This window comes from Chrysemys picta, chromosome 3 (assembly GCF_011386835.1).
Source record: "Chrysemys picta bellii isolate R12L10 chromosome 3, ASM1138683v2, whole genome shotgun sequence".
Classification (NCBI taxonomy): Eukaryota; Metazoa; Chordata; order Testudines; family Emydidae; genus Chrysemys; species Chrysemys picta.
In genome coordinates, this window is record NC_088793.1 from 14,271,311 (window position 1) to 14,556,871 (window position 285,561).

The 285,561-nt window shown below is 48.5% G+C and overlaps 7 protein-coding genes across 16 annotated transcripts in view; 4 read left to right on the plus strand and 3 right to left on the minus strand.

The window, feature by feature from the left end:
- The first annotated feature begins 49,543 nt into the window (after positions 1-49,543).
- On the plus strand, positions 49,544-69,856 carry XKR5 (XK related 5). Of its 4 annotated transcripts, none has more exons than XM_008163108.4 (7): positions 49,544-49,858; positions 52,487-52,670; positions 57,969-58,150; positions 60,609-60,818; positions 61,331-61,500; positions 62,380-62,491; positions 65,937-69,856. In XM_008163108.4, the coding sequence occupies exons 1-7, from the start codon at positions 49,801-49,803 to the stop codon at positions 67,232-67,234; spliced, it is 2,214 nt and encodes a 737-aa protein (XP_008161330.2). In that variant the 5' UTR covers positions 49,544-49,800; the 3' UTR covers positions 67,235-69,856. The 4 variants fall into 4 exon arrangements, with proteins under 4 accessions (XP_008161330.2, XP_065443561.1, XP_023956863.2 ...); XM_024101095.3 differs by lacking the exon at positions 49,544-49,858 and adding an exon at positions 49,902-50,146; XM_065587490.1 differs by lacking the exon at positions 49,544-49,858 and adding an exon at positions 50,522-50,730.
- A 12,502-nt stretch (positions 69,857-82,358) lies between these two features.
- Positions 82,359-137,012, plus strand: TRAM2 (translocation associated membrane protein 2). The gene is made up of 11 exons (XM_008163101.4): positions 82,359-82,596; positions 109,069-109,132; positions 119,500-119,609; positions 119,890-120,006; positions 125,860-125,918; positions 127,444-127,528; positions 128,282-128,352; positions 129,172-129,276; positions 130,446-130,589; positions 131,373-131,536; positions 132,655-137,012. Exons 1-11 carry the CDS (start codon positions 82,477-82,479, stop codon positions 132,726-132,728), a joined length of 1,113 nt encoding a protein of 370 aa, XP_008161323.1. The 5' UTR covers positions 82,359-82,476; the 3' UTR covers positions 132,729-137,012.
- Positions 137,013-138,576: 1,564 nt separating this feature from the next.
- On the minus strand, positions 138,577-155,979 carry EFHC1 (EF-hand domain containing 1). Its single transcript, XM_005308336.4, has 11 exons — positions 155,819-155,979; positions 151,982-152,203; positions 150,255-150,542; positions 148,930-149,079; positions 147,512-147,704; positions 146,903-147,123; positions 144,929-145,069; positions 143,460-143,673; positions 142,391-142,538; positions 140,794-141,007; positions 138,577-138,899 (listed from the first exon to the last, which is right to left on the minus strand). Exons 1-11 carry the CDS (start codon positions 155,879-155,881, stop codon positions 138,828-138,830), a joined length of 1,926 nt encoding a protein of 641 aa, XP_005308393.2. The 5' UTR covers positions 155,882-155,979; the 3' UTR covers positions 138,577-138,827.
- A 4,462-nt stretch (positions 155,980-160,441) lies between these two features.
- On the minus strand, positions 160,442-203,591 carry PAQR8 (progestin and adipoQ receptor family member 8). Of its 7 annotated transcripts, XR_010599354.1 has the most exons (4): positions 198,525-198,753; positions 175,650-176,854; positions 173,804-174,272; positions 162,862-164,064 (listed from the first exon to the last, which is right to left on the minus strand). XR_010599354.1 is itself a non-coding variant. In XM_042845234.2 (2 exons), exon 2 carries the CDS (start codon positions 176,801-176,803, stop codon positions 175,742-175,744), a length of 1,062 nt encoding a protein of 353 aa, XP_042701168.2. In that variant the 5' UTR covers positions 176,804-176,854; positions 203,442-203,591; the 3' UTR covers positions 172,825-175,741. The 7 variants fall into 7 exon arrangements, 3 of the variants coding, with proteins under 3 accessions (XP_042701168.2, XP_065443563.1, XP_005308394.2); XR_006173185.2 differs by lacking the exon at positions 162,862-164,064 and adding an exon at positions 160,442-162,703 and having other exon boundaries at positions 173,804-176,854; XR_010599353.1 differs by having other exon boundaries at positions 173,804-176,854.
- Positions 203,592-216,558: 12,967 nt separating this feature from the next.
- MCM3 (minichromosome maintenance complex component 3) lies at positions 216,559-236,521 on the plus strand. Its single transcript, XM_065587492.1, has 17 exons — positions 216,559-216,838; positions 218,622-218,734; positions 221,027-221,235; positions 221,562-221,692; positions 222,602-222,840; positions 223,363-223,471; positions 224,637-224,790; positions 224,889-225,020; positions 225,906-226,114; positions 226,744-226,918; positions 228,577-228,703; positions 229,405-229,555; positions 229,857-229,997; positions 230,699-230,796; positions 231,324-231,418; positions 232,479-232,554; positions 234,605-236,521. The coding sequence occupies exons 1-17, from the start codon at positions 216,758-216,760 to the stop codon at positions 234,801-234,803; spliced, it is 2,439 nt and encodes an 812-aa protein (XP_065443564.1). The 5' UTR covers positions 216,559-216,757; the 3' UTR covers positions 234,804-236,521.
- A 27,904-nt stretch (positions 236,522-264,425) lies between these two features.
- On the plus strand, positions 264,426-269,757 carry LOC101933112 (interleukin-17F). Its single transcript, XM_005308339.2, has 3 exons — positions 264,426-264,452; positions 267,717-267,964; positions 269,520-269,757. The coding sequence occupies exons 1-3, from the start codon at positions 264,426-264,428 to the stop codon at positions 269,755-269,757; spliced, it is 513 nt and encodes a 170-aa protein (XP_005308396.2).
- Positions 269,758-284,779: 15,022 nt separating this feature from the next.
- The window catches only part of LOC101935598 (interleukin-17F-like), a 2,327-nt gene continuing 1,545 nt past the window's right edge, over positions 284,780-285,561 (minus strand). Inside the window, exons 2-3 of the mRNA XM_065587291.1 lie at positions 285,481-285,561; positions 284,780-285,017 (exon numbers count right to left, since the gene is read on the minus strand). The exon at positions 285,481-285,561 is cut by the window's right edge and continues 167 nt beyond it. Coding sequence (XP_065443363.1) covers positions 284,780-285,017; positions 285,481-285,561 — 319 coding nt within the window. The remainder of the gene's footprint in view (positions 285,018-285,480) is intronic.

Below are 285,561 nucleotides of genomic sequence, written 5' to 3' on the forward strand. Positions count from 1 at the left end.
CACCTGAGCACTGCCTGCCCCCCACCTGAGCCCTACATCCCCGCTGCATGGGGCTGACATCGCCGCTCAACACCCCCCTCCCCTGCCCATGTTCCTCCACACCCCATTTTTTGGACAAAAGTGGGCATTTATCCTGTTCGCTCTTGCCAACTGATCAAGTTGGCAAAAACAAAAAGGACAAATGCCCACTTTTGCTTAAAAAGTCAGGACGGCCGGAACAGGGCTCAAAAAAGAGACTGTCCTGGCCAAAACGGGACATATGGTCCCCCGGTCCAATGACAAAATGAGGCATTTCTCATGAGTTCCTCCAGCTTTCTCTCTACAAATTCCATGATCTTCATTCAAAACATCTTGTGCCATCCCAGTTTGTGTAAGGCACATTAGGGCACAGTGGTTAGTGCAAAATGTCTTGGGATGCACCCTGAACACCTGCTGATTTAGCTCTGATTAGCAACCTACTTCTGCAGGCCTCTTTCTTTAGACCTCCTTGTGCGATGGTCCTTGTGCAACTTTGCACGACTTTGTATCCTTCCCCAAATAGTAGTCACTTGACAAACAGCTTGTCACTTGACAGCACTTTGAGCTGCCTACAAAAATATCCATTTTGAAGTCAGAATTTATTTATGTACAATCTTTTCACATTCCTGGATGATTCTTTTCTTGTTTCGTGGCTTATCATGCTGCAACATAAAGTGACATAATATTGATAATTTTTTGGAGTAGTAAGACAGAACAGCTGTATCCTCTGCACCATACCTGATTATTCTCTACACTTAATTTGATAGTTAGGAGGATGGCTACATATGTTTTGAGATCTCTTTGGAACGGGCAGTGAAACAGATGATCCGATCCAGTGTCATACAAGCCTTATAATATTTCAGTGGGATTCACTTTACAGGTTTTCACCTTTCAATCAGGGGAGATCCCGGACGATTGGAAAAAGGCAAATATAGTGCCCATATTTTTAAAAGGGAAGGAAGAGAACCCGGGGAACTACAGACCAGTCAGCCTCACTTCAGTCCCTGGCAAAATCATGGAGCAGATCCTCAAGGAATCCATTTTGAAGCACTTGGAGGAGAGGAAGGTGATCAGGAACAGTCAACATGAATTCACCAAGGGCAAGTCATGCCTGACCAACCTGATTGCCTTCTATTATGAGATAACTGGCTCTGTGGATATGGGGAAAGCGGCAAATGTGATCTATCTTGACTTTAGCAAAGCTTTTGATACGGTCTCCCACAGTATTCTTGCCAGCAAGTTAAAAAAGTATGGACTGGATGAATGGACTATAAAGTGGATAGAAAGCTGGGTAGATTGTCAGGCTCAATGGGTAATGATCAGCGGCTCGATGTCTAGTTGGCAGCCGGTATCAAGCGGAGTGCCCCAGGGGTCGGTCCTGGGGCCAGTTTTGTTCAACATCTTTATTAATGATCCGGATGATGGGATTGATTGCACCCTCAGAAAATTCGCAGATGACACTAAGCTGGGGGGGGGGGGAGACACAGATACAATGGAGGGTATGGATAGGGTCCAGAGTGACCTAGAGAAATTGGAGGATTGGGCCAAAAGAAATCTGATGAGGTTCAACAAGGACAAGTGCAGAGTCCTGCACTTAGGAAGGAAGAATCCCATGCACCGCTACAGGCTGGGGACTGACTGGCTAAGCAGCAGTTGTGCAGAAAAGGACCTGGGGATTATAGTGGATGAGAAGTTGGATATGAGTCAGCAGTGTGCCCTTGTTGCCAAAAAGGCCAATGGCATATTGGGCTGTATTAGGAGCATTGCCAGCAGATCGAGGGAAGTGATTATTCCCCTCTATTCAGCACTGGTGAGGCCACACCTGGAATATTGCATCTAGTTTTGGTCCCTCCACTACAGAAGAATGTGGACAAATTGGAGAGAGTCCAGCGGAGGACAACAAAAATGATTAGGGGGCTGGAGCACATGACTTATGAGGAGAGGCTGAGGGAACTGGGCTTATTTAGTCTGCAGAAGAGAAGAGTGAGGGGGGATTTGATAGCAGCCTTCAACTACCTGAAGGGGGTTCCAAAGAGGATGGAGCTCGACTGTTCTCAGTGGTGGTAGATGACAGAACAAGAAGCAATGGTCTCAAGTTGCAGTGGGGGAGTTCTAGGTTGGATATTAGGAAACACTATTTCACTAGGAGGGTGGTGAAGCACTGGAATGGGTTACCTAGGGAGGTGGTGGAATCTCCATCCTTAGAGGTTTTTAAGGCCTGGCTTGACAAAGCCCTGGCTGGGATGATTTAGTTGGGGATTGGTCCTGCTTTGAGCAGGGGGTTGGACTAGATGACCTCCTGAGGTCTCTTCCAACCCTGATATTCTATGATTCTATTCTATGATTCTGTTTCAACTGAACGTATCACCTTCTTTATTATAAAAGAATACCTTCTTATACCTTTGTGAATGATTTTATATATATATATATATATATATATATATATATATATATATATATATACACCTTTTTAAAATACACAAAATTTTCCAAAATCCTAGCAATACTCTCTTTAGAGAGATCTCCTTGGCAATGAAACTTCCCCAAAATGCAGGGCTCTTCATACAGAATGTCAAAGATAAATGTTGATTTTGTATATAATTTCTACAATTGTACATTATACTTCCATATAAAGTAAGAGCTTCATCTATCTGTATTATGAGCTTCTAGGCATAAGGCATATAATACAGAAGAAACTGATACAAGATGAAGTTATTTTCTAATTTAGTAAGGGTTTGTGGTTAGCTTTGCTAGCAACTGTTGCTGTTACTCAATCTAACACCTCTGTGAACCACAGACTGAGCATCTGCTATTTGACATGACCTAAGGGCACAGACCTAAGTTATGCCAAAGATTCTGGCCCATGCCTAGACATGTATGACGTTATTATTAATAATAAATTCCATATTTTCTGCATCATCGTTACAGTTGACATATCCTTGCCTGGAGAAAATTACTATCAAGGTTGAAATACTGGCCCCATGAATGTCAATGGGAGCTTTGTACTGAATTCCCTGGGAACAGGATTACATCCTGATCATCTACTCCAATTAAACCTCATTGGCCTGCTAGAAAACTAATTGAAGTGAATGGAAGGAATACCAGTAATTTCAGTGGGCTTTGGACAAGGCCCTATGATGCAAAGAGGAATTCATAAAACAGCTTTCCCTGAAAAGTGGCTTGGCACCACAGAGAGAGAGAGTGTGTGTGTGCGTGTGTGTCTTGGCACCAGAGTGTGCGTGTGCGTGTGTGCGTGCGTGTGCGTGTGTGTGTGTCCGTGTCCTTTATATGATATTGGTCTATATTCTATGTGTATTTAATTTATTTTCCTATTTTCATGCATCCATCCCCTTACAGGGAGGTTTCAAATCCTTGTAAAATCATAGAGTAACCTTAGTAGTATTGAGGATCCTGTGAGCCATGAATATATGTATATGGAATAGGGATGTTATGTGGTAGATAGGAATTGGGTGGTATTCCTTTAAACAGCTGGGACACTCTTGTGGGCCTCCATGTCTTCTATTGCTGTAGCCACCAGAACTCTGCTGGAGCAGAAGTGTTCATGGGTAGCCAGGCCTAGTAATTTTGTACGTAGTAATAAACAGGGTTCTGTGGAATGCAGTTGGGCCAGTGTGGTTTTACCATAGTCTCAGTGTTGTGTAGCGAGCAAGGGCACAACAGGTCACTCTAAAATGCCGTTGACACTCTTTGCCATGACAAAGCCCCAACCTTAGCAATGGGGGTAAAAGTGCACACAACACACGTCGGCAGATCAGACATAGGGGAGCCAATGGTGCCTGCAGGTGACAAGCAATTCCAGGGTTAGCCTCATTCACATTGTTCAGGGTTGCTGGTGGCAGGGGTTTCCCCAACACATGGGTAGAGAAGGTCCAGCCACAACCACAGCTGATGGAGCTCCCTGCAAGTCAGCAGAGCTGGCTCCAGCAGAGCTCAGTCTTGATGTAGGGCTGGGCCCTGCACCTCCCCCTAAAGATTCGTCAATCTTTGTGGATTGGGAGACCAGAGGCCCCTCTGGCAGCCCACTAAAGAGTGGAGATGGCTGCAGCCCAGCAGCCTGAAGACAGGAGGGAAGGGTATCCTGGTTATTCCCCAGACACTAAACTATCCCTCCGCAGGACCACCTTCTTTCTCCCAGCACCTGCTTCTGCCAGGCCTTCATTTGCTCCTTAATTCCTTAAATAGGGTAGCCTAACCTTAAAGGGCCAGTATATACCCCATTATACCCCCACTTCCACCCATTGGGAGGCAGTATTATATTAGTTTTCCCAAAGCAGTGAAATCCCACCACTTGGCATCATTAAAGGTTGATTTTCAGTGGGGGTATGCAGCCTGGAAATCTTGGTGGGGCCATGCTGCATATGCGTGCACACACACACACACACACACACACACACACACACACACCATGCCCTGTTGTGTTGCAGAGGCAGGCAAAAAACAGAAGTTGTTCGGAAATTTTGCCCATATGCTATGTCAAAATGACATTGGCTGGTTTTGCTGCCATAAGACATTGCAAACTCAGTATGTGTATGACAGCTGCTTTGCAATGAGATGTTTTTGCTACAGAAAAGCATCAGCTTTCTTTGTGGAAGCTGACAGGGCACAGGATGCAGGGAGGGGTTTGTGAACCTCAGAAGGTTTGCACTGCACGATGACAATAGGTGTGTTGTTTGTCTGTTTTGTGTAATCAAAATTAGTTTGGCAATTAAAGGGTTAAAGTTAATTCTATGGTGCAACATGTGGCTAACTATGAATAGCAACTAACTGTTTGCCTGCTTTCCAGGGAAGTTGTGAGGCTAATTGTGGGAAGAGCTTGGATCATCCTGGAAGGAAGGTGCTAACGGGGGCCCAATATTTTTAATTGAATCTAATTTCATTAGTCTCTGCTAGATAGTACACCTCTACCCCGATATAATGCGACCTGATATAACACGAATTCGGATATAACGCGGTAAAGCAGTGCTCCGGGGGGGCAGGGCTGCGCGCTCCGGCAGATCAAAGCAAGTTCGATATAACGCGGTTTCACCTATAACACGGTATAGGCTCCTGAGGACAGTGTTATATCGGGGTAGAGGTGTATTATCTTGGTTTGACCGGCACTGCCCGTGGAAGTACATGCAGCTGTCTCCAAAGCAGTATCCGGTTGTGGGGGAGGAGGCTAAACAGCCAGATCTCTTTGCTTGTTAGCACATATCTGCTGGGGTCGGTCCCTCCTCCTGTCAGTGCCCCACAGTCACTCACTGCTTGTCCTCCAGGACTGGGTCTGCTTCCCCGCTCTCCACTCCTGCACTGCATCGGTGGAAGGGGGCCTGGCTTGAGAGGGGGCCAAAACTCGCCATTTACGGCTTGTGAGAAATCTGGAAATTCTTTGGAATTTGGGTTCATGCCACAAAACCAAATTTGCCAAAATGTCTCGGCAACATTTCCCCGGGCGAGGAGCCTAGCCAGTCATGAGAGCCCCAGCTCCAACTTGGTCTCCCAGGGCTCCCTTGGTCCCTACTGCAGAGCAGAGAGTCTAGCAGCCCCGGGAGTGCTGCTGGCTCTAGCAGGGGCTCCCAGGTCTGCTGTTGTGAAGGAAGAAGCTTAACACCCAAGAGAGAGCCAGCTCCTTCCAGGGCTCTGGCAAGCCCCCTGCGGTGGAACTGTGGACCCCGGAGCACCAAAAGGTTACCCAGCAGCCTGGCTGTGTTTTGACAAAAGTGTTGTTGAATCTGTACCAGCTGAGCCCGTAGCCCCATTTTTCAGTGATTCAGCTCTAATGGGCACTGGGACAATGACAAGGACTCTCACTTGAGGCAATTTAGTTCTGCCTTTAAAAATTGGAAGGGGTGGCTCCAAAGGTTTCTAGGACCCTTAAACAGAGGCCTCACCACCAGGCAGAAACACCTATCCCCAACCCCCCTCTCTCTTTCCCTTGGAGCTGACTCACTGCCCCACACTTTGAGAGTGAGGTTTCAATTATGGTGACCCCTCAATGCGTTACCTGGGGTTCTTTCAACCCAAAGCCCTTGGTAACTTTTACTCTGTGCGAGGTGGTGTCAGGAAATAAATCAGGGGAGACACGGCCGTCCGACCGATAGATGGCTGGCACAAACAGGACAACACAAGAGCACTTTCATTTAAAGCTAAACTTTACTTAGTCTCAAGCACTTACACACGTCCGCAACAGGTTAGTAAAACACCCCCAACCCTCTATAATTACCGAAGCTGAGTGTGGCTCTCAAGTAGCACAGCGGCAGTCCATCTGTCAGTGGGGAACACAAGATGCATCCAGAGGGAGAGGCCAGTCCCGAATAGTCCCCCTACCTCAAACTTTTTCCCCTTATTTATACATTAGTAATAGAATGACATGTCCCTTAAAGAAAATTGTTAAGCAAGCAGTTCCAATGGTCAAGCAAGAAGTTCCTTCTGATTATTGATTAACCAGGTGTGGGTTTTTCCAGAGTTTGTGGGCTTGAGGCCCTAATAGACATTCCTGGGGCACATCCTGCTCTTCTAAAATGCATGATAAGCAACTTATCAGGAAGGACGCGGGGTCAAGCTGCCCTTTCTGTGGCACCCAAAATTCCCTCCCCTCCTTCCTTGCTTGAGCTAAGCCTGCTGACTTGACTGCTTTTAGCAATAAGCCATAGTGATTTCAGGCACTTTACTGGTTTGCTGACAACTCCCGTAGAAATGGATGCCAGGAAAAAGCTCATTCCAGCCAATGGCTCACACTTCCTTCTCAATACTTGGTGTCGTAAAAGGGTCCAGTGAGCTTTTAGCCCTTCTGTTATCTTCAAGTAAACAGCCAGGGGGTGTTTGCCATGGGACCAGATAGACAGACACATGTACAGAGAGAGGGAACTGGTCAGGTTAGCACACCACAGTTACTAAGGACGTGTTTTAAAACTCTTTGTTTATTGTTGTTGTCATTACCAACAATTTCCTTTAAATGTTTTTTAAATAGTGAGAAGAACAGCTCTCTTTTTTAAAGATTCCACAAGCTGCTTCCTTCAGCTCCGGGCTGAAGAACCTCGCAGACCTTTCCATGGCACCTCCAAAGAGACCTCCAGCAAAAGTGGGAAGACCAGACTTGACTTCCTTGATATTTCCGAGTGCTTCTCTATACCTAAAATGCTGCAGCAGCACAGCTGCACCACTGTACCTCTTCAATGAAGACAACTACCTACCCCGACAGGAGGGTTTCTCCCATCAGCATAAGTTCTCCGCCTTCACGAGAGGCAGTAGCTAGGTTGATAGGAGAATTCTCCCATCCACCTGGTGCTTGTCTACACCTGGGGTTAGGTCGGTATAGCCGTGTCTGTCAGGGGGTGGATTTTTGGTAGCTATACGAAAGTCAATTCCTAGTGAAGACCAGGCCTAAGGTGAATAATAATCAGAAAAAAAAACACTTTAAAACACAAAAACCCTTCAGGTCTCTTGATACCCTATAAAGAGACAAAAAGGTATCATACTTGTGTTGTTTGTCACTGTATAGCTCTGGTCACAAGCTCCCAGAGGGAAGAGACGTAAGTGTCTGCGTGGTAATAAGCAGTTAGCATAGATGGGGTGTTGTACCCAAATCTCGGTCATGGGGTATGTCTACACTGCAATCAGAGGTGTGTCTGCAGTCCATTTAGACATATCTAAGCTAGCTTCAATCTAGCTAGCTGGCATAACAATAGCAGTGAAGCCACAGCAACACAGGCAGCAGCATGGGCCGTAAAAGCCCAGCTGGGAACCTGCATACATACTCAAGTTACTAACCTGTTCTGCAATGTCATTGCTGCTATTGGTACCTGAGCTAGCTAGAGCAAAGCTAGCCAGGGTCTGTGTACATGGGCTGCAGCGGAGACATACCCTGTGATTGCGATCTGGGGTCTAGGTACAAAACCCCATCTATGCCAGCCGCTTATTATTGTGAAGGTCAAAGTGCACCTCTTCCCCTTGGCAGCTTGTGAAAAGAGCTCTACAGTGACAAACAGCCTTCGGAGACCAACTGGGTTTATTTAGCAAATGGAAGAAAGCATTAGACAAAATCATTTAAAACAACAAAGAGCCGACACATGTTTAGCCTCATCTAACTTTATGCTTCATCACAAGCTAAGTTAGATGAGTTATAAGAGCAGAACAGACCCAACTAAGGGCTTTTCTACAAGGGGAAATTTAACAGCAAGCGCTTTGGAGGCCAGGTTCAGAAATCAAAATGATTTTGACAAACTGGGGAAATGGTCTGATTTAAATAGGATGAAATTCAATAAGGACAATTGCAAAGTACTGCACTTAAGAAGGACTAATCAGCTGCACAAATACAAAGTGGGATGGTTTAGGAAGGATTTCTACAGAAAAAGACCCAGGGGTTTTGGTAGATTACAAATTAAATATGAACCAACAATGTAATACTGGTTTTAAAAAAGCCAACATCATTCTGGGATGCATTAGCAGAACTATTGAAAGCAAGCCACAAGAAGTAATTCTTTCACTCTATTCAGCACTAATAAGCACTCATCTGAAGTATTGTGTCCAGTTTTGGGCACCACACTTCGAGAAAGATGTGGACAAATTGGAGAAAGTCCAGAGGAGAGCAACAAAAATGATTGAACATCAAGAAAACATGACCTATGAGGGAAGATTGAAAAAAATGGGTGGGTTTGTTTAGTCTGGAGAAGAGAAGACTAAAGGAGGACATGAGAATAGTCTTCAAGTACGTAAACGGTTGTTATAAAGGGGAGGGTGATAAATAAAGAGGAGGGTGATAAACTCCTTAACCACTGCGAGCAGGACAAGAAGCAATGGGCTTAAATTGCAGCAAGAGAGATTTTGATTAGACATTAGGAAAACCTTCTTAACTGTCAGGGTGGTTAAGCACTGGAAGGAATTACCTAAGGAGGTTGTGGAATCTCCATCATTAGAAGTTTTTAAGAATCAGTTAGACAAACTCCTGTCTAGATAATACTTGGTTCTGCCTCAGTGCCGGGGACTAGTCTAGGTGACCTATCGAGGTCCCTTCCAGCCCTATATTTCTATGATGTTTATGATTAGCTTAGCCAGGCTCGGCACATCAACAGTTTGTGTCTCTACTTTTGACTATTATTATGGCTGGCCATTTATCATGGCAAAAAATGATGGGAATGATCACAACTTGGTCCTGGAGAAAGCTGTTATATTTCTCTCATTAGATTTAAAATAAACCCCACAAATTCATGGCACACAGGATTGTCTAGACAGGATTGTCTAGGGTATTAATTTTATTTTCAGTTTTTAAAAGGATCTGAAACCCTTCTATAGACACTAGGACATATAAAAATAAAATACCTGCTTCCCCTCCCCCCCCCCCCAAAACTCAGAAATTAGACACACATAGAATATTGATAAAAACTGTAAAATACAGATACCTTCAGAGACACACAACACCCCTTCTACCAAGTTGCTTTCCAGGTAGATCTGTTTGCTAGAATTCTAGTCTGCATTAGGGGCCTCTCCAAAGCCTATTGATGCCACTGGAAGTCTTACCATTGACCTCAACGGGCTTTGGATTAGGCCGTAGATGTTTGCCAGGTGTAAATATTCAGAATGTCATTTTCTCATGGCAGGGACTTGTCAATGACTTATTTTTAACATCACTTGGATCAAAACAAGATTTCTGCAACTCAGGATATCACAACACCCCAAATACAGGGACTCTCTGTCTCCTCTCTTTCTTGGTGTCTCTCCTCTCTAGGGATGCTGAGACCCTGAATGAAGATCCTTTTCCTTCTCAATGCTGTTCTCTTCTTGGTGCTCCAGCTTGCTTCAGGTAAGATGTAAATAAAATACAGGGATAATATAAAAGGATAGTTGTGAGTTTAGAGTAAGGCTGACTAATTCTTTCTATTATTAAATGTTTTCCTGACTCTTTTTGTAAGAGTATTAATACCTCCGTGGTTTGCAGCAGAAATATTAAATTGGGTAGGTCAGAAGTGCTGGGGCCAGGAATGTTCCGTTGCTGCCTCCATGGAACTCCATTCAGACTTGGTTAAATTATAAACTAACAAAAAGCCCATGTCCCAACTGTGTTTTCCTCTACAGATCCAGCTAGAGGCTTGTTGCTAAAAAAAAAACCCAACACTGGATTTGCACTTCACACCACAAGGAACTTTAAACACTTTAAGTCTGGCAAAGTTGTAAGTAATTGAAAACGGGCAAATAGAAGAAAGTGTCAGACAACCTCAACATTAGGTGTCTCTACCTGCGCCACCTGAAACAGCTAACTAACTTTATCAAAGGTAACACAGCTTTTGATTTATGTTAATGAAGGTGATAACATTCAAAGCCAATGTGAAGTGAAAATCTGTAAGGTGAACTCAACTAAAATGTTATAGAGCCTAGAGAACCTAAAGGGACAATGCTTGGCACAAAGCAGAGGCAACTTTACATTATTATTATTATTTATTATTAATTATTATTAATTATTAGTATTATTTATTAGTAGTTCTAAATATTTCATGCCTTTCTACTATCTTACAAATGAAATGTACAGATTACTCAGCTACTAGTACAGAGCTTTGTAGAGCAGTTTGTCTTACTGTTGATTTGATTGTTACCAATTTTTTTAGTAATGCACCAAGCAAATGAGTCAAGTGGCTTTATGTTGCTGCATGACGAGCTATGAAACACATACTGAATCATCAAGGACTGTAAAAGGACTTTACATATAGAATCTCTCCTGACTAGAAGAAAGATATTTCTGCTGGCAGCTCAAAATGCTGACAAAGAAACTGTCACTTGGGGAAGGACATGGAGAGGTGTCAAGTTGGCCAAGAACAGTGAGGCAGGGAGGCCTATGGAGAGTGGCCTGAGGACATTCATGGCTGATCAGAAGTGATCGTTATATGTCCCAAGACGTTTTGCACAAACTTCTGTGGGCTAGCGTGTCTTACACAATTTGGGATGGCACAAGATGTTTTGCTCAAAAACCATAAAATTTCCCCTACAAAGAGTTGCAAGAATTCCAACGTCCAGATTGTGGCTGGACATTTAAAATCTTCCCCAGATGCAGAGGCCACTTTCTGATTGGCCCACAGCAGCTTTGCCAAGAAGAAAACAAGCCTTCAGAAACTGTATAAAACAGGTTGTTCTGTTCAAAGCATCACTCTCTGAAGCTCATCAACCTGGATCAGTGAGACGGCAAGCAGGACTGTCATCACCTCGCTACTGAGAGCGCCCCCTGTCAGGTAATTACTAAAGTCACTTTTTTAATAATCACCCTTTTAACTCTCTTTTTAAAATCCTATCTAGGCAGACAGCTGTGAAATCCAGAAAGAGAACAAGTAGTGAATGAACTACCTGAATGCTTGCTAGAAAATTCATTTAGGGCTACTGGGAGGCTGAGCTGGAGAACTCACTGTCATGCCAATTTAAATGGATAAGTAGCAAAACTGCCTGTATTTTGTTTACATCAATGAAAAGTTGGTTATTTTAAAGCTACCTGAGTTAAAACCATCTACAGGATAATTCCAGTTATCCAAATTCCTTTTATCCAGAAATCCTAGTATCTGAATGCACAGTGTGTCCCCTGTAGTGCTGTGTTAGTTAATCACCCTCTGATTAAGTAAACTTAAGGCTGAGAACTGCAGTTTGGGAAAACTTCTGGAGTTAGGGATGAGACAGCAAGAAAATGGGGGAAGAATGAGAGAGAAGGTGGGGGAGGAGAGCAAAGATGGGGACAAAGAGAGAGGGAGCAAACAGGCAAGATAGAAACAAATGAAGGGGTTAAGGTGAAGACTGAAAGGGGGAGGGCTCAGGCGGAGAAAAGAGAGGAGTTAAGGGAAAGAGACCACAGTAGGAGTGAGGTGAATGAGAGGAGGGTGGAGGAGAGAAAAGGGGAGGAACCAAAGGAGGAGAGAAGGGGGTGTGGAGGAGCCACAGGAGACAGGAGCATCTTTGGTGCTGCTTGAGAGTGTTCTGGTGCTGACAGCCCTGGGTTCTGCAAGCACCAGTACAAACAGTGAGGGGTAGGGTCGGCTCGCTCGCCAGGGCTGTCAGTGCTGAGAAGCACTCATGCAGAACCAAGGAAGCTCCTGTCTCCTGCAGCTTGTCCCCTTCTCCCCCTTCTTTCCTTCTCCTTTTCTCTCCTCCACCCCCGTCTCTTCCTCTCTTTGGACTCTGTCTATATCCTGCTGGGACCCACATCACTGCAGCATAGCGCAGCCCCTCATGTTCCTCCTGCCCCTGGCTTCTAGCACTAAATTTCCTAGCAATTCCCTTTAGCCAAACTCCCGGTTATCCGAAAGTTTCCAATATCCCCAGGCCAGGAGGATGAAGAAGAGCTGGCTGTAATAGAGTGTGTGACGTATACTTGTATTTCATTACCAAACAAAAATGGTTAGGGGGCTGGAGCACATGACTTATGAGGAGAGGCTGAGGGAACTGGGATTGTTTAGTCTGCAGAAGAGAAGAATGAGGGGGGATTTGATAGCTGCTTTCAACTACCTGAAAGGGGGTTCCAAAGAGGATGGATCTAGACTGTTCTCAGTGGTAGCAGATGACAGAACAAGGAGTAATGGTCTCAAGTTGCAGTGGGGGAGGTTTAGGTTGGATATTAGGAAAATCTTTTTCACTAGGAGGGTGGTGAAGCACTGGAATGGGTTACCTAGAGGAATCTCCTTCCTTACAGGTTTTTAAGGTCAGGCTTGACAAAGCCCTGGCTAGGTTCAGAAATACTTGTAAAAGGAAATATTTCCTACAGCAGAAGATATCTGAGAGAAACCCTGAGTGTTTCAGAGTTTATCTGTTTTTGTGGTTGAGAGAAATTTACAGTTTCTAACCCAAAAAGAGGAAGAAGCTTTGAATTGCCTGGTAATTGTTACCACTATTGGAATATTTAGTTAACCTTGGATATTTAGTTAAAGTGGCCTAAGAGTATAAAATATTGGTAAAATGCCAGAGAAACTGGAATACTGTAAATCATTTATCTGTATTATCTGTCCGGGGTTTAATGTGTGATAACTAATTGAATTATCATTCTTAGAACTTAAGTAACTTTTTTGGTTTTCTAAACTGTAAATTTAGAGCTGTGTGGTTCAGTTGCCATATGCATTCTAATAATTTCATTGGTGATCAGCTTAATTAGAAATGGAGAAGAATCTGCATTTAAGGTTTCATAGGACCATGTTGGTACCAAAGTCACCTGCCCAGCATTGTACAGAACTTGGGTAAAGTTTAACTAAGAAACATGACTGTGATATGACCTAGAATGAATTGATGTGATTTATTATCTCTTGATAAACTGTAACATCACAAGATGAATTCATTCTTATAAATTTCACAAACATGAGCATCCAACCACCTTTATTTTGCTCTGTAATTTCTTAATTGCTTTCAATTCTATATTGGTTAATAAAATACATAAATATTTATGAACTGATCATTCTCCAGTCTGTACTTTGGCTAAGGAGAAAGATTACCATGAGAAACCTAATTTAAGAAACTGGTTAATTACAATAAGTTACAAAACATCTGTTTTTAAAATATATATTGTCTCACATAATTGTATTTCTCTAGTATTCCTATGGATCTATATTGATAACAATCGTTATTATTGAGAGATTTAGAATTCAAAAAGGAACTAGATAAATTCATGGAGGATAGGTCCATCAACAGCCATTAGCCAGGATGGACAGGGGTGCAATACCATGCTCTGAAGTGTCCCTAGCCTTGTTTTTGCCGGAAGCTGGGAATGAGCAACAGGGGATGGATCACTTGATGATTACCTGTTCAGTTCATTCCCTCTGAAGCACTTGGCATTGGCCACTGTCAGAAGACAGGATACTGGGCTAGATGGACCTTTGGTCTGGCCCAGTATGGCCGTTCTAATGTTATGTTCTTATTACAGAACACATATTATAAATTTAATTTAGATTAGAACAATATTTCTAGTGCTCAGTATATCATAATCTCCAGTGTCCAAGAAATATAGGGACTCTCTGTCTCCTCTCTGTCTTGGTGTTTCTTCCCGCTAGTGACACTGAGTGACCAGCCAACGTTGAGCCATGAAAATCCTTTATCTGCTCTTTGCTCTTGTCTTCCTGGTGCTCCAGGGTGCCCCAGGTAAGATGAAAATGAAAACACGGGATGAGATGGGGGTAGCTGGGAACACATACTAAGGTTGCCCAACACTTTCCATTAGAAACAAGTTTTTGACTTTTCCTTATGAGCTCTAGCACCTCTTCAGTTTCCAGACAACACATGAAATTTTAGAGGAATTGTCCTGAAGTCAGGGATGTGTCTTTGCTGCCCCCATTAAGAATCATTGAGATCTTACTGAATTATAACCAGTCAAAAAAATTCCCTTCAGTGTTTTCCTCAGAGCTTGCTGGGACTTGCTATAAATCACCCCATGTTCTAGCTGCACAGCACATACTCTTCCTCTAACAGGCAACCACAGGACTGAATATCCAGATGGGATACAGAAAAAATGAAGTCAGGCCAACCCCTTTCAATATACCCTTTGGTCTAAGGGAAGGTGCATAGGGCTGTGAGCAGTGGGACAGTCTTTGCCGACATGACCATGTATCCATTTAGGATGCCCAATAACCCAGTTTAAATGCTCTAACCTAAATTCCCAGAAGCTGGGAATGAGCGACACGGGATGGTTCACTTGTTAATTAGGGGGGAAGGATAGCTCAGTGGTTTGAGCATTGGCCTGCTAAACCCAGTTTTGTGAGTTCAATCCTTGAGGGGGCCACTTAGGGATCTGGGGCAAAATCAGTACTTGGTCCTGCTAGTGAAAGCAGGGGGCTGGACTCGATGACCTTTCAAGGTCCCTTCCAGTTCTAGGAGATAGGATATCTCCATTAATTTAATTAATTACCTGTTCTGTTCATTCCCTCTGGGGCATCTGGCATTGGCCACTGTCAGTAGATAGGATACTGGGCTAGATGGACCTTTGGTCTGACCCAATAGGGCCGTTTGTTCTTATGTAAATAGTCTACAAGGTTTGGCTGTGCACATTTGAGCTGCATTTTCAAAATAACGGCCCTTTAGGTATAAACAAAAACTGGCAATTGGTCATGAAGACACTACTGCCAAGTGAATCTTCAGAATAAAGTCTGGGCAGAGTCTCCCAGACAGGTAGGCGTTCAAACCAGAAGGGGCTTTTTCAAGCCCTTCTCTTTGAAACAGTTGTAGTCATGCAACCCGGCACTGAGCCAGTTCAACCCCACTTAGCCAAATTGCATTGATGGTACTGCCTGGCACATCCCTGTCAGAGCCCGAGGGAATCAAAACCACAGTAGCAACCACTAAGGGAAGTTGGTGATGTAGGCAGCTACTTGCTTTCCATTCCTTAAAGGGATGGGGCTGTGAACGACAGCTGTGCTCAGAGATACGGTTCTTAACTCTGCAGCTAGAGAGTCAGTGCTTCTGTTTAATTAACTCGCCCAGTTGTTTTCTTAGAGGCTGTCACTGAATGTGCAGAGAAATGCAGCCATTTAAATAGGACTGAAGCTGTGATAAACTTTACCCCTGGAAGATAATTGGGCTTACTTCTCCAGGTCTCAGTGACTGGGAAATGCCTTGCAACCATGAATCACAACTCGTATTTACCCTACTCTGCAGAATGATGATGAAGACTCTTTTTCTTTGTGCAGAATTTTCGCAGGCTTGGAGCTCCAGGAGGCGATGTAAACGTGCTGGGGGTATCTGTTTCAGTGGACCCTGTCCCAGCCGTTATAGACTCACTGGAATCTGCTCTCGAAAGTACAGCTGCTGTCAATTGTAAGTTCAACTAGCCACAAGAGAGACATCGCGGTGTGATCAGAAATATTTGCTCCTCTTTGTCCAATATCCAAGCTGTAGTTTAATGCTCTTGGAGGCTCAGTGCTTGTAGCACAGTCCAGAGGCAAGGGACAAAAGAGATTTAAGCCACTTTTGTGCTCTCCACATTCCAGGCCACCAATGGCTGCTCTTACTTACAACTGCCTTACCCAGGTTTCCTAAGGTTAATCCACAGCCTGGAGCAGCTCAGAGTCTGCACAGTTCTCAGCGTTACTGGGAATGTTCCCTTAGACCTGACAGCCTCCAGCAATGTGTCCAGCACCATCCCAACTCCAGTGCTTGCAACAGGGACAGCATAGCCCTATTATGGCAGCTCATGCTGTTACCGAAATATTGGGTTTGCCTAGCTGAGAGCCAATAACAGCTAGACAGGGATAAGGAAGAGGTTGCTTTATTTTGCAGAAGAAAGGAGAGCTTTGCACCTTAGTACAAAAACTTTAACTTATACAAAAAACCAAAGATTTTTTTATACACACTTAAACACAGGCCCTATTGTGTTAACATTTGATTGGTGGTTAACAAACCCTGCACTTTTGCTATCTGGTTAGTGAGAACCGGTTTGGGACCAGCTCTCACTGCCTTAAGGCAGAGAAGGGAAGACAGTTTAAAAATTTAGGCTACTGTGTATGTGAGGTGTCTGTTTTCCCCTAATGGCCGCTGGCTGCCATAAAGACTGCTAGCTGTTAGGGGAGGGGGTCGCTGCTGACTGTCACAATGCTTTGGGCAAATTCTCCCCCCAGGCCATTTTGGTGCTTTTACAGCCTCCATATGCTGCCAACGCTTCATATATGGGCAGGGGTTGGGGCCCAAACACCCTATTGTCTACATTGCTTTTATATTTTAGAATAGAGAAATCAAGCAGTAACAAAAAAAGTCTGCAGGAGAGAGTATAGGGACTGTGTCTACTCTCAGTCTGCAGAGGAAGTGAAGGCAATTAGAAATAAAATATCTATAACAAATGAGAAACATGGGAAATAGATAACAATCAATCTAAATTAGAAGTGATGAAGTGCAGCAATATGATAAGGGAAGCTAAGGACATTAGGGAAAAATCCATGGCTGGCAGGACTAAGGACAAGAAGGCATTTTTTAAATATATCAAGAAGAAAATAAATCCTTAAAATGCTATGGGCCCATTCCTATATTGCTAAAATTGTTAATAATGAGGCAGAAAAAGCATAAGTGTTCAATTAATATTCCTCTTTTGTATTTGGAAAGAAGTAGGTTGACGTACTGATCTTACAGGAGGATGGTGAACTACTATCTAGTCCATTAGTAACTAAGGAGGATGTTAAACAACATCTACTAGGGACAGACCATTTTAAATCAGCAGATTTGGATAACTTGCACCACAGATTCCTAAAAGATCTCTGTTCCACCGATCATTTTTAATAAATTTTGGCATGTTGAGGAAATTTCAGAGGAGTGTGACTGTTATGCCAACATTCAAAAAGAGTAGTCCATCAATCCCCGGCAAAATACTAGAAAAGCTGACTCAATCAATAAAGAATTAAAGATTAGAAATACAGATAATACCATTCAACATGGCTTTTTGGACAGTAGGTCATGTTAAATAAACCTTATTTAATTTTTATGACATTACAAATTTAATTAATAAAGATTACTGTGTAGATACAATATACTTATATTATTGTAAATAGTTTGACTTAGCAATGCACAAGATTCTGATCAAAAACTTATCACCATACAACCTCAATAAAGCATTAATATAATATAATATAATATAATATAATATAATATAATATAATATAATATAATTAATAATAGTTGTCAATGGGGAATTATAATTGAATGTGGGTGTCTCCAGTGACTTGATTAAAGTGTATAAGTTTATTCGCAGGGAAAAAATACCAGGTTCTCAAGGACTCTTTACTTGAACAGAGAAGGCAGAACAAGAACCAATGGCTGGAAGTTGAAGCCAGGCAATTTAAGTTAGAAATAAGAAGTAGATTTTTAACAGTGAGGGTGATTAATCATTGGAACAAGCTACCAAGGAAATGGCGTATTCTCCATCTCTTGGTGTCTTCCAATCTAGGCTGGATGCCTTTCTGGAAACAAATCAAATACAAGTTGCCTAGCTCAGTACAGAGGTAACTGGGGGAAATTCTATGGCCTGTGTTACACAGGAGGTGAGACTAGTGATCTAATGGTACCTTCTGGCCTTAAAATCTACAAAATTATGGAGAAAAGCCTATTTTTTTAATTTATTGACACCTGAGGATGGATGTAAATGTGTGTGTAGGGAGGGTAACAAAGTAAATACAGTCAAGTATTTTCTAGTTAACTCAAAACTGGGAGACCGTTGTAACCGAATGTCTGTCCTAGTCCTCACTAAAGGGTCCATCCAGATGAACCCAGTGTGAAAAATATTTGAGTGGAAACTAACAAAGTCATTAAAACTTCAGTCGAACAGGCACCGTGCAGCATTTCACTGGGTTTCCTTACAGTATATGTGGGTCCAGATGCTGCAAACTCTAATGCACATGAGGAGCTGCATTGAGAGTATAGTAGTTTGTGTGTGGGAGGTGGCAGAATAGGGAAAGGCTTTGTAACAGATGGAGGATTGAAGCAGACATCTCCAGAGTGAAGCACATGAGTTGCTACAATTTGAGCTAAAGGGCCAGGCTCTTTAGCTGAGGCTATAAAAGAATCCCATTCTCTGTAGCTCAGTGTGACATACCAGGGTGTGAGCCAGACCAGTGAGGGGTTGTATCACCCCTGCCTTGCAACCTTGGGTACCTTAATTTACCTTACTGCAGAAGCTCCCACCTGGGCTGCTCATAAACTGCCTTCCAGCATGCAAGTCACCCCCTGAGTGTCTGTGTGTAACTGCAGCCTGTCAGCCACACTTGGGTTACACTCTGGCTCTCACCAGCCTTGGTTAGATTGCAGGGTGACCCCAACACACTCTCAGTCCCGGATTTCCCCCCAGAAATGTATGTCCTGTACTGGCCAGCCCTCTCCTAGACAGTCCAAATATATTAAGCATGTTATTCCTTTAAGGGAATAATATACACCAGCTCACTACTTTAAATGGAATTACCCAGACACTTTAACTTAAACACACTGGATTAGCTAAAACAATAAAACAAGTTTATTAACTATAAAGAGAGAGATTTTAAGTGAGTACAAGCGATGAGGCATAAAAGTAAAAAAGGTTACAAGAAAAATAAAGATAGAATGCTTTCTAGTGCCTACCTTAACAAACTATATTAGACTCAAGCAAAGTTTCTCACCACATGCTTCCAGAAGTCTTACTGCCCAAACTCTTCAGCTCAGGACCCCTCCCCCAGAGTCCAACAACTATTTCTTTTGTCTTCTCAGGTGCAAAGAGTGAGATGGACAGGGAGACAGTGGGGTCTCTTGGGGTGTTTGTACTTCCTTTTTATAGTTTCAGTCCCCCACTTGAAAAGCATTTCCAGCTGAGAATCCGGAGACAAAAAGTCTGTGTGGATGGATATTCCCTGCTAGGTTTTTTCACCTGTGTATGCTCACATGCAGGTTTCCTTTTGTTTCCTCCCTTCTCGACTCCGTTTACCACTTAAATGCAAATCAAGGCAAACATACACTCCTTTGTTCAAGACAGTCCTGTTTGACCAGTTTGGTTCTCTGTGAGTTTTGAACATGCAGTTTTAACATCACAAAGGGGAAAGTTTATAACTTCACACACAATGCTGCTATACACATTTTACCATATCACTGGTCAGCAAGTCATGAGTTTTTAATGATACTTCACGAGGCATACCTTGTACACCGATTATTGCTATAATGTGTAGGGTGTGCATTCCATCACGTTGAGGCACAGAGGGGGCTTGTAACACACTCTGTCCAGTGGGTGACACAGGCATATCATCAGAAGCACTGACTCTTCCATATAATTAAAACAGCACCAGTCCACTGAGAATGGAAACCATTTAAGAGCTCATGAATCCTTCAGTCCTTAAAGCAGCTCAGTACAGACTCTTAGCCCTTTATTGTCTCCCTTTTGAAGACCAAGGGAGGTAGTTATGAAAATCTTGGTGACATCAATGTGAACACTGTTCGGAAGTTTTTTTTCTAATGTTTCAAACGTGAAGGCTCCTTTGTAAAGTTAACTTGGCCATATGGCAAATCTGCAGCCCTTTCTGTTTCTGCTATGCTTGTTTCAGGCAGTATCTGTCAAAAACAATACAGAACGCAAAGGCAGGTCAAATTAATGTTGCATCAGGTACAGCTCCCTGAGAAGCAGTTGGGAAGGTGAGAGATTTTCCCACCTACTAAAGCACCAGTGACGCAGGTTGAGGACAGGCCGTGTGAAACTGGGAGCCCCTTGGGCCTGTAGGAACTAGGTTTGAGGTGACCAGGGTAAGCAGCTGCAGGGTGACGCTCTTGGCTGATTCACTGAGCATGCCCAGAGATCTGTGCCATCACCAGGCCAGGCTGCTAGCTTGGAACTGCCACCAGAACAGAGTTAACCATAGATAGAATTGGAATTTCCTTTCATTCATTAAGAGCAAGTTATTTATCACCTAAGTAATTATCTGTCATTTTCGCTTCAGCTGTACCCAAGGTGTGTTTGATAGAACAACTGTACCTGGATGTGAGTCGTGCTTTTCTGCAGTGTAGTTTTTATAGGCAGCCAGTTCACCTGTTTAGATACATGTGACTCTCCTCATTAAAACTCTGTAACAGAATGTCATAGTCGGGGAAATAATTTCCCTTTGCTGGAGTTAACCAGGAACCGCTTCACTCACCACAGAGTGACTGGGCAATTCCTCCTGTGCCTTTTCATTTGGAATCAAACATCATAGTATTCCTGTTCTAGGGGAAAATATCAAAAAATCTGATTCTCTTTTCTTTGTACAGGAGAGAATTTGAGTGATTGTCTAAGCAGGATCTCTGGGAATCTGGGAGATAGCGACTTGCTTCTAAAATCATCAGATCCTGCTTGAATGGTACCCTGGACTGCGGGTTATAAAGAACATTGTGAGCTGGAGTAATTCCAGAAGGGAGCTCCTGTATCACCCATATAAGATTTGTTACTCTCCTTTTAATAAAAGCAAGTTGTTTTTTAGCTAATCTTGCTGAAGTGTGCGTGTTTGTGTTGGCGGGAGGCAAGGGGACTGTTTCTATCACTCTTCTCCTTTAGAAATCCAATTAGTTTATTTTTTTAAATTAAAAAGAAAATACCCTAAAAATGTCCCTATCACATGTTATTTCCACACCCTGGGTAATTGTAGACCAGGGTCCACACATCTCTGTCGGTTCCAATGAGCTCCTATAGGTGGATCTTTATTTCTTATAGTTATTACAAATCCTTTCAGTTTGTGGTGTCAGGGGAACTGGGTTCAGTCACAGATTGACTGTACAGTGTATAACACACACCAGGGAGCTCCGTGGCATCTAAACCTCCTCCCTCTGCTCCAAAACTCATCATCCACATTGAGGAGAACAGAGGAAATTAGGCCAATCTGCATTAAGGTCAAAGGCCTGATTCTCCTCCCTGTTATGCTGACCGCCCTAAAACAGGAGTAACTACAGAATCCATTGTACTGTAGTTACTCTGGTTTAAAACTGGTGTACGTGAGATCAGAATCAAGCACACAATTGTCCATAAAGAGACAATAACAATTTTACAAAAGAAAAAGGTTTCAGGTCTTTCAATCAGTCACATGGTCTCCCAACAGCCATATCTGATCCCACCCTGAAACTGACCTCTGCTCTTGGATTGCGCATCAGAAATTTCAGGCAGATTTGTTTTTAACCCTTTCGATGTGGGGGATCTACATTCAAAAATTTAGCACAGCCTTAAGTAGAAACATGCTGCCATCTTTCCATGATTGTGTTCATTGCACCATCACTAAAGTCCAAATTTCCTTCTTTGACAAGGTTACTGGCCTAGTGGATGAGGGGAGCAGAAAATGTAATAAATCTTGATTTCAAGCAGGCTTTTGACAGTCCCAAATGACTCTCATAACCAAACTAGGGAACTGTGGCGTAAATGAAATTACTACAAGGTGGGTACACAACTGGTTGAAAAACTGTATTCAAAGAGCAATCATTTGTGGTTCCCTGTCAAACAGGGAGGATGTATCTTGTGGGGTCCCACAGACCTCTCTTCTGGGTCTGGTACTATTCAACATTTTCATTAATGACTTGGAAAATGAGTGGAGAGTACACTTAAAAAATTTGCAGTTGGCACCAATCTGGCAGCGATTGTAAACACTTTGGAAGGATAGAATTAGAATTTAAAACAATCTTGATACATTGGAGAATTGGTCTGAAATCCACAAGATTAAATTCAATAAAGAGAAGTGCAAAGGGCTTCCCTTAGGAAGGAAAAACCAAATGCACAAGTCCTAAATGGGGAATAACTGGCTAGGTGTAGTACTACCGAAAAGGAACTAAGAATTATAGCAGATCACAAATTGAATATGAGTCAACAATGTGATGCAGTTGCAAAAAAAGGCTAATAACTTCTTAATAGGAGTGTTGTCTGTAAGACATGGGATGTAATTGTTCCTCTCTATTTTGCACTGGTGAGGTCTTAGCTGGAGCATTGTGTCCAATTCTGGACAGCACACTGTAGGAAATATATGGACAAGTTGGAGAGAGTCCAGAGAAGAGCAACAAAAATGATAAAAGGTTTAGAAAATCTGACCTATGAGAAAAGGTTGGGAAAAAATGGGCATGTTTAGTCTTTCGAAAAGAAGACTGAGGGGTGGACCAGACAGCCTTCAAATATGATAAGGGCTGTTATAAAGAGGACTGCAATCTATTTTGTCTCCACATCCACTGAAAGCTAGGACAAGAAGTAGTGGGCTTAATCTGCAGCAAGGAAGATTTAGGTTAGATATGAGGAAAAGCTTTCTAAGCATAGGGGTAGCTAAGCTCTGGAATAGGTTTCCAAGGGATGTTGTGGAATACTCACCACTGGAGGTTTTTAAGAACAGGTTGGACTAATACCTGTCAGGGATGGTCTAGGTTTACTTGATCCTGCCTCAGCATAGGGGCTGGACTTGATGACTTCTCAAGATCCCTTCCAGCCCTACATTTCTATGATTCTATTATTCTGTGTTGTTGGGGGCGGGGACGGGACCAAGTGTGGGGAAGGGACAAGACCCAGAGATGTGGTTAGCAGGAGTTTGTGGTTAGCTTAGCTAGGAGTAGTCACTGTTACGCAACTGAGCTGTGGGCCACACAAAAGCCGCATGTTTTAGAAGCTTAGGCCATCACAGAATGGAAATAAGGATGATTTTTCCCAAGTATAAAATTATTGTCAAACCAGTCAAAACGGGCAGCACATTGAAAGTTGATGCATGTTCCCATCCACACAAAAGGGTCCATCCAGAATGACCTGGTGGGAATAACTTTCGAGTGAAAACTGAAATTATGAACGTGTGAAAACTGCAGATACAACAGGCACGAGGCAGCATTTCATGGAAAGCTCTTACAGGACATCTGGGCCCAGATCCTGCAAACACTCATGTGAGGAGCTGTATTGAGCATGATGGAGTTCATGCGTGTGTTCCTAGGACTGAGACCCTGTGAGCATGCAGGTGTGACAGCTGCTTGCTTGGCCAACGCACTGAGCACTGAACCCAAGCCTACCAGAGCTAAAGACACGAGTCTCTGCAGCTTGAAAGAGGCTCTCTCTGTGGGCAGGGCCTGTAACAGACTGTAGCCCAAAGGATTAATCTGCTTGCTTGCATAGATAGATAGATATTTTATACGTTTAAATATTTGATGTATTGTAATAGGTTTATAGCTTTATATTCAAAATAAGTTTGGCTGTAATGCAAGAGACCTACAGGTCAAAAACCTGTATGTTAAGCTAAAGCAAAATTAGCATATTTATATTAAGACCTTTTACCCAAAAAGTAAAGTTAACCTTTATTTTGTTACCTACATAGATAAGTACCCACGCCTATGTTTAAGACCTTTTACCTAGACCAATCAACAATAAAAAAATGGTATAGGGGTTTTTTTTAAAGTTGTACCCACAGACTTAACAAGTACACCACAAGAAACTGATGTGCGTATGTACATGTTTTCAAGACACACATACATACTAGCCTATGGGCTAAGTGTACTCTAACATTTCTGTGGGTGAGGAATGAAATATGGGCATAAGAGGAAGGATTTCTGGCACTTGTGCCCTATAAAAGAGGTAACCCACCCTGCTATCTTATCTTTATCTTCAACTAACTATCGATGCTATCCATCCACGATGGCTATTAACTATTAATAGGTCGTACTTATTTTCTTTTCAAACTTTAAGTTCCAAAGGGACTAGGCTAAGCTTGGCTTCCCTACACTTTTAATCTCAGTTTTGTTTATTAGGTTTTAATTTTAAGTTAAGTTAAATAAGTAACCTGTAAGGCAACTTTAACAGCTCCTCGCATTAGTTTCCTCTGCACACCTCTGCAAAAGGTGAGAAACCGGAACCGCCAAAGGTGAGGTCCTGTGTCTTTCAACACCAGGTTATCAAAACAGGGTGTAAGTATATTAACCAAAGTTTTGCAGCACATAATATTGTATTATCATATGTAGCTCTTAAATAACAGTAATACAATTGTAATTTTGTAACTCTAACTATTTTACCATTTACTTACTATTTCATTAATTTTAATAAAGTTTTTACAGCTATATCTGCCTTAGTGTGAGTTTCCTGTAATACCCCTGAGGGTCCTTTGTAAATTCTGTGGAGCCTAATTCAGAACCAGAACTTTATCTTCTAATCAAACAAACTGGCAAGCCTAAAACCCATACTTCATACCAATTAATATTAATAATTAATTATTATTACTATTATTGTTTAATTAGAATTACTTAAAATAAAATTAAATCAATAAATTAAATCAATAGTACTAACACACCCTATATCAGGCTACAAACAGACTCACATCTTCTGTAGCTGGAGCACAAAGGGGGATGTGTAAGACACACCAGACAGTAGGTGACTCATGCATGTTATCAGAAGTGCTCACTCTTCAAGACAATTAAAAACACACCCGCCCACTTTAGGGATTTAAAGGAATTTAAAACCCTGGGTACCTTCAGTCCTTACAGCAGCTTGGTATAGACTTTTAGGCAGGACTTAAATTCTCATAGAGTATTTCCAGGAGATCCCCACGCCCCACCCTCAACATGTTATGAAAACACCAAGGGGGTTGAAAATATTTATCAGAGTTCTGCTCCAGTCAGCTCCAGCTGAATTTAAGCCCTGCTTATAGGGCCAGATTTTTTAAAGTATTTACAGGTTTCAGAGTAGCAGCCGTGTAAATTTGTTAGTCTCTAAGGTGCCACAAGTACTCCTGTTCTTCTTTTTAAAGTATTTAGACACCTACAGATGCAGATAGTCACCTTAAAGGTATTTTTGTGCCTAACTCCCATTGACTTCAGCTCCGTTGTGCCTAACTCCATTGACTGCAGCCCCTCAAAGTTATTTAGGTGTCCACTTCCCAGTGATTTCAATGGAAGTTGGGTGCCTAAATCCCTTTCAAGATCTGGGCCTTAGTGTTTTTTACCGACGTGCCTATGCAGGAGTTAGGCACCAACCCTGCTTAGATGCTTTTGAAAATCACACTAGGCACATATCGGCATCGACCTGCAAACCTTTGAAAATCTGGCCTTTATCCTTTTAGTTCCCCCTGTTCAAAATCCAGGCCGCTCATTGAAAAAATCTTGGTGATGTCATTAACATTGGTCAGCTCTTTTTTTTTTTTTTTTTTTTAATATTTTAAGTCTGAAGGTTCCTACAGTAAAGTTAACTCGGCCACACTGCAAATCTGCAGCCCTTCCTACCTCTGTTCTTCTTGTTACCGGCTGAGTATACCATAAAATACACAGGATACCCAGCTTAGTCAAATTAACGTTGCAGTGGCCATGCTACCAGCTGCAGGGCTACTCTCCTGGCTGGTTCACTGAGCCTGCACAGAGATCCCTGCTATCACCAGGGGCTGCTAGCATGGAGCTGCCACGAGAATAGAGTTGAGCTTTAGGCTTACGTGATCTGGGAGGCTGTGTCACCCTGCCTCAAAACAGCACCCTGGAACCCCCTATTCACCACTGTCATATAATTCTGATATGTTCTGTACAAAGTATGCCTTGTGAGGTATCAATTTAAAACTCTTGATCTGTTGAACATTAATATCCTGTTGGATTGTATGTGCTGCCATTGTATGGGAAGTTATGCTATGTGTGTGTCACTCAAATACGGTGTGAAGTTGGGAACACCCACAACCAGCCTGTCAGGTACAACAATGGAGTTGCCAGATGTGCTGATGGCCCATTAAAAGGAATCCACACTGCCAAGGACTATCCCAGGATCTGTATACAAGGGAGACTTCTCAGAGAGAACACGTGGGCAATGGAAACTGCTTGACTCACGTCATAGCAAAGGATCTTTCCAGCAAGCTGGAAGAAACTATAAAAGAGGGGAAGTGACATCAGCACTTGGTCTCTTCCCCCCCCACCCACAATTCAACACCTGGAAACACATCTGGAGAACAACGACTGGACTGGGGAGGGTGGTCCCGGGCTGAAGGAGAGTTTCAGCCTGTGTATTGAAGATCTTAACCTGCTTGTACTATTTATCAGGGTGAGACACTGCATGATTCAAATCCTGTTTAGTTTACAGAACTTAGACTGCAAATTTATTTTATTTCTTAGCTAACCAACTTTGATCTCTACACTCACTACTTATAATCACTTAAAATCGATCTTTCTGTAGTTAATAAATCTGTTTTATAATTTTACCTAAAAACCATGTGTTTTGGTTGAAGTGCTTGGGAAATCTGCTCAGGTCACAAAGGCTGGTGCATGCCCACATTCCTAGGTAGAAGTGGCAAATGTAATGAATTTACACAGGCCAGGCTTCTGACTAGTGCTAGACGGTACAGTTCTGGGGTGCAAGCCTGGGGAGCTGAGGGGAATTGGCTGGAGCCTCTCTATTGTTGGTTCATGAGTGGCTGGGAGAAGCATTAATGTTACTCAGCTGGGTCTGTCCCTGCCTGTGGATGTCTATGTAACTACAGTACCTGACCCAAGGGTTGTGGATTAGCAATAGCATCACGGCGTGAGAAGGAGGCCAGATTGGTGAGACAGGTCTGAGCAGTCCCACAGTTCAGGCTGCACCCCGGGAAAACCCATCACAGAGGCAGACCTGGAATTTTCATGCATTCTTTAAGAATAAATTCTCTCCTAAGTATCTGTTTTAGCATCAGCTGTAAACAAAAGTGTGTTTGATAGAACAAATGTCCATGTATGTTAGTCTCATTGTTCAGCAGTATATATGTATGGTTTCTTTTTTCTATATGCAATTGAAGTAGCCAAACATCTTCAAAATTTGCAATATCAACTAGCAATATCACTGGACTTATTAATTTAAACAGAAAAAAACAGGATTAAATTTTGGGATTTTTTTTTTTGTGAAAAGGTTGTATTGTATTTTAACCAGCTCTAATGCTTAAATAGTTGTGGGGTTATTTTTGTATCACATCACAGAGGGATTTTTCTTGTTGTGATCATCACTTTGACTTTGCAGAACATTAGTAGGAGGGACATTTTAAAACAAAATTCATGCTTGTTGTTTACTACTTATCATAACACAAGAATAAGGGTCACCAAATGAAATTAATAGGCAGCAGGTTTAAAACAAATAAAAGGAAGTATTTCTTCACACAATGCACAGTCAACCTGTGGAACTCCTTGTCGGAGGATGTTGTGAAGGCCAAGACCGTAACAGGGTTAAAAAAAGAATTCATGGAGGATAGGTCCATCAATGGCTATTAGCAGGATGGGCAGCCTCTGTTTGCCAGAAGCTGTGAATGGGTGACAGGGGATGGATCACTTGATGATTACCTGTTCTGTTCATTCCCTCTGGGGCACCTGGAACTGGCCACTGTTGGAAGACAGGATACTGGGCTAGATGGACCTTTGGTCTAACCCAGTAGGGCCGTTCTTATGTTCTTATGTTTCCTTACTAAAGAGTTTGGGGCAGGTGAGGGGAGAGCCATGTTCAGAAGGCTGGTATGCCAGGTAGGCAGCCCGATCACCAGTTTAAACACAAATGACCACTAAAACACTGTAGCAGAATGTTGCACTATGGAAAAGCAATGTTAAGCAGAAATATTTGCACTGATGGGGCAATTTTTCCAGTGCCTTGATCTGAAATCAAATGTCAAAATTTCCCTTTTTTTTAATGGGACAAAATATCTGAGAATCTCTCTTCTTTGTGCAGGGCACAGTGTGCCCAACAGTGCCTCTCACTGTCTAGGCAGGATCTCTGGGAATCTGGGAGATGTCCCTTTGCTTCTAAAATCACTGGATACTGCTTCTGTGGAAGCCATATCCCACCCTAAAGAGTCTCAGAAACCTCTGCTCTAGCACTGCACATTAGAAACTTCAGGCAGTTTGGTTTCTTTTTGTCCCATTTAGTAGAGGGATGGAGGTGGGGGAGTGTGACATTACTGACAACCTGTGACCGTATAGATCATTATTGCAACCACTTTTATATATTTGCAGCAAATATTGTACAAAGGTTGTCATGTAAGGTGTCTATAGAAAGGTTATGATTTGCTGGTTATGATTATGCTATCTGTATGTGTGTATCATTTTTGTAATTGAAGTTATGAATATTGGCTATGTACTTGTATCTCAATGAGTTTTGAGTCCAAGTAACCCTAGTGAAGCATTTGGTCAGCTTCTTGAGAAAGGACTATTCTCAGTAAGTACCCAATCAAAAAACACTTAACTAACAATGAACTTTGGGAGATGCCAATCCACATCTGAGCTTTCCTGGGAACGTTCAAAACTAACATGTAAACAATGTCAGCCTATAAAGAACTGAGTCATGCATGGACATGTGACTGGCCCATGTGATTCCAACCGCCATCTTGCTGGTATGATTTTCCACAGTAAGAACAGAGGGGTGTCCTTCCACAGGCAGAGACTATAAAAGGCCCTGAAAATCCCTCCATCTTGTCTTCAATCCTGCTTCTGACCTCTGGAGGAACTTTGCTACAAACTGAAGCTCTGAACAATATACCTATCTCATAGAGCTGGAAGAGATCTTGAAAGATTATCAAGTCCAGTCCCCTGCCTTTACTAGCAAGACCAATTTTTTTGCCCCAGATCCCTAAATGGCCTCCTCAAGGATTGAACTCACAACCCTGAGTTTAGCAGGCCAATGCTCAAACCACTGAGCTATCCTTCCCCCTGGGGAATGATTCATCCCTGTGGGGGATGTACTCCAGAGACTTAATTTGAACCTGCAGTTTATTCCGTCACTGCTAGAAGCCCGAACCAAGAACTTTTCCATTACTGTATGTAATTGATTCCATTTAACCAATTCTAGCTCTCATCTATATCTTTTTCCTTTTATGAATAAACCTTTAGATTTTAAATTCTAAAGGACTGGCAACAGTGTGATTTGTGGGTAAGATCTGATTTGTATATTGACCTGGGTCTGGGGCTTGGTCCTTTGGGATCGAGAGAACTTTTTTTCTTTTACTGGGGTATTGGTTTTCATAACCATTTGTCCCCATAACGAGCAACAATGGTGGTGATACTGGGAAACTGGAGTGTCTACAGGAATTGCTTGTGTGACTTATGGTTATCCAGTTGGGTAAAACCAAAGTCCTCTCTGTCTGGCTGGTTGGGTGTGCCTTAGAAGTGGAAAAACCAGCCTTGGGCTGTAACTTCCCTGCTCTAAGCAATTTGTCCTGAACTGATACACTCAGAAGTGTCCCACCAGAGACAGCATCGTTACAGGGAGATTAGAAATCTTATCTCAAACTTAACTAGGCAGAGACTGTGTCTTTCCACTGTCACAAAGTCCAACAAGCTGTGCTGTGCTGGTTCCTATTCCCAGGCTGACATTCCCGGTGGAAGAGCCCCTTTCTGCAGCCACTTTGGTCTAGTGGTGGGCACACAGGATTGAGAGACAAGGGGCCAATGAAAGGCCCCTCTAGAAACAGAGGTAAATTCTCCCCACCCAATCCCTAATCAGGAGACAAGGGGCCAGTGAAAGGCCCCTCTAGAAACAGAGGTAAATTCTCCCCACCCAATCCCTAATGAGGAGACACTGATCTCTCCTTTCCCCAGATGTACAGAGCTTCTCAGCCCCCAGATCCTACCAGAGATACATGATTAAGGCTAAGATTTTCTCAGTGATATTCTTAGTAAAAGTCATGGACAGGTCACTGGCAAAAAAAAAAAAATTCCTGGAACAGAGGTCCCGACAGATTAAATGACTTGCCATTTACTCTAGAGCCAAGCACTCGGTCCCTGAACCACACAGCCTGCCTGGATATGCAAGAGGAAACTCTAATGGCTCTAGTCTTTTTCATTTAGTTGTGCTGGTGATGGAGTGGGTGTGAGGGCTACAGTGCCACATCCACCCTCCAAGTTGTTATGCTGATTCACCTGGAGCTTGGGATGCGTCACTTAAAGATGCAGTCAATTATCTCCCGAGGTCAGCGAGGGATTATTGCTCAAGCAGTTCTTTTAGGTGTGAATGCTTGGTTGCAGCCATGGGTGTGTCAGACAATGATGGCTGCTAATATTTGTATGGATGCAGGCTCACATGAGAGAGACAGCTGAGCCCATGTGATCTCTTGCTGTGGGGCATTCGGTAGGTCAAGAGCCCATTGGAGCCCAGGACGTCATTTCCTAGCCATTTAGGCCATTTTTCTCAAAAGCCTTGGCCAGCACATTTGGAGTTCAATGGGAAGCTGCATGGAAACTTTTTAAAAACACCATAATAGAGGCTCAAATTAAATGTACCCCCCAAATTAAAAAGAACAGTAAGAGGACCAAAAAAATGCCACCATGGATGAACAGAGTAAAAGAGGTGTTTAGAGACAAAAAAGCATCCTTTAAAATTGGAAGTCAAATCCTAGCGAGGAAAATAGAAAGGAGCATAAACACTGGTAAGTCAAGTATAATTAGGCAGACCTAATTAGACTAAAAAGAATTTGAAGAGCAACTAGTAAAGGATACAAAAACTATCAGCAAAAAAATGTTTAAGAACATCAGAAGCAGGTAGCCTGCCAAACAATCAGTGGGACCACTGGACAATTGAGATGCTAAAGGAGCACTCAAGGAAGATTCTTTGCATCGATCTTCACTGCAGAGGATGTGAGGGAGATTTCCACATTCCATTATTTTTAGATGACAAATCTAAGGAATTGTCCCAGATTGAGGTGTCAATAGAAGAGGTTTTGGAACAAATTAATAAAGTAAACAGTAATAAGTCACCAGGACTAGGTGGTATTCACCCAAGAGTTCTGAAGAAACTCTAATATGAAATTGCAGAACTACTAACTGTGGTATGTAACCTGTCACTTAAATAAGCTTCTGTACCAGATGACTGGAGGATAGCTAATGTGATGCCAATATTTTTTAAAGACTCCAGAGGCAATCCTGGCAATTACAGGCCAATAAACTTAACTTCAGTACTAGACAAATTGGTTGAAATTATATACTTATTAGACACATAAATGAACACAGTTTGTTGAGGAAGAGTCAACACTGCTTTTGTAAAGGGAAATCATGCCTCACCAATCTATTAGAATTTTTTGCGAGGAGTCAACAAACATATGGACAAGGATGATCCAATAGGTATAGTGTACTTGGACTTTCAGAAAGCCTTTGACAAGGTTCCTCACAAGGTTCCTCACCAAAGTCTCTTAAGTGAAGTAAGCAGTCATGGCTGCTGCTGGTAGCCCCAGGCCCTTTTAAATTGCCGGGCCCCGGGAAGCTGCCCCTTTTGTGCCCTCTCCCACCACCCATCAGCGACCCTGCTGGTACAGTCAGCTGTGTACCCGCTCATACTGGTATGCCGGACCAGACCTGCTTACTTTCACCTCTGGCTGTAGTGTATACATGTCCTCTCTTGGTGGAAGGGGTATTTCCATCGCTGTAGGTAATCTGCATCTCCAAGAGGTGGTAGCTAAGTCAACAGAAGAATTCTTCTATCCACTTAGCTGTATCTATCGTGGGAATTAGGTTGACCTAACTATGTTACACAGGATTTGGAATTAGTCACCGCCCTGTTTCGTATAGCTAGGTCCATCTAATTTCTAGGTGTAGACCAGGCCTGGGAGAGACCTTGAAGCCTTGTCAGGGCTTAAATGTTGCTGGCTCTGAGCCCTGGTGTGAGGGGTGTGAATGGTCACCAGAGCTGGACATTGCAGGCCTTGTGCTAGTGTCTGAATTTGATGGCTCTGCTTGGAACAGGGTGGGTTTTTCTGGTATCGATCCTAAAGCCCCCAAAAGAGCCTAGTGGCCAAAGACTAGATTTAAAGGGGTAATCCCCCTCCTCCCACCCCACTGCGCCTACTCTAATTGACTCCAGAGGGGGACACCTCACACTTTCACCCATGACATCGAAAAGGAAACCTCCTTTACCTCCTATACTCCCAGTACCTACAACCCTTGGCTGGGGAGAGGGGTTCCTCACCTTAATGTTCACAGAGATTGGTGATGGCATCGAGACGATTCAGCTCTGGCAAAAGCGGGTGCAGCTCTGACTGGCTTAACACTCACACAAATATACCTGTGAGCAAACTACAGATTCCCCCCGCCCTACACCCACTCTCACGGATATACGCATACGTGCTGTACAGACACTTGGCCTTTGGATTTGCAGGCTCTCAGCCTGCCAGAAGGGGAGGGCAAGACAAGAGTTGCCATCCCTCCCACTCCCACCATCAGACAAGGAACCAGAACCGGCCTAGGAATTGTGGGGCTTGCCTGGGCCACGGTGCTGCTTGCTTTACTTGTTTTCCATGCCGGCCCCGCAAACATCGCCATGTCCATGCACACTTACATAGGCACTATTCACAATCTTATTAAATAAACACTATTTTGTTTTAAAAATGTCTTGATTAGAAGGAGAGAATAATAAATATCTGCCATGTTATGATGTTCCCTGTTCTGGTTTCCTGCAGATCAACAGGTTCTTTACAGGTAAGGTCTACAGCACTTTGCTTTTCCATTGTAGCAGGTTCCATTGGCGTTCGTAAAGAACGGACATATCGCAAATGAACATTTGCCCTGAGTGTTCCGACATATGACAGTGTCTGACAAGATGTGTTCTGTAAAAAAGGAAAACACAGTCATTGAACCGGTCAACAAACACAACAGGATTCAATCAGTCAGGTGAGCATAGATATATGCCTAGCAAATTATATCCCAGGGAGTTTATTTTACATACTGTGACATTTTACTGCAGAGTTTTAAAGGGGCACCGTCCATTTAAAAATCACACTGAATTTTTATTTTGACTATATCTGAAATAGATTAAAATAGGAAAATATTTTTTCCAGTTTGTTTCTTGGAATATTTGATGGCACTTTGTGTATTGTCAGCATCACAATTCCCTCTGTGTTGCCTGTTTAGTTGGCAAGCAACAAAAGAGAGGAAAATGTCATTGTAAACCCACAAAAATTGCCCGAGTGGGCCCAGGGCAGGGATAGCCCTTGAAACGATTTGCAACTCATTATTTTAAACTGACTAGATTTCAAATTGGTGGCTCCCCTTTAACATTAAAGGGACAATTATAATTATGTGCATGCGCAAATGCAACCTCCAGGATCAGTGGAGACAAAAGATATTCATATAGGTGTGTGAGCTATCGTACCTCTGTAGTGCACCTCTGAATATACATTTCCCCCATCCACTGTCTCTCATATCAGGATTCCCACATCCATAGCTAAATTCCGTGTGGTTTTTTACTCATAATAAATACAACCAAAACAACCATTCTGAGTTCATCCTGCCGACAAAGGATTCTTCTCTGGCTTCCTCCAGACTGAAGGGTTGAGCAGGTTCCTTTAAGTGGTTGTTAAGTGATTAGGATCAACTCCTTCAAACATGGTTGCCTCCAGTGAGTCACCTGTATTGGTGAGCAGGTACCTAAATAAAGGTGGTGCTGAGTACCCACAACTCCCTTCTGTGCCGAGGAGAGCCAGGGGGATGCTACACCTCTGAAAATCAGACGCCTTTCATTTAGGTGGCAGAGTATGGATTGAGGTGCTTAACTGTAGGCACCCAATTCTGGACACGTGTTGCCCTGAGCATCACGTCAGGACTTAGTTCTTCATTTTACACTGTTGTTTACTCTTTGCCAAGTGCAAAAATGGCCCCTTCCACCATGCCTAGGTTGTATTTACGTCTTACCTGTAGCACCGTGGAACACCAAGAAGAGAAGAGCAAGGAGCAGGTGGAGAATCCTCATAGTGGAAGGCTGACTGAGCTCTGAGTGTCCCAGGAGAGAAGAGGCACCACGATAGAGTGAGACGAGGAGGAGAGACCCTGTGTTTATAGGGCCTTGTGGGTTGTGACCTGTGGAGATGATGAAATCTTGTTTGGAGCCAAGTGATGTTTAGAGTGTGTCTGTTGCAATCTCTTATTACCCATGATTATTAGGTGTACAGCACTGGAGGTGTGCATGGGGCACACCTGAGATGACAAAGCCCTGCCCTGAGAAATGTCAGGTTTCAGAGTAGCAGCCGTGTTAGTGTGTATCCGCAAAAAGAACAGGAGTACTTGTGGCACCTTAGAGACTAACAAATTTATTAGAGCATAAGCTTTCGTGGATGCATCCGAAGAAGTGGGCTGTAGTCCACGAAAGCTTATGCTCTAATAAATTTGTTAGTCTCTAAGGTGCCACAAGTACTCCTGTTCTTTTTGCCCTGAGAAAGGTTATAATCTGAATATTTACACTTGGTACTCACAGGGCCACACAGAGGTTTTGGGGGGCCCGGGGCATAATCTGGACCTGAGGCCCGCCACCCTTTTAAAAAGTCTGATGCCCCGACCCAGAGTCCCTACTCCCAACGCTTTCCAAGAGCCCCTGTCTCCCTCACCCTGCTCCTTAGCTGGTGACTTTCCAGTTGTTATCGATGCTGCTGATTGCACCCAGGTTGTGCAATTTGGCAATTTTCAGATCTGAACATAAATGGGAAGCATAACTACAGCGTCATTGGGCCTGGTCCTACCACCATTTAAATCAAGGGGAGTCTTTTTACTGTTTTTCCTGGGAGTTGAATCAAACCCCGTATGCAAGTTACAACGGATGCCAAGCACCTTATTGCCGACACACACGCAGCATTTCCTGGGCCTTGCCAGGCTTCCTTTGCAGCCGGCACTCCATGACTGGCTTCAGCACAGTGACTGGCTCCTAGGTGCGTGAGTTGTCTTTTTACTGCTGTGGTCTGCATTTAGCTGAAGGTCTTTTATATTAGTTGTCAAGTAAGATGCTATTATTAGCTGTGTGGCCAACTCTCGTGATTTTGTTGCAAGTCTCGTGATATATGTTTTAAGTACCAGCTCCTGGACTCATGTGAATATGTGAGAGTCTTGACTTCCATTGAATAAAAAAATAATGTTCAAGCCCTCCTGGCTGCAGAGAAAAGATTGAAATCATGAACTGAGTGCTCTGTAAAGGCTGAAAAAAACAGAAGGTAAATAAAAAGACACCCCAAATCTCATGATTTTTAAGCCAATCATGTGACTTTAGGAAGCCTGAGTCATGCTCTTCGAATGCTTGTAGTTGGCGATGCAGGGTGAGTGAGTTTATTATCCGTACGTATAGCAGTGATATTCTAAGGCCAGCGCACTCGTATGTTGCTTCAGGATATTTATTCACAGAGTAAAGTTTTCAAAGTAAGATTTATTATTTGTGTTGCGGTAGCACCTTGGAGCCCTCGTCATGGACCAGGACCCCAATGTGGTAGTTTTACAGAGATTCCAAAATCTTAATATGATCTGTGCAGGAAATGCTCTTATTCTCTTTCACAACCAGGAAGAGATGTGAGTGTGTTGGTGCTGCTATCCGTCTTTCTATATAGAGGCTTGGAGAAATAACAAAGATCAAGGAACACAGCCGAGCTTTAGAGTTGATTTCTAATAGCTGTCACAATTTCCCTGATGAGTTTAGACTTTATTTAAACAGCCTGTTTGTTTTTTTTCTCGTGCAAGGTCTGGGATTCTTTTTTTTAAAATATGTAAGCTGGGCAATGAGTGTTTTACCTTGACTGTGGATTGCAGTGCTGGAGACTGAAAGCAAAATGGCAGGACCACATACAGAAAGCTGGTGTAAACTGGCCCACGGATTTGCAGCTGTGGAGACTGCATTCATGCCAGCCTGTTGCTTACAGAGGACACTCGAATGACTGGACTCCTTTAGCAACTGTACAAATATCTCATTGCTGTTGCCATCTAGCGGTGATCTTTATGTCGGCCACTCTATGACAATGCAGTGAGTTTGTTGGGGCAGGGCCAGCCCCTGCTTGTGTATCTGGGAAACACTTAGCATGCTGCAAACAAATAATAATCAACTGGCACAAATCAGCATAGCTCCATTGACTTCCATTTACAGTGGCTGAGGATCTGGCCCTAATGAGGTACAGCACTGTATAAAAGGAAATAAAATTTAACATTGAATTCAATAATGCAAAAAAAATTGCATTGTTGGATTATCCGTTTTCATATTTTATCCAAAAAAGCCCTCTGTGTTTTAACTTACCTGAGGCTGCGGCTTCAGTCTGCTATGCTGCAGAGCCATAGAGTTCAGGTCAAGCTTGCTACGGCTCACATAGGGCGCTGGTGATAAGATGAAGTATCACTACAGTACTAGTAATAACAGGGTGCTGGAATTCATCCCTGTGCAGAAGGCTTAAAAGGGACGTCGCTGGTATATAGGCATCTCCACAGAGGTGAGCTTCCCCCCAGCGAGTCAGGAACCCCCCTGCAAGTGTTCCTTATTATTATCACCACTGCTAAGCCTGGGCTTTTGCTGCTGACCCAGGGACACGGCAGAAGGTTCTAACGTGGCGTCACAGCCGGGGGCCCGATGTCACAGGGACCAGGCAGTGGAGGTTCCATGGCAGTTTGAGGCAGCTAGGAACTGGCAGCCACGCGGCACCGTGAAGGAGGCTGTTGGCACAAGCTCGAAGGGGCAGGGCTGTGGGAGCAATAGGGTCGTGTCACTGCCGCTGCCCGAGGCAGTGCATCCTGCACTCCGGTGAGTGCCACTTGCTGCTGGTCCCCCAGGAGGTCCCCCAAAGCCTTGAGTTTTATTAGACAGAACTCGAGGTAAAGGAACAAGGGAAAGGGGATCTGATACTACAGCGATGGGGCCAGACAGAGAGGGATGCACAGGAAAATCCGTGAGGAATTCCCACCCCAGGATCTTTCCCCCTTCAAACCCCAACAATACCTTCTTCTCCCCCCATTTCGACCCCGAATGCCCCCCGGCCCCTTTCAAAAACCCTAAGCCTGTTTTGTTACATAAATAAAACAAATGTATTGAAAGATACAAGAGGGACGTGTGGAACTCACATGCCTGTGAGGGAGCAGAGTGAGGTTGGAGTGCCAGCATTCATCTGGACTGATGGCTGGAGGCCAAGCTGGCCTCAGATATGTGGGTCCCTCTCCTATCCAGATCTCCCACTTCTCTGTAGCCACGACAGGCCAGACACACAACCTGTCACATCCTGCCTATGGGTGACACCCCTCAGACATACACTCCGTGCTCTGAGGTCAGCTTGAAGGCTGCCAAACCTGGCCCCTGGCCAACCAACTATGGAGGCTGAGTGACAAGGCCCCTGTTGCTAAGAGAGCTCTGCCACTGGTCCAACGAGTTTGATTCTAGATGCGGACAGCAAGAGTGTCACAGCTGATGATGACCATCACTTGAGGATGTAAGGGGTGAGGTGGATGGCCCCGGACACCTGAGTCCAGATCAAACAGGGCTTTAAAGATTGGCGCCACCATCTTGCATTGCATCCAGAAGTGAAGCAGCAAGCTAGGGCAGAGCTCTTGTCCTGGGCCTCCTCTTAAGAGGCAGGGAGCTGCTGTTGCCATGGTTGGCAGCAAGAAGAGGCCTAAGTAGAAGTCATTAGTGTCATCTAACCTGAAGGTGGGGCTGGAGGGAGGCAAGGTCACATTCTTAGCCAGTCTGAGATGATCGAAAGCCTTTGTCGATGGTTTATCTTTTTTATAGTGATTTTAAATGCTAACTGAATTATTGCTATTATCTGTATTGTGGTAGAGGCCCCAACTGAGATCAAGGCCGCATTGTGCTAGGCACTGTACAAACTCAATTCTTGCCCCCAAAGAGCTTACAATCAAAATAGACAAAACAGGCAGAGCAAAAGGAAGTATAATTACCTCCTTTCTCAAAAGGGTGTCTGAGGTACAAAGAGATTAAGTGACCAGGCCAAGTTCACACAGGGAATCTGTGGCAGGGGCAGGAATTGAACCTCTCTCTCTCCAGAGTCGCACTTAGCCTACCCCTACACGGCAAGCCTCTGAAGTCAACAGACTCAGGCTAGTGCGGCTTACATTACCATACTAAAATAGCAGCGTAGCCATTGCAGCTCAGGCTTTGAAACCCAGCTGGAGGAGGGTCTCAGAGCCTAGACTCCAGCCCAAGCCTGAATGTCTACCCTACTATTTTTAGATCAGCTGCTCGAGCCCCTCAAGCCCAAGTCAATTGACCCAGGCTCTGAGACTTAGTACTATGGGCTTTTTTCGTGGTGGTGTCTTACCCCCAGGCCAGCCTTCCTCTGTAAGTTTAACATGGTATGTGCCGTGCCTTGGCAGGCTGGGACAGGGTGTGTGTGCTCTCAACAACATGATTATACTAGAGGATCTCCTGCTCATTCTGCCTTTGCTTCTCTTCTCCCCAGTGAGGTGCCCGTCCCAGCTGAACCCCAGTCATCATGAAGGTCCTTTACCTTCTTTTTCTTGTTCTCTACTTCTTCCAAGGCACTTCAGGTAAGATGGAACGTGTCATAGGTCCGATGAAGAGCAAGGAGAAAGAGAACGACAAAATAATGATTGACCAAGGAACTGAATCGTGATCCTCAAAACAATGGACTTGATTCTCCACTGCCTTGCAGCTTGTGCAATCATTTACATGTAGGCATCATGGGCATCAAAGGCTACCACTAGTGGGCATGGAGAATTCTGACTTGCTGGCATTTTACACTCACTTTGCAGCAGTGTAAATGACTTCACGAGGTGTCAACTCATAGAGAATCAGGCTTATGGTCCAGATCCTCAGCTAACATAGATCGGCATGGCTCCATCGAAGTGAACAGAACTATGCCAGTTTACCCAGTTGAAGATTTGGCCTGAATTATTTTTATCATGGTTAAACCACTGGCAGACGGCAACTTGCCAGCAGGGATGGGAGAACCAGTTCGGTTAAATAGCCTACCCAAACCTTCTCCGGAGGTTCATAGTCACAGCGCCTCTATAATGGGAAGAAGAGGATGCTGAATGATGTAATTATAGGAAGTTAACTTCTTAGAAAATATAAGCAAGCAAAATAACAAATCGTACAGGATGGGTAGATGGCTTTAACCAGACAACCAGGTTAGTCACCCGGGTTCTTCCTTCCAACTTCAGAGCTAACCCCAGCCTTCTATATATTAGCCCTAGCTCCGCCCCCTTTATTATCATAACCATTTGTGACGATGCTGCCCATGGGAGCCAGATGAGGTCACTCAATTAGTGTGAACTGCAAACAAAACGGGGCAGACAAACCCCAGAAGCTGGTGGATATTCCAATACTTAGATTTACCAAACCAGCACAAAATAGCCTTTGTATTCCCTCACTGGTTACTTAGAAGTCCAAACAACGCAGTTTCTTTAAAATACCCAGCCTCAGGCCTCCGTCCAGACACACATGTCAGATGTGATGATGATTACTGAAAATCTTATTTTATCATATAAAAGAAAAGGTTATTTCAATCCCAAAGGATCAGCCATACACCCAGGTACAATTATAACTTAGATCTTACCCAAAATACACGCTTACAGCCAATTCTTATTAACTAAGTTAAAATTTATGAAAAAAGAAAAAAGAGAGTTTTAGTTAAAAGATTAATATACATACAGACTTGAATTCAATTTTTGAGGTTCAGATACATAGCAGAGATGAGCTTGTAGTTGCCAAAAGTCCTTTTAGAAATAGTCCATAGGTTATAGTCCAATGTCCATATTCATATGGGCTAGAACCCACTTCATCAGATGCATGGAGTGGAAAATACAGAAGCAGGTATAAATACATGAACAGATGTGAGTTGCCTTACCAAGTGTGAGGTCAATCTAACGAGACAATTCAATTAACAGCAGGATACCAAGGGAGGAAACATAACTTTTGAAGTGGTAATGAGAGTGGCCCGTTTCAGACAGTTGACAAGAAGGTGTGAGTAACAGTAGGGGGAAATTAGTATTGGAGAAATTAGGTTTAGGTTTTGTAATGACCCAACCACTCCCAGTGTTTATTCAGGCCTAATCTGATGGTGTCCAGTTTGCAAATTAATTCCAGTTCTGCAGTTTCACGTTGGAGTCTGTTTTTGAAGGTTTTTTATTTTTATTTTTTTTTGAAGAATTGCCACTTTTAGGTCTGTTACTGAGTGACCAGTGAGATTCTGAAACTCAAGCACTCCTTATCTTAAAGTGATGTTTATCTTAGCAACGTGGAGACATACAGGGCCTCTTCCTTAGATGGTTTATATCAGCAAAGCTCTATTGAGCCGGATTCTCATTTACCCTCAGGCCCATTGACTTCAATGAGCAGTGCTGATTTATACTTGCAGAGGATCTGGCTCATATATTCTCCCCCTCCCCCATGGCCTTTCATCTCCCCAGAGTTCTGGACTGGGCGTCAAGACTTGTTCTGAGGGTTCCTTCTAGGGAGTCATTCAGACACAGGGTCAGAGTCAGTGGCAGGGGAGAGTCAGCACTGAGAGGCCCTTCGTGTTCCTGAAAGGATTGGGTGGGTAGATAGCCTGCACCTGTGAAGATCATTCTGGGACTCAGGGGAAGAGAGCAGGCTGATTGTCAATTCTGGAGGTGGAGGCCGTGGGAGAGTAGATGGTTCATAGGTTCCAAGAGCAGAAGGGATCATCGTGATCCATCTAGTGTGACTACCTGTTATAGCACAGGCCCTAGGACTTCCCCAAAATAATTCTGAGAGCAGATCTTTCAGAAAAACATCCAATCTCGATTTTAAAATGGCCAGTGATGGAGAATCCACAACAACCCTTGATAAGTAGTTCCAGTGATTAATTCCCCTCACTGTCAACAATGTATGCTTTATTTCTAGTCTGAATTTGTCTTGCTTCACCTTCCAGCACTAGATCATGTTATATCTTCTCTGCTAGACTGAAGAGCTAATTATTAAACATTTGTTCCCTGTGTAGATACTTATAGACCAGGGGTGGCCAAATTGTGACTCATGACCACATGTGGCTCTTTTACTATTAAAGTGTGGCCTGAAAGCCCCCGCCATGCCCCCCCCCCCAATTCTCCACCTACAAGACTGGAGTGGGGGGAGCTCAGGACCTCTGCTTTTCAGCAGGGTGGTGAGATAGGGGCTTCTGCCCAGTGGGGAGGAGGGTCTCAGGGCTTCAGCGCTGTAGGGTATACCTGCCAGGAGTGGGGCTGAAGCCTTGAGCCCCGGCTCCTGACAGGTGCGCTCTGGCTCTTCAAACTTCTGAAAATTGTCCTATGCGGCTCGGAGGGCCAGTAAGTTTGGTCACCCCTGTTATAGTCTGTGATCAAGTTACCCCTTAACCTTCTCTTCGTTAAGCTAAACAGATTGAGCTCTTTAAGTCTATCATGATATGTTTTCTAAACCTTTAATCATTCTCATGGATCTTCTCTGAACCCTCTCCAAACTATCAACATCCTTCTTGAACTGTGGACACCAGAACTGGACACAGTATTCCAGCAGCAGTCACACCAGTGCCAAAAACAGACATAAAATAACCTCTCTACTCCTACTCGAGATTTCTCTGTTTATGCATCCAAGGACTTTATTAACCCTGTTGGTCAGAGCATCGCACTGGGAGCTCATTTTCAGCTGATTATCCACCTCAACCCCCAAATCTTTTTCAGAGTCACTGCTTCTCAGGATAGAGTCCCCATCGTGTAAGTACAGCCTACATTCTTTGTTGTACACATTTATGTACACATTTATATTTTGCCATGTTAAAATGCAGATTGTTTGCTTGAGCCCAGTTTACCAAGCAATCCAGATTGTTTTGTATCAGTGACCTGTCCTCTTCATTATTTACCACTCCCAATTTTTGTGTCATCTGCAAACTTCAATAGTGATGATTTTATGTTTTCTTCCAGGCCATTAATAAAAAACGTTAAATTCCATAGGGCCGAGAACCGATCCCTGCATGACACCACTAGAAACACGCCTGTTTGATGATGAATCCGCATTTACAATTACATTTTGAGACCTATCAGTTAGCCAGCTTTTAATCCATGTAATGTGTGCCGTGTTAATTTTATATCTTTCTAGTTTGTCATGCAGAACCACGTCAAATGCCTTACAGAGGTCTAAGTATATTACATCAACACTATTAACTTTATCAACCAAATTTGTAATCTCATCAAAAAAGATATCAAATTAGTTAGACAGGATCCATATTCCATAAACCCATGTTGATTGGCATTAACTATATTACCCTCCTTTAATTCTTTATTAATCGAGTCCCGTATCAACTGTTCCATTTATCTTGCCTGGGATCAATATCAGACTGACAGACCTATAATTATCCGAGTTGTCCTGTTTACACTTTTAAAATATTGGCACATTAGCTTTCTTCCAGTCTTCTTGAACTTACCCACTGTTCCAAGACTGATTGGAAATCAACATTAATGGTCCAGTGAACTCCTCAGGCAGATCTTTTAAAACTCTTGGATGCAAGTTATCTGGAGCTCCTGATTTTAAAAAGCTACTTTAGTGGCTGCTGTTTAACATCCTCCTGAGATACCATGGAATGGAAAGAGTGTAATCATTTGATATGATTATATCATGAGGTTTTTTTCCAAAATACAGAACAGAAATATTTATTGAACATGTCTATCTTTTCTATATGATTACTGATAATTCTACTATTTCCATCTAGTAATGGACAATACCATTGTTAGGATTCTTTTTGTTCCTAATATATTTTAAAAAAACTCCTTCTTATTGCTCTTAACTGTGCTGGCCATAGATTTCTCCTTATGTCCCTTTGCTTCCCTTCTCCATTTTCTACAGTTCCTAATTTCTGATTTATATTCATAACTATCTATTTCCCCTTTCTTCCATTTGTTATATATATATATATATATATATATATATATATATATATATATATATATATATATATATATATATAAAGCTCCCTTCATTTTCCCTCTAAACTAGATTGTCTTTTTAACTAATATGGCCTTCCTTGATTGTGGGATTATGGCTTTTGGGGAACCAAGTGAAATGTTCTGAAACAATTCCCAATTATCATTCACATTTTTCTGATTAAATTCTTCCTCCCAGCTGATTTGGCTCATAATTGTGTTCAGCTTTGTGAAACGGGCACTTTCAAAGCACCAGGTGTATAGATCACTGGTCTGGACTTTGTTCGGTTTGCACATCATAAATGTGATCTAGTCATGCTCACTTGTACCTAAATTAGCATTAATTTTTAGTTCTGTGATCAGTTCCTCTTGATCTGTCAAGACGAGGTCTCATATAGCATATTAAGAATCCTGAACTTGTCCTGCCTCCCACCAATCCTCCTTCTTCTCCACTGGAGCGTCCTTGTGGCCAGCCAGGTATTAGCTAGTTTCCTAATTCTCAATACCATGTTCGGCCTCCTGGGACTGGGCACTAGTATCGATGAGATGAGAATTCTGACACACTTGTTTCCCTTCACAGGCGCGGGACGATGTAGGAGGCTGAATGGCGTGTGCCGACATACCCTGTGCCACCACATCGAAACGTATGTTGGCCGATGCCATCATGGGATGGGAAACTGCTGTCTCAATGATGATGATGATCGAAAAGAGAAAATGTAGAGCCCCTGCTGATGTGGGAAGCAAAGAAAAACAGAGGAGCAATCCCAAGCAATGCTGATGATTCTGTGCTTCCATGGTGCAGCAGGGTCAAAGCCTGTTTTTTCATTGTTCCCTTAATAAATGATCATTATATAGAGATGCGCCCAGTACGTACCGTGCCATGCTCTTCTAAGACAGCGGATCACAACCTGGGAGTCAGAACCCTCTGGGGGCTTGCAAAGAGGTGTCAGGGGTTGCAGCTGCCCTGCCCTTCCCATACTGCTAAGTGGGAGCAGGGTCTCAGCTAGATCCTAGCTAGATTGGAGGGAGGACTAAGGAGATGGGGGTGATCCAATGCCCAGAAAGGAAGGAGGGTCCAGTGGTTAGGGCACTCACAGGGGACTTGTGAGACCCAGGTTCAAGTAAGTCCTGCTCTGACTTCCTGTGTGACCTTGGGCAAGTCACTTAGGCCCAATAAACACCTAAAAGTCAGGTCAGCACAGCTATGGCGTTCAGAGGGGTGGATTTTTCATCCCCCCCGTCGCTGTAGCTATGTTGACCTAACCCCCAGTGTAGACACAGCTAGGTTGATGGAAAAATGCTTCCGTTTACCTAGCTACCATCACTCGGGGAGATAGTGCTTCTACAGCAACAGGAAAGTCTTCCATCGCTGCAGGAAGCGTCTACATTATGAAGTTATGCCAGCATAACTACAGTGCTGTAGCTATGCCACTACAGTCCTCATAGTGTAGATATGGTCTTAGTCTCTTTGGCTCCAATCACTGAAAGTTAGGACCCTAAATACCTTTGGGGATCTGGGCCTCTGGGCCTTAGCTCCATCTGTGAAATGGGGATAAGAGCACCCCCTTTCTCACCCGGGAGTTGTGAGCATAAATATATTGAAAATGGTGGGGTGCTCAGACACCACAGTGTGGCGGCTATATCAGCACCACAGACCAATAGGAATAGGGGGTTGCAGTGTGGGAAAGGCTGAGAACCACGGCTCTAAGCCAGATATGTCGAATCTAAGTCATAAATTAGTGGTGAGCAAACATCAAAAGGTTCAGACTCTTCCCCCTCCCCCTCTCTTTCCCATAAGTTTCCTTGCTGTCCCTCCTCCCACAATGGACAGATTCCAGGGTGGGAGGAAGTCAGATGAACCTAAGGATGAGGGCGTCCCAGATCAAAGTGTGATGGATCAGCCTGGGGTACCCAAACCAAAATACCTCAGCACGGGAGTAAACAAACAAAGTGATTAAATCAACTGATAATAAAGTTAATAAAAGACCAAACAGGTGAGAGAAGGATTTTACATCCAAGCAAAAATGAAAGCCCCTAAAAGTAATGCATCTGCCTCTCCAAGACAGCTACTTCTGTTAGGAACTAAACCAAAGGAGGGATGGTAACAAGGTAGTAGGATTAAAGTTGGTTAGACAGGAGCAAGGCCAACCCTGCTCCCTAGGCCCTAAACCAAAGGGATTAACCAGTAGCAATCCAGAGTACACTTAGCATGCTCAGGGAACACTAAGGAGCTTCAGGCTCATAGTAAGGCCTTGTCTCTATGTAGGGGCTTTGCCCTGCATAGCTACACAGACATGGCTGACCCAGTGTAGTCTGTGACATGCACCAGTGTGGGTTACCAGTGCATGTCCCAGTTTAGCCAGGTACAGATACATAGGCATAGCCACACCAGTGTAAAAACCCATGGGCGGCAGCTTTCTGCACCAGCTGAAGCTTCACACTAGTCCAGGGATCTTTGGCACGTGGCTCGCCAGCGTAAGCACCCTGGTGAGCCAGGCCGGTTTGTTTACCTGCCACGTCCGCAGGTTCGGCCGATTGCGGCTCCCACTGGCCGTGGTTTGCCGCTCCAGGCCAATGGGGGCGGCGGGAAGCAGTGGCCAGCACATCCCTCAGCCCGCGCCGCTTCCTGCACTCCAGCCACTATATATATACAGAGAAACATTCTGCATTTGCACATTTAATACTCACGTGATGGTTCTAGCTGTGGTGGAAATGACCTGACATTCCCCCTTTAAAATGGCTTCAGTCAGGGGACGCTCACGTCATTTTCGCACCAGAAGGGAGAAGTGATAACAGCAAAGTCTGACGGACTTATTTGGTTTTCCCCCCTTGTACGCTCTTCCTGAGTGGAGTGAGGCAAAGCAATGATTAGCAAGACCAAGTTCCTGACAAAAAGGACCTCTCTCGATGAGCTTCTCAAGGAGCTGCCAGAACCATAACCGTGACACATATGTTAGTTGTTGCTTTGCTCAGTGTGATCTGGGCATGAGTCCATGTTGGTGGGGGATAGTGGTTTTGTTGTCGGGGGGTAGTGCCAGCTTTAAGCAGACGCAACGTATGAGACCACTTGGAGGTTGTCACCTGTTTTGGGGCCAAGTGCTGACTTAGGACCCAGCCCTGCAAAGACTTGTGCGATTAACTTTCTGCACATGAGTACCCTCATCATTTCTAATGGGATTACACACAGCCATAACATTACTTATGTGCATATTTGAGGTTGGGGCCATAGGCATAAGGGTACGTCTACACTTCAGTGTGAACCCAGGGGTAGTGGGACTCGAGTCTGAGGATCCTGGGTTTGAAAGCCCCGGGCTTGAGCATCTACACTGATTGGTGACCCTAGGTTAAGAATTTTTGAACCCGGGCCCCACAATGGGGCTCCAACATCCACACTGGAGTACGCAGACCCGAGTCCAACCAACCATATCAAGTTCCTAGCACGCTCCCGAAATGTGTCCGCTCTAGACTTTTGTTCATGGTGCAGGGGAAAACTTGACTGTCCATCCTGCTTGTTACAGGAATTTATCGCAGCCTGCCAACACATCCTGCCGAGCCATCGTTTTAGTCTGCATGCTCCCAGCAACTGTAGCCAGCAACATGGAGGAGTCACCATTTCAAGAGCTCCTCTTGCTTGTGCTTTCACTTCTGTTTCAGGAAATGAGCAGAGCTTCCCTGAGATGCTGGTGGACATTTCGCCAATGTTTTCTGGCCCACCAAAGGCACCTGATGAAGCAGGTGGGGGACGATACAGACATGGCAGACTCAAACTGGATGATGCTTTTCATGACACTCGGCATAGCCGCTGATGCCCCCTTCATGGACTGGCACTACTGGAGCAGTGCTACAAGCACAGACTGGTGGGATCACATTGTCATGCGGCTCTGGGATGACCAGCAGTGAGTCCAGAACGTTTGCATGAAGAAAGCTACATTCCTAGAGCTTTGTGAGCAGATTGCTATAACCATCTGAAAGCTGGCTACCCCAGACTGCTAAGAGTTCACTGCTAAATAGTTTGGGGTTGGAAAGTCAATTGTGGGTAAAGTAGTGGCGGAGGCTGTGGAGGCAATCAGACGTGTGATTTACCCACAGGTGGGAGGAATACATAATATCCCTGAAGTAACTGCTGGTTTTGAGAAAATGGGGTTTCCAAATTGTGCCAGGGCTACTGATGGGACTCATGTGCCCATCGTTTGCCCTCCTCAAGGAGCACATGAGTACATAAATCACAACATACTACAGTATTATGCAAGTCCCCATGGACCACAGATGCCAATTTATGGACACCAACATGGGCTGCGCTGGAAAAGGTCATGATGCCAGGGTTCTCCTACCATCAGAAGTCTACATTCATGGACAACCAGGGACACTATTCTATTGCCATAAATGGAGCTATTGTCCCCATTATCCTAGAGGACCCCGCATATCTCTTTTGCCTTGGCTTATAAAACCGTATGCAGAATTTTTCTTATGCATGAGATGACAGTTTATGGGGAGGGGGGGGGCTGTGCATTTACTTTATGGATTCTTGTACATAGACGTATTGAGAGATTGAGTTTGGATATAATTTCCCTATTGTGCCTTACCATGTGTTTATCTTTATTATTCGAAATACACATTGTATAATGTGACGTAATAATGGCAATACATTTTCTTAATTAAATAAAAGCCTTTATTTGTGAATATGGATGTATTACAGAGAGAGAGAGAGAGAGAGGGTGCTGTTTTGGTGTTCTAATGGCAGCTGGTGTACAGTTTATATGTTAAACCAACACTAAAACCAGTAATAAAACAAAGTGCATAAACCAAACACTGCCTGATGTAAACAGTGAAACCAGTGCCATCAAAACAATCCCCTAAGTTTGCGAGTCCTCTGGCATGTTCTGCTTTCTCGTTCATGTGCGTTTAGCATGCACTGGGTGCCACTGCTTGGAGGGTGGAGTCTGCAGGGAGGAGAGGGTCAGCATAGGGGTGGATGTGTGCTGGGGGAATAGGGTCTGGATGGGGGTGGAGGACTGCAGGGGGTAGATTTGCCCTGTCCAGCTACTGTTAAGTCCTGGTTGCATGGGCCACCCGCCAACCATGGAATTATCCAAAGTGTTCCTGGTCTGCAGCGCATGGTACCGTGGAGGGGACTCAGACTGTGGAGTGGGCAATGCAAGATCCTGCACTCTAGTGGCCATTAGTGAAAGCAGCCTCTCAAACCGGACTTTCCACTGCGCTCTGTCTTCCTCACTCAACTCACGTTCCTGTTTCAGGAACCAAGATGCAAGTGTCAGCTCCCGCAGTGCTATTTTGTCCTCAAGCTCTGCAGCCTGCCTGTTCTTTCAACTTGCCGTGAATCCTTCCCTCTTTGATATTGCACCTGCTTGTTGGCCCTGTCCAGATTGTCAACCATAATTTCATCACGGAAGTCCTTCCTCTTTGACCGATCCAGGATGAAATGAAGACCCAGGGTTCTGCTGGTGTGTGCCCGAGCTGCCGAAGTACAATGGCCAGTTGAGGTTGAGGGACCTGCAAGCACACATAAAACAGTATGTTATTGTCTCAGTAATTCACAGACAGTTCAGTGCATGAGCACAGGAAAAATCTTTATGGATTCTCAAGGCCAAAAAATGAGAAAAGCTGAATTTCACATATATTGTGAGAGGACTGCTTCAGGTCCCCGAAGCTCCATGGACTGCTTACTTTGCTTAAGAGCCTTCGGTGTGGGACCTTGCCAAAGGCTTTCTGAAGTCCAAGTATGCTATATCCACTGGATCACCTTTGTCCACATGTTTGTTGATCCCTCAAAGAATTCTAATAGATTGGTGAGGCATGATTTCCATTTACAAAAGTCGTGCTGACTCTTCCCCAACAATTTATGGTCATCAATGATAATTCTGTTCTTTACTATAGTTTCAACCAATGTGTCTGCTACTGACGTTAGGCTTATGGGCCTATATGACAGTCTGTACCCTCATGTTCATCCTTTTTACAAAACTATACAATATCTTGTACAAAGCATGCCTTGTGAAGTATCATTTGAAAACTCATAATTTGCTGATCATTATTGTCATGGTAAACTGTATGTGTCAACAAAATCAAATGGACTATCACCTGGTTAAGCGGCCATTCTTTGGCAAGCAGAAGGGTGTAAAGGAAAAATTTACCTCCCATGTAAACAGACTGGATGTCACCAGAACTCCAGCTGGAGATAATTCTCAAAGAGGATGAGGAACAGGGCCCCAAAATCACCTCTTTTCCCTCATCTCTACTTACGGCCTCAATAATGTTCGAAAGACAAAGGAAGCATCATTGAACTGGGGGAGTGGTCGTGGCTGAAGGAATCCAACCAGACTGCTGTAAGCATTTGGTGAGAGAAACCTTTTTTGCTTTGAATTCATCCCCAGTCCGGAGCCTACACCCCAATCCCCTGTCCCAACCCAGTGAAAGTGAGTGAGGGTGGGTGAGATCAAGCGACTGAGGGAGGGGGGATGGAGTGAGCAGGGGCGGGGCCTTGGAGAAGGGGCGGGGTCTCGGGAAGGAGGCGGGGCAAGGGCAAAGCTTTGGGGGTTTGTGCCATTAGAAAGTTGGCAGGGAACCAGTGCCTGTCCCTGCAAATGCAGCTGCTGCTGCACCCCCCCCCCCCCCCCCCCCGCGCCAAACCGACCCCCAAGAACTCTCTGGCATTGCAAAGGCGGGAGGCAAAGCCCTGGGCGGGCGCCGGGCTGGCCCTTGAAGGGGAGCCGGGCTGCTCCGGAGTCCTTGCACCGGAGCTGGGCGCCGCCGGGCTCGGGCCGCCCCGGGCGAAGGAGGAGGATGCGCGCAGCCTTCGCGGGACTCTCGCTCCTGCTGCTGGCGGCGGAACAGAGCGCGCGTGAGTCTCCCGGCCCGGCGGGACCTGCAGCTAACTAGCGGGGCTGCACAGGCACCGGGCACCCAACGCCGCATACCCCCTCTCCCCCGGCCGCCAATGCAATGCCCCCGTGTAACCGCGCTGCCTGCACCCCCGTCCCTGCAACTAACCGGGGGGGCTGCGCATCCCCAACACACTTGCATGTCCCTCGCGCGCTGCACCCGTCTGCCTGCAACTAATCAATGGAGCTACACACCGGAGCTGCGCCCCCACCCGAGCTGCTTCCGCCGCCCCGCAGTGGGCACCCCGGTAACTGCGCCGCTGCACCCCTTCTGCATGCAACTCGCCAGCGGAACTACACACACTGACCGGGCACCCGACCAAGCTGCACCCCACCTCCCCCAGCCCCATTCCTGCGTGCAGCCGCTGTGACCTGCGGAGCAACTGTGCTGTCCCCCCCCGCCGCCCTACGACTGCACGTGGAGCATGCACATGGCCGGCTGGTTTGCACGGAGGGGCCGGGGGAGAGCGTGCCGGGCTGAGCCCCTGGCACCGGTGCAGGATCGGGCCCGGCTCCGGCCGTTTCCTTGCAGCGCACCAAGGAGGGGAGCGCTGCTGGTTGAGCGCGCGCGTCGTTTTTAAAATCTTTAACCCTTTGCGTGCTGGGCTCTTCCGCGAATCCTGCTGCCTTCCCCTTTCCTCTGCAGGCTGCCCCGGGGGCGGGGGGCCTGCTGCTGCAAGGGTTGCCAGCCCTCCAGGATGGTCCTCGTATCTCCAGGAATTAAAGATGATTCTTTAATGAAAGGTTATGGCATGGGATGAAATCAGTAAACCTCCAGGAATGCATCCAACCTGAATCTGCAACCTTACCGGGTCCCTACCGGAGCAGGCAGGTGCGTGGGAGAAGCTTCACCCTGTGCAGGGCAGGCTGATGCCCCTGGCTCAGAGCTGCTGGCTAGGGAGGGTCCCAGGCCCAGCTCTCCCTTATTCTCAGTGACTGTCCTACGCCAGAATCCTGGACCTGAGCAAGCCCAGAGTTTGGGAAGTTCGGATCTGGATTGGCCTGAGCCGTTCCTGGGAGTCCCACTGAGCTATTCTAGATCCATCCCTGACAGCAGGTGACAACAACGAAAGGGCAGACAGAAAGGATTGCTACTTCTTTGAGGGGACAGTGTGGCCTATGTGAATAAAACGCTAGACTGGGACTCAGGAGACCTGGATTGGGTTCCTGCCTCTACCACCGGTCTGCTAAACCTTAGACAGGTCACTCCCCCTCTCCTGCTCCCTTAATTCGGGGATAATAAGGCTGACCCCCTGGGTGAAGCACTGTGCAGTCTACTATGAGCGCTCTGGGTTATTTATCATTTTACTCATTGCTTTACACACACTCTCCAGAAAACAAGCCCCTACGTGTTTAAAAGGCTTTGGTTAAATTGAGGAGAGAGTATCTGTTTGTGATTTGTAATGCCATAGTGCCTAGGAGGCCCAGTCATGGAGCAGAACCCCATTGTGCCAGGCGCTGGATCAGTGGTTCTCAACTTGCAGCCCAGTCAGTACACAGCTGCGGCCTATGTGACATCCTCAGGACCATAGAGGTAGAATTGGATGCGGCCCACAGTGTTAAATAGGTTGAGAACCGCTAGGCTGGGTGCACACATAACTTCATCTTTTTTACAAATTATCCTTTGCTAACATGCAAAGTTATGTTACACATTAACCAACACTTAGAAATAAGATTTCAAAAGTGTTAAGGAAGGAAAAAACCTCTCTCTGTATAGAGTTGAGCCCAAACTGAAAACCTAATCCGAACCTCTTTTGCTTTAAGAGCAGAGAACTTATTTTTATTATTAATTTGTGTGGTGGTAGCATCTAGAGGCCACATCTATGGATCAGGGCCCCTGTGCTGTGCAAGCAAGATAACGAAAAAGACGGTCACCCAGAGAATTCGCAATCTAAATATAAGACTGTAGACCAGGGATTGGCAACCTTTGGCACGCGGCCTGTCAGGGAAATCCACTGGCAGGATGGGACGGTTTGTTTACCTGCAGCGTCCGCAGGCTTGGTCGATCGCAGCTCCCACTGGCTGCAGTTCACCGTCCCCGGACAATGGGATCTGTGGGAAGCGGCGGCCAGCACATCTCTCGGCCCACGCCGCTTCCTGCAGCCCCCATTGGCCTGGAACTGCAAACCGCAGCCAGTGGGAGCTGTGATCGGCCAAACCTGCGGACACTGCAGGTAAACAAACCGCTCGGCCCGCAAGCGGATTTCCCTGGTGGGCCACGTGCCAAAGGTTGCCGATCCCTGCACTAAATGGATGCAAAAGATACAGACTAAGGGAGCACAAGGTAACAGTGAGATCTTATGCTAAGTGTAACAAACAGAGGTCACAGCACAGGAGATAAATAGCCGTTGCTGAGCATTGTGTAGCTATTGTGGGAGAGGTGAGTTTGAAGGAGTTGAATGTAGTGCCTCTGTGGATCTTTATGGGGAGCTTTGCCCCAGGCCTAAGAAGTGACATGGGAGAAAGAGTGATGATGCTTGTGGGCAAATGTGATTTGGGCCACAAAGGCTGGTACACTCTTAGAGCCCAGGTGGGAGAGGTACCCCGTCTGTCACCATCTATCATATTGTTTCTTTTCCCTTTTTCAGGGGTCTGCACCATCGTCCATTATCTTCTCTCTGGCCGGTATCTCTGGTGCTGGTTGACCATTGCCTTGCTTCTACCTGACTATATAGTTCAGCTCCTCAGCTTCTCTTGGTTCCGGGCAGATGGGCACAGAGGCTGCTGCTGTCTGGTGACAGTGCACGTGCTGCAGCTGGGGATTTGGAAGCGGTGAGAAAACAACTCAGAGCTTTTGAAGCATTAGGAGGCTTGAGATCTAAACTTCTGAGGACAAATATATGTACTTTGCATGGAAAGTGTGTGCGTGCCTGTGTGTGTTATGTTGCAAGGAGAACCATTGGAGTTGTGCTAGGTCAGGGGTCGGCAACACATCAGCACATCGCTCACCCGCGCCGCTTCTCGCCGCCCCCATTGGCCCGGGACGGCGAACCGCGGCCAGTGGGGGCTGCGATCGGCCGAACCTGCCGCGTCAGCAGGTAAATAAAACTGGCCCGGCCCGCCAGGGTGCTTACCCTGGCGAGCCGCGTGCCGAACGTTGCCGACCCCTGTGCTAGGTGTCTCGTTCTGCAGTGTAGGATCAGGATTTTCCTATGGTACACTGAGACTTCAAACCACAGAACTGTGTGTAGACACTGTCTTCTAGAAAGTTGCTAGCCTGGTTTCTAATTACAGTAGAACCCTGATTTTATGGGCATTGGTCTCACAAATGACTGATTGTCTGAACCATCTTTCTACCACTGTGTGTGACTCTGATCCTTCAACCAACATAGAATTATAGAACTGTCAAGCTGAAAGAGACCTCAGGAAGCTATCAAGTCCAGACCCCTGCACTGAGGCAGGACCAAGTAGACCTAGATTGTCTCTGACAGGTGTTTGTCCAACTTCTTCTTAAGAAACTTCTAGTGGCAGGGATTCCACAACCTCCCTTGGAAGTCTATTCCAGATCTTATCTACTAACTAATAGAAAGTTTTCCTAATATAAATAAAATTAATAGAGATATCCCATCTCCTAGAACTGGAAGGGACCTTGAAAGGTTATTGAGTCTAGCCCCCTGCCTTCACTAGCAGGACCAAGTACTGATTTTGACCCATATCCCTAAGCAGCCCCCTCAAGGATTGAGCTCACAACTCTGGGTTTAGTAGGCTAATGCTCAAACCACTGAGCTATCCCTCCTCCTAGCTAACTTAAATTTCCCTTACTGAAAATAGAACCCATTACTTTTTGTCCTATCTAAGTGGACCTAGAAAACAGTTGATCACCATCCTCTTTATAACAGCCCTTTACATATTTGAAGATTATCATGTTCCCCCCGTCAGTCTTCTTTCCAAAAGACTAAACGTGTCCAGTTACCTTAACTTTTCCTCAGAGGTCAAGTTTTCTAATCCTTTGAGCTTTTTGTTGCTCTCCCCTGGACTCTCTCCAATTTGTCCACATCTTTCCTTAAGTGTGATTCCCAGAAGTGGACACAGTATTCCAGCTGTCTTACCAGTGCTGAGTAGAGAGGGACAGTTACCTCATCATGTTGACTCTCACTCAATTTGTGATCCACTTAAGTATTCCTCCTGTGTCTTGCATATAACCCTTCCGTTGATGCACTCCTTTTTTGCCACTTTATATCAGTGGATATTTGCATCTGCAGATATAAATTTTGTATCCCTGCAGGGCTCTACCCATTTTATAGTTGTGCTTTTGATTTTTCCTTCCTCAGTGAAGTACTTTGCACTTGTCTTTGTTGAATTTCATCTTGTTGAATTCAGACCAAGTTCTTTTTAAATTCTAATCCTGTCCTCCACAGTATTTGCAGCCCCTCCAAGCTTGGTGTCATCTGCATATTTTATAAGCCCATTCTCCATTCCATTATCCAAGTCATTAATGAAAATATTGACTAGTACTGGACCCAGGACTGACACCTGCAGAACCTTACTAGATCTGCCGTCCTGGTTTGACAGCAAACCGTGGATAACTACTCTTTGAGTACAATCTTTCAACCAGTTGTGCACCCATCTTATAATAATTTCATCTAGACCACATTTCCCAGGTTTGAAAAGACTAAGATATTTGGTGGCAAAGATGAGGTGCAATTCTCTCCCTCAAAGAAAAATCAAGAACACTGTATCCAGTTGTTACCATTCGTTATATAAACTATCATTGAGCGATTAAAGAATTAACCTATGCACCACACCTCCTGGAATCTTGAGATGTTCAGTTTGATGAAGTCAATCCCCCATAAAATAGGGGATAATCAAATAGGGGTTCTACTGTATGGAGGAAGATGGGACCTGAGAGTAAGATGATGGGAAAGCTGACATGTTCTGGCAGGTTGGTGACATGTAAAGACATCACACCCTTAATGCTGTTATTCAGCTTGAGTGGTCCAATATGATGATACTAGTTGAGAATGCTTCTCTTTTCCCAAGTAGTGGAAAAAAGTCCTAGGGACTGTCCATTATTCCTGTTGTTGAAAGGAAGGTTTATTTGTCTAGGTTTTTTTGCTTTGTTTTTGTTCTTATTTTAATTGAAGACCCTAAAAATCCTTCAGATCTTGTCCAGATTAAATTGGGAGGTGGGGAAGGGGAGTGGAAGATGCTCGATTAATGCTCACAAAGTTTGTTTGCCCTTTATATGTAACTTGTGATTAATGCCAATAATGTGTGTGGGTTTTTTTTTATTCAATAATGTTTCCTCTGTTGGTTTGTGAAGCTTCTATAAAGTGTATAATAGTGCTATTGTAAACGGATATCTCAAAGGACACATTGCGCTTTTCTTAAAGCAATTAGTCACTCTCAGGAGTTTGAAACTGGAAGCTGTCTCCATAAGTGAACTTCTTATCTCTGCCCTTGAGCGTATGCAGTTACATTTAATAATGTTAGCAGATGATTGGGGAGAAACTGTCACAGATTTCTTTTCAGGCCAGGATGGGCTTATCATCTAGTCTGACCTCCTGCATAACGCAGCCATGGAATCTCACCCAGCGATTCCAGCGTCTAGCCCAGAGGCTCTCAAACTTTTTTACTGGTGACCCCTTTCACATAGCAAGCCTCTGAGTGCGACCCCCCTTATAAATTAAAAACACTTTTTTATATATTTAATTCATTATAAATTCTGGAGGCAAAGCGGGATTTGGGGTGGAGGTTGACAGTTCGCGACCCCCCATGTAATAACCTCGCGACCCCCTAAGGGGTCCGACCCGCAGTTTGAGAGCCCCTGGTCTAGCCCAATAACTTGTGGTTGAACTAGAGCACTACCTGACAAATGAGATCTAGGAGGGTGTGAAATAAGGTGGTGAAAGCACCACCTGTTGGAGCTCTTTTACAGCTAGATTGGACAAAGTATTGGAGAATAAATTGCAGGGGATGGTGCTCCACACTACGAGAAGAATGAACTAAATGACCAAACCACATCTGTATTACAACTACTTAGTCTAGGGAACTGGTTACAAAAGTATTCCATTTTGTAATGTAGGTGAGACCTAACCATGATCACAAACCATGCAAAAGCCTTTGAGATGCCATAATTTGGGGACACTGTTAACCATTCAAATAGAGCCACATGAAAACAACTTGGTGCACGCACAGCGCTCCACCATTGTAATTGCATTGATTTAACAGCTGACCTTTAGTTGAACCAGTAAAATTTCTGTGTGTAGACATGGCCTTGGTGCAACACGGTTGTAGAGCTGACTGGTCCTCGTGCTGAGGGATTAGGACTCTAGTTGCATGGCGGGGAGACACCCATTGTATAAACCTTTGCAAACAGCTGGGTGTTGGAGGAAGAAGGCTAAACGTTGGACTTATCAATTTTTGCACTGTCCTTTCATGATGGCACTGAAGGGGTTATTGGTTTCTCAACACTCATGTTCATTCTAGGGATGTAAATACTGTTGAAAAATTTAACCGTTTAAACGATTACAAATATTTCATTTAAATGGTTAACTGATTAAGCAGCTGGAGCCGATCCGGCAGGCATGGCTGCTCTGGCCAGATGGGCAACATGGGGTCGCTGTGGCCACCGGGACGGGGTTAACGGTTAACGCCGGTTACCCAGTAAGACTACTGCTTACCAGTTAACCAGTGTCTCTGTTAGGAATGTCTATACAGGCCTGAAGTATAAAACTAAATAGCCTCTGGCTAAGGGCCGGTCTGCCAGATGGCTGTATTTACTGTGTGCATAGGGTTTATTGCAAAATCCCAGTATTTACCTTAAGTAAACACCTCTAAAAGATTACAAGTTGTGACATAAATTACATTGGTGGGTATCAGTAACAAGTCATTGATTAAAATTGTGTCAATGTTAACAGATTAGCTAAAGTTCATGTATTGAACCGGATCAAATAGTGGCTCTGGAGGTGGAGGAGCACCTGTAATGCACTGTAATGCACTCAGAGCGACTGGAAGGGAACTCTCAAGGGTGTGTGTATAATTAGTGTGTGTGTGTATTTAATAACTTTATCATCTACAATTCCTGCTCAGAATTATTTGTCTAGCAGAGGGATGGGCAGCCTTTGGCATGCGGCCCGTCAGGGAAATCCGCTGACGGGCTGGGACGGTTTGTTTACCTGCAGCGTCCGCAGGTTTGGCCGATCGCAGCTCCCACTGGCCACGGTTCGCTGTTCCCGGCCAATGGGGGCTGCAGTAAGCGGTGTGGGCCGAGGGATGTGCTGGCCGCCGCTTCCCGCAGCCCCCATTGGCCTGGAATGGCGAATTGCGGCCAGCGGGAGCTGCAATCGGCCGAACCTGCAGACGCTGCAGGTAAACAAACTATCCCAGCCCACCAGCGGATTTCCCCGACGGGCTGCGTGCCAAAGGTTGCCGATCCCGGGTTTAGCACCAGCAACGTGCTAAGTGCTTTACAGGGAAGCATGAAACCAAGAGTCCTGATTTTCCACTACTTCAAGCCATTTGTAGTCATTGACGCTGGGTGTAAAATGCCCCTGGATCAGGATGTTATCACTTTACACAAGGGGAAATGACTGCACAGGGTCCAAAGGGCCTGATTCTCCTCTAGATCAGGGGTTCTCAGCCTTTTTCTTTCGGAGGCCCTCCCAACATGCTATAAAAACTCCACGGCCCGGCCGTACCACAGCAACTGTTTTTCTGCATACAGAAGCCAGGGCCAGCGTTAGGAGGTAACAAGCAGGGCAATTGCCTGGTGCCCCATGCCACAGGGGGTCCTGCGAAGCTAAGTTGCTCAGGCTTTGATTTCAGCCCTAGGTGGTGGGACTTGGAGCCCCGGGCTTCAGCCCCAGGTGGTGGAACTTTGGCTTTCTGCCTGGGCCCCAGCAGGTCTAATGTCAGCCCTGCTTGGCGGACCCCCTGAAACCTGCTCACAGCCCTGCAGTGGGCCCCGGACCCCTGGTTGAGAACCACTGCTCTAGATCACACCTGTGTACATCAGAAGTAACTGCTGAAAGCAGTAGAGTAACGCTGTCAAGTTGATGGAAGTAGGATCAGAATCAGGCACAGGTCCTTTGCCTCGAAGAGCCCTGATTGTGGTTTGTACTCCTTCAGGCATTGGGACGCTCTGTGGACAGCTGCGAAGGCTGGAGGAAGCTCCATTGCTGGAGATCTCCTCATGCAGCTGGGGGACCTGTCAGTTCTGCGGCTCTTGGAAGCCCTGCTGCAGACCTTGCCCCACCTGTTGCTCCAGAGCTACGTTTTTGTGGCGGTGGAACCGACTGGCCTTGTCCCAGGTAAGTGGGGAGTCTTTAAATATAGAAGGAAGGTGATGTATGTGTGAGATGTATGTCCTCTAATGTATGTGTCTTCTAATGTTCCCAGGGTAGATGGGCACAGGTAGCAGGAGTGGACTTTCAGGATGAAGGACCAGATTGCAGACTAACTGGAGAAAAACATATTCAGAACGGTGCTTTTACAAAATTAGCCTCTTAGCAGCAAAGGCTGGTGTCTCTCCGCTCTCTCAAGGGTTCCCCATCTTTTCCCAACCGTTTTCTTGTGACCCCCACGCAGTGGCTGCGTTCCTTATGACAGAGAAGAGCCAGAGCATGCCCTCTTCGCTCCTTAATCTGCCTGCAGTGTGACTGCTCTTCAGCAGCGCAGCGGCCAGTTCATGCCGCAGCAGAGAAACGGGGAATTGAATTTGGGTTCCATGTGTGGCCAGGACGGAGGACTGTCGGGAGGCCCGTGTTTGTCTCACCTCTGGAGGAGTTAATCACTAGGTTTACTGGGGTGCGTGATGGCTTGAGGACTGATCTTGGGGTAGGCATAGAATCCTTGCCGTTTGAGATGGACTATCCAGTTTATCGCCCTGCAAAATTCAGAATTATCCTGCAATGGCACAGAGAGCCTCTCTCCTTATATAGAACTAGCATTCCACTTCCCTGGCAGGTTCGAATCCAGATCAGGTGCATGAGGATCGGCCACTGAAAAGATAAAATTAGTGTTCTCAGCCCATTGGAGAGAAGTCACTGTGGCTGATGCTAAGGGACAGTCTTACGAGAGAAGCCACAGACCGAATGAGCATGAAGAATTAATAACCATGGTGCTTAATACTCTCCATGTGTAGCTCTCCAAGCGCTTTATAAAGGTCAAGTGTCAGCTCTGATTTGCAAATAGGGAAACTGAGGCACAGAAACGTAAGTTGCCCATGGTCGCACTGTAATTCAGTACTAGAAACACCCTACTAGAGGAACTGCTGGTTCCTTCAGACTAGGGGTATGGGAGGATGGGATAAACTTGCGCTGCCACTGCCTGTGGTATTCCTACTGTGTGTGTGTGTGTGTGCGGGAATAGAAGACTCAGCTATCCAGGGCTATCAGTCCCACAAATGCTAGGAGTCCCTCTCTCACACACAAAGGTTTCCCCATAGGTGTGCAATGGAACATACTTGTGAGAGCGATTGCAATCGCAGGCAGTATCTTTGGAGGGGCCATTGTATTACATTTATGAATGGTTTCTGTGTGAGTGTATTGTAGTCCATGGAGGAGGGGTACCCACAGCGCCTCCAGGAACTAAAACTAGGGTTGGAGGCGGGGAGGGGTTAAGGCGAATCACTGAGACTAAACAGTTCGGGCGGGTGGGGGGGGTTGCCTAGACTGGCTCAGGCTGGGTTTTTCAGAGACTAGGGAACAAAGAAAGGGTTTTTGGTATAAAAGAATGAAAGGGGCTTCTTTCTGACTAACCCTTGCAGAAGGGTTGGAAAGACTTTGGCCTATGAGAGCCCCATAAGATGGATGGGTGACTCCTGGTATGTTTCGTGTGGCTTTAAATCTGTATTATTTTTATTATGTTTTCTCTGTAATGCTTTTACCTTAAGAATAAACGTGCTTGTGTAACCCACACACTTCCTGGGTGTGGTGTTCTGTCCCATCTAGTGGCGCTGAGACCACTTAGAGAGAGAGAGAGATTATGGATCTGCTCTACAGCCTTAGCTAACAGCTAGTGGCTTTTAGCTCTTGCGCTAGAGGCTCATGCACTAAGCGCCAAAGGCCCCAGGTTTGATTCTGCCCGACGACGACCGGGGTCTGTCAGTGTTACACTTGCTCAGAAGGAGTTGCGTGGTAACTGAGGGCAATACACTGTTCATCACTCTCAGAGAGAAAGCAACACCCAGGGCCTGGCTGTTGGGCAGACAGGCTTGCTGGGGTATCACAGTGTAAGGTAGGGAGCTGTGCAGCCTTAAAACCCCCAGCTCAGAAAGGAGTGGGCAGGGTCCCTGCCCAGAGACAGGTGATGGCTGGAGACCTGACCGGGCGTCCCTGGACTGGACCATGGGTGAGGAGATAGAGATGCAGTTACACTGAAGTTGTGACAGTACTGATGAAGTAGAACAGACATAAGAACGGCCATACTGGGTCGGACCAAAGGTCCACCTAGCCCAGTATCCTGCCAGTAATAAGAAGGTGTGCTTGATGCACTGGTGTGTATTAGCATGAGAACAATTGTCAGTGGATTGATGGTCTTTTAATGGCTGTTGCAAAAGATACTTTTAATCCTAATAAAACTGATAACTGGGGAAGGAAAGAAATCGAGGTGAGGGTTTAGTGGAGAACAAACACAGGTCAGCAGAGGAACATTTGGTCAAGTGCTCCAGCTGGAGTGAAAACCATCTGTCCTGTGGAATGCAGGTGCCGTGGATTTCGGACCCCTCATGGTGCCTTTTGAATAATGTCCCTCCTCCTTTATTTGTAGGTGTCAGTGCTGGACTTTCCCTGCTCTCCCTCTCCTGGTCTTTAGTCTCTTACAGCCGCTTTACATGCCTAATGAAACCAGGTCATCTCTACATGCCAGCAGCGGCCCTCCTGTGCCAGTTGTTGTGGAGGACAGGAATGCTAGGAACGAGGGTCGTGGCCCTGGTGCTCTTTGCCAGAGTCTATCCTGTCTGGGTTTTTGTCGCAGCAGGTAAGATGAGATTTCCTGTGCATGCTTGTGCAGTTAATAGTCTCCTGTGTCCCCTGTTGTGAACAGACACTAGGTGGCGTAATTCTCCAGTTTCTCTCACTGAGGAGGATTCATAGAATCATAGAAGATCAGGGTTGGAAGGGACCTCAGCAGGTCATCTAGTCCAACCCCCTGCTCAAAGCAGGACCAACACCAACTAAATCATGTCTACACTGCAAAGAAAGACCCACAGCGCTCAGTCTCAGAATCTGGGTCAGTAAACTTGGGGCCCAGGTCTAAAAATAGTAGAGTAATCCCACTTGGTCTGGAGCCCGGACTCTGAGACCTTTCCTCCTCGCTGGGTTTCAGAGCCCGGGCTCCAGCCCAAGCTCTAATGTCGGCACTGCTCTTTTTAGCCCCGCAAGCCTGAATCCATTGACCTAGGCTCTGATGCTTGTGAGATTTGCTAGCTTCCCCCCCTCAGCTCACCACAGCAGCTAATTTGCTTTTTACTCTCTGCCTTCCCCGCCGAGGTGCTCACTGTCTGGTGATGTCCTTCTGGCTGGTGTCTCAGCAAACTGACATCATAGCGAGTTCCTGTCACTGGAGACTGTTCAACTTCCTGGTGGGGGCCGTGTACATCTTCTGCTACATTAACTTCCAAGCTGGCCCCTCCAGGTACAGAGTGGCTGTGTTTTATGCGGTAAGTGCTTGGTCTCCTCTTGGCTCTTAGAGTCACAGTCACTAACAACAAAAACAATTAAGAACTAATCTAACCGTAAACGACCTGTGCAGTAAGGGCCGTGGCCGCTTCTGTGTGTCCTACAATGGAGCCCATAGAGTCTGGCCATAATAAACAGTAACGGGTTTCCAGCAGTGACCTTCACCTTATGCTTCCGGTGAGCCATTTCCCCATTTCCTGCTTCTAACAGCAGTGCTCCCTGGGGTGGCACTTACTTTCTGACCCTTATAATGATCAGTCTCTGCCCTGGGGCATGATATTTGACTACCGTTAGTTTAGCCTGCATAGCTACATTTTTATGTTGGCAACATCAGTTCCACTTGAAAAATCCTGCTATGCTAATCGGAGTGGATACACTTTCCTAGAATCGAAGAGGTTATAAAGATTAAGTGAATTTAGCGCTCATGAAAGGTGCAGCGCGGCAGCCCTGGGAGGCTCCTTCTAAATACAATAAAGGCTGCTACTATTATTGTTCGTGGGAAACACGTGCGCGTTGCCGGTTCCGTGGTGTCTGGCGGTGCTCTCAGATCTGTGCTGAACCTGTTCCATGTTGCTGGTGTGTGGAGATGCTTTGGCACAGAAAAGGTACTATAAAAACTTGCAATTTATTTTCACAAGCAAAGAGCCGTGTTTCATTTCTATTCAAAACCTACGTGGGGGAGAAGGCCAGAATGGTAGCGGGAGCTCAGGGTATGAAAGCAAGGGAGAGCAAAATAAATAGGTAAAGCTTAGAACTTATTCATGTGTGTCATTTAACTCCCTCCGCAGTAGGAGCCGTGTCTACAACCAGTTGGCGCACATGCAGCTCTGAGTGACAGCTATCTTGCCTTTGCCCTGCAGATAATGCTGATAGAGAACATCTTCCTTTTGATGTTGGCCACAGACCTCCTGCAGGGGGCGCGGCGGGAGAGCCTGTTTATGACAGGGGCTGTGATGGCTGGATTCGTGATTGGTAAGATCTATTGCTTTCTCACGCTCTGAATCAGAAGGTGCTCGGATACTATGCTGATGAGAGCACTGTGAGAAGCTGCCTAGAATAGTGTTGCCAGCTCTCACAATTTTCTCATGAGGGTCGGTATCTTTTCCAAAAGCTCTGGTTCCTGGAGTCATATTGGGAGGATCCGAGGGTGCAGGTCTAGAACCCAGGGGTCTCTGGATCACTGACACTCCCTCGGGGCCAGCCAAGGGAGATAGGCAAAGCATCATCTCGCTGAACTTGGAAAGTCAGGCCCCACGGGAAGTTCTGTCGGAGCACTAAAGGCCTGCAGCCGCCTGATTGGCTCACATCTGCTACTTAAGCCAGGAAGTGACCGAGTGGGCTGTCCAACCTGTTGTGAAGACTTTCTGCTGCGGCCACATCAGACCCTGCTCTTGCCTGTCTCCTGTAACCCTGATCTAAGCCTGGTGCTGATTGCTGCTCCACTCCTGACCTTCTCCTCACTTCCAGCTCCTGCCTTGATCCTGTTTCGTGCCTGATTCTTGCCTCTCCCCGATTCCTGCCTTTTCATCTTGCTCCTGACCATCGGCTACCAACCCTGGCTTTGACCCCACCCCCGACTTTTGACTGGCTCAACCCTTGGCTCTGGCATTTGATATTCAACCCTGACTCTGATCCTTAGCTTTGGTTCCTGGCCCCAACTTGGCTCAGCCTTCTGGCTCCGGTATGTGGGAGTAAATGCCAGCTCCGACCCTTCGCTTCCATTCCCTGCCTGGATGCCTGCACACTAGATCTAACCCCCTTGCTCTGACAGTAGGCCAGACCACCTGCGTCCTGGTTTCTAACATGGAGTCGATCTTGGCCTTCCCTTTTTAAAAGGGTGACTTCCTAGCCCTCATGGTAGCAGAGGGATGCTTGAAAAAGTGACTTCAGTGCACTCTGAAGGCCCTGAAACCAGGAAGCAAATGCTATGGTTGGCTTAAAAAAGTCTCGTTATTTTGCGGGCCTGACTTGTGATTTTTGAGCATTTGGTGTTGGTGGTGCTGTAGTATAGAGGATCACTGTTCGGAAACTCTTACCAGTGAAATGAGTAGAGATACAAGACAGATTGGTTTTGTTAAGGTGTGTTCCTTTCTTCTGGCTGAGAGTACGTTGATGAAGGACTATGTAGAAATGTGGGTGGGGGGAGATCCCCCTCGTTCAGGGACCAGATTTGGCCCTTGGCGGGTGATCGTGCTCCCATTCAGTCAGGTGCATGCACTTGAGGACTGAATGCGGCCCTGCATTGTGAAGGATGCTGGGCATGACTATCCCTTTGCAACAATGTAGTGACTTGCACAGGAAAACGTTAGCCTTGATTCTCTCGCATTGTGCCTGCTCTCCACAATATCCTCCCCATTGTAACTTACTGCAGCTCAGCGAATGCCTGGTGTTTCTCTCCACCTGCGTAGACAGGGTGGGGGAACTGGCTTCTCCACAACATGTTCTCCACCCCCAAGAGACTGTCCCAGGCATGCAGTGACCTTTGGACTCGAGTCAGGAGTAGGCGGGGCAGAGGACAGAGCTGGGAAGCAGCCACTGAAGCCATGAGTGGATTTCTCTCTCTAAGGCTGTGACTCCCGAGTCCATAGTGGTGAAAGGTTAATGCGCTCGCTCCCCTCCCACCTACCTCAGGAGGGACCAGCTGCCATGGGCAGGGTTGTGGGTAGGGAAACCCCAGGGCTGTCCTTCTATCCGCTTTGTTGTGCTCGGCTCTCTTTGCTGACCCTTGGGGATTTGCCAGTTGCCTCCTCCCCGCCATCCCGCTCTCCAAGTTGCGCACCCTTCCATTGTAGAGGGAGCCTGGCTCCAACCTTGTCAGGATCTCCTTGGTAAGTCGTTTCCTTTACTGGGGGGGGGGGGGAAGCATCAAGCACCTAACTCCTCACTAAACCACCGTCGCTGTTTTTCTTCCCTGCCCCCCGTCATCACTCCATGCACTGCAACTCATGCCAGCGGCCGGGACTTGGGCAGTATTCTATCTGGCAATGAGCAGATCCTGCATTTGATCAAGATGAGGCTCAGAGGGAATCGCGCCGTCTAACTGATTCCATTAACTTCTCTCCTGCCCTTGGCTTTATTTTTCAGAGTGTCTGGGGGTAATGTTTTCAAAAACACCTCAGTCACTTAGGAGCCTTTGAAAATGTTGCCCTAGACGTCTCCTTTGGGTCTCTCTATTCCTGGGCAGACAAGGAGCTGTCCTTCAGAAGCAGCTCCGTGTTGCTGTTTCACTGTGCAATGGCACCGCTAATCCACTGTCCCTTCCACCAGCTTGTTTTCTGAATGCCATTTCCAGAAATATAACCCCGAATCCCAGCAGCTCCTGTTCTTCACTGCTGGCGTCTGGCCTCCAACCCAGGTGTTGCTCTAACACCGTCTCTCTGCATACTGAGCTCTGCAGAGTTTGAGGCTGTTCTTCACACAACCCTCTTCCCGGCCTCCTAATGGCTGTGTCCTGAACCTGATGCAGAAGTCTTTTCTGGACTGGCGTCAGGAGTGACGTATGTTCTTATTTTTGAACTGCTATTCGGCCACCCACGCCTTGTCCTCCTACATCCTCTGCTAACCACAAGCTCTTAACCTCAATCTGCCAGTGACAAAGGACGTTGGTGGCCCTAATAAAATGAGGAACACCCCGCAGCACAACAGGAAGGCTGGAACGCTGGGAGAGTCATAGAAGCAGTTCAGTCTGATTTAAAGAAAATGTTAAGGGGGAGGGAGAGCTCAGTGGTTTGAGCATTGGTCTGCTAAACCCAGGGTTGTGAGTTCAATCCTTGAGGGGGCCATTTAGGGATCTGGGGCAAAAATCTGTCAGGGGATTGGTCCTGCATTGAGCAGGGGATTGGACTAGATGACCTCCTGAGGTCCCTTCCAACCATGATATTCTATGAGTCAGCACTCTGGAATAATTTCCACTGGCAAGCAGTAAGTCTGCATTGAACAAGTGCTAAATTTGGGTCTAAAACGAAGTGACATCCCTTCTGACTAGGTAGCGATGGTACAGAGATGCTTAGCTCTGCTCAAGTCTCCTGTTGGATCCTTGTCTTAGGTGGATGGTTGCCCCCACATATCATCTCCCAATACTTAGGGACTGCTTATCTCTGCACTTGAACCTGTCGAGTGACGGTCCTAGCAGGTGGTATTGATGCTCCCAGAAGCATTCTTCGGATAGATTCCGTGCAGCCAGGATTGCATCTAACTACTGGTGCGTTTTCCCTCCCCATGACACAGCCACAGTTGCATCCTTTATATAAGCAATTGAAAATGCTTAAATTGTAAAACAGACCCTACCTCAAAAACTTTGCGTACTACTGAATATCAGCAATGGTGCTACTGCTTGGATACCTAATCACATCAGTATTCCTAACTGTTTTGCACTATATGCCACAGTGAGGTGTTGTTCCTTTTTGCTTTCTTTCAGGCTCTGCGGCTCTGGTCATCTATTACAGTCTGCTACACCCCAAATCCACAGAGATCTGGCAGAGTTTCCTGAAGAAATCTTGCAGCATCACAGCTGCAAAGTATAACGGGACAGAAGGATCCACTTTCCGGTCCGTAAACGAAGCTGGGGAGAGCTTTGGAATTTCAGGTCAGGGGGACATTGTCTCTTCAAATGCAGAAGTCTCGAAGGTGGTGCATACCAGGCCTGCTTCTAGAGCACACAGTGAGACCTCACTTGGAGAACTTGACGGTCATACTTCTGTGAAAGACACCTGGGTGAACCATCATCATTGGCTGTTGGTAAAGCTAGCCTTGAAAACTGGGGATATGTCCAAGATCAACGCAGCCTTTGGAGATGGTGGAATTGGGGAGCTTTACCCTTCAGGATGGGTGGCAAGCAAACACTGCAGTGCCATGCTTGGGCCGAAGACCAAACTTGGCTTTTCTTCGGTGGGAAAATGCCCTGGAACCCCTAAAGCCAGAGTGGTAGGACAGAGACTTCAGGCAGAAGAGAACAGCACTGGAGAAAGCCTGAGCAAGAAGGAGACTACTTACGTCACTCTAGCAAGCAGCGAACACAACATGTGCTCTGTTAGAACAATGCCAACCCTGCAAGAGGAGCACAGGCCAACACCAAAGGCCCCTGACTGCACAGACTCGACGAGCAGACGTGAAGCTCAGGCAGACAAAGCGGGAGGCATGTCTGCTCCTCTGACTCCAAACAGCAGTGCCAACGGCAGCACTGACTTGGAAGCTGTTGTGGAGCACCCAGAAGGGACAGCTCAGATGCACGAGAGTCCAACTCTGTACTTCAGTGCCAATGCAGAGGCCACTGCATCTCTGAACGGAGGTGGGGGAGCAGCCAGCTGTGTGGCTGATGGCCTTGTGGAGCTGGTGGAGGACAGCAGGCTCAAGCCTGTACCAGACAACATCGTAGGTAAAGGAGAGGGCTTCCCCATTACCATGGCTAATATCAGTCCAATCCTGGGTGTTGGCACTCCTGGCTTTCTGCAGAGCCGTCCGTCCCTCTGCTGCACCAGTCAGTGCAGTGCACTGAGTTCATCCGAGGAGACCTCGGAGTTCACGGAGCAAGCACAGTGCCACCACTGGGGAACCGCGTCCCTTGGGACTTGGGTTGCTGCTGTGAAGAGGAGACTACGGCCAGCTGAGGAACCATGCTACACGTCCACTCCCAAGACTGACCCCCCCAGCCAGGACTGCAGGTTGAGGGAGGCAAAGGAGAGGACGAAACTGACGGGATTGATGGAGCAATTGTAATGGAGTGAGACTAAATTAACCAGCTGGGGCCGTGTGTTTGGTGTCCAATCCAGTCCTCTGACATCTTGTTAATAATTTACTCTTAAGTCTCCATAGGAGCATACAGCTCCAGTTCTTGTCTGTCTGGAGCTCTAACCTTTTCCTCCTGCTGGGGGTACATTGCTAGATTCCTCCTTCCTGCACCCACGTACTGTATCATGCAGAGTAGCTCCCCAGTTGTGTGCTGTCTCTTACCACTCCTGCTAGAGTCCAACTCTGGAGCTGTGCGCTTGCTCCATCTGAAATGGCCCTGGTCTTCTGCAATCTGGGGACATGATGCATAGTAAATTGGCAGTAGCAGAACCTGCTGTAAGTAGTGGGGCAACGATTCTGCTGCTTAACGGAGGTTGTGACGATAGTACTTGGGTATGTTTGGGGTTCTGTGGGTGGGCCAGGAGGGGTGTTCCATTAGATGTGAAATCCTGCGATGGCAGGCATTCACTGGAATGGGCAAGGGACTGTCTCAGGGGACTAACACTGGGCTACAGAATCTTCTGCTGCTCGGGCATGAGAGCATATCCAGCACCAGACATGATTTTCAGTCACTTTTACAGCTTAAAAGTGCATCAAAGCAAAAGTGCCAACGTTTTTCTAATGCATTGACTGCTTGGGAAAGGAGGGGGGGTTGATGGAAAACGGGCCGAGTGTCTTCCACAGAGCATGCTAGCAATGCCAGCGGATACGACGAATGCCAGAGACCCTCTCTGCCTGGCTCTGACTCTAGGGCTGAGGCTGCAGCAGTAGGAACTGTAGTCTCCTCTATGATGGCCTAGCTCTGCAGCCAAGGGAAGGTACAGATGTTAAATCGGGCATTTAAAGATCTTACTAAGCAACTAAAGCATGGGGCCTCTTACGTATTTGTGACAATGTCTTGAAACTCGGCCATTAGCAGCCATCCTTCCAGAGGGTTATTTCCCCAGCTGCTTGCTTCTCCCCACCTTGGAGGAACAGCTGCTGGCTGGGTGGTTTTTGTATCTTGACCTCTGCCCGAAGCCAGAGTCTTTCCCTTTCCGGGCAAACACGAGTTCACAACCAGGCACCGTGATCTTCCCTTCTAGGGTGGGGAGGGCCGACCAATCCCTGCTGCAGGGTTCAGGGGGCCTTTGCCTCCAGGGGACTTTTTCACCTCCACTTCCAGGTGGCACCATGAAGGAGCCCCGCTCCTCTTTCTACTCCAGGCTGAAGCCCCTCAGGGTATGTTTACACTGCAGCTGGGTGAGCTCCCAGCCCAGGTAGACAGACTTGCACTAGCTCGGCTTGAGCGAGGGTGCTAGAAATAGCAGTGTGGACGTTGTGATTCCAGTAGAGACTCAGGCTGGCCACGTGAGCTCAGATCCAGTAGAGCCTGAGTTGCTGCCCAAGTCGCAGTGTCCACACTGCTATTTTTAGCGCACTAGCTGAAGCCCAGCTGGCGTGAGTCTGCCTGCCCAAGCTGGGGGGCTCGCTCCCAGCTGCAGTGTAGACATACTCTAAATCAGGAGCAGAATCCTGCCTGTCACAGAGCCGCTTCCTACGCTGGCCTCTGCTCAGGCTTTCTCTCCAGCCTTCTTGCAGTCCTCCACCCAACTGCTCCATCTCCAGGCCTCTTTCCCCGCTCCCTAGGGAAGGCTTTACTCCAGATCTTGCTTCAATCCTGCTGTCTCCCAGACTGAGCACAGAGCTTGCCTGCCCCCAATTCAAACCAGGGCTGACTTCCCGCTTGGTCACGTGATCCGTCAGGGGAAACTGAGGGGCTGAGCCTTGGAGCAGAGGTGGCTGCACCTACGCGTTCCCTTAAAGGGACACACTGCACTACAGCTCAGAGGGCTGGTCAGCAAGCTGCTGGCTTGGCTCACAGTCTGTAGTGTGCCAGTATCCAGCGCACAGACACAGAGAACAGGGTGAATAAATGGCCCCCCAAAATGTCCTTGCTATGTCTGAGCATTCCGTTAAAATGGATGGTTTGTCAGTTCCAGGCAGTGACTCCAGCCCAGCTGAAGCAGGAACAGAAAACAGGTGGGGATGGAATTGGGCGTTTCTTAGCTTAGCCAGAACAATAATGTTTGGAGTCATTTATTTCAAGCCCAGGCAAATTCATTTCCTTCCTCGTTTAACAAAAGAAGTGAAGTCACATTGGTCTTTGAGCACTATCCCACTCGTATTGACTACACCTGGCAGAATTGTCCTGCTGTGCCGCTAACATGGCCTGCTGCCAAGGAGGAGAGCCGTGATTTACTGACCAGGCGAACAATCAGTAAAAGCTGCCTTCCCTATTTTGATTGAGTTTTAACAGCTTGGACATGCCTAGTTGGGCAGGTTTCACAAGATGGATTTTCATGTATTTAACTAACGCTTGGGTGCTAATGTCACACTGAAGCTAGTTTCCAGTGTAACTAACTCGGGATTGTATTTTTTTATGACTATACAATAGCATTTTGGATGTGCTTGGTATGGAAAGAGACAGTTGTAATGAGTTCTAATCTCACTAACTACATCAGCAGATATATTCTGGAGGCACTGTAGTGGCTCCATTCTTCAGCTTTTATTACGCTTTTACCTTGGACAGTATCTCTGACTGACTGGTGTTTTAAAAACCACGAAAAGTAACAGATCCTGTCTGAATTTTTGGATGTGCTGTGTTAACTGAGGGGTGCTCAAGGGACAAAATATATCTCCAAAAATGTAATTTGGGCTGCTCTGTCTCACCTTTGGAAAACAAAGCCACTGCAGAGCTTTACAGCAAACAACAACTAATGGCAGCTCTGATGCAAATACACGGTCGTTCCATTTCCATTGTAGAAAAGAGGAAAAAAGTTATTTGTCCCTAAACACAAAAGAGTCACACCTAGAATAGCCAATGAAGGTCTCCGCCTTGATTCAATGTGTCTTATTTCTGGTTAGAGCAGGCTCAAAAAGCAGAAAACAATATTGAGACAAGCTCAGGTTTTAGATTCCATTTTATTTTTGACAGGTTTCAGAGTAGCAGCCGTGTTAGTCTGTATCCGCAAAAAGAAGAACAGGAGTACTTGTGGCACCTTAGAGACTAACAAATTTATTAGAGCATAAGCTTTCGTGGACTACAGCCCACTTCTTCGGATGCATATAGCTATGCATCCGAAGAAGTGGGCTGTAGTCCACGAAAGCTTATGCTCTAATAAATGTGTTAGTCTCTAAGGTGCCACAAGTACTCCTGTTCTTCATTTTATTTTTGTCCATTTTTGATACGTGCTGATTGGTTTGGTTTGGTTTCGCAAAACAACCTTCTTTTGTTTGAGAAATTCAGCCGTTCTCACGCTGACATTTTGCCCCAGAAAAGGAAATGCGAGTGTGACCATGTTGAACCGTTCAGCCAGAGTCACTCTCAATGAGGAGAAAGGAGGTTTTGCAGGGAGCTCTCCTGCATCACACAACTTCCCCCTGCCCAACCAGGCTAATGAAATGGAGGGGTGATGGAAATGGGTGTGGCTGCATCTCCTGCAGCCTAGGGAAGCATGGAGAATCAGCCGCAGGGTTAGAGCACTTGCCTAGGGCTTGAGAGCTGGGTTCAATTCCCTTCTCTGCCACAGACTTTTTGTGTGGCCTTAAGCAACTCACTTAGTCTCTCAGTGCCTCAGTTCCCCATCTGTAAATGGAGATAACAGTACAACCCTTAGAGTTTACTGTGCTCAGATACTACTAGAGTGATGGGAGCCAGATGAGTATCTTAAGTATAGCCAGAGGCCTGTGCTCCTCCCTGGGGGCCGAGGGGGGAGCATATTGCTCTAGTTGCAGGCAAAGCCAAGGTGGGTGCCTGCAGCCGCTGTGAAGGGAGCTTGGAGGTCAGCGAGGGGTAGGAATGTGGGTGGGAACTTGGGAAAGTCACTTAGCCCTACTAGACTCCAGTTGATATTGCCATCATATCTACTTCACAGTGAGGATCCATAATGTGCTTAAAATCCCCCCTGCTGAACTGTGTAATCTAGTGAAAGCGTGACAAGCTGCATGTAAGAGGTCTGCTGGATTCCAGGCCCAGCTGGACCTTCAAACAAAAAGCCAACACGCATATTGTGTGGCAACATGAACCGTCCTCAGCTGGACAAAAGCAAGGAGAGCTGGAGGTAAGCCGGATTCTAGCTTAGCTCTGCTGTATTTAAATAATGCAGCCATTGACTGATTTTCTGTGCAACGACTGCCGGGGACACCCCAGAGGGAGTTAATGCATGTGAGCCAATTTCATCCCAGCAGGGGTGACTGTGACCCAGTGTTTCTGCCTTAGTTCAGAATATCCTGGCTTTCCTAGATGAGTCGATGCACTCTATTTCAGCTACTTTTATAGCTCCCTTGACCCTAATGTCTGCCTTACACGCTATTAAGTATGTTTCACACAACGGCCTGGGGGTTAGGAAAGCACTGTATCCCAGGTTACAGGTAGGACACAGACACAGAGAGGCTAAGTAACTTGCCTAAGGTCTCACACAAAGTCAGTGGCAGAGCAGGGACTTGAAAGCTCATGTCCCAAGTACTAGAATCCTGTCCTAACTGCTGGACCATCCTTTCTCATCAGAGAACTGCCTTTATAAATCCCCCATGGGATTCATAGGAGGTTGGTGTCCACCTCCAGCTGGAGATCTGCCCCCCTTTACAGCACTGATATACTTTGTCCTTGTGGCTTGTACAGTGTGAATGGTTCTGCCACGCAGGGGATTCTGCTTTGTGTCAGGCTGGAGTTCACTTCACCAGCATCTTGCTACTGGGGAGACTTCCAAAGGAACAGGTGGGAGCTAGGGACCCATCTCCCCCTGACTTGCAGTAGGAGCTGGGCTGCTTTGAAAATTCTCGCCCTTGTTTATTATTTATATGTACAGTAACTCCTCATTTAAAGTCGTCCCAGTTAATGTTGTTTCATTGTCACGTTGCTGATCAATTAGGGAACATGCTCGTTTAAAGTTGTGCAATGCTCCCTTCTAACGTCCTTTGGCAGCCTCCTGCTTTGTCTACTGCTTGCAGGAAGAGCAGCCGTTGCAGCGAGCTGGTGGGGGCTTGGAACAGGGTGGACCGGCAGCCCCCTATCAGCTCCCCTAAGTTCCCTGTGCTGCAGCTGCCTGCAGTTTAGCTGTGTCCCTCCCCCCACTGCCATGTTCTGCTCCTGCCCTCTGCCTTGGAGCTGCTCCCAGAGATTCCTGCTTGCTGGGGCGGGGGAGGGAAGGAAGAGGGGGGCTAATGTCAGGGTATCCCTCTGCCCCTGCACCCCGCTTACCCCATCTTCCATAGAGCAGGACTCAGCTGCGGTCTCAGCAAGCTGATCTAATTAACAAGGCACGGTACTTAAGGGAAATGCGCATCTATCCCTCCATTCCTGCTGCCTTGCAGAGTGAGAGAGTTAACTCTTGAGGGCTCAGCCAATTGCTAGTTCATCATTTAGCAGTAAGGGAAATATCCCACCTTCTGACTCCTCCACCTCAACCAAGCTTCACAATCATCATCACTGTGTACCAGTATTAAATTGTTTGTTTAAAACATATACTCTGTGTGTGTCTGTATATATATAATATAGTCTTTTGTCAGGTGAACAAAATTTCCCTGGAACCTAACCCCCTCATTTACATTAATTCTTATGGGGAATTGGATTCGCTTAACATCGTTTCACTTAAAGTCACATTTTTCAGGAACATAACTACAACGTTAAGTGAGGCGTTACTGTATTACGGTAACGTACTCCCCCTCCCCCAGGGATGTGCTGGGTGCTGTACAAACACGTATTTAAAAAACTGCCTCTGCCCGAAAGAACTTTCTGTCTAGGTTACAAGTAGATGAAACCCCGGGCTGAGGGGAAGATGGAGGATGCTCATGAAGCTTAATCAGCCTGGTTTTAAAAGCTTGATGTGTGCAGAGTTAGGGGGAAGCAAAATACGCCCACACACACACCCCAGGCTGCAGCCCAGTCAATTCGTAGGTTTGATCTACGGATGCAGCTTCTGTCCCAGTAGTGTGGGAGCCATGGGGTTGCCGGATCCATTGAATATTATAGCGTGAGCACCTTGGGGCAGGGACTGTGTGTGGTGTTGGTGATAAACAAAAAGATGTTCCCCTCTATCCCACAGGGGCTGACATGGAGCCCACTGTAACAGAGATCACCTGTCCACATGCCCCACCCACTGCCTCCTCCTTGGTGGAGGCCAAAGTTGGGACTTATATGGCTAGTGAGGATCTTGCCTGAATCTTTCATCCCAGGGTAGAATCACCTTTAAATGAAATGAGGAATACAGATAGTGAGCTGGGAAAATAACTGGTCCAGGACCTGACTTGTCTTCCCAGATGCACAGGGAACTCTCCTACCTGCGTGAGCGGGGACAGGCTGTCTCCTAGGGCTTAGTGTCTGCTGGGAGCCTGGCTGCATCGCCAGGAGAGCTTTCTCTGGGATTTCATTTCTTCTCAATGGAAATGTTTTCTGACCTTGCTCCAGCCTGCTTTGGCCTCTCATTGAAATCCAGGCTGCAACACCAGGGCTTTTCCTTCTTTCTGCTTGGTTGCTGTATATCCAAGGAAGTGTAAACGCTTGTCGGCACGGCACCCCAGAGCCTGAGCAAAGCCATTTTACTGAGGAGTTTGGTTTTTGGACACTCCCTTTCTGGGTTGCCAGGCTGAGGGATTTGCTGATGTCTCAGGGCGGCTTTCATCCATGGGGGCGCGTGGCAGGACCAATTTTGCAAACTCATCACTGAGCCTGTTGCTCGTTACTGTGAAATTAATGGGAATCGTCATGGTAGCATGCACTAAGGCAGGGGTGGCCAACCTGAGCCTGAGAAGAAGCCAGAATTTACCAATGTACATTGCCAAAGAGCCACAGTAATACGTCAGCAGCCCCCCAGCAGCTCCCCCGCCCCGCTCCCAGCGCCTCCCATCCACAGGCAGCCCCTGCCGATCAGTGTCTCCCCCTTCCTCCCCACACCTCCCAATCAGCTGTTTCGTGGCGTGCAGGAGGCTCAGAGGGGGGGGAGGAGGAGCGAGGACACTGCAGGCTTAGGGGAGGGGGCGGGAAGGAGTGGAGTGGGGGCAGGACCTGTGGCAGAGCCAGGGGTAGAGCAGTGAGCAGCGCCCAGCATATTGAAAAGTTGGCGCCTGTAGCTCCAGACCCGGAGTTGGTGCCTATACAAGGAGCCGCATGTTAACTTTGGAAGAGTCACATGTGACTCCGGAGCCACAGGTTGGCCACTCCTGCACTAAGAGCTGATACTGCCCTCTCTGCTCATGGTGAGTAGTGCCATACAGGGCCGGCTCTAGGCACCAGCCGACCAAGCACGTGCTTGGGGCGGCACCTCAGAAGGGGCGGCCAATGTTGGGGTGGCGGGGGCCACTCGAGGTTTTTGTTTTGTCTGGGCAGCGCAGGGGTGTTTCCGCGGTGCAGCGCTGGGTGGGGGGGCGGGGGTTTGGGCGGCCCGGCGTGGCGCTCTTGGGGTTTGGCCGGCCTGGCCTGGCCCGGCGTTCCGGGGGTTTGGGCAGCCCGGCACGGCGCTCGGGGGTTTGGGCGGCCTGGCGTGGCACTCAGGGCGGGGGTTTGGGCGCCCCAGTGCGGCGCTCGGGGGTTTGGGCGGTGCGGCGTGGTGAAGCGCTGGGGGAAGACGGGGGTTTGGGTGGCCCAGCCCGGCGCTCCGGGGGTTTCGGCGGCTTGGCCCGGTGCTCCGGGGGTTTCGGCGGCCCGGCGCAGCACTGGGGCGGGGGTTTGAGCGGCCCGGCGCTTCAGGGATTTGGGTGGCCCGGCCCGGCACTGGGGGGGGGGAGTTGGGCGGCCTTGCGCGGCGCTGGTGGGGGATTTGGGCAGGTGTTTGGGCGGCCCGGCTCGGCGCTGGGAGGGGGGATGGGGGTTTCAGCGGCCTGGCGTAGCGCTCGGGTGGGGAGGGTGTTATGGCGGGGCGGCGCTCTTCTTTTTTGCCTGGGGTGGCAAAAAAGTTAGAGCCGGCCCTGGTGCCATACTCTGCCGATAGCCAGCAGAATTCAGCCAGGGGTGTTTGCACAATTACACCCGAAGAAGGATCTCTTCATGCTTCAGTTGAACAGCCACGTGCACACAGGGGACAGCATATCTGAAAAGGCACTGCCAGCCTTTTCGGCTCAATCCCATTCTGCAGCTTCAGTAGAGGATAACATTGCAGTGATGCTACAGCCAAGGCGGGGGAAGCAACTGCATTCTATAGGAACGCCTCCCTTGCAATCACAGGGTGTGATAGCAGCTGGCATAGACATGTAGCTGGAGTATGGGAGTAGCAACATGAGCTGTACAAGCCTGCCAGGAATCCTGGCTAATTACTTGCAGGGCTAGCCGGTGCTGAAGCACATGCTGCCACAGCTTTGCTGCCTGCCGTAGCTTGAATAAAGCTAGCTCGGGTGCGGCCGCTCCAGCTGCAGTCATACCGAGTGATTGTAATGTAGACATACCCTATGCACAGCTGGCACTGGATCAAGCTCTTAGAACCAAACTCCCTGTGACGTTCCCCTGGTGTTCTCCGGAACGGTGAGCTGCTAAGTCACTCCAATTCTTGACTGGAAGCCAGCCTTACCCTGCTCTGCTGTGAGAACCCCCGCTCCTGGGCTGTTCACGCACAGCCTCTGGCATGTAAGCTGCTCCCAGCTACCTGCAAGCGAATGACACTCGCCGATATCTCTGGTCCCAGACACAACCCTAGGAACCTCCGTCTTGCAGTGTCCAGTTATACCTGTTGGATGCCGCAAGCTTATATGAGTTTGTCAATTTAATAAAGAAATTGATATGTACCAAATTTGTTATCTCAAGGAGAACCTCTGACACACTTCAAACCAAGCGCATTGCTTCAGGTAGAATAAACAAACAGATTTATTAACTATGAAAGATAGATTTTAAGTGATTATAAGTCAAAGCATAACAAGTCATTTTGGGTCAGATTTACCCCTTCAGAGTCAGGTGAGCATTACCTCATGGCAGTCCCAAACTGACCAAAGGAAGGGGGGTGATTCCCTCGAGAGTCCAACAGATTCTTTTGTTGCTGTCTAGGCCAGTGTCATTTGTTCCTGTGAGGCTGAGCTGGGTTTCTCCCATACATGCCCTGATGAGGTGTGAACTGCCTCTCAGCTCTTGGACAGTTTTTACCTGGGCTTATTTTAAGCCCTGAGGATAAATTTTCTGCCTCACAACTACATACATGAAATTATAACCTATAACATTACTGTAACAACAAGTCCTCAGTGCATCATGAGCCTTCCGAAGACACCCGCCATGACAAACTTTGCATTGGATCCCACACAGTCATTTTACAAGGATGAACATGGGTGTGTAAGGTGTTCCCCCAAAGTACAGAGCGTCACATTCCCCATTTGAATTTAGGGTAGCACCTAAGAGCCCCTGTCATGCAGCAGGACCCCATTATGCTCGGTGCTGTACCAACACAAAGCAAAAAAGACAGGCCCTATATCTTGAGCTGATGTCTGTTTAGTTCATTCTAAATGCCTAGTTTTGGCTGGAAGATTTCCCAGCTGCATATAACATACTTGGAGGAAGAGGGGGTTGGAATTATCAATTGGGCACAAAATATTTTGCCTGTTCCTGGCATTCATTTTTGTGTCAGTTGAAACCTGTTAATCTGGAAGGGGTTATTTCTTTGGTACATGCAGCTAGAAATCGCAATGGGCACATGTTATAAACTGGACCAATAAATAAGCTCCCTGCTGATCATCTTCCTATTTTGTCTCAGCATTGATTTTCTCCCACTGGAAGTCTAAATGCAGCATGCCTTCCAGCCTAACAAAGGGTACATTGGATCCCCAAATCACCAGGCCAGCCACTCTGACCCCTGTGTATTTAAAGGGACATTGTCACACTACAAATCAGGGGTCTGATTTTCATAGGTGGCCCTACCAACTTCAGCGGGGGTTGGAGGTGCTCATCACTTCTGAAATGGAGTTCAATAGTCTCCTAAATTCCTTTTTGCGATTGCTGCTGTTGGCTTTTATTATTCATAATAATGGCACTTGCCACCTCCTCGTTCATTTGCATCCAATTTTGTAAGGAAAAGGGAAGGGTGGGGAGTTCATAGTCAAGGCCAAAAGTTCTTTTACCCTGGTTCTGATCCACACAGAAACCTGGGCCACTGAGTGGTGGTGGGGCTGAGATTGGTCATGCTGATTTCTCTTTGGCCAGGAGAGGGAGCTGCCGTTCAAAGTCACAAAGCAGATCTGTTACAAACGGAGCATAGCTCGGGATACAGGAGGACGAGAGCTTGCAGCATTGCTTGCACTGGTATATGATACCACCCCGCTCCTGTGAACAGATGGGAGCCGAGGAAGATGGGCGGTAGCCAGTGTGTAACACGTATGCAGGATGATATGCCTACCTAATACCTGCAGCCAGTGTGTGTTGTAACCTCACCTTTGGAACCCAGCACTGGTGTCATGGTTGTGATGAAGTTCTAGGTACGCATTGGATTCTAGTGTTAGGGTCCAACTCCTCCATGTGTGAATGTCCCCAGGTGCCCTTAAGGAAGTGGATGCCACCTTACTGCCCTTTATTATGGATTTTTTGCCCTTTTAAAAATCCTGGTGCTCCTACTGTTCGTAAATCCAAGTGCTAGACTCTTGCCTAGGGATGTCGCTGTTGATGTACAGCTGTTTAGACTTATCCAATCATTGAGCTTTCTGCAGGGGCTTCCAACAAGGAGTCAATACAGCGGAGTGCTCAGACCCAAAGCTTACACACTGGCAAACAGTGCCATATAAATGACAGATCCTCAGCTGGTGCCAACCAGCATCACCGCAGCTGGTCTGTTGTTTTTTAAAAAAACAACTTCACTATAAGCAGCGGGTTCCTAGAAACAGGATTTGCACAGTCCAGTTCAGTTAAACAATGCAGCACTTTCATTCTACACCAGTCTAACCAGTAAAGCAGGGGTGGATCTGGGCCCCTCACCCCAAAAGCAAGGGCCGGGAGTGAGAAGCTAGTTGATGTTTTTCTGTAGCTTTGCTGAAAAATGAATTTTTTTCGCAGAATTTTTTTTTTCTGGTTTGCAAGTGAATGTTTTTTCAGGTTTTGAAAAACAGGTTTCAAAAATCAGTGTGTATTACGGGTTTGATTTTTATCAACCCAAAAATGTTCAAAGGAATTTCAGTGAAAACAAAAAAGCTGCAATTTTTTCAGTATTTCCCCGGAAAAATAATTGGTGTTTTTCAGCTTGCTCTGTCGTTCCTGGGTTTCTGAACGCTCCCAAAGCCTGGGCAAGTTCAGAGCTTAGGCTTTGACTTGGGCCCACCTCTAGTTAGAACGGAGTGTCACCATGTCCATGTTCACTCTAAGCAGCTTCCACTCCACCTCCAGGAGGATACGTGTCCAAAGGACAGGCCTGGATTGTCTTGCATTTCTGAATATCCCCGAGTCTATGATTCATGCTCATTTGCCTCCTCCTATACCTTCCCTGGCCCTGTAACAGAGCATAACTGAGCCCCCTGGTCTATCAGCGGTAGTTTCATTCCACTTTTTTTAAAAAAGGCCTAACGTTTTTGGCCGTTGGAAAGAAAACCAACTGGAACGGCTTTTCTTTTAAAAAGCAAACTCTGCCCAGCTCCATATAGGGTCTGGCTGACACGCCATAGCCCAGGAATGCTGACTCTAACACAGTGCAGCTGATTCGCCAGCTGACTCCCCTGTGAGCTCTTTCCGCCCACTCCAGTTCCCAGCTGCAGACTGAAAGCAAAACAACGGCCCCTGAACATAGACCTGATCCTGTGAAACAAGCCCAAGTTGAGGCATCTCCGCTCCATTGAGGATCATGACCCTGGGTCTTGATCCTTCTCTCCCTTATTCCAACATAACTCCATGGATTTAGGTGGAGTCAATCTTGTTCTGCCCTGGTGTCAGTGATTAGAAAATCAGTTCCTCCATCTAGGTGCCTCTAGCTTCCCTGTGGATCCTCTTCCTGTGACACTAACGATTAAGTGATCTGGTGGCTCAGATGGACGAGAGAAGAACATAAGCGCTGCATTACTGGGTTAGACTAATGGTCCATCTAGCCCAGTATCCTGTCACTGCCAGTGCTAGATGCTTGAGGGGGAGTGTACCAAACAGAGTAATATTGGAAAGATCCACCCCCTGTCTTCCCCTTCTATCTTTTGGTAGTCAGAGGTTGAGGGTCACCCCAGGCATGGGGTTACATCCCTGATTATCTTGTCTCATAGCCATTGATGGACCTGTCCTCCATGAACTTATCTAGTTCTTTGAACGCCTTTATACTTTTGGCTATCACAACATCCCATGGCTATGAGTTCCACAGGTTAATTGTGTGGTTGCATGAAAAGGTATTCCTCTTGTTTCCCCAGCTCCAGGTTTTGTACATGTTTTCCCGATACCCAGTCTATACGCCCCACTTTGTTAATTTCACCCCCCTTACGATCCCTAGGTACTGACCCAGCAGTTCCTCCCCACCCTTGGTGATGGCACTCTTCAGATTAGACTGTTCTCAAGCCCCTCCTTTAGCAGTCGCTTAGACAAGCTATTTTATCTTTTAATCTTTCCTCCTTCATTGGTCCCTCCAGCCCCCTCCTCATTTTTCTCGCTCTTTTCCAAGCAATGTTCAATTAGTTAATATCTTTTTGGCAAGAGACCTGCATCTCCTTAGGGGTTTGTACAGCACCAAGCACAGTGGGGACTGCAATCCTGAGCAGGGCTCCTGGGCACTAACACAGCACAGGCAATACTTAGTGACACAGAATAAAACACAGTGGCTCAGGTGTGGCCATGCCTGAGCTGATCAGGGAGGGACCATCATCTGCCGGCTCCAGGATGTGATGCTTGCGAGTACATAACCCCAAATCCAGGGATCTTTTACTGTATGGCATGTCTAATTCACTGCTATCTACCTACGGTACTTATGTGGCCCTCATTACAATAGTATCTGAGCACCTCACATGTAAAACACCTCTGGGAACTGCTATTTTCCCCATTTAACAGATGGGGAACTGAGGCTCACAGAGGCTAAGTGACTTGCCCAGGGTCACACAGGAAATATGTGGCGGAGAAGAGACTTGACTACAGGTCTCCCAAGTCCTAGGCTAGTCTGGTCTCCCTCAACATCTGTGCTTCCCTAGTTTCTCCTTCCCACTGAGTCAAGGCTTATCAACCTTTTTCTCCTGTCTGACTAGTGTTCCCAGAGCTCAATCCTTTGTTACTAAGTTATATGTCAGGGGTTAGCCCTAGATCCATTGACTTCAATGGGCTTTAGATCCGACTCTTAGGATCAGGCTCCGAGCGTTGTTGTAGCTATGCCGCTGTAATGTAGAAAGAACAGCAGTACTTGTGGCACCTTAGAAACTAACACATTTATTTGAGCATAAGCTTTTGTGGGCTACAGCCCACTTCATCAGATGCATAGAGTGACAGAAAGGGTTTTTCCATCACAATCCACCCTCTCGAGAGGCAATAGCTAAGCTGATAGAAGAATTCTTCCATCAACCTAGTTGAGTCTACAGTAGGGGCCAGGTCAACCTAACTACGTTGGGTAGGACACGAAATTTTTCACAGCCCTGAGCGTTGTAGCTAGATTGACCTACGTTTTAGGTGTAGACCAGGCCTTAGTGAAAGAACCTTTGAGTTTCTCTGTTGCTTATTCTAAGCAGCATCCTGTGCTCAGTCTAAACAACACTGTAGGGGTTTTATGGAGAGGAAAGCACAGTCAGTGGCACCAGTTCATCAGGACCTAATAGGGATGTCTGCTTCAGTAGAGCATAAGGCCAGGAATCTGTTCCCTGTGCTGTATGTGACTGGAGGGGGCACTCAATGCTCTAAGTGTCCGGTTTGAAACAGCGCAGCTCCTTCAAACCAGCTGGAGCAGTCAGTCCTTCATCCTTCTTCTAACCCTCCCAGGACAGAATGGGCCAGATCCTTAGCTGGTGTCAATCAGCATTGTTCCACTGAAGCCAATGGCGCTCCGCTGACTTACACCAGCTGGGGAGCTGACCTAGTGGGTTTACTGTGTAGGTCTTTGTGATGACATCTTAAAAACAAAGTGTCTATTTCCAGTTTTTCTAAGCTATTTGCGGTCACCTCTGTCTTCGGTGGCCCCCTCCCATGCATGGCATGACCCCAAACTCATCTGCAAGACCCTACCTGGTCCACATTTAAGTCCCTCTTAACGACCCACTTTTGCCTCGCAGGCTACAGTGAACTGATTGACTTGTACGTCAATTGCCTATTGTTGATCCCGCTCCCCTTACCTTTGTCTGCTTGTCAGTCTGTCCTTAGACTGTCAGCTCTTTAGACAGAGCCCACCCCTACTCCAGTGTTTGGAAAGCGCCTCGGACTTTGGGGTGCTGCCATCAATAAATAAGAATGGATATTAATGAGTCCAGGACACTCTGCGAAGAGTTCTGCCCTGGACCCTTTGGCCAAATTATTCTTGTCCTCCAAATTATCCTCTTTCGGCCTGGCTACTGCTCTCTACCCCAGAAGCAGCTGCATTCCAGTGCTGCTCTGTGTGTGTAACTTGTGAAGCACCTTGAACACTGGCGTCTGAAAGGTGTTCAAAATGTGCTGCATTATCCTTCAATAGGTGTTCGTGTCCATGTTAAAAGGGGAGAAGCCTAGGGCAAGATAATAGGGATGTGAACAGGAAGTCGGTGGGACCTGTGTGGGTTTAATGCCTCTGAAAATAAAGTCAGAGGGGCCCAATCCTCACTAATAGGCTTAATCAGGCTGGTCACATGAATAATGCTCAGCGGGTAAAGGCGGTATGTTTCTAGGACCTCTGGAGGTGGAATAAAGTGGGCTTGGGAGGCAGCATCGCCTAGGCTGCAACTCTGGCGACCTTGCTTCTGTTCCCAGCTCTGCCCCTAGCCTGCTGGGCGATCTTGGGTAAGTCAGTGTCCCGCTCCGTGCCTCAGTTTCCCCGTCTGACCAGCGGGGATCGTGATACTGACCTACTAGGTCGGTGAAGGGGGAGGCTGAACAGTGGGAGGCAGGATTGAAGGCGGGGTGGGTTGAATGCCGGGGGACAGGGAGCCGGGGGAGTAGCTGAGGGACAGGGAGCCGTGTGGGGGGGCGGTAAGGAGCCGAGCCCGGCCGGCCGGCGGAGAGCCAGCCCCACGGGCAGGGACGGGTTAAGCGGGCGGGGGCGGTCGGCGCAGGCGCGGGCCCGGCGCTGCCGAAGTTGTCCGGGCTCCGGGCCGGGAGAAGTTTGCGGCGCTGGGCGGAGGCAGCGGCGGGCGGCCGGGCTGCTCGCTCCGCTCCGGCCATGGCCTTCCGCCGGCGGGCCAAGAGCTACCCCCTCTTCAGCCAGGAGTTCCTGATCCACAACCACGCGGACATCGGCTTCTGCCTGGTGCTCTGCGTGCTCATCGCGCTCATGTTCGAGGTGAGAGCGGGGGGCCCTACCCCCCCGGGGGCACCCCCTGCACCTCTCCCGGGGGCACCCCCTGCAGCTCTCCCGGGGGACCCCCCTGCACCCACCTTGGGCGACTCCCTGGGACCCTTCCCCAGGACTTCGCCCTGTGCACCCTCGGGGTGCTGCCCTCACCACTCTGGGACCCTGCTGCACCCCGTCCTGCAGATGCACCCCGTCCTGCAGATACACCCCAGGCCCTCGCGGTATACTGCCTGCTGCACCCCACGGGACCCTGCTGCACCCCAAGGGACCCCACTTCACTCCTTCCTTGGAGGGGGACCCCTCTGCAGCCCCCTACCATGGGACACTGCACCCCTTCCTAGGGGTATTCTCTGTGCCTCTCCAAGGGACCCCAAGGCAGTCCCTCCAGCTAGGGTGTCCTCCCTGGGGACCCCAATGCACTGCACCCCCCTGGGGGGGTGGATCCCAATGTAATTCCTTCCCAGGGGAGCCTACTACCCCACCCCTATTGGAGGGCTCCCTGAATAGAAGGGTCTCTAGCAGATCCTTTCCTTGTCAGTGGAAGCAAATTCCCACCTCCCATGGTGCTCCCCTGGAGAGTGCACCTTTGCAATGCAGCCCTTCAATGTGTGGGGTAGAAGATGACCCCACCGCATCCTGCCAGGGGGGGGAGCCTCAGTGACTCTGCCTTTCGGCATTACCCCCATTGCGCCCATCATGGGGAGCGCCGTGCACTAAGCCCCCCAGACCCCACCATCCTCCTTTTCCCAGCCCCTTTGTGGGTTAGTTTCCCTCCCCTACACTGCACTTCCTTCCCCCTTTCATTCGCCAGGGATCCTTCCCACTTTTCCTGTCCTCTCCCACCCCCATACACAGCCATCGTCACCCAGGTAACTTCATTTCCCCTCTTCCATACCCCCAGCTGCTTCTGCACTCTGTCCACACCCACAACTCGGACCCCTGCAACTTCCAGTCTCCTCAGTACATCCTTCCCCCTCCCCAGTGCCTCCTTCTCCCCCTCCAGTTTGCAATCTCCATTCCTCTTCCCCCCCCCCCCCCCAGCTCCTCTTAGACCTGAATCAGTGCCAACCAGGAACAAGATTCCCCCCTGGCCTCTAGCTGCTGCCCTCCCTGAGTCTGGTTGAGTGTAGGTGGGCATAGGGGGACACTGACTAGCTACTGCCAGGGGATGGCAGTGCTTGTGGGACCCCTGTCCATGGGGTGGGATAATGTCGTTGTGTCAAGAGACTGAATGATGCCACCCTGCCAGTCTCTGTGTTTGGGCATGGTGCAAGCAGCGTGATGACCGCCTTGCACTCCTCCATTGGGGGGTGGAGGAAAAGAGGTGAGGTCTCCCTGAGCTCTAGCTCCAGGGGAGGGGGACAGCTGGCTCTGGCCAGCATTTTCCCCAGGATTTGGGGATGAGTCGACAGATGGCGTTGGTTTGTGACCCAGAAGTTGGGGGAGCTGATGGGTGAGGGGAAGTTCTGCCCAAACTGCTCCGTTGGGTGTGGCTGGAGTTGAAGTGGAGCGGCTTTAAGGCAGGGGATGTGGGGGGACGTGTTGTGATGGGGTCACAACCTTTTGAGGTTTGGTGGGAAACCCTGCAGTGTCCTGTCATGCTGTGGTTAGCAGGGGAGGGGGCAGTGAGTGCCCACAGCCAGGCCACCTGATGCTGTGATCCTGGCAGCTCTCGAGCTAAGCAGAGCAGGCTAGGTGAGGTCATTCCTTGGCTGGGAGACCTCTGAACAGCCGGTAGGTGCTGCTGGGAATGGTGATGGCAAGTCAAATGGAAGGCTAATGCTCAGTCTGATCCAACGCCCCTGTGCTGCTGGATTTCCCCATCTTTCAGGTGCACTGTGGCCGTGAGATGCAATGTTGGATTTCAGGTGAGGCGCATAACTGAGAGAGTGACTGCTCCTGGCCTTTTAAGACCTGTGGTGCTTCCTGCCAGGATTGGCTGTTGATCTTGGTGTCCTTCCTAAATTCTGGCTTGCGGTGTTACATTTACCTAGATTCCCCCTCTGTGCAGTTCTTTGCCTCCTGTCCTCAGTATAGTGCGGATGGATTGCTGGGCTCTGTCAAAGAGGCACTATCAGATTTTAATTGTTTTTTTTTAATCCCTTATCTAGGTTACCGCTGATATCTTTGATTACCAAAATCAAAAGAAGTTTAAAAATCCAGCCCACTTTTCACCATTTGTGTAGCTTGCTCTGAGTTTCCCGCAGCTGTCGTTACTTCTGTGTTTGTTTATAACCCCTTTCTCGCTCTGGATTCTTGTGTGCCAGCACCTGGTTGCAATGTTTGGGGTGCAAACTCTGCAGGGGAATATGTAAATCCAGACCAAACGGAGGTTTTTTTTAAAGAAGTGGAAACATTTCTATAAATAGGGTTCATTTAAAGAAGAAAAATGGCTTTGCCTGCGGAGGGTGAGAGGCAGTGTTGGTGAAGGACGTCTGCCCCTTCCCTTTCCCTGGGAGGAGGAGTTAATGGTGGTGCAGCTGTCCCTTTCCTTTTCCCATAAGCTAGGATTGCCATCTCTGAGGTACAAAAAACGGGGACATTCGGGATGATCCTGAGCACGTTCCACACAACCAGCTGGCCAGTTTTTGAAGCACCCTGACCGACACCTAGGATAGTTATCTCAAACAGTGACAGTCCTGGGAGAATCTGGCCAGGTGGCAACCCTACTATTGAGGTACTTGGGGTTAGGTATCAGTGGGGGCAACTGGCCTACCATTTTCCACCACCTCCTTTTGTTCCCGCCCTCCCCAGCGTTGCCCCTTTCCTGGAGGGAGTTGTGATCCTGACCTTAGAGAAATGTCTTGATGGAGGAGAGCAGTGCCCCCTCCCAGGCCACACGGTCCCCAGTGCTCCTTTCCCCATGCTGGGGGCATCTTCCCCGCCAGCAACCCCTGAGCTCGCCAGGAGCCTCGTTCTTCCTCTTTCCAGAGACATCCCAGAAGCCTGAGGTGCTCTCCTGCCTCCCTCCAGCCAGCCCCCACCTGAGGGAACCCCACGAAACCTTAGACACCAGTGTCCACTCCTCCTGTGGGAGGGGGAGTTATTTATCTGCCCCTCCCCAGTACATATGATAACAATGGAACCCCTGGTAGTGGGAGAGGAGCAGACGCTTCGCCTCTTCCAAGCCTGGCATCAGGGCTCTTCCTCCCTGTCCCTAGCAGGGAGAGCAGGCTCCTTGCAGCCCCAGTGCTTTGCATAGAAATGTCAGGAATGTGGAGCTTCCCCCCCCCAACCCCCCTTCCCAGCTTTCTCCTCTCTTTCCTCTCCTCTTTCAGGGGAGGAGACGGGATAGGGAGGGGGCTGAGGATTCTTGCCGAACAACTCAGCCCTTCAGGCTTGCTCCATACATGGAGTCTGGCCAGCCTGGCACCTCAGGGGCGGGCGTGCTTCTGCGGTCAGTCTGAACCATGTGTGTGTGATAGAACCGTGTCCCTCCCGGGCCCCCAGCCGAGTGCCACGTTTCAGGGCAAATGGGAGACGAGATGGAAGGTGGTGGTGGGGCGGAGAACTCCTCGGAGAAGCGGGAAACCCGTTTCCTTAATTAAAAAAACAAAACAAAATTTAAAAAAAGACGGTTTCTCCCTCCCTTGCATTGCAATGCACTGAATGAACAAGTAGTTTTCAGTACATAGAAATCTTAATGTCTTTAAAGGAAACATCTAAATTAGAGCCAGAAAGGCCAGCTGGCTGGGGTATAAATTCCAAAACCACATGCAAATGCTGCAGAGTTGGACACACCGGCTGCAAGTTTCAGAGTTGTACTTTCAAAACAAAACAAAACAAGCAGTGACTTTGAGCTGGAGGGGGTTTTGTCTCCCACTAACACAGCAGGCCGAGGGTTTGCCCTTTATTGTTGCTGGTGTTCACTTTACCGAACTTTCTTTCTCTAGGGCTCTGTCTACCCTGGCACTTTTGTCAGTATAACTTTGCCAGTGTGGACAGTGCTATGTCTTTGGGAGAGCGTCTCCCGACGACATTGCTACTGCTGCTTGTTGGAGGTGGTTTAATGATGTCCACGGGAGAACTCTCTCCCATCAGCATAGAGAGGCTACACAGGAGATCTTACAGCGGTACAGCTGTGCGGCTGTAAGCTGTCTAGTGTGGACATGGCCTTAGCCTCAGGGCTGCGTGTGGAATAAGCTCGTCTGGGCTCTCTTTAGAAAAAGCTGATGAATTTTTGCACAGTTGGACAATGTCAGCTTGACTGTCCTGGTGACGGGACTTGTCTGCGTTGGTATTTTCATTAATGTCCCACCGTTGAGGCTGCACTAGTCAGAATCCTTGTGTAGACAGGGCATTGTTACCATCTAGACCTCAGAAGAAAATTGTTAGAAGAACCTAAATGATGCTTTTGAGAGAGCGGGTGGGTGAGGTAATATCTGTTATTGGACCAGCTTCTGTTGGTGAGAGAGACACGCTTTTGAGCTACACACAGTTCTTCTTCAGGTCTGGAAAAGGTACTCTGAGCTTTTCAGCTAAATACAAGATGGAAGAGATTGTTTAGCATCAGTGGTTAGCTCACATTCTAAGGAACTATTCAAGGTGAAGTAGCCCATTAATACATCTGCAGTCATAGGGAAAAAAAGCGGAGTTAGTGGGTTACAGATTGTTATTAGAAGCCCTAAATCCATGATTTTCAGTGTGTAGTGGAGTTATGCATTTAAGCTCCCAGGCTTGTCTTTGGAAAGTGTTGTGCAGGTTTCGTTCAAGGATGCGGACTGATGGGTCAGATGTAGAGCGATGGCTCTGTGAAAAGTGGTCACCCACAGCTGCTGGGGTGTTTGTCTTTTATCATTTTCCTGTGAGAGTTCATTCAACGTAGGTGCCTTGGATAATTTTACTCCCTCATCTAGACCTGCACTGAGACAACACAGTAATAAAAACACCCGTGTCCTCTCTACACTGGAGCTGCCACAACGGAGGAGAATCGAAGAAGAATGTTAGTGTAGGGACAGTCCAGGCAGAGTCCATATTAGCGTAAAGGAGACCTGTGACGGGACAAAAATGGTTTTATTCTTTTGTTCTTTTTTTCTTTTTGATATACAGAGAGAATTTGAAGTGTGTTTTGTGCTGGAAATGTTGGCCTTGTATCCCCTGCTTTCTCCCCAACCCTCTACAAGGGTCTATAGATGTCTGGAGAACTTGTAAGATTAGAACGTGTGACATACCATGCAAATGAAACCTGCTTAAATGGGAAGGGAAGAGAGGGTCGCAACACACCTACTCTCCACCTTCGCCTGTCCCAGTGACCTCACACCCTCCTGATCTCCTTTCACTTCTTCTCTTCAACTTCTCCCCTTTTACTGCTGCCTTTCATAGTACAAGTATGCTATGGTCCCCACACCCTTGAGCTGTGCCTGCACATACGGCAGCATGTAGAATACAGGCACTACTTGTGTTTCTGTGTCGCAATGAAAGGCTCCAGCCACAGGGAGCTGCTGGGGCCTTTTCCCACGGCAGGAAAAGGCTGTGGTAGTGGGGCAGTATCCTGAAAAATACTAGCGTAGAGGTGGGAGGCACTGCTTGGGCGTGCAGGTAGATACGCTGGAAGTTCAAACGTGTATGGCGTTCTGCTTGCTTAAGCCGTGTCTCACCTTCTAAACTGCTATTTAGAGCCCTTCTAGCTGGGAGTGGGGTGTCTGTATTTTACACACCTCTGTAAGTGTAGATGTACTTTTAGAAAGTCATTTGTTGGCCCCAACTGCCTCTTACTATCACATCATCGCCTTTGTACCCTTCACACCTGAACCCACAGCATGCACAGGCAGCACCTCCAGTTCCTGTCTTGCATCCTGGATCCCCTGGGTCTCTATGTCCCACTTCAACTGCTGTCACAGAGGTTTCTAATGGCCTCTTCCTGGCCAGGGGAGTCCTCAGACTCTGGTCCAGCCCCCTAAACTGCTGCTTTTGGCTGCGTCAGTCATACCCCCCCCCCCCCCTTGACGTCTTGTCCTCCCTTGGTTTTTGTTGTGGCTCTGTCCTTTCTTGGTTCTCCTCCGACCTCTCTGATTGGAGTCTCTTTTCATGGGTGCTTCTCCCCCTTCCCACTCTGGTGAGGTGCCTCAGGGCTCTGCCCTTGCCCCCCCCCCCTCGCTTTACAGCCTCTCCTTGTGAGATCTGATCAGTGATCTTTGCCGGAATGACGTCTCTCTCCACTCCTGCCCTGCCTCCCTTGCTCCTGCCCTGTGTCTCTGCCTATCTCTGACAATTCCAGCATCCCTGACTGTGCATGGCTAAAGCTGAGCTGGTGATCTCTTTCCAAAGCCGCCTTTACCCCTCCTCTCCTCCCCCCAGTCTTGATCATCATCATTGCTCAGACCCACAACCCGGGTAGCCCCTTTGACTCCTTGTTTCCTTTCTCACCCCGCGCAGGCATGCTGCTTCCATGTCCTGCCGCTTGCTGCTCCATGACATTTCTAAGATCCGCCCTACGTCTGCTAGTGTCGGAGACTGTTTGCGTGGTGGAGTCTCCCCACCAGGGATGGGTGAATGCAGGCCGCAGGGGCTTTGAGCAACCTTTGGGCCATGCGTTAGGCCTTCCTCAGGCTGGTGTGGCCTGTGGTGGAGCTCAGAGAGCATCATCTACAGAGCCCTTCTAGACTGTAGTGGCCAGAGCTCAGATCAAAGCAGAGCGTCTCAAGCTCTCTCCTAGGCCACACCGCTAGATGCTGCCCTTAGCTGGCGAAAGGTTTGGCACTCCTGCTGTCTGGCAATACAGACGTGGAGAGACTGAAGGAAATGTCAGAACCTGCCTCACAATAGACCATTTCCTGTAGGGAAGGATTTCTCTGGGCTCACGGAGGCTGTGAATGTGTGACTGTGACTTAACCATTTCCTTCCAAATCTGCAGCTGGCACACTTCTGACCTAGATAGCCGCCGTTGTGTGTTTGCGAGGGCCTGTGGAGTTGTCTGCTCGCAGGTGGTGAGCTACTATCCGGCCGCAGTCCTTGCTGCCCTAAAGCTTGCTGTGTAGCTCTGTGCTGCTTAGGCCTCAGCTGAAGTATTGTATCCAGTTGTGGGTACCACATTTCAGGAAAGATGTGAACAAATTCGCGAAAGGCCCGAGAAAAATGCAACAAAAATAATTAAAGGTCTAGAAAACATGACCTGTGAAGGAAGATTGAAAACATTTAGTATGTTTAGCGTGGAGAAGAAAAGACTGAGGGGGACATAACAGTTTTCAAGTATGTAAAATGTTGTTACAAGGAGAAGGAAGAAAAATTGTTCTCCTTAACCTCTGAGGATAGGACAAGAAGCAATGGGCTTAAATTGAAGCAAGGGAGGTTTAGGTTGGACATTAGGGAAAAACTGCCTAACTGTCCGGGTGATTAAGCGCTGGAACAAATTGCCTACGGAGGTTGTGGAATCTCTGTCATTGGAGGTTTTTAAGAGCAGGTTAGACCAGTGGTTCTCAACCTATTTACCACTGTGGGCTGCATATGCAGCTCTCTGTGTTACGTGGGCCGCATCCACACAATATATATATACACTACCTGTATGGCCCTAAGGATGTCACACGGGCCGCTGCTGCATGCTGATTGGACTACAAGCGGGCCGCAGGTTGAGAACAACTGGGTTAGACAAACATCTGTCAGGGATGGTCTAGTTATTACTTAGTCCTGCCTTGAGTGCAGGGAACTGGACTAGATGGCCTCTCGAGGTCCCTTCCAGTCCTACATTACTATGATTCTATGAACATGGTGGCTAATACAACTCTGAACAGCTGTACAGCATTTCACACATAAAGTACTGTGAGTATCAACTTCTTAGGGCCTGACCCTGCAACTCCTCTTCACACACACAGCTTCTATTGATTTCAGTGGGAAATCCCTGTGCAAAGCGCACTTTGTAACCAAGGCCCTGCCTTGGCAGGTCAGACTAGTGCCCTTTGTAGCCTGGTATTCTGTCTTGGACAGTGGGCAGTTGCCAAATGGCGAAGAAGGACAGTGCAGCAGTTAGAGCACTAGCCTAGGAGTCGGGAGATCTGAGTTCAAGTCTCTGCTCCACAAAAAGGTTTGTGTAACTCACTTAGCCTCTCTGTGCCTCTGTTTCCCATCTAAAATGGGGATAATAGTGCTTCCCCCACTTCACAGGAGTGTTGTGAGGATAAATACATTAAAGATTGAGGCGCTCTGTGACAGGAGCCTGGTAAGTCCCTTACTAGGTAGATGCCTTTGAGCATGGACTGGACACCATGCTATACAATGTACTGTAGGTAGAGCCTTCCCAAATTCGCAGTCCGTTTTGGTAAATTTCATGTCATAGCATTTTTAAAATGTCATGGTTTTAGATAGTTAAATCTTAAATTTCAGTGTTGTCACAAAGCATGAATATGTATTTAAAAATATAACCATGTAAAGCCCTTAAAAAAACAACAAGGAGTCTGGTGGCACCTTAAAGACTAACAGATTTATTTGGGCATAAGCTTTCGTGGGTAAAAAAACCTTACTTCTTGGGTTTTTGACCCACGAAAGCTTATGCCCAAATAAATCTGTTAGTCTTTAAGGTGCCACCAGACTCCTTGTTGTTTTTGTGGATACAGACTAACACGGCTACCCCCTGATACATGTAAAGCCCTTAAGTCAGCATTTCTCAAACTGGAGGTCCCGACCCAAAAGGGGGTTGCAAGGCTATTGTGTCAGGGCCACGGTATTGCCACTTTTACTTCTGCGTTACTTTCAGAGCTGGGCAGGCAGAGAGCGGCAGCTGCTGGCCAGGTGCCCAGCTCTGAAGGCAGAGCCGCCACCCACAGCAGCACAGAAGTAAGAGTGCCATGGTATGGTATCGCCACCCTTATTTCTGCGCTGCAGCCTGCAGCGGTGCTGCCTTCTGAGCTGTGCCCCTGGCTAGCAGCCGCCACTTTCTGGCCGCCCAGTTGTGAAGGCAGCGCAGAAGTATGGGTAGCAATACCGTGACACCTTCTCTTCCCCCCCACACACAACTAGACCAGTTTCATGATCTGTGCCGTGTTTTTCATGGCTGTGAATTCAGTAGGACCCTAACTATAGGGAACAGTCTTGTCTTGGCAGTGAGATGGAGCACGTGATCTACTATAGGCTTCTCCATCTGTCGCTTCTAGGATGAAGGCTGATGTGATGAAAATATTGTTTTGGATTGAACCCAGTTTCAGTCCCCTCTTAATTCATGTTGGATCTGGTTCCCGTCCAGACCGATGGTGTGAAAGTTGGTGTGAGAGTCAGAAAGCAGCGCTGGATTTTCTATAGCTCCTGGCTTCTTTGGCAAGCCGTCTAAATGGGATTCTACTCCTGTCCGGGGTCAGTGCAGGAAGCTACAGGACAGCCCACGCTTTGAAAAGACCTGCTTTCTCATTCTAAAAGTAAATCAAAGTGACGGCAAAGAATCACTTCCACTATTTTACTGATTAAAATTACCCCATATTTAAATTAAAATAAGTTCTCTTTATCCAAGCCCCAAATTGCTTTTATTTCACTGGCATTTTTAAGCCATGTTCTAGCAACAAATGAAACTTAAAAAGGATTTGATTTGCAATGCCAGTGTTATGACATGGATGATTGCACCACCAGTTGCTCTTGCTTTGACCAGGTTATCCTTGATAATACCAAACTCTCACACAGTGTCTTTCATCCCTTGATCGACAAAGCACTTTACTGAGGAGGTCAGTATCATTATCCGCATTTTACAGATGGGGAAACTGAGGCACAGGGTGATTATGTGAATTGCCCAAGGTCACCCAACAGGCCAGTGGCAGAGCTGAGAATCGAACCCCTATTTCCTGAGTCCCAGTCCAGGGCCTTCTCTTCTGGCTTGCAGAGCTGTAGACATTTATGGTAATAAAATCTTGCTGACTTGTGTTAAATTCCTATTTGTCTCAAACTGTTCAGATAAGCTTGTTGCTAAAGCACACTTGGGAGGTGCAGCAATGCTACTTTGTATAACCTGTACTCACTAAACTTGGACACTTCCCATGCCTTGAAAGTAGGTGGTTTTAGTTAGTCTAAACCAAAAGCACATCTGGATTCTAGGGTTACCACACAGCTTGGTAGGAGGAGAGATGAAACTATTTTACCCAGAGCCGATAAAGGTCAAGTTGCAATGCTTTTTCCTGTATTCTTGTTCCCATCCTTGTTTGGAACGTTCACCGCCGTCATGGTCCTGAATCCTGATCTCCCAAATATGACCCTGCCAAAGGGAGGAGGCTGACAAATGAGCTCCTGTTTCCAGACTAATACTAAATATACTCTGCCCTATTATAGCACCCTCCACGAAAAGCTCTTAAAATGCCGTACAAACAGTAACGAATGAAGCCTCACAATAGCCCTTTGTTGTAGGGTAGTGTGTCATCTGTGTCTGATGGACAGGGAAACCGGAGAACACAGAGGTGAAGTGACCTGGCCAGGGTTGCAGAGTTTGTGGCGGAGCTGGGATTAGAACCTAGATCTCCTAGTGCGGTGGGAATAAGTAAAAGGGAAATGCGTGGTAGACGAACAGTTGTATGTTAAAATAGGCAGGTATATTTGGACAGTGTGTTGTGAATCAGATGCTAAAAAAAAGCCCTCCTTTTTATCCTTGAGCCTCAGCGTTCAAATCTGGGAGTCCAAATTATGTGCAGGTCCTATTCTGATGCATCTGGAATGTACTTTGGATTAACAGGTGTTTATTTTTGTTTCAATGGGCACTCAAGCCCTCAGAGGACAACATTAGGAAGCAATGTGTATATTTTTTAAATTGTGTGACAAACCTCTCATATGAACAGAAATATTTTAATGCTGTAAGGAGGCTGTGGAATCTCTGTCATTGGAGGTTTTTAAGAACGGGTTAGAAAAACACCGGTTACAGACATTCTAGATAATACTTAGTCCTGGTTCAATGCACGGGACTGGACTAGATGTAGGGTCACCAGATGGCCCAATATTATAGGGACAGTCCTGATTTGTGGGTCTTTTTCTTATATAGGCTCCTATTAACCCCCCCCCGTGTCCCGATTTTTCACATTTGCTGTCTGGTTACCCTAACTAGATGACATATGAAGGTTCCCTTCCAGTCTTGCATTTCTATGATTTATTTCTCAGCAAACTTCCGGGGCAGGGCCAGGTTTATGCATTTAAAGGTGTTGTAAACCAAACCCAATAGCCCGTGAGCTGCGGACAAGTATGTGGGCACACCTGAAAGTGAAACTAACCGGGTTCTGACTAGAAACTTTTGTCAGTTTCACTTTTGATTTTGCTGCATGACCTGCAAAGTGCCAACAGCTTGAACAATGAAGTACATGGGGTCAGGATTTTAAGATGTCCGATTAAGACCTATTAAAGGGACCTGGTTTTCTGAGGGGGAGGGGATGCCCTTTAATAGGTCTGTTTTGGATGCTCAGAATCTCTAGTCACATCTAAAAATCTTGACATTTTAAAATTCCAGCTTTAATAATCCAAGGTATGTCAGTAACAGGGCCATGAATTATTGATATATGGAGCTGCACGTGCTCTAGGTTCTCTTCTAAAGGGGGGGAAAGGGCATCCCAGCATTTATCTGAGATAAGCAGCTCCCACACTAAGAATTATTTTGACTTCATTCACTCTCATTTATAAGTAAACAGGTGGGCTGTGCGTTGTGACTATACGTCTTCAAATACTTGTCATAAGAATTGTGCGGTGTTCCTTTTAATTTTTGGATCCCATTATCCCATTCACTTCCCTATGGCATGTTGAGTAGTTCCCAATGTGAAGTTTCTCTAATACTGGCAGTGCTGTATTTGCCAGAGGTGACTGTACCCCTCCCCATGCTGAATTTTTCTTCTTGGCCCAGATATTCTCCTTAGCTGCACAAGAAGCTGCTATTCTGACATCCTCACAAGGTTTTGATTTGTTGCACCATTTGCCAAGGATGGCGCTTGTTGCATTGGACACAAAGGGTGTTGAAGGCTATTCTAGCGTGTGGCCCCCCCTTGCCAAGGGTTCTGCTAGATGCAAGCAACTGAGGGCATGTCTACGCTGAACAAACAGTGCCACAGCAGAGAGTCTGAGTCCAGGTCTACATACTAGGGATCACGCTGCAGGGCTAAAAGTAGCAGTGTAGATGTTCCTGCTCAGGCTCTGAGATACACCCCCTCGCCGGGTTTCCATGCCTCCGGTCCGAGTGGGAACGTTATACTGCTATTTTTAGCCCCGTAGCACAAGCCCCATGAGTCTGCGTGTGTAGACCTAGGTTCTGAGGCTTACTGCTGCAGGCTTTTTTGTTTTGTTTTGTTTGCAGTGTAGACATACTGAGTGACTGTTGGATGCCAGCCTAGTGCTAGGATTGGGGTTTTAATGTCACCAGTTTAGGCTCTCATTGGATCAGGTGTCAGTATCGTATTCACAGGAGCAGATTCCCGTCTGAGTGACTGGGAGATTAAAACCCATCTGGCTAGTAGCTGGAGTAGGGCAGGAGGGCTGTAATTTGCACAGCATTCGGGAAGCTTCGTTTTGGCTAATGCCGTCCCTAACCCTTGCAAACAGTTCTGTGCAAACAGTAGCTCCTCTCCCATCCGCTTGCTCATTACTCATTCCCCTAATCTGACTGTTCTCCACGTCACCAGCTGGCATTGCACTCGATGGATTCCAAACTCCAGCTGGTGCCAGTGTGTTTACGCAGGCAGCAGGAGAGCCTGGCAAACGGCCCGCGGCCAAGTTGCTGCACAGCCTTGCAAAGAGAGCGCAAGGTAAAGGCATCTTGGAGATGAGACACCGGTTTATGTTCTCGCCTGTAGTGCCTGTGAGGGAGGCGGGGCTGGGCTGCTGTTCCTGTGCTAAAGGGAAGGTGGTTTGGTGTCTATTTCTCAAGATGGTCCCAGGCTGAGGGTGGTGGTGATGGTTTAACATCTGTATGGTGGTAGCACCTGGAAGCCAAACAGCTATGGCGGTGGGTGCTGCATAGACAGACAGCACATGACCGTCACTGTCCTAAAGAGCCGACAACCAAGAGGTGAGATTTTCAAAAGAGTGTAAGTGACTTAGGGTACGTCTACACGGCAACCAGGGATGTCCTTTCCAGCTCAGGTAGATGTACTTGTGCTAGCTTTCATCAGGCTAATGGACTCCCAATAGTAGTTTGGCCGATGGCTACATGGGCAGTGACGCGGGTTGGCTGCCCGAGTACATACCCAGTGTGTGAGGGGTGCAGCTAGCCTGTCCCATCACCCACGTAACTCCAGCGCTACTGCTATTTTTGGCTCACTATCTGGATCAAAGCTAGTGTGTGTACATTTACCCAAGGCAGAAGTGACACCCCCTGGCTGCAGTGTCAATGTACCCTTAGGAGCACAAGTTCCTGGGAGGGCTTTAACTTCCCCAAGTCCCTGGGGCTGGGGCTCCTAAATGACTTAGGGTGGTTTGATAAGCCCATTCCAGACCCCGTTGATATTCAGTGAGATTTAGGTGTCTCACTCCCTTCGTCTCTGAAAGTCCCAGTCTACAAGATGAGACATAAGAGGTAAATGAGACAAGCAGGCTGAGGTGAAGGATTCTGGGTATAACACAAATCCTAGGATGTGCCTAATTCGTGGCCAGCTTTGAGCTAATTGCAACTTGCCACCTGCAGTCTGATCTTTCCCTCTCTGGTGCTGTCTTCCTCTTTGGATCCACCAGTACCTCCCAAGTGACTTACAAAGGGTCTGGTTCTTTCTTTTCTACTTCAAGGACTTAGAAAAAGCTGTCACCAGCGCCGCCAGGTTCTGCGTGCCCATCTTTGGACCAAATAGTTTTACAGTTGCTGTTTCTATTATAAATTTCTTTTATTGGACACTTAATGCGGTTCATCCTAATGCTTTGCAAACACCAGTGCTTGCCATGCCCCTGTGAGTTTGGGAAGTCTTATTCCCATTTTACTGATGGGGAAACTGAGGCACAGAGCAGTTGTGACTTGCCCAGAGGCACAAAGCCAGGGCTAGAGCTCCTGAGTTCCTGTTTCACTGTCCTGTGCGTGGGCCAATAGATCACGCCCCTCTGTCTGCACAATACCCTGGATTATGTTAAACAGCATATGGCAGTACACTGGGTGGTGTAAATATTGGTGCCAGTCCTGCTCTAAATGAAATTATCCAGCCACATCAGCTCATACACGGGGTCAAATACTGGGGTGACCTCACTGTGATGGGTACACACTGTTATGACTGAGCAGAATTTGACACTCTAATTTACATGTGGCCAGCAGGACATTACAGGTGTCCTGTTAAATACCCCTTTTGCCTGCCAATGGTGCATGTAGCCTGTCTATACAGCCATGTATTCATCTTGCTGAAGTCCTGATTGTCCTTTCTCCATTCTCTCTGCTTGCTTGTTACGTGCATTTTGTTTCAGTTTAGATTGCAAGCACTTTGGGATCTGAGTGTGTCTGCACAACCCCCAACATGATGGGGCTCTGGTCTCAGGGCTTCTCTACACTTAAGATGCTACAGTGAGGCATCTGCTATAGTCCTTCAGTGTAAAAAACACTAGCCATCCAGATAGGAGGGGTTGTTCCATCGACACAGGTAATCCACTTCCCTGAGAGGTGGTAGCTAGGTCGATGGAGGAATCCTTCTGCCAACCTAGCACTGTCTACATGGGACATAGGTCGGCTTAACGCTGCTGCTCAGGGATGGGATTGTTCACACCCCTGACCAACGTAGTTAAACCGACGGAACTTTCTGGTGTAGACCAGGCCTCAGTCTTTAAATCAAGACTGGAGGTGCTTCTAGACCGAAATGCCCTCGTTCAGCCCCACCACTTTGGGCTCTGAGCAGGAATCGGGGTGGGGGAGTGAAATGATGATGGCCTGTGTTCTGCAGTTTAGATCAGTGGTCTCAAACTCACGGCCCGTGGGCCATCTGCGGCTTGCGAACCTCCCCAATGTGGCCCGTGGGGCTCCAGCAGTTTTGGGGCCGGGTCTCTCCCTGTGCTCCACCTGTTGCCCCCGAGTGCTCCCCTCCCCCCCAGGTGATTTAAAATGTCCTGGGGCCCTGGCAGTGCAGCGGAGCTGAGCGGCATCTGCCAGCTCGCTCCACGTGTCTATTGGCCCCTCCCTGCGGCCCTGGGGCAGGGCTGTGCCTCCGCGTGCTGCCCCCACCTCAAGTGCCCCTGCAGCCAATGGGAAGTTGCAGGGGCGGTGCCCCCTGGCCCACCCCGCTTTGGAGCCCCAGGTAAGCACCGCACCCTGAACCCCCTCCTAGAGCCTGCACCCCCATCCCCTTCCCACACACCCCCTCCTACCCCCAAACTCCCTCCCCAAGCCGGCACCTCCATCCCCTTCCCGTCCACAAACTCCCTCCAAGAGCTTGCACCCCCTCCCCGCACCCCCTCCCCACACATCTCCAGCCCCCAAACTTCCTCCCAGAGCCTGCAACCCCCCCGCCCTCCTCCTGCACCCCCACCCTCCTCCTGCACCCCCACCCCCCAGCCCAGAACCTGCACCCAGCACCCAAACTCCATCCCAGAGCCTGCACCCCTACCCCCTCCCTGCCCCAAAACTCCATCCCAGAGCCTGCACCCTCTTCCCACACACCCCAAGCCCCCAAACTCCTCCCAGAGCCTGCACCTCTCCCTTCTCCTCCCTCCCAGAGCCTGCACCCTTCCCCTTCCTCCTACACCCCCACCCCTTGCCCCAGCTCAGAGCCTGCACCCAGCATCCAAACTCCCTCCCAGAGCCTGCACCCCAATATCCTACCCAGACCACCTCCCTCACCCAAACCCCCTCCTAGAGCCTTAGGCAGGTGGGGGGCGGAGTTTTGGGGGGCGGGTTCTGGGCGTCATGAGTGACATTATTGGCTGGCTGGGAGGATTCGAGGACTGGCACTGGCCCTAAGGTAAACTGAGTTTGAGACCCCTGGTCTAGATGATGAGTGGGTTGTTCTGGCCTTAAAATTTTATTTGCCCTGAGAGGGCACAGCTAATCTTGCCAATTAGGTTAAACAGTGGTTCCAATTGTATTATTCCAGTGACTTCATTGTTATTAATCTGGGCGCTTCCGGGTCAGTGGAGACCATAGAGAGCAGAGTTTAGTTTTAATTTGTAACCACATCTGGAATGGTTTGAAGCCTTCGTGTGAAGTTAGTGCCAGTGGTGGGTATCCGAACGAACGCTCCAGAGGCTTCGGTCCTCTGTGCATAGAGCATGTACAGTAAAAGCAGCAACAGTGCAAGCTTCCTCCCCACTTGGGAGCGAGAAGCAGTACTCAGGGTATGAACTTTGACCCTGCTAGTGCCCCAAGGCAACTTCACAGTCACACTAAAGAAAACCAGAGTAACCCAATGAATTGCTGTAGAAACACTGTGTGCCTCGACTTGGACTCTCTAGGCAGCCCACTTTGCTGGACTTGCATAGCAGATACAGTCACCAGCAGGTGAAACTCGCTAGGCCTGTGAATCTCTGATCACATGGTGCTCCTGGGTTTCTCCCTAGAGGGACAAGGAAGACACGGGTGTTATCGGTGGTAACTGACACTGTGTGGAATAATTTCACACTTATAGAAATTCTGATTTAGTATGAAGGAAAATTTCACAGTCCCTGTCATATCAGCCTCTTTAAAAGCTGCCCTTGTGCTTTGGTTCCACCTCACATGCAGATAGGAATGGGGGGGAGGAGGCAGGGTTGGGAAGAGAATCAGCTTCCAGATGCAGAGAATGAAAATATTTGGTCCAAGGTCCAAGGCTGGACCTGCTGTAGTGTTAGACAGAAGGCCTGGCAACAACATTACTGTCACAAATCTCATGAGCCCTCAGGCCTGCAAAGCCGTTGCTGTGTAGCCCAGGAAGGCTGGGATTCTCAGTTCCCTACTGATGTACCACATCTGTTTCCAAACCTGGCTGGTCATGAGACTTCAGACATTTAAAACTGAATCATTCTGATGACTAACTTGCTTTTGATTCCTTTCCGCTTCAGTTCAGACATGGATTTTAGTAGTTGCTATCTTGATTTCCAAAGCTAGTAGAAAACCGTGTTTTGTGCCATCTGAAAGTTTGGAACCCCGCTTTGAAATAGCAGAAATCGTTAACTTTAGCCATTCATGAGATTGTCTGCTAAAATCACATTGGAATTGACCAGAGAGCTTTGGGAGTAAAATGGTAAGGATGTTGTGGTGTTAAGGTATGAAATCTTGCAACCAATCATGACGAAGTCCTTTTGTGAGCAGTACAAGTGCTTTAGGACCAGTAAACTTTACAAAGCCCTGATCCAGTGAATAGAAAGAAATACTTTTGTTCTCTACTATGTGTCCCTATTATGTGGCACAAGGTCTCTGAGATATTCACTAAGGATTTGGATTGCAGGTGGGCTGCAGGAGACCGGAATTCTGTTCCCCCACTCAGCCGTTGACTCGCTGTCTAACCATGGGCAAGTACCTCAGTTACCCATCTGTAAAATGGAAATGATACAGGGCTCCTCCTTACAAATCTGAGACATACAGATTATAGTGCTGTGTAAGTCATAATGTCACTAGCTATTATTGCCTAGTTATCATGTAGGGCTTTTTAGAATACAACTGAAATGCAGCAACCTCTGGGGTGGAGGGTGGTTGCTGGGCAAACAATTGTCATGCTCAGTAGTTGTGCGGGAGAGAAGGGAATGTTTGGCCAAGACGGTGGGCAAATCCCTTTCTTGTATTAAGTGCTATGAGACCTTTAATATCCCCACAGCATCTTTGTTTTTTTTAAGGCCTTATCTGAAAGACACTGAGACAGATAGTTGCAGTGTTTTATAGATTGCAGTCTTCTAAATGGCAGTAGTTAACCTTTAGTAAATGCAGCTTCTGTCTATTTGTGTTGAAGCTCACAATGCACTAAGTCTTTTGTTGCTAAAGATCTCCACTTGCCTGCGTGGTATGGAAGAAGCTAGATGGCTCATAGGGGGTGAATAGAAAACCTGTGTGTTGCCACTTGCTTGGAAACATTAACGTTCCCAATGTTCCAGGTTTTAATTCTCTGATTTCAATACAGATGATTCAGCTTGTCGCATTTTGTTATCCCCAAGTCAAGTGTTGGCTGCTAACACTGCACTCTGCGGTGAAGGGGGTCTTTGCAAACCGTGAATTCCACCTCCCCTGCGAGGTAGGGTAAATACTCCAATTTGGTAGCTGCGGAAACTGATACACAGATTAAGTGACTTGCCCAAGTTGACTTTGTCAGTAGTTCTGACAATAGAAACCAGGAGTCTTGATTCCTATACAGTGCTCTTCATTAGTAGATCTCAACTCGATGTACAAAGCAGGTCAGTATGATTATCCCCATTTTACAGATGGGGAAACTGAGGCACGGGGCATGTGACTAGGCCAAAGTCACCCAGCAAACCAGTCGCAGAGCTGGGCAGAGCTCCTTGGTATCCTGAGTTCCAGGTCTTTGCTCCATCAACTAGACAATACGGCCTTTACATTAAATTGCATCAGTGCTAGTTGATATTTATCTGAATTCTCTAATCACCTTTGTGTGTGTCTGTGTAATAACAATATATTTTACATTGTAAAAATTACTCTAGATATTTAATTACCTTCTTTGAGAAGGTTGCTGGCCTAGTGGATAGAGGGGAAGCTTTAGATATGATGTATCTTGATTATAGTAACTCCTTTGTTACATGACATTCTCATAAGCAAACTAGGGAAATGTGGTCTAGATGAAATTACTACAAGTTGAATGTAAGTCTCGTTGGAAAAACGAGTAGTTATCAATGGTTCCCTGTCAAACTGGGAGGACATATCTAGTGGGGTCCTTCAAGGGTGTGTCCTGGGTCTGCTACTATTCAGTATTAATGGCTTGGCTAATAGAGTGGAGAATATGCTCACAAAATTTATGGATGATACCAAACTCGGAGGGGTTGCAAGCACTTTGGAGGACAGGGTTAGAATTCAAAACATTGGATTCTTGTTTCAATCTTGATACACTGGAGAATTGGTCTGAAATCAGCAAGATGGCATTCAGTAAAGATGAGTGCAATGTACTTCCCTTATGAAGGAAAAATCAAATACGTAGCTACAAAACAGGGAATAACTGGGCTAGGTGGTAGTACTGCTGAAAATGACCTGGGGTTGTAATTAGGCTTGGCAGAGTACGATTTTTATTTATTTTTAAAATAAATTTGATGGATAATATTGATGCTTATTTTTAAGCGTTTTTTTCTATTATTGATTTACATTTTCACTGTTGCAGGGAATTATTGGGGGTGTCAGATAATCATTTAATGACAATAGACATTGAGATTCAAAAAGTAAAAACTTTTTATAACCATTAAAACACAAATTGTCAACATCATGTGTCAAAATACACAAAGTAAATATCCTCAAATCAAACTCTAATACAGTCTCAAGCAGCATTTTTCTTACTCTGCCTATCTGTAAATTTCTGTTATCATTGATGGAGGTATTTTTCCATCTGTTTGTGTGTATGTGTAGTAAAATCAACATTTACTGAAATTTACCGGTAAAAATCCAACCCTTCCAAGCCTAGGTATAGTGGATCACAAATTGAATATGACTCAACAATGTGTTGCAGTTGAGAAAAAGGCTGATATTAACAGGAGTTTCATATGTAAAACATGGGAAGTAATTGTCCCTTTCTACTTGGTACTGTGTCAAGTTCTGGGCACCACATTTTAAGGAATATGTGGATAAATTAGAGAGAGTCTCCAGGAGGTCAACAAAAATGATAAAAGGTTTAGGAGGGGAGGCAGGGTGGGGTGGAAGGGCTAGCTCAGTGGTTTGAGCATTGGCCTGCCAAACCCAGGGTTGTAAATTCAATCCTTGAGGGGGCCATTTAGGGATCAGGGGGAAAAAATCTGTCTGGGGATTGGTCCTGCTTTGAGCAGGGGGTTGAACTAGATGACCTCCTGAGGTCCCTTCCAACCCTGATATTCTATGATTATCTAAAACCTGACCTATGAGGAAAGGTTAAACAAACTGGGCATGTTTAATGTTGAGAAAAAAAGACCTGGGTGGAACCTGATAACCATCTTCAAATCTGTTAAGGGCTGTTCTCAAGAGGACAGTAATCAATTCTTCTCCATGTCCCCCAAGGGTTGGGCAAGAAGTAATGGGCTTAATCTGCAGCAAGAGAGATTTAGGTTACATATTAAGAAAAACTTTCTAACTCTAAGGATACTGAAGTAGGGAATAGGCTTCCAAGAGAGGTTGTGGAATCTCCATCATTGGAAGTTTTTAAGGACAGGTTAAACTTGTCGGGGATGATCTAGGTCAGTGGTTCTTAAACTTTTCTTTCGCGGACCACTTGAAAATTGCTGAGGGTTTCGACGGACCGCTTAATGATCTTTCCAAATGTTGTTTGTACTGTGCACTTTGGATAAAAGCGCTATAAAAAAGTAGTAATAATTTAATGTTTTTTTTGTTCTACAAATAAAAGCATACAACTCATATTTTAATATCAGTAGTCTTACCTTTCTAATGCGATGGATGTGCTCTCTCTCCTCAGCCACTGAGCTGGGGCTGGGACAGAGATGGGGGTCTCTTCCTCCCTCTCTCCCCCACCATGGCAGCCCCCGATCTGGGGCTGAGAAGGAGTGGGGTCTCTCGCCCACCACAGCCCTGCACATCCCAAATTCCCCCCCACCCCCTCTTCTCACCCCACTGCCCCCTCCCACCTACACCCTATTCCCCCCAAGGCCACCACCTCACCTTACGTGTGCGTCTTCTCCAGGGTCCAGGCACTTAATTAGTGGAGCCACGACCGCGCGCCTCCACTAATTAGGTGGGTGGCCCTTCATTCTCTTGTGTGCGGCCGCCCAGGCACACACCTTAAAGGGAACTATCCACAGACCACCTGAATGGAGCTTGCAGACCACTGGTGGTTTGCGGACTACAGTCTGAGAACCTCTGGTCTAGGTATACTTTGTCCTGTCTCAGTGGAAGGGGCTGGACTATATGGCCTCTTGAGATCCTTTCCAGCCCTATGTTTCAATGATTCTCTATATAAAGTAGCTTCCCAGAGACCACACAATGCTCCCACACACTTGTATTTCCCTTCTTCTAAGCAATTTTACGCTGTTGTCTTCTCTTCTTTGTTCTTAATTTAGGAATGCCTATACTGGATCAGACCCAGTCTATCTAGGTCTGTATTCTGTCTCAGACCGTGTCCAGTACTAGGTGATTCAAAGAAAGGTAAAATAAACTGCTATTATGAGCTAGCCTGCCTCCCAAGGAAAGTTTCTTCCTGACCTCTGTTAGTCATAGCTCAAAGTATGAGGTTTTATATCCTCTTGGAAGAAAACATAAAATCATCACTAATAAAGTTTGCAGATGCTGCAAAAATTGAGAGTGTGGTATATGATGAGGATAGATCACTGACTCAGAGTGATCGGGATCACTTGGTAAACTAAGTGCAAGCAAACAACGCCCGTTGTAATACAGCAAAATATACCCCTACGAACAAAGAATGTAGGCCATGCTTACAGGATGGGGACGCTGTCCTGGGAAGCCGTGACTCTGAAGAAGACTTGAAAGTCATGGTGGATAATCGGCTGAACATGAGCTCCCAGTGCAACCCGGTGGCCCAAAGTTAGGCTAATGTGATCGGGAGATGCATAAACCGGGGAATCTTCAATAGGAGAGGAGAAGTTATTTTACTCTGTGTTTGGCACTGGTGCAACTGCTGCTGGACTATTGTGCCCGGTTCTGGTATCTACAGTTCAAGAAGGATGTTGATAAATTAGAGAGGGCTCACAGAAGAGCCATGAGAATGATTAAAGGTTTAGAAAACCTGCCTTGTAGTGACAGACTCAAGGAGCTCAGTCTATTTAGCTTATCAAAGAGAAGGTTTAGACGTGATTTGATTACAGTCTATAAATACCTACATGGAGAACAAATATTTGACAATGGGCTCTTCAGGCTAGCAGAGACAGGTACAACTCAATCCAGTGGCTGGGAGTTGAAGCTAGATAAATTGAGACTGGAAAAATGTAAATTTGTGACAGTGAAGGGAATTAACCATTGGAACATCTTACCGAGGGTCGTGGTGGATTCTCCATCACTGGCAACTTTTAAATCAAGATTGGATGTTTCTAAAAGGTTGTAAACTCTTTGGGGTAGAGATCTGTATGGTGTTTATGGTCATGCAGGGGACTGGACTAGATGATCTCTCAAGGTCCCTTACAGTGCCATGATTCTATGGCATTATAGAGGCAATCACGTGTGGTTTGCCATAACACTTTGTTACTCTTACCCTTTTATGTGCAGTTTCCTAGTGGATAGAGCACTGGACAGGGACTCAGGAAACCTGGGTTCTATTCCACTAACTTGCTGGGTGATCTTGGGCATTGCTGCTCTGGGCCTCCGTTTCCCCATCTGTAAAGTGGGAATATGAAACTGACTTCCTTTGTAAAGTGCTTTGAGATCTACTGGTAAGAGCAAGATATTATTATTATTTTATTAGGGTCATTGAGCTGAATTGCACTTCCGGTTCCCATAGCCTTGTGGGGACGATAGAATTGGATTGAAGTGACATCTCAGTGGACTGTCACTTTGGGGGCATGATCCGAATGGGCAGTTCATGAACGTGCGTAGTGTGCTGTAGGGTCAATCCACATCAAATCTGTGCAGCACGAGGCTCAGGGTATGGTGTGATTCTAAACTCTGGGATGTGCAAGTCTTTGAAGGTTCCCAGGAGTTCTGTTCAGAACTAGCACTGCGGTCTCTCCCCCAGGCAGATAGTCTCTCTCTGTGAAGCGGGATGGGAAAAACCTGTAGCTGCTGTTTACTTTTATACTAAGCAACTGGTTTATTTAGACGGGCACATGTGCCTTAACCTTTAGCACTGTGCATACCTAGGCACCTCAGTAAAAGTGATCTGGCTTTCAGTGGGAGTTGTAGGAGCTCTGCACCTCTGAAAATCAAGCTACTTTTATTTAGGTTCTGAACATTAATTAAGCAATCACTTTGGCGGGATCTAGGGAATAAGTGGGTTTAGAATACCTAGAGTTTTCAAAGTGCTTTCCAAAGAAGGTCTGGGTGGTTATCCCCATTTTACAAATGGGGAAACTGAGGCAGAGGGAGGCTAAAGTGACTTGCCCAAGGTGACCCAGCAGGCCAGTTGCAGTCAGGACTAGAATCCAGGTCTTCTGAGTCCCAGTCTGTTTCTCCGTTTGCTATGCCACACTTCTTCTCATTAGTAGCTCAGTCACCCAAGACTGAAATTCCTGCCTTAACCGCTCAGTGCCTCAGTTTCCCTACCTCCCAGAGGTGATATGCTTGAGTCACGGAAGTGGTTAGAAACCCTCGGATGGAGGATGGTAAATCAAGTGGATACATCTAATCAAATCCATCTTCTAATGAGGCCGGTTGAATTGCAGCAATCTCTGCCCAGGCAGCCTGCCTACACCCCATTGCGGGCTTTACTGTCATCCATGCAATGTATGGAAGGCGCAAAGCTCTTGAAGTGCTCCATGTCACTGTTGATTGGCTGGCCCTGGAGACAGTAACTGTGCTGCATCGATAGCATTTGATCGCTGTGGTCTGTCAGGATAGAGCCTGGGATGTCGGCTCTGGCTCTGTTATTTTAGAGCTGTGGAATTGCTTGATTTAATGCTGCCTTCTCCCAGGCATACCCACCTTTGGGGCTCAGTTGAGCATTGGTGGCCCAGGCTTTGCTATGGGAGCGTGTGCTTCAGGACCTGCTCCCTTCCGTCTCGCTCAGGGTCGGGTTTTTGGTATTGTTTTTGGCTCTGTTTCCTGGGGCGCGACGTAGGGAGTCCTGTCTTGCTCAGCGTCGCAGCCACACCTCCCGCTTGGCCTGTCGTTCACTTGGACCCTGCTAGCCTGGGGGCAGATGGATCCATTTTGTGACTGAACGCCAATGAAAACGCAGCCTTAGATCTTGGTGCCAGATGGCCTAGTTGCCTTGTTCCCAACCTTTCCCCAGCCGAGCAGCGTGGACTGGAGTCCCAGAGAGCATGGGAGCGATCAGAGCTCCGTGCTCCTGCAATGAGGAACTGGAAACTAATACTTGTCTACTTCTTCTTCCCGCCCTCCCCTGACGGACTTCACACTCACCTCTACTGCCATGCTAACCTCTCCCCACCTGAGCTCCCAGTGCAAACCTCCTCTCTTCTGGTCCTGGGCCCAAGGGTCGGACTGAGATCCAGCAGCAGCGCCCAATCACAGCCTTCCAGAATTCATAGAATCATAGAATATTAGGGTTGGAAGAGACCTCGGGTGGTCATCTAGTCCAATCTCCTGCTCAAAGCAGGACCAACACCAACTAAGTCATCCCAGCCAAGGCTTTGTCAAGCCGGGCCTCAAAAACCTCTAAGGATGGAGATTCCACCCCCTCCCTAGGTAACCCATTCCAGTGCTTCACCACTCTCCTAGTGAAATAGTGTTTCCTAATATCCAACCTAGACCTCCCCCACTGCAACTTGAGACCATTGCTCCTTGTTCTGTCATCTGCCACCACTGAGAACAGCCGAGCCCCATCCTTTTTGAAACCCCCCTTCAGGTAGTTGAAGGCTGCTATCAAATCCCCACCCCCCACCTCTTCTCTTCTGCAGACTAAATATAACCCCAGTTCCCTCAGCCTCTCCTCGTAAGTCATATACCCCAGCCCCCTAATCATTTTCCTTGCCCTCCATTGGACTCTCTCCAATTTCTCCACATCCCTTCTGTAGTGGGGGGACCAAAACTGGACCCATACTCCAGATGTGGCCTCACCAGTGTCGAACAGAGGGGAATAATCACCTGCAAGTTCTGGCCTTCCTCCCTGCATTGGGCAGCCCTTGCTCATCCCCAGCCTTAACACCTTCCTGAACTCCAGAAGGCTCGTAGAGTAGCCAGCTCACCAAGGACCGAACACACGTGGGATTTCAAGGAGCAAAGAGACCATGCACAAATGCTGGATGGACACTTGAGGTTACCACGCACAATACAGACACATGATTTTGAAAAATCGTAGCCCTGGTATCCTTGAGGTGTTGCGAGCAGGATAGAATTAACCCTGAGGTGCTTTCCAGGCTCTCAGCCCAAAACATGGACTTTACGGGATGTATCTATAGACGTGTGCCATCTGCCACAGCTTCCATTTGATTCCTAAAGCTGCTTTTCCTCCCCACCCAAGGAGTCTTAACAAGCATCTGCCGCTCTCCTCAGTGGTTCTGGCATGGCTAATCCCTGCGTCTGTCACCAGTAGGAGGGATTATGGTAAAGATCTGCTGGCTAAACCTGTTTACAATCTACAGCGCTTTGCACCCAGCACAGGGCTGAGGTTATTCTGGGGAGCCTGGGCATTCATTTGTGAACCAAAGCCAGTTAACGTACTGTGCTGGTGTCCCTAGGAGCCGATTGAAAACTATTTGGTTTTAAAGTCAAACACAATAATGCTTTAGCCCTCTCTGGTTCCTCTCCTTTTTAAGAGTAAGAGGCTGGGGTGGGTGAGTGAGGGCCTGTCCCTCAGCCTAATGTATTGCTCAGTCCTTTGGGGGCTTTGTCACGCTATGACTAGAAATCCTGGTTCCTCCTTACAAGGCTCCATGTAAAGCATCCTTAGATTGAACTGATCTTGCGTGATCACAACGTGCAAGGATGAATGGAGCATGCTTCATCCTGAAGGACTTGGGGGCACTTCACAAATGGACAAACGGGGCACATAAGGGCGCAGGGTGTGTAATTCCGTCCTGATCGCTAGCTGTCTGTAAGTCTGTTTCCCCCCCCCCCCCCCCCAACTCCCCATCGCTTTCCAATGAGGCGCTTTGTTTCTTAGTCCGGCTGTTTGCATGGCTGCTCCGTAGTTAAGTTTAAATCCAGTTTCACTCCCCTCCATGATATGATATCATGACTAGAACGTGGTCCCGCCTGCCCCTTTGCCGTTTCCCTTTTAAGCTTAGTCTTTTGCAGCAAGGTGAAGGCCCCAAAGAAACAGCTGATGCCTCCTGTTTACCCACAGAAGTGGTGCAGCGGGGCAGTGTAATCTCCTCCCCCCCACGCTGCCCTGCTGGTATGTCTCAACCCTGATTTTAAGGGATCTGCTCTAGGCGGTGAGCTGCGATGATTAACGGGAGCTAATAGTGGTAACAGACTTCACCTGCAAACTGGATTGGACAGAAAGTACCAGCCTTGCCCAGGACGCCAGCAAATCGTCGTCTCCACCCCCCTAGTCTCATAAATCAGTTTAGACTGTTGGCTGGGCAGAGGATCTGGACTTAACCAGTATGCACTGCAGTGTGATTGGGGATGGGACATGTGACCCAGGGGGAAAGAGGTTGCGGACAGGACTGGACTTTGTCTCCTGCATGGAGTTCCTTGTGATTGGTTACTGAGCAGTCGACTTTGTGGAGCAGAGGCAGAGGGCTACAAACAGATGTAGCTGGCTCTAAACAGGGGACCCTTTGCCATGAGCCGTACAGAGCTGGGATTTCAGTGGGGACGGTTCCTGCAGGGTGGATTGTTCTGACTGGGATATTTGGGGGGAGGGGCAATCTGTACCTGGTTCATTGAAAATACTATGATTTACTTTAACCAGGTGTGTGTTTTGTCTTTAACAGGCGACCGCCAAGACTGCCTTCCTATTCATCTTACCTCAGTATAACATTAGCGTGCCTACAGCAGGTAAGAGCAGCCACACCAGAGCAGCAGCCCTGCATACAAATCCTCCACAGGACCTCAGCAGACTCTGCCACTCGCCCTCATTACTAAGCTGAATGGGATAGTCTCACACTCCATAAACATATGGAACACGGGGGATTTTCTCATAATAAAAAGCTACTTTCAAAAAAACAGGCTAGCAGTTAGGGAGTCGCTCCGTTACTGTTTATCGGGACTGTTAATCCTCATGAGTCAGGGCATAAACTTCCCACTAGCTGGGGTCAGGAAGAAAATTTCCCTAATGACACATAGTAGTAGTAATGCTTCTTCCATCCCTCTCCCACAAAACCACTTGGCCAAACCAGTCGGGGCACTTCACAGCATAATCCTCCCAAACTGTCTTAACGTTCAGACAAAATTAATTGCCTGTCTCTATGCACCGGGTGTTTTTTATTGTCTGCTAAGGAGCATTTGGTTGAGACAGCATGTTGGACTGCATGGGATATTGGCCTGTTCCAGTTTGGCAATTCCTACAACTTTTAATTCTTGATGTAGTTAGTTGCTGGGTGGAAAGAAAAAGATAGGGAACAAGATCACTGAAAAACATTCTTGTATAAATGAAGTCAGATGTGAGTGCCCCAGTAAAAGAAATGCAGCACAATCTACCATGCTCTGTTCAGACATATAGTAAATGCCAGTCCTTTTCCCAAAGAGTTTGCAGTTTCTGATCATCCTAGCCGCTGGAGATGGAAAAGATCTATTAGGCTGTCTTGCCCGTCTCTTAATCAGAGCTCTTCCTACAGTATCTCTTCCAGTGCTCTGTCCTGTCTTACTTTCATTGTCCTAAGTAATGACCCATCTGCTGTGTTCTCTGGGAGACTAGCTTTAAGCATTCGCTATATGTAGCTTGGTTAAGTGGTGCCTGAGGGGATGAGTGTGTGGTGCGTGGCAATCTGCAGATATTTAATAAAAAGAAGAACAGGAGGACTTGTGGCACCTTAGAGACTAACAAATTTATTAGAGCATAAGCTTTCGTGGACTACAGCCCACTTCTTCGGATACAGACTAACACGGCTGCTACTCTGAAACCAGATATTTAATGTGTGTAAACGCCAAGGAAGGAGAGGGAACTAAGGGCTGGTCTGCACTGAAATGTTACATCTGCATAGCCACCACTCTGGGGAGGGCACTTGAAAAACTCACACCTCTGAGAGATTGAGTTAGATTAAATTAACACCCGTGTAGACAGCCCTAGATCAGAGGAAGAATTCTTCTACCAGTCTAGCCACCACCTCTCCGGGAGGTGGATTAACGGGAGGTGGATTAACTAGAGCGATGGGAAAATCCCTCCCTGTCGCTGTAGTTGGTGTCTACACTGAAGTGTTGCAGCTGTGTTGCTGCAGCATTTGGAGTGAAGACATAACCTAACAGTGTGGGGTATAACTAAGGCTAATGAGATGAAAGGGGAACGTTTCTGATCATGACGTTCATGTTTAGGCTAGAAGGGACCACTCTGATCATCTAGTTTGACCCGTATAACACAGGCCAGAGAATTTCACCCAGTGGAGTGAATTCTATGAACCTATGGAATAATCTCCCAAGGGAAGTGGGGGAAGCCCCGTCATTTGGGACATGTAAAAACAGGACCAACCATTGGGTATAATAGGGAACAGCCCAGCATTGGCAGCAGGGAGATGGAGTAGCTAGCCTAATAGGGCTCCTTCCATCTCTGACCCAGTTTTTCGGTAGTGCAGTAGAACACACTTGTAGGAAACTTCTGTTGCTAGCTTCAATTTTTCTTGGCTCAGCTTCATCTCCATCTCGAGATGAAGACACTGTCACACTAGCTGCTCATAAATCCAACAGACCCTAATTAAGTTACTGAGCGGTACCTTCTCCTGCAGTTAACAAAAGAACAATTGCAGATAGAAAAGTCTGTGAAATACTTTAAAGGAGATGGGATGGTCCAACTATGGTGTGTCAAGTAATGAAACTGCTAAAAACCTCACAAACTCTGCAACATTTAATATAGGAATTACCAGACTAGCTCAGACCCAAGCTCCATGGAGCTCAGTATCCTGCCTCTGATAGTGGCCAGCAGCAGATTCCTCAGAGGAAGGTGTAAGAACCATGAAATGGGCAGATCACACACAGGTTTTGTCCCTGTCTCTGAGGGCTAATATCCTTTACAAAATGTTCATTGTCTTTAATTAGAACTCTGGATATTCTTGTTATGAAGATAAATGTCCAGTGCTTTGAATCTTGCAAAGCAATTTCCTGTGGCAATGAGTTCCACAGCTTAAGTTTTACATGTAGTAGTATTTCCTGTTGTTTTTGAAATTGCCACCTTTCAGTTTCATTGCATGTCCCTTGATTCTTGTGTTATGAGGCAGGGAGAGTAGATGCTCCCAATCCACCTTCTTTAGACCAGTAATTTTTTTTTTTTTAAATCAGGACTCCGATTATTCATCTGTAAGGTATCAGTCCCTTCCTAGGAGAGTTTTTCCAGGCCCTTGATCATTCTCATAACTCTTCTCTCAGCCCCCTCCAGTTCTTCAGTACTTATTTTAATAACTTAAATGTGATCAGATACCGCAAGTAGCTGGCATTATACAAACTCCATATTTAAAATGTGACTCGTGCTGTCTGGAGTAGCTCACAATTGAGAGTGCCAATCTAAGGCTAGGTCTACACTACGGGGTGGGGGATCGACCTAAGATACGCGACTTCAGCTATGTGAATAGCGTAGCTGAAGTTGCGTATTTTAGGTTGACTTACCTGGCTGTGAGGACGGCGATGAGTCGACCGCTGCCGCGCCGCCATCAACTCCGCTTCCGCCTCTTGCCGCGGTGGATTTCCGGAGTCGACGGCAGAGCCATCGGGGATCGATTTTATCACTTCTTCAGTAGACGCGATAAGTCGATCCCCAATAGATCGATTGCTACCTGCCGATCCGGCGGGTCGTGAAGACGTGCCCTCACCTCAGTTCAGACTGTCAGAAAACAGGGTAGACACCCCAAACTGGTGGTATAATTGGATTTTACCAAGCGAGTAACAATTGTGAATTTCTGGATCACTATATTAGCCTTACCATGGAGTCACAAGCGGTTCCCTTAGGCTGTCCAGCCAATTTTGCCACTCGGACAAACTGGACTTTGTGATAATGGTCCCTTATACCAAATATCACTTGACATTATGTTACTCCCAACCTCAAAGGGTCAGTCACTTACCCCGGTCTCTATCTCACACCAAAGGTAGCTCTGGTAGCCAATTTTTCTAGTAAACTAACTAAAAGTTTTTTAGCTAAGAAAGGAAGTGAGAGTTACTGAGAGGTTAAAATACATTAACAGGTGAATCAAAGTTTGTAAGTCCAAAATGATAGTGGAGATGTAGTGATTTGCGAGTTTTCCATACCCCTCTCAGGGTTACCCAAAATAACTTTGGGGATCTCTGTCTTGCTTCTGGCGTGCTCCCCTATGAGTGTCCAAACAGTCCAGAGATACAGGCTTGATCCCGGGATCCATCTTTACAGCTGCTTTCTGTGGAAAGCAATCTGGCAAGGGTTTTCATCAGAGCATGGGCTCTCTCTTTGCGGACTAAATACAAACTGAGCTGGTGACTTTCCGTTGTCAAACACAACAACCCATGCTTCGAAGTTAGCAGTCTTTTACATTTCCAAGGCTTCAATCTTGTGTGATGGTTAAACCTAACGTAAACATAATGTGATAGCCAGAAACAATCCTTCATTAGTTTTCATGGAGTTTACACATCCAGTACATTCACATTTTAATACTAAAAAAAACAAGAGTATTGTGGCACCTTAGAGACTAACAAATTTATTAGAGCATAAACTTTCGTGGACTACAGCCCACTTCTTTGGATGCATATATATATGTATGTAGTCCACGAAAGCTTATGCTCTAATAAATTTGTTAGTCTCTAAGGTGCCACAAGTACTCCTGTTCTTTTTGCGAATACAGACTAACACGGCTGCTACTCTGAAACCATTTTAATACTAACGCATCCTTTAATCTAGGATTAGCTAATTACCAGGTATACATAGTGTAAAGGGATAGTAAATGACAGATTATAGGTAAGTGAAGACAATAATATTAACACTTCTTTGATATTCACCCACAAATGAATTGGTCCATGGCTTTTGTCTGAGTTGGCCTCTGTGTCACAGTGACATTGTCCACATTTGTTAGGCCTCAAACACCAAAATTGGCCTATTTAAAATGAGTCCTGCCTGTTTAAAAGATTAGGCCCCACTGTTTAAAAGTACATAAGCGTTGCTGTTTTCAGCATCACATTGAATTTCATCTGCCTTTTTTTTTTCTTTTTGCACAGTCATCCAGTTTTGTGAGATCTCGTTGTAGCTCTTCACAGTCAGCTTTGGATTTAACTACCTTGAGTAATTTTGTATCATTGGCAAATTTTGTCACCTCACTGTTTACCCCTTTTTCCAGATCATTTATAAATCTGTTGAACAGCACTGATTCCAGTACAGATCCCTTAGGGACACCACTGTTTACCTCTCTCGTGAAAACTGACTGTTTATTCCTGCTCTTTGTTTCCTGTCTTTTAACCAGTTACCGATCCATGAGAGGACCTTTCCTCTTATCAAACGACAGCTTACTTTGCTTAAGAGCCTTTGTTGAGAGCTTTTCAAAGGCTTTCTGAAAGTCCAAGTACAGTATATCCACTGGATCACTCTTGTCCACATGTTTGTTGACTCCCCTCAATGAATTCTAATAGATTGGTGAGGCATGATTTCCATTTACAAAAGCCACGTTGGCTCTTCCCTCAACAAATCCAGTTCATCTCTGTGTCGGATAATTCTGTCCTTTACTATAGTTTCAATCAATTTGCCTGGTTCTGATGTTAGACTTATCGGCCTGTACCTTTCAGGATTACTTCTGGAGCCTTTTTTAAAAAATTGGTGTCACATTAGCTCTCCTCCAGTCATCTGGTTCAGAGGCTGATTAAAATGATAAGTTACATGTTACAGTTAGTAGTTCTGCAATTTCATATTTGAGTTCCTTCAGAACTCTTGGGTGACTATTGTCTGGTCCTGGGGACTTATTACTGTTTAGTTTATCAATTTGTTCCAAAACCTCCTTTATTGGCAACTCAATCTGGGATAGTTCCTCAGACTTATAACCACCTCTGCAGTGAAGACTGATGCAAAGAATTCATTGCATTCTGAAGCTAAATGCTACTATGGTGGGATTCTTTGATATTTTTCACCCCCTCAGGCATGTTATATTATGGTCACTCTGACCAAGCAGTTCAGCTATATTCACCTCTTGGAGCAGGTCCTGTGTTCCACTTAGGACTAAATCAAGAATTGCCTCTTTTCTTGTTGGTACCAGGAGTAACTGCTCCAAGAAGCATTCATTAATAGTGTCTAGAAACTTTATCTCTGCATCCCGTCCTGAGGTGACATGTTCCCAGTCAATATGGGGATAGTTGCAATCCCTCATTACTGAGTTTTCTATTTTTATAGTCAGTCTATTCTCCCTGAGCATTTGATAATCACTATCCTGGTCAGGTGGTCGGTAGTATATTCCTATTGCTATATTCTTATTATTCAAGCATGGAATTTCTGTCCATAGAGATTCTATGGTACCGTTTGATTCATTTAAGATTTTTAATATATTTGACTCTATGCTTTCTTTCACATATAGTGCCACTGCCCCACCAGCATGACCTCCTCTGCCGTTCCTGTATATTTTGTTCCTGGTATTACCATGTCCCATTGATTGTTGTCATTCCACCAAGTTTCTGTGATGCCCATTATATCAATATCCTCATTTAATACCAGGCACTCTAGTTCACCCATCTTAGTATTCAGACTTCTAGCATTTGTATACAAGCGCTTACAAATCTGTCACTTTTTAGTTGTCTGCCTTCATGTGATGTAATTGATTCGGACTCTTTTTCATTTGACTCTTTCTTTTCAGTTCCTACCTGTACTTTATCAACTTGTGTCTTCTCCTCTTTACTTGGATATAGAGCCTCCTGCATGGGATGTCTCTGTCTGAACCACGTGCTCCTCTGCACCTGTCGACTTTCCCCCAGCGCTGAGTTTAAAAACTGCTCTACAACTTTTTTTAACTTTACATACCAGCAATCTGGTTCCATTTTGGTTTAGGTGGAGTCCATCCTTTCTGCATAGGCTCCTCCTTTCTCAAAAGGTTCCCCAGTTACTAAGAAATCTAAAACACTTCTCCCTATACCATTGTGTCACCCATCCATTGAGACCCTGCTGTTCTGCCTGTCTAACTGGCCCTGTGCGTGGAACTGGAAGGATTTCAGAAAATGCTACCATGGAGGTCCTGGACTTTAATCTCTTACCTAGCAGCCTAAATTTGGGCTTTGGGACTTCTCTCCTACCTTTCCCAATGTCCTTGGTACCTACATGTACCACGACCACCAGCTCCTCCTGAGCATTGCACATAAGCCTGCCTAGATGGCTTGAGAAATCTGCAGCCTTTGCACCCAGCAGGCAAGTCACCATGCAGTGCTCCCGGTCATCACAAACCCAACTATCTATATTTCTAATGATTGAATCACCCATTATTATCACCTATCTCTTCCTAATAACTGGGGTTCCCTCCCCTGGAGGGGTATCCTCAGCGGGAGAGGATACCATGACATCATTTGGAAGGTGGGTTACCACTATGGGATTGTTTTCTTCCACTCCAGCTTGATGTTCTCCTTCCCCGAGACTTTCATCCTCCTTAACAGCACAGGGGGTGTCATACTGGAGGTGTGACCGCTCTTACTGTGTCCCAGAAAGTCTCATCTATGTACCTCTGTCTTGCTTAGCTCCTCCAGTGTAGCCACTCTGGTCTCCAGAGCCCGTACTTGGTCTCTGAAGGCCAGGAGCTCCTTGCACTGAATGCACAAATACACCACCTGCCCTCAAGGCAGGTAATCATGCATTCAGTGCAATAAACTGGATAGTTTCTGCTTTGCTGCTGGACTTCTGCCTGCATTCTTTTTACTCCTGCAAAATAGTAGGAGGGCTGTTTAGGGGGTTTTCTTGTTTATTGGCCTCAGGTTAGAGAATGTTAGGTGTAGCTGGTTTTCATGCTGCCTTTCTCAACTCCCTCACAAAACTTCCCTCGGCTGCTGCTGTTCGCTAGCTCCTCTGCTCACTTAAGAGCTGGCTTTTTAAACCTTCTGCTCACCCTGAGTAACCCTGCCCCCTGGTTCAAGGATCCTTGCACAGATATTAAGAGAGGGTGGAAGCACTCAACATAAGCTACCACAGGAGAGTTAAGGCAGCTAGTTTGCTTGGTAGAGCATTAGCTCAATGGAAGCTAGCATGCATATGTCTGCCTGAGTTGGAAATTACGCTTCCAGCTGCTGTGTAGACGTACCCCGCCGAGCACTCTTTTGCAGTTTAGTTTAATCCTCTTCCAAAGTGGATTAACCTAGACTGGACAAAGACACTCTGAAGTGGAGTAAGTGCATCCATGCGGGGAGTTTTGCTGAGTGGCTACTCCGCGCTTCGCTGTCCTGGGCTATTGCCCCATACAGACAACCCCTGCATGTTCCAGTGGCTTTACAAAGGAAAAGTAAAAATGGTGCCACCTGTTTCAACAGATCAGCTCCCTGCGTGTATTCACGCCGTACCTGCAGACTTGAGTCACAACCTGGTTCCTAAACTTGATCCCGCTTCCGAAGTGCTGTGCTGACCCAGCTGTGGGAGGGTCAGCGGGGTTCCTGTCTGGTTTGCTCATCACCAGAATTCCTGCCGAAGGGGCAGGTTGGGCTCTCAGTCTCGCCAGTGGGTAAATCCGCGGTAACTCCATTGATTCAGGCAGCAGCCGTGGTCTGCACGCTCTGTATTATAGCTGCTAGTGCCTGGGTCAGAGAGAATCCGACCCGAGCTCTGATCTCGGGCAGAGCTTGGTGAGGTGGCAGTTGGGGAAAACTGCCGTTCACTTGTGAACTGAGCAGTCTTGTCGAGGGTCAGGGAGAGGTGACAAACATGGAATCCTTCTGGGTCCATTTACACCCTGATTCAGCAAGGTACATCAGCCTGCGGAGGAGTCCCGTGGGGTTCCCCATGTGCCCTGCTGAACGAGAGTCTTATCACTATTCAAGGTATAAGTGTGTCTTAAAGGGCGCTCACAGGCCCCAGCGAAGCTAAGCCCCTAGTGTGGGCTTAAGTGCATCTCTGTTCAGCCAAGCACCTACCCGTGAGTTTAACCCTTTGCTTCAGTGCGCTGCTCAATTGGACCCTCGCTTGGCAGGGGCCCTAAATGTAGGTTGCATTAACCAATACTGAACGAGAAGCATCTTTGTGCTTTTCTCAACATGAGCAAGTTCCTCTTTTGAGGGAGTTCAGTGCTAGCATTCATGCCCTAATCCTAGTCCTTCCTGTTGACGTGACCCTGTAGTCATAGGCGCCGACTCAATGGGTCCTCCAGGGTTGGAGCACCCACGGAAAAAAATTAGTGGGTGCTCAGTAGCCACCAGCAGCCAAGTTGCCCTCCTGCCCCCTCAACTCCTGCCTGCCGGAGGCCTCACCAATCAACTCCTCCCCCTCCCTCCCAGCTGTGCCAGGGTGTGCATGAGTTGCTGGGAGGGAGGGGGAGGAGCAAGGATAGGGTGTGCTCTGAGGAGTGGGCAGAAAGAGGTGGGGAAGAGCCCGGGAAGGGGTTGGGCCTTGGGGGAAGGGGTGGAGTGGGCGGGGCCGGTGCAAGGATATTTTGCGCCCTAGGCGAAACTTCCACCTTGTGCCCCCCCAACCCCTCCTTGCACATCGGTTCATTGAGGGGCAAATCCCAACGAGCCTTTATAGACCCCAGGGGCCAGCCTGCCCAGGGGCTGCTCCCCCAGACCAGGTTCCCCCCTCCCCGCCCCCTGAACTCCCCTGGAGGGTGCACAGCCCCCCCGCGAGCCCTCCCCACCCCACCCTGGTGGCCACCGCCCTGAGTCCACTCACTGGCTTTGCAGGGCTTGGGGCGCTGCAGCAGGGAGGCGCCGCCTTCCGGAGGCACCGGAGAGCCAGAGTGCGGGTGAACCTGCTTTTTTTTTTTTTTTTTAATAAAGTGTCCCCGTCCACCCGGAGATAGTGAGCAACAAGAACATTAACCCCTAACACCCCGACTAATTCTTAACAGCCAGTTCCCTGGTCACAGCTAAGGGGAACTGAGCACCGGCAGGAGGCCAGTCTTAGCAACTGGCCAACCACGGTCCCCATGCAGTGCTAATTGGGTTAGGCTTTTTGGGTGCTCATGAGAAATGGGCTTTGGGCCTGTCCGTCTGCTCCCCCCTGCATCTCGGCTATTGTGAGCTGGTGACTCTCTCGTGGGGTTGGTGTAGCTTTAGTGGGGGAAGCCTGTGGCTTCCGGTCAGCAGTGAACTCGACCCTCTAGCCCTGGGTCTGGGCTGAGTCACCAGCAGGGGTTGGGCGAGGGACACCTTCACTTGGAATCTGAATAGTGAGAAGTCACTGGTCTCTGTCTCTTTGAACAGTGACTGCTGTGAGCTGTGGAATTAAAACCCTCTCTTATAAGAGTCCCTTGTCAGGCGGTTCTGTCTGTTGTGTGAGTGGTGTTCCAGAAAACCCACCCCAGGAGCCAGGCTTGCTGGAGGACTGTCCTGCAAGTGGTGGTTGGGTTACCCAGCTGCACTCTTTTGTGACTGTGTTGCAAGCTGTATGATAAGACTGGGTGTGGTCCCCTCCTCCCCCCCCTTTTGGGTGATGCTTAAAACGTCCGAAGGACGAATCTGAAGCTGGCTGGCTTATGGCCCTCGTTACCATAGTATCTGAGCATCGACACTCCTGTGAGGCAGGGCATTTCCCCACGGGCCACCCAACAGCCCGGGAAGGCCTCTGCCATCTAGCGCTGCCGTGTGTGTTTCTAGTCCCATGGGAAAAGGGTGCCATTCACAGGGCCTCAGTTTGACTTCTGTCAAAAGGAAGGATGGCCCAATGGATAGGCTGCTAGTCTCGGACTCAGGAGACTTGGGCTCACGTGCTGGCTATGCCACAGACTTCCTGTGTGTCCTTAGTCACTTGGTCTCTTTGTGCCTCAGTTCCCCATGTGTACAATGCGGATAATAGAACTGCCCTGCCTCCCAGGGGTGTTCGGAGGATCAATCCATTGAAGACCGCAAGGCACTAGGGAGCTGTATCTAGCTCAGCTACGTGTCAGTATGGGGGGAGGTTTCCCTGCCGCTGCCCATGCTGGGCCCAGATGAACAGAGGCCTCCAGGCTTGGTATCCAGCTTATTTAAAAAAAAAAACACTGCATCTCTGGGTGCCTTTAAAACCCAACCCCTGCCCCCCTCTTTGGCGTCAGAAATCAATGGCCTCTTGGCCTCGCCCCAACAGTTGCAGTGATGATGTTCGTGTCTCTCCCCAGACGGCGAGCTAGTTCACTACCGCTACGGGCTAAAGGACTTGATCACCATCCTCTTCTACGTCTTCATAGCAATCATCCTGCATATGGTGTTGCAGGACTACGTCCTCGATGTAAGTTCTGCTTCGGTTCTGAGGTAAAATCCCTGGAGGGCCTCTTGATAAAGAGCCGCAGGCCTCTATGTTGACTCTTAGTGGCCGGAGCTGGCCTCTGCATGCTGGCTGGCCTTTCTGTGCTGGTTGGTTTGATCTGGGTGGAGGGGGTCTCTCTAGGGCTGACATGGTGGCAGGTGAGCTTTCACTTCCGGGGCAGGAGGGAGTGGCTGGTGTTGGGAAGTGAGGAGGGTGAATTGCCAGCATTGTGGCTTATGCCCTCTTATTATTTTTCCTCTAGAAAATCAACAGGCGGCTCCACCTCTCCAAGGTCAAACACAGCAAGTTCAACGAATCAGGGCAGCTGGTAGCGTTCCATCTCACCTCCATGATCTGGTGCTTGTATGTAGTGGTGACGGTAAGCTATGGCCGAGGGCCCAGCCGAGACTCGGCATGGTCCATTTCAGGTTTTCTTTTACAGCAATTGGGCCTAGGTTGAAGGAGTCTGCAGCAGATACCTGCCCGCATGGGTACTTTAGCATTCCCTCTGCTGGGTGTTTTCTGTGCGTGTTGGTTTGAGGCAGGCACGGCCCATGCGCTCATTGGTAGGAATCCCTCCAAAGTTACTTACTGTGCGGGGTCAGGGAGTCTCAAGAGAGCAGGCGACCGGACTCCAGAGCAGCACGTACAGTGGAGGCTCCGTGTACTGCTTGGCGAGCTGGACTTAGTCTCTGTCAGAGTTAGGGGATTGCACGGCAGACGGAAAATTCTGTGTCCGTTTCACTGAGCTAAAAACGGACTTGAGTGAACTCGATTTGAGAGCGAATCATGCAGTCGGTGCGGCAGCAACTGTGCTGTTCATTTTGATATTACATTTACTTGATTTGAAGCTGTCTCCAGACTTTACGTTGTCAATGTGACACCGACTCTGTATTGACAAGGCATAATAATAATGATAATAAATACCTGCCTTTTATATAGCACTTTTTATGACCAGCACAATGAAGCTGCATTGTAGAAGTTGTCATAGAGAGCGCTAGAGGATCTTGGCACCTCGGTGAGGGGTAGGAGACAGTTTGGGACAGCAGCTGTCATTTAAACTGTCACTTCAGGATTCAGAGTCAGCGCACGCACACACTGAGGTGAATGGGACAGTTAACCCCTCTAAGCTGTTGTTTCAGGCTGCCAGCAGACTCAGGCAGACGTCACCATGTCAGTTTACACTTGGTTCATGTTTTCAAGGTTTTCTTTGCAAGCATGAAGGCTACAAACATAGGGTGAAATTCTGGCCCCACTAAAGCCGGGGGAAGTTTTGCCGCTGACTATAATGGCACCAGGGTTTCACCTAGCCTGTGTTGTAGGGAAAGATTCTGGAGCACATTTCTATGACAAGGAGAAGATTCTCAGGCAAAACCCCTAACCATGGAACTGTATTGTATCCTGGGCCCTGCTTTACAATCCCTTGGCAGCCTGCTCTCCTCACTCCCTGGGAAGCCTGTTGTTCTGGCTTTCTGCTACGTGAGGCCCCTTTATTCAAGATGAGAAAGCGGGAACTGTTCAACCAAGGGAGCCATCCGATCGACTGGAGCCAACACAGTACTGTGTAGTCAATGAAGCTGCTGCGAGGAGTAGCTGGGGGTGGGGCTAGCTGTGTGCATTTTAGCAAGAGCAGATCTCTTAACCCAGGATACCAAACCCCTGGAATGAGCAGAGAGACGGGGATAAACTCTGCTAAACACGGTTAAGGTCTCTGAACTCCAAGTGTCTTCGTGCCAATTGCTATTCTGCTCACATTCTGATTCCAAGCTGGGAGAGCAGCATAGCATAAAAGACTGGAGATGCCAGGAGACTTTAATATGCAGGAAAATGTAAACTGACTTTCCATTGGATTTGGATCAGTTTCCTGGGGGGCAGGGGGCTAGATAAGGCAGAGGCATTGTGTAAACATACTGTAATATGGGGGTTTAAAGTATTAGCCAGTGTCCCCCATCCATGTCCGCCTCTCCCCCCAAAAATCCCAACCAAAACCTACGTAATTTCAACTCGAATGCCACAGAACATAAATGCAGTGGACAAAAGTCAGGCAATGCAAAAGTTAAGGATCCTCCTGGCCAGAGCCGGCTCTAGGCTTTTTGCCGCCCCAAGCGGCACCCAAAAAAAAAAAAAGCCGTGATCGCGATCTGTGGCGGCAATTCGGCGGAAGGTCCTCCGCTCCGAACGGGAGTGAGGGACCGTCCGCCGAATTGCCGCCGAACAGCTGGACGTGCCGCCCCTCTCCAGAGTGGCCGCCCCAAGCACCTGTTTGGCAAGCTGGTGCCTGGAGCCGGCCCTGCTCCTGGCAAGGCTAACTCAGCCGGGTGTGTGTGGCGGGGAGGTATGTTTGGATTGCTCTTAAATACGTGCATTAGTACGTGTCCCACACAAAAAGCTTCATGCAAAGAATTGAAAGGGTGCTAACAGTTACTAAAGAGAGTTACCACTTAACCAACTGTGTTAAGCCTTTCACATCCCCCAGTGTCAGGAATGCCCCAGTATGTGGTATCCAGCCAGTGCTGGATAGTAACTGACTATTCACTGTCGCAAATTACATGTGATTCCAGCCCCTCAGTAAATAACCCTAAACTCCATCTACAGCACCTGCCCCACCACCCTAGTACCATGCTCCACCCCAGTTTTACCCCTCCAGATGTAACTCACCTCCACAGTGCTGGGCCCCAGCCTGAGGGAGGTGGGTATCTGGAACCTGCAGTGTGTGTGGGGAGCGGGGGAAAGAGAGATTTGCACACAAAAAATGGATTAAGACCACTTGCTAAGACTGGCCTCCTGCCGGTGCTCAGTTCCCCTTAGCTGTGACCAGGGAACTGACTGTTCTCCACTGTTAAGAATTAGCCAGGGTGTTAGGGGTTAATGTCCTTGTTGCTAACTATCTTGGGGGGTGGGGAGGACACTTTATTTAAAAAAAAAAAAAAAAAGGCAGGTTCACTGTAATTTTGTTTCTGACTCATGTAATTTCCCAGTCTGGTGTAATGGGCTCCTGACCAGACCCAGGGCTCCCAGTGACTCTTTAATTTCCAGTTAATTAAAACCACCGAGTAAATGCTCCTTTGGAAGCTTCACCTGGCCCTGCCAACCCCTCCTGACCTGCACTGCTTTGCAAGCCAATCACGGAGCATCCCTCTTTCTCAGCCTGTATTACTTTAAAGTCCATTCATTCCTGAGACGCCTGTGACTGGTGGATGCTCCTATGAATGATATGGGGCCTGGTCCATTGAAACAGGTGGCAAAGCTACCGTTGGCTTCAATTGGCTTTGCATCCGCCCTATGGTGCCTGTTCTCTCATTGCTGGCGGTGGTCACCCTGTCTCTTGTTAGTGCGGCGTTAACCCTTTGGAGACTGCCCATGTAGGTACCTATTTCTGCTCCCCTTTCCCTCCCACCAGGAAAGCCTGGTGTCCATAGGGTTAAAAAGACTTTGTCCATCCTCCAGCATCTCTTATACCCTTAGTGTGGGCTGCTCGTGCCCCCTGAGAGTGAATTAGCAGCATCACCCTTGTTTGAGGGCTTCACGGCTGCAGTCTCCTCACCGCCAGCATCATCCTACTTCAGACATTTCCATTAGCCAGGGGTGGCAGAACTGGTAGGTGGAGGGGGGCTAGAGCCCCTGCAATGGAAATATCGTGGGAGCGCTGTCCCTGCATCAGTTTGCACGTGCCTAGGTGGATTGTGTGTGTGTGTGTGGGGGGGGGAACCCAGAGGGGCTAGAATGGCTGCATCAGGACCTAGGACCAGGCCAAGGAGCAGGACCTGGAGGAGCTGAAATGGAAGCCCCAGGACTGTCCTTCCGAGGCTGAAGCTGGCTGCCCGCTCCCACCCCCGGCCAAGTCTCATACTCCTCCTTCTATTCCTCTGTCCCCCTCCCCCATTTTGCAGGGCGCTTCCTCCCTCCTGCCTCGAACTGGGGGCCGCAGCCTCCTCTGTAAACATCCCAAGCTGCTGCTGTGCCAGGGAGCCCCGAGGGGCGTGCCAGCTGACTGAAAGAGGCTTCTGAGCTTTCTAACTCTGTGTGTGCTCTGTCCCCCAGCCAGCCCCTCTCTCTGACTGCAGCTCGGTATCCAGGGGGGTTTTGCAGAGCAGACGCTGTAAATGAGGGTGAATCGTCAGAGCTGGCCCTGGCTGCGCGTTTCGCCTCCAGAGCCCAACTTCCCCCCAACTTCAATTTGGCACCAGGTGGAATTATGTCCAACAAAGCCAAGATCTGTCGGCCTCCAGGATGCCTCTATTCTCCCGCCCTTTCCTTAAGGGAGGGGGAGTTGATGGGAAGAGACTTCCCTTTGGTTTAGAGTGACCAGACAGCAAGTGTGAAAAATTGGAACGGGATGGGGGGGTAATAGGAGCCTATATAACAAAAAGACTCAAAAATCGGGACATCTGGTCACCCTACTTTGGTTTGGGAGTGTGGGCAGCGGCGGCTCCAGGCACCAGTGCTCCAAGCGCATGCCTGGGGAGCAAGCCGCGGGGGGTGCCCTGCCAGTCCCTGCGAGGGCGGCAGTCAAGCAGCCTTCGGCGGCTTGCCTGTGGGAGGTCCGACGGTCCCGCGGCTTCGGCGGCAATTCGGCAGTGGGTACGCCGAAGCCGCGGGACCAGGGACCTCCCGCAGGCATGCCGCCGAAGCTGCGGGACCAGGGACCTCCCGCAGGCATGCCGCGGGACCAGGGACCTCCCGCAGGCATGCCGCCGAAGGCAGCCTGCCTGCCGTGCTTGGGGCGGCGAAAAAGCTAGAGCCGCCCCTGAGCGTGGGCTTGTCTGCACGGCAAGAAAGCCCGGAATCGTTAGTGTGCACCCCAGCCAATCTGCACTAACCCCCCGTGTGGACACTCTTACTCTGCACTAACAGCGCCTCAGTGTGCTTCAGTTTAGTACGCTTCCAAGGTGCCCCGTCAGTGTGTCCACATGAGGATCTAGTGCAAGGTAGCTATTGCGCTGTAAAATCACACCCTGGCTTAGAGCGCACTAGCTGCTCTGAATATTGAGCCACTTGTATCTCTCAATTCCAAAGCAGCCTGCAGTGTTGAAGACACGTGTCTGGTAAACCGAAGTAAATACGGATTCCATGCAAAGATGCTACATTAAAAGAGCACTTAAGTTTGCAGAGCAAAGCATTAAAAAATAAATCTGGGAATGTCCAAGTTCAGGTTTCCCGCACAACCATTATTTATTTGTATCCTCCTAGCACCCCAGAGCCCCAGTCAAGGACCAGGAGCCAGGACCGCATTATGCTAGGCACAGTGCAAACACAGAATGAAAAGAGGGTTCCTGCCCCCAAAGAACTTACAGTCTAAGACAAATATCAGAGGGGTAGCCGTGTTAGTCTGAATCTGTAAAAAGCAACAGAGGGTCCTGTGGCACCTTTAAGACTAACAGAAGTATTGGGAGCATAAGCTTTCGTGGGTGAGAACCTCACTTCTTCAGAGGCAAGTCTTGCATTTGAAGAAGTGAGGTTCTCACCCACGAAAGCTTATGCTCCCAATACTTCTGTTAGTCTTAAAGGTGCCACAGGACCCTCTGTTGCTTTTTACAGTCTAAGACAGTGATTACAGATGGATACAGGCCAGCAGGGGAGCACAAGGAAACACTGAGACACAACTTGAACTTTGCCCCCTTGGGCTTATGATGGGGTTTAATTACAGGATCTCATCCCGTCACCTCTACCGGACCCAGAGCTTGTTCAGTGTGCTGGCCGGATGGTGCGCACTCTTGTAAGCCCTTTGTAGCTTGGTGGAATCTTTCACTGGAACCCTAAAAGGCAAATGGGACCGTCTCCATCCTTGAACTGTCAGGTTTCTGCCCTTTCCCACTGAGAGATTAGCTGGGCTGCAGTAGCTTTATAACAGAAAACGCTCCCTGTGTTCAAAAATGGCTGAAGAAGTTTTGCACAATCTTTATTTCAGTTCCCCTTCAGATACAGAGGGGACCTGGAGAGGTGCAGCCCCGTTATGTGGAAGTTGGACAACATTATTATCAGCCGTAAGAGGCCTATTAGAATGGCAGTGTTTTGGCAACCTTAATGCTGGCCTTACCGAACGTGCTTCAGCTTGTAGTAATTGCAGCCGCTCTGAAAGAATCCAGCCTCCAGGCCCCTTTTCTCGGTTTCTCATTATTGACCCGGCATTTAGCCTGCGTGGTTAGAACTGGCACTGATGTGCGTAACCCCAGAGCCGACACGAGCTGATGATTTCCTTTGCTTAGAACTTGCCTCTCCTCTTCTCTTTCAGGAAGGATACTTGTCAAACCCGAGAAGCTGGTGGGAAAACTACCCTCATGTTTTTCTCCCGTAAGCGCTCTGTTCTTCAGCTGACCACTTCCTTCCTCTTTTTAGGTTAATGTGAGGACGTGGCTTGGGAGTCCGTGCCATGTGAATGGGCAGCATTTACCTTGCTGTGTATTTTCAAAGCACTGTACAAAGGATCCCACGGCCCCGTCCCATGCTGGGATTGCCAGTAAACCCTGCTTTCTACAAAGGTCTTGGGGGACATTTGAAATCTTAATACAAATTCAGGGGGTGGCGGGGTGTGTGTGGGGGCATTGTGTGATCAGGCGCTTCAGAGCACGCCTGCCCCGGTGGTCTGGGACTCGAGAGGCCTGGGTTCAGTTCCAAGCTCGCGATGACTTCGGGCAAGTCACTTAATTTCTCTGTGCCTCAGTTTCCCATCTGTAAAATGAGAGATAATTCTCCCCTCCTCATAGGGATGCTGTAATGGTGAATTTGGGAAGGTTTGTGAGGCTGGGGGGAATAGATAAGTACCCAGACAGAAAGAGGGTGCTCCAGTCAGTGTATAGCCAATGTCTGGCAAGCATGGGTTCAGAAATTCAGGGGTGATCTGTCCACTCATTAGGATGCTAATGGGGGCAGAGAAATTCGGACTTGCCCAGCCAGTCAGCGGCAGAGCTGGGGTTAGAAGTTAGGAGGTTCCTGGCTCCCACTTCCATGCTAAATCCCCAGGAGGAGCTCAGTGGGGTTAGGGGCTGGATGCAGGAATCCCTGGGTGAAATTGGCTGGCCTCTGTGTTACGCAGGAGGTCAGCCTAGGAGGTGACCACAATGCTCCTCCTGGCCTTGAAATCTGTGACTCCACATTGTCCTGGCCCAGGAATCCTGGATTCCGTGAATGATTAAACCTTTATATTTGGCCCCTCCTTCCTGTGTGCGCACTCCCCTGAATGCTAGTGGGTAAACGACTCCTAGTGTAGGTGCAAAGCAGTAGGGAGTGGAGTGCTCTGTGGTGCCCCGTGCAGTGCACATGGCATTCTAGTACCCACAGGCCAAATCCAGAATCAGTCTGAGGCTGCCAGGCCTGCCAGCAGACCCCCAATGTTGCATTTTGATTGCTGGCAAATTCTCCTCTCTCTTCCCTCCCATTCCTGGGGTGCCATAGCTATTAGCCCTTGAAAAGCAGTAACCACTTGACTTTTTGCCTAAGGCCCTAGGCCAGTGCCTTTTTCCCAGTCCTCAAATAAGCGATTAAAAAAACTAGCCTGAACCTGACCTTCATCCCCCAGACTGTTTGTCAAGGGCTGCTCCCTGCAGGCTCTCTGCTTTGCCCGAGGCTTCCTCTTTCTGGGGAAAGTCAGCAGGGGACATACCTCCTGCTGAGTTAATTGGCCTAGTAGATCAGGCAGTCTTCCACCCCGGCTGCTTTGATTTCCAGGGATCTGCTCAGAGGAGTTCTCCCCGCAACCCCCAAAGGGGTGATGCCCCATCCCAGTCCGTGGTATAGGGAATATTTACACACCTTGAACTTCCAGTCTGGAGCTGGGTTTGCCCGCCAGGCTTTCACCTGTCCTGTCCTTGCATTTCAGGTTCCAGGTGAAGTTTTTCTACCTTTGCCAGCTGGCCTACTGGCTGCACGCACTGCCCGAGCTGTACTTCCAGAAGGTGCGCAAGGTGAGTGCCGGACAGGCCGCGCTGCAAGCTTTGCAAAGGCTGCCTCATCAGGTGGAACCACTGGCCAGTGGATTTGCAGTAGCTTTAAGAAGCAAAATGCCAGACTGCGTGCGTGGAATGTGGGGAGAAGTGCAAGGCTGGGAAAGGCACGGCTGCTGCATGTTCCCATTAGAATCATAGACTATCAGGGTTGGAAGGTACCTCAGGAGGTCATCTAGTCCAACCCCCTGCTCAAAGCAGGACCAATCCCCAGACCCCTAAATGGCCCCCTCAAGGATTGAGCTCACACCCCTGGGTTTAGCAAGCCAATGCTCAAACCACTGAGTTATCCCTCCCGCCCGAGTCCTCAAGCGACGCCTTCTGAAGTTCTTGGGGGATATCACAGGGTGAAAGTGTCCTTCTGCCTGACCAGGGACATGAACCCTGGACCCTCAGATTAAAAGTTTGAGGTTCTACCAACTGAGCTAACCAGGCTGATCTTAGACTTACTGAGAGCGAGCTTGGAAGCTGCTTTCTCTCAGCTGGCATAGGTTCCCTTGCCACCACATTGCCTTTACACTTGGCCGATTAGGTGGAATCGTCACGGTCGCAGAATGACGTTGCATGTACCGCTGGGGAGCGCGCCACAAATCTTGGAGGAGCAGGGAGAGCCCCGGACTTACATCCGTGCTTTGCTGCTCCATGGTGTGCACTGATTCAGATTTCCAAGTGAGGAAGGTGGAGCTTAATCTTAAACCTTTGTTCCTTTGCCAGGAGGAGATTCCTCGTCACCTGCGGTACATCAGCTTCTACCTGATGCATATAGCTGGAGCATACCTCTTAAAGTGAGTGTTGTGGAGTTTGCTTTATGGGGCCTGCTAAGAATGATGGGAAAATCCTGGTTTCCGGAGGGCGGGTGCTCAGTACTTGCTGAGGGTTGGGCAGCCAAAATTGCTGGTCACTGTGAAAATCTTGGACAACACATTGAGACTTGAGTAAAGAAGGTGATTTAAGAACCAGCAATAAATGCAACAAATGATTAGCCTGTGGAACTCCCAGCTACAGTGTGTTACTGAAGCCAACAGTTTCCAAATAGGAGAATAGCTACTCTTAGGAATGAAGATATTGTCATGTCAGATCAGCTAGGACGGATGACATGCCGGCACCTAATACTTTCAGAGCATCATACAACGCAAACGTCTGTGAGCTGTCAGTCTCAGGCTGGAAGGTGTGATCCCCTTTTTGGTGTCAGGAAAGTCTTTCTCACAGGGTTGGTATTGCACAGTTAGACAAATGCATTCTAAAGGCTTCCATACACCCTCCTGGGAAACACGCAGCCTGTGTGAGAGGAAGCAGGGTCCAGTGACTAGTGCGCTGGATTACAATTCAAGAGACCTTGGCTTCTGTTCCCGGCTCTGCTACTGATCTGCTCAGTAATAATGGGCTCTGTGCCTCAGTTTCCCCTTAAACTATGTCATGTCTGTTTCGATTGTAACCTGTCTTGGGCAGGCATGTGTATGTCCAAGGCCCAGCATAACAGGGTCCTGATTTTGATTGAAGCATGTAGTCCGCAGAACAAACACAAAGTAGTGGTAATACGGTAGATGGCTGACTGGAGTTCAGGTCTGTTCCAATATGGCAATGCCTGTGTCTCCTCTCTTTAGCCTAACCCGCCTGGGGCTCATCCTCTTGCTGCTGCAGTACTTCGCTGAATTCCTCTTCCACATGGCCCGTCTCTTCTACTTCACGGATGAGAACAACGAGAAGCTGTAAGTACGCCGAGCTGAGAGGAAAGATTCGCCCCTTGCCAGCCAGAGCTATCATCAAATGGAGTCTAGGGGGAGCAGGGGAGTCTGTCTTCCTTCTCCAGAACGGATCCCCAAGAGGTCTCTCACCTTGGGGCTGGTGGGAGAGGTCATGGGTGCTACAGTTCCTGACTAGCCTGTTGGGAGTGGGCTGGGAGATCTCCACAGCACAGGTACGAAGAGAGCACTCAATGCTGGATTAACTCCCAGGCTTGATTTGGTAGGTATAAGAACACCTGATCAGTGCCGCCTGTGAAGGGCCTGGGACCTTGTGTAGTCATGTACAGTGGTGCAAAGTCGGGGAGGTGGTGTGGTCTGGTCTGGTCTAGTGGATAGAGCACGGGCCTGGGAATCAGGAGACCTGGGTTCTATCCCTGGCCCCGCTGCTGGCCTTCTGAGAGATATTGGGCACCTTCTCCCTGTGCTTCTGTTTACCCTCCCACTCTTTGTCTTGTCTATTTAAACTCGTCAAGACATACTCTCACTAGGTGTATATGCAGAGCCCCGCACAGTGGGGCCCTGATCTCCGTTAGGGCAGCAGGGTGCTTTCCTAACACAAAGAATAATGAATATAAAAAGATACTGGAATGGTGGTGACGTTTGATGCTCCTGTTGCAGTGGGGTGCATGACCACACACAGCAAAGGGCATCAGAATCGGACTCGAAGTCCCCCGGGCCTGAAATTCACGAGCGCCAACTGTGGGCAAATGTGCCAGGAGACCCTACGCGCGTGCACCAAGTGGTGTGCTCTGGAGTGGAAGGTTGACAGCCCTGGGGACTTAAGCTCTGCCCATCCTGTTCAGCACGGGCACCAGCCAACCTGCCTCCCGCTTGACTTGGCAGGGCCACCTCACGCGTGGCCCGTTCAGGCAATGGCACCCGTGCTGAGGCCGCAGGAAGGGGGCCAGCTGTGACACTTGCATAGCACTCCTAGGCTGAAATCACCTCTCTTTCCCCCAAAGTTCAACCCTATTAAAAGTGGGTCCCCATGAACAACGTGCTGCTCCTGGGCCGTTTCCTGGCCTGAATGTCTGCGTCTTGCAACTCCTGCTGCCCTTCTGGGTAGGCTGGGTGTGCGCCCCCACTGCGGATGGAGGCTTGTCCTAGTGACGTTCCTGTTTGAATTCACACAGGTTTAATGCCTGGGCAGTGGTGTTCGTGGTCACCCGGCTCTTCACCCTCACCCTTTCTGTGCTGGTCATTGGCTTTGGGCTGGATCGGGTGGAGAACCAGGAGTTCAACATAGAGAAAGGAAACTTCAGCACTCTGTCTTCCAGGTAAGACATGGCCATGTGCTGCTCCATCGGCTTTCTGCCTGTAGGCTGAAATGCTCTGCCGGATTGCTTAACGCATGCTCACGTAGTCAGGAAGGAGACTGATGAAAGCAGTAGGGATGCCCGTGTTCAGGTTCTCTACCCATCCACTCCCACTCAGCTCCCCAGGGCTGGGCCTGCAAAGTCAGAGGGGTCTGAAAAGCCAACTGTCTTCTGCTTGGAACTTCTCCCGTACCGAGGGTTCTGCAGATGCAGCGTAACACTGGGCGAGCAAGCTGGATGCGAGGCTGTCTTGAGGCTCAGCAAAATTGTCTGTGAACCGTAGTGTGAAGAACAGAAAAATCCTTGTTTGCTCAGTAGAGGGACGAAGAGAGCCTCCAAGCAGATCTGTCATGTAAGGAGGTGGCACTTACGTACAATCCCTTTTCTAGCCATAACTGCAATTTAAGGGACCTGGTCAACATGACTCCTACTTCTGTCTGGCCGTGTCTTCCCTCCTGTTGTCAGAGGAGCCTAGGGATGTGGCAGGAGTGATTGTACCTAAGCAAAAATTGATGTCGGGGCTGGTACCTGGAACAGCTACTCCCTCCCCTCAGGTGTCCTCACAGAACTGGTCTGTGGGCTCTGGAGAGCACCAGCCTCTGTAGCATTGAGATCGCTGTCGTCTTTGGGTGTGAAGGGCCATTTACTAGCTGGCTTGGTTGGGTGTGGAAGTGGTTGCAGGGCCCCTGGCTTCAGCCTCCCTGCTCTGTTCTCAGCCTGACTCTTCTCTGCCCCCGCCCCCAGGATGTTTGTGCTGTCCCTGGTGTGCCTCTTCCAGGCCTGGCTGATGTGGCACTTCATCCGGTTCCAGCTGCGGCGCTGGCGGGAGTACCGGAACGAGCAGAGCGCCAGGCAGAGAGCCACCGCCCTCACCAAACAGCAGTCCAAGCCTGTCAAAAGGGAGTCGGGTAAGTGCCGTAGTGGGGTGCAGAGAGTAGGGCCGGGTGCGGCTGAGCTGGGGGCGAGAGGTAAGGGCCCAGGCTGCTGTCGGGTCCCTTCCTCTGCTGCAGAGGGATCAGTAATGGCCAGGAGCCATCAGGGCCCCAGCTCTGTCCTAGGGTTGTCAACTTTCTGTTTGCAGACAACCGAACACCACTGCCCCGCCCCTAGCCCTGCGGCTCCCTCCCTTCTCCGAGGCCCCACCCTCCATTCACTCCACCCCCCCCCCTTCCTCCGTCACTCGCTCTCTCTCACTCGATCATTTTCACCGGGCTGAGGCAGTGGGTTGGGCTGCAGGGGAGGTGAGGGCTCCAGCTGGGGGGTGGGGCCAGAAATGAGGGGTTGGAAGTGCGAGAGGGGGCCCACGGATGGGCCACAGGAGGGGTTTTGGGGTGCAGGCTCTGAGCAGCGCTTAACTCAGGTAGCTTCCAGGAAGCAGCTGTCCCTCCAGCTCCTAGGCACAGGGCAGAATTGGCCACGGGGGCTCAGTGCGCTGCCCTCATCTGCAAGTGCTGCCCCCGCAGCTCCTATTGGCCATGGTTCCCAGCCAATGGGAGCTGTGGAGCTGGTGCTCGGGGAGGGGGCAACGCGCTGAGCCCCCGTGGCTGCCCTTGAGCTCAGGGGCCGCAGGGACCTGGCCGTCGCTTCTGGAAGCTGTGCGGAGCCAGGACAAGCAGGGGGCCTGCCTTAGTCCTGCTGTGCCACCGACTGGACTTTTAACAGCCCGGTCAGCAGTGCTTACCGGAGCCACCAGGGTCCTTTTTCGAACAGGCGTTCTGGTCGAAAACCGGATGCCTGGCAACCCTACTCTGCCTGTCTAGCAGTGTAGTGCCCCGAAGGCTGTGCTGGGGCCTTGCTCAGGAGCGACAGTGTTCCATGAGGCAACCTGAGCCCGTGGGGTCTGGTGGCACCACAGCACAAGGTGGAAGGGCTGCAGGGTGATGTCCCTCTGCAATCCTGCATGAGCCCAGGCCCGAGGAAGCTGAGGAGATGACAGTTCTTACCCCTGGCGCTAAGCGCTTGCCCTCTCTAGGCCAATGAGGTCCCAGTTGAGTGTCCCTGACTCGCTGCACTGCCCTGCCCCCAGGTTACCATGAAAACGGAGTGGTGAAAGCTGAGAACGGAACCTCCCCACGCACCAAGAAGCTCAAGTCTCCGTAGAGCTGAAGGCTCCTCTGCCGGGGAGGAGGGCGAGAGACCAGGACTAAGCCCCAGCCCCTCCCTCGGCCTCCCAGGTGCTGAATGGCTTGGAAACGTCTCATCTTCCCCAGATCTCTCCCCCTTCCCCCTCCCCAAACCATTTGCAATAAAACCAAAAAAACCTTGCTCCGTCACATGGCCTGCAAGAGCCAGACCCAACCCTCCCATCCTCTCCTTCCTCAGTTTTATCGTCAATCAGTGTGCAATTCCCCCCGCTCCCCCTTCTTTAGTGTTTTTTCTTCCTGTTGTGTTTTTGTTACAAATGCGCCATGGGATGGTTCCAAGCAAACAATTCCTCTTCTAAAGCAGGTTCTTCCCCTGCCCCACTGGGCATTGCCCTGCGTCCTGGCCTTGGAGGGGCAGGCGGCTGCTTTAAGGTGCCCTGTGATCATGAGGGTAGAGGTTTGGGGAGCTGGGGGAGCCATGCCCTGTGTGCAGAGCGCCTCTTGGTATCAGGGTGGCGTCCATGGGTGGTGGTGCTGCTGCTGGAGTTCTTGGGTGAACTGCAGGGCAGCCTTGCATCCAGCACGCCCAGCGGGATTGCAGAGGCGGGCCAGGTCTGGATTGGGCTTGTTGCATCAGGGCACAGGGAGGTGACCTCAGACATGCTTTGCATCGTGCTGGAGCTCCGGCAAGTGGCATCCCTAGCAGTCTGCGGCCAGTGCTGCCCACCTCTCTCCCTCCCCTGGGTGCGGTGACTGGGCTCTGCCTCTGCCCTGCAATTCCTAGTGCCTTACTTGGGATGATATCACCCAGGGCCTAACTCAGCCCAAACTCAGTTGAGGATTTGTAAGCCCTGAGCCACACACCAGCAGGTCAGCCCTGGTCCCAGCCCTCGCTGCTCCTTCAGGATGTGCCGCTTTACCTCACCCAGGGGCTGGCTTAAATCTGTGGCGCTGTGTTGGTGTAGTACTCATTCTGCATGCAGGAGAGCAGATTCCCTGCCACTCAGAATTTATCTGCCTTTCACCTCATACCTCCCCACTGCCCCTGCTATCCCAGGCCAGCTGTGCCCTCTCTGCTCTGGCTGCAGCCGCCAGCTTGTCTTTCCGCTTCACAGGCCTCATATCTCCTGAGGGGATTGGTCCTGGGCTGGGTGGGAATAGCAGAGAGCAGCCTGTGGAAGTGGGCGTGCCTCTCGCCCGATCCATGCCACCCTCCCCTCCCCAGCTGGTGGGTGGAATCATCTCAAATCTACCTCAGAGGCCGCCTCTTTCATACGACCACTCTCCCTCGACCCCTCGTTGGCTGCGTATGTTGGGAGGAGATGTGTGGGAATTGTTCGAGCACCCACTGATTCTGTCCACTGCCCTGTTCCGAATGGATGGAGCCGTCCCACTTTCAGGGTTCTTCCAGTGCCATGTGCTGGTCAAGACTGGCCAGGTTGCCCTGCAGCGGAGGGTATTTCTCTCTGAGGAAGGTCCCCGTAAGCCAGACTTTGCAGTGGGCATGTTTCAGTGCAGTGAGGTGACTTGGCGCTTCCCTTCTGCTTCGCTGGGGTGGGAGCTTCCCTCTCGGCAGTGCTGGCTTGGCTGCCCTTTCTGCTGCTGCCCGGATGGGTAGCATTTCCCTTTGGCTGAGCGTGGAGAGGGTGTCGCTGCTCCAGACGGGGCAGGGAGAGAGGCAGGCAGGGGGTAGCAGGGGTGAAGGGTCATGGAATCACTTCTAATGCAGATTGGGATCAGGGTTCTTCCTTCCTAGCTGGGGTAAGTGACATGGGCCAGAATAAACCAAACACGATGTTCCTGGCTTGTTTCATGCTCCTCCCCGTTGCCTTCCTTGCTGGAGGCGATTGTAACTCGTGCTCTCCGGCCTTTTGTTTTTCGGGGTGGTGAGAGGAACTGGCTGGCTGTGCTGCTTTCACAGATTTTGAGTCCTCTCCACACCTGTTCTCTCCCCAGCACGGGCAGGGGCTGCCAGTGGGGGAGACCGAATACCTGGGAGCCTGAATGCAGCTGGTCAGATTCCATTCCTTCCCCCATCCCCCAGGAGCTTTGAATGTCAAAGGAGGGCCACTAGCTGGGATCTTCCTCCCGCTCCCCCAGTATCTTGGAGCAGAGCACCTGGGAACACCTTGTGACTGTCCCTCCTTAGCCCTGGCTGGACAGATACTAGCAAAGCCAGCACTTGGCCAGAGGGAGCTCTATTGGAGGAGCGGAGGAACCAGGCGGGAAAGGAATGTTACACCAGCGGGAGAGCGAGCTGGGACACAAGCTGTTGGCCCCTGGGCCTAGCACAGTTCACCCTTCCATCCTTCTCCCCTTTCTCGTCCGCTCCCAGCCCTGCAGGGAGTGACTGCTCCCCAGATCTCTCCAGAGCCAGCACTGGCCTTGCTCCTCTGACATCAGCTGAGGAGCTGAGCCACCTGGTTAAAAGGTGGCTTGTTGTCAGATCCAAATAAACCAACCTGCCCTTTTCCAGGCAGCCTTTCCTCTGGCACAAGCCTGGGAGGCCGTAAAGTAGCTCATTGTTCTCTATATACCAAGTGCCTTACATTGCGGTATAGTCTGTACGCTCTTGCCTATGCGCTGCCTCAAGTGCTCCGTGCCCCCAGGCTCTGTGTATACGTCTGATGTGTGTGTTCCATATTTAGTCACTGGGGAAAGGGACAGTTCACGCTGGAAGTAGCCCCTCGTTTCTATGCCTTTTCGATTTGTAGAATGTTTCCTTCCTCGGTGGCTAAAATCCCCTTCCCTTTTTCTGCCTAGATGGGTCGGCCCCTGCAGCGATGCCCACTGACTGCCATTTCGGAGGCATCGCTGGGGTCATTTGTGGCCGGAGGGGCTCCCATCCCATCCCTCCCAACACAGAAACTCTTGCTCCTCTCTGCTCCAGTGCACATACCGTCCCTGGCTCTGCAGTCACTGGTGCAGCTCTCCTTGCATTTCCTAGCAAACCAAAACTTCTCCTCTATCCTGGAGAACCTCATCCTCGTAGAGATGGATTCTTTTCTTTTCCAGTCTCTAGTGTTAACTCTTTCATTGACCAATCCACGTACAAAGGTGCAGAGAGCCAGGGGAAGGGGAGACCCACTTCTCGAATGGGTTCTCTTCTTGGGTCCCATCCCACAAAGTGCTGCGCGTCTTCTGCAACAGTTTGAGTGCCCCCATCTGCTAGAAGGCTGAGGGTACTCAGGATCATGCAGAATTGGGACCTGGGTCCCGGATTCAGTGTTATAGCACCGCTACTCCACTCCCTCCTGGGTTGTGCAATAACCCGCCTGGATCGTGGTCACTCCTGCAGTGCTTGCATCCGTCACCAAACCCTGGGAAGGGAGGATCCCTGAGATGAGGTCAAATTGTGATAATTGCATGGAGCACAGAACGCCTCCTCACCCGGGCTTTGGCAAAGTCTCTTAAGAACCAGCAGTTCTTCTCCCTCTCTCCTTGTCCCAGATGGATCGTAGAGGGGTGGATGTTGGGGAGAATGTAGCATTTTGCAGATCAGTATCTTTTTTTTAAAAAAGTTTGTTGAATGAATCTTCCTTGCTCAACGGGGCATTAAAGTTTGTATTTTTGTAGGATGACTTTTCCCTGCCTATCATGCACAGATGTAGCGAATAAGGGATGGGGTTCTCCCTGGTTTTTCTATTAAGTGGAGGATGGTCTCTTTTCAGAACTAGTCATGAAATCTGTAGATGGGTGGGCTTCATTCCAGTGGATTGGAGTTACAGCTACATCTGACTATGGAGTCCAGTAGTTGGAAGCTGCCGCTACAGCTGACTTTTCTCTACAGTCGAGGGAGTCTACAGCTCCTTGTTGTGACCTTTGAGTGCGTAACAGATGGCTCGAGTTGGCAGTCTTTATATTGACGCTATAAACTGGGTCACTCGTCTCCCTATGTCATGTGAACTTCTTGCCAGAGGGAGGGATGGACACCAGATGCAACGTTTGGGTGGGTGCTTGTATCTCTTTTTAACCTGTTTAATTCTGCGGACCAAACTTCAACAAAGAAACTCAAGGAAAATTCTGTTCTTCCATATTTATGCTTTAGTGCAAACGTTCTCTTCCTTTGTTGTGTATTTTAATTTGTTTTGGTTTGAGGGGGGGGGGGGTTGGTTTTTTTGGATAACCGTTTCAACTCTTCTCCCCCCTCTCCCCCATCACCACATGTTTTTAGTCTTCCCCTGTCATTTAAAAAATAAAAACCAATTTTGTACGGAATTTTTTTTTTGTTAAATGGCTTTTGTGAGCAAACTCTCAACAAAGATATTTTCTGAAATAATAAAAGGCATAGAATCATCAACTGGTGCTTAACACTGGTGTGTGTGTTTCCTCAATTCGCTAATACCTCATTGCTATGACTAGCTATTCTAATGTTCCCAAAGCATGACGGGACAGACCCACCAGCTATGGCAGAGAGAGGTGCCATCTGCTCCATTTGGTGTTTGACCTTCTGTCTTCGTCATAGACAACACATCTGCCGATGGCTGGCTCTTTCCCTGGCTAGGACCCGTTCCATGGTTTGGGTGCAGGCAGCATGTAGGGGAAGTGATTCCTGCCCAACATGCTGAGAAAGCAAGTGGATTCTGAAGGGTGATCCTATGGCTCAATGCACCAGTGGCCTGTGCTAAGGGCCACGGACATCCATGGAAAGACTCACAGTGATTACGACAGGCTGGGGATTGGGCTGCAGCTCTGGGCCTACGGGTGAGGAGGGCTGGAAGCAGGTTCTAGAAGCTGAAGAGGAGCGGAGATGGCCCGGTGGTGGGCTTATCGATGCTCTGAATAAAGAACGACACGGATAGCCCCAGAAGGCGAGAGCGTAACCTAGAGGGTGGGATCCGGTGTGTGACTGAGCCCCGTGTGTGGTTGTGTGTTGGAATTCTCAAGTATCTGAGAGGAAATGGGAACCCCCACTCCTCCCACCCCGAAAAGGGACGGATAAAATAAGCATTTTGCTCAGAAAGGATGCCTAATGGTGGAGACCTGCACGGGCTCTGTCCTAGTTGCTCCTTACTGGCGCAGTTGGCTGGCTGACCTACGGCACAATGGGGGTGGGTGGGTCTGTGGCAGCTTTCTTCATGTAAGGGGGAGTGACCAGACTTTTTAAACGGTGAGAGTGCTATAAACTCACCCCAACCATGTCTCTCTCTTCACTGTAGGGAAACAGCACTGTCTAGGCAATAGCATCACTTCCTCATGGGACCAGCCTTTCTAGTAGGGCAAATAAACTGAGAGACTATCCAGTGTGTGTGGGGGCGGGGGGGGGGGGGAGGAGTGGGAGGAGAATATGTATCTATATCCATTCTCCATAAGCTGGGGCACGTTATTTAATCTCTGAATCTCAGTTCCCCCATGTGTTAAAATGGGGATAACAGTCCTTCCTTTCTCCCATTACTTCGGGTATGGCGGGAAGAGTCTCCTGTAGAATCTAGCCCAGCAGGGCTGTTGCCAGGGGCCTGCCTCTACGGGAATTGCTGTCACGAACCGCACAAGAGCGCAGCATTAAATTCTGGTTTAAGCCAGCAGAATGCTATTTATTTGATCTTTTGCTTTAATCCTCAGCTATTCAGGCTACTTGGTGGGTGTATTTACAGCAGACACACGTATCTGCCATTTCGCAGCAGACATGGCTGCCGGGGTTCGGATACCATAGCACCTCACACAATGGGGCCCTGCTCCATGGCTGGGGCCTTTAGGCCCTTCTGCAGCAACATCATAAATTGAAATGGTACCCAGTTGCTTTTTGCTTCGCGGGAGATTGTCAGTCCTCCTTGGGCAGTCTGTATGAAAGGCCTGGAGCTCTCAATCCATCCAGTCCACCCCGTCCCACCTCAGAGCCCAGGAAGAGACAACCTGGAACGACGTGGAGTCATTTCTTTAATACAAATGAAGCTTTTTCTACAGGCTCTGCTTGCAGGCCCCGCATTTGGGACATTGAGCTCAGTGAGGGAGGAAGGTAAGTGGGGCAGAGATGAGGTGACCTGGTGCCGAAGGGCCGAGCAGCGCTCGATGAAGCGACAGGGAGGGGCGGGGGGAGTCTAGAGGTACAATATTTGAATATGTGTCATTCAGCTGGGACAGTTGGCTGGGTTGTGTCTCCCCTTCCGGGGGCTGCTCAGCAGGAAAACGCTCTGATGAAGTCATGGTAACTGATCTGGTTCTCCCCATGCGAACACAGGCTGATCAGCTGGAAAAGAAACAGCAGCGTGAGGACAGGGGAGAAGTACAGTCACGTTTCCCTAAACGATAACTCCAGTGAGAAGTTCCTGTGGGCCAGGGCAAAGGGCCCTGTTCTTCCCTGTAGGGAGCAGCCCACCTACAGGAGAAGAAAACTTTCCCTTATAATAAATAGCCCCATTCACTCGGGAGTTACCTGCCCCATGAAGTTTCAACCCAGCTTCCTCCTCATTCTAGCAGGAAGAAGCCAAGTGTTCCCCGCCCTTCACCTACAGACCTCGGGGGATCCACAGGAACCGAGAGGGACCCACATGGGTGCCCCTTGCCTCTGCTGTCCAGACACAGAAGGTCCCACTGACACAGCTCCTAAGGAACCATTTCCCTGTGGCAGCAGCTCCCAGCCCCTGCCTAAAGGCAGCGGAGGGAACAGCATATATGAACTGGCACTGGCTGTATTACCATCCCTGGGGGCTTTTAGGGGGTGGGTATAGTTTTTAATGGGGTAGCTAGTGTCTCCTCTTTAACACCATGGGATTATCATAACTCCTTTGAAAGATTTACTCACCCTTCGTCACCTTGTTTTCATGGTCACTTGCATAGTTGGTTAATTCTTTTCTGGTTTGGAGGTAAGCATTAGCTGCTGCTTGGTGTCTATTTTTAGCCTGCGGCTCTGTTATCTAGACTAGGGCTCTAGGCACCTTTATGTATAATACAGCTAGACTGGAGGGGCGGTCCTGGGGCTAAGGCCCTGGCTTGGGACTCAAAGCTGGGTTCAATTCCTGGCCTTGGCCGGGGTGACCTAGGGCACGTTATTTAATCTGCTCTGAATCTCAGTTCCCCCATGTGTTAGAATGGGGATAACAATCCCTCCTTTCTCCCATTATTTCGGGTATGGTGGGAAGAATCTCTCGCAGAATCTAGCACAGTAGGGCCCTGGTGATGAAATAACCTTGTTGCCTTTACTATAATACCAAAGAAACAAGTCTAGCTCAAATGCATTGTTTGATCCCTTGGCTACCATCCAATCTAATTTTTGCTAATTTTATTAAGAAAACGGGGCACATAGTCCCCAGGTCTTATACATTTCTTCAGCTGGAGAAGTTTTCTGCACTTGTATCTCTAACAGATGCAGCAGTTAAGTTAACATTTGTGTTCAACTATGTTTGGTTTCTTCCCTCACACGCATGGTTCTCAGTCCTGTTTCCTGCAAGGCATCCTGTGATCTCTGTTGGCTTCTGCTCATGGCACCGTAGCTATATTGCCGTTTACCCTTATTCGCTAAGCCCATAAGGTTATCCGGCCTTAGCGGAGGCCTGAGGTGGAGATGGTGGAGATGCCATGCAGGCTTTGGCTTACTGTACCTTCTTGGCAATTCAACTGGGATGCGGTATGCAAAGGCAATGGGTGATCAGAAGCTGCCCTGCAGGAGGAATGACTGTGGTGCCCATGACAACATACCCGTAGAGGAAGGCTAAATACTTGGCTTCCAGTGCTATCTTGGGACCTATATGGGATTGGATTTCTCCCTCTCCCCCCGGCTTCTGTTTAACACACACTGGGGTGAAGTGGTTTTCACCTCAGGGTTTGAAGAAATTTCTCCCACCTCTTCCTAGCCCCAATGCCAGACTGTATGCGTGGGTCTCCTCTGCCTCTGGGGCCCTGAGCAGAGATGCTCTGGGGGGGCGAGGGGGGATAGCACACAGTCTAGTTCATGGCATTGCCCTGGGATGGGGCACTGCCAGCAATTGGGCTTGGCTGCCTTCTGTAAATGGAGAGGGAAGCTCCTTTGGAAGAGCCGAGGCAAGTGAGAGAGGACAGTGCTGTGTGCAATATTATGTGGCTCCCAGGTCAACGTTTCGGCTAAAAGCCAAACTCCGCACACACTGACCGCGCTGCCTCCTGACCTTGTTAACCAGGGCGTCGCTGACCGGCAGGTTGAAGCGGTTGCAGAGGGCAAAGAACTCTTCTTTGTCGAGGAATCCGGAGTTATCCTTGTCGTGGTGAAGGAACGCCTCCCGCATGCTGCTGTTACTCAAGTAGTTATGGTGCTTCAGCTGCTCCTGAACCTGCTTCACTAACTCTTCCAGTTCCTGCCTGCCCATCCCCGCTGCTGACTGGCTGTGGAGGAAGGAAGGAGGGAAATGACTGCATGCAGAAGTCACGCTTGACACATCTGAGCTAAGTCCTTCTCTCGTGTGTTCCACCAACTAAAATCTCTGGTGGCCAGCTGTTCTTCCTCGGATTTATGACACAATTGGTTCCTGAACATCTTGTCTTAAGTCAAAAACATCGTAACTCTAATTTCCCATAGGAACAATGTTGGATCGAGAGTTGTAAAGTCAAAACAGGCGTCATAAAGTCGAAGCACAATGACAATTTTTAAACATAAGTGCCATTCGTTGTAACTCTAATGTCGTAAAGTCAAGGACTGCCTGTAGTAGGCTTCCAAAGACACGCTCCTTTGAATAACAAGGTCACCTGCTTGGTGGACAGGACACTGGGCTGGAAGGCAGGGGCCAAGAGGCCTCTGCCCAGCTCTGCCCCTTCCCCCTGTGCCTCTGTTTCTCTTCTCTCCTTTTGTCTGTCTTGTCTATTTAGAGTGTAAGCTCTTTGGAGCAGGGACTGTCTCCTTCTGTGTGTTCATATAGTGCCAAGTGGCCCCATTCTCAGCTGGAGCCTCTATGCACTGCCATAAAAATCAGTGGCATGGTCTCCCAAGGAATGGGACGGAAGCCCTAGCCCCAGGGAGAGGAGATGGGAGGTCATATAAAGTAAGGCTGGACCCTAGACAATAGGGTACGTCCCATCCTTTAAAGGCCAAGGAATGGCCCAAATGACCTAATAGCAACGGTAAGAGAACTCTCAGTTAGGCTTGTCTTAGCCAGAGTGCAACAAGAGGCTGGTGCTGGTACTGTGAGCAGCACTATTACCGAGCGCTGCCGTCCTCCACAGGAGGAGGACTACTTAACTGCTCCTAAGCAGTGCTGAAGAGAAATCTTTGCTACAGGCCTCAGGGCGGAGCCAATGCTCTGAGGGAGATTTCAAGCTCCCGGGCTGTGGCAGCCCCAGCTCAGCAGTTCTTACATAAGCAGCCTTATTGGTACCTTGCATACACTGAATTCCTTCTCTCTGTGCCCAATAGGGTGACCAGATGTCCCGATTTTATAGGGACAATCCCGATTTTGGGGGCTTTTTCTTATATAGGCTCCTATTACCCCCCACCCCCGTCCCGATTTTTCATATTTGCTGTCTGGTCACCCTAGTGCCCAAGGAGGGGTTCCTAGAGTGGAACAATCAGCTGATCAGTCATTAGCCAGCAGTCCCAGAGTAACAGGCTAGAGCGTGGTCCCATTGGTTAATGACGCTCTACACAACGTTGCACTAGAACGCACAGCACTAGGGGAGCTACGGCAAATAAATAGCCATTTGACCAGCTAAAAGTTGAATGACTTATTAACCCCAGCTCTCACTGCCTCTCGTGTGCTCGCCATTGAAACCTACCTCTCCGCTGCCTGCACTGCCGTTCGTCGAGGGGCAAAGTGATCCCGCAGAGACTGCAGCGTTGTTGCAGGGAAACTCTCGGCGTTGCTCTCCATGTAATTCAAGACGTACTCGTCAGCATCGGTGATGATAAACCTGTGGCCAAACACTGGGCAAGCGACAGCAAACCAAGTGTTACTCCCATGTATGGGCGAGTCATGTTACTGATGCAGGAGAAGACAAGGTCCATGCCCTGAGGAACTTGCAATGTCAGAGCCAAATCAGAGCAGTTCACGCAGTTTTTTATTATCTTGGTGTAGGAAAAGATCTCCATGAATTCCATGGGCGTTTTTTGCCTATGTCAGGAGCCACTGAGTAAAGGCCTCAGGATTGGGCCCAGAGGAATTATGCATTTAACACTGTCTATTTTCTAACATGCTTCAGGATCCGGGTTATTTTCCTCCATGCATGAACTGATGACCTAGGCTACTGGATTTCATCTAGCCCAGTGCTCCAGCATTAACACTTAGAATGCTGGCATACCCCAGAACACCAGCTGCACACATGCTCAAGAAAATATAGTGCTCTCTCTCTATATATGAGAGGACCAGCTAAATGAATGGAACTACACCATTTTCCCACCATCTGCTGCATTTTACACTTGATTCAGAACTAACAGTTTGTAGGCAGAGGATGTTGTGTGCAATATCTGTGCAAAAAGGAAGGGCTTGTCTACACTTACCGGGGGATTGACATGCAGCGATCGATGCATCAGCAGTTGATTTAGCGGGTCTAGTGAAGACCCACTAAATCGACCGCCGATCACTCTCCCATCGACTCCTGTACTCCACCTAAACGAGAAGCGCAAGGAGTGTCAACGGGAGAGTGTCTCCCATTGACATCGTGTAGTGTGGACCCCGCGGTAAGTAGATCTAAGTATATCGACTTCAGCTATGTTATTCACGTAGCTGAAGTCGCATAACTTAGATTGATCTCCCCCTGTAGTGCATCAGAAAACTCATTTAAAACAACGAGCCTGCTCTACGGAATAGATGCTCTAATGGCTCCATTGAGCCAGTTCCAGATCTACCTTCAACCGTGGCACCAATGGTGAGGTCCGCTGGCTCATAGTAAACAGGGTTATCTGTAGTGGAGCCTGGCTTGGGGACTTTGGTCTTTCCTAAGTATTTGCCTCCAATGATGCCTGAATTGCGGACAGGCGGCTCATAGATGCTGATCATGTCAGTGGAGAGGAAATAAGAGAGGATGAACTGGCGCTTTCTCTCCTCAGGGTTTGGCGATTCCTAGAGAAGAGAAGGACCGGAGTGGGTTGTGTGGTCAGGAAACACATATTTGGACATTCAAAGCTAGCTGCTTTTCTTGGATACTCACAGATTACTCCTGTACACCCCCAAGTGGCCAAGGATCGAACCTGGAGCTTTCATTTTTACACCTGTCTAAACACCTACAGCACTTGGTTCGAGCCCCTGCCTAAAGAAGGCAAGAGGAGTAACCAGCCTGCTGCACTGTAATAAAACCACAGACTACGTTCAACGTCGGGATATCAGTGGCTCATTGGACTACTCCCAGCTCAAGGTACTGCTCCGCATGCCTAACCGTGGCAGAATCTGGTCCACTCATTACGTCCACATGTTCAGCACTCCAGGAGCAAGGCGTTTCCTGTATGAAGTGATTCATCACGCAAAGAAGGATTCGCTGTAGAATTAAAGTCTGTACCGCTGTGAGGGCTGGACAGATCCCAGCTCCTAACCACAAGACAGAACCCGCTGAGCACGCCACTGGATTTATGTGGTTAGATTAAAATTAGCTTTGATCTGAGCACTAAACTATGGCCTTCAGGAACAAATACAGCCAACGAGAGAGAACAGCCAAAGCATCCCCCTTAGAATTTGGGAGGGGCAGACGTCAGCTGGCCCAAGGGTAGCATAGGAACTACTGCTACCGCGCAGAGGCCATGCACATGGCGGCTCAAAAGCTGCTTCTGTGTGAAGAGCACAGCTCTCAGCTGGGCTCCCTCGCCAGCTTCCAAGCCTGCAAACCGCTGGACAGTCCTGATGTAACGGACCACAGCTGGCTTCTGAAGCTGGGATTAGCCCTGGGGAGGAGGGGGCAGGGTGCACAGGTGCTGGCAGGTGTTACTGGAAGAAGATGATGTAACGTGGCATGGACGTGGGGGGCGAGGATGGATGAAAGTCAAGTTCAGGCGGCAATACTGCTCATCTGAGCATTGATCCAACACCTACTGAAGTCAAGGGGAGTCTTTCCATTGACTTCAATGCGGGAGTGGTGCAGGCCCATGTAGTATTGTCTGGTCCTGCTTTTATTCTGCCTTTATTACTGCTTGTCCTAAAGGCCATACTGGAACACGTGACCATCCTCAAGCAGAGGGATGTTCTCTGGTGGCTGCTGGAGAGCTTTCTTGTAGCATTAACATAGGATAGCACTTGGAGGCAGCTAACCGAGAACACACCTCTCCCCCAACTCTTCTGATTTGGAGAATGTAACCAGGTAGCATTTACTCCTGGACCAAGCTCTTACCAGTGCAACCTGATAGCGCAGCACCTTGTGGTCATTCTCTAGCATCTTAATAAAGTTTTTCCTGGGAGGCTGCGGCAGTAGGGAGAAGCAGTTCTGCAGGGAGTCTTCCAGGAAGCCGTAACCATTGTAGGGAGGAATGATCTGCACCCAGAAGAGACAGGAGGCACACGTGGTTACAACTAACAAAAAGACAAGGGTCAGGAAGCAGCTCCGGGCAACCGTTCTCTGCAGCGAGAATTGGGCCAGTGCTGAATACCTTCCCCACGGGCAATGCCGTTTTCCCCAAAGCTGGACTGTACAGCCAGGCAGCCTGGGCCAGGCCCTCAGCTGCTGTAAATCAGCACGCCTCCCATGACTTCAGTTACAGCAGCTGGCCCTATGTTTTACATGCTCTGGAAGAACAAGTCCGAGTTTAAGGCCAGAGGGACCAGCAGGTCATCCAGTCTGACCTCTTATCTCCACTCAACCCACCCGGCCACCCCCTCCCCAAGCCAACAACCAGCATTAGATCAAAGTATACCAGCCCGCAATGGGCCAGGCAGAGAGGTGCACCAATCCCCAGAAGCCCCTGCAATGGCAGGGAAGTGATGGCATTGCAGGGTTTCCGGTTTATTGTCTCTGACTCCAGATCGAATGTGCTCCAGCCAAATGATGTTTGTTTTCCTAGTTCCAAACCCTGCCAATTCAGCCTCAAGCTCGAGGTTCAAGCTGGGTTCTTTCCTTTCCAAGCAACCCTAGAAGCTGTAACTGATTGAAGCCAACGAACCCATTCTGCTGACAATACAGATCCTGTGACTTAAGCTCCTAAATCACTTAGGCCCAATGGGAGTTAGGAGACTAACTATCTTTGAGGATCTGGGCATTAGGCATCTTGGCAAATGTTACCTATAACATTTGCTCTGTACTATGGCAGCCGCCCCGAGAGCGGAGAACATGGCCAAACTAACTGACTCGTCAACTCAGCCTGATCACCCCGCTGGTTGGAGGTAACCAAGCTACGCAGATGTTTCCTATGTGAGCTGTGTTGTTAAGCCTTTCCCTGCTGCTGGAATGGCATCCCAATGAAAGTACTAGCCGCTCTGGAATTGCCATAGTGGAACAGATCAATGTCCATCTACTCCTGTATCCTCTCCCTACGACGGCCCAGTACTGGACATTCCTGAGAAAGACATGGGCCCCTTCGGCAATAATGTGCCTACCTGTGTGCAAGTGTACAGTGTAGAGGGGCTGCAGTTGTCTCCTTAGCCCAGCGGCTCACCCAACCCCCTGAATCACGGTGATAGCCCCTGTACTTGTGTACTCTCTTTGGCCAAAAGCCTGAGTTATTTGTTCAGTTTTCATGGAGTCTTTAGTAGGACTCTACTCGCATAGAAATGTAGGGCTGGAGGGACCTCGAGTCCAAACCCCAGCACCGAGGCAGGACCAAGGAAACCTAGACCATCCCTGACAAGCATTTATCCAACCTTCTGAGAACCTCCAGCGCTGGGGACAGGTGAATAACTGCTGCTCTGTGAGTCAGGGCTGCAGAATTTGGCTCCGAGTAGGGTCCTGTGGCGACTTCTTCATATCACCATCTAATGAGGTTTATTGGTTTTTAAATCTCAGACTCAAAGCAAATTCCACAAGTCCACTCAACACTGTGGAAAAGGCACAAGGTGCATTCCAGAGCATTAGCAGATGTTTTGTCTTCCAGCCGCTGTGTCGTTCAGCAGTGGAATTAACCTTAGAAGTAGAGAGCTATCCAGTACTTCACTGCTATATAGGTTAAAACTCACAGCCCTACTGCCCTGGCTGACACATACTAGTCTTTCCCTCTGGCTTCCCCTTAATCTGACCCTCTTGAGCAACACAACAACATTAGGAGAAAGTATTTCTAAAAGGCTTACGCTAACGGCACTGAGGAGTCCTAAGGGTCTTTGCCTTGTACAGACTGATGGGTTTCTTTCCCGCCCCCTGTGAATTTTCTCCCAGTACCTGTGGCACTTCCTCTGGTGGCTTCTTCTTTACATCCACCGGCTGGAAGTCAGTGATGCCAAACTTCTCGTAATAGAACTGTCTTGTGAACTCATCACAGTCGTAGATGAAGAAACTGCGCCCCAGGAGGGTGATGGGCTTGCCAACGGCAAAATCTTTAACAGTGTACCACTCCAGCACCTCCTGATTGGAGATCTCCAGCACGCAGCGGGGGAAGGTTTCTGGGGAAGATCAGGGGTAGAAAAGGCAGCTCAGTGAGCTAGACGTAGTCTTTATTACCGCATACAAAGCAAGAGACAAGAAAAGCCTGTCTGTATGTGACAGGTATAAACAGCTTCAGTGGGCCAGTGGTGGAATGCTGGAGATGTTGCACTTGCTTTGGCAAATCGGCAGCAAAAGGTTAAATGTTTTAAAACCAATAGATTGTTTCTGTTGGAAAGAAATTGTAAACTCAAGAAAGGTTCCTGGGATTAATTACATAGACAGTATATTTATAATATGAGACACGCAGATGTCCACCCATCTATGCTCACGTACACACACACACACTCTCTCTCGCTCTCTCCCGGCTAACAGAAAACGGGTAAAGCCCCAAGCACAGACTCTTACTCATCTTGTCCACAAAGCTTTTGGGCAAGCGCTGGCGTCTGATCAGCACCGGGAAAGGGTCTCTGCCATCGTTGCGTTCGTGGAGTTCCCGAACCTCCACCGTGTCGTCAGCCAGGTAGAAATGGATGATGAAAGGCCGGTTCTCGCCAAACATGTTCTCGGTGTCGTCCCATATGGCGTAGAAGCGAAGGACCTGCAGGTGGTGGAGAGCCAAGCAAGGCCATGAACCCAACATGAAACTAAAACATGCCCTGTCCGGATTAGGCTGGTGTGATTTGGGGGCTGTGTATGCAGAAGGATCGTGCCCAGAGCACAGGGATGCCAGTCGGCCTGTGTTAAGCACTGGTGAGACTGGCCTTGAACTCCTGCACTGATTTATGGGCTCTGGTCAGCAAAGTCATTGAGGGAGGCAGTTCGGAGAAGAGAAGCAGAAATGATTCGGCAGCAGGAGGGTTTTGACTAAGAGAACCAAACAAAACTAGCTGGACTAGGCAGCAGCTGAGGGGAGAGAAGACCCATCTACAAATATCTGAAACACCACGGAAGGACAGGAATTATTCAGGGTAGTTCAGGGGACAGGAGGGGGAAGAAAGTGATCAAAGGAAATATTGGGGAAAATGCCCTAGCACTGAAATGTATCAGTTCCCAAGGGCAGCGCTTGGACATTGATAACTAGGCTGGACAACACACTAGAGAATAACAATCTAGCACCGGCCCCATGAGCTGGACTAGCTGATCCAACAAGGCTCGAACTGTGACCTCTTCATGACAGAACTTCCTTCCAGCCCAGATCACAGGGAGACACGGGTGGCAGGCATCTTGCTCTCAACCATCAGGCTGCCTAAACACCATAGCTACTCTCGGGTGGGGTTGTGGTTTATTTGCCTCAGAGGTCAAAATCATCACACAGCAATGGATGTTTGCAATGCAACATCATTACCCATTGAGGTAGCAGCTAGCCACAGAGCTGGATTATAATGTGCCTTTCATGACAGCAGATGTGAAATCAGGAGTCTTCAGATGCCAAACAGTCAATGCCCCTGACGCACTCGGGCAAGTGGTTGATTACCCTACCTGGACATAAGGCTTTCTGGAGCAAGAAAGAGAAAGAGAGGAGGATCTAGAGTGTGGGCTGAGCTGTTCTGAAGGAGGAACTCTAGAAGCAGCCAAGCCTGGGGAGAAGATAAGAGCTGAACTTTGTATTCTCTTTTTATTGATTTCTTTATTGACAAAGCCAGACACCCAGAGAAGTAGGATGTGTTTGGCCCCTGCACAATGTATGGACTGCGTTTGCAGAGCTACCTGGGGGAGGCACCTGCTCACGGACACCCACAAGAATCACGTATACGTACCACTCTGAATCACAGACACAACAGGGAACGACCCACCCCAAGGAAAGGCACCCACACCCCACTCACCTGCTTGTCAAAGGTCAGAAACTGTTTGAGCTGGTCGAAGCTCGACGGCGTGACATACATGCGCATGGGCATCTTCCGGAGCTCCGTGTACGGGTCGAAAATCATTTTCTCAGGAGGGTTCAGTTCAATTCCTTGGCTCTCCAGAAATACCTAGGGAAAGTGTCTGGGCCATTAATGCTGCGATGGGCTCTTAGGGTCAGGAGGCAAGGAAAGCTCTGGGCTGGGTTTGGGAGGGTATCAGCAGGAGCCTGTAAGCTCACTGTTTGCAGTTGCACCTAGAGGCCCCAATCCCAATATGCTAGGTGCTGTACAATAATCATAGACTTGTCGACTTTAAGATCAGAAGGGATCATTGTGATCATATCATTCAAAAAGGTTTTTAACTGTCAGTTGCCTCTTTGTTTCCACGGACCTTTCAGACCTCATTGCAAGCCAGATCTTGAAGTCCTGCCTCAGGTTAGACTCGGGCAAACCTCCCATTGGCTTCACTCCTGGGAGTTTTGCCGGAGTAAAGACTGAAGAAGGACTTCAGATCTTGTCCCTTTATGTTTCTATTACAAATCGAAAGGGCAAGTCTCTCTTTTTTGGTTTAATTTGCGATGCTCCTGGAAGGCGCCAGCTCTGGAAAGCAGAGCCCTATTTCTACGTTCACGGCACTCACCCGAGAGAGCCACTGAAGCCAGTGGGACTGCTCGCCTGCCTACGTCACCAAGATTTGGCCCAGAACACAGGCAGCTTGGGAAGCAGCAGCACAAGCTTCCCCACCAGGGAACTGACCCCTGAGTTGAAGAGATCACCACCAGGGCTGAGAAGGAAGGGTCGGGCTGCATGGCTTAGTAGTTCTGGCCTTCAGGATGCCAATTTATGCTAAATGTAGTGGCAGGTTTGAGATGCAGACACTTTGAAATGGGAACTGGACGACATCATCAACTCATTTTACATAAGCCACCAAACGACCGTAGAGTCATATCAGGGACTGGATCTACAGCTGGTGTAAACAGGCATAACTCCACTGACTTCAACGGTCACTCAGTTCCAGTTTGCACCAGCTCTATAAAAGAGATCAGGCTACATCACAGGTTCTCAATGTGTTGTCACAACCCTGCGGGGTGGGAGTATCAGAAATGGGTGTCAGGGGGTCATGAGTGACCATCACACCTGTCCCATGGTCTTATGTGGGGTGAGGCCCCAGTAGGGAAGAGGCTGAGAATCCCTGATCTTACTCATTTGTGTGCTGGGAACAGAGCAGGGATTCTAGTGAGCTTTGCCCATCGCTAACTCCTAGGATTCTCTTATTCGGCTAGTTCCCTGCATCCCTGATGCACCTGTGTGAACGGGTCACAGTCGACTATGCGGAAAGTCTTGCCATAGATGGTGATGTTCATGCCCCGATTCAGGTCTTTCCAGTGGTAATGGTCCCCACGGTCATTCTTGGGTATCCGCTGGCGTTTGATGAGCTTGCCCTGAGGAATACCCGAGTTCTCCACGATGGGCTCCATGACAGACATGCTGTCGTCCTCCAAGTAGTAATAAATACCCACTTGGCGGATCCGGAAATGCTCTTCTGTGGATATAGGAACATCTTCCTGGAAATAGGCATCAAACTTCAACACCTGCAATGTGGGGAAGGACCCCAGAAGGAGAGAAGGAACTGACATTAGTGATGGCATTAATCAAAGCTCTTGTTAACGTTTGCCCTCTGCTTTGACAACATGGGTCACTGGGCTTAGTACTTATCATGCCATCGAGGGCCCCAGAGTCTGACCACAGACTGACTGCAAGAGCATCAGGGGAGCTTTCATTGCTGGTGGTTTTTCTAGAGCCCAATATTTTGTAAATTTTTCCCTTGTCCGAGGCACCCAGGGACTGAGTGTAAGTGGCTTGAATAAACATAGCACCTGCCCCCCCCCCAAAGATCTCCAAGCCCTTTACAGCCAGGGGCCCCGCCTAGTAAGTTGCTGAGCTCTCCGGTTCCCATTGGTGGAGCTTACTGACATACACAAGCTTCTTTAATATGCTCAGCCTCTCAGAGTCAATGTGGCTGCCGGGCTGCCAACAGGGGAATCCATTCTCACGTTCTCTGGCTCCACTACTGAAGAGGTTTCCTGTGCTCTACTGGATTTGAGAATCTGCCTCGCTCTCCTGCAGTTGCATTTGCCCTGCAGGCTGACACCGAGACCCAGACTGTGCGTGGGGAGGTGGTGGCGAGGGAGGGTCAGGGCACGGGCACAAGGCGACTGCCCTGTCTTGGTCACCCAATTACAGCCACAATCATAGTTCCTGTGCTTGGGCGAAGCACAAGGAATGTTTCCTCCATGAGATCCCAGGCTGCAAGGGGTGTGGAGTAGCTAGGGCCATGGACCTGCCTGCTTCTCCATACCAGCCCACCGAGCTGGCCAGGCATGCTGTGGGCAGCAGATGGTGCCACCCTAAAAGCTGGCCCAGCCTACGCATTCCCCCTTGGGCTCTCTGAGCTCAGAGCAGGATTGCAACTTGCTGGGGCATGATCCCTCCCAGGCTCTGCAAGGGGTGGTGCAGCACGTTCCTTAAGGACACAATCTGGCCCGAAGCAGATACGCTGACGACGACTAATGCAGGAAGTCTATATGGGGCAGTACAGGCACATGGACACTGTGGTGATGAGCACGGTATAAACTCCCAGCTCGACAAACAGGAGATGCCCCCTTTGCATGGGCCCTTTAGGAACCTGGCTCTGTTGCAGTTCCAGCATAATTTTGCAAGGAGAACATGAGAGGGTGGGACATACAGGGAGATGGTTATAAAGTGAAGCATCCAGAGTTCATCCGAGTTCTCTTTAAACTACTGGAAATGTCCTTGCGTAGCTCGTGGGGAATGCTTTATAATGTTTACTTACTGTAATCCTCTTCGCAAGCAAAGAAAGCCTCTTTCAATCCAGCCGTCAGTTGTCTATGACTAAGGACTACAGCATCTGGAAAATACATTCTATACTGTCTGTTCCCCGGACCCTGGCGTTCACGGCTCACAGCCCTGGGTTTGGCTAGCAAGGCTCCTGAACTAAGGCTCTCTGTACCTTTTTGTCAAAAGCCACATGTGCTGGAATGAAGTCGGAAGGTGGGGCCTGCTTGGCTTGCCCGTAGGTCAGCGTGGGTCTCTTGTTGGACAGTTCATCTAATTCGGCCTGGGAGAGTTGGTTCACATAGAGTCGCTCCCTGCCTATCCCCATCGTCGGTAGCCGTGAACAGGCAAAGCCATTCCTATAGCCCAGTGTCTGGGAGCGATGGAAAGCCGATTTCTAAGGAAAGCAATTCAACCATTAAATACAATCTGGCACCAGCTAGATCTTGATACACAAAGCAAATTCTTTCACCAAAAAAACAGCTCAAGGTGTCAGATACCCTGAAAAATGGCAGCGCACGTTACTGTAATCTCTTGCAACAATTATTACTTTAACCTTTCCTGGTCCCACTCAGCCAAAGGAGGTTGCAGAGAGGACAGGTGTTTTGGGGAGCAGGCACTGGTTTGGAAATCCGGAGATCAGTGTCGATAGATCTAAAGGAGAATCTCAATTTGTCCTTAGCAGGATAGAGCCTCTGACACACTGTTGAGCCGTTCTCATTCCATGCCATAGAAGGAGGTGGGAACCATCACATTACAGTATATGGAAAGAAAACTCCTTCCGCGCCCCATCTTTGCAATCAGTTCAGCCTTGAGCATGTGAACAAACCGCCCAATTGTTAAGCCTCTAATCCTATTTCTAATCCCAAGGTACCAATAGCATTCCAAGTACTTGCCCATTTTTCCTTAAACCTAAATCCAGTGGCCTCTGCCGGCGCTGCTCAGGACAGAGCAGCAGTGAAGCAAGAGGATTTATTTAAGGGAAGTGAATGGACAGTTGCATAAATATTATACTTGGTGCAGAATAACCATTTCCTGGTGGTAAATAAATGCCTGGGCGAAGCGGAGGTGTTTGTGGGAAAGACAGCTGAGACAAAACCAGGACGCTTATCTATTAAAGCGGGGAACAGCAATCCTGTGACAGAGTAAACTGCAGTGTATTTGGGCCCAATCCTGCAGCCCTTAAAGGCACTAAGGCAGTCGCCTAGGCACCTGATGGAATTTTTAAAAGTGCTTATCTGCGTCCTTAGGCCCCTAACTGCCTTTACAGATCGGGCCCAGAAGGACTCCCAGTGATGTTAAGAGGATCTGGCTTCCAGATCAGGACTCTCCTACCCAATGACTGATGTGAATGTAAAGAGATAGCCCTAAATGTGAGTTCCTGCAGCTGGTCTCAGCTACGCCAGCAAGTATCTGAAGGAACAACCATTGACTTCAGTGCAGTTCCGAGCCCATTCTCCCCCTCAATGAACACATTAATTTTTTGCCTTCCTCGTGCAAATTGCTGCCACCAGCCCAGCACTTCTGAGCAACCCTTTAATAATAATAATAGGGAGGTCTAGGTTGGACATTAGGAAAAAGTTCCTAACTGTCAGGGTGGTTAAACACTGGAATAAATTGCCTAGGGAGGTTGTGGAATCTCCGTCTCTGGAGATATTTAAGAGTAGGTTAGATAAATGTCTATCAGGGATGGTCTAGACAGTATTTGGTCCTGCCATGCGGGCAGGGGACTGGACTCGATGACCTCTCGAGGTCCCTTCCAGTCCTAGAATCTATGAATCTACGAATAACCCGACTAGCCAACTCCTGCTCGCGGTGGATGTTTTTGCTAGAAGATCCGCTCCAGTTCAAACAGAAATTAATTCAGCAAAGTTCTCTGGCCTGTCCTATAGAGGAGGGAAGGCTAGATGGCCACAATGGGCCCTTCTGGCCTTCGAATCTAGAAGTGACTGTGAATTACACCAGTTGTCCTGCTGATGTCAATGAAACGACTCACATGAGTATGGCAAGCAGGATTTCTACAGCCAGAGGAAAGAAACATTTGGACAAGGAACTAAATTTGAGGTTCAAACTTTCAAGGGGCTATAAACAATGGTAAGAAAAAAAAATTAAATGGTGAAGAGCCGGGACAAAGCCTTTTTAACTATGTCTGATCGGTGTGGGGGCAAGGAGTGACAGCTCTTCCCTGAACAGCTGACTTCTCAGTGGCTTGTCAGGCTGATTGATTGTGTGCCTCAGAATGCAACTGGCCAACAATTGCATGCTGAGCTGAGCCTCGTGTCTCCATGAAAATCATAATCCATGCAAATATGAAAAAAAGCAGAGGAGTGGTTAATGGGTCCTCAGATCCCATCAAGGACGACTGGGGAAATTAAGTTCCATTGCGGGACACTGAGTTTCAAAAGGAATATGGGGGTATCCACTCAGCAGTAATGGGGTTATCATAGGTACCACTGGGGTAGCAAGAGAGCATGGGATCTTTGCCTAGGGGAGAATCAGATCCCTTCAGGGATCGCAGGCTCTATCAGGGGCCAGGGGGGCAGATATTCAACCAGCGTGTTAGAGTGCAGTTGGAAGGGTATCTGGGGAACACTACAGCCCATTGGGGGGCATTGGGTTCCCATGGAGGTATCGGGATGCATAGGGTCACTATCATGGAGTATCAGGTCCCATGGGGATATCAGGAGGGTACAGAGCTATCAGGCCCCATGGGGCACAGAAGTACCTACCCTGGGGATATCAGATTCTCATGAGGGTCCCATCCCTATCAAGGAGGGTGTGAGGACCCATGGGGGTCTGAGGACAATTTGGAACCAATGGTCCCATATCCTCAAGTATTGGGAGGGCACAGGGATCCCTGTTGTGGGGTAGCAGTTGTCATTGGGTACTGAGTCCCATGGGAGGTATTGGGAGGGCACAAGGTTCCCTGTTCTCGGGTTATTGGGTCCCAGAGGGGATCCTGTCCCAGGAAGTGGGGGATTGGTTTGCAGGGGAACTGGGGGTTACTTTTGGGGGTATCAGGTTTCTGGAGTCGGGGGAATCAGGTCCCGGGGACTGGGTCCAGGGGAGGGGGGATCCTGTGCAGGGGAGTGTGTCATCTTGGAGGGGTGGAGATTCCAGGCGCCAGGGAACATTAGAAGTCCCAGGGGTATCAGTCTGGGGATATTGGGTCCCATGGGGGACAGGGGGCAGATCTGGTCCGGGGCAGGGGGATTGGGTCCAGGGAGGGATATTAGGAAGACATGGGGATCAGGTCCCGGGGATATCCATCTGGCAGTATCTTGAGATCAGGGGTGACCAGACAGCAAATGTGAAAAATCGTGTGGAGCCTATATAAGAAAAAGACCCCAAAATTGGGACTGTCCTTATAAAATCCGGACATCTGGTCACCCTACTTGAGATCAGAGGTATGGGGTGCGGGGGGAGGGGAGAATTGAGTTCCAGGGTCATGCATGTCGATCCATGGGTATCAGATCCTGGAAAGGGGATTGGATCTTGGGGTCAGGGGTATCAGTCCACCGGTATCAGGTCCCGGGGGGTGGGGCTGGGTCCAAGGGTCGGGGGATGAGGGGAAGTATCCGGTCCCGGGAGAGTTTTTGTCCCGGGGGTAGGGGTGGAATTGGGTCCCAGGGTTGGGGGTATCAGCCGGGGGTACCAGGTCTTGGGTTGGAGGTACCGGGTCCCAGGGGGTATTGGTTCGGGAAGGGATCCGGTCCCAGCTCAGGAGGGGGAAGGAATCGGCAGAGGGATCGGGTCCCGAGGGGTATCCGGTCGGGGGAAGGATTGAATCCTGGTGGGATGGGGGGTGGGGATGGGGTCCCAGGGAATCGGCTGGGGGAGAGTATCGGGCACCAGGGGAATCGGGTCCCGGTGGGGGCTCGGTCTGGGGGGGGGAGGATCGGGTCCCGTGGAGGGAGGAGGATCGGGTCCCGGGGGGCTCGGTCCTGGGGGGGGGGGGAGACCGGGTCCCGGGGGGCTCGGTCCGGGGGGGGCGGGCCCGCGCTCTCCTCACCGTGGGGTCGCTGAAGGCGCTGCCCGGCAGCAGGGGCAGCCCCTGGACGGGATGGGCGCTCATGGCCAGCGGGCGCCTGGCGCGGCGGCTCCGGTCCCCAGCCTGCCCCGGCGCCCGGCAACGCCGTCACCCTGGCAACCGTAAACATTCCAGCGCTCGCTTACTCGCTAAGCGCGCGGGCTGCGAGGGATGCGCCGCCTCTGGGCATGCGCGCTGGGTGCGGGAGCCGGGGGCTAGTGCGAGTGTTTCCCGGGGTGGGGGGCTTTGCCCAGAGAGCGCTGCCAAGCCCCACCTGCAGCCCCCTCCGCCTCCCTCCCCCCCCGTGCCAGGGTGCAGCGCAGCCAGCACGGGGCTGGGCAGGGACTCGCAGCACCAAGCCCCTGCCCCCTGCCTGTGCGCTAGGGCCCCTTCCACCGGCCGGGGGGGGAGAGATCGTCACACCCCCTGGGCTGGCCTGTCCCCTGCCCCCCTGCCTGTGCACTAGGGCCCCTTCCACCCGCCGGGGGGGAGGTCGTCACATACCCTGGGCTGGCCAGTCCCCTGCCCCCCTGCCTGTGCGCTAGGGCCCCTTCCACCGGCCAGGGGGGAAAGGGGGGGGTCGTCACACACCCTGGGCTGGCCTGTCCCCTGCCCCCCTGCCTGTGCGCTAGGGCCCCTTCCACCGGCTGGGGAGGAGGGGGGAGGTCGTCACACACCCTGAGCTGGCCAGTCCCCTGCCCCCCTGCCTGTGCGCTAGGGCCCCTTCCACCGGCTGGGCTTGGGGTGGGGGTCCCCTGCCCACTCCCCTGCCTGTGCGCTAGGGCCCTTTCCACCTGCTGGGCTGGGGGGGTCCCCTGCCTGTGCGCTAGGGCCCCTTCCACCGGGCCGGGGGGGGGATCACACACCCTTGGCTGGCCAGTACCCTGCTCCCCCAGGAGTGTGTACCAGGTCCCCTCCACCTGCTGGGCTGGGGGAGAGGTCACACTATCCAGGTGTAATCAGGGGCAGGGGGAATGGTCCCGCTATTGTGAGGCACTTTCCTGGCTTATACACTACCCCGGTGGACTGGGCTAGCAAAAGGATCTGAGTCCTCACTCCCACTTCCTTTACCCAGAGGCCTACCTGACCTCGAGGACCCCCCTTCCAGTCTCCTGTGTGGCAGAGTCCTTGTAACCCCGACAAGGCTGGGCCCAGGATTCCTGAGGGGCTCGACCCCCTGATCTTGTTGTGGTCACTTAGGACAGGGGCTAGGGTATCTCCATTCCGGGATACTCTCTCCGATCTGGATGCTTCCCTAGCTCACTGATCATTACACATAGTTCAAGCAAATACAATTTATAAAACAGCAACCAATTTAAAAAAAATAAGGAAAAACTGGGAGAGGTTAAAGGGAAACACATCACCCCGCTCTGTGGCATGGGGACATCACAAACAGCCGTTTCTGGAATGTAAGGGAGGTTCAGACTGTTCATCAGATGTGCCAGGCCTCCTTCCCAGGCCCTGGCTGTGCTGCAGGGATGCTGTGGGTCGAACACTTGCTCTGGCGGTGGCCACATGCCTTCAGGCTCTAGGTGGGAGAGCTCTTCTTCCCAGCGTCATCCCCCGGTCGGGGTTATGATCCCCTCCAGGTCTGGCCTGCAAGGCCTCTTAGCTGGGGGTGTCTCCCTGCATGGGGCCCGCTGCCCCGGGTCCCACCTCGCTCTTCCCAGCTGCTCGTTGCACTTGGCTCCGGACTGGTCCAGCCCCAGCACTGCTGCTTCTCCACCTCCAGCACAGCTCCCTGGGCTGCTTCTCTGCCCTCCCCCCCCCCCCCCCCCCCCGCCCCACACACAACTCCATTTTGGATCAGGATCCTTGTAATTACAACACCATGACATTTCAGATTTAAATAGCAGAAATCATGACATTTATGATTTTTAAAATCCTATGACCGTGAAATTGACCAAAATGGACCATGAATTTGGTAGGGCCCTACTCATGATTTTTGAACATTTGGGGCTGGCCATACTGAGGGCCATCCCATAACCTCCCCCCATTTCACACACTCTCTTCATATCCAAACAGCATCTATGCAGGAGTGACCAGCTCTTCAATGGAAAAACAGGGACAGCTCTGGTGTGCACCCAGGACGGGTTTGTTTTTTAGGGCAACAGCCCTCCATCGTCCCACACACACACCGAGTGAGGGGTCAGGCTGGCTTGGGGACTCATGTGGAGGGGGCAGAAGCTGGTGGGGAAAGCATGTGAGGGTGGGGAGGGCCAAGTGACAACATGCAGCCGCTCTGCCTGGGAAGGTTCTGGGAAATTCACAGGTCCTCAGCGTGCCTGTCGTCAGTGTCACCATAGCAGTCGGCTAAGGGCTCCTGCAGGTGGCTGGGCTGCAAAGAGTTAGAAAACCTGGACAAAATACAACAGGGACATCAGGACAGGCCCTGACGACTGGGACATTCCTGCTCTTCAAGGACACAAGGTCACCTTAATGGTCCGCCCGCAAAACCTGAGAATGGCCACGCCATTGCTCTAATAGTGCAAATAAAATAATAAAATGCAGAGACACTTAGGCTTGGTCTACACTAAACCCCCAAATCGAACTAAGGTACGCAACTTCAGCTACGTGAATAACGTAGCTGAAGTTCGAAGTACCTTAGTTCGAACTTACCTCAGTCCACACGCGGCAGGCAGGCTCCCCCGTCGACTCCGCGGTACTCCTCTCGCCGAGCTGGAGTACCGCAGTCGACGGCGAGCACTTCCGGGTTCGACTTATCGCGTCCAGACAAGACGCGATAAGTCGAACCCAGAAGTTCGATTGCCAGCCGCCGAACTAGCGGCTGGATATAGACGTACCCTTAGAAATGCTTCTCACTGAGCTGCACTTGAAGTATCTTTATTTACTGCCTAGTGTCCTTCTCGCTGTAAAACCCACCCTAGCCTATGTTTCAGCAAAAGATCAAACACGGTGGCGGAAAGGAAGGATTTTTGTGCTACGTATGATTTTGTACCATAAATAAAACATTCAGGGGGGAGGGGAATGGCAGGTTGACTTTTAAAAAAGAAGCTGGCTCCTAGATCTTTCATACCATTGTCCTTTAATTCCTTGGAAGGCCATGGGTCACCTGAACTGCGCACCATGGTTTTTTTCACAACATCAAGGCAGCAGCAGGAGATATCCATCTGTCCATCTTCCTCAAACATTTCAAAGGCACCTATCACCATGATATTTAGACCTGGGACAATTAAAGGTAGCATTAAATGGGCACAAAAGGGCTCTGGTCTCTCCTTCCATTACCATCTGCCCTCCACTCCTTCCCCCCGTTCCTTTATTCTCCTCCCCCAACTGCTCTTCTCTCCCCTGTGAGACTTCTTTCTTTTCTGAGAGCACTCAGATCCTCCTGTTTTCAAATCACAGGGTCTACTTGAGCCACAGGAGAATCACCATTCACTGTTAGCACTACAGACTCTATGACATACCACTGAGCAGTTCCAATTGCCATTCTACAGCAGTAATAGGGATACACACTGACCACTTCTTTGAGATATTCAGGAGCTTGTTGTCAGCCACAGGAACAACGGGTTTGCTGCATTATCTCGCACACAGCTGTTGTTTATGTTGCAAATGTACATCATAATATGCCATGGGGTAAGTGACTGCTGGACCCCTGCAACTTAACATTTCCTGAACCGGGCCTGGTTCTGTTCCTATTACAGACACTTGCAAAACTCCCATTGGCTTCAAAGAAAGTGGGGATCAGACTCTGGTGAATTTTAACTGTGCGCTTTGCATTTTACGCTGAGGTTTGTTCCCCTCCTCTATACATAATTTGTATCTCCTTTAAAAAGATGCAATAACAAGGGAGTGGAGAGACCTTCACAGAAGATTGTTGTGAAGAAAGCACTCCTCATCCCCAAATCCTTGAAGCGACAGACAGCGGAGGTGTGGATCAGTCAGCAAGGAGGATTATTTTCCTCCTGCCTTGCTTTATCAGAAAAGTACAACAAAGGCCACGCTGTAGCGTGCGAACGGGCGGTGGGACGCGGAGTTCTTCAAATGGAGGTCAGGCAGGGAGAGACACAACTCTGGCCCTCGAGTGGGAGAGAGAAGAAAACCAGCCGTGATGAGATAACAAAGGAGTTTGATGAGCTTGGAAAGTAAAATGATAGATTCAAGGCCAACCGGTTCTGAAAGAGAGGAGATTAAAGAGAGGCACAACCAGCCGCTGGGCCTACGCTATCAAGCTAATGTACTTCTCATCATGGTGCTATCTGAGCACCTCACAATCTCGAATGGACCATACCCTGGGAGGCAGGGTAGTGCTATTATCCCCATTGTACAGATGGGGAACTGAGAGACAGAGAGCCGAAGGCCCAGATTCTCAAATGTATTTAGACGCCTACTTCCATTCAAATAAATAAATAAATAAATAAATGGAGATATCCTATCTCCTAGAACTGGAAGGGAACTTGAAAGGTCATCAAGTCCAGCCCCCTGCCTTCACTAGCAGGACCAAGTACTGATTTTGCCCCAGATCCCTAAGTGGCCCCCTCAAGGATTGAACTCACAAACCTGGGTTTAGCAGGCCAACGCTCAAACCACTGAGCTATCCCTCCCCCCCCTAATTTTCAAGTCAATGAAAATTAGGGGCCCAAATACCTTTGAGGCGCTGGTCCTAAATGCCTTGCCTCCGGCCATATAGGAAAGCCGCAGCAGAGCCGGAACCTGAGTCCACCAGGTGGTGAGTCAGTTAATCCCTTCTTGCCCCATGCTCCCAACACATTCCTATCAGATATTCTGGGAGGAGTGGGACAGTTCAGAAAAAAACATTTAATGACTGCAGTAAAGCAGAAAGGAGGAAAAATGGTCCTCTGGGTAAGGCACCAGCTTGGGACTCCGGACAGCTGGAGTCAGTTCCTGCCTCTACCCTTTGCGTCCTGGGACAATCTTCCTGTGCCTCAGTACCGTACCTGTAAAATGGGGATAATAATGCCTCCTTTGTCTCTATCTATTCAGATTTTAAGCTCTTTGGAGCAGGGACTTAGAATGTGTCTGTACAGCACCTAACACCCAGGAACACAGATCCTGATTGGGGCCACTACCTCGTCCTGTCACACAGATACTGAGTAACACTACAACAAGGGCAGACCTTGTGAACATTCAAGCCACAAAAGGAGTGAGCAGGCTTCCCACGTGAGCTACTTCACTATGTTCCATTGGCTGGTGCTGCATGGGACTAATTTAACAGCAGCCATGACGTGCCATGACCTTGTTTCCCCTCCTGTGAGCAAGTCCCTACTAGTTGACACAGCTATGATAGCCAGGTAGTGGGAAGGAGTGATTTTTAGTGCTTTCTTATTTCCGTCTAGGAGCATTTTCTGTTAGAGTGATAGAAAGTCTCTCTTATCTTTAGCCAGAACAAAGCAAAGAGCTGTGAGGTCCTGGACATTGGAGATGGCTGCACTGTTTAAGACCACAAGGGAGGGCTTGGAGCCGTAAGCTTCAGGTTCAAACCGCTTATGGCCTGATTTTCAGAGGCAATGAACATCCACAACTTTCACTGAAGTCAATGGGAGCTCCAGGCAGTGATGGACATTGGTCCAGCTCTGACACAGAGAATGAGATTTTCTCCTTTAATGGGGTAGTTGGCTGTGGAAAGAATAAAATGAAGCCTGCATAATTTAAACCCATTTCCTAGCCCCTGGCCTATTTAATGCATGTTAACAATAAGCTTCAGGAATAAGACCAGATAACACTTTTGAGTCACGGCGGACGCTCATTACTGCAGTATCTGGGCGCCCCAGGTGACAAGTTATGCATTCAATAAAATCTTTCCCACTGCTATTAATAATGCCAGAAGATAATAATAATAAAAAAAAACTTTAAACCTCACTGTAATTTTTCCCCTTGATGTTGTTTCACTCTTTGCACTTCACTCAATTTGGGCTGGGTTAGTCAAGTCCACTTTTTTCCTATTTATAGTCAGTTTCAGGTTTTCGTGCAGCTGTTTCCAATATGGCTGAGATGTATAAATAAAAAACAAACAAACAATCTCTCCTCTCTGCATCTCAAAAATCCCTGTCCTCATTGATTTTTTTTTAAATCCCCTATTCTGTTTTGTAAATTTCCCATCCCATCAATTTTGTATTTTACAAACATTTAAGATTTGAGCCCAAACCACCCAATTAAAAGGTTGTCTTTGTAATTTCCATGACGAATAACACTTTAAAGAAAGGAATCCCCTGCACGGGAATACATCTATTTAATAAGAAGTAGCCACACTGCACTGAGTTGATGCCGACTCAAATTCAATCTTTTTTTTTCTTAGTTCATTTGGAAGTTAGTTATGCAGATACTGCATTCGTGGCATGAAACAGCGTGCTTTCCGCTGCTGAGGGTGAGGAAATCTTGCCATCTGGTGGAAGGAAATGCAAACACAGTGCAGTAGCTGGGGAGGAGAGGCAAACACAGACCCATGTGTTGTTATATCTGAAGGGCCAAAAAAATAAAATAAAAAAAAAAACTAGGAGGAAATATTCCCATCTCAGATTCCTGGAGACAACCTGTATGAGTCAAGCTTTCCTCCCAGGGTTTACAAGCTCGCTGGGAAACAGTGTGTAGTTGTAGGTGACCAGATGGCTATAGCAAGGAGGAACTATGATCAGGAGTTCTGGCCTTAACTCAGCAAGGCACTTAAGCATGTGCTTAACTTTAAGCATGTGAGTAGTCCCATTGACTGTCAAGAGCACTACTCTCCCATGCTTAACTTTAAGCACACACTTAGACCCCGCGTTCATAGCTCTGCCACTGATGCACCGTCACAATCTCTCCAGCTAGTCGCAGTTAACCACTTTGTGCTTCATCTGGACAAGGGGGATAATACCTACCTGTTGTGCGGCTTGAAAAGTGCTTTGAGATCTACAGATGAAAGACAAGTAAAGCACATTAATTATGATTATTATTATTTATTATCAACTCTTTAAGGCCAAACTTTCTGCTGAACAACTGACAGCCATGACCATCACATTCCCCCTTTTGTTGGTGGAGTTACAGATTTCACGTTGCACCCCTTCGTCTTGCTTTTATAGATTTTATTACTGAGGATTTTGAACAGCTGTCAATACAGTACAAAGTTTTCAGTGGTCTCAACGATACAAAGTTGGGGGACAAACGGGGATAGTTGGTGCATAATACTCCCACCCCTCCCACACTCCCAAAGAAAAAAATGCAAAACTCACTACTCATGTTTAGTAGGAAGCAATGCTTTTAAAACCCAGCCAGCACGAGATGTAAATACCAAGGCACATGTGTAGCCTGAAGCATGCACCCCTGTTCTGCTACATGAAGCACTCAAAGTAAATTCATGGTTAACTGACCCACTCTGCCTTCACCCTCAATACCAAGGCAGCTCTCTTGGTAAAAAATCAACCAGTATGTGCAATCATGAGGCTGCAGATGGTAAAGATGCTGCTTCTAACCTGCTCATTCCCAATGAGCAAGTCCGAAGAGTGAGCAGCGTAATATATGCTGGACCAGATCCTCAGCTGGTGTTAATCAGCATAGTTCCAGTGAGAAACACTGATCCACACCTGTTAAAGTCTTGGCCCTTGGTCTCCACCTGAGGGTCATGTCCCCCCAAGGAGGTTTGTGACGCCGTTTCCCATGGCCAACCTGCTGAAGCTGACGTACTCAACCTCTTGCGCCCAGGTCATCATCAGATACCCTACGAACCATTGCATCAGTTCTGGCTGAGCTTCTTGTGAGGGGACCCAGACCCGGCGCAAAGGACTCTAGGAGCGGGAGGTTGCAAGTGGCCGCGTGGGAGCTGTGGCAGGAGTAACAGGCTGACAGCCGAACATGACGGCATTTACGTCCTCTTAGGACCAACCCTCAGTGAAGTCAAAGGCAAGACTCGATGACTTCATTGGGTTTAGAGTAGCACTGTTAGCGTCCTGCTGGTTCCTAGCCAGCCCAGGAGTGCACACATACAAGGTCCGCATGAGCAATCTCCAGCCAGCTGTGTAAGGCACGAGTACAAGACAACTTGGGAAGAGGGAGGGTTTGACAAGACTGGCTCTCTCACTGGGAGACGGCAGGGATGGCACTAACTCCAGTGTTGACGAAGCACCCTGTGTCCTTAGGACGTTATCTGAAAAGCAGCGTTGGTCAGTACTTCCCTGCAAAGTCAGCCCCATCATTCCCCGAGGAGGTCAGTCACTGGTCTCATTTGCAGGGGTGAATGGGGGTAACCTCTCAGACCGAGAGTTAACATGGGAACACTGAAAAAAACAACCGGGGAGGAAAGGTAACAGGAAAAAATAAAAAGCAACAGAGGGTCCTGTGGCACCTTTGAGACTAACAGAAGTATTGGGAGCATAAGCTTTCGTGGGTAAGAACCTCACTTCTTCAGATGCAAGTAATGGAAATCTCCAGAGGCAGGTATATATCAGTGTGGAGATAACGAGGTTAGTTCAATCAGGGAGGGTGAGGTGCTCTGCTAGCAGTTGAGGTGTGAACACCAAGGGAGGAGAAACTGTTTCTGTAGTTGGATAGCCATTCACAGTCTTTGTTTAATCCTGATCTGATGGTGCCAAATTTGCAAATGAACTGGAGCTCAGCAGTTTCTCTTTGGAGTCTGGTCCTGAAGTTTTTTTGCTGTAAGATGGCAACCTTTACATCTGCTATTGTGTGGCCAGGGAGGTTGAAGTGTTCTCCTACAGGTTTTTGTATATTGCCATTCCTGATATCTGACTTGTGTCCATTTATCCTCTTGCGTAGTGACTGTCCAGTTTGGCCAATGTACATAGCAGAGGGGCATTGCTGGCATATGATGGCATATATAACATTGGTGGACGTGCAGGTGAATGAGCCGGTGATGTTGTAGCTGATCTGGTTAGGTCCAGTGATGGTGTTGCTGGTGTAGATATGTGGGCAGAGTTGGCATCGAGGTTTGTTGCATGGGTTGGTTCCTGAGTTAGAGTTGTTATGGTGCGGTGCGTGGTTGCTGGTGAGAATATGCTTAAGGTTGGCAGGTTGTCTGTGGGCGAGGACTGGCCTGCCTCCCAAGGTCTGTGAAAGTGAGGGATCATTGTCCAGGATGGGTTGTAGATCACTGATGATGCGTTGGAGAGGTTTAAGCTGAGGACTGTAGGTGATGGCCAGTGGAGTTCTGTTGGTTTCTCTTCTGGGCCTGTCTTGTAGCAGGAGGCTTCTGGGTACACGTCTGGCTCTGTTGATTTGTTTCTTTATTTCCTTGTGTGGGTATCGTAGTTTTGAGAATGCTAGGTGAAGATCTTGTAGGTGTTGGTCTCTGTCTGAGGGGTTGGAGCAGATGCGATTGTACCTCAGTGCTTGGCTGTAGACGATGGATCGTGTGGTGTGACCGGGGTGGAAGCTGGAGGCATGAAGGTAGGCATAGCGGTCGGTGGGTTTTCGGTATAGGGTGGTGTTAATGTGGCCATCGCTTATTTGTACGGTGGTGTCCAGGAAGTGGACCTCCCGTGTAGATTGGTCCAGGCTGAGGTTGATGGTGGGGTGGAAGCTGTTGAAAGCATGGTGGAATTCTTCCAGGGCCTCCTTCCCATGGGTCCAGATGATGAAGATGTCATCAATATAGCGTAGGTAGAGAAGGGGCATGAGTGGACGGGAGCTGAGGAAGCGTTGTTCCAGGTCAGCCATAAAAATGTTGGCATATTGTGGGGCCATGCGGGTGCCCATAGCGGTGCCACTGGTCTGGAGGTATATATTGTCACCAAATTTGAAATAATTGTGCGTGAGGATAAAGTCACAGAGCTCAGCAATAAGTTGTGCTGTGTCATCATCAGGGATACTGTTCCTGACAGCTTGTATTCCATCTGTATGTGGGATGTTTGTGTAGAGAGCCTCTACATCCATGGTGGCTAGGATGGTGTTTTCTGGGAGGTCACCAATGCATTGTAGTTTCCTCAGGAAATCTGTGGTGTCACGGAGGTAGCTGGGAGTGCTGGTGGCGTAGGGTCTGAGTAGGGAGTCCACATATCCAGACAGTCCTTCAGTGAGAGTGCCAATGCCCGAGATGATGGGGCGTCCAGGATTTCCAGGTTTGTGGATCTTAGGTAGTAGATAGAATAACCCCGGTCGGGGCTCTAAGGGTATGTTGATTTGTTCCTGTGTTAGTGTAGGGAGTGTCCTGAGTAGATGGTGTAGTTTCTTAGTGTATTCCTCAGTGGGATCTGAGGAAAGCGGCCTGTAGAATTGGGTATTGGAGAGTTGTCTGGCAGCCTCCTTCTGGTAGTCAGACCTGTTCATGATGACAACAGCACCTCCTTTATCAGCTTCTTTGATGATAATGTCAGGGTGGTTTCTGAGGCTGTGGATGGCATTGCGTTCTGCACGACTTAGGTTATGAGGCAAGCGATGTTGTTTTTCCACAATTTCTGCCTGTGCACGTCGGCGGAAGCATTCTATGTATAGGTCCAGACTGTCATTTCGACCCTCAGGAGGAGTCCATGTGGAGTTCTTCTTCCTGTGTTGTTGGTGGGAGGGTATCTGTGTATCAGTGCGCTGTTCAGTGTTATCATGAAAGTATTCTTTGAGTCGGAGGCGGCGAAAGTAGGCTTCCAGATCACCACAGAACTGTATCATGTTCGTGGGGGTGCTGGGGCAAAAGGAGAGTCCCCGAGATAGGACAGACTCTTCTGCTGGGTTGAGTGTGTAGCTGGATAAATTGACGATATTGCTGGGTGAGTTAGGGGTACCCCTGTTGTGGCCCCATGTGGCAGGTAGGATTTTAGACAGCTTACGGTCCTTTTTCCTTTGTAGAGAGGTGAAGTGTGTAATGTAGATCTCCTGTCTTATTTTAGTAAAGTCCGTTTGTGTGGAGGGTTGGTTATTTATGAGAGTCTCCAGGTTGGAGAGCTCTTTCTTGATGTTTTTCTGTTTGCTGTATAGGATGCTGATCAGGTGGTTCCTCAGTTTCTTTGATAACGTATGGCATAATCTCTCACTGTGGTCTGTGCAGTATGTAGATAGCAATGGATTTTTCACCTTCAGTCCATTTGGTATGATGTCCATCTGTTTGCATTTGGAAAGGAAGATGATATCTGTCTGTATTTGTGCAAGTTTCTTCATGAGGTTGATAGATTTCCATTCCATACGGCTAAATGCAGTGCCTTGCATGGTGTCAAGTATCAGAGGGGTAGCCGTGTTAGTCTGAATCTGTAAAAAGCAACAGAGGGTCCTGTGGCACCTTTGAGACTAACAGAAGTATTGGGAGCATAAGCTTTCGTGGGTAAGAACCTCACTTCTTCAGATGCAAGTAATGGAAATCTCCAGAGGCAGGTATATATCAGTGTGGAGATAACGAGGTTAGTTCAATCAGGGAGGGTGAGGTGCTCTGCTAGCAGTTGAGGTGTGAACACCAAGGGAGGAGAAACTGTTTCTGTAGTTGGATAGCCATTCACAGTCTTTGTTTAATCCTGATCTGATGGTGCCAAATTTGCAAATGAACTGGAGCTCAGCAGTTTCTCTTTGGAGTCTGGTCCTGAAGTTTTTTTGCTGTAAGATGGCAACCTTTACATCTGCTATTGTGTGGCCAGGGAGGTTGAAGTGTTCTCCTACAGGTTTTTGTATATTGCCATTCCTGATATCTGACTTGTGTCCATTTATCCTCTTGCGTAGTGACTGTCCAGTTTGGCCAATGTACATAGCAGAGGGGCATTGCTGGCATATGATGGCATATATAACATTGGTGGACGTGCAGGTGAATGAGCCGGTGATGTTGTAGCTGATCTGGTTAGGTCCAGTGATGGTGTTGCTGGTGTAGATATGTGGGCAGAGTTGGCATCGAGGTTTGTTGCATGGGTTGGTTCCTGAGTTAGAGTTGTTATGGTGCGGTGCGTGGTTGCTGGTGAGAATATGCTTAAGGTTGGCAGGTTGTCTGTGGGCGAGGACTGGCCTGCCTCCCAAGGTCTGTGAAAGTGAGGGATCATTGTCCAGGATGGGTTGTAGATCACTGATGATGCGTTGGAGAGGTTTAAGCTGAGGACTGTAGGTGATGGCCAGTGGAGTTCTGTTGGTTTCTCTTCTGGGCCTGTCTTGTAGCAGGAGGCTTCTGGGTACACGTCTGGCTCTGTTGATTTGTTTCTTTATTTCCTTGTGTGGGTATCGTAGTTTTGAGAATGCTAGGTGAAGATCTTGTAGGTGTTGGTCTCTGTCTGAGGGGTTGGAGCAGATGCGATTGTACCTCAGTGCTTGGCTGTAGACGATGGATCGTGTGGTGTGACCGGGGTGGAAGCTGGAGGCATGAAGGTAGGCATAGCGGTCGGTGGGTTTTCGGTATAGGGTGGTGTTAATGTGGCCATCGCTTATTTGTACGGTGGTGTCCAGGAAGTGGACCTCCCGTGTAGATTGGTCCAGGCTGAGGTTGATGGTGGGGTGGAAGCTGTTGAAAGCATGGTGGAATTCTTCCAGGGCCTCCTTCCCATGGGTCCAGATGATGAAGATGTCATCAATATAGCGTAGGTAGAGAAGGGGCATGAGTGGACGGGAGCTGAGGAAGCGTTGTTCCAGGTCAGCCATAAAAATGTTGGCATATTGTGGGGCCATGCGGGTGCCCATAGCGGTGCCACTGGTCTGGAGGTATATATTGTCACCAAATTTGAAATAATTGTGCGTGAGGATAAAGTCACAGAGCTCAGCAATAAGTTGTGCTGTGTCATCATCAGGGATACTGTTCCTGACAGCTTGTATTCCATCTGTATGTGGGATGTTTGTGTAGAGAGCCTCTACATCCATGGTGGCTAGGATGGTGTTTTCTGGGAGGTCACCAATGCATTGTAGTTTCCTCAGGAAATCTGTGGTGTCACGGAGGTAGCTGGGAGTGCTGGTGGCGTAGGGTCTGAGTAGGGAGTCCACATATCCAGACAGTCCTTCAGTGAGAGTGCCAATGCCCGAGATGATGGGGCGTCCAGGATTTCCAGGTTTGTGGATCTTAGGTAGTAGATAGAATAACCCCGGTCGGGGCTCTAAGGGTATGTTGATTTGTTCCTGTGTTAGTGTAGGGAGTGTCCTGAGTAGATGGTGTAGTTTCTTAGTGTATTCCTCAGTGGGATCTGAGGAAAGCGGCCTGTAGAATTGGGTATTGGAGAGTTGTCTGGCAGCCTCCTTCTGGTAGTCAGACCTGTTCATGATGACAACAGCACCTCCTTTATCAGCTTCTTTGATGATAATGTCAGGGTGGTTTCTGAGGCTGTGGATGGCATTGCGTTCTGCACGACTTAGGTTATGAGGCAAGCGATGTTGTTTTTCCACAATTTCTGCCTGTGCACGTCGGCGGAAGCATTCTATGTATAGGTCCAGACTGTCATTTCGACCCTCAGGAGGAGTCCATGTGGAGTTCTTCTTCCTGTGTTGTTGGTGGGAGGGTATCTGTGTATCAGTGCGCTGTTCAGTGTTATCATGAAAGTATTCTTTGAGTCGGAGGCGGCGAAAGTAGGCTTCCAGATCACCACAGAACTGTATCATGTTCGTGGGGGTGCTGGGGCAAAAGGAGAGTCCCCGAGATAGGACAGACTCTTCTGCTGGGTTGAGTGTGTAGCTGGATAAATTGACGATATTGCTGGGTGAGTTAGGGGTACCCCTGTTGTGGCCCCATGTGGCAGGTAGGATTTTAGACAGCTTACGGTCCTTTTTCCTTTGTAGAGAGGTGAAGTGTGTAATGTAGATCTCCTGTCTTATTTTAGTAAAGTCCGTTTGTGTGGAGGGTTGGTTATTTATGAGAGTCTCCAGGTTGGAGAGCTCTTTCTTGATGTTTTTCTGTTTGCTGTATAGGATGCTGATCAGGTGGTTCCTCAGTTTCTTTGATAACGTATGGCATAATCTCTCACTGTGGTCTGTGCAGTATGTAGATAGCAATGGATTTTTCACCTTCAGTCCATTTGGTATGATGTCCATCTGTTTGCATTTGGAAAGGAAGATGATATCTGTCTGTATTTGTGCAAGTTTCTTCATGAGGTTGATAGATTTCCATTCCATACGGCTAAATGCAGTGCCTTGCATGGTGTCAAGTATCAGAGGGGTAGCCGTGTTAGTCTGAATCTGTAAAAAGCAACAGAGGGTCCTGTGGCACCTTTGAGACTAACAGAAGTATTGGGAGCATAAGCTTTCGTGGGTAAGAACCTCACTTCTTCAGATGCAAGTAATGGAAATCTCCAGAGGCAGGTATATATCAGTGTGGAGATAACGAGGTTAGTTCAATCAGGGAGGGTGAGGTGCTCTGCTAGCAGTTGAGGTGTGAACACCAAGGGAGGAGAAACTGTTTCTGTAGTTGGATAGCCATTCACAGTCTTTGTTTAATCCTGATCTGATGGTGCCAAATTTGCAAATGAACTGGAGCTCAGCAGTTTCTCTTTGGAGTCTGGTCCTGAAGTTTTTTTGCTGTAAGATGGCAACCTTTACATCTGCTATTGTGTGGCCAGGGAGGTTGAAGTGTTCTCCTACAGGTTTTTGTATATTGCCATTCCTGATATCTGACTTGTGTCCATTTATCCTCTTGCGTAGTGACTGTCCAGTTTGGCCAATGTACATAGCAGAGGGGCATTGCTGGCATATGATGGCATATATAACATTGGTGGACGTGCAGGTGAATGAGCCGGTGATGTTGTAGCTGATCTGGTTAGGTCCAGTGATGGTGTTGCTGGTGTAGATATGTGGGCAGAGTTGGCATCGAGGTTTGTTGCATGGGTTGGTTCCTGAGTTAGAGTTGTTATGGTGCGGTGCGTGGTTGCTGGTGAGAATATGCTTAAGGTTGGCAGGTTGTCTGTGGGCGAGGACTGGCCTGCCTCCCAAGGTCTGTGAAAGTGAGGGATCATTGTCCAGGATGGGTTGTAGATCACTGATGATGCGTTGGAGAGGTTTAAGCTGAGGACTGTAGGTGATGGCCAGTGGAGTTCTGTTGGTTTCTCTTCTGGGCCTGTCTTGTAGCAGGAGGCTTCTGGGTACACGTCTGGCTCTGTTGATTTGTTTCTTTATTTCCTTGTGTGGGTATCGTAGTTTTGAGAATGCTAGGTGAAGATCTTGTAGGTGTTGGTCTCTGTCTGAGGGGTTGGAGCAGATGCGATTGTACCTCAGTGCTTGGCTGTAGACGATGGATCGTGTGGTGTGACCGGGGTGGAAGCTGGAGGCATGAAGGTAGGCATAGCGGTCGGTGGGTTTTCGGTATAGGGTGGTGTTAATGTGGCCATCGCTTATTTGTACGGTGGTGTCCAGGAAGTGGACCTCCCGTGTAGATTGGTCCAGGCTGAGGTTGATGGTGGGGTGGAAGCTGTTGAAAGCATGGTGGAATTCTTCCAGGGCCTCCTTCCCATGGGTCCAGATGATGAAGATGTCATCAATATAGCGTAGGTAGAGAAGGGGCATGAGTGGACGGGAGCTGAGGAAGCGTTGTTCCAGGTCAGCCATAAAAATGTTGGCATATTGTGGGGCCATGCGGGTGCCCATAGCGGTGCCACTGGTCTGGAGGTATATATTGTCACCAAATTTGAAATAATTGTGCGTGAGGATAAAGTCACAGAGCTCAGCAATAAGTTGTGCTGTGTCATCATCAGGGATACTGTTCCTGACAGCTTGTATTCCATCTGTATGTGGGATGTTTGTGTAGAGAGCCTCTACATCCATGGTGGCTAGGATGGTGTTTTCTGGGAGGTCACCAATGCATTGTAGTTTCCTCAGGAAATCTGTGGTGTCACGGAGGTAGCTGGGAGTGCTGGTGGCGTAGGGTCTGAGTAGGGAGTCCACATATCCAGACAGTCCTTCAGTGAGAGTGCCAATGCCCGAGATGATGGGGCGTCCAGGATTTCCAGGTTTGTGGATCTTAGGTAGTAGATAGAATAACCCCGGTCGGGGCTCTAAGGGTATGTTGATTTGTTCCTGTGTTAGTGTAGGGAGTGTCCTGAGTAGATGGTGTAGTTTCTTAGTGTATTCCTCAGTGGGATCTGAGGAAAGCGGCCTGTAGAATTGGGTATTGGAGAGTTGTCTGGCAGCCTCCTTCTGGTAGTCAGACCTGTTCATGATGACAACAGCACCTCCTTTATCAGCTTCTTTGATGATAATGTCAGGGTGGTTTCTGAGGCTGTGGATGGCATTGCGTTCTGCACGACTTAGGTTATGAGGCAAGCGATGTTGTTTTTCCACAATTTCTGCCTGTGCACGTCGGCGGAAGCATTCTATGTATAGGTCCAGACTGTCATTTCGACCTTCAGGAGGAGTCCATGTGGAGTTCTTCTTCCTGTGTTGTTGGTGGGAGGGTATCTGTGTATCAGTGCGCTGTTCAGTGTTATCATGAAAGTATTCTTTGAGTCGGAGGCGGCGAAAGTAGGCTTCCAGATCACCACAGAACTGTATCATGTTCGTGGGGGTGCTGGGGCAAAAGTAGAGTCCCCGAGATAGGACAGACTATGAACTGCTGAGCTCCAGTTCATTTGCAAATTTGGCACCATCAGATCAGGATTAAACAAAGACTGTGAATGGCTATCCAACTACAGAAACAGTTTCTCCTCCCTTGGTGTTCACACCTCAACTGCTAGCAGAGCACCTCACCCTCCCTGATTGAACTAACCTCGTTATCTCCACACTGATATATACCTGCCTCTGGAGATTTCCATTACTTGCATCTGAAGAAGTGAGGTTCTTACCCACGAAAGCTTATGCTCCCAATACTTCTGTTAGTCTCAAAGGTGCCACAGGACCCTCTGTTGCTTTTTACAGATTCAGACCAACACGGCTACCCCTCTGATAGGAAAAAATAAGTTGCTTTGTGACACCAGTAGGTGGCGATATAGTGTCACGGAAAGCATCAGGCTCAGTCCTTCCATTAAGAGCGATGCACATTCTTGTCCTCTGTGGTTTGCAAACACTTGCACGGAGATGGCATGGGCTGGTGTATCCTCCTCTGTGGGGACACAGTGTGCAGTCTAGTTTAAATCCTTTAGAGGAGCTAACGCTTGGTCTACACAAAGATTTCGTACCACCATAACAAAGTATTTAGGGTAGGGATGTTATAGTTATACTGGTACAACTTCTAATGTAGATGCAGTTATATTGTACAAAGGTGCCTTATACCAGAATACTTTATTCCCTTCCCTATACAGAAACACATTCACACCACTATAATTGCATCCACACTAGAGGGCTTGTACTGCTTTAACCCAATGCAATTACAGTGGTTCAACTTTAGAGTGTGAACAAGGCGAAAGAAGAAAATCCGCTCCGATGGACTCTTCACCAAAACTGACAAGAGACCAACAAGTAATTTTACAAAGGCCCCTGACCAGCTCTCTCATATAAACATCTTTTTATCGTTACCAACCTGGGCTGAATTTGAATCAGGAACGCAGAGTTCACAGCCTCTGTATCCTATTAGCATAATCCCCCTTGAGCCAATCCCTTCCCCCCCACCTCCATAAAGGTATTTCACTTGTCATTAAGGCCGGTAGTTTCAGATTAGGGTGCCCAGATGTAGGCACTTATCTACAGAAAGGCACCTAAATTAGTGGCTTGGTTTTCAAAGAGTCCAGGCATCGGTAGCTGCCATTGTCTACTGCTCCCCTCCACCAGCGAACCATTTCCCTCCCTGACTGACCTTCACCCTGCAAAAGGGTTTGCTAATATCAAAGCAAAACGGAGCCCTTCTGGGAGTTGTAACACACACAGAGTTCAAAAATCCCCCAAACCAGACCAAACACTAAAGCTCAGGCTTGTAGTGACTGACCTTCGGTCACATCTCTAAGCCTCACTTCCAAGGTCAGTTTCAACTCACTCAAGTAATCCAGTTTTGCTTGGATTTGATGGGCCAGATCCTCTGCTGGAGTAAATCAGCGCAGCTCCACTGAAGTCAATGGGGATTTACACCAGGTGATGATCAGACCATTTGGGTGTGAAGATATTGCACAAGACACATGGGTAGTGCAGTGGTATAATCTACTACAAGGGAACTGGGATTTAACACTGGGAGAGGACAGAATGGACAAGACAAGTGCTTACCAGTTAGGCCTGTGAGGACTGTACTTAGTTGGAGCCTCCTAGACAGCTGATGTAAGCGCCATTGACTTCAGTGCAGTCATTCCAATTCACACCAGCTGGAGATCCGGCTCATAGCCTCCAATCGCCCACTCAAGTAGACAAAGAAGGGACTTATCCAATTGGCGAATTCGTTCTAAGCAACCCAAAACCTTTGTCATTCATTTGGGACGGTAGAAGGGACTGACCCATAACCATCAGCATGAAATATTCAACGGTCTGCTACCCTCATTTCCATATTACAGGAGGGCTATACTACAGTGTCAGGGTTACGCACTGCCCTAGAGCCATATGATCCGCTGACAGCTCGCTCCCGCAGCAGAGGGCAAAGGCCTATTACACCATCCAGTCCATTCCTCTGCCAGGGTGGGATTGTTCCTTATGGTACGTCCACTCCACTGGCATCAGCAGGAGTCGAATACTCAACAGAAATCTGCAGTGCAAATGGAAGAAGAATTTTGCTCTGAGTACAACAGACATTTGGGGACATCAGGCGGGATCATCGAAGGGAGAACGAGTGTACGTTTTGCTTCTCCCCTCCCCCCCATTTTTTCTCCAGTGATTACGTTTTAATCTCTAACGTTATTTAGCATTGATGAAAGGTGGCAGACTAACATCCTGGAAGACCTCTGTTTACCCTCATAAGTACAACACCGGCTATAGCAAGTGCCAGCAAATGCCCCATCAAAGAGCACTGCTCCTGGCCGGAAGGGGACTGTCCCTACAATGAAGGGTCTTTGTTCTCTTTGCTCCACCAGTAACTGAGCTACGAGCGTAAACTCATTTGATGCAGGCCACCAAACAGTCACCGGCATCACTGCCGACCCAGGCTGGATTCAAACAACAGATCTACTAGGGAAAGGCTCCATATCCCATTAGCAGCCCCTGAGAGAGTCCGCCTCGTTGTTTTAAAAGTTCATGAACAGCCCTGGTACTGAATTTCTATAAACACCCCTGGTGAAATCTCCCAGTGACAGAAGAGGGAATTTCGCTCACGTCACCACTGGGTCAGGTGTTTCCCGGAAGAAAACCTGGGTCAGAGTCAAAGAGTGAAGCAGAGATGGGCCCGAAGCATGAAGCTGTGATCTGGTCTGGAACATCCCCAATGTCTCGGGATAGATGGATCTAGACTAGAGTTTTGGTCCAGCCCCATCTCTACAACAAAGATTTGGCAAAGTTATCCTAAGAACCTGATATGATTTATTTCAGGAGGGAAGAGTTGAGAGAACATGAGTCACAAGAATCCAACTTGGAGATATATAAAGAGCGTGTGCAGATGAACGTTACATAGCACTGTGCCACCCAGACCTCCGCAGCTGCACCCTGAAAATTGAGACTCATATGGCCCAATCCTGGTCCTGCTGAAATTCTGCTATTGACTTAAATGGGAGCAGGATCACGCCCACGTATAGCAGAGATGGAAAAGACCTAGTAGGTCATCTTGTCCATGCCCCCTGCCAGTGCAGGACTGATCCACACTGCACAGTCTCCTGTGCTTTGTAAAGTCTTAAATGACTCTAGCCATGTGCTTCCCCTAGGAGACTGCTCTACAGTTTAATGACCCTTAGTTTTTCCTGATATTCAATGTAATATTCCCTGCAGATTTACTAGCGTGGAACAAATTAGAAACCTCCGCCTAATCCAAGCATCCTTGGTTAAATGCCCCAATCTGGTTTAAAAAAACAACCCTGCATTGCAAGAGGCAGCCACTCAAGTAAAAACGCCTTAGACAGAAGGGCTCTCATAGAGCGACTCCAGCCTGCCACCCATCCCTCAGTTATAAATTAGACAAACTGTTATGCAAACAAACCAATTTGTTATTTCTCTATAAATTATCCTCCGCTGGTTTCCACCGAATCAGTACCAGCCAGTCAGTGTCTGTCTAGTCTTCACAATGGTCTCTCAGGAGTCTCTTTTAGCCAGCCCCACTTTGATCCTGCACTGCAGGAAGTGAGCCGTGATGGCACTACAGGCCACCAGGCCAAAGAAAGAGGCACAGGACAGGTAGATGGAGAGGGGTCCATGTCTACTCAGGAAAATCTCCTGCCTGATCTTGTAATCCAGGAAGATGGCCTCCAGCTGCGAGAGCGTGCAAAGGGCCAAGAACATGTGGAAGATCTGATGGGCGTGGCCGATTATATCACAGGAGCCCGGGAAATACTTCTCGGGGACTGGGCAGGAGAAGAAATAAGCACTGATTAGAAAGAACAGTATCTGGAAGGTGTGGTACCAGGCAGCCTGCTCCTCGCAGCCCCCCAAATGGCACATGACCACCCGGTGTGCAACTGGGCTGATGTCCAAGACGAACGCCAGCCCTGCTGGGATCACCTGACACATCTTCCTCATGAGGGGATAGGGGCGCCGGTACCGGTACTTGGCGTAGCAGCAGCCAGCACAAGAGAGCCAGCCGCAGAAGGCAGCCGCGGGGAGGAAGAAGAGCCAGAACTTGTCGTACCAGGCTTGGTCCGCGCTGTAGTAGAAATGGGCCAGGGCGCTGCCGTATTGGTAGACGCTGACCCCGACGTAGTCCATGAAGTAGAAGGTGTAGTGAGACAGCTCCGATTTGGATTGCAGTAGGTGGGCCAAGAGGCTGCAGGTTAGGTAGGTGAGGGAGGACAGCACGAAGAGGAACAAAGGCAAGGATGAGATGTCCAAGGACAGCTCCTCTGCTTCTGCAAAGGCCTTGAACCTCAGCAACACAGCCAAGGCCGCCAGCAGGTGAGTCCAGACGTTGACCACCTCATTGTGCTTCTGGAACAGGCTGAAGAAGTAGTAGCGCCACTCCTGGCCGATGGGGCGGTACCCCGTCTGGATGTACGGCTCCCGGAAGAGCTGGGGCACGTCGGATTCTTCGACAGTGCAGGGCATCTTGGGGAAGCCTTCCTCCACGAGTCTGGGGAGGCGGCGGAGCTGCTGCCCGCTGACGGACAAGGTGCTGATACGTTCCAGGATGGCCGTCATCATGCTCCTCACGGCAGAAGGGAGTCCGCAGACGGGTAAAGCCAATCCCTCGCCCTGCAGTGAGGAGAGAAATGGGAGCAGTGAACAGCAGAATAAAGCCGGAATGGAGCCAGGGAATGTGAATCACACAATCCCAGGGTGTGTGCTGGGCGCAGCTAACAGGAGGCTATCGGCCACGCAAAGGCCTGTGCTCAGTTGGGGTTCTACACAACCTAGCGGGCCAAAACACAGCCTGAAGTAATGCCACAGCTCCGTGGACAGGACTGTCCTGATCCCGGTGGTTCCTACAGCGCCAAGCACACAGGATAACAAATAACAAGCAGCCCCTGGATTCCATCCCGTTGTCATCATCTGAGGGGGAAGCCTAAGATCTGCCATCCCCCCTCCACTGTGATTGGAGGAGCCCAGCCGGCTGGTCCCCTCCTAGGAAATAAGCACTCCTGGGACATCTCCCCCATTGCTCTCTCTCTGCTGTGAGTCCCCCACCCCACCAGAAGGGTGGCAGCAGAAGGGAGTGGGGGAAACACAGATGAGAGACAAAGGGCAGTCGCCCCAAGAGGGCTTCCTCTCCCTTCAGCCCCGTATAAGGTCTCCCTCCCTCAGCCCAGTCCCTCCTCTCTCCCCGTTACCTCCCCCTCTCCCCCACCTGAGGAAAGGGGAAGAGCTTGACCGTCACCTGCTGCTCTGCTTGCCAGACTGGGGAAGCCAGCAGAGGCAGCCAATGGGGCACTGCAGCCTCTAGGGGCCAGTGGTGAGAACAGCAGCACTCTCCCCCTCCCTGGGCCAAGCTGCTCAGGGCAGAGGGGTGCTTTGGGTGGGGTTGGATCTGGGCGGTTTTGCCCTAATTATTGGGAGAGTCACTGCACAACAGCAAGCAAGGGCCCGCACCGTGCTTTGAGCTTGCAAAGTGCTAAGGATTTCCCCCGCGGGTGCTCCGATACCATGAAGCACAGCACGAGAGCTGAACAGAACTTGAGTTCCCAAGGCCGGGAGGTCCCAGTCTTAGTGGGCGGCCCCTAGTGGTGCGTCTACACAGCTCACTAAGCCTCATTCACAGACCGTCTGACTCAGCTCTGTGGCTTCACCTGCCTCCACACTGCAAAATAACAGAGCTTGGACCCAAGTCACAGCAGGACTCGGGCTCTGAACCATCCCTTAGCAGGATCGCAGGATCTGGGTTCTGAGTGCTTGCTGACCGAGTCAGACTGATTTGGGTGTGGACGGAAGGCGGGATTGGGCTCAAAATTGAGTCAGAGCCCGGGCTTAGTGTGCAGAGTACACATACACTAGGAGCTGCTGTAATACTAAATTAGCGATGCAGGCTGAGCCACTTAACTTCCGAACCAAATGCACACCTCCTCCTGGATGGGGAGCATTGGGCGCCGCCAATGAAATGAATAGGCAGCGAGTTTAAAACAAACATAAGGAAGTACTTCTTCACACAACGCACAGTGAACCTGTGGAACTCCTTGCCAGGGGATGTTGTGAAGGCCAAAAGTATAACAGGGTTAAAAAAAGAACTAGATAAGTTCATGAAGGATAGGTCCATCAATGGCTATTAGCCAAGAAGGTCAGGGACGCAACCCCATGCTCTGGGTGTCCCTAAACCTCTGACTGCCAGAAGCTGGACAACAGGGGATTGATCACTCGATAATTGCCTGTTCTGTTCATTCCCTCTGAAGCATCTGGCATTCGCTACTGCCGCAGGACAGGACACTGGGCTAGATGAACCATTGGTCTGACCCAGTATGGCCGTTCTTATGTTCTTACATATAACCTGACCCTCACAAGCCCCAGTGGGCTGGCCTTCCTAGCCCCTAGAAACAGCCATCGCTGTCTGGGATTCTTGCACCAGATTGCTCTGCTCCCTGGCAACCACCATTGCTAAGCTCCGAGGCACTGGGGTGGTGTGTGATTGGGAGAGGGTTAGAGCTCCCCCACCACTCGCAAGGCCTGGGAGCTCCAGACACATTTCTGCAGCAGACGGAAACCTGCAGCATGAAATTGTGGGGTCTGTAGCAATCCAAGCAGTACCATCCCCTGCCACGGAGGGCTGCACAGGTAGCACCCTCCTAAGGGGTGGTGGAACAGGCCCACTCCTCCTGCATGCTGGGCAGCAGCACAGTGGACTTCCCTGAAATGCAATGCCATCTGAAGCTCCCTGGGAGGTGATGTAGCTCCACACAGCTCCCATTGCAGAGCTGTACCTTAGCCCTCAGCCTTTTCCCTGCTGTCTGGAGGTGGAGGGCTATACTGCATGGGAAGATCTCCCTGTGAAAACCCTCAAAGCCACTTTCAAAGCTTTCCTTAAAACTCCCCTCTGCGGCAATGCCTATGATGCCCTCAGCTATGGCCAGGCAGCTGGTGTGCTATGACCACTCTCTGTTATAATCAGAATGGTCTTACTAAGTGCATTGCCACAGACGCTGTGCAAACCCATAACAGTGAAGGTCCTTGCCCCCAAAGAGCCACAATCAGCCATCGGGCGTGTGCACCAGGTAACCAGACGATTTTCCCTTTGGTTTGTTGAGTCCACCGCTCATCTCCCATTTTATTCTTAGACACTAAGGGCATGTCTACATTACAATAAAGGATCTGCAGCATGGCTGCAACTTGTCCAAATCAGATGACTCGAGCTCGCAGGACTCAGACTGTGGGGCTAAAAATTTCAGTGTAGACATTTGGGCTTTAGGCTCGGGCTGGAGGTTGGGCTCTGACACCCTCCTGCCTTGCGGGATCTCAGAGCCCAGGCTCCAGCCCAAGCCCAGATGTCTACCCTGCAATTTTTAGCCCCATAGCCTGAGCCACGCAAGCCCACGTTTATTGACCCCGGCTCTGAGCCACAGGTTTTTTATTACAGTGTAGACAGCCCCTAAGCTCTCTGGAGCAGGGACCATTTCTTTGTTATAGGTTTTTACAGTGTCCAGCACAGGGACATCCTCATCCCTAAATTGGGGCCTCTAGGAACACAGGCATTGCCAGACTGGATCAGACCCATGATTCATCTAATCCACTCTCCTGTCTCTGACCCTGGCCAGCATCAGATGCCTCAGAGGAAGGTGTAAAAACCCCACAGTAGGCAGAGGTAGGGTAACCTGCCTCCATGAAGATCTCATCTTAATCCCTTAGAACTTGTTTGAAACCCGGAAGCCCAAGGGTTAATTTCCTTTCCAAAATGCTTTTAGTTTAGCATTTACTATTATAACTCTGGGTACTATTGTTGCAGGTAGATACTAATGTAATACAAACAATAATGACAAGCTTTGGACTCAATCCTGCAAACACCTATCTATGCTTGTACTTTATGCATTTGAGTACTTCCATTGATCTCATTATAGAACTCCTATTCCTCAGATAAAGAGAAGCGTGTGTTTCTATGTTTACAGGGTCAGTGCCTATCTCCTCAGCAGACATGCACTCAACAACCACCGTTGTGGAGACGGTTCATATATAAGTAAACACAGAGGAGTGTTTTTTTGGCGGGCATGAACTATTTCAGGGGTGGGCAAACTATGGCCTGGGGGCTGCATCCGGCCCTTCAGACATTTTAATCCGTCCCAGGTCTTGCCCCACTTCGGCGCTTCAGTTGGGTAGCAGAGTCGGGGGCTTGCCCCGCTCCAAGCGGTTCCTGGAAGCAGTGGCATGTCCCCCTCTAGCTCCTACAAGTAGAGGCAGCCAAGGGGCTCTGCATGCTGCCCCCATCCCAAGTGCAACCCACACAGCTCCCATTGGCTGGGAACCATGGCCAATGGGAGCTGCAGGGGCGGTGCCTGCGGGTGGGGCAGCATGCAGAGCTGCCTGGCCGCGCCTCTCCATAGGAGCCAGAGGGGGGACATGCCACTGCTTCTGGGAATTGCTTGAGGTAAGTGTCGCCTGGAGCCTGTACCCCTGACCCCCTCCTACACCCCAATCTCCTGTCCCAGCCCTGATCCCTCTCCTGCCATCTGAACCCCTTGGTCCCAGCCCGGAGCACCCTCCTGCACCCCAAACCCTGATCCCCAGCTCCACCTCGGAACCTGCACCCCCAGCTGGAGGTCTTGCCCCCCTCCTGCACCCCAACCCCCTGCCCCAGCCTGGAGCCCCTTCCTGCACAATGAACTCCTAATTTCTGGACCCACCACAGAGCCCACACCCCCAGCCAGAGCCCTTCCACACCCCAACTCCCAATTTCGTGAGCATTCATGGCCCACAATACAATTTCCATACCCAGATGTGGCCCTCGGGCCAAAAAGTTTGCCCACCCCTGAACTATTTTCTCCTTCCTCTGAAGGAGGACACTGGCTATTGCCAGAGACAGGATATAGGGCTTACTGGACCCATTGTATGATCTGGTATGGAAGGGCCTGTTAACTAATGGCTCCATGGATCCTCCCAAAGCTACTTCACTCAAACACAAAGGGAGAGAAGGCCGGGACATGGCAAACACCACAGGAGGAGATCCACATTTGAAGCCAACACTCCTGAACTAAAAAAGTCGTAGAAGTGCCAGAAATGAAGGTTCTGAGTCTGATTTTGCAGTGACCTGGCTTTCCCTACTTCCTCCTCCAACAACCTAACCAGTCCGTAAATAGAGATCTGGGTGGAACTTCCTGCTTCCAGCCGGCACTGGTCACTGCCGTTAAGATTGCAAAAGAGTTTCTGGCAGCGCACCCGGTTCTTTTGTTTTCTGAAAATAACGCCTCGTGGGGCTGTCATTTGCCATGTTTGGCAATGGGGAACTTGTCTGGTGAGTCTGACTAAGTCCCCTTCGGTCACTTCAGGAGAGGAAATTTACAAAGTTCTTTTCGGTTTTTGTTTTAAACAGGGCTATGGCCAAAAAACCAACAACCCTGAAGCGTGAAAGCTCTTTTGGACAGTGCCCTCACTAAGGGTTGCTGCCTTGGCAAGGTATTGAAAGAACTGGTTTAGGAGGGCTCGGGAGCGTTCACGTGGGAGAGTACTTCTGTATGCTGAAGCCACGACAACTGTGTTGTGCAGTGCTGCTGTTGCAACCGCTGCTGCGCCGTTTCTCCTGTGAACGTGGTGGTCCAGATCCTGGCCTGTGGCTGAGCATTCGGTGCAGCTCCGGAAGGGCAGCGCAAAAGGGTTTGAAGCTCCATTTGGGTCCCATTCCCCCTCCCTATCCCCCAATCCTGGAGTTATGTGAGTGCTGGGCCATTCCCTGCAGGAAGAAGGAGCAGCTTCAGGGCTGCTCTGTTTTATGCTGGCTGCCCATGCTGCTGTCCTGGCAGCCACAGATCGTCATGGCATAAGGATGCACCAGCCACACCCCCTTTTCTCCAGCCAGGCCCCCTCCGTGTCAGCAGCCAGGAAGGGCCAGTTCAGAGGCTGCCACCGGAGGATCCCCCTGCAGAATGAAAACCCTCCAGTGGCTCCATCTACCAGAAGGGCACAAAGAAGCTCTAACAGACTCTCGCTATTCAGACCCCTTCCCTATTTAGCTTTCACCTTCCCTCCTATCCCCAAGGATGACTGACCCCAGCTCAGTTGCATCAGGGAAGGTGCGGAGAGTGGAACCAGACCAGTGCTTCTCCCCCACAGGAAGCAGCAGCTCCTGGCTAACGCTGCCTGGCACGGAGCTATCAACTCTAGCAAACAGTGAGGAGAAGCAAAGCATCATGGGGAAGGAGGGGCCAGAGGCTAGCGGGGGAATGGGTTGACAATGCTAAGCAGAACTCACTCGGAGTATTTTGTCTCCTGGTGCCTTGGATACTCATAAAGGGCCTGATCCTAGAAGCTGCTGGGCACCCACAATTCCCACTGACGTTCAGCTCAGCACCTACCAGGAGCTGGTCCACACTAGGTCCTGCAAAACTCCCACTACAGCCAGGCTGTCTCGGGCCCTGAGCTGCCTCTCCTTGCACTGCTGTGTCTGACACTCGCTCCTGTGCCGGGGCAGCAAAAGGCCTCGCCTCCACAACAGAGCTTGAGTTGGGAGTTACGGATGCCTTGGCCTCGTGCTGGCCCTCTGCACAGGGGGGAGTTTCACCAAGGCCGTGCTGGGGCTGCACAAGACTATGTCCTGCAGTTAGGATGACCAGATGTCCCGATTTTATAGGGACAGTCCAGATTTTTGGGGCTTTTTCTTATATAGGCTCCTATGATCCCCCACCCCCTGTCCCGTGTTTTCAAACTTGCTATCTGGTCATTCTATCTGCAGTACCCCTTGACTCTCCAATGGGCAAGGGCTACTGCAGGGCCTTGCTTCCCTCATTGGCCCACCTAGCACATTAGACCCCACAGTGCAGTGACTGCGTGCTGCATCCCAGGGCCACAGCAGCAATCACCTTCCCACCTGCCTACTTCAGGAACAATCCCTCCACCAGGTCACACTGGAGTGCAGCTCTGCACGGACCCCAAAGCAGGACTGTGCGGTAAGGGCACGATAAACCTGTAATATCACAAATGTGGCGGAGGTTTTCTGCATGGCATTTATGGGATATCGACTGCTCCCAGCATAGTGTGTTGTTGGTTTCTTGTACTCCCACTTCGAGGCTACTCCAATACAAATAATAATAAAAATAACGCTCTGGAAGGAAAACACGACCACACATCTTGCAGATAGGATGGTCTCTATTGTAATGCAGAGATCCCATTGTCTGGTGTCTCCAGCTGACAATCAAACAGTCCTTGGGTTTTGCACTACGCCCCTGCATGAGCACTGACCCTGTGCTGCACTGTGCACACCAGCTGGTTATACACCCTAACCTTGCACTCACCACTGGGCTCCCAGTCCCTCTCCTGATATAGCCCTTTTTTAATTATTATTGAGCTTTGATGCTGAAAACTCAATTGAAGCATTTCACCCTCCCTCAATGCCCTCCATTCCCACATGCAGGGAGCAGCCAAACACGCTCCTCCCCGCACCACGGTTCTGGAGCTGTAACACCGCCTCAGGGCTCAGATGACTCTGAATTAGAGCAAGGTGAAGGCCGTTCAAGCCCCAGATTGGATTTCTATCCCAATGGCACTCTCCAAGCTCACAATCCAGCATCGATTGTCCCAGCAAGGTCCAGAGCGAGGGTTGCCTGCTGGGAATGTCCTGCACCAGGCCCCTGATGTTTAAACCTGGGCACTGGGTGCTGGAACCAGAGCCGGCTCCAGCTTTTTTGCCGCCCCAAGCGGTGAAGAAAAAAAAAAAGATAAAGCCATGATCGGTGGCACTTCGGCGGCAGCTCTACCGTGCCACTTCATTCTTCAGCGGCAATTCGGCGGCTGGTCCTTCCCTCCGAGGGGACTGAGGGACCCGCTGCCGAATTGCTGACGACGACCCGGACGTGACGCCCCTTTCCATTGGCCGCCCCAAGCACCTGCTTCCTGCGCTGGTGCCTGCAGCCGGCCCTGGCTGGAGCACATCAGCTGGCCTTCGTGGTCAGGGGGAGAGAGGCAGTCACAGCACACAGATCACTGAGGGCCAAGCCACATGGAGGGCAGTTGTGTAGCAACTTCCTGCGACAGCTGTAGCTTCCATGTGCAGGCACTTGGTACTCACCTTTCAGCATATCATCAGCCTCTCTTCTGTGGAATCATTGCTTGGGGGATGCTCACTGGCCCGTCCCAAGGGAGATGGTGTGTAACCAAAGCACCATGCTAACCCTTCCCCATCTCTCCTTTAAGCAAACAGCAGCCAAGAATTCAGCCCTACCGCGGAAAAGTGAAATCTGGGTGGTAATCGCCAGGCTACCAGTGAGCACAGCTCTTACCAGAGCAGGGAGGACGGAATGGGTATCGCTAGCTTGAGTGACAAGACCCAAGGCCCTCGTTAACCCTTTGGAGCCTGCAGACCTGGCTCTACACAATACAGACCTGTTTATCCGAAGGGCTTGGGGCCCAAACCTCCTGGATGGCCCCGGGGGATCACTGCAGCCGCCTGCACTGGGGTCAGAGGATGGCACTGGGGCTCTGGTTGAGAGTTTAAGTTAACCAATGCTCAACTGAACGCTGTGGCACTGACATAAGAGGAGTCAGACGGTGGCTAGCACCTAGCTGAGCGGACACTACGCTGGTGGGCGCAATATACAAATCTAGCTAGGCAGATGGATTAGACAGACGCGGGTGTGATGACCCCTTCTCCTGCAAACAGGGCACTCATACACGGCCAAAGCAACATGATCGTGCGGTCCTGAAGCCTGGCTCAGCCTGTGCAGGGCTCCTTGCTCGTTCTGCTCAAAGGCTGGGGGAGACTGTGCAGAGGGGTTAGGAGCAGGTCAGGCCAGCTGGGTACAAGCATGTGCATGTGGACTATACAACCCTGGGTGCCTGGTCACACCCGTTACATCCCCTTGGCACTGCAAGTCACAGAGGACATTCAGTGAGGTCGCTGCAACTTTTGGTAGTATCCAGCCAGCCAGCGTCTGTACTAGACTAGTACTGGCTACAGTTAGTATGGTGTGTGTCAAAATGTAGGCCATCCAGAATCTAGGTAGGGCCTGCTTTTCAAAAGTGCTGAGCCCTCAAGCTCCCATTGACTTCAAGTGTACCTGCAAACGCTTAGCTGATGATAGAAAACAGACTGACACTCCAAGCAATCATGTAGCTAACAGTCTGGAAAGCGCTAATGTTTAAAGGGATAAACCACGGCTAGACACTTTTACAATAACATCCTGGCATTAAAGAAAAAAATCACAAGAAACACACCTGAAACCTGGATAAACAACCCTAAGTTAAGAAACTCCTAGGTGGCTTATTTTAAACAGCGCCCGTGTGAGCAGGAACAAGTTGGCAATTTCCAGCAGTCATGTGGTGAACAAAGCAACAAGCAATTAATGTTACAGAGAAAAGAAATCCAAGGTCAGCACTGGCTGTTTCCCTTTCACAGAGCTTCTATTCTCTCCCTTTCGCGGGGGTGTAGCCTCAGCTGAAAGCTGCATTCATTTGTAGGGCGTCTATTTCAGAATCTGTCCTCACCCCGCTCTCTGGGGGATTCAATTATTTTGCCTGTTCCCAAACAACATCAACTAAGTGTCATTTGTTTGGGATCTGAGAAAAGGGAAAGACTGAGGGGACCACAGCCAAGTTGTGTCATTACAAGCCCAGTAAAAATGTGCAAATTCAAGGAGAATGATCCTTTCCCCCCTTGTATTAATGCCACAAAACAGGTGTAAAAGAGTTAGCAAACCCAAACTGTTTCTAGACCTTTACTTTTGGTCTAAGTCTAGAGGGGAGGTTTGAATGAGGAAAGTCCGATGCTATGTGACAATTCTCTATTTCACCATCACTTTGGCCTCAGAACTGAGAGACAGAGATTGTACTGATCTGGTATGTTTACTTGCAGTATGCTATTCAGTCACTAGATGTCTTTGTGTGGTTCCTGGTAAACAAGGGTGACAAAGCTGGAACTGGAGCTGCATGGAAGTCTGTTTGTATCTGTATTTGCAATTGTTTTCTTTAATAAATGTCTCTTGTTTAAGAAAGACCGTGATTCTCTATAACATGACAATAACAATGGTGAATGGTCTCCCCCTAGCAACCGCCCAAGTCATTACTATTATTATTTTATGCAGTGCTAAAAGCATGCTTGCCACTTATGGCAAGGTTCTAGTGCCATCGGCTACAAGGTTTTGTTGACTTGCCTGCCGGCTCTTGTGAGGACGGATGGGATGGCCCTTCAGCAAAATCATTAGAGATTGTTGACATTTTTTGAAATACAAAGTTTTTGGGTTGAAAAAGGGCCATTTTTAAAAATCAAAATATTTTTGCAAAAACTATTGATGTTAGCTAATTGTTTGTGACATTTTCTGAAGCATTTTTCATAGGCATCTTTATCAAACATCATTACGGAAACTTTTCATTTACAAAACAAGGTTTTGGGTAACGATTTCAATTCACAAAAATGTTGCCAAAAGTTTGTTAAAAATGCAAAGTGGGCCCATTTTGAAGCCTACACACAAAACAACTTAGGAATTTGTCATAAAAGTTTAATCCCTGACTAGCTCCAGAATTCCTTCTCCCCAAAGAATCTCTGCCTTCTGTCTTGCCATCCCTCCTGTTCGATGTGTATGTGAAGCCACGAAGGGAGACTGCAAAAACGAAGGGGCACAGTTTTATTAGCTGACACTCGCTCTATGTCTCCTTTGAAATAAAGCTAGGTTCTGCTGGCTCATTACCTTCCCACTATCCAGCTGAGACTGGGAGCTGAGAGGGAGTGATCAAACCTGCACAAGATATGCCTAGTGCTTGGTGGCAGTGTGTAGAAGAACAGAAGTTGAAGGGTTATGTTTAGCAGTCGTCATGACGGATAATGGCCTCCGTCCCTGTTGGAGCCATGACTGCCCAGATAGCAGTGGGGGCCACTGCTTCCTTTCATTCCTACTATCTGTAACTGGCCAGAAGTTGTGACCATCCCTCTCTAATGTGGGCCACGCCACAGCTACACACATGGCTGTCATTTCCAGGCTCATCAAGTATAATGTTCTTGAATTGAGATGACCGTGGTAGTCCCCCTAGGGCCTCAGCGGATGCTGAATGCAGCTGCTTAATGGCTGAGCGAGGCAGGTCACAAGGGGTATGTCTATACTGCCATGTAAACCCGCGCTTGAGCCCAGGCTCAAAGCTCAACCCCCTTATGTCCACACTGCAATTGCACTTACCCAGTCCCGGGATCCTGCAGGGCTGGAGGGTCTGAGCTCAGGTCAAGCTGGGAAACAGGGTCCGAGCCCTATTGCTTTGCAGTGTAGCTTCAGCCATGCTTGACTCAGGTCCCAGGAGTCATCCGCAAGTATCCCACAATTCCATGGGACAACTTCCTTAGTCCTTTCTATCCCAACAATCTGCAATCCACTCTATTGAAAACGGAAGCTTCCGCCCCTTGGCAAAGGGCAGCAGCTCAGGTCGGCGTTAACCCATTCTCTTCTGACCACTGATCTGCAAGCACACTATCAGAGAGGCTCCTGAATTTGCAAAGGAGAGTGAACTTGTAACATGTAGTGCAGTCAGTAAAGTTTTCCCACAGCGCACCACGGTCTAGAGCGGCAACATGGAGGGGAGGAGCGCTGTGGTCTCTGGGATGTGGTTACTTTGACTCGGGTCCTGCAGTGCAGATGCCAGAGCCCTAGGTTTGAGCACAGGTTAGAAAATCCGTAACGAAGAGTTTAAATACAATGTAGATGCTCAAGCCCAGGGTTCCCAACACAGGTTAACTGACTCCAGTCCCACTAACCCTGGGCTTACACTGCAGTGTAGACATACCCTAGGAGCACATAGCTCTGGTGACTGAATCTCTGCACTGGTTTCCACTTGCAGTTCAAGGTGTTGGCCGTCTTTGGCTTCTCTGCAACAGTGATTAGAAAGAAACTGCCCCTTCTCAGCAGTGAAGACCAGTTGGGGGAGACCTGCTATCAGTTCCTTGAGCTAGACACTCCCCGACAATGACGGGGCTCTCTCAAGTAAGGAGCCCCCCGCATCTCACCTGAAAGGCACCCATTAGGAACTAGACTGAGAGCACCACCTCCCACCAAACGGCCACCAGATGATCATGTCTTTGGGTATCGACTGAGCTGAGCTTGAAAGGATGTAGTGAGAGGTGCACTCACCATGGATTTGATCCAAAGTCCTCTGAACCAGGAGTCTTTCCACTCACTGCTCTGCATTTCTAATCAGGCCCACTGCCCATTTGCACTCCCCAGTCAAATCGCCTTAGAACAAACTCACTCTTCTACAATCGTAGAAGTAACTTGATCTAGAATCGAATAGCGGGGGGGGGGGGGGAAGGGGGGGAATAATGGAACTTATTTTGAAATGAGCAGCCTAGCACGACTGTAAATATTTCCCAGCCCTTTCCCACGTGACCATTGGGAACTACTATTGCCCTTGGCTGCGAAACAGAGAGAACATCACATACTTGCTGTTAGTAGCTCCCTTCACTCTCAGTCATCACTTCCTTTTCCTGTGGTGCATAAACCTGTCACCTCCACATTTCCTGCCAACTGCTACAGCTTGACGGTGGTGAGTGCTGTGCATTCAGATAACTAAGGGACAGATTCTGATCTCAGCTACACCTGTGCAAATCCAGACTTCACTTGAATTATTCTGGATTTACACTCATGTAGCTGAGATCAGAATCGGTCTCTGTGTTTGCACTGTCCCCGTAGTAACATATAAGAGGGCAGATTCAATGAATTTACACCAGGGATGAATTTCACCCAAGGTCTAATAGGTGACAGTAAAGGACGCAGTGATATTTTGATTAGGGGGGAGGGATAGCTCCGTGGTTTGAGCATTGGCCTGCTAAACCCAGGGCTGTGAGTTCAATCCTTGAGGGGGCCATTTAGGAATCTGGGGCAAAAATCTGTCTGGGGATTGGCCCTGCTTTGAGCAGGGGGTTGGACTAGAACCTCCTGAGGTCCCTTTCAACCCTGATATTCTATGATCTAGGCTCCAGTTGTCAGACATGCTGAGCATCCACACCTCTCACAGGCAGGAACTGCAGGAGCGCAGCATTTCTGTAAAATCAGATCCCAGCTGTCTCACGCTGTGCATCCAAAAATCAAAGCACCAACATTAGAGGGCACAATTGGAATACGTTTCTTAACTTCTCCATGTCTCGGTTTGTGAATCTATAAAATGGGGCTAATAATACCTACCAGCTTTACTGGCACATCCTTGTGTGTGTGCTTTGAAATCCTTGGACAGAAGGTGCTCAAAGTGCAGTTACTACATCATATATTAAATAGATAGGTTTTATTTCTACACAAAGGGGCAATCCGGGACCCACTGAAGTCAGTGGGAGCTTTGCCACTGATTTCAATAGGGCCAGGATTTCACCCAAACTCCATCTGATTTCTATCAGTCAAAGGACACATTCAAAGCACTCACCCAAGTGAGGGACTGAATGGGTCAGGAAATTAGAATTGGGCTGTAGAACCTTTTACCTCTAGGTCACTCCTTCAAACCCAGACTAGGCAGAAACCAAAAGCTATTCCGACCTGCTGGTTACTTGGTTCTCCATAGTGAGTTGCATCTGAAGAAGTGAGGTTCTTACCCACGAAAGCTTATGCTCCCAATACTTCTGTTAGTCTTAAAGGTGCCACAGGACCCTCCATTGCTTTTTACAGATTCAGACTAACACGGCTACCCCTCTGATAGTGAGTTGGTGGCTCCAATCTGGTTTCCACTAGATGGCAACCACCTCCACCACTGGTTCTCTCAGATGAGAGGGGAAGGATGTAAATAGGCACATTTCATAAGCCCTAAAACTCACTTGGGCCAAAATGCTCTAATGTGGGGGCTGTTTGGCACCCATATTAAAGTAGTTGGGTTTCCAGAGTTTGCTGGCCCCACAAAGCCTACCAAAGTCAACAGGAGCTGCAGGTGCTTAGCAGCTCTGAAAATCAGGCTGCTTTTACTTAGGGGCCTAAATGATGGATTTAGATGCCTAATCGTAGGCACCCATGTTGGAACATTTTGGCCTGGAGGTTTCAAAAGGAAAGACGTGTTAACAAAACTGTGCAAGGGCAAAGCTCCTCAAATCTGACTTTATAATATCTCCGGCTATAGCATCTGTAGCACAATGCACTCAGCCTGAAGTGTGTGGAACTGGGATGGGTACTACAGAATCTTATGGCAACTCCCACGTCCTGTGCATCCACTTAGATTTGCTGCTTAGGCGGCATGGCTGCTGTTCTGTGTTCAGCCTCTGGGCTGTGAACTCAAACAGTACATAGGCACGAGGTGGAAGGGTCTAAATCAGGCCTACACAACATGCGGCCCGCTTGGGCTCACTGTGCGGCCCGCGGGGGTTGAGTAGGTGGGCTCACTGTGCGGCCCACGGGAGGGTGAGTAGGCAAGCGGCGGGTGAAGGAGGGGGGCTGAGTAGGCGAGCGGGCGGGCAGTGGCGGGGAGTAAGTAGGCGAGCTGGGGGAGGGGGGCTGAGGAGGCGAGCGGCGAATCGGTGGCTGACCTGTTCTATTGATCTGGTCTGGCTCCCATCCCCTCTCCCAGGGCCAGTTCCAGGCACCAGCAAAACAAGCAGGTGCTTGGGGCGGCACATTTCTAGGGGTGGCATTCTGGCGCCGGCCATCATAGGTGCTGACTCCGGGGCATGGGGAAAAAGGACTCTGGGGCATAGGGAAAAAGTGCCCCCGCCGCCCCAGCTCGCCTCCGCCTGCTCCCCTGAGCGCGCCACTGCCACTCCGCTTCTCCCCCCTCCCTCCCAGGCTTGCCGCGCGCAAAACCGCTATTTCGCGCAGCAAGGCTGGGAGGGCGGGAGGGAGAAGAAGCCGAGCGGCGAGCACTCAGGGGAGGCGGTGGTGGTGGAGCGGAGGTGAGCTGGAGCGGGGAGCGGTTCCTCTACCCCCCCCTTACTTCCTGTGCCCCCCGACCCTAGCTCACCTCCGCTCCGCCTGCTCCCCTGAACGCGGAGCGGCAGCACACCCAGGGAAGCAGGCGGAACGGAGGTGAGCTAGGGCGGGAGGTCGCGGGGGGCCCGCAGGAAGCAATGGGGGAGGGGGAAATATGGCACGCCAGGGAAGGAGGCGGGGCTGGGGATTTGGGGAAGGGGTGGAGTTGGGGCGGGGTGGGGGGAGAGTGGCATGAAAAAAAGGGGGGGCGGCCAAAAAATTTTTTGCTCGGGGAGGCAAAAATCCTAGAGCCGGCCCTGCCCTCTCCTAGGGTTGCAGCTGTCTGGAGGTTCCTGCCTTCCACACCTTCCTCATTCACACCTCATTCATTCAACAGGGCAATTGATTACAAAGTGGGAGGAAGATCTTATTCTACTTCTAGCAAAAAGACATTTTTCTTTTACCTTAATTATAATACCTTAGGGGCCCGCTATAACAAATTACTGAGGTTCAATACTGCTGTTTCGGTGGGGTGGCGCTGGGGAAGGAGGGTTTGTTTCTGTGGGGCAGGTGGCGCGGGGGGGTGGGGGTGTTTCGGCAGCGCTGGGGGGTTGTTTCCGTGGGGCGGGTGGCGCTGGGGGGGGGTGTTGTGTTTCGGGGGGGGCTGGGAGGGGGGAGTTGGTGGCGCTCGGGGGGGTTCGGCCCTCAGCTGTTTTCTTTGGAGTAATATGGCCCTCGCCGCTTTACAAGTTGTGCAGGCCTGGTCTAAATCCTGAAAACATAGCTCAGTGAGACAGAACAGTACAGAGAGGCTATTTCACAGGGCAGAGCTGCAGAGGAGAAGGCTCTTGCACCAATAGCGATGAGAGTGTGTGAAGTGAGGAGGTGGTGGAGGGAGCAGGAAGTGATGGAGAGAGAGAAGGTGCAAGAGAAAAGACTGGAACAAGTCTGCGGAGGGCTACAGAAAAAAAGAAAATGGGCCTAATTCTGCCCTCAGACACACAAATGTACAGCTCCAAGGGGAGCTGAAGACAGGGAGCTGAAGGCAGGATTTGTCCCCATAAGTATTGGGAATTGGCGTCTCACAATTTACAGAGATTAGCCATCAAAAATGACCAGAGCTGGTGTCACCATTTAAATCCCGGGACAGCCACCGGAATGTCGTGTCTCGCTGTTTTCTGGCCTGGAGGCAGGTTCAGCTAGCAGCCAGCTCAGCTGTGCTGAGCCATGTACTTCTCAACACCAACACTGCATTGTCGGTCAGTTGTGTTGTCTCCAGCAGATGAGAGTTGTGCATCGTGTACAACAAACCGAGTACTAGGGCCTTGGATGAGGGTGAGTTATGACAAAACTGTGCAAGGGCATCGCCAGACAAAAACATCAATGATCCTGGAGCTCCAACACAGGGAAAGGCAGTTTGCAAAGTCCTGCCAAGATGAGATGTGCTGGAGAATTCTTCATGGGTTTTTTTGGTGCCTGGGGGACAAGAGCGGCTAAGTAGACTGAACTCATTCATGGCTGTGAGCCAGGAACTGAGGTCTAATCCTGGCTGCTGACTCTGCCCTCTGTGCCCTGGGGAAAGCCACTATGTCACACAGTTTTAACCCTGGATACCTTAAGTTAGACACCTAAATACGTGGCCTGATTTGCAGAGGTACAGAGCTCCCAGAGCAACTCCTAACTTGCTCAGCACCTCTGAAATGCAGGCTATGGATTTAGGTGTCTCACTTTAGGCATCTAAAATTGAAAAATTTGGCCAGAATCTTTCTGTCACAAGACAATATCGCTCATTTGTACAGTAGGGACCGTAGTCCTAACCAAATTCCAAATGAAGTCACTTTCTGCCTTCCCAAATTGCAGTTTCAACATAGGATATAGGATCCTTCTTCACCTCTTGTCCCAAATCATTGTGCAGTGTTACTACGTACCCCAGAGGTGGCTGCATTTCAGAGCCGATGCACATGTATAGCCTGCAAAGTAGTTTGCAAGAGGTCATCACCACTGCCCTTATCCCCTGGACAATGCCATGCACCTTCAGCATCAGCCAGTGGTTGGGCTGGGCATACCGTGGAAATGAAGCAGACCAAGGTCCGTTATGGATATACATTCCACCAGGTGTAAGCAAAATTAGAGTGCAGACTCAGCATTGTGAATGGTTGCCATGGCGGAGATGAGTCATGGGAATCGGTAACAACGAGCGTGAACAGTCACAGATACGCTTGAGCAACCACAGCTAGGAACTACCCTCCTAGGCCTGGGAGTTATAAGAACATTTTAGAAGGCAACTCTTGACTCTTTGGATACCCTCCATCTGTCCATTTCCTCACTGTAGATCCAAGGCCTGTTGACCAGGTAATCTTCTTCCTGAATCAGTACAGGACCAATACCCCAGTATGGGGTTAGGGGGTGCTATGCTGCTGGAGGGGTATTGTGGAGGGGTTTGCTACTGTAGATGCAGAATCAGGAATCAGTCTAGCAAACCCTTTCTCACACAGATAGATCCATTGACTTTGTGGAGATGACTCATGTGAGCAAGGCCTAGCCACACAAGAGTTTGCCAGATCAGGCCCTCAGAGAGGTCATTTGATGAGCGCTAAGAAAGTGCTCTTAGTTCTGCTACCCAGACCGGGGTGGGGGGGGTGGGGGGGGGTGTTTACGAGTCTGCTGCACTGCGTGAACTGTGCTCCCAACTGCATTACATTTAAATTCTGGGTGGGATTTTTGTGATCAGGTGACCAACTGCAGCATGCCAAACAAAACAAAACAAAACAAAACAAAACTGTGAGACCATTGTGAAAAGCAACAGAGCAGTTGCCAAGAAAATCTCCCACAGCACATCCTGCTGGACTGATTAGTTTTGCTATAAACATGTCATCCCCACAAAGACAAATGCACAGAAATACTTTTAAGGCTATGAATTCTGGTGCCACAGTCACTAGAAAAAAATGTACACGCATCATGCTCATTGTCAGCCACGCCTGTAAGCAGAGAATGTGACACCAGTGAGTAAGATTTCCAACCCTCCAGGATTACCCTGGACTCTCCAGGAATTAAAGACTAACTTTTAATTAAAGATTATGTGATGTGATGAAACCTCCAGGAATACATCCAACCAAAATTGGCAACCCAACCAGTGAGATGTTCTCAGTCCTACCCTAATTGCCTAGAGCTGTGGATATTTTCCACATCAGGTCTCATTTACACACTAGTACCTCCATCCCCCACCCTCCTCCAATCTAGCAAAGGAGCCCCTTCCCATTTAGCAATATGAAAAGGACCAAGTGATCACAACGCCGACACCTGTTTGTGACACTACCCCCAAGAGTCACAACCCCAGGCAAAGAAGCCCTGGCTTAGAAACTCTTCACAGGAACTTATAACTTGTGGGGAATTTATTGCACAATCATGAACACTATCATTAAAGGGCCAGTAAAGGTTGCTGGGAGAGGGTTCCTGACACAGCTATAACTAAACCTTGTAAATTATTCAGAAACATCAAGTTGTGCACATAGCTGCTTGTGCAACCACATGATCTCATTGTTACCCTCATCCTCCCTCATTTTTCCCCCTCTGTTGTTTGTTCTGGTCACTTGCTGCACAATGTTGCAATCAGACTGTAAACTCTTCAAGATAGGGCCCATATATCTGTGTCTGCAGAGCACCTAACGCAAAGGGGCCCTGATCCCGATCGAAGCTATTGGGCACAGCCTCAGTGGAAATATTAAATAACAATAAATTATGCATAGGATATTTTTAGAGTCTGAACCTTCTTGCAACTACATGGGGTTGGTGGGAAACACCCTTAGCAGCAAACAGGAGTAAATAAAGAATGTTTTGGTGGTTTGGCTTGATTTTTCTCTGTGTTTCTAGGAATTGTTAGACAACGCCTGGATAAATTCACACTGTCCCTTAATGCTAAAGCAGGAGCACAACCTCTTTATATAATCCACTGTTATGTTTCTCTCCCATATACAAAGAGGTAACCATATACTTTCAGCCTGAATGATTTTTTTATAGGGAAACAATCAAACAAGAAGGAACAAGAGTGATGTCTCCATGAGAAGGCACAGCATGCGAGCCATTTCTGTAACATACTGCATGGAACAGCAGCTGCCCTCTAGGCTGACAGCCTTGTTAGAAAGGAAAAGGGGAGTACACAGAAAACTAATAATACTAGCTACAGAGCAATCAACACCACATTTACCTTGTATTGTGTTTTTCATAATTGTACTGTACTGGTAAGCGGCCTTTTTTTCCAAACCCAGCAACCATGTTTTCATGACTAACGATACTTTGTGTGCTAGAGCTCTTTTTCAGCAAAGTACTTCACAAAGGTTGGTGAGGGTTACTGCCTCCATTTACAGATGGGTAAACTAAGGCACAGAGAGGTTAAGTGAGCGGCCCAAATTACTTTATGAGATGGTGGCAGAGATAGGACTAGATCTTAAATCTACGGCTGACAATCCATTAGATCAGCAATACGAATCACAGAAGCGAAGAGTGCAGGAGGGTTTGTCAGATTGTCTTGTAACTCAAACACATGGCTAGCCCCCGGATCCTTCCCTGCTGTCCCCCCTCCCCCGCAGCCTCAGCTCGCCGTGCCGCCAGCGCTGTGGGTGGCGGGGCTGCGAGCTCCTGCCGGTCAGCGCAGCGGCGTGGCTGGCTCCGGCCGGGCAGTGCGGCTGCCAGGCCTGCTGATCTGAGTGGCATGGTAAGGGGGCAGGGGGTTGGATAAGGGGCAGGAGGTCCTGGGGGGCAGTTAGGGGACAGGGAGCAGGGGGTGGTTGGATGGGGCGGAGGCAGCCAGGGGATGGGGAACAGGGGGGGTTGGATAGGCATGGGAGTCCCGGGGGTGTGTGTCGGGGGGCGGGGATGTGGATAGGGGGCGGGACAGTCAGGGGACAGGGAGCAGGGTGGGTTGGATGGGGGTGAGGTCCTGGGGGGGTGGTTGGGGCGGGGGATTCTGGGAGGGGGTGGTCAGGGGACAAGGAGCAGAGGGTGTTGGATGGGTCGGGAGTTCTGAGGGAGGCAGTCAGGGGGTGGGAAGTGGGAGGGGGCGGATAGGGGGTGGGGGCTAGGCTGTTTGGGGAGGCACAGCCTTCCCTACCTGGCCCTCCATACAGTTTCAGAACCCTGATGTGGCCCTCAGGCCAAAAAGTTTTCCCACCCCTGTTTTAAATCTTAATCAGTCAAGGTAGAAGTGCAAGCTGTGGTTCTCAAACTGTGGTTTGTAAACTCAGGCTATGTTTTCACTGCAGAGTTAATTCTAGTTATCTATCCTCAAGTTAACTTCTCTTGAGTGAGACTAACTAAAGTGGTCTCTGGAACCCTCTCCGGACAAAACATACTCAGTGCCAAGCGGCAGGGGAAAGTGGTTTGCAGAATGAAATCAATGATGAACCACTCATAAAATCCAAGAAATCAGAGATGGCAGAGGCCTCTTAGTTCACGTATCAGGTGCCCTACAGCATGTTTATATACTACATGCAGCTGAGTATATGTGTGTAAAAATTAATACACATGGGGCTGTGATTTCACCTCACTCCCACTGGAGTGAGCCCCAAAGGAGTTACTGTGTGTTGACTCCTGTGTGACTGAGAACAGAATTTGGCCATGAGATTTTAAGCAGTGCTTAAGGTGAGGGGGAGGGCAGGGGACACAGACCCAGGGAAAAAAAATTGAGCAGAGTTGCTGATAGACCCCCTACATCCACTTCTTCCAAATCACTGTAAGTACTGGTTACAGAAGTTTAAATTATAAAGTACAAATGCAGAGAAAGTGGCCAAAGGAAAAAGAACAGGAGTACTTGTGGCACCTTAGAGACTAACACTTCTTCGGGAGCCCACGAAAGCTTATGCTCTAATAAATTTGTTAGTCTCTAAGGTGCCACAAGTACTCCTGTTCTTTTTGCGGATACAGACTAACACGGCTGCTACTCTGAAACCTGTCAAAGGAAAAAGCAAATTTGGGCTCACTTTCCCTTAAGTGCAGGGTACTTCTTTTCCAAATACACCTCCACCCCGATATAACGCTGTCCTCGGGAGCCAAAAAATCTTACCGGGTTATAGGTGAAACTGCATTATATCGAACTTGCTTTGATCCATCGGAATGCGCAGCCCCACCCCCCCAGAGCACTGCTTTACCATGTTATATCCGAATTCGCGTTATATCGGGTCACGTTATATCCGGGTAGAGGTGTACTAGTGAAATATACAAGCAACAAAGGACCTGATCCAAAGGTCATTGAAATCAATGGAAAGACTCACATTGTTCGACTTCAGTGAGCCTTGAATCAGGCCCACAGCTAATACACACCTTGCAACTGTGTGTGATGTAAAACAACACATCCCAGAAAAGATACAAACAAAATAGTGCATCCTGAGAAAGGCAGATCAGAAATATGACCAGCTGATGTACTAATAGTGAGCCAATCCTCAGGTCCTTACTCAGCTGTTAATCAAGAGTTTTGCTTGAGCAGGTGTAACCCACACATCTCCTAGGTGTGGTGTTCTGTCCCATCTAGTGGCACGAAGACCACGTAAAGAGAGAGAGATAAAATGAGTCTGCTCTACAACCTTAGCTAACAGCCAGCTGACTTTTAGCTCATGCACTAAGCTCCAGAGGTCTCAGGTTCGATGACGACTGGGGTCTGTCGGTGTTACACAAGGGTAACTGGATTTGGCCCAGGGATCTGAAAGCCTCCCAGGCTTATGCCCTAGCCACTGGGCCATCCTTCCTTTCATACCACCAGGATCAACACTGTGTGGAGCGTAGTACAGGCACAGCTATCTCTGTGGGTGCGCAAAAGGTGCCCAATTGAAAAGATGTCCTTCTCTGGGGCGGACAGAGGTACCTATCTATCCTTTGGGCATACGAGGGGTGTTCAATCTAGGCGCTCAGCTGAGTGGGGGTGGAGCACAATGGTATCTATCTATGTTGGTGTAGAAGGGGAGCTCATATCTGGGCCCTAATTGGGGGGGAGACAGTGGTGCTGTCTGTGTGCTACTCTGAGGGTGCCCATCTCTGGGGGACACACACAATGGGTGCCCATGTATTTCTGTGCCGGGGTGCCCATCTCTTTCTGTGCCAAGGGTGCCCATCTCTAGAGGGGGCCACATGGGGGGGGGGCATCTCTGTGCGGGAGTGCTCATCTTTGGGAGGGTACATGGGGGGTGCCCATCTCTTTCTGTGCCATGGGGGGCCCATCTCTAGAGGGGACCACACGGGGGGGTGCCCATCTATATCTGTGCAGGGAGGTGCCCATCTCTGGGGGGAGGCACGGAGGGTGCCATCTATTTTTGTGCGGGGGTGCCCGCTCTGAGGGGCACACGGGGGGCATCTGTTTCTGTGCGGGGGTGCCCGCTCTGGATGCCCCACGGGACCTCCCAGACTGGGCGGTGATGCTGCCCCGCGCGCCCAGCCCGGGATCGGTGTCGCTGCAGACTCACCGCGCCTCCAGCAGCAGCCGCTCCCTGCGAGCCTGGAGCGCGGCGGCGGCAGCCACGGCCCTGGGGTGCCCGGGATGGAGCCGCCGGCCGGCCGGGCTGCGCATCTCCCGCCGGGGCTGCCTGCAGGCGGGCGGGGCCGGGGGCTGACGGGGAGCCCTGCCCCGCGCATGCCCTGCCCATAGCGGCCGCCTACTGCGCCCGCCTCCCTCGGCAGCTTCGCTCGGCACCTGGCCGGGCCGGTTCCGCGTCCAGCCCGGGCCGGGACCCGGCATTACAGCGCGGGGGGGGGGGGGGGCACCCGCATGGCCCCGAACGCCCCCCCCCCAGTGTCCCCCCCGCCTGGTACATAGTGACCCACCCCCACACACTGACTGCCCAGTGAGTCCCCCATTGCCTGGTACAGTGACCCCCAACTCCAACCTCACTGCCCGATCCATACTGACCCCCCACTAACCCCCAGTGACCCCCTCCCACCGCCAGATACACACTGACCCCCCCACGCCACACACACACACACACACACACACTGACCCTTTTAGTGAGACCACCCCCACACACACACACTGATCCCCCCCCACCCACCAGTGAGACCTCCCACTGCCTAGTACACACTGATCCCCTCCCAGTAAAACTTCCCAACAGCCTGGTACACATTGATCTCACACATATACTAACCCCCCCCGCCCCCCCCCCCGTGAGACCCCCCCCCCTCCAATACCTAGTATACACTGATCCCACACACACTGACCCTCTCCCACTGCCTGGTACAGACACTGATTCCCCCTGACACACAAACCGTGGTACACACACTGACCCCCACACACTGCCTGGTATGCACACTAACTCCCTCCCCCCCACACCCTGGTACACACACAGTACAATGCCTCCCAGAGTGAGCCCTCCTTACCCCTGGTACACACACACTGACTCCTCCAACAGTGTCCTCCTACCCCTGGTCCACACTCAGTGACCTCCTCACACGGCCTGGTACACACACAGCCCAATCCCTTCAACATAGTGACTTCTCCACACCCACTGATACACACACATAGCCCAATCTCTCCCCCACGCAGTGACCCCTCCACACCCTTGATACAAACACAGCCTGATCTCCCACACACACAGTGACCCCTTCACACTCCCTGATACACAGCCCAATCTCCCACATACACATAGTGATCTCTCCACACCCCCTGATACATACACAGCCCAATCTCCCCGCCCCACCCGCCGCACAGTGACCCTCCCACACTCCCTGCTACACACACAGTGACCCCTCTACACTCCCTGATACACAGCCCAATCTCCCACATACACACAGTGATCTCTCCACACTTCCTGGTACACACACAGCCTGATCCCCCCACATAGTGACCCCTCCACACACCCTGATACATGCACAGCCCGATCCCCCCTACAATGACCCCCTCCACACCTCTGATACACACAGCCTGATCCCCGCAACATAGTGACCCCTTCACACCCACTGATACACACACACAGCCCAGTCTCTGGCCCACACAGTGCCCCCTTGATACAAACAGCCTGATCTTGCACACACACGCACAGTGCCCCTCAGCACCCCCGATACACACACTGCCTGATCCACACACAAACAGTGAGCCCCTTGAGACTCCTGATACACACCCAGCCCAGCCCTCTCCCACAGTGACCCTTTCACACACCCTGATACACACACAGCCAGATCTGAAATACATACCAATCTCCCCCCCATATACACAAACATATATTGACCCCCCCAACACACACTCTGACAAACATGCACATAAAACACACATTTTGACCGTCCCCCCCCCCCCCCATACCTTGACACCCAGGAATCACATTCCCATACACTCTTTAAAACACACACATACACAGACCCTGATACGCAGTCACATAAACACACGCAATGTAACACGGTCACATTCACGTGCATACACCCACCCATGTTACCTAGAGGCTAGGGTGACCAGACAGCAAGTGTGAAAAATCGGGATGGGGGTGGGGGGTAATAGGAGTCTATATAAGAAAAAGACCCAAAAATCGGGACTGTCCCTATAAAATAGGGACATTGGTCACCCTACTAGAGGCGCACACACAAAAATCACATAAAAAACCACATTTTAACACAGACACACAGTCACATTCACATATACACATTGTCACACGGAGACATGCACAAATCACATAAACACACAGGTTAAGACAGACACACAGTTACATTCACCTGCACACACACACAGTCACATACAGGCATTTAAAAATGCAATGAAATAACCTTTTGCACAAGTTTAATCCCTGTTGTTCCCCCACCCCCACTTTAAACTGTGCTTCCTGTATAATACCACAATATAATACTCTATAAACCTTTATCCCTGCTGCCTTCCCTCCTTTACTAATCTACATTATTGTCGGTTACTGTCAAAAATCAGCAATCCTCAGCTCTAGATACCAGCAGCAGAAAGCCTATTTACATCCCCTATGCAAAGGTTTGATCTCTTTTAGATGATTGTATTTTCAGTAATATTTCCAGACCTGTGTATTCTGTTCTGGCAATGTAGGAAAAAGGTGACATTGAAACACACCATTTTTTGAATAGGAAGAACTCACAAGATCCTTGTTATTTTTATCTGAGACGGAATCTGAGTCACACCATGATATTGCAAAATCACAATGGCGTTTCTGTGACAGCCCCAAATCACGGTGTTCTGGCCCAGCACCCATCTCAGAGTACACATGTATGAAGCGTTAATATCCTAATGGTAGTTTTATGGGGCATGGAATAGCCTCTAAAAAATCAGGCATCTCCTGTGAATTTTGAGGGGGCTAGATGGCAATCCAGAAAAAAGTCTTGCCCCTCTGCAGCCATTCAGATACTCAGGCTCCAGTCCTGCAACTACTTGCAAGAGGATGGACTTACTGCCCCTGCATTGATTTCAGTGGGGCTTCTGCCCGGAGTGACTGTCCCATTGAAATCAGTGTAACTCCAGACAAGTGCTTCAGTCCACCTGTGTGCAAGAAGTTGGAGGATGAGTGCCTACAGCTGTATTGATACTAGGCTTTTCCCACTAAAATTTGCCACTGTTGATGCTTCCAATACAGCTCCACCAGTGGTACTGGCAGTAGGCGTTCCAGTGTAGACAAGCTACCAGCAGCTGCTGCCATTTTATTCACCATGTCATTGAAACCTGTTCAGCCCAGGTCTAGTCTTGCAACATATACATAGTCTGGATCCTGAATAATTTTCTTTGCTCACCATGGACCAAATTCTGCCCTGCCCAACCCCAGGGGTTTTGATGAGAGTGCATGGGAGGGAAGAGACTTTTGTCTTAAAAGGGGAACTGGTTTGCAACCGTTTTGATGTAAATGCAGTCAATTAGGAAGTTAACTAGTTTCACAGCTGCTTCTATACTAAACCCCTTTCTGCATCCTCTGCTGAGCTGCTGTTTTGTAATTTCCAACACAGGGAGACAGTTTATTGTATCGAATAACCCTGTTTTCTAGCATGACTGTACTCACACATGACTGGTTTCTTCTCTCTTTAATGGTTAGAGCAGCAGTTCTCAACCAGGGGTCTGAGGCCCCCTTGGGGGCCGGGAGCAGGTTTCAGGGGGGTCCACCAAGCAGGGTCAATATGGAGCCCAGGGCAGAAAGCTGAAGCCCCTCTGCCCCGAGCTTTACCACCTGGGGGTGAAGCCGAAGCCTGAGCAATTTAGCTTTGCGGGGGCCCCGGACAATTGCCTTGCTCGCTACCCCCTAATTCCAGCCCTGGCTTTTATACAGGGGCACTGGAACAATTTGTATAATGGGGGTGCTGTGAACCATTGAACCAAACTGTCAACCCTGTATATGATAGAAACCACTTCAAGCCAAGGGGTGTGGCTGCACCCCCAGCACCCCTAGTTCCAGCACCTATGCTTTTATATGCAGAAAAACAGTTGTTGTGGCACAGGTGGGCCGTGGAGTTTTTATAGCATGTTGGGGGAAATAAAGAAAAAGGGGGAGAACACCTGGTTAGAGTATTATCCATGCTGGAGGGGAATAACCTAATATTCTAAGCACCAGGGGCATGATCCTGCGAAGTGCTTATTGCCCTCATTGCCCACTGGAGTTGAGTGCTCAGCATTTCACTGAGTCAGGCCCACAGTTGGGAAGGCAAACATTTTTTTGCACCCCAGGTTCAAATCCATTCATCTTCCCAAGGGAGATGATAAACCGAGTTCCACTCAGTGCCCTGTGTGTGTGTCTTCATAATGAGTTCCTGTTTGATCTCTCGGTGGACAAGCAGTGGGGCTATTCCCTGATGTCTTTAACCAAAATTTTCCCTCCCGCTCTCTTGTTCAGTGTTCTGTAGGCTGGTCTCCTCCCCAGAAGTGGGCCCATGTATAGTTAATGATTCTTTTTGAGCAGGAAGATGTATTCATTCTAGGTGCTAGTTGGTAACCTAAACTGTGCTAAATCCAGCATTTGGTCTTTACAGTGATGCTGTGACACAGACAGGGCCATAGCACGCCCTCAAGCCATGGCTGCGGCCCCCATTGACATCAGGAAAATTTCTCATGTGGCTCAAGAGTAGCATAGAGCTTGTAAAGTGCATGCCTAAAAGTAGACATGAAACAAAATTCAGTACGTGTTAACGCCTCATGCTTAAACAACGTGTTCCACCTTGCATTTAGCCGTGACACTCTGAGTACCTTTCCCAGACATGAAGGAAAGCTCTGTGGAAGCTCAAAAGCTGGTCTCTTTCACCAACAGACGTTGGTCCAACAGAAGATATTACCTCTCCTACCATGTCTCTCTAATATCCTGGGACCAACATGGCCACAACAGCACTGCAAACAGAATTCAGTAGGTGTTTGTAGTCTGATTGATAAACTCCTGTGTTTCGGTCTCATAATTATTCACCCTTCTTACCGTCTCATTCCTGGCTGCTTGCAGGGATCCTGGCCACTCCAGCCCCACTAACTCAATGGTACTTCATGTGCATTAGGATTGGATCACAATCACATCAGCATCCAAGAGCCACTTGGGACTGTGCAGCCACAGATTGTGCGATCCAAAGAGGTATATCACTAGGAGGAATAGAAAGAAATTGAGCAGGGGAAACTGAGGCTGAAAATTAGAAAAAACAAATCCTAAAAACAAGGTCTATTAGATTGTTGGGAAAGTGGTGGAACCCCCGTGGCCTGAGTCATTGAGTTACATGATTGCACTACGCAGACCACAGCACAGGGACCGAGCTACAGAAGCAGTGGCTGTGGACTAGGTAACCTAACTGGTCTTTTCCAGCTCTGATTTCTATGATGTTTTATTTATAACGTAACTTCTCTTATAACGGTAATTACGGTTATGTATCACTGCTAAAATGCTAAAATCAAGGCATTTAAAAATGCAATGAAATAACCTTTTGCACAAGTTTAATCCCTGTTGTTTCCCCTCCCCCCTTCCAGTCTAAATGCATCTTGGTTTGTTTATGTAGGGTTGCTCATGATGCCTAGCACAATGGGGTCCTGGTCCGTGACTGGGGCTCCTAGGTGCTACAGTAATACAAAAAAATTATTCTGGGAGAGACGGGGAGCCACATATAAAGGATTATATGCAAAAATATGAGGAAGAAAAGATGGCCCCATTTTGAGCCTACCAACCTTGCAAACACCCCTTTGACCCTCTGGAGGCTTCAGCCCGTCTTCCTAAGCATCCATGTATCTGGTCAGCTGGAAGCTGCCAGCAGTCTGTGAATTAACAGTAGGTCGCAATTATGACCCACTACAGTGACATGGTTTTAGCCTGCGAGCCACAATTGGGTAAGAACTCAGAGCCCAGGGTGAAGGGGACCAGAGGAACAGATCTCCTTGACTGGCTGTCAGTAACATTATAACCATGGCAATAATCCTTGCTAAATGGCCATTCGTAGCCCACTGAAGTCAATGGAAAGACTCGAAAGAGTCGAAGGCTGGAAATGCCTGCTAGCGGCATGCGGGAACAAGCAAGATCCTTGTGAGTTTCCCTTCAAGGACGTATAGGCTCTGGATGGAACTTACTTTTCCTTTCTTCACAGTAGGGTGGCCAGGATGAGTTGGCTCCTATGCTTTATCTGCAATGTAGGCACCAAAGGGCACATCTACACAGCCCAAAGCAGCGAGCCTCCCAGCCCAGGCTTACAGGCTCTGGTTTGTGGGGTTCGCGCTAGCGCTCTAAAAATAGCTGTGTAGACAGCACTTTGAAGGTGCGGCTTGGGCTGGAGCCCACCTGCCACCCTGGGCATCAGAGCCCCAGCAGCAACATCTATGTAGCTATTTTTAGCGACGTAGCACAAGCCTTGTGCACCCAAGTCTGTTAAGCTGGGCTGGGAGGTTCACTGCTGTGGGCTGGGTAGACATAACTAAAGGGCTAGAAAGGAATAGCTGAACAATCAAGTAGTGCGGTTTAGTGGACAGAACACTGGACTGGAACTCAGGAGACCTGGCTTCTATTTCTGGCTAGGCTGTTGGCCTTTTGGGTGACTTTGGGTAAGTCATGTCACGCTGTGCCTCAATTTCCCTATCTGTAAAATGGGGTTAATGTAAAGAGCTTTGAGATCTGATGAAAAATATTGTGTAAGGGTGATGTGTTATTATAGTCTACAGCTTCCCAAATGGTAGCACTTTGCAGATGTCGAATTAAGGAGTATCTGCTTAACTGGCAGATTGAGGCCAGAATGAATCTGTAGGCAAAAGTACCATAAACAGATCTATGAGAGAAGGTAGACTGGGCTTGGCCATCCTGCTAGAGGACCTGATTTGTAAAGCCTATATCAGGTTTGCCCTTGCTTTCCCTCTTGTACGGTTTGTGATATAGATTGCGTTTCCCTATTTACCTTAAAACACACCTGTGAATAATCTTTGAGTAACCTTATCACAGCTCACTGCACTGCCGTGCTAATTGCTCTCCTGAGTCGGGGCAGTCCGTTTGTTTTGCGTGCTAACTTCTGTTGATGCTGACTACTAGACATCAAATAATTATTAGAGGGGTAGCCGTGTTAGTCTGAATCTGTAAAAAGCAACAGAGGGTCCTGTGGCACCTTTAAGACTAAGGTGCCACAGGACCCGCAGTTGCTTTTTACAAATAATTATTGTTACTCTACAATTATTATTATGGCTTAAAAAATTACTCAGACATGTTTCTGACATTTACTATTTTCCCAGTGCTGAAAATAGCTCGTGGAAGTGGCCTGGGAAATTTCCCTCCCCCAACAGATTTTCCGTGCCGGCTGGGAGCTGATCCTGGAGGGTGCTGTAGCCGAAGCGGGGGGCAGTTTTTGAGATAACTTAAAGAAAATCATGCTTTAAACATCTTTTACTCTTAAAGATGAGCTGTTGATTTTGAGAATTAGCCAAAAGAAAATAAAAATAGCTACTTAAAACCTCAGAGGCTCCATATACAGAAGTGAATCCTGGCAGGGGATCAGCCTTCAGCGCATAGAGGTGAAAGGTGATATATACATTCTTAATTACGTGTCCCCACTATCACGTACACACACCCTGTCATCTATGCTATTGGGAGTTTTGTTGATCCAACCACTCCTCAGTTTCTGTTTGCCATGGCGGTGACATTTTTTTTTATTGCTAGGAATCACGATCTGTTTTATTCGTTGTCCCAGACAACATGGAAACAAAAAAGCAACAAGCCCAACACATACACCCCACAGCAGCATCTGGAGGTAGCATGTCCACCCATGCATTAACAGCAGGGTTCGAATCAGAACAGGCCAGGATATAGGATAGCATTGTAGTATCTGTGCACTTCCTCGAGCATTTCAATACAGAAATACCAATAGCAGTCTCCTGATGGTGTTTTATTTTTTTCCCAGTCTGTAGAGAAAATAGCTAGAGACTAAGGCTTTGTCTACACTGGAACCTGAACGACGTTCAGAGATGTGAACCCCCCCCTCCCCCCTGCCCCAAACGACGAAAAGTGCTGGTGTGAACAGTGCTTGTCGGCAGGAGAACTCTCCTGCTGACAAAGCTAGGGTTACCATATTTCCACAAACAAAAAAGAGGACACTGGGGGGGGGGGGGGAAGCCCCGCCCTAGCCCCGCCCCATCCACTCCCTCCCACTTCCCACCCCCTGACTGCTCCCCTCAGAACCCCAACCCCCCCTGCTTCTTGTCCCCTGACTGTCCCCTGCTGAGAACCCCCTACCCTAACTGCCCCCCCCCAGGACCCTACCTGTCCCCTGACTGCCCTGACCCTTATCCACTCGCATGGGTGGCAGGGTTGTAGAAATTTTGGTGGTGCCCAGAATCCCCCACCCCACCTGCCTAAGGCTCTGGGAGGGGGGTTGGGTGGGGGGAGGAGGTCTGGGGTGCAGGTCCTGGGCTGGGGATTAGGGTGCAGGAGGGGTGCAGGTTCTGGGATAGAGTTTGGGTGCTGGGTGCAGGCTCCGGGCTGGGGCAGGGGGTGGGTGTGCAGGAGGGGGTGAGGGGTGCAGGCTCTGGGATGGAGTTTGGGGGTGAGAGGCGGTGCAAAGGGAGGGGGTGCAGGCTTTAGGAGGAAGTTTGAGGGCAGGAGGGGGTGTGTGGGAAGAGGGAGGGGGATTGGGAGGGAGTTTGGGGATAGGAGGGGATGCAGGGGTGAGGGCTGTGGGTCTGGGGATGAGGGGTTCATGATGCAGGAGGGGGCTCAGGGATGGAGCAGAGGATTAGGGTGTGTGGGGATGAAGGCTGGGGGGTTTGGGGTGTTGGAGAGGCTCAGGGCTAGGGTGGAAGGGCAGGGTAAGGGCAGCCTGTCTTCCCATTAGTGGATGGGGGCACTAGGACCCGGGGGCAGCAGACAGCAGTTGTCTGCGTGTACTGCCAGAGCCAGCACATGCAGACAAGGGAGAGGCAGACAGGAATGGGGGACCCACCGAGGGGGGGATGCACGGAGGGGGGGTGGCAGGTGGAGGCTGGGGACCCATCCAACACTCCCCCACTCCCTGACTGCCCCCCCCCCACTCCTCTTACCATTCTGGCTCCACGTGGGTCGGTTTGTGTGTTACAGAGGACTACAGAGAGAGGGAGGGGGAAGCAGGGGAGGGCTCTGGCTGCTGGAGGCCAATGGGAGTGGGTCAATCGGCCTAGCCGCCCAATCAGCAGCCACACTCTGCATGGAAGGAAGGGAAGGAGGCGAGGGAGAAAAAAACCCCGGACATTTTAACCTTGTTACCAATTCCTCCCGGACGGCTATTTAGAGACGCAAAAGCCGGACATGTCCGGGGAAATACGGACGGATGGTAACCCTAGACAAAGCTACTGCCGCTTGTTGGGGGTGGAAGTATTTTGTCATTAGGAGAGCTCTCTCCTGCCGACAAACAGTGGCTACACTGCCAGGGCCGGCTTTAAGCCGATTCCCCCGATTCCTGGGAATCGAGCCCTGCACCTAAGAGGGCCCCACGCCCGCACCTTAGGTGCCTTTTTAATTTTTTTTTTTTTACTCATCCGGCTCCCGCGGGGGGGTGTCCGGGTCTTCAGCGGCATTTCAGCGACGGGGGGAGTCCCGCTCCGGGTCTTCGGCGCCATTTCAGCGGCGGGGGGTCCTTGAGTGCCGCGGAAGACCCGGAGCGGACCCCCTGCCGCCGAAGTGCTGCCGAAGCCCCGGACCGCCGCTAGGTATTCAAATCGGGTCCCGCAGTTCATAAAGCCGGCCCTGTACACTGCGTGTCTTTTAGCGGTACAGCTGTAGTGGCAGAGCTGTGTCGCTAAAAGGTGCATAGTGTAGACAAAGCCTAAGAGGGAGAATGGGTGTAGTGTGTGTGTGAAGCCAGTATTGAGGGAAAGCAAAGTCAAAGATGCCTGAACTGGATGTAGGAATCACTGGGTGGAATTCCCTGGCCTGTGTTACGTAGGAGGTCAGCCTAGTTCAGTGATTCTCAAACTTTTTTTACTGCTGACCCCTTTCACATAGCGAGCCTCTGAGTGCGACCCCCCCCCATCAATTAAAAATGCTTTTAAATATATTTAACACCATTATAAATGCTGGAGGCAAAGCGGGGCTTGGGGTGGAGGCTGACAGCTCGCAACCCCCATGTAAGAACCTTGAGACCCCCTGAGGGGTCCTGACCCCCAGTTTGAGAACCTCTGGCCTAGTTAGTCATAATGGACTCTTCTGGCTTTAAAATCTATTGAACGAGTTTTGCACAGTCAAGTCTGTGATCATTCTTCTCTCTTGCAGGAGCGTGTTCCATAGTCTGAGTCCAGTTCCTGCGCTTCCTGCACTCATGAGCCGCCCCCAACATCGGTGTACAGTTCTGTTGTGTACGTGGAACATGGCTACCATGGGAAGTTGCTCTGAGTATGGAAGATTCAGCAAAGACAACCAGCAATGAGGATGGGAGTGAACATGACCCAGAGTAGCTCTTTCCTTTTTGTCCAATTGATCTTTACTGTAGATGAAGGGAAGCCAATCAAACAAGAAAGATGAAGGGAAGCCAATCAAACAAGAAAGAACACAGGTAAACTCCAGGATAGTCCTTGGTGTAGATGTGTCTCCTTCATAACAGGCTGCATCTGAACCCAGCACAAAATGGCAGATGTCTCCAGGTGACTCCTATAAATTTAAAGGCATAGCACATAAAAAAAAATCATAACAGTTATATGGCTACATACACTGAAGAAATAAACACCCATTTAGGACTCAGAGAAACTGCCCCACCGTAGATCAGGATTGAGGCACATTGGATGCAGCTGCATAGGGGAAGCTTCTGCACCTGCTGCCTGCGCTGTACCAGTGCTGCATCTATGCTAATAACTTTGTTCTCCAGGGCTGGCGGGCAAGTACTTTTCAACCTCTCCACTGGCTCCCTTGCCTGTTTTGTTAACTAACGTCAAATCAGCCCGCACTTTTCAACAGGGTGATATAGACTAATTCAAACCAAAAATGTTAGCAATCCTAGGAACGATGCATCGAATTCTTCTCTTGTTTACACTAATCCACCTGCGCCCAGGGTTTTGCTTTTCTGTGTGTCCAAGGCTTGCTGGATTGCTCTCTGGGAGCATTCTCAGTATTGCATGTCTGGAGAGCGTCTGTTTGAAAGCTGCCAGGTTCAGTGCTGTAAATCAGGTTCACCTGCTGCATGGTGACCATTTGTCCCTTCTGTTCTGCACATACACCTCTACCCCGATATAACGCGACCCGATATAACACGAATTCAGATATAACGTGGTAAAGCAGCGCTCCGGGGGGGGCGGGGCTGCGCACTCCGGTGGATCAAAGCAAGTTCGATATAATGCGGTTTCACCTATAACGCGGTAAGATTTTTTGGCTCCCGAGGACAGCGCTATATCGAGGTAGAGGTGTACTTGGATGGACACATTTTTATTTCTCAGTGGAAACTCTTTACCTAGCCTCCCAGGCCCCTTTTATTGCTCTTTAAGCCTCCATATTAATTATTAACAGCTCTAGAGGACAAACCACACACCATCAGCTTTTTCCAACAAAGGTTCTGCTCACTGGCAGGCCACTGTTTATGTTTACTCAAGAGCTTAAATTAGTCAGTGAGGGTCAGCACTCCAGGGGTAGCAGCCTACGTGAGTCTGTAGAAACAAAGCCCCTTTTCCATGCTGCCCCAAGGGATGGAACACTCTCCCACCACTATTTTGCCAAGCTCCACCTCCCGCCCCGACGTCCAGACCCCTCCTTAAAACTCACTTCCGCTGTAATGCCTATGGGAAGTGAAACAATGAAAACAAAAAGGGAAGGGTTCCTGACCTAACCGAGTCACCACTGCATGATCTTATTGCTGCAGTCCCATTCAACTCCCCCTCTCCTCCCGTCTTCTTTGATCTCGCCCTCACTGGCTGGGTCATGTCTAACTCCTAGAACACAAGGCCACGGTGGGTCAGACCAGTGGTCCATCTAGCCCAGTAGCCTTTCTTCAGACAGGGGCTGGTACCTGGTGCTTCAGAGGGAATAAACAAAACAGGGCAATTTCAAATGGTCCATCCCCTATTGTCCTGTCCCAGCTTCTGGCAGTCAGAGGTGTAGGGACACCCAAAACATGGGGTTGTGTCCCTGACCAACTTGGCTATTAGCCATTGATGGATCTTGAACATATCTAATTCTTTTTTGAATCCAGTTATACTTTTGTCTGTCACAACATCCCCTCGCAACAGGTTCCACAGGATGGCTGTGAGTTGTGTGAAGTACTTCTTTGTGTTTGTTTTACACCTGCTGCATATTAATTTCATCAGGCGATCCTTAGATCTTGTGTTATGTGAAGGGGCAAATAACACTTCCCTATTCACTTTCCCCACACTACTCATGATTTTATACACCTCTATCATATTCCCTCCTATTTCCTCTTTTCTAAGCTGCAAAGTCCCAGTCTTTTTAACCTCTCCTCATACAGAAGCTGTTCCATACTATTAATTTTTGTTGCTCTTCTCTGTACCTTTTCCAGTTCTAATACATCTTTTTTTGAGACAGGGTGACCAGAACTGCATGCAGTATTCAAGGTGTAGGCATACCATAGATTTATATAATGGCATTATGATATTTTCTCTTTCTTTCCTAATGGCTCCTAACATTCTGTTAGCTTTTTTTGACTGCCACTGGACACTGAGCAGATGTTTTCAAAGAACTAGCCATGATGACTCCAAGAGCTCTTTCTTGAGTGATAACAGCTAATTTATACCCCATCATTTTGTATGTCTAGTTGGGATTATGTTTTCTAATGTGCATTACTTGAATTTCATCCGCCATTTTGTTCCCAACCACCCACTTTAGTGACATCTCTTTGTAACTCTTTACAGTCAGCTTTGGGCTTAACTCTCTTGAGTAATTTTTTATCATTTGCAAATTTTGCCACCTGACTGATTACCCCCTTTTCCAGATATTTTATGATTTATAATCCTATACTGTAAGTCAGAGATCGGAAACCTTTGGCCCGTGGCCCGTCAGGGAAATCCGTTGGCGAGCCGGGACGGTTTGTTTACCTGCAGTGTCCACAGGTTCAGCCGATGGGGGCTGCGTGAAGCGGCGCAGGCCGAGGGATCGGCTGGCCGCCGCTTCCCGCAGCCCCCATTGGCCTGGAACAGCAAATCACGGCCAGAGGGCGCTGCGATCAGCCGAACCTGCAGACGCTGCAGGTAAACAAACCATCCCGGCCCACCTGCGGATTTCCCTGATGGGCCGCGTGCCAAAGGTTGCCAATCCCTGCAGTAAGTACTTCAGGGTAGGAATGCCTGTTTGTTCTGTGCAGTGCCTAGCACACGTTTGGGCATAGTACCAATCATTGTGCTCAGTCAGAAGGCCTGGCTTCTGTTCCTACTTCTGGCACAGACTTTTTGTGCTTTCCGGTGAGTCGCTTAATTTCACTGGGGCAGATTGTGCTGTTCTTACCATCTCCAACAATGGCCAAAATGAGCTGAAGGTGCAAGGAACCCTGAAGGAAGTAGTTGTCAGATAACCTGTCTGCACGGAAAATTTCCTCCTGACTCCCAAACTTTAGAGATTGGCCCAAACCCTGAAGCATAAGGGCTTATATCCCTACCCAAACTCTTTATTTTTATTATTGACTATAACTCTGGGTTTTCTTGGTATCTGTATAAATGTCCATTTAAAAAAAATCCTGCTAAGCTCTTGGTCTCAAAACATCATGTGGCAATGGGTTCCACAGACAAACTGTGCCACTCAAGGGGGTTTTGTGAAGCTTCATTATCATGTATAAAGTGCTTCAAATCTATGGATGATCAATGCTATATAAAGGTAAAGCATTACTAATTATTATTATTTGACTGGATAGTTTAGTTTGTATGGTACTATGGTGATCTCTGAACCTGCTTTGGGATTGGAGTACAAAGTAATAGGAGTCAATTCCATTCTCTCTGCTCTCTCTGTCTCTTTTCATTCCTAGGGACTGAATTGCTCAAATAAATTATTAATACAACTGCTACAGTACATGAGCAGCTGCCATGGATAACAGTGGGCTGCTATTTTTAGCCCTAACTCTTGTTATTTTGAGGCTTCAGCCATAGTCCCTTCTGACTTCTCAGGTGCTCTATCTCATAGAATCATAGGGTTAGAAGGTTATCTAGTCTAATCCCCTGCTCAAAGCAGGGCCAATCCCCAACTAAATCCCCAAATGGTCTCCTCAAGGATTGAACTCACAACCCTGAGTTTAACAGGCCAATGCTCAAACCACTGAGCTATCCCTCCCCCCTCTTGTGTGGCAAGGTGAGGAAAGGTGTTAGTATTTGTTCTTAATATCAGAACAAAATCATAGCCACTAAGGGATTTATAGGTTCCCCCTGCTTCACGCCACAACCTTTATGAGCTTCGCTGTGACAACAAGGATCCTACTACTCAGATCCTACTACTCTAAAAGCACAGGACCCCACTATTTAAGCCAGAGGAGACTTTCCCTCAGCTAACAGCCGTATAGGGCTTATGATGCTCAATAGAGCAGTTCTGCGTCAACCCACTAAGGGGCAGTGGTGCCTAATCTGAATGTATACTAAAAAATCAGCCCCCTCCTCTCCCTTACATTGGTGATAGTTTACACTGTGCACAGATGTAAATAACTACACATAAGGGGCAAAGCAGTGTAGAGAGAGGCCAATAGCCTCCCTGATGACATATATTATAAATACATTACATGCTGGCAATTTACGACGAGTCGCTACTGTCTTTATTGGTGTTCATGGCTTGTTTTGTAAGCAGATCCACAGGTGCACTGAGAACTGGCTTCTACTGAAACAAATATGCGGTCAGATCTCTTCCTACTCCATCAAATGCTCATATCTTTTCTGTTTATAGTAAAAGAACTTTCTCTTCAGTGACCATATAAGGTAGGATACTCAGTCTATGCTGTCTATTACAGAGAGTGGAGAATACATACCATGCATTTCAAAGAGAGGAAAGTTGCCCCAGAACTGATATTTAATGTCATGTCCTGATAACATTTATAAACAGCTCCAAATGTCCTCTGGTGATTTGTTATGATGGCTGAATCTGCCAGCCAAATTGCAGGCGTATGGTTTGTCTGCTCCTGCCCCATTCTAGCCAATGCCTGTCACCTGCATTTACTGCACACATCGGTTCATTCCAGTGGCTGGAGTTTTATTTACACCCACATTAGCCAGCATATTCCTAGATGTTTCCATCCTGCACAAAACCCAACAAGCTCTTTTCAGTTTCTCAACTATAAAAATATAAGGCTTGATCCTGTTCTCTTTGCTCTCAATGGCAAAACTCCTAAAAGCTTCTCTGGGAGCAGGAGCAGGTCCTTATTCCTTTCTTCTTCTGGTACTGCTGCTTTTCTTCACCATGGTTAAACAGGACTATAGATGTGCATGGTGCTTTACAGAGAAAATAAAGACATGGGGCCAAATCCTCATGTGAACCTGAGCCCTGATTGGTGCACCCCAGCAGGGAGCATAGGTGGCTTTTTACCACCTTTCCATCACCTCTGATTTTGGAGGCTGCCAAGAGCTAGTTTGACCCCAAGCACGAATTGGAGCAGCCTCACGCTCAAAGGTGCTCTAACAGGTACCAGCTGGAATGGCCTTCTGGGGCTGTTCTGCTAACCCAGATCCCTGGAGTGCATTGTGCTTTGGCCATTCTTCCTTCTGCCTCCAACATGCTTCCTTGTCAGTGGAGCCAAGGGCAGGTGGTATAGAGTCAGCTACGCTGGGTTTATGTTACACATAAACCCTTCTCTGAGGGGAATCTCCAGCTTCATTAGGGATGCTTTCTAGCTACTTCACGCCATCAGAAAGACACAAAGCAGCCAGAGCAGGGACCAGAACCTGGTCAATAAGACCTAATTCTCCACTACCCTGCATGCTGTGTAGTCATTTGCAGTGAGTTACCATCCTGACCGGGTAGCGTTTTGTATCTACTTTGTGGAATATCAGGTCCAGAGTCACTGCTCCAAACATCTTTCAACCTAGGTTAGACACAGGATGAAATGCTGGAGGGAGACATGACAGAGGGGGAAGCACGGGACATGCAATATGGTTATGCATTTGCTTGCATTACAAGTGTCGTGTTACATTGCATTAGTTTAGAATTTACATTTACATTTGCCTAGGATGCCAAAGGTTAGCTTGGAGGTGTGTGACATTGGGCCCAAATCCTCCCCTTCAGTTATACAGCCCCATTGAAGTCACTACAAGTAAGATGAGAATTTAGCTCATTCTAAGAGAGTTTGTGGAAAGAGATACATTTGAAGGACCAGGAGGCTGCAGAGAACATGGGATCAGGCAGGCTATTGTAGGGGGACAGCACAGGAGATAGCAAAATGGTCATGAACAGAAACAGAATTGATGGAACGCAGCATCTGAGTGGAATTGCAGGAGAGGCCTGATTCTCCACTCACACCAATTTTACACTAGTGAAGCTGTATTGAATTAAACTGAGTTATTCCAAGAGGAGAGGAGAGAGGAATTGGATCTAAGAGAAGCAAGGAAGGGGCAGAGCTGTACAGTTTCAGTTGTTGAACCAGTAAAAGGACTACTGGAGTGGGGTGATTATACTTGAGGATTGGGTATCATTCTAATTCAGTAATAAGAGCTATTTAGCAGATTTCAGATGTCTAGGTGGAGCTGATCCAGATACTTAACCAAATGAAGAGGAAACAGGACACCTACTGGTTATCTACTCTAATTTGTAAACACAGACAACAGTTAGCTGTGTTTGATTTGAAGCTGCTGCCCCTAGTGGGACTGGGTAGAAATGAATGGCGATTTTGCTGTAGCATTTTACATAGCTGATAATATGCTGACTGTGAGAGAGACAAGGTGGGTAAGGTAATATTTTTTATAGGACCAACTTCTGTGGTGGAATGTACAAGCTTTCAAGCTACATAGAGCTCTTCTTCAGGTCTGGGGAAGCAGAGTATCTGCGCTAAATATTGCAAACAACCTGCTGCAGTATTTGCAGTGTTGTTGTAGCCATACTGGTCTCATGATATCAGAGAGACAAGGTGAGTGAGTTAACAAGATATTAAAAATAATAAAAGACATAACTTCACCCACTTTGTCTTGCCACTATTGTAGATGGGCATTTATTATCATCATAGCCGCCGACACCATTTTCTATTATAGTGGTGCCTAGAAGCCCCAATTAAGTATTGGGGACTCTCTGTGCTAGGTGCAATACACACACAATGAAAAGACAGTCTTTCTATCTTTTTTTTCTTTTGTATGGCATTTTAATTGCAGTGAAACAAGCCTGTTTTTAAAAAAGAGATTCCAATGGGCAGCTTATAAACTTAGCTCAAGGAAATTCATTGAGGAAAAACTAGTGGCCTGCTGTTGAGAGGTGCTGGGCCTCTGCAATTGATGTCAGCACATGGAACCTCCCAAAATCAGGGCCTAAGTCAGCAGCGTTGCCAACACTTGTGACTTTATTGTGAGCCTCGCTCGTGATAACTGTTGATTTTCTGAAAGCCCTAGCTCCTGGAGTTATAAGAATCTCAGTGAATATGTAAGAATCTCTGTTTCCATTGTAATAACTCGTAAGTTTCTAGCCCATGGGGGTGGGGTGGGGAGGAGAAAAGCATGAAAATGTGACCCCCCCGCCAGTTCACCCTAAAGGCTGAACAACCAGAAGGCAAATAGCACAAAGTCTCCATTTATTATTACTACTAATCTCATGAGTTTGGGGGCCTCACTATTGGCTTTTGAGTGGTAGGGGCTGGGTTAGCAACGTTCTAGGTGCCTGACTTGCTATGCTTCAGAGAAGCAGAACTGATCCCAAATCAGCCAACCCTGATGTACTACATATCCCAGCATGCCCTAGGGCGGACTATCGAGTGCACGGCGGAGCCCTCTCACGCGCTACCGGAACACCCCTCCCACGCGGTTTACCACGCCCCACGTGTCACACACCCTCCCCGGTCATTGGCTGGAGCTGGGCCCCATTCCCGTCCTTCCGGTTGGGCTCCTCCTCCCACGCTCTACTATTGGCTGGCCGCTAGCCGGTGCCGTCAGAGGCTGGCCAATGGGAGAAGGCCAGGGCGGGAACCTTTGTGACCTTTTCGTTGGCGGGAAAATATATCGCGTTTTGGCGCCAGGGGCGGAGCCAGCGCGAGCGTGAGCGCCGCGGACCCGATCTGCGCCCCTCCAGCCTCTGCTCCGCGGGTTCGCGCCCCCCCCCGTCCGGCCCTGAGCAGCGTCTGCCCCCCCCCCCCACCGCCCCTCGCCCCCGCGGAGCCGGCCCCGAGCGCAGGGACCCCCGGGCAGGGTCCGCTCCCCAGCGCAGGCAGCATGGCGGCCCCCCCGGTGGGGCTGGAGGACGCGGAGTTGCGGGAGGCGCAGCGCGACTACCTCGACTTCTTGGACGATGAGGTGAGGCGGGGGGCGGCGGGCGGAATCCCCGAGCTCCCGGCCCTGCTGCGGGGAGAGGGAACCCCGAGTGTCGCTGCTCCAGGCTGGGCCAATAGCGCCTCTAGCCGCTGCTGGGGAGGCTGCAGGGGGGTTGTGGGGGGCTGGAAAGGGAATGCAGGGGGGATGTGGGGGGCTGGAAAGGGAACCCGGGAGGGGCGAGGGGTGCTGGGGGAGCTGAGGGGGAGGCTGCAGGGGGGTTGTGGGGGGCTGGAAAGGGAACGCAGGGAGGATGCAGGGGGGATGTGGGGGGCTGGAAAGGGAACCCGGGAGGGGCGAGGGGTGCTGGGGGAGCCGAGGGAGAGGCTGCAGGGGGCTGGAAAGGGAACGCAGGGAGGATGCTTGGGTGTGTGGTATGAAGGAAAAGCGAGGGGATGTGTGTGGGGGAGGGGGCGCCTAAGGGAGGGGGCGGTATGTAGGAAGGCCAAGGGGTGCTGAGGGAGCGGAGGGGGAGGCTGAGGGGTGCTGGGGGGAAGGGGGCGGTATGGAGGAAGGCCGAGGGGTGCTTGGGGGGAAGGGGGCGGTATGGAGGAAGGCCGAGGGGTGCTTGGGGGAAGGGGGCGGTATGGAGGAAGGCTGAGGGGTGCTGGGGGGAAGGGGGCGGTATGGAGGAAGGCCGAGGGGTGCTTGGGGGAAGGGGGCGGTATGGAGGAAGGCTGAGGGGTGCTTGGGGGAAGGGGGCGGTATGGAGGAAGGCCGAGGGGTGCTTGGGGGAAGGGGGCGGTATGGAGGAAGGCCGAGGGGTGCTTGGGGGAAGGGGGCGGTATGGAGGAAGGCCGGGGGGTGCTTGGGGGAGAGGAGGGAGAGGCTGAAGAGGGGATGTGGGAAGGGAGGGGATGGTATGGAGGAAGGCTGGGGGGAGAGTAGGGGGATGCTGAAGAGGGGATGTGGGGGTGTGTGCTTAGAGGAGGAGGCGGTATGGAGGAAGGCCGAGGGGTGCTGGGAGGGGGAGAGGAGGGCTGTTCTTGGGTTTCCTGTTTTCTTCTCCAGCCCTACAGAGTGAGCTGTGGGTTCTTAGCTCCCCCCCCCCCCCCATTTCTCACCCTGGCCTCTATTGGGTGGAGATCCCTGCCCCCCATTACAAACTGCTCCTATGCCACCATTCCCAGCTGGAGGAGACATTCTTGGGCTATCTCTGATTGAGTTAATGTGCTAAAAATAGATTGTAACTCTGGCTGTGGGAGGCAGGGCCGGCTCCAGCATTTCTGCTGCCCCAAGGGGGAAAAAAAAAAAACCCGCAATCTGCTGCAGGTCCTCCTCTCCTAGAGGGAGTGAGGGACCTGCCGCTCCCAAATTGCCGCAGGTGCCGCCCCTCTCCCTTGGCCGCCCCAAGCACCTGCTTGTTAAACTGGTGCCTGGAGCCGGCCCTGGTGGGAGGGTACTAGCCACCCCAAGTATGTTCCTGTGGTCTCAGACGGGTACGTGGTTAGCCCTTCCCACGGCTCACACTGGCATGGCTACGCTCTATATTTAGTGAGCCAGCTCCATCAGAGCTAGTGTGAGTATGTCTCCACAAGCTGGTAACTGCACCTCTAACTCAAAGTGCAGACATACCCCGGGGTGGGGAGGGGATTGAGAGTGCATCCCTCTATGTGGCCTTTCCTTGCAACAAAGATAATCTGGTGTCAATAACAGTTGTGGACTTTCTTAGCCACTAAAGACATTCCTCTGGAATCAAATCATAGGGGCTGCATCTCACTGGCTTAAACTTTGTTAAATGGAACTCTTTTCCCATGGTGTGTTGCAGGAAGATCAGGGGATTTACCAGAGCAAAGTCCGGGATGTGATCAGTGACAATCAGTATCGTCTGATTGTCAGCATCAATGACTTGCGGCGGAAGAATGAGAAGAGAGCCAACCGGTAAGAGTGGCCCCTGAAGGAACTGGATAAGAGTGGTTAACAGTATACTTCCCATTCAGCTACTGCACAGCATGCAACCTTAATATATGGCACTATACCTATCTCATAGAACTGGAAGGGACCCCAAAAGGTCATTGAGTCCAGCCCCCTGCCTTCACTAGCAGGACCAAGTACTGATTTTGCCCCAGATCCCTAAGTGGTCCCCTCAAGGATTGAACTCACAACCTTGGATTTAGCAGGCCAATGCTCAAACCACTAAGCTATCCTTCCCCCTATAAATCTTCTGAATGTCCTTAGGTTTTGTGATGGCATGAGAGGAGAGCCATTACAGTTGTTGCCCTGTTGGCAAACTTTGTAGGCGGGCCAATGGGTTAAGCTATTACTTTCTCTCTAAAGCCCAGTCTGCACTAGAAAAGGTTTGTCTATGTACTTATACCAGCAAACCCTCCTAACGTAGACGCAGCTTACACCGACATCTAAAGTGCTTTTGCCACTATACCTTATAGCGGATCCCTGAGCAAAATATGTGTCAGTCAAAGCACTTACAATAGGCCATATTAAAATGGTGCCCCCCCCATTTTTTCCCCACACGAATAGACTTTGGGGGGGAGGGGGGTTTAGTTTTTTTGGTTTTGTTTTTTTACAGAAGATTACTGCCGTGCATTAACCCTCTTGATGTAAAATCACAGGAGATGAGGCATAGGTAGCTTTTATCTTGATGTAGTTAGATGATGTCAACACTATACTCCCTACCAGGGTTTGACCTTGACTAGCTACATTGTGGTAGAAATTAGAGCCTTCACTCCTGTAGGATTTCATCACAAGAAAGCTAATGTGCTATAAAAATACACCTTTTTTGGGCAGTGAAGACAGATGCACCAGATCAGGAGTGGGGCAGATTGGTGGAAACTTCCCCTGCTGAATCTGATGCCAGTGTTGTTCCTGTTCTGTCAATGAATGGGTGCCTTAACCAGATGCTGAACATTAAAATCTTCTCATATCTAGGACACTTACGCAGGCGCCCTCTGGTTGCCCTAACAAATGCATTCAGGTTGACTGACTTTATATAGTACAATCTACCCCGATATAACGCTGTCCTCGGGAGCCAAAAAATCTTACCGCGTTATAGGTGAAACTGTGTTATATCGAACTTGCTTTAATCTGCCAGAGTGCGCAGCTCCGCCCCCACCGGAGCACTGCTTTACCGCATTATATCCGAATTCGTTATATCGGGGTAGAGGTGTATATGGACAGTCAGTGGAGTGAAGTGACTCTTCCTTAAGTATTAACTTCTAAAATTAGTAATAAATGCAGAACCCTTTAAGATCACTCTGAATTCCTCCTGCCAATCCAAATATAATAAGGCATTTCAATACACTTGAGGCTTCCCTACCAATATTTATAGAGGCCTCATAGTTAAAGGTTGATTTTTTTTTGTGTGTGTATGTGTGTGAGGTTTAGGCCCATGAAATGCAAACTCCATTCTGTGTGTATTGGTTGGTGTGATTCTCCAGCGCATATTCTGCTGAGAATGTCACATCTGTTACTGGATGGTGCTGAAGGATGGAGTCTGCCTAAGCAGAGTCCAGTTTCCTATTCTAAAGGACATTCAATCTGTATGCAGTTCTAAACCTGGGACTTGCCTTCTCCCCGTGTAGCATTCTACCTCCTATTGTATCTCATAGAGCTGGAAGGGACCCTGAAAGGTCATTGAGTCCAGCCCCTTGCCTTCACTAGCAGGACCAAGTGCTGATTTTGCCCCACATCCCTAAGTGGTCCCCTCAAGGATTGAACTCTCAATCCTAGGTTTAGCAGGACAATGCTCAAACCACTGAGCTATCCCGCTCCCCACATGTGCATTTGTGATAAGACAGCCTGGTTGGTGAGATGTTTGCAGAAAGTGAATATAGGGGATGGGAACACTTTCAGAAGCACCCAAGTAATTTAGGAATCTAATGGGTTTAGGGCCAGACTTACACAAATATTTCAGCACCTACAGATAGGCACCTAGTGAGACTTTCAAAAGTGCCTTAGTCACTTTGGTTCCTAAATCCCATAGACTTGCAGTGGGGGAGTTAGATGCCTAACCTGCTTAGGGACTTCTTGACTGAAGTGAATTCTCATGTGGGTGGTGGGGAAACATCTGTTGGTGTTTGCCCAGCTCTGCTATTAATCTGTCAAGGCACTAGGAATTGCCACTGTGTGAAGGAAGGTTCTTCCTGCTGCGGATGTGCTGGCAAGGTCCACTCTTAGCAGCTGAACTGACCAGAGTCCTGCTGCCCTTTGCTCCAGGCTCCTGAGCAATGCCTTCGAGGAGCTGGTCGCCTTTCAGCGCGCCCTGAAGGACTTTGTTGCCTCCATTGATGCCACGTACGCTAAGCAGTATGAGGAGTTCTACATCGGGCTCGAGGGCAGCTTTGGTTCCAAACACGTGACGCCCCGGACACTGACATCCTGTTTTCTGGGCTGCATGGTCTGCGTGGAGGGCATTGTCACAAAATGTGAGTACGGCATGGGGGGCTGAGATGTGCCCTCTGAATGCACATGTGGGAACTTGAGAGTGATAGCTATCTGTCGACACGAGAAGGGTGGGAAATGTCAGGGATCGTTAGGATGATCTAGAGTATAACTAGGTGTCATGGAGTGAAAGGTAGCTGAGAAGTTTAGGCTTGTTTTCAGGGAACCCGAGAGCTGTTACGCTGTGGGATGATCTCCCGATGGAACAGGTAGAAACCCCATTGCTGGAGACATGGTGAACAGGAGTAGGCAAGGTCTACAAGGTTTTTTCCCTCCTAACTTTCCTCCCATCAAACAAATCTATATGCAGGCTCTCTGGTACGTCCAAAGATCGTCCGCAGTGTCCATTACTGCGCTGCTACCAAGAAGACCATTGAACGCCGATACACGGACATGACAACTCTTGAAGCTTTTCCATCCAGCTCTGTCTACCCCACTAAGGTGAGCAAATGGAGGCAGCGTTAAATGTTCGCCAGAGGCCCGGGGAGGGAAGTGACTTGCCCAAGGCCATACAGTAGGCCAGTGGCAGAGCTGGGTATAGATTCCAGGTCTTCCGAGTCCCAGTCCAGTGGATCTCACTGCAGTCGTCTCATATAGCTATTGGGAGTGAGTTACCTCCCTCTGGCTTCATCTGTGGGGCATGCATGTTGATTAAACAGCAGTAATATATCGGCTCTGCTGGGGCAGAGGTGCTGATGTATTTGGAGCCTCTCCTAGTGGCCAGTCGAATGCCCTCCCACGAAACAGACATCAGCATAGGCTAACACCTGTTTCAGCCCTGAAGGCAGCAGCATAAAGGAGGCAGCTTATGAATTGTTTTGTAGTCTGTGCTGGATTTGATGGAGTTCAAACCTAGGCTCCTGGTCAGATGGAAGCATCTGTTAGTCAGACTGGATCGAGTGGTCTGTTAGGCAGAGTGATCACTCAGTCTTTGGAGAACATAGTGGGTAATTGGGGTGCCAGTGACCAAATAACACTCTTCTCACCTGAAGGTCTTGCTCATGTAACTTCTCTTGCACAGGTGATCTGTGACTGCCTGTCTGGTGTAGCCAGCAGGCCTCTCCATGACTGCTTAGTACACGCTAGTGCTTGGGTAGGCCGAAGGGGCTCACGCTAGGTAATACAGGCTATAAGTCTGGGAGCTGGAGAGCCTGGGTGAGCCACAAGGTCTCTGTGTCCGGCAGCCTCCATAAAGAAGCCCCTTGCAGCACAGTCCTGTCTCACTGCTACCACAAGGGACGCTCCAGCCTCCCTTCCCGCTGCCCTGTTTGAGTGACCCCATCTGCCCCCGGAGACTCCTTTGCCATGCTCCTGTGAATGAGGAGTCTCATTACTGTGTCACTCATCCAGGATGAAGAGAACAATCCCCTGGAGACGGAGTTTGGCCTCTCTGTCTACAAGGACCATCAAACAATCACCATCCAGGAGATGCCTGAGAAGGCCCCAGCTGGTCAGCTTCCTCGCTCTGTGGACATTGTTCTGGATGATGACCTGGTGGATAGGGTGAAGCCTGGGGACCGAATCCAGGTTGTTGGGACTTACCGCTGTCTGCCCGGGAAGAAGGGGGGTTACACATCAGGGACATTCAGGTGAGGGACACAGTATAATCACCTTCCCTTCATATTGCTGCTTTCATCCTGAAAGATCCCAGAATGCTCTGTAGCTTTTATAGGAGGATCACTTCACTTGCCACTGAGATGCAGCCAGCTCTGGGGTGGGATGTAATAGCTGTTGAGCAGCAGCACGGTGTTGTAATTAGGCCAGAACACTGGGTCAAACACCCTGAATCTTTTGGAAGGTCCCATGCTCTCGCTAGTGACTATGGATGGCCAGGACCAAAAAAAAACGATAGGGATATGGTGCCGCAGACACAGATCAAGGGTAGTGCAAGCCTTAAGAATGGTCTTATTGCTCAGTTAATTAAGCAGACTCAATGGCATCAGGATACATCTTTTTCTGAGCTTTCCAGAGTCTCCAAGACTCAGCTTGAGGAGTTGACCTTTATGGAAGGATGCTGTGGGTGATTGCTGTAATCTGTAGGTCCATGGATGGTTGGGCTGTCTGCAGGGTTTTTGTGTTCTAGACTTGACCAAGCTCCCTTTCCTTTCCAGAACCATTTTGATCGCCTGCCATGTGAAGCAGATGAGCAAAGAAGTTCGGCCTCTCTACTCTGCCTCTGATGTAGCCAAGATCAAGAGATTTAGCAAAAGTCGCTCAAAGGTATTAAGCTTTATTTTCAAACACACCCCATAGAAAATTGTATATTAGAGATGGGAACGTGAACACTGGTCAGCTAACCATTTCCACGGCGCAAGGCAGGATTGCTCTGAATGTTTTCTAGTATTTTGTCCAGCTTTAAATGGCTCTAAAGATATAGCTTCTCCCACTTATCCTGTGCGGGGGTGGGGGCTCTTACTCGGTCGTCCCAGTATCATTTGCTTAGTTTCTTCTCATCACTTAGGCCCAGCATAAACAATTCCCTTGCTTCATGGTGATGCTCTTCAGATACTAGTTCAGCATCCATCTGACCAGACATCTCTCTTGAGCGTGCGCTGATCAAACTGGAATCCAGTCATGTCTGCTCTTCGCAGAAGTCTTAGGTTTTCTCACTCTCAGACCCTCCCCTTCTTCTTAGCTGATCAAAGCTTGAGCATTGACAAGACCCAAAGGATACAAAGTCAAATCCTGCACTTACCTATGAGAGAAACAAATCAGCCCTAATCCATACCATACCCTTCCTCCCTTACTGCAGAACCTGCAGGTCTTTTCTTAACCAGAGAGTGCCCTCAGACAGACCTCCCCTTCGGAACCTTGTCCTGGAGAGATTTCCCAGCCTGCCTTGCTCTTAAAGGGATCGCTGCTTTACCATGAGGGAGAGAACTTGAGCAATGGGCAGGAATGTTAAAGGAAGCTCAGAATCTTTTTCTCTTGTAAATAACATTGATGTACGGTCTGGCCCAATATTAACAAAAAAGAAAAAACTCATTTTTTTGTCTCGCAGAGGCACACCCAGGTTAAAATCACATTGTAAAAATTCTTCCCCTTAGGTCATTGCTGAAGGGATTTAAAACACCCTTTTTAAACTCTCAGTTGCTGTTTACCTTTTTTCTCAGCTGGTTGAGGTACAGTGGACTAGTCAAATCAGTGTCTCCTTTTCTAGTTCTCCTGACCTAGCCCTGTGCTGTCAGGGGCTCCTGTCCTGCAGGGGAATGTGCCTGACATGTAACAGTTGCCAATGAAAAGCCCCTTCCTTTCCTGTTGATTTTAAGCCCACTCGTTAGACTAGCAAAGCCTGAACTACCTGATGGTGTCCCTTTAAGGGGAAGCCACTCTTGTTGGTTGGTTGGACTTTTTTATGTGATGCACCTCATTTCCTCTGCCTTAGGATGTCTTTGACCAGCTGTCGAGGTCTCTGGCCCCCAGTATCCACGGGCATGAGTATATCAAGAAGGCGATTCTCTGCATGCTGCTCGGAGGAGTGGAGAAGGTCCTGGAGAATGGGAGCCGCATCCGAGGAGACATCAACATCCTGCTGATAGGTAGGGCGGAGGGGAGCGGCATTGGGATGCTATGATGACGGGAGGGCAAAGCCTGTGTGATGGGACGCTTCATAATCGCTTCGACTCATCCTTTCCAGGAGACCCTTCGGTCGCCAAGTCTCAGCTGCTGCGTTATGTGCTCTCCACAGCCCCCCGGGCCATCGCGACCACCGGCAGGGGCTCCTCCGGGGTTGGTCTGACTGCTGCCGTTACCACAGACCAAGAAACCGGTAAGGTTATCGTTGAAGCGATCTGCTGGCAGAGGATGCTGGGAGGAAGGAAGTAAAGGGAATGGCTCTGTAAGATGTGAGGCTGCTGTAACATCTGTCAGCCATCACAGAACCATTAGTTGCTCTTGCTGGAAGCTTTTACATGCTGGGAACTTCTTCTCCGATGCCAGAGCATTATTGGTGGATGTCTGCTGGGTTGCAGCTTCTTGCATCTTCTCATGCTGCATGTCTCTGAGCAGCGCCTGCCTGGGCAGCTAGGTAGATGGCTCTCAGCTCTCCCATATCCTGTGTGGGATCCCAGTAGGCAGTAGGAGCTGGTTGTGCCATGTTCCTAAATCACTGCACAGATGTTCTTGGTCTTCCTGCTGCTGGAAATATCTGAGAGAGAACTAATGGTACTTAAAAAGAACAGGAGTACTTGTGGCACCTTAGAAACGAACAAATTTATTTGAGTATAAGCTTTCGTGGGATACAGCCCACTTCATCGGATGTATAGAATGGAACATATAGTAAGGAAATATATATATCTCATTACTATATGTATAGTTTATGCTATATGTATACACACATACAGAGTTCTTTGAATAGGATCTGGTTACTTTCCACCCAAGGTACCATCCCACACCCTAGTCCTGCCATCCCTGTCTATCTTAAAGATCTGTCTCACTTGACTTTCCCTACGTTATCCCCACCACTCTCCTTTCCGCTGAGGAGAGCTGTCTCTGAAGCCAGGATTTCACGTACTCCTTAGGCACCTGAGTTTTGTGGATTTGAACCCCAGATGCCAGGGACTGGTCAGATCTCTGTGAATTTCAGAGGGAAGGGGAGGGCTTGGGTATGATGGCCCATACGTAACCCTGGACTGCTCCCCACTCCACCCCCCAGGTGAACGCCGCTTGGAAGCGGGAGCCATGGTCCTGGCTGACCGGGGCGTGGTCTGCATTGATGAGTTCGACAAGATGTCTGACATCGACCGCACGGCCATCCATGAGGTGATGGAGCAGGGCCGCGTGACCATTGCCAAGGCAGGCATCCATGCCAGGCTCAATGCCCGCTGCAGCGTGCTGGCTGCAGCCAATCCTGTCTACGGCAGGGTGAGTTGGGGCAAGCGCTGGGAGGGGGGTGAGGGCTCTCTCGGATCAGCTCTTCTCCTAGTAGCTACTGAGACCTGGAGGTGACCTGAACCACCTTCCAGGAGAGGATCCATCTGATGGATGGTAAAAACCATTGATTCAAATAACAGGGTCCTGTGTAGGTCTCCGTGCAGCTGTGGATGCAAAAGCATATCCAAATGTCCACACTGGGCCCAGGCTGTCTTCACATCCCGTGCACCCCCATCTTGAAATCAATCAGCTGGAGACTCAACGTGGCCTCTAGCCCGTTCTCTGGAGCTCAGCCCAAGAGCTGTTAAACTGAGCAATTAAAGCAACACGTGGTTTTCAGCTCTGATCTGGAAAGCGCCTGTCTTGGTGTCAACTCTGGGGGAGGCAGAGTGTAAAATGTACCAGCTCCCTTTGTAAATGGGGCAACAATGCACGGTGGGGCGGGGTGTTGCTGCTGGGTTTGGTTTCCTGGGGCAGTGTTCAGACTGGGATGGTGTGTTAGCACCTTCGTTCTTAAATCCTGTGACAGAGGGTTCGCCCAGCCCCTCGAAAAGCCACGATGTCCCAGCACATCTGATAGTTTTGGGGTCTCCTATAACTCATCTCCTTGCTCTTTGCAGTACGATCAGTACAAAACTCCCATGGAAAACATCGGCCTTCAAGACTCCTTGCTGTCCCGATTCGATCTGCTCTTCATTGTCTTGGATCAGATGGACCCAGAGCATGACAGGGAGATCTCAGACCACGTCCTGCGAATGCACCGGTACCGAGGACCTGGCGAGCAAGATGGGGATGGTGAGTTCAGTCTTCTCTCTTCCCCCAACCCCCTTTCACCCTGACTCCCCAATCCTTTGTGAAAACATTGCTCAATGTGCAGTGACAGTCAGAAAAGCTAACAATATCACGAATCATTAGGAAAGGGATAGGTAATAAGACAGAAAATCATAATGCCACTATATAAATCCGTGGTATGGCCAAGTCTTGAATACTGTGTGTAGTTCTGGTCACTCCAGCTCAAAACAGATATATTAGAATTGGAGAAAGTACAGAGACAGGCAGCAAAAATGATTAGGGGTATGGAACAGCTTCCGGATGAGGAGAGGTTAAAAAGACTGGGATTTTTCAGCTTAGAAAAAAGACAACTAAGGGGTGATATGATAGAGGTGTATAAAATCATGACTGATGTGAAGAAAATGAATAAGGAAGTGTTGTTTATCCTTTCACATAACACAGGAACCAATGGTCACTCAATACAATTATTAGGCAGCAGGTTTAAAACAAACACAAGGAAGTATTTTTTTCACACAGCGCACAGTCAGCCTGCAGAACTCATTGTCAGGGGATGCTGTGAAGGCCAGAAGTATAACTGGGTTCAAAAAAGAGTTGGATATGTTCATGGAGGATAGGTCCATCCCTGGTTATTAGCCAAGAAGGTCAGGGATGCAACCTCATGCTGAGTGTCCCTAGTCCTCTGAGGGCCAGAAGCTGGGACTTGACAACAGGGGATGGATCACTTGATAACTGCCCTGTTCTGTTCATTCCCTGTGAAGCATCTGGCATTGGCCACTGTCGGAAGACAGGATACTGGGCTAGATGGACCTTTGGTCTGACCCAGACCTACTGACAGTGTTTCTTCTCCCTTGCCCAAGACCTTGGGATTCCCCCACCCCATCCCATCCACAAATTCCTCCAGGCTTCATGTTGCACCAGCCATCTGGGGACCCATGGTCGGTTGGTCGGAAGCTTCTCTTCATTCCTGTGCCCTGAGGGGCTGGATTCTGATCTCCCCCATTGCAGTGCATTGGCCATTAAGCAGTCTAGCTCTCGCCCTCCAGTAACTTGCTGCATGTCTGGTTGTCTGAACGGTCATGGCAGCGTGGTGCAAGAGAGCCAGCAGCAGAATGAACAGCAGGCTGGGCTACCAGGAATGGCTGAGGTGTTTGACTCAGGCAGAGCCATACGAATCTCAAGGGCTTTCCTGCAGTGTTCTGTGTCTTGGTTGATTTGGTGACAGGGTGAGCTCAGCTGAGTGATACACACAACTCCTGGGGGCTTCCCCTTTCCCAGAGTCTTAAATGAGAGGAAAATCCTATTAGATCTAGTCCATCCCCGGGGTAGGACCAGTGCAAGACTGTTGCCTGCAGCACATTCTCCACTGGCTTGTCCTGTCCGGTTGGGCGTTTCCTCCACTCCCCCTGGAAGATACTCAAATCTCGCAGGAAATCAGCTTTCCCTGATATTTGGCCTACAGTTTCCTTTGTTCAGTCGCATCCCATTTTGCCTAGTTACCCACGCTCCGTTACCACCCTAAACCTTGTCTCTCTTGCCTTGGTGCCAGCCAGCTGTAGAGGTTTCTGGGGTGATATCTGTGGCTTAGCCAAGCTACGTACTAGCCTTTCAAGGGTTCGGGCCTGGATGATGTGTAAATGCTGCTCTCTTAATTTGTCTCCCAGCCATGCCCCTGGGCAGCGCAATAGAGATCTTGGCTACGGATGATCCTAATGTGGTGCAGGAGGAGGACCAGGAGCTACAAGTGTATGAGAAACACGACAACCTTCTGCATGGTCCCAAGCGGCACAAGTGAGTGTACGACTGGTTGTAAACTGCTGGGGCTTCGGCACGACCGTCTAAGCTCCTTTGTGGGCTTGCCAAGGGAGTGGGAGAAACGTCGCCTGCAGCAGCAGTACCTTGCCTTTATATAGTGCCGTTTGTGTGGAAGGATCACTAGCCCACTACTGACAGGTGTCCAGCCCTGGGGTGGAACACGGCAGCCGTTCTGCACCTGGCCCATACCACAAATCTGTAAAAGGATCATGGAGAACATTGTATGTGGCTGAGCATCCCATGCACGTGTACGTTCCACGTACAGCCCTGAGTGTTCCTGTTCTTTGTGTGTTGCTCATATTGGGGGTGGGGGCTTCCTTTTGGAAGGGAGTGGCACGGTCAGGGGCGGCTCTGTTTTTTGCTGCCCCAAGCACAGCAATCAGGTAGCCTTCAGCGGCATGCCTGCGGGTGGTCTGTTGGTCACGCGCATTAGGTGGCGTTTCTGTGGGTGATCTGCCGGTCCCATGCATTCGGCGTTCCCGCCGCCGAAGCTGTGGGACCGGCGGGCCTCCTGTAGGCATGCTGCCAAAGGCCGACCGGCATGCCAACCCCCGCAGCTTGCCACCCCAGGCACGCTTTTGCTGTGCTGGTGCCTGGAGCCGCCCCAGGGCATGGTAAAAATGGAGTCTCCTGGTCCCGTTCCATGACTCGTGTATATGTTTGTGTGTCTCTGTCAGAGAGAAGATAGTTAGCATGGAGTTCATGAGAAAATACATCCACGTGGCCAAGATCATCAAGCCGGTCTTGACCCAAGAGTCAGCGAATTACATAGCGGAGGAGTACTCCCGCCTCCGCAGCCAGGACCAGATGAGCTCCGACATCGCCAGGGTGAGCAAATCTTTCCGGGGTCGGGGAGGCGGGAGCAGACAAGGAAAGAGACCAGAATGGGTCAACTCCCTCCTTTTCCCATGGGCCAAGGAAACAGTCACGCATTCAGCCCTGAGATGTTCTCTCTGTGAGACGTCCACTTAGGGGGTGATGCTCCAGAGAGGTGAACTTCTCTCGTTCTCTCAGGCTTTTGCTAATAATTCTCTGGGGGGGGAAATGTCGGCCTATTTCCTGTGCCCCAAAGTTGGCTTTCAAGCAGTATCTCTCAGTCGCTGGACTGTCTTCTGCTCTCCCCTCCCAGACCTCCCCTGTCACGGCCCGTACGCTGGAGACGCTGATCAGACTTTCCACGGCCCACGCGAAAGCCAGGATGAACAAAACAATCGACCTGCAGGACGCGGAAGCTGCTGTAGAGCTGGTGCAGTTCGCCTACTTCAAAAAGGTGAGAGTGTAGCCAGGGTGCCTGCAGGTCGTGGGAACCATCCAGGGCTCCGGGTGCCAAAGGGTTAAATTAAAGAGGCAAACCCCCTGTTGGAACTTCCAGGATCTGGCTCTCCGCTGTGGAGCTGGCCGTTGGTGGAGTCCAGGCTGAGTGTTGGGGTTTGGCAGCTGCAGCACAGGGTCGGAGACTCCCTGCTGCGAGCCCCTTCCAAGACACCAGCTGTGATAGGCTCCTTGCTGCGTGATCTAGGAAGCAAGCAACTGCGGTTGCTCTTGGCAGTCTTAGTCTGGGAGGGGTTCGGAGCTTTGCTCTTTTTCGTGGCAAGTTGACTTAATCCTGTGTCCTGGTGCTTGGAGACTGCAGCAGGAGGTTCCATAGGAGTAAGTATTGTAGTCATTTTGGAATACTGGGTGTCAGGACTCTTGGGTTCTGTTTCCGGTTATGCTGCTAACTGTGGGGAGCTGAATCCACCTCTGTGCACATTTCCCTGTGTGAAACGGGCATGATTAGCTACATCTTGGGGTGCTGAGGTTTAATTAAGATACACAACTCTCTGACATCTCCACTGCTCCGTAAAATACCTTCTGTTCCCAGACCACTGCTGTGACTTCTCTGTTGGAGACTCAGCATGTATCAAACGCCTGAGGGGTTGACTCCCCCGTTAATCTACTTGGCTTGGGTTGTTTGGCTCCCTTTTGCAGGTGCTGGAGAAAGAAAAGAAACGCAAAAAGCAGGCGGAGGATGATACAGAGACTGAAGAGGAAGAGGAACCAGAGGGTGGCGAGAGAAGGAAAAAGAGGTGTGTTGGGGAGGGCTGGAGATGCATGTTGGGAGGGAGCACTAGCTGGGACTGGCGAAACCAACTGGGTGGGAGAGACTGTGACCAGCCGCATCTGTGTGCAGAAACAACCCCAGGAGTGGATTTTCTTGGAGAGGTCAGACTGCATTTAACAAAGCTAACTCCCTAGAGGCTGTTGGCTAGAGGGTATTTCACCAGCTGGCTCTAGGCTTGGAACCTCTGTCTGGGACTTGGGGGCAGAGGGGAAAGCTTTAGAAAATGTCATGTCTTTTGGGGGGGTGGAAATCTGAATCTTTTTATAAACTTCCAAATGCTTTGGCCAGCCTCAGGGCTGCGCCTCGTTTGTTACCAGAACCAGCCCAGGTGTCTTCAGAGTTTGAAGACATGCACTGAGTTCACTAGCAATCTGCAGGTGGCCTAGCTATATCCCCACCCCGTGGTTAGAGGTGTGAAGTGCCTCCCTTGTGGCATGGGCAGCTGTTGCCTAGAGTGGTGAGGAGTGGCAGTAACCTTCTGTTGCTCTGCAGGAGGAAGAAGGCACGCCCTGGGGATCAGGAAGCCAAGGAGGGGGAGTCTTATGACCCCTATGACTTCAGTGACACAGAAGAGGAAATGCCGGAAGGTAAGTGGTTTTCTTTCCCTCTCTTCCTGGATCCTGTGTGCACAAGGGGCTGCATGTTGCTGTCTCCTGCCTGATGATGATGGAGAAGGGCACTGGTGCTGGACTTGGGCATGGAAGAGTCCCCTGGATGGCATGCTGTATTTCAAGCTACCCGCAGACACAGCTTTCTGGGCAACAAATGAACTGAGCTTCTCTCACACACTGGAAGGTGGGAGCGAGACACCTTGGGTGATCAGCTCCAACCCCTGGGGCCAGTGCAGGATTGTTTCCTACAGCCTCTGTCCAGTTGTTGTAGAAAGTGGGCTTCCACCACTTTGCTTGGGAGACTGGTCCAGGATATTGCAGCCCTTGCTGTTAGCAAAAGTTTACCATTGTCAGTACACGTTGTTGTTGCACTCTAAATTCACGCTGTGCTTTACAAGGGCCCACTGTCAAGGGGTGTTGTTTTTAGGCACTGTCCAATCATGGATGAAGACCCTGGTCCTATCTCAAAGAGTGTGCATAGGGCAAGTCTTCCTGGGAAGGAGATCTCTTGGGCTGTGGAACAGTTTCTTGGCCATGATTGGGCACCTGAGTGCTAGAGACCTCTGAAATCCAAACCGAGTACCAGGGTGGTATGCCATAGGGAGCAATGCTGTGTCATCGTCATGAGCCCATTTCCCCAAACGTCTAAACGCCACCACTACAGAAATCAGATATGGATATCACCAGTGTGTACCAATGGCATTATTCCTTGCATGGATTTTGTGAGAGAGTGGCTATTAATTACTATAGTAGCTTCCCAGGGCTCCATTCAGGGTCCTGTTGTGCTAGACACTGAATTAACAGCCAGACTAATTAGCCACTGTAAAACTACATGGAAGGAATAATATCCTTGCTCTGGAAAGAAGTTAGCAGCAGCCACGCTCTACAAGATGCTGTACAGATCCAGGCTAAAAGATGGTAGTAATCCCCTGGTTGCTGCAGCATATGCTACTATATCTTGTGTGTACGCAGACATTGGGGGGATGACGTGTAGCTCTCAGTTGCCAGCTGTCTCATCTTCGCTTTCTGCTTCCAGTCCAGGCACATACCCCAAAGACCCCTGAACCTGCGGAGACTGGAGGAAGCAAAAAGACCGAGTTGGCTGACTCAAGGTGAGTGGTGGGCTAAAGAAGCCCTGGGGAGTTACGTCATTGGATCTCAAAGGGGTCAGCTCTGTGGCTTAGCATCAAATAAACTCTTATCCAGAAACCAAGATGGAAATCCTGGGGGATTCACCACTCTTCCTTTTAAATAAAATACTGATTGATGGTCACAAAACAGGTGCAGTCCGATCAGGCGCAGTGTGAGTTGACCCACCGTGTGTGTCCTCTCTCCCTGCTTGGGGGAAAAAGAGGTATAGTCCAGACCTTCCCCTTCCTGCTGAGTGTGTATAGAAAGGCTGCCTTTGATGCGGATACTTAACTAGCCCCTTGAATCACTTCAGATAGGCATCTGGATGGTAGCAATCCTGGTCATTACTGGCTTGGGTGGATTTGAGCCAGCCCCCTGTAGGGTAACAGGTTCTTTGCCCTGCTAGCAATGTATTGAGTCTTTCTTGTGGGGTGGGTGCGGTAGGGGCTTACATTGCAGACAGAAATTAGGATAATGTACTCCATCTTCATGGGATTTAACTCCAGCTGGGGGAGAAGACTGGGTGTTGGAAGACTTCTATCCCTTAGAGTAAGAAAATAAGGAGACCAGCTCTGGACTTGCAAGTCTCACCTGAGCCTGCGGTTCCAAGTGCCAGGGAAATGCATGTGCTCCAGTGGTATCTTGCGCTCAGATACACCCAGAGTGCAGAGCTTTTTCTGGGCACTAAGTCTGCCTGAGGTGGAAGTTAATTACTATATTATGCATCCATAGCCCCATCTTGGCTTAAATCTCCTTAAGCCTTATAAACTCAGCAGGGTTGGGCTAGAGCAGTATTTGAATGGGAAACCTCTGGTGAATTCCCAGGAAGTGGTATGGGTGACCCAGTTAGCACCTCTGATTTAGTGCCAAGCCCTTGCCCCACATGGTGCTAAGCGGGGGGACTGTGTTGTTTGACGTGCTTGTTGCCACTTAGGGCAGATGTAAGATAAGGTCAGGGCTTCTGGTCACATGGCACTCTTTGTGACGGTTCGGTGTCTGTAACCCCTGTGTTCTCAGGTCTCCAGCCATCCCGTGTCTCTGGGCAGGGTCCCACGTCCCACTCCCTTCTAACTGGTGGTTGTAAGGCAGCCCAGCTCCTTGCCTTACGCTGTGATAGCTCCAGCCAGCCAGTCTGCCTTAAGGCCAGCACCTGGGCTTTGCATTGTCTCCAAAGACTGTTACAGGTCACGAGACAGCTCTTCCAAAGCAAAGTACTTTTATTCTTTGAGTAAAAGCATTACAGAGAAAACATATCTAATGACAGGTCGTACATGCTTATTAACCCAGTCAGAATTCACCTGTCTCCCACATGGGGAGTCTGATAGGCCGTCCTTTCCAACCCTTCCATGAGAGTTGTCGCTGTCTGTTTGCTGAAGCCTTGGGTCTGTTTATGTATCCCACGTTCATTCTTTCTTGCTTGGGCTTTGGCAAACCCAGTTTGAACAAAACCACCCCAGAAGAGGGTCCTTCTCTGGGGAAGTTTTACAGTCTTAGTGACTTGACTTAATCACCCCACTGTTTTTAGTTCTTGATGGAGCTGTGGTGACCTTTCCCCCGTGGAGTAGAACACAATCCTGCATAAACCATTCATACATTTAATATGGCATGGGGTTGCAATAGCTGTCACAAGATTTAGGGGACTTTAACTCCTATGAGCTGACCAGATTCCGAATTGGGTAAAATACCACCTGCAGTTCAGTTGGAGTATTATTTGCTTCCTGTCCTGAACAGCATTTCCGGGTCGGGTGCAGGAATTCTATCTAGTTTGTAAAGCACTTTGGAATCCTGCTGCTTGGAAGACACTCTGTCAGATAGTTACCATTGACCCCGACTCACGTGGCTGGCAGGTAAGGCACTAAGGTGATAAGCCTCCTTAAAAATTCCCAAGATAGGTTGCAAGTGCTAGAGTCCTCAATCTTTGGTCTCGTGCTGGGAGCTGTGACTCTCTCTGGGGAAGAACTAATGGCTGGGAATGAAGAATGATTTGAGTCTAGCTTCTGGTTCTAATTGCCTTTCCTCCTGCTTGGCTAGGCTGAAAGCTTTCAAGGCTGGCCTCTTGGAGGTGTTCAGAGCTGCCCATGCGCAGTCTGTGGGTCTGAAGAGCCTGATGGAGTCCATCAACCGGGACAACCCTGACCCCTTCTCGGCAGCTGAAGTCAAGGTGGCATTGGAGCGCATGCAAGACGATAACCAGATCATGATGTCTGATGACATTATCTTCTTAATCTGAGCTTTGGGGTGGGAGATGCCAAATTCTCATGAATTGGCATTGGAAACTCTTCTCCTCTGAGTCCTCAGACCCATCCTGAATGCTTTACTTGGCAGAACTGAACTTTCTGCCACTTGTAGCCCAAGCTGGAATTGGCAAACTCTGCAGCTGTACTGCCTCGTGGAGCTTGAGAAGGAATAAAGAAGCTGGTTCTTGAAGGCCTGGGGATCCAAAGTCTGTTTTGGTTAGTTTGATTCCAAAACCATTGGAATGTTTTTGTTTTTATGAGTAGCAAAAAGCCCTTGCGTACAAATTACTTGTCTTCTAAATGTGCTTTAGGTGAGTCTCAGATGTATGCAACTGCTAATGAGCTTCATTCAGGACACAATAGTTGAGATTGATTTGGGATTTTTATCTCCGTGTGGAGAGCTCAGGATACAAGTTCTTGCTATACACTTTCATGTAGCACAGATTTCTCATTCCGAAGTGGTCCTTTTAAACCCCACTTCCATTTTTTTAAATGTTTGCCTAAAGTGTTACTTTTTACAGTGGCAATGCACAAATTCACCATTTGGTGGCAACAGTTTTATAAATTCTCATACTTTACAGTTTTTAAATGGGATATTAATATGCACTTAGGAAAATGACCGTCAAAATGACATTGGGTTCCATAATCTCTAGTGATTCAAGACCTGAATCTGCTTAGTTTACGAGTCAAGATAATTTGTCCTTTTCCCTGAATACTTATGCTGCAAACTCAACCTGAGCTGTGATATTTGGACCATTTTGAACAATGATTCTGCAATTGGATCTTAATTGACACTCCCAGGAGTAGGCAGGTTTGACTTGGCAGATGTGATTCAAAGGCTCTTCTTGCTGTGCAATGTTAGACTTGGTAGTAGGTGAGGGAAGCCAAGGATGAATGAATCTCACAGCCCTATCTGGAATTTCAAAGCCAGATTGGTGACAGGGTTTGGAAAGGTTACCAAGTTGGTAACATGTTTCAATACCAACTAGGGTTCTACATATCAAGGCATTTAAGGCTGCAGAGTTTCTAAGGGTTACATGTGATTCCAGATCTGTCCAGAGTTCTCATCCACATCAATAACAGTTCTGCCTTTAGAATGAGTAGAACAAGACACATGATACATTGAAAGCCATGCCTAATACTGGAAACAAAGTAAAGGTTCCGTAAATTGTTTTAGGTGCTTTTGAGCCTAGGTCCCATTCATTTTCAAAGGGATTTAAGCACCAAGTCCCTCTGAAAGTTAACAGGACTCCGGCACTTATGAAAACTTTACCCAGCGACTCCATAAGCACTGTCAGCTGAATTAGTGCTCGCTTCTATCACTGCTCTCCAGGGACAAGCAGAGAAGGATGTAAAGTGTTACTAACTCCCTTTTGGCCAGTGATTTGTAAGACTGAAGATTTGGGCTTCTGTATTATATGGTGTAATAGGCTTATACACAAAGAGATGATTATCTATTCCTAGAAAGTTCCAAAACCATATGCCCAGAATTATGCCTAGCAGTGTTGGTGCAAGGTCTATTAGAATTGTATTAGTAACTCTCTGTATAGGGCTCTCAGCAGGAGTGGCTTTTGAAAGTGGTCCTTGGTATTTCACTCTCTGTACAGCTGATACTGCTTTTTTCCTTTGTCTAACTGTTGTCTTAGCCTTGTGTTCAGTGGATGCTACAATACTTATCCAAATAATAAAATGTCAAGGTCGTGTCTCTCCAGTGGTGTGCCTTACGATGCGGATATTCTGTGGGGTTGGACTCTGCTCAGCAGAGGGCATGTAACTTGGCTGTGTTTGGAAGCTCTGCACCCAACACGCTAGCTTCTGCACACATGGACAGGCCCTTTTTCTTGAGGGGTGGCTTAGAAAGTGGTGCTTCATGGGCTTTCAAAGCAGATGTGCTTGCAGCAGGGGCTTGTCAGCTTTTGCACTGATGCCAATGAGATCAGCAACTATTAAATGTTTTGGGATGGGTATATTTTAGGCACAGTGTCTAACAACTACAAATAACTATTGAGACGGCTTCACTTAGAGATGGCTCCTCTAGGCTCAAAAGTGTTACTCTGTCCAATCCCTTTTGAGAACTGACTAACAAAGCACTACGTATGGCATTTGGTACATGAATGACACTATATTATGCCTTATGGGAGTAGTTCAGTTGTTCTCTGTGGGCCAGATTCAGTCAGCCTTATGCTAGCTAGTACCTTTAATTGGTATTTATTTAGATTTAAACAATAGGTTAAAATAAAGCCCACAGGAAAAGTTCTAGGCTCCAGACACAGCAAATATATTGGTAACAAACAACAGCGAGCTAGCAGCATTAATCCATCGTAAACAGTAACAAATAAAATCAGACCAAACATCTGGGCAAAGGGAAAGCCTGTTTGCTGGGATCTTTGCCATTAACTTCAGTGAGGCCAGGATTTCACCCAGCGAGTGGAGCTGACCAAGTGCTATGTTCAAATTCATTCAAATTCCAAATGATTGTTCTATTTGTGCTCCTAGTATTGTGCAAATGAATTCTAGGGGCATTGTCATGTTCTGGGGTGCATCCAAACTGGTGGAGTTGTCACCTCTTACCCTGTACCACATAAGTGCCTTAAAACTTCGCTACAATAGCTCTGTGCTTGGGATGCCTGCAGTCAACAACAAGCATGCATTTTATGTCTTTGTTGGGCAGCCCTGGTCTCACACTTTGTATCCAGGAGGTTGCCAGCAATACCACAGACTTCCACTGGTCTCCACCAGACCTTGGTTGACAACTTGGCAAGGTGACTCCAAAGCATGCACCATCCTGAATTTTCCCAAAACTCTGTGCTCTGCGAGCAAAGCCTGCTCCTGGACCATTTAGAGAGAGATTAAGGTTTGTTTGTTCCTTGAAAGAGACAAAAGCATATCACAGCTTATTAATGTAAACGGGAGAAACACCCTTTCCCTGAGTTGGTTTATTGTAAAAATAAAACAAGCTTATTAAGAAAAGGACATAGGTTAAGTGGTGCCAAGTACAAGAAATAAAAGTAGAGATGGTTACAAGCAAATAAAAGTGAAAATGCCATCTAACAGTCTAAGCCGTAATCTAGCAATCTACAGGCTTTGTTCAACATTTCTGACCAATCTTTCTTTCCAGCAATGGCTGACTTTCCCTCAGTCAGGACTTTCCACAGAAGTACAAGCTGCTGGCTTCTCTTGTTTTTCTAGGTGAAAGATCTTGCCGCAGTAGGTTCTCTTATATTCAGTTCTCAGAGACTTCAATCCCTCCTTGGCTGAAGGACACCTCTTTCTCAACTTGCATGAGGTATGGCCCCTTGTCTGTCTTGTGATAGATGGCTTCTCCTCTCCCCTTATCTCTTGCCAAGCTCACTGGTTTGTCCCCAGCTCAGGATGACCTCATGCTGTTCTTCCTTTCCTATGAACTTCACATCTCCCTGGTGATTTCTATGTAAATAAGTCTTCCATTGCTTTTGATCACGCCTTCCTTATTTTCATTGCCAACAGGTAGATAGCTGCCTTCCCTCCTGTCTGGGAGGGAACCGGTTTCTCCCTGTGTTTGATCAGACTTGAAAGCATAATATCATCTATATTTCCTCAGAATGGTAATAGACATTTCACAATGATATTAATCACCAGTGTGTCATTAGCTTTAAAAGATCTTACTTGATACACTTTTAAATACAGTAGTATTGTATACAATCATTTGATTCAATTACTTATCTTTTGAGGTTCAGACCCCCTGTCGTTATAGGCCAGTAAACCTTTGAAAAGTAAAACCCAGACCAAGGCTATAGCCACACTACAGTTTGTCAGCAGAACTTGTGTCGCAGTAGGGGCGTGAATAAATCACACCCCTGAGCAACATCAGTTACACCGACATACCACTGTCCACACCAGTGCTTATGTTGACAGGAGCGCTTCTGCTGATGAAGCTTCTGCCGCTTGCAGAGGTGGTTTCATTATGCTGCTAGGAGAGCTCTCTCCCGTCGCATAGAGCATCTTCACCAGACACGCTGGAGTGCTGAACATGTAAACATGTCCCAAGTTTCTCTGTCCGGCTGGGATATAGACACCAGGGTACAGTCTCTTCCCCCACTTGTTAGCTTTGTTTACCTGATCAGTAAATAGACTTTCATTGTCTCTGCCTGAAGACTAGGTTGGTCAGAAAAGCAAATACACATTCTGTTGTCTACGGCAGACAGGGCTTGTGCATTGCTTGCCAAAGACATTTTTAGAATATACCTAGCACATATTTATAAGTCTTTGTACACACCCTCTGCATACATCATGCAAGAATATTAATGATCAGTGAGTTATTAATTTTCCGAGGCACATCTTACGTGCCATCTTTTAGACACAGATTATGACAAGTGCGTGAGATGTAGTGAGTTTGTTGGGCCTGATAAGAGCTGCTGATAAAGTGGTGAACCACACATATGCGTCTGTGTCACAGGCACAAATAGAACAGTCATTCAGCATTTGAAGGCAATACTTGCTCAGTTCCACTTCCAGGGTGAAATCCTGGCCTCGCTGACATTGACAGCAGAGATGATTTTAGTGGGGCAGGGATTGTGTCTGCTTTTGGTTTTCTTTGAGACATCTTTGCTTACTGAACTGTCACCCAGCTGTTTGCCACTGCTCACCATGCAGAGCCAGTAGAGACAGGAGAGAGGCTGCAGATTGTGCTGCTGGCAGTCAGGAAATATCTTTGGTGAAGGGAGCAAACTAGAGCCAGGTGTCACTGGGCGAGAGAGAATGTGGAATCCTACCAGGTAGGTCTGGACTCGTGTGTGTGGCTATTGGTGGAACTGATTCCCAGTTAACTCAGGTTAACTAACATAACGGTAACTGCCACCCCAGAGGCGGCATTTGGATGGGAGTGGGTGGGCACATTTGAAAGGTTCTGATGGGGTGGGGGGGGTCTGCAAAGCAGGCAGCATTGGGACTCCAGCATCAGGGAAGGAGAAGCAGCCCCCTGTAGCAAGGGGAGGTGAGGGGAGCTCAGCCTGCTGCTTCCTCCTCCCCGCACTGCATGGACACACGGCGAGTGCTGCCAGCGGGGGCGTTGCTGCTTTTTCGCTCTAGGTGTTCCAGTGAGAGGCATCCCAAGAAATCTGGGGGGGCACATGACCCCACAAGCACCCTCCCTCACATGTGTCACCTCTGCTGCAGATGTTTGTTCCAGGATGCAAATATCTGTGGTTTATCCCAGGACTCGGCCTCGGGTAAAGTACAAACATTTGTGATGTGTCTCAACGAGAATTTACGATAGTTGATAAATCTGAGTTAGAACAGAACTATAACCTCTAATCTAGACAGACCCATAGTGTCACTAATCACTGCTCCTCTGACTGTAAATTCATGTTAACCATTAAACAGATGCTTGCAGTTTCCTAGATGCAGCTGTACAGACTGATGAGTGGCTGATCTCCAGTATCTCATATTGCTTTCCATTGCATGCCAGAGAAAAGGGACTCATTTTGAGACTTGGGTATGTAGTTGTATGGAGACCCTTTGCTGTATTTACGCTGGCTGCTATTTTGGGGGGAGGGGGACCCATTCTCAATCTGCCAGACATCCTTCGTCTAGCCTGCAGTCTGATGGGTTTAGACCAGAGGTCTGTACGGGGGTTGTCAGTGATTCACAGTCAGCAGATGTGGGTTAATTGCTGGCTGACAGCAAGACAGGACTGGAGTCAGTATTTGGTGTAAAATCCTGGGGTTGGGGCTTCGGAAGATAAATCAGCAGAGAAGGGCGCACTTCTCTCTCTTTCAGGGCTCGTAGTATTTGAGAATGGTGCCACATTCGCGGTGCTGCAGATTTGACATACGCTGTCTCCAGCACAGGCACCGCTTTCCCCGCACTGTTCTCTATCAGAGTGCCCCGTCCCTGAACGTGAAAAGCCGTCTCAGGGGCCCTGTCTGCATCCTTTCCATTATTCTCTGCTGAGACTGCCAGCAGTGGCAGTGACTTTGCTGAGGTGGACACTGATCCAATAGAAACTAAGAGACCACACCATCCCCAACTGACTTCATCTAAGCCAAAGAGCCTGATGGTCCCTGTCAGCCTGGACTACATTCACACCAGAGACCCAGATATCTCCATAAGCCATTTATTCCCCCTTTTGCCCATGCTCACTCTTAATCCAGATCACAGAGGCAAGGGATTGCCAGACTGTTGCTGAGAGCTGTTAAATGGTCTTGCTACAACAGCTGTAGAAAAGGCTGCTCTTCTAGCAACGGGACAGAGGGGTAGTAGAAAATTATGCTTCTGTGAATGCCCTTAGGTTATGTCTACGCTGCAGATTTCTGCCAGCTTAGCTATGCTAGTCTGATATCTGACCAACAGAGTTTTCTGTCCAAAAGCCCCTAACATAGAGGCAGTCGTACCACCAAAATCACACTTTGACCAAGGCAGCTTGTTTTGCTCATGGTGGTGGTGGAGGAATAAGCTATACTGGTAAAGGCACAGCCAGTATAACTCTTTCCACATTAGGAGTGCTAGTGTAGTAAACTGGTATTCCTATACCAGTAAAATGCTTCTAGTGTAGACACAGGCCTAGTATTGACAGGGCCTATATCTATTTAATCTTTCCTAGTTAGCACCAATCATGGCTGTGGTTTTGGGGATGTGGGCATCTGCCCACCAGGAACTGGACTGAGACAGCCAAACTCCTTTCATTCGAGCTGGTTGAAATTTTTCTGATTTGGAATTTTTGATGACATTTTTTTGTTAAATTCAAATTTGGACAAACACCCCCGTTCCTCCCCAGCTGATCAAAATGTTTCAATTTTCAAAAATAAAAATAAAAAAATTGATATAAAAACAGTAAAGATGTTTGAATATTTTCATGATTTTTTTATTCCTACTTTTTTTGACCAGCTCTGCCTTTCACACACAAGGGTCACAGGTGACCTGTAGAGCTGTGGTGAGAATAGACATTCCATTCAGCACAGGAGGCCGAGGTTTTGAAATGTGTTTGAAATTCATGATGAAACCCGAAAATTTCAAAATTCTCTGTGAAAGAAAATTCCGGTAACTTTTTTTGTTTCAGGTCAATTAAAACATTTAATACAATTTAAAAAAATTAAAATGTTTCATTCCCCAAATGGCCAAATAGGATGTTTCAACATTAGCAGAACTTTTCCCCCTCTAAAACAAAATGTCAGCAAATCTACACAATTTTCTGAAGCTTTTTGATTTAGATAGAACTGCATTCTCCAATGGAAAATGGTTCTGTCCAAGTTTTTCTGACCCTTCTTTGATAGGCTTCATGTCACCGGTCAGTCTTACTTTTTTTGTATGTTGATTTTTTTGATGAATTGCTCAACTATTGCAATGAAAAATTGTCTATTTTTTCCTCAGTTTTCCAACCAGCTGAAATTTCTAAAAATGATTTAGTATTTGCTTTTCAGCCAATTCTACTTTAAACTCTTTTCTATACATAGGAAAATGTGAAGGGGAAAGGGTGTATGGTAGAACTAGCCTAATTCTTCACTTTTCCAGGCAGTTGGAGTAGGGTGAAAGAAATCTGTAATAAAGCAACTTTTGAGTCCCAGGCTTTGTAAAAAGATCGGCTGTCCCTGATGGAAAACATTTTGATCCCATCCTGCTATTTTTGGTGCGGAGAACAAGCAAGTGTAACACATTTTGCCTCGATCCCAGAGGTAAGCCAGTGTAATTATGGACTCCTTACACACTTCGTTGCAATTACTCACACAAATAGACCTATTGGCTTCAGTGAGACGTTGTGGGGTTGTGGATGTAACTAACTACTCAAGCACAATTTAGACCTAAATCTTTACTGTAGTCTCAGCAGTAGCACTAACTTGCATTTTCACCTTCCCTGGATTTCACTTCTTTGTTATTTAGGCCTGGACGGCACATAGAAGTTCTACTGGTGTCACTATATTGGGTAGGGGATGTAATTTTTTACAACATATCCATACTGGTAAAAACCCTAGAATAGACACAATTACACCAAAGCAGAATAAGCTATATCATCATAAACACTTTTTATATCAGTATATTTGCATCCACACTAGGTTCTCCCCCTCCACATGCCCTTTTATCTATACCCCCATAATTAGATTGTTACCTTGGTTGAAAATCCCCAAGCTCATTTTCATCCTGTTAGTTTTCAAAATAGAATGGATTTGTTGTTTGACATTTTCTGCATAATTTTTATTGCACATTGTCGCGGGGTAGATACACCCAGGGATGTACGGTTGGCGGGGGGCTTTACTCCCCAGCTGCTAGAGTCGCTCTGATGGTCTAACCGACAAAAATGGGACAGTGTGGCCTAGTGGTAAGAGTTCTTTGGGCTACCCTTTCTCTCAGTGCAGAGTTCTTTGGGGCCACTACACAGGGTCTCAGACCTTCAAGCCAGGTGGAGCACCAAACTGGCTCAGTCTTAGGGTTTCAGACAGGGTAGAGCAACAAACATGCAGTCTGGGGTGCTCAGGCCCTCAGGCAGGGTGGAGCAGCAAACAGCCTGCTGTCCTAGCTCTGGCAGACAGCAGAGAAACACAGGCCTAATGTGGGGAGGCTGCCACCCCAGGGATGGGGTTGGTAGTAGAGGGTAGGGGGACCCAGGCCCACCCTACTCCACTGGGTCCCAGCCCAGGGCCCAAACAGTGGCGGTTGGTTCCGCCACTGGGTCAGTGGGGATCCCACCACAACACGCTGACAAGTTTCACGGTCCTGTGGCTGGGCCAGTGTCTATTTCCCCTGGGCCACTTCCTATCCTGTCTTTCAGTGCAGCAGTCCGCGGGTCCTTTGGTCCCTGGGGTCTTCAGCTGGAGAGATCTCCAACAGGTTCAGTTCCCTCCCAGGTCTCTGCAGGCAGTCCGGGGTCCGCGTGGGGTTTGGCGTGCCTGGTCAGTGTCGACCGGGGCTCCCGCAGCTCTCTGGAGGGAGCTTGCAATACACATCCTTCCGGCCCAAACGAGCAGGGCTCCTTCTCTTTATACTCTGTCTCCAGACTGAGCATGCCCAGCAGGGACAGAGAGATGTGGCTTCCTCAGCCCACAATGCACATTAACCCCTGCGGGACCAGTGGGAGGTAGATACACCATGTCACAGGCATTTTTTCATTTTCAAAAATGATATTTTTTTTTCTAGTTTGAAATTGAAGGTTTTCAAAAAGACACTTTGTTTGATTTTGGAAAAAAAAAAAAAATCCCCCCGGGTGGCTGAGCTGTCCAATCAAAATCAGCAAGGCAGCAAAACCAAACCAGCAACGTTGATGACTGAACACAAAGAAGGCTTAATGACTGAACACACAATTACACACAAAAAAAGAAGGGAGGTATAATAAGAACAGCCAAACACAAAACACTAAGGTTCAATGACGGCGGAACATAAGGATGTTAGAACACAAAGCCCAAAGAAGACAACTGTGTGGGAAGCCTAAATGTACAAGGAGAAGAAGAGCAAGAACTGAAAGATTGTGACTGTCTTTTTGTATTGTGTTTGTATAGTGCCTAACACAGTGGGTTCCTGGTCCCTGGCTGGTGCTCCAAAGTGCTACTGTAGTGCAAATAATATTCATTAATAAAATAATAATTAATAATTGAAAAATGAAGGCCAAAAGCCCAATAGGCTGGTTTATTTTTTTTAAAAAATTGCAGTTTCTATTAAGAACTTTTGAAAAGTTAAGCATTGCCACAAGAAAACTATCTGGCTTTGCAAAATGTTTCATTTCTGAAAAAAAGGTCATTTTTTTTGCCTCTCCGATAAAAGACAAATTGTTTGCAAAATTCCCACCCAGCTGTAATCACTCTGTGTTTCCCCAGATGCAAATAATCATGGTGGCAAAAAGTAGATGAGTGAAATGTACAGCTATATCTTAACATCACTATGTTTCCTGAGTGCTGGGATAACATTCTTGCTATTCAATGAAAGACCACATTTGCCCTTTTCTTGGCATAGCTGCTATGAGATCCAGTTGGCGGCCTTTATTTCTAGGGCCTGTCACCGGGCAATTATCCACCTGACACCCAAGTCTGCCTAGACAGTCCCTCCTCCCATTGATTTGCATGGCTAGAGGCCCCAAATTGGGCCTATTTACAGATAAAATCTGAAGCTCGGCTGTGCAATATGCAAATACGGTACTATCAAGAAAACAATTTAACCTAATTATGCTGCCCAAACTTTCGATTCCCATCGCATGAAGCGAGTGCACTTGGTCGAGTCAGCAACATTTTGGTTGTTTGGGTCAAAGATCTGAGGCCAAGACTCTCGCAATTGAAGACATTCTTCCCCCGCAGCTGGGATTGGAGCATTCCTGTCCTACATTTAGGTTTAGACTTTGAGCTGCATCTCTGTGGTGGCTTTCTCTGTATTGTTAGCGCAGACCCCATCCCTCTCCTTACTTGGATACAAATGCAGATCACAATCAGGAACCAAGCTCACAAATGATGGACCAAAGGAAAATAATAACAGTTAGCAAATTAGATAGCACCAAAAGCAAGGGTTAGGTCGCGGATTCTCTGCTCAGATGGCCCACAATCCCATGGTTGCTGGTTGTTTCTGCTGAAGACATCAGTAATAAAATGGTTAACAATGTTTTCATAAGGCTTTACAGTTAATTGTGCCCACTGAGATGACTGGGGCAGTTCCCATCTCTCTTATGACCAGATCTTGGGAGCTTCTGAGTGCCCTCAGTTCCCACTCACTTTAATCAGCACTAATTTAGCTCTTAGGTGCCTGAATGCAGTGGTAGGTGCTCAACTTTCAGCACCCAGCCACCTAATTTCTAGGCCCAAAGTGAGCTTCCTCTCCTCAGACAGAACCAGTGAACAAGGATGTGACACACTGAATACAGCTTCACTTTCTATGGAGTCTTTTATACAAATGGTCTCCCAAAGCACCTTACCCAGTTCAAACTTGCGCACATTCCCCACACTCCGAGCATCAACCTCTCGCAGCTGTGAGGGCTGGGATTGCCAAGAACAGATGGGGAAAGTAGGCCTCAGAGAGGAGACGCAACCAACACTCGCTCAGTTAGGGAGCTGAGACTGGAACCTTGATCTTCTAGCTCCCATGCTATAGGCCTCAACCACCTGAGGTAAAGACATTTTCCTTCACTTGACACTAGTAATAGGGCCCTTATCCTCTCTGAGCCAGGCACCGCATGCACAACACTAGTACCAGGCCACCAGGAGTCAGAGCAAGGATTAGAACATGGGTCTATTATAGGAGCGGGTGGGGAAGGTTGTGCAATGTCCTAGCTGGGATGGCCACCGCAGCAGGATTTGAACTGGGGACCCTTGGAGCTAAAAGGGCAGGCTCCTGAGGCAGTGTGATTATGTTGGAATGTAATACCAAAAACGCTGTATCAAAACACCTTTCCACCCCCACCTGAAGTTGTGGCAAGTAATGCCTACAAGTGATTTCAGTGCTGGGTACAGTCGGTAGCCCTGGAGCTACTGGGGCAGGTGAGAACTGTTTTCACAACGCTCCCAGCCCCGATCATCTGGAAAGTCAGACACTGAGCCCAAGGATAAGGTTTGGTTTTTTGCATGGTGGCTTTGGATATTCACTACAAAGCTACAGGGCTAGGCTGGTTGTTTTGAAAGGACTGTCACCAAGACTTTTGACACAGCATCCTTTGTTTCCTCACTCTTGTATACACCTGGCCCCTGGAATACAACGGTGATAGCAATACTGGGCCCTATCTCCAGGAGCTTCTTTCTAAGTGACACCCTGGTCCCACATAACTTTCACCAGCCCAGGGTTCCCTTCTTGAAGGGACGTTTCTCCCTTGCCCCCCAGCATGGCTTTCTGGGGCTGTTCTTTTAAACTGAGCGGAGCCAGACAGCTGCAATCTTAGAGGGGCCATTTTGTAATTAGCTGCTGTTTGCTGGATCTTCTGCTCTTCCAGCTGGTAAGTCCCTGTTATCAGGGCCGGTGGAAGGATGCTTCGCGCCCTAGGCGAAACTTCCACCTTGCGCCAGGTGCCAATCAGCTTAGGCACTGCAAGCCTGGGAGGCGGGAGCAGTGAAGCAGCCAGGGCATGCTCGGGGAGGAGGCGGGGCAGGGGTGAGCTGGGGCGGGGAGTTCCTCTGCGTGCCGCCCCTCCTCCCCCCTTGCTGCAGGCGGCCCTCCCCGCACTCCATTGCCCCAGCTCCCTCCGCCTAAATGCCGGCGGCGATCGGAGCGGCCGAAGATCCGGCCGCCGCGGTCGCTGCCGAAGAAAATGGCGCCTCCCAAATCCTAGGTGGTTGCCTAAATGGTTGCACTGGGCCTGCCTGTTATGTATTCCTGTTTCTTATTGCTGAGAAGCTGGGACAGTCTCTCAGCCCTACATATACTCTAGTAATCATGCAGTTCCAGGGGTAGTACACCAGGTGGCGCTCTAGTATAGCGACAGTACTGCTTTGGCTTTTTATCACCATGCTGTCTAACAAGGTTAGATGACACTGTACACCTATCATACCCCCTCCCTGTCTTCCAGACCTCTGGTTAGAGCGTCTACAGTTGGTAAGACCTTATCTACACTGGGGTTTAACCACCAGGATAGCTGTGCTGCTGCAAACCCGCAGTGTGGACAGGCAAAGCAGTTGTAAGTTGTGATTTCCACTGATGCTGTTTATTTCTGCTTTGAACCAGATTAAGTTGCACTGGGGCATATAGTGGGTTTGCCTGTCTAAACTCTGGGATTGTGTTGATCCAGCTACACCAATGATTTGCTGCTGCTGGCAGACACAAGAGCAGACCCCCATGATCTAAGGCCTGTGAATGTGTCTTTCACTTTTTTGCAAAGGTTTTGCTCATTCCAGAAATATCAGAAAATCCAAAAGTGTTCTCCCCCTGCTACTCCCCCACTAAGAATCTCTGTGTTGTGTCGGGATGGGCGCTCAGAGCGCCAGATGTTGCGGGATGGTCTAAGAAATACACCGATGCCACTGAAGAGCCAAGACTCGCTTTGATATTCATTGATATCGCTGCATAATTCAGGGCTCCCCTGCTGCTGCAAGTGGGGAAAAGAGGAATTGCTAGGTGATTTAGGCCTGGTCTACACTACGAGTTTAGGTCGACTTTAGTAGCGTTAAATCGAATTAAGCCTGGACACGTTCACACGACGAAGCCCTTTCTTTCGACTTAAAGGGCCCTTTAAACCGGTTTCTTTACTTCACCTCCGACGAGGGGATTAGCAATAAAATCGGCCTTAGCGGGTCGGAATTGGGGTAGTGTGGAGGGAATTCGACGTTATTGGCCTCCGGGAGCTATCCCACAGTGCTTCATTGTGACCGCTCTGGACAGCACTCTCATCTCAGATGCACTGACCAGGTAGACAGGAAAAGCCCCGCGAACGTTTGAATTTCATTTCCTGTTTGCCCAGCGTGGAGAGCACAGGTGACCACGCAGAGCTCATCAGCACAGGTAACCGTGATGGAGTCCCAGGATCGCAAAAGAGCTCCAGCATGGACTGAACGGGAGGTACGGGATCTGCTCGCCATATGGGGAGATGAATCAGTGCTAGCTGAACTCCGTAGCAGTAAAAGAAATGGCAAAATATTTGAAAAGGTCTCCAAGGCCATGAAGGACAGAGGCCATAACAGGGACGCACAGCAGTGCCGCGTGAAAATTGAGGAGCTACGGCAAGCCTACCACAAAGCCAGAGAAGCAAACGGAAGGTCGGGGCACAGCTGCAAACTTGCCGCTTCTACGCGGAGCTGCATGCCATTCTATGGGGTGCAGCCACCACTACCCCAACCGTGTGCTATTACTCCCTCACTGGAGAAACACACAGGGAAGAGGGTTCGGGGTATGAGGAAGATGAGGATGGAGGTAATGTAGATAGCTCACAGCAGCAAGGAAGCGGAGAAACCGGTTTCCCCAACAACCAGGATATGTTTGTCACCCTGGACCTGGAACCAGTAACCCCCGAACTCACCCAAGACCCTGAGGGCACACAGGGGACCTCTGGTGAGTGTACCTTTGTAAATATTACACATGGTTTAAAAGCAAGCATGTTTAATGATTAATGATTAATTTGCCCTGGCAATCGCGGCCAGTACAGCTACTGGAAAAGTCTGTTAATGTGTATGGGGATGGAACGGAAATCCTCCAGGGACATCTCCAGAAAGCTCTCCTTCATGTACTCCCAAAGCCTTTGCAAAAGGTTTCTGGGGAGGGCTGCCTTATCCCGTCCACCATGGTAGGACACTTTACCATGTCAGGCCAGTAGCACGTAGTATGGAATCATTGCATAACAAAGCATTGTAGCGTATGGTCCCGGTGTTTGCTGGCATGCAGACAACATCCATTCCTTATCGCTCTTTGTTATCCTCAGGAGAGTGATATCATTCACGGTCACCTGGTTGAAATGGGGCGATTTTATTAAGGGGACATTCAGAGGTGCCCGTTCCTGCTCTGCTGAACAGAAATGTTCCCTGCTGTTAGCCACGCGGTGGGGGGAGGGGTGAAGTGATCATCCCCGAGAATTGGGGAGGGGGGGGGGGGTTAGTTGGGTTTGTGCTGCATGTTAACCCAGAAACCGCAGCCCCTCCTTTTACATTGCAAACCCATTTTAAATGGCCAACCCAATTCATGCTTGATATGGGAAATGAGGGCGCTGCTGTTTGAAACCATTCCCACATGTTAAGAAGGTTAAAAAAGCCAAAAGACTGTGGCTTACCATGGCTGCCTGCAAGCCGAAATCTGTTGCCTGGCACTGCGTGAGTGATCTCTCACACAAAACCAGCAGGCCCTCACTATAGGAGGAAAAATGCGACCTTGTTACGAAAGCACATGTGCTGTGTAATGTGAACAGCAAAATTTAACGTGAAAGAGTGTACCCATTGTTCTCTAAAATGTGTCTTTTTTAACCACCTCTCCCTTCTCCTCCACCAGCTGCAAATGTTTCTCCTTCACAGAGGCTAGTGAAGATTAGAAAGAGAAAACGGAGGACGCGGGATGATATGTTCACGGAGCTCCAGATGTCCTCCCACGCTGAAAGAGCACAGCAGAATGCGTGGAGGCAGTCAATGTCAGACATCAGAAAAGCACAATATGAATGAGAGGAGAGGTGGCAGGCCGAATCGCGGGATGAACAGAGCAAGTTGCGGGCTGAAGATGATAGTTGGCGTCAGCTTGCAGACAGAAGGCAAGAGTCGATGCTCCGGCTGCTGGAGCATCAAACTGATATGCTCCAGCGTATGGTTGAGCTGCAGGAAAGGCAGCAGGAGCAGAGACCGCCACTACAGCCCCTGTGTAACCAACAGCCCTCCTCCCCAAGTTCCATAGCCTCCTCACCCAGATGCCCAAGAACACGGTGGGGGGGCCTCCGGCCACCCAGTCACTCCACCCCAGATGATTGCCAGAACATCAGAAGGCTGGCCTTCAATAAGAGTTAAAGTTTTAAAATGCAGTGTGTCCTTTTCCTTCCCTCCTCCCCCACCCATCCCGGGCTACTCTGGCAATTATCCCCCTAGTTGTGTGATGAATTAATAAAGAATGCATGAATGTAAAGTAACAATGACTTTATTGCCTCTGCAAGCGGTGCTCGAAGTGGGGAGGGGAGGGTGGGGTGGTTGGTTTACAGGGAAGTAGAGTGAACCGGGTGGGTGGGGGCGGAGGGTTCATCAAGGAGAAACAAATAGAAGTTTCACACCATAGCCTGGCCAGTCACAAAACTCATTTTCAAAGCTTCTCTGATGCGCACCGCGCCCTGCTGTGCTCCTCTAACCGCCCTGGTGTCTGGCTGCGCGTAATCAGCGGCCAGGCGATTTGCCTCAACCTCCCACCCCGCCATAAATGTCTCCCCCTTACTCTCACAGATATTGTGGAGCGCACAGCAAGCAGCAATAACAATGGGGATATTCTTTTCGCTGAGGTCTGAGTGAGTCAGTAAGCTGCGCCAGCGTGCTTTTAAACGTCCAAATGCACATTCCACCACCATTCGGCACTTGCTCAGCCTGTAGTTGAACAGGTCCTGACTCCTGTCCAGGCTGCCTGTGTACGGCTTCATGAGCCATGGCATTAAGGGGTAGGCTGGGTCCGCAAGGATCACGATAGGCATTTCAACATCCCCAACGGTTACTTTCTGGTCCGGGAAGAAAGTCCCTTCCTCCAGCTTTCGAAACAGAGCAGAGTGCCTGAAGACGTGAGCATCATGTACCTTTCCCGGCCATCCCACGTTGATGTTGGTGAAACGTCCCTTGTGATCCACCAGGGCTTGCAGCAGCATTGAAAAGTACCCCTTGCGGTTTATGTACTCGGTGGCTTGGTGCTCCGGCGCCAAGATAGGGATATGGGTTCCGTCTATGGCCCCACCACAGTTTGGGAATCCCATTGCAGCAAAGCCATCCACTATGGCCTGCACGTTTCCCAGAGTCACTACCCTTGATATCACCAGGTCTTTCATTGCCCTGGCAACTTGGATCACAGCAGCCCCCACAGTAGATTTGCCCACTCCAAATTGATTCCCGACTGACCAGTAGCTGTCTGGCGTTGCAAGCTTCCACAGGGCTATCGCCACTCGCTTCTCAGCTGTGAGGGCTGCTCTCATCCTGGTATTCTGGCGCTTCAGGGCAGGGGAAAGCAAGTCACAAAGTTCCATGAAAGTGCCCTTACGCATGCGAAAGTTTCGCAGCCACTGGGAATCGTCCCACACCTGCCGCACGATGCGGTCCCACCAGTCTGTGCTTGTTTCCCGTGCCCAGTATTGGCATTCCACGGCATGAACCTGCCCCAGTAACACCATGATTTCCACATTGCTGGGGCCTGTGCCTTGTGAGAGGTCTATGTCCATGTCAATTTCCTCATCACTCTCATCGCCGCGCTGCAATCGCCTCCTCGGCTGGTCCGGGTTTCGCTTTGGCATGTCCTGGCTCTGCATATACTCCAGGACAATGCGCATGGTGTTCATAGTGCTCATAATTGCCACGGTGATCTGAGCGGGCTCCATGATCCCAGTGCTAGCTATGGCGCCTGGTCTGAAAAAAGGCGCGAAACTAGTATCTGACGGACCAGGGTAGGGAGGGAGGAAGGGAGGGCCGAATGATGACATGGCGTACAGGTACAGGGAATTAAAATCAAGAAAGGTGGCTGTGCATCAGGGAGAAACACAAACAATGTCACACAGAATGTCCCCCCCAAAGATTAAACTCAAAATCCTGGGTTTAGCAGGCCGTTGATTTCACAGAGGGAGGGGAAGCAAATGAATACAGAATAAATCTATTTTTTACATCTTAAGCTGGCAGCCAACGGTGCAGCATGACTGATAGCCACTGCAGTACGACGACAACGGATACCAGTTGTAATATACCATCTTCTACCAAAAGGCAAGGGGCTGCTGCTGTGTAGCAATGCAGCCCCATGTCTGCCAGCCCCATGTCTGCCAGCATCCAGATCGCCCTCAGCCTCTTCTGGGTGCTTAGCAGAAAATACTGGGCGATTGGCAGAAAATAGCATACTACGACTGATAGCCATCATCATCATCAAGACAGTAGCATGTCTGCCCAGGTACCCATGATTGACAGCCACTGCAGTACGACAACGATGGATACCAGTTGTAATATACCATCTTCTACCAAAAGGCAAGGGGCTGGTGCAATGAAGCCCTATGGCTGCTAGCCCCACGGCTACCAGTCATGCTGCACCATCTACCGCCAAAAGGCAGTTAGCTGCTGCTCAATAGCAATGCAGTACCACGTCTGCCGGCACCCAGATGACATATGGTGACGGTGAGCTGATCTGAGCGGGCTCCATGCTTGCCGTGGTATGTTGTCTGCACAGGTAACCCAGGTAAAAAGGCGTGAATCTATTGTCTGCCGGTGCTATGATGGAGGGGGAGGGGCCCGACGACATGTACCCAGAACCCCCTGCGACACTGTTTTGCATCATTCAGGCATTGGGATCTCAACCCAGAATTCCAATGGGCGGCGGAGACTGCGGGAACTGTGGGATAGCTACCCATAGTGCAATGCTCTGGAAGTCGACGCTAGCCTCGGTACTGTGGACGCGGTCCACCGACTAGAGCACTTAGAGCATTTTATGTGGGGACACACACAATCGGCTGTATACAACCGATTTCTATAAAACCGGCTTCTATAAATTCGACCTAATTTCGTAGTGTAGACATTAGTTCCACGGTGCCACAAAGTACAAAGGCCCTTTTCTGTAAGTAAATCAGCAAGTGCTAGTACATAGACAGCAAAACCAAGCTGCATCCTTCGAGGAAGAGTGGCTCAGTACAGACCTGGCTGGACTTTCCCCAGAGTGTCTTTGATAATATGCTGACTCACAGCTATCTGAGTGGGAAGGAGTCAGAAGGCAAGGCTGGTGTGACAATCAGACTGAGAAAAACTCCCTGCCGTGTGGGTTAGACTCTGCAAAGTGCTAAATGCTTACTCAACCTACACTTCCACTGAGATATCTGGGAGTGGAGGAACAGTCAGCATTGATCTGGAGCGTGGACCTAGGCACTTAGTAAGCATAAGGATGACAGTTAATAACAACACCTACCGCTTACCTAGCACATTTCATTAGGAGATCTCAAAGGATTTTACTCACAAGGGCAGTATCATCATCCCCATTTTACTGATGGGGAAACTGAGGCATAAAGTGGTGATGTGACTTGCCCATGATCGCCCGGCAGCACAGCTGGGAATAGACCCCAAATATCTGAGTCCCAGGCCAGCCATCTGTCCACTAGGTGACACTGGCTCTATCAAGGAGCTGTTATTGAGGCTCTGGTGAGTGAAATGTGCTTCCATTTTTGACAAATGACCAAGTTAATTTAAAATAAAAATGTCTTGGTGTTGATTACCGGGAACTAGATGCTACTGTCCTCTGCCCCAAAAGAGAATTTGCCAATGAGCACGGTGTCTTAACTAGTGGTTAGAGCATGGGGCTGGGAGTCAGGATTCCCAGATCTAGTCCAGGCACTGCCACTGACTGTGACCGCGGCTTAACTGCTTCATGCTCCGCTCTACCCACAGTGTAAATCTGAGAGCATAGTTTTGTTCAGGGTGTGAAGCCACCCTTGAGAAGTAAGAAATGGTGAGGTTTGCATTGCAACCCTAGAGAGTGTTCTAGCCACACATCACAACAATCCCGCCTCACCTTTTAAGAAAGCTGGTTCTGACAATACAGAGGCAGAATTGGCTGTGGCTGTTGTACCAGAAAAATGAATGTTTAAGAGCCCAGGGAGAACATAAGAATGGCCCTACTGGGTCAGACCAAGAGTCCATCTAGCCCAGTATCCTGTCTTCTGACAGTAGCCAGAGCCAGGTGCCCCAGAGGGAATGAACAGAACAGGTGATCATCAAGTGATCCATCTCCTGTCGCTCATTCCCAGCTTCTGGCAAACAGAGCCTAGGGACACCATTCCTGCCCATCCTGGCTAATAGCTATTGATGGACCTATCCTCCATGAATGTATCTAGTTTCCACTGATGGACCTATCCTCCATGAATTTATCTAGTTCTCATTGATGGACCTATCCTCCATGAATTTATCTAGTTCCCATTGATGGACCTATCCTCCATGAATTTATCTAGTTCCCATTGATGGACCTATCCTCCATGAATTTATCTAGTTCTCATTGATGGACCTATCCTCCATGAATGTATCTAGCTCCCATTGATGGACCTATCCTCCATGAATTTATCTAGTTCCCATTGATGGACCTATCCTCCATGAATTTATCTAGTTTTGCTGTAGACTTCAATGGGAGCTACGAAAGACAAAATACTTAGGCAACCTCTTTCTCAGCCAGAATTTGTTCTTTGTTGATCGGTTTGCCATTGGATTACATTGATTTTCCATGTTGTTCAGAACTGCAAGCAAGTCAAACCAGTGCAAATGTCTATAACACTAGGAGAGCTTGTAGGAAAACCGATAGGATGTTATTTTAGAGAGTCTCAGGTAGCGAAGAAAAAGAAGCAGTGGGTAGAGTATACAGATGCAGTCATGGTCTGTGGGTGAGGTATATTAGTGGGGGGGGGGAGGGGGTAGCAGAGTCAAGGAAAACCAAACAACTCAGAATAAGTATTGCTTATTTGTATTCAAGTAGTGCCTGGTTGTGCCTCACACTGTACATACATACACAGTGAAAAACAGCGCCTACCCCAAAGAGCTTCCAATCTAAATAGATAAGCTGGACAAAGAAATGTCTCCATTTTACAGATGAGGGACTAATGCACAGAGAGATTAAATGTCAATAAGGCATCAGTGGAAGAACTAGGCATCGAACCCAGATCTCCCAACTCTTAGGCCAAAATACCTTCCCTACAAAACCATCACTATAGTACAAGGATTGCTAAGGCCGTGTCTACACTGGAAAGGTTTCCCAGTCCCCGTTTTATTGGCATATAGCAGCTGACATTACAATGTTGCTACAGCACTCACGCAGACTGCCTTTACTGATGCTGTGCATCCTTGCTGCAGGAGGGGGTAGTGGCAAAAAGGCATTGCACTGTGAGTAGGTATCTTTATGTGCCCCGTGACCGCAGCGTTGAGAAAAGGCAGCCAAAGTGCAAAACATTGGTTGCTTTTATCACCTTTCCCGACAACAACCTTTTCCATAATCAGCATATCCCATAGTTTATAGTGCCACTATCCTGCAACAAGTAGAGTGTGGTCAGGTGATTAAAGACCATGAGCGATTTGCTTTATAGCCTTGATGGGCTTGAAATTCATTTTTTGAGTGGAATTTCCAAGGTGTTTTTAATTAAAGAAGACTGGAGAAACAACATAATTCCATCACTTGCAAATGCTTGCTAGGCATCAGTAGACCTCCTGGCTTTGGAAGGGGGATGTGATCTTAGAGGTTAAATTTAGAAAAGGGCTGAGAACTGGGACTCCTGGGTCCTATTTGTTTTTCAATTGTGATTTGTATTACAACGTGCTCGTTCATCTAACGATGGGGGTCTCAACATACTTTGTGGCTCTGTAGAACTAGCCTACATGCCACAGCCCAGCACATACGTATGGCATAGTCCTTCTGAAAGGCAGGGCAAGTGAGTGGATGAAATATGGGTCTGCCACATTGTACACCTACTTCCTATTCTCAGCTCTGCCAGCCGCGCACTTGTGCACTGGGTGTTCTTAGTTACCCATCCGGGAATGATACCTGCCTTGCTCAATAGGAAAGGTGATGAATTGCAGAAAATTATTAATATCAGTACGTGGAATAGATGAGTCTTCCACTCACAGAGTCCTGGCTCCTAGGCCAGTGTGCCTTCCTCTGTGCCAAAAGGTATTTTAGTAGCAAGGGTGTCTATGTCCTGTTCAGAGTTGTCACTGCATACATTTGTCTCAAAGCGATGCAGGAGGCTCAGTGGAGCCCATGAGCTAGTAGGAAGAAGTTTTTAAAGGCATCTAAGGGAGTTCAGCATGTAAATCCAACTGAAATTGTGTGAAGTATTTCTTCACACAATGCACAGTCAACCTGTGGAACTCCTTGCCAGAGGATGTTGTGAAGGCCAAGACCATAACAGGGTTAAAAAAAGAACTAGATAAATTCATGGAGGATGGGTCCATCAATGGCTATTAGCCAGGATGGGCAGGAATGGTGTCCCTAGCCTCTGTTTGCCAGAAGCTGGGAATGAGCGACAGGGGGTAGATCACTTGATGATTATCTGTTCTGTTCATTCCCTCTGGGGCACCGGGCACTGGCCACTGTCAGAAGACAGGATACTGGGCTAGATGGACCTTTGGGTCTGACCCAGTAGGGCCAGTCTTATGTTCTTATGAAATTCAATGGACACTGATCACCTAACTCTATAAGGTGCCATAAAAACTTCAGCCAAAGGGTGCAATGAATTCCACGGTGAAAATGGTGATATTCTTAATTGTAACTCAGTAAAATATGGGAAGATTCATGTGACGCCAATAAAAGGCACTTCTCTGTCCTCTCCACTACATCCCTGCCAAATCTGGAGTCCCTGCTCCTATAGACTGTGACGTGAAAGCTGTTCAAACAGTGCCGGGAGATTTGTTTTATGTATCAAAAAATCACCTCTTTTTGACTGACCTTCTGGAAAATGCGTGCAACCTTTTTGATTAATGTGTCATTAAACTTCAATCTGAGGCAAGCGCCAAGCATGGAAAATTTGAGCTCGAGTAGTTAATATTTGCTGAAGTTACACATAATCAAAAATAGGAGGCGATAATGGAAAGTATTAGGAAACCTGAAAAATGCCACTGTTGCGCTGCCTATACTTATTTCCATTTAACATGTTACCTGCAAAATCTAACCCGATATACAATGCAACGCTTTGCTCTGCTCCTTTACCTCAAACAGTCAATTAGGAAAAAGAAAAGACCAGAAAATAGGTCAGTTGTTGACCTGTAAATGTGCAACGTTGGTAACTCTACTGTCACTCGGTCTCCTTCCACGTTCCATTCGTCGTCGTGTTCATCTGTGGATGTAAAGACTGATGACAGTCTGGCCCATTACTGGCAAACAGGAAGCAGTCAGAAGAGAAAATGTGTCATGAAAGTCATCCAAAGAGAGGAATCTGCGTGATGGTGACTGTAGTGACCTGAAATATCAAAAGTTAATGTGACACGAGTGGCTGGTCTCAACATGATTCCTACCAGACAAGTGTCAAGGTCCAAAAATCATGATTACAAGTGGCAATGACACTAAGGGTTGATGGGTAAGGTTCTCTGGCAAGAGCCCATTGTGCTAGGCACTTTACAAACACAGAGCAAAAAGTCAGCCCCCTCTCATATACTTAGAGCATACAATCTAAGTATGTGACAGGAAACAAAGATGGATACAGACAGACAGGGCAGCACAAGGAAACATTCATTAGCATGATGGGCAGTGGACTCTGCATGCCAGCGAAGAAGAGTTTTAAGGAGGAATTTGTAAGGCAAACAATGAAATATTCTGCAGGAGGTCAGACTAGTTGATCATAATGGGACCTCTTGGCCTTAAAAATCCGACTCTATAATTGGCTTTCTAGTCCCTACCTTTCTACAAAGGTAGTGTGGTCTGGAGGAACGAACACAAAGTTGAGTTAGGAAGTGCTGTGTTTTAATGCACTGCCTCAGAATTTGCCATGTGGCTTTGGGAAAGTTGCGTCACCTTCTGTCTCAGGGCTTGTCTACAGGGAGAGAGTTGACTGGAATAGATATTCTGGAATTTCTCTGTGTACGGACACTCTATTCTGGAGTAAAAGTCACTTTTGTTCCAGAATAATTATGCCACTTCCAAAGTGGAGTAACTATTCTGGAATCTAGTGACATTTATTCTGGAATAGGGAGCTATCTTCAACAGCTGTTATGGTCAGTTTCCTGTGTCTTCCCACCCCTAGTACTGCAGTATGCTTACCCATCCACCTCACAGTGATGTTGTCAGAATTCTGAAATAATCTGTACAATGCTTATCTCTGAGTGACCCCTGCTTATCATGATAATCGTAATTGTCTCAATGTTGCCCTGTGCTCCCCAAGTTATTTGTTGCATCTACCTCTTGTTTCTCGTCTTATACTTAAATTGTAAGCTCTTCAGGGCAGGGATCCTCTTTTGTCATATGTCTGTATAGTGTCTAGCAAAGTGACCTGGGACACCTTGGTTGCTACCACAAACCAAATACATAATAATGAAGTGCTTTGAATGTGTGAAGTGCTACATACATGCTAGAACAATTTGATTATTCTACACTAGTTATTGTACTGGGCCCATCATGACAGTATCTGAACACACATCTAACCTACGTTAAAAAGTGCCTACTGCCTTGGGGGCAGATCGTCTGCTGTGACTGATCATGGTTGCATGGAGCATTTACACCAGCTGAGGATCTGACCCTTGGTATCAAATCAGAGAAGTCAAGGGCAGCGTGGGCATAGAGTGAGAACTATCACCCCATTCCTAGAAATGGTCCCTCCATGTCCTGGCAAAGGTGAATAAAGGTCAACCAGAACTCAGCATCACATTCTATCAGTGGTGTATTTTCCCCTAATGGTGGAGGTGGAGAGAAACGACTGGCATCTAAGTTCTAGTTATATGAAAAGTGTCTGCAATTCTTGATTCAACATTGTGGTTGGTGAAGTGGAGCCTGGTCTTATTGTCTCAAAAAAAGCCACACAAAGCAATAGTGAAAGGAGAGCTTGTTCTGGGCAGCTCTGCTAGGAAATCTTGTGCACGGCCATGAGCGTAGTGGGCTCCCCGCAAGTCACAGCACAGAGATCACCATCACGCTTATCGCCGATCTGCTTCCCAATGAGCGGCACGAGGAAGGATGGTTGAGTGCATAGGGCTGGGGTGTGCCCCCTAGGCTAGTGGTTTTCAAACTTTTTTTCTGGCGACCCAGTTGAAAATTGTTGATGCCCATGACCCAACGGAGCTGGGAATGAGGGGTTTGGGATGTGGGAGGAGCTCAGGGCTGGGGCAGGGGGTTGGGGTGCGGGAGGGGGGCAGGGATCTGGGCTGGGGATGCAGGCTCTGGGGTGGGGTCAGGGATGAGGGGTTTGGGGTGCAGGAAGGGGCTCTGGGTTTGGGGGATGGCTCAGGGCTGTGGTAGGGGTTTGGGGCGTGGACTTACCTCCGGCGGCTCCCAGTCAGTGGTGCAGCTAGAGTGCAGAGGCAGGCTTCCTGCCTGTCCTGGCACCGTGGACTGCGCTGCGCCCCGGAAGCGGCCAGCAGCAGGTCCGGCTCCTAGGCGGAGGTACGCAAGCGGTTCCGTGCAGCTCTCGCCCACAGGCACCGCCCCCCTCAGCTCCCATTGGCTGGTGCTCGTGGCAGGGGCAGCATGTGGAGCCGCGTGGCCGCCCGCCCCTAGGAGCTGGGCCTGCTGCTGGCCGCTTCCGGGGCGCAGTGCGGTGTCAAAACAGGTAGGGACAGGCCTGCCTTAGCTGGGCAGCACCGCCAATGGGACTTTTAACAGCCCAGTCGGCGGTGCTGACCAGTGCCGCCGCGACTCAGCACCTTACATTCCCAGAACTGGGTCACGACCCACGGTTTGAAAACCACTGCCCTACGCAACTTGTAGTCAATTCTCTGCTCAGCTGCAGATTGCCTGGGTGGCCTGGGGTAAGTGACTTAATCTATGCTGTGCCTCAGTCCCCCAAATACTTCACAGGGCTGTTGTGAGGCCAAAATCCACAATGAGATGCATGGGCCATATAAGTATCTAGACAGACAGGAAGGTTTAGAGGGGGTTCCTGGGCAACAGGGATGAGGTGCTTGTGAGGAGAGCTTGCCCGGCTTGTGATACGTCAGTTCAGTGGTTAAAGAGAGGCCCCGGTCTCCAGTGCAACCATCCGTCCACCGGCACCAAATTCACTAGCCAAAGAAAAATACATTCAGTGGGTAGTGTGCTGAGAAAATGAGCTGTCTAATGTGACTGTGATGGCTCTGAGATGAAACCCCGAGACAGGCAGCCCGGTGTCTGCTGCCGTTTCACTGTCTGTCACTTTCCCACTTCTTTCGGGGGTTAATTTTTTTTGAGCTTGCATTTCAAATCTGGGAAACCACCATAAATTCAAAACCAGTGATCCAAATCCAGGTTCCTGGACCACATTTCTCTGTGTATTTTCAGTGCTGCCAGCCCATGGCATGAGGGGTAATGGCAGGTACATAAGCATTGCTTTTCGGTACGTCACATACTGTGATTCTTTACATTGTGTTTAATAAAGGCATGTACAGCTATGCTAAGAGGCGCTCTTGCAAAAAATGAGCCCAAGGGTCTCATCCTGTAATGAGCTCTGGCCAGGAGTGAATGAGGATCCATCCAGGGGAGCTCATTACACTATAGGTGTATGGCTGAACGGATCAGTTTACTATAATGATCCAAGGCTAATCTTGTTTAGTGTGTCCGTTGATCTCAAAGCTCTTTACTAAGAAAGGGCAATCTTATTATCCCCATTTTACAGATAGAGAAACTGAGGCAGAGAGTGAAATTATTTGCCTAACATAACCCAGCAGGCAGGGGTAGGGTGACCAGATGTCCCGATTTTATAGGGACAGTCCTGATTTTGGGGTCTTTTTCTTATATAGGCTCCTATTACCCCTCACCGCCTGTCCCGATTTTTCATACTTGCTGTCTGGTCACCCTAGGCAGGGGGTAGAGCCAGGAGCAGAACCCAAGTCTCATAAGTCCCAGGCCAGGGCGCTAACCACTAGGCTCCATTGCCTGGCTGTTCAGCTATTCCTCTCAGCCCTCTTTGCTCTTCATTGCTCCCCTCTAGTCCATCCAAAATGCAGCTGCTAACATTATTTCCCCCAGCCATCCGCTTCACACCTCTAGTCAGATGCCTTCAGTGGCTCCATCTCGCCCACCAGAGCAAGCTCAATGCCCTCATCCTACCTTCAAGTCCTGGCAAAACTTGGCCCGAGCCCACAGCTTGTATCTGATGTCTTAGCTCCAGGTGATACTTCGCCAAGGCTGGCAGTCTTGAGGGCTCCTTTACTAGGATCCTGTATGCATGGCGTGACCTTCCAATGCCGGGACCCCAGGCCCATTCAGAACCCTTGCCCAGAAACACTAACCCAGGGCAAATGCCCTCTTAAGCACAATGTATGCATAAAGGGAAGTTGACAAGGCTTTCTGTCTTGGTCATCCCCCTGACCATCCCCAGCCCCTGAGGGATCATATACCCCATCATAGAGTCAAAGAGAATGCACACGTTTTATTTTAACAAATTTTCAATTATATGTTTTGGGTTTTTTGCAATATTCATGAATCTCATAGATATGAATTACATGCAACCCCCCCCCTGAAATAAACAACATTATTTAAGGTTGCCAAATCAAGCACTCAGAAAGTAGGAAATACAAGAATTAAGGCTGCTTGTTCAGACTTAATGTGCCCCCCCCCCTTTTTTTTAATATTATAATATGGAGATATACCTATCTTACAGAACTGGAAGGGTCATTGAGTCCAATCCCCTGCTTTCACACAGGACCATATACTGTCCCTGACAGATTTTTGCCCTAGATGGTCCCCTCAAGGATTGAACTCACAACCCTGGGTTTAGTAGGCCAATGCTCAAACCACTGAGCTATCCCTCCCTTGTGTCTGCTTCTGCATGTGCATTATGAAAAAGACTTTAATTATGTGATCACATACTATTTTTTCCACAGACTCCTGCCTCATTCAGTGTGAGGATAGATGAGTTATTCAATATTTCGATTTCTCCTCATTGTTCAGTGTGAACCCTGCCCAGAAGACTGAATCACTAAGTGCCTCCCGGGCTTTTCTATGCTGATCGTCACAATAGTATTTGATGCTCTACAAACATCAATTCATATATTTTTTACAATCCCCGCTCTGAGATGAGGGGCTGGTATTATCCGCATTTGATAGATGGGAAACTGAAGCACAGAGAGATTAAGGTCAAAAGTAGCCAGACATTTTGAGTGCCCAGTTTGAGGTGCTTCGGGAACCTCATTTTTCAGGGTACTTATCATTGTATAGCACCCTACATGGTCAAAACAGTTCCCATTGACTTCAGCTGCAGCTATGCATGCTCAGCACTTCTGCAAATCGGACTGCAGGACCCAGAAAATGAGGCACACGCAGTTAGTAACCACCTGGGAAAAGTTTGGTTTAAGTGACTTGCCCAGCACCACACAGGAACTCTGTGGCAGAGGAAGGGATAGACTCCAGTTCTCCAGGGCAGCATTTAACTGCCTTAACCATGAGACTATCCTTTCTCTTCCTGCAATCCTCTGCCTTATTCACTGCACACCTTCCAGCTTCTGTAACAAAGGAGGATGGGGTCCTGCAGAGAAGTCTCCTTCACTACACAGTCCTGATTCATCCCCAGAGCAGGTCCATCCTGAGCACTGAAAGAGGCAGAGGTCCTGGGAAAAAGTACTATGTGACCATGTAACTAAAGACTGTATCATAATATGTATGCACAAGGGGGTGAATTAAGGTTGTACAAGTTACTTGTCCAGCAAGTTCCAGTCTTTTCCCCTATCCAGTCTCCTTGCCCAACCATTCCCCATTCCCACAACACACTCCTGGCTCCTTGTCCTGCCAGTCCCAGTTCCCTGCCCTCCCAATCCAAATTTCTCCCCCTTGGCCTCCAGTCACCTCCTCACCCATGTTCCCCATCAGCTCCCAGTCTCCCTACCCAGGCTTCTTGTCCAATCTCGGTGTTTCCATCTCCCCTGGTGCCTTGTCCCAGTCTCTTTGCCCAGCCAGTCCCAGTTCTCCCTTTGCACTCTGGCTCCTTGTCAGATCTGTCTCTCCTCACCCACCTCTTTCTCCCGACCCCACTGGTTCCCAGTTCCAGACTCTGCAATGGCCCCTCCTCCAATCTCAGTATCCCCCATTTCCATCCCCAGCTTCCAGTCCTAGTCTCCTTGCCCAGTCAATCCCACTCTCCCTCACACTAGCCACCAATCCAAGTCTTCCTCCACCTCAGCTTCTTGTCCCAATCTCCTTCCCACATCTTCCCCTCCTAGGTCCAACTCTTGTCCCCTCTGCATTTGAACCAGGTGACTTCCTCTTCCACACCGCCTGGTTGCCAGCAGAGAAGTCACTGAGAGCATAGCAGAGGCAGGCTCCATGCTCTCATTCTAGTGCCTGGCCCCACCTTGGCCCAGAGCAGCCATTACAGGAAAAGTCCAGCTTGGCCCATGTAGCCCTGAGCTGGAAGGACTGTACTTAATCACTTTGTGGGGATGCGCAGTCTGGGCAATGCTGTTAGGACCTGAGAGATGCGCCAACATGCGCAGGGAGGACAGAATCCTCAGAGACTTTATTGGCTCAGCTCTGAGAAGTCTCTACGGAGCCTGTGGGAATTGGAGTTTTTCAAAGGCTTATAATTTGGTCAAATTTGGGAAGATTTTCATGAGAACCCCCGACACAAAGACCACCCCCTGCCAAGTTTCAAGTCCTTGCTCCAAGAGCTTTCCAAAGGAATGTTTTTATCACGGACAAAACAAAATACTTTCTCCTAGTCTCAGAAATGAGTCAGGAATATCACCTAGTCTCCAGTGCCTTTAACCACAAGGGAACATCCTTTCTTGTCTCGTAGCCTGCTGCCCCATGCACTGTCCATCCTGTGCACAGAATGAGGCAGGGGAACTGTAGAAGAAATAGCAAGTGATCATGTAGTTAAAGACTGTATTGTCATGCCCAGGTACATGGGCGCTGAATTAAAGTGGCCCCAGCAATCTAACTTTTGAGTGCTTGACCTCGTGATCTTAATGTTCTTTTATGTAGATTTTTTGTAGGCAGTATATAGGTCTGTCTGCATAGGTGTGTGTGTTTGTGGCGTACGCGTGGAGAGAGAATTGACTAATATAAAGACAGAAAAATGCTGACAACACAAGTGCAAAAACGGATGGCACCATTCTACATCTCTTTAGGGCTATTTTATCTCTTATTTATCACTTTATCTGCATCTGATCAGTTGGTCTGGGATTCCGATGTCTGGGTAGTTGGTTTATCACATGTATTTTCCTTTCTGCCTCTCACCCCGTGACAACTTGCGGATGTGACATAGAAAACGTCAAATGACCCAGAACCGCAAGTAAGGGCAGGGAAGCCACCTTTTTTGCTGCAATGGAAATGATGGGAGTGATTGAAAACCATTATAAAAAGGAGCTGTCGCTGGGCTGATAGATATATTCAGGTTGAAAGACCTCCTGCAAAAGGATACTCACCACTGGCCTCAGACAGTCCAGATCTGCAGCAGAAGAGAGATCGCGATGGCTTTTGCAAGTCACCCCTCACTGGTGAGTACTTTTATTTAACCCAGGTGGCCACTGTTTAAATAAATAAAATCTCACTCCTTCAGAAACCAAGGGCTAGGGTGACTGTCCGTCCCATTTTTAAAGGGACAGTCCCATTTGTGGGGACTTTTTCTTATATAGGCACCTATTACCCCCCTGTCCCATTTTTTCACAGTTGCTATCTGGTCACCCTACCAAGGGCCCCCTTATGCCAGTGCTGCTTATGAATGACTCCTCTTGCCTGTAGTGGGAGCTACTCACAGGCAGCATGGTTAAGCCCTCGAGCAGTGGGACGAGTTTGGGATTTTCTTTAAAGCTTTCCCAAGTGGATTTAGTGATGGATTGACAGCCCTGGGGGACTTACCGCTGCCATGTCTCCAGCAGAGAGGGGCTAAGCTGCCCTTTGCTGTTTCAATAATGTACCCAAGCCTGTTCTGAGAGGAGCCCTTCCGAGGGGGACAGGACTGTGTATTATTGTTATTTAGTTGTAACGACAGTGCCACTTACTGGCCCGGATTGGGAGTGGCACTGTATAAGTTCATCGATAGAGACAGTATTGGGACACTAGATGGGGAGGGCTCTGAGTGACTACTGAGAATTCTTTCCCAGGTGTCTGGCTGGTGGATCTTGCCGGCATGCTCGAGATCAAATTAATCCCCATATTTGGGGTCGGGAAGGAATTTTCTCCTGTCAGATTGGAAGAGACTCTCAGGTTTTTTTCGCCTTCCTCTGCAGCGTGGGGCCCGGGTCACTTGCAGGTTTAAACGAGTGTAGATGGTGGATTCACTATAACTTGAAATCTTTAAACCATGATTTGAGGACGTCAGTAACTCCGCCAGAGGTTAGAGGTCGATTCCAGGAATGGGTGGGTGAGGTTCCGTGGCCTGCAATGTGCAGCAGGTCAGACTTAGATGATCATGATGGTCTTTACTGGCCTTAAAGTCTATGAGTCCCTGCCTCGAACAGCTTACAATCTAAACAGACAAAGTCTGGGTGGGGAAAGAGAAGCTGAAAGGAAGGCGGTGATTTGCCCAAGGACACAAAGCAGCTCAGGGTCAGAGCTGAGAACAGAACCCTGACTCTCAGCTCAGTGCCCTTATCCACGGATTTTTCAAAAGGGCTGTCTACCCAGGGGAGTCAATGCGAGCCTGATTCAGCTATGCAAAGCTTCAGCGAGGCAGGCACCTCTTCCCGCAGTGCTGAAACAGCAGCTCAGCTGTGACTGTCCCTCTGTTGGGTTGCCGGGCATGCTTAGTCCTTGGCACCTGCCCGGATGCTGTGTTGCCCCATCACCTGGCTGTAACCTTTGACGAATGTGGGTTTGAATCCCGTCTTCAATAGGAATGTGTCTGGGTTTTCCCCTTGCGCAGCCCGTGATAGCATCAGCACCCTGGCAACGTTCGCTCTTCTGCTGGGTCAGCATCTCAGCTTTCACTCAAAAGAAAAAGGGTGTGTCCAGCCTAGCAAAGCTTGAGCTCATGAAATGAGTGCACCCCACCCCCAACCACCCCCAAACAGAAGCCAAATCAAAAGCGGCCAATAATAATAATATATATATTTTTAAAATCTCATGACTGCCGGGGCCTGACCCATGATTGCCGAGTGCTTTGGGATGGCAGTGCTGTCTTTGTGTGTGCCACAAAACCGCTGGCACGATTACCAGCTCTGCCAAAGGCAGGCTGGGGGCTGGAAAAGAAGGGGGTATTTCCTCCCGCTCTGCGCTGAGTTCCTTTGGCAGAGCGGCACCACAGCTGAGGATTTAGCCTAGCAGGGACTGTTGCAGGTCAGGAGTGTGAGGCTGGGGCAGGGTTGTCTGGGCTTGACAGAGCTGGGGATGCTACGTGCCAGTCAGAGCTGATGTGCTGGGGCAGAGAGGTGTTGAAGAAACACCTGCCTCTCTGAAGCTTAGCTTAACCCTGAGCATCAATTGGGCTCTCCCTGATTGCTGGGGCACTTTGGAGAATCAGGTCCCTCAGTGTGGGTTTAAAAGCTTAGCCTTGTACTCCCCTTTTTGAAGCTTCAGCCAAGAGAGAACGAGCAGCATTCCTTAGGTGCCCGTGTGTGATATAACCTTCCCAGGAGCGATTCGATTGCCTGAATCTTCAGCCTCGAATTTGATCCAAACCTGCTCACCCAGTGCTCATTTCATGTCCCGGGCCATGTGTAGACATGGATCTGCAGCCAATCCCCCTGATCTGAACACCCCTGGACTTTGGGAAACGATCGGATCAGAACGATCCAGGCCTGGACCCAAACCCAACCTTTGTGGAGCTGGCTTTCTCTGATCCTTACCAGAGACAGAGATTTTCTTTGGCTGGTCCGTCTCTCATTCTCTTGGACTTGCTCCCGTTGCCTTTACCCTGCTTAGAGTGCCACCATCTGATTCCATTGTTTGTCCTTAGCTTTGCTCCTTGTGATGGTGTCCACCTCCCCCCTGGCTGGATTTCACTGGGCCCTCCTCCCCAGCATTTCCAACGTTTAGCTGAGTCCCTGAAACCCCCTGCATGCCCAGAGAGACCAGGGAAAATGGACTGGACTTTGCATTGCAAAGTACTGGACCAGATACAGTACAAGGCAGTGGGGGAAAGGGAGAAGTGCAAAAGAGACTGGGGCAATGCAAGTGGGCAGCCGTGGCCTTCAGGATTGAGCTAGGGAGTCAAGCATCCTGGGTTCTATTTCTGCCAGCGCTGGCTTTGGGCAAGTCACTGTAGCCAAAATGTCCAAATGTGGGTGTCTAAAGTTAGGCACCTACATCCATATTTAGGCCCGATTTTCCAGAGGTGCGGAGCCTCTAGCTGCTTCTCTTCCATATCCAGCCTTGTGCATCCTAACCTGATAATAATCAACCCCCAAGAGCAGGACCTGTAATTGCTCTCAGAAGAGGCATCTCGGCTTAGTGCCAATATTTATTTTAAAGACAAAGATAGCCATAAAAAAAAAGATTTCCTTGAAAACTCTGGGCGCTGTCCACTTTTGAATTGTCTTCCCTTGGAAGCAGCATAAGCCCCTACTGCTGTGCTGGACAGTACGTTATACCCAGCTGAGGTAGAGTTGCGGGCGAATGGTAACCATAATCCAGCGCTGATTCCACAGGATGGATGAATTGGCCTTCTCTCTAAAATCACTATTCACCAGGTTTCACTTGTGCTTTGCTCTTCCTTTTACGATTCACAAGAGAGTCCCGAGTGAGGTGTCACTGGAGCTGTTTGGTGCCCTTGTCAGTTCCAAACTCCAAATAGAATTAAGAAAGCTGTTTCTCTCTTTCAGTTCAGGACACTGCTGCTAGTGCTGATCCTGGGGCTCTCGGCTAAGAATTCAGCCCATGGGAGGGCGGTACGGACTGAACCCAACAAGGAAGGAGGCTCTAATGAGAGAGTGAGCGACGGCTGCCCGCCCCAAAAGAATTCCAGATTCCCTCTAAGTGTGAAAGTCAACATACACATCAGCAGCTCCAGTCATGCAATCAGAGTGGCTCATGATGTCAGGAACCGGTCTATATCTCCTTGGGATTACAGGTAACACACACATCCCCATTGGCTTGAAATGTACTGGCCACACTGCACTGCACAGTTATCTGCATGTTCCCATCGGAAACAAGAAGGTCTTTGCAGGGAGGATGCAAGGATGTTTCGCGCCCTAGGCGAAACTTACACCTTGCACCCCCCTTCCCGAGCCCTGTGGCAGCGCTCCGCCACTCCCCTCCGCCCTAAGGTGCACCCCCCGCGGCAGCTCCCCACCCCCCCCTGCCCTGAGGTGCCCCCCCCGCAGCAGCTTCTCCCTGGCCCGGGGAGCCGCGTGGCAGCTCCCCGCACCAGTTCACCTCGGCTCTGCCTCCTCCCCCGAGCACGCCATCTCTGCTCCACTTCTCCTGCCTCCCAGGTGTGTGGCGCCAATCAGCTGTTTGGCACCGCAAGCCTGGGAGGGAGAGAAGCAGAGCAGGGCGGCGCACTCAGGGGAGGAGGCGGAGCAGAGGTGAACTGGGGCGGGCAGCAGTTCCCCTGCGTGCCACCCCCGCCTTACTTGCTGCAGGCGGCCCTCCCTGCGGCCCCCCGCCCCAAAATGCCGACGACGACCGGGGTGGCCGAAGATCCGGCCGCCGCGGTCACCGCCAAAGGACCTGAAATGCCGACGCCCCAAATGCTAGTGCCCTAGGCAACCGCCTAGGTCGACTAATGGGTGTCCTTTCAGCATTTACAAAGGGTATTGGGTGAATTTGCCATGGAACTCCACTAGGTGTCGTCAGCCAGAGCCCTGCTACATTTATCTGGTACAGAGGAATTATAAAAAGAACAGGAGTACTTGTGGCACCTTAGAGACTAACAAATTTAAGGTGCCACAAGTACTCCTGTTCTTTTTGCGGATACAGACTAACACGGCTGCTACTCTGAAACCAGAGGAATTATAAACACTCTCCTAAATTTTCAGCCATTTCTAGGAAATCACTCTGAAATAAATAACACAGGGTGACTCCTTTTACCTTGTCTCCTAATGAGGATCAGTAGGCATGTGATGGGGCAAAGAGGATAAAAATATAAAATGAATAGAAGGAAGTATCTTTTTCACAGTTCATAATGAACCTGGGAAACTCACTGCTACAGGATATTCTCACCCCTGTTGGAGACAGGATCCTGGGCTAGATAGCCATTGGTCTGATCTGGTATGGTCACGCCAATATTCCTATTCTCGGGGCAAATTTACAGTAAACATAGCCATGTCCAGAACTAAGAATAACATCTGTCTATTTATTAAGTAGAATAAAATTACAAGGCCTATCAATCTGTTTGCTTCGGGCTAAAAGTTGATCACTAGGAACATCCTGCATTGACCTCATTTGGAAATAGGGTGACCAGTTGTCCCGATATTGGGGGCTTCGTCTTATTGCCCCCCACCCCCATCCTGATTTTTCACACTTGCTGTCTGGTCACCCCATTTGGAAATAGGTTATTGAGTGAGAAAAAACACTGATCTGTTGAGTGATTCATGGAGGAGACTCAGACCCTGCTGATCTGCATTGTCCTCCGAGGAATAGCGTTGTAACAGAATTCATTCTCTTTGTGTCTTGATTCACAGCATTACCAAGGATCCCAACCGGTTCCCCGAAGTGATCGCTGAGGCCCAGTGTCGCCATTCAAGCTGCGTGAATGCCTTGGGGCAGGAGGACTACAGCATGAACTCCGTCCCCATCCAGCAGGAGATCCTCGTTCTCCGACGGGAGCAGAAAGGCTGCCAGCACGCCTACCGGCTGGAGAAGCAGCTCATCACCGTAGGCTGTACCTGCGTTCTGCCTGTTCTCCGACATCAGTCCTAAGAGGGTCAGGACAAGGAAGACAAATGGACAGCCTGCCGGTGTAACAAACGACATGTGTAACAAATTCATGATTACTCTGATCTGTCAGATCCTCATGAAATTTAACCTGACTTTTCAATACAAAATCAGGGGGAGGGGGAGGGGGAATTTTTTCCAGTGCTGATTATTATTGTTATTAATTAATATTTACACTATGGTAGGGCCTCCAGGCTCTGATCATGGGTCCCATTGTGCTAGGTGCTGTCATAAAAGTAGAAATGGACCATGCCCTGAAGAGCTTACAGTCTGAGAAGACAAGCAACATACAAAAGGAAGGGAAGCAGGAGATGTAAATTCTGATTTGTGAGAGAGCCCAACTCTATTCCCAAATCATTTTGTGCGTGTCCATGTCAGTATCTGACACAGAATACTGAAAATCAGTGCAAGACTAGCTGTACACTAGAAAGAGTTTGCCAGGACACCCTCCTAGCGCTTTTGCCCGTATAGCTTATACTGGTTCAGCAAGGGAAATGAACTATACTGGCAAATGCACCGTTACGCTGATATAACTGCATCTATACTAGGGCTTTTTCCTTACAGAAATATTGCAAAAAAAAAAAAAAATCCCACCTCTAATCGACTTTCCTATACCAGCAACTATTTCTAATGTAGCGCTGACTAAGAGACTTTGGGCCTGATTCTGATCTCATTTACCCTGGTTTTATCCCGTTATAACTCCTGTGATTTCACTGGAGTCACTCCTGACTTACATCAGTGTAAGTGAGAGAAGTGGACCCACTGGCTTCTGCTGGCGTTTAGCAATAAATCTGACATAAATGAAAAACTCCAGGAGAAGTGGCAAAGACTTGTTACATGTTTATATCTCTATTTATATGATCTATTTATATGACTATATTTATGGCCCTGTAAGTGCTCAGAGTACAGGACCATTGTATCTGTTTATTTGTATTTATTCAATAAAGCCAAGGACAGGCTTCTGTTTGCTACTGTTTTCTTTCTTTTTAAAAATGCTATTTTCCTGGCAGGGAAAGAAATCAGGCAATTAAAAGTTGTGAGTATTCCAGTAGGGACCGATAGATCCCAACTAAAACCAGGGCCCCGTGGTGCTAGATGCTGTACATACACATGCCCTGAAATTATGGTCTAACTAGGTAAGGCGTGCAAAGGATGGGATGGGAAAGAGAGGCCCAGCGACTTGCCCAAGGTCCCACAGGAGGTCAGCGGCAGAGCTGGGAAAAGACCCTAGGTCTCATGAATCCAGTGCAGTGCCCTCGCACTCTGAACGTCACTGCCTCTCACCTTGTCAGAAGCTGTGTTCAATATTACACTGATGTTAGGAGAATGTGAAGTAACTAAAGTAGAGACTAAACAATAATAGTTTTGCTTTTAGTTTCAACAGGCTAAACAAGCAAGCATATTCCGAAGCCCTTCACGTATCTCTATACGCCGACAGAGATTTTTTCTTCCCCTTCCCCAACTACTGTTCTGTACACTGATAGAAACCCCTTCTTCTCCGAACCCCTAGCTCCGCAGGGCGATGGAGCTCCCTCTTCCGCCCCCCTCTTCTTGTCAAACTTAATTATACTTGTAGTGCCCCTCCCACCCCGTACCACCTTATTAGCCCCTTATTTTCAAGGCTACCAGCTGGGGGGAGTGGACGGGGGGGTGCAGCCTAGTGCTTTCACTGACATTCCCTTGCTTGCTTGTTCAGCCAGTTTACTTCACATTCTCCTAACATTTGAGAGAAAAAGAAGTAGGAGCAACACCCACTGTACATTCAGCACCCGGCCCATTGAGTGGCTCTCAGGGCAGGAGCAGGCTGAGTGATGAACTATAGCCAGGCTTGAGATGGAGCTTTTGCTTTGCAGGCTTCCGTAGGAAGCCCGAGTTGCTGCCTGTACTGTGGTTTGAAGGTTCCATCGGGCAGTGTGACTTAGGTGTCCCAACAGCTGCTTACCAGCCATGTCACAGTGTGCAGCACGCTTGCCTTATAAGAGTACGGGCAGGGCTGGAGAAAGCGGTGTGCTGGCTTGGGATGTATTATGAGAGAGAGAGAGAGAGACTCCCTTTGTGCCCTCTTCCAACACAAGACCCACCAAAAAATAGGTTTAAGCGTCTTTATTTTTTCATCTCCTCCTGCCAGGTCCATGCTGAGTAGAAGTAGGATAAATTGACTATCCGCATGATGCCCCTTGATTTTTAAAAGCCACAACCCAAAAGGTCGAAGGCCTTGATCCGAAGCCCCTTGAAGTCAGTGAAATGACTACAATGGGGCTTTGGCTCAGGACTGACATGAGGTAAATTGGATGGTTTGAGGTCTAAGGGTATGTCTACACTGCAGTTGGGAGGTGTGACTGCAGCAGGTGTAGACATACCCATGCTAGCTTTGATCTCACTAGCCTGCTAAAGATAGCAGTGGAGTCACAGTGGCATGCACTAGCTGCCCCGGTACGATATCTCCTGGGGCCCTGGGCATGTACTTGCGATACTAGCCTGAGCCGCAGCCTGTGCTGGTGCTACCATGGTTACCCTGCAATTTTTAGTGTGGTTGTAGCTGTGGCCCCAGGATGTGAGAAAAGACAGGTAGGGGTGGTCCCTGCAGCCTGTGTGAACCCCTTATGCTTAACCATCTAACCCTTTATTGCCCACTTCAGTTTAAGTAGTCTCCTACAACCTCTTTATGTTTAACTGTCTGTCCCTCCTTGTAGTTAGCTCGGACGCTGGTTACCTTCCCCAGACCTGAAGAAGAGCTCTGTGTAGCTTGGAAGCTTGTCCCTTCCACCAACAGCAGCTAGTCCAATAAAAACGACCTCACCCACCTTTTCAGTCAGCTATTGTTAGCAAGCTAGCTTGGCTGTGCCTACAGATGCTTCAGTCACTCCTCCGTGCTGCGAGACTCACAGCCATTCATGCCTGCGATTGTTACTTATTACATGAATTGCAGTAGCCAATAGTAGAACTGGGTTAAAAAAAGTATTCGACAAGTTTTTGGAGGGTAGGTCCATTAATGACTATTAGCTAAGATGGTCAGGGTATAGTGGGGTGGTCACCCCGCTCCTGCCCTGAAGGGCTTAAAACAGCCCTGGGAGAGGGCTGCGGTGAGGAAAAAGCTAGGCAGATTGGGGGAAGCAGTCACAGGTGGGGCCTAGGGTGGAGCAGTGCTGGGGAAGGGCAGAGGGAGCTGGGGAGCTCCAGCCTAGCAAAGCCCCAGGCTGCAGGCCGAGTTAAGGGCCCACAAGCAGGTACGGGGGCTGCAGAGGGGCAGCCCAGAGATAGGCAGAGACAGCTGGTCCAACCCCCCTTGCAGATGGCGAGTGGTTTACAGACTGCCGTCTGCCCCAGTGAGTGGGGGCTAGATGGAGACTGGCAGTAGCCACTGAGGCAAGGTGGGGATAGGAGGTTGGGGGTTCCCCGGGGAAGGGAGACCCAGAGTGAGGGGGTACCGCGGTGGGCAGAACCCCTAGGCAAAGGGCACCAGGGTCCGGGAGGAACATGGGGCCAGCGGCAGGCGAGACACTGGTGTGCAGAGGGCGCTGCGGGCTGGAAAGAGCTAATTTCCTGGACGACCAGCAGGAGGTGCCGCACCGGTGGGTCATCACCCCACCACACAGGGATACAACTCCATGCTGTGGGTGTCCTAAGCCTCTAATTGCTAGAAACAGATGACAGGGATGGATCATTATATAATTCCCCTGTTCTGTTCATTCCTTCTGAAGCCCTTGGCATTGGCCACTATCAGAAGACAGGATACCTTTGGTCTGACCCAGTATATCTGCTCTTATGTTCTCCCTAAACCTTTGCATTTTCGGAGTATTTCCTTTGTGTGATGCTTATTTCAGCACATGGCCCTGGGTGTGAAGCTGCCAGTTACAATCATGGGTCCTGATCATGCTGTCAGACCCAAATTGTTTTAAGAGTCACGTTGATCTGATTGCAAGTTTGGGGCTATCATATGTATCACTATATGCCCTACAGGAACTTGTGGGGATCCCCCTGAATCTTCTGTGGCGTAGTAGCATATCCTAGTCTTCACTGACTCATTTCCCTTTAATAATGAAGCATTTTCACTCCAGTTTGGAGTCTGGAAAGAATCTGGTAATTAAGACTTGCTATTTATTATTATTATTATTATTATTATTTGATTAGATTGTTGAGGGTTTCTATTTTAAAGTGTTATTCTTTTTCTAGCCATAGTGGGAGCTAGTGTCTTCCCTGGTGTAAATTCGTCTAGCTGTAACTTCAGTTTCCACCAGCTGTTTCCTTGTTTACATGGGGAAAGTTGCACCGGTTTTAAATGAAATCAGTTTTTCAACTGGTGTAAATCCCTGTGCAAATACTCTACCTTTGGTTGAGGAATGGCTAAACCAAAATTCTTCCCAATTGATTAAAGTTGAGCCAAAAAAAAAAAGAGAGAGAGAGAGAGAGCGAGAGCGAGAAGCATTCTTAAATCAAAAGAGTGTCTACACAAGACTGTAACAAAATCAAAGTTTCAATTCAGACCGGTGAAACTTTCTCATGCAGATAAACCCTGTCTTCTTCCCAGCATATTTCAAATCTGTGACCCAAACGTCTGGTTTGGAGCCCTCGTGTTCTCCCAAATTGGAGGTGAGGTAGGTCTGGGCGACTAACCTAGCCCTTGTCTAGTTTGCAGTGTGTTTCTCCTCCCTGGGGGTGGTGTGTGCGTAAATTGGGTCTAGCCACACCAGTAAAACACACTACTTTGATGTGACTAGAGGGGAAGCGTTTCTCATTCAGTTACAAAGCAAAGCGAACTCTGGCCGGCTGTGACAACAGAGCTGTTTCTTTATGACTGCCAAGCCCTTCATGTGGCGAGCACGTAAACCCAACAAGGCGCTCTGGCAGCTCCCCACATGATATGAGTTCCCTTGTTACAGTAACCCTCTGAGAGGGAAGCGGGCAGCATGTCGTGCACCAGTTGTTGTTACTTACGGTGACCTAAATTCTCTGCCTCCTGATAAGCCCTTTCTTGGTTGCCACCCCTGCTAATTTGCTGCGCTGGAATAAACAGCTCGAGGCTTTGTCTTAACACAGAGTTAAACTGGCTTTTAAATAATTTTAGATAAATTGGTGCAAGTGCCTGTGTGGACACTCTTAATTCAATGTAACCTCTCAATTTAGCTTGAGCCAGCAACGTATCAACTTTAGCTAAATTGATATAAACCAAGTAATTAAGCGCATCCACACAGGGGTTTGGACTTGTCTGACTATACTGATTCAAAAGCACACCTTTAGTTAAACTAGAGCAAACCTGTGTGTAGACGGGGCCTGAACAGAACCAGCACCAAGGCCTATTCCATTCTAAAGAGACCACTTTCCTGGAGAGAGTTGGCTGAGCAATAGGACCATTTATCTTTGAACGATTATTTGATTTAAAAGCAAATGCCAAAATTTGCAATGACCTATTTGACTGGCTTTTATTGCCAGGAATCTGACTAATGGAACAGCAGACAAACCTGTCCCTGGCTCCCTGTCAAGAGCATAATTTCATCACTGCCAGCATCAAATGAGTCCAATTCGAAATAACTCTACTTTTTTCCAAATTGCATCCTGCTCAGCTGATCTTACACACCTAAGCCAGATCCTGGCTGCTTTTTGTGCTGCTCCAGTGGTGCAAAGCAGCCCTAATGCCAATGGATCCAGCCCCGAGATGATCCCATGTCCTATGGCACAGAGCTGCTGATGTGCAGTGACCACAGCCTGTCATGCTGATCAATATTGTCACTTTTCTTCCTTGTACTCCTCTGTCTGTCTGCATCCATCTGTTGTCTCTTATCTTACACTTAGACTGGAAGCTCTTTGGGACAGGGGCCATCTTTTTGTTCTGTTTGTACAGCACCTAGCACAATGGGATCCTGATCCATGACTTGGACTCCTAAGTGCTAAAGTAATAGAAATAATAATAGGAGTTCGTAAGCCACCCTTCAAGCTGCAGCTACTGAAATTGCCCTTGGGGTCACAGGCAGCTGGCGAGCAGTCTTCAAGGACCTGACCAGTCCACAGCTAGCGTCAACACTGGGGAGCTACACAGGTACCATAAAACCAGCTTGGTGCTTCCCCTCAACTTGAGCTGGACCTAACAGTCTTTGGCCAGACTTCAGTGTCGGGGGCCTTTGCCTCTCTCCTTTCCCCTTCTTTTTCCTTCTGCTTGCCTGACACTGCCTCTCCCTGTCCCTTCACACAGTCCTTCCTCCTTTGGTGTGAGAATCTCCTTTTTCTACAGCTCCTGCCACCTGGAACAGCCTTCCTCTACCCAGTCTCATGGACAGCCCTCTGGACTGTGGGACTATTCCTCCCCAGTACCACCCCCAGAAGATGGACCTATTGGAGATGGAGTTGCCAGGAGATGGTGGGCCCAAAGCTAATGGCCCCCCCCTCCAACCCAGGCCACAAGTAAATTCTGGGGCGCCCCAGAAGATGGAACTGCCTGGAGTGGCCTTCCTTTGTCATGGTCACCAGGCTGTTGTGTGTCATCTAAAGTTTGCAATCAGCCAGTGGTGAGATGGTATGGATAGAGCACATCAGTTGATAGCATTCCTGGAGGTTTCATCATATGATATAATTTTTAATTCATTAAATTAAAAATTATATCATATGATGATGAAAATAAATCTTTTTCATTAAAGATTTATCATTAATTCCTGAAGACTCCCGGACAATCCTGGAGGGTTGGCAACCTGAAACCAGCTTCTTTATTCAGGCAAACTCAAATATATATCAGAGATCTCACCAAATTCCCCCTTGAGATTTTGGCCTTGATTTTCCTCATATATCCAGCTTCTAAAATATGTTATCACATTTCCTCAGACTAGCTCTCATCAATTGGCATTACACAACATAGCCCTTTCTATCTAGCAATCTATCTGTGTATTTATATGACTCATCACTATAGTATCTGATCATCTTCCTTTTTTAACTGGGACTAAAAGTAATAATTATCTGCTCTTTTGCTACACACTAAAAATCTCAAACCTTCCTTTCTGTTTGCTTTTTATTGTCGATTTTTATCACTTTTTAAGTTTAGCAGGGCTGCTGCTGCTGCTGACATTTTACAAAGCTGACAGGAAACTCATGGAACCGAACTGGAAGGGAAGCCAATGATGTGTGAACTGAGGCAAAAATCACACAGTCACAATTCCATCCCGTGAGCTTAAATCAGGGAGAAATTGAAATCTTTGAAAAAAATGGCGGTGGTCATTTATATTTTTAAAAGGAGGTGCTGGATGGACAGTTCTGGAGACGAATGTCCCTTATTCATAGAATGGGGCCTGACAGAGCAAGCTTTCCTTTCGACGCATCCCAATCCTGGAAGGACCATTTCTAGGGTAAAGGGAATAGTTCAGCCTCCAACTCTCCTCAGTTCTTTACTTCAGACAGTGACGACTATGGTCATGGAAGTTTGACCACAGGAGACTGGAATGAAACCACGAAATGGCCATCAGATGGTAAAGTATCTGTTTATTTACATTTATTCTATAACATTTTGGGTGCATACTGAAATGTAAAGACAGACCTGTTTCTCATGGTGATGGAGGCCATATGAGATTGTAGATAGAATTGAAAAGAAATCCTTCCTGGTAGCAAAAGAATTCAGGCAATCAAAAGTCAAGTCCAATATTACTGAAGAAACATGTGCGATACCCAAGAAGCTTTCTGAGCTCAGCAAGTGAGTACAGCAGGCATGAATACAGTTGGTTGGGAATTTTTCCATGGAACTTTTTTCATCAGAAAATGTTGATCAACTAAACTAAAACTTTTCGGGGAAATGTTTCAGTTTAGACTAAATTTTTGTTGGGAAAGGTGTGTCAGGTCCAGGATGGAATGTTTGAAACCTTGAAACATTTTGTGGGGACGGGAAAACCGTTTCCCACCCAGCTTCACTAATGAGGCTTGAGATAAAGATTTAATTACGCTGGCCGAGTGAGCTGTTAAGTGCTCCGAGAGTGACATGGATATCTCTGCAGCTTGTAAATGGAGTGTTGACCAATGTAGACCGGAGTTGGGATGTACTGATGGGGAAAGGAGCTAGAGCCCATCACCAGCCCCTTGAGCCATTCAGTCACCATCTTGGATTAGAACAAAAGAACAACCATACTGGGTCAGACCAAAGGTCCATCTAGCCCAGTATCCTGATTTCTGACAGTGTCCAATGCCAGGTGCTCCACAGAGAATGAACAGAACAGATAATTATCAAGTGATCCATCCCCTGTTGCCCATTCCCAGCAACTGGCGAACAGAGGCTATGGACATCTCTTCCCATCCTGGCTAACAGTAATTAATGGACCTATCCTCCATGAATTTATCTAGTTCTTTTTTGAACTCTGTTACAGTCTTGGCCTTCACAACATCCTCTGGCAAAGAGTTCCACAGGTTAACTGTCATTATGTGAAGAAATACTTCCTTTTGTTTAAACCTGACCCCTACTTCTTGCGTTATGAGAAGGAGTAAAGAACACTTCCTTATTTACTTTCTCCACAGCAGTCAGGATTTTATAGCCCTCTATCATATCCCCACGTAGTTGTCTCTTTTCCAAGCTGAAAAGTCCCAGTCTTATTTCTCTCTCCTCATATGGAAGCTGTTCCATACCCCATTGTTTGAAGGTCCTGAGATTTTGTAAATAATACTTCTCTAAATACCTAATTGGCCCTCATCACCATAGTAATGGGCATGCTCACTCGAGCCACAAATTATTTCCAGAAAACAAATGGTCACGTGTTTTGTAACCTGTCCCTCTTGGCATATGTCTTCACTGCACATACCCATACTCTTGAAATGAAATAAGGGAAGTGTCTAAAAAGAAGGCCTCTGGCTAAGAGGGGTGTCTGCAGGTCATTTTAAATAAGACAAAGACAAATCTGTCTTAGAAGGAGCCAACATGGTCCTTCCCACCCCACAAGCTGCAAAGCAAAAACTGTGGGGCAGCAAAAAGGAGGGGAAGAGACAGAGAAGAAAGGCTGTGGGAGAAAGGAGGTTGTAAATCTTATTGGACATAAGATTGGAAATAAGGGTGAACTGTCTGAGACAGGTTTTTAGCTGAAGTCGGTAATACACAATGACATCACGTCTTTGTTAAAGGGTGTAAAAAGTAAACTCTTAAAGGGGTCATTGCTATCACCTGCCTGGCCACATTGGAGCTGACCAATATGGGTCTAAGCACCCCTGTGGCTAGCTTGTTTGTACGTCTGTTGATCAAATGCTTATAAAAGTTTTGTTACTGTTTGGATGTAGTAAATTGCTTATTATTTAGGCTTGTTAGGCATGCTTAGCGCAATTGTATAAATACCATTTGACCTTTGGATTTAATAGAGGAATTTATGGTTAAATTAGTGTGGTGCTAATGCCCTGAATAAATAATAATAATTCCAACACCACCTACCATCCACACAGAAGAACCTCTGACTTGGTTTTGGAGGTGTTTTAAACCTGGGCCAGCTTTCAAGCCTGGAGTATTAGTTACTCCGGCTCTGGTTTAACTTGGGCTGGGAACCTGCCCACTTTGCAGGCTAAATCACTCAAGTGATGACAGTTCTCCAACATCCTTCCCACAATTCCCCTGAAGGATAGACGAGTTCTCCAGTTGACAAATTGACTGGGAAAACATCCCAGAATGTCTCAGCACAAAGAACCATGGGATATGTCCACAGTCACACACAGAATGCAGAAACAGTAGGGATAGAGCAGTGCAGGCAGGGCTTTGAGGTAAGGATGTTCACAGCTGGGCTAGGCTAACCCTGGTGCTCAGACCTGGACACCAATCACTGGGTTAACTGTGCAGTGAAGACACGCCCTTTGTGACTGGTCCCCAAACGATAACGGCCTGCTATTGACATTGTTGGCACCTATCAGTGTGAGGAGCAGATTCTCAAACTTGTTTATAGCCCTTTTGCAAGACTGAAGAGGCATAATCCACCTGAAAATGTGCAGTGCAGAGTTCTATTTTTGGAGGAGAGCTACCTGCTGGTGTATTTACACTATTGCTGGGACCTGTGCATCTGACCTTCAGTCAGAGGCGAAAGTAAGCCGGTCTGGTCCGGTGTACCGGCAAGAGCCAGTATGCCGTGCCGGATCGGACTGGCTTTCCCAGGCTAGCGATTTAAAGGGGCTCCCTGCAGCGGCTGGAGCCCTGGGCCCTTTAAATCACCTCCTGAGCCCTGCTGCTGGAGCCCTGGGGTAGCAGTGGCAGGGCTCTGGCAGTGATTTAAAGGGCTCCTGAGCCCCGGGGCTCCCAGCCGCCCCTGCAGCTGGGAGCTCCGGGGGTGATTTAAAGGCCCAGGTGCTCCCAGCCGCAGTCAGAGCCCCTGGGCCTTTAAATCTTGATTTAAAGGCCCCAGTTATTTAAAGGCCCCACCTCTTCTGGTCGAGGCCACGCCTACTCTGGTTGAGGCCACGCCCCCAGCTCAGGACTCCGGCATACCGGTTAGTCCTTTACATTACTTTCACCCCTGCCTTCAGCCTGTTATCTCAGGCCTGGGGAAGAGGCATGGTGGAGGAGTGGCATGCCATGGACATCCTCTGCCAGGGTAAGGTCCAAAGCCAGTGGCAAATGTTAAAGCCGCTGCTGAGTAGCTTTAACTTGTGGGGGGCTTAGCCTGGAATTCAGGAAGCTAGAACTGGAGCTATCCACCTTGGGTACTTAGTCTGCTAGTTGAAGTGACAGAAGTCTGTGTTTTGGTGTGGAAGGTCCTGGGCTCAAACCCTGCTCTCAGCCTTTGCTGCAGGGTTATTGTCCACAGCTAGACGTTTCCCCTACTGTCATTTGCATTAGCTAGCCCAGCACTCTCAAGTCTGGTCTGCATAGGTGAAGTATCAATCCGGGGTCTCCTGACCTGCTGAACCCGTGACAAGGAACTCTGTCCACTCTGTAACTAGAGCTGGTTGAAGAAGGGGAATACTCTTCATGAAAATAATTTGAAATTGAAATTTCCCAGCTGGCTCTCTCTCTAACCTTGTCGGCACTATTGCCATTGATGTTAGCAACTCTGGGGGCCTGAACATAGTTGGCTCCCTGGCTTCAGCAGCTGTTTTCAGCCCAGTGCTGCTCACAGAAAGTCTAACCAGCATAGTTCTGCCTCAGCTGGAGAGTTGTTTGTGGTAGGTAGGGCTCCCAAAGGTGATAACCACAACAGCTGGTAACAGTATGGATCTAAAGTACGTATAGCCCCCGTTCACATAGTATCTGAGCATCTTGCAGTCTTCCTTGCAACATCTTGCGAGATGCTATTGTCCCCATTTTACAGGTTGAAAACTGAGGCACAGAAAGACTGACTTGCCCGAGGTCACACAGGAAGTCTGTGGCACTGCAGGGTGTTGAACCTGCATCTTCTAGCTAGCATTCTAACCAGACAATCCTTCCTATCTATAACGAGAGCTGGGGAAAAAACCATGGAAAATGTGTCCCTATTTGTTGTCCAAAAGGAGAATTTCTAAAGCACTTGAGGAATCCAGGAATACAAGTCTCATTGACTTTTAGTGGGATTTGTGCTCCTAAATTCCTGAGGTGCTTTGGGTAATCTCCCCTTAAATTCTTTCTGGTACTTACATACCCAACCTCAAACTAACCAGTTGTTAGGTACATGCAACCCATCCTGACCTCTGCATCCTTTGCAGGTCTGTATTTTCTGTAGTTTTCACAAATGAGATTTCAGTGGTGACAATGACAGACCACAAACTTACTCCTTCCAGGAATGACAGCAACATCTAACATCCGGGATTTTTCAAACCAGCCAGACGTTTGAAATGTGGGACATTTTTGTCTTTCTTTTCTCAACAAAATAACGCTTTAAATAAACACAGACAGAGAGCGCTAGCTTTCCACCCCCACCTACACATCATCACAGCCACTGCAGAAATGCTTTGTCAGCTTGCCCTATATTCAACACCTCTGCACAGCACTGACTGGTGGAGAGGAATGCATTGCAAGAACACGAGTATGGAAGAAACCACTCCGGAGATCGGCAAGTCTGCGTTTCACCTCACCAGTGGTTATCTTCTACCCTCAGCAGTCTAATTCATTCATGTATAGTTCCTCTCACCCACATGGAATGAGCCCAGACAACAGATAATCTGTCTGCTTGCATGGTATAGTTTTGAGATAAATACAGTTGGCTGGAAATTGAAAAAAGCAATTTGGTGAACAAATGCTGAAGTTGTTTGCTTTTAGCAAAATGGACCCTAAAAATAACTAAATAAAAATTTGGGGCAGAATATTGGTATTTATAAAAATAAAATGCTTTCAAAAATGAAAATGCTGTTTTTCCACAATGACTGTCAGAAAAAAGAAACAAGAATATAATACCTACCTCTCACAGAGTGCCTTGCATCAGTAGATTTCAAAGCACTTCATAATCTTTAATGCACTTATCCTCACAACACCCTTGCAAATTATTAACCCCATTTTACAGATGGGGAAAATGAGGCACAGAGAAATTAAGTGACTTGCTCAAGGTCACCCAGGAAGTCTGTGGTAGAGCAGAGATTCAAACATGGGTTTCTGAAGTCCTTAACGATGACCAAACCACTATACCAAGAAAAAGAGAGTAAGGAAACGAGGAAAAAGCTAAAACACAATAAAGAAAAATGTTCTATATACATTTTGATTAACCATTTTAATTAAAATGTTGAAAATAGATTTTTCACAAAAATGTTCAAATTTGAAAAAAAAGAAAGGTCACATATCAATAGAAAAAATCACTGAAAAATTTATGACCAGCTTTAGAGACAAATCAGTTTGGATGTTTTGAAGCTATTGGGGAGCCAAAATAACTCAATTGAAGGGTTTAGCTGCCTTTTGATGTGCGATTCATATCACATAAAAAATCGTATGTAGCATTTCCACAGCTCTTATCTTCAAAGAACAATGTACCGAAAATGAAAATTAACTAAATAGATCTGTGGGATAGGGAAATTAGTATAATTACCTGGGTTTTATAGATGAGATAACTGAGACAGAGCTGGTCAGAATTTGCTGATTCAGTGAAACTGGAATGTTTTTGTGGGGGCAGTCCGATTTTGCCAAAGTGCCGACAGAGTCCAGGTAAGGTTCTGTTGAAAAAATGCTGGTTTCCTGCCAGGTTGCCTGTCTGGCCTGTCAGCAGCCTGCCTGGTTGTCTGCCAAAGTCTGTGGCTTGGTGGCAACCTGCCAAGTGGAGTATCCCAGGTCTTGTAGGGTCTATGACCTTGTGCCAGCCAGCCATGTGGACCGTCTTAGAGTTTCAGTCCCTTTCATGGATAACTTAACATTTCTTGGTTTTCATTCTCAATTGGAACAAACCCAAATTATGAAATATCAAAATCCTCTGTAAAAAGAAATCACCTTTCTCTGCACAGCTCTACTATTCATAGAATAATAAACATGTAGGGGTAGAAGGGGCCCTGAGAGGTCATCTAGACCTGCCCCCTTGTGCTGAGGCAGGACCAAGTGTATCTAGGCGACTTCTGACAGGTGTTTGTCCACCCTGTTCTGAAAAACCTCCAATGATGGGAATTCCACAACCTACCCTGGAAGCCTATTCCAGAGCTTAACCACCCTCATAGTTAGCAAGCTTTTCCTAATAGCTGACCTCAGGCTATGTCTACACTACGAGCTAGGGGTGTGATTTCCCTGGTGTTGTGCACACACTCGTGCTAGCTCCAATTAGCTGTGCTAACACAGGTAGCAGTAGCAGAGACATGGCTGAGCTGTGCTGAGTTCGAACTTGCCTGAAATTGGTGGGTACGTACTTGGCACAGCTCTGGATGTGAGCTACTGCGAGTATGTTTGTATGAGCAGGGGAATCAGACCCATAGCTCATAGTGTAGACATAGCCTACATCTCCTGCAGTTTAAGCCCATCACTTCTTGTCCTACTTCAGTGGACATGGAGAACAACTATTTACAGTCCTCTTTATACCAGCCCTTAACATATGAGAAGACTCTTAACAGGTCGCCCCTCAGTCTTCTTTTCTCAAGAGTAAACATGCCCAGGTTTTTTTTTTAACCTTTCCTTATAGCTCAGGGTTTCCAAACCTTTTATCATTTTTGTTGCTCTCCTCTGGACTCTCTCTGGTTTATCTACATCTTTTTCACAGAAAAATGTGAAAAATGTGCTGCAGATGGCAAACACAATTACTAGGTAAATCAGTCACACACAAACCAGGATGTTGGTTCTAGAACCCTGCTTCTTCAGCGCTACCAAAAATGAACCTCTATCACTTGAGCTCTTGGAGATCTCCTTTAAGAGACAGCAGTAGTAGAGACCTTATCCTCTCGGTGGATCACTCATTAGATGGCAACATTGCACACAAAGAAACAGTAGATCTATTCACCGAATTTTTATTGAATAAATACAGATAATAATCAGATACATTATTTTGAATCTCACCTCTTAATGGTATAAATAATTGTATAAATAGATCATTTAAATAGAGATACAAAAGTATACCATTTCACCACTGTTTTCCTGGGGGTTTACATAGATAATTAAATTACTGCAAATTTGGTTTTAAGTTCCATATCCATTTGCAGAAAAAGAAAGAAAACTACATTTTTGCTTTTTTAAGAGTCTTGTTCTGTTACAAATATAATAATTTACTTTTATGAGCACTTAAAAAAGCCTCTGGATTTTAGAGTCTCAGGATGATTTTCCCAAGGCATTGATTGACTCTAGAGCTGGGCAAAATGGTTTGAATTTTGAAATAAAAAACAACAAACAAATGGGGGAAAAGGTTGATATCCAATTATGAAAACTTTTACCCTTTTATCTCCCACTTACGGATCTGGTTGAATTTTGAAATTCAGAATTTCAAAATCTGGGGGAATTTCTGTTAAAAAAATTGTGTATTCTTCCCCCTTTTTTTGGCCAGCTGTCTTTGAATCTGGCTATTGATTATGGCCTGGCCCAATTCCAGTGAAATCAGTGGAAAGACTCCAACCCTTTTCAGTGGGAGTTGGATCAAGCCATTTGTGAAATCTGAGGCCCATGGCTCTTTCTCCAGGTAGTTTCCTTCTTCTGATCTGCTGACTTCTCTTACTGCAGGTAATGGATGATGGGCCTGGCACAGGTACAGCCCACAGTGACCAGCTGTTTCTCCAGCCGGTAAGTGTGCTGGCAGCCTCTCCGCTCCCGTTGGAGAACAAGGATCTCCTGTTGGATGGGGATGGAGTTCATGCTGTAGTCCTCCTGTCCGGTGGAGTCCACACAGCTGTAATGGCGGCACTTGGCCTGAGCGATCACTTGAGGGAACCGGTTGGGATCTTCGTTAATGCTGTGAAGCAAGACACAAAGAGAATGACTTGGTCAAAGTGGAAGCCTGGCCACTTCCCTGCATCAGCAGGGCTTTCTCCTCAGCTAATTCTTGCTCATCACCCAACCACCGTTTGGAAATGCCTCCTCGAGATGCACCTTTCCCATGACTCATAGAGTCAGCTTGTGCTGGGTCAACGTCTGAGCTCCTGCAATGCTCATGGGTCTGACTAGTTTCAATGGGAGTTTTTGCCTGAATAAGGCTTGATTACAACTGGATGAAGACTTCAGGATTAGGCCCAATGTTCCCAAAGCCTAGTGTCCCACTAACATCAATGGCAAAACTCCCATTGACTTAAATGGTGTAGGATTGAGCCTTTGGGGGTATTTTGCTGGACTTTCTGAGGCAGGATTTGCACTCAGATATGTCATTCCAGAAATGGCTCTGAAAAAAAGAGCAGTGACAATGGGGACATGAACTGTACCTGTAATCCCAGGGAGACATAGACCGGTTACTGACATCATGACCCACTTTGATAGCATGCTTTGTGCTGCTGATGCTTATG

Bases quoted from the DNA above. Each gene is read 5' to 3' on its own strand.
- XKR5 (XM_065587489.1), top strand. From the start codon at position 49,602: ATGCAGCTGCTGCTGCACCCCCCCCCCCCCCCCCCCCGCGCCAAACCG. The intron at 58,151-60,608 runs GTAAGTGGGGAG...CTTTATTTGTAG, and splicing joins ACCGACTGGCCTTGTCCCAG to GTGTCAGTGCTGGACTTTCC. The intron at 60,819-61,330 runs GTAAGATGAGAT...TTCCCCGCCGAG, and splicing joins CTGGGTTTTTGTCGCAGCAG to GTGCTCACTGTCTGGTGATG.
- TRAM2 (XM_008163101.4), top strand. From the start codon at position 82,477: ATGGCCTTCCGCCGGCGGGCCAAGAGCTACCCCCTCTTCAGCCAGGAG. The intron at 127,529-128,281 runs GTGAGTGCCGGA...TTCCTTTGCCAG, and splicing joins ACTTCCAGAAGGTGCGCAAG to GAGGAGATTCCTCGTCACCT. The intron at 130,590-131,372 runs GTAAGACATGGC...CCCCGCCCCCAG, and splicing joins TTCAGCACTCTGTCTTCCAG to GATGTTTGTGCTGTCCCTGG.
- EFHC1 (XM_005308336.4), bottom strand. From the start codon at position 155,881: ATGAGCGCCCATCCCGTCCAGGGGCTGCCCCTGCTGCCGGGCAGCGCC. The intron at 149,080-150,254 runs GTGCATCAGGGA...CACTTTCCCTAG, and splicing joins ACTGTGACCCGTTCACACAG to GTATTTCTGGAGAGCCAAGG. The intron at 145,070-146,902 runs GTACTGGGAGAA...TTCTGGGTGCAG, and splicing joins CACCAGAGGAAGTGCCACAG to ATCATTCCTCCCTACAATGG.
- PAQR8 (XM_005308337.5), bottom strand. From the start codon at position 198,704: ATGGGCAGGGCATGCGCGGGGCAGGGCTCCCCGTCAGCCCCCGGCCCC. The intron at 176,855-198,524 runs GTGAGTCTGCAG...TCCTCACTGCAG, and splicing joins CGGCTGCTGCTGGAGGCGCG to GGCGAGGGATTGGCTTTACC.
- MCM3 (XM_065587492.1), top strand. From the start codon at position 216,758: ATGGCGGCCCCCCCGGTGGGGCTGGAGGACGCGGAGTTGCGGGAGGCG. The intron at 222,841-223,362 runs GTGAGGGACACA...TTTCCTTTCCAG, and splicing joins TACACATCAGGGACATTCAG to AACCATTTTGATCGCCTGCC. The intron at 230,797-231,323 runs GTGTGTTGGGGA...GTTGCTCTGCAG, and splicing joins GGCGAGAGAAGGAAAAAGAG to GAGGAAGAAGGCACGCCCTG.
- LOC101933112 (XM_005308339.2), top strand. From the start codon at position 264,426: ATGGCTTTTGCAAGTCACCCCTCACTG. The intron at 264,453-267,716 runs GTGAGTACTTTT...TCTCTCTTTCAG, and splicing joins TTGCAAGTCACCCCTCACTG to TTCAGGACACTGCTGCTAGT. The intron at 267,965-269,519 runs GTAACACACACA...CTTGATTCACAG, and splicing joins ATATCTCCTTGGGATTACAG to CATTACCAAGGATCCCAACC.